At 40.7% G+C, this 243,793-nt stretch overlaps 5 protein-coding genes, 1 long non-coding RNA gene and 1 pseudogene across 10 annotated transcripts in view; 3 read left to right on the forward strand and 4 right to left on the reverse strand.

The window, feature by feature from the left end:
• Window positions 1-2,021, reverse strand: part of LOC128742264 (outer mitochondrial transmembrane helix translocase) — a 3,705-nt gene extending 1,684 nt beyond the window's left edge. Inside the window, exon 1 of the mRNA XM_053838565.1 lies at window positions 1,668-2,021. Within this exon, the coding sequence (XP_053694540.1) occupies window positions 1,668-1,834 (167 nt within the window). The 5' untranslated portion in view covers window positions 1,835-2,021. The remainder of the gene's footprint in view (window positions 1-1,667) is intronic.
• Window positions 2,022-17,151: 15,130 nt separating this feature from the next.
• On the reverse strand, window positions 17,152-23,254 carry LOC128740251 (uncharacterized; annotated as a pseudogene).
• An 8,983-nt stretch (window positions 23,255-32,237) lies between these two features.
• Window positions 32,238-39,703, forward strand: LOC128741773 (CTP synthase-like). 3 transcript variants are annotated; one of them, XM_053837804.1, is made up of 7 exons: window positions 32,238-32,278; window positions 33,250-33,620; window positions 33,829-33,999; window positions 34,059-34,815; window positions 34,880-35,036; window positions 35,330-35,471; window positions 35,538-39,703. In XM_053837804.1, exons 2-7 carry the CDS (start codon window positions 33,293-33,295, stop codon window positions 35,882-35,884), a joined length of 1,902 nt encoding a protein of 633 aa, XP_053693779.1. In that variant the 5' UTR covers window positions 32,238-32,278; window positions 33,250-33,292; the 3' UTR covers window positions 35,885-39,703. The 3 variants fall into 3 exon arrangements, with proteins under 3 accessions (XP_053693779.1, XP_053693777.1, XP_053693778.1); XM_053837802.1 differs by lacking the exon at window positions 32,238-32,278 and adding an exon at window positions 32,283-32,350; XM_053837803.1 differs by lacking the exon at window positions 32,238-32,278 and adding an exon at window positions 32,361-32,735.
• Window positions 39,704-47,380: 7,677 nt separating this feature from the next.
• On the reverse strand, window positions 47,381-50,031 carry LOC128744046 (glyceraldehyde-3-phosphate dehydrogenase 1). 2 transcript variants are annotated; one of them, XM_053840790.1, is made up of 2 exons: window positions 49,978-50,031; window positions 47,381-48,987 (listed from the first exon to the last, which is right to left on the reverse strand). In XM_053840790.1, exon 2 carries the CDS (start codon window positions 48,967-48,969, stop codon window positions 47,971-47,973), a length of 999 nt encoding a protein of 332 aa, XP_053696765.1. In that variant the 5' UTR covers window positions 48,970-48,987; window positions 49,978-50,031; the 3' UTR covers window positions 47,381-47,970. The 2 variants fall into 2 exon arrangements, with proteins under 2 accessions (XP_053696765.1, XP_053696767.1); XM_053840792.1 differs by lacking the exon at window positions 49,978-50,031 and adding an exon at window positions 49,809-49,826.
• A 16,367-nt stretch (window positions 50,032-66,398) lies between these two features.
• LOC128744281 (6-phosphofructo-2-kinase/fructose-2,6-bisphosphatase 1-like) lies at window positions 66,399-240,250 on the reverse strand. 2 transcript variants are annotated; one of them, XM_053841138.1, is made up of 9 exons: window positions 238,845-240,250; window positions 184,787-184,807; window positions 82,617-82,784; window positions 73,946-74,025; window positions 73,499-73,882; window positions 73,295-73,435; window positions 72,903-73,230; window positions 72,715-72,842; window positions 66,399-67,229 (listed from the first exon to the last, which is right to left on the reverse strand). In XM_053841138.1, exons 1-9 carry the CDS (start codon window positions 238,939-238,941, stop codon window positions 67,131-67,133), a joined length of 1,446 nt encoding a protein of 481 aa, XP_053697113.1. In that variant the 5' UTR covers window positions 238,942-240,250; the 3' UTR covers window positions 66,399-67,130. The 2 variants fall into 2 exon arrangements, with proteins under 2 accessions (XP_053697113.1, XP_053697114.1); XM_053841139.1 differs by lacking the exons at window positions 184,787-184,807; window positions 238,845-240,250 and adding an exon at window positions 83,199-83,327.
• LOC128744280 (alpha-N-acetylgalactosaminidase) lies at window positions 109,974-217,966 on the forward strand. Its single transcript, XM_053841137.1, has 7 exons — window positions 109,974-110,730; window positions 194,280-194,628; window positions 206,956-207,400; window positions 207,464-207,625; window positions 207,704-207,901; window positions 216,483-216,647; window positions 216,722-217,966. The coding sequence occupies exons 2-7, from the start codon at window positions 194,312-194,314 to the stop codon at window positions 216,878-216,880; spliced, it is 1,446 nt and encodes a 481-aa protein (XP_053697112.1). The 5' UTR covers window positions 109,974-110,730; window positions 194,280-194,311; the 3' UTR covers window positions 216,881-217,966.
• On the forward strand, window positions 228,553-229,056 carry LOC128744282 (uncharacterized). Its single transcript, XR_008412380.1, has 3 exons — window positions 228,553-228,654; window positions 228,715-228,896; window positions 228,980-229,056. It is a non-coding gene; the product is annotated as an uncharacterized LOC128744282 (long non-coding RNA).
• Window positions 240,251-243,793: the final 3,543 nt, after the last annotated feature.

Here is a 243,793-nt window from a genome sequence, read left to right on the forward strand (position 1 = left end):
TTTAGAACTTTAGAAATCACAAAATGAATGCATTCATATGGAAAATATGTGTACGGTTTTAGAATTTATTTATTGTTTTGTTATAGTCTTCGGCACAGTAGTGGCAGTACAGACTAATTTTAGCTAGCTTAAACTATTGTTGAATTAAATGGAAAATAATTCTTAAAAACACTATTACAGTCAGTACACAATCATGGGTCACACACAATTGTGGGTCAATTTAGCTTTAGCTTTATTTTAGCTTCTAATTTCCGTTTGAATATCACCTAACGATCAACTTGTTAATGCTACTTACGAGTAATAATTTCATCAATCAGTTAGTATAATATTCATTCATTCAACCGGCAGAAAAAGTTAAAATGACCCATAATTGTGTGAGACCCATGATTGTGGACTGACAGTACGATCTTCTTTTCCTCATATTTGCTCCTTCGAAATAATTGCTTGTTGGGCAAGCTAATAAAAAAATTTGCTTTGCTTTTCCCACGCAGATTTTATCGGAGAAGTATGCTTTTATTTATATGGCCTAATATCGGCCGATTATTGTGTTGCTACTTTGTTTACCGAAAACGACAACTAGCTAAGAAAATGTTATTCACGCTTAAAGCAAAGCGACGAAATAAGAAATAATCTTCTATGTTATCCACTAAAGAAATTCGAGCTTTTGAACATTCTTTGAATCAACGTTTAAATACAATCCGGACGAGCCGTTAGCACGATTGTTTTTTTTTTTTCTCAAACGCAACTTTGACGATATCACACGAAATAAATTGAGATTGATGACGTCAAGACCCACGCCATTGAACAGTTATTACCAAAGGACCCGTACTGCCTTGCGGGTTCCACAAATTGTTTAAATATTCTAAATAATTTGCGCGAAAATAAATGCACATAAAGCAAAATCAATTATCACAAATCTATATGGGCCCGAGAAGTTTACATGTACCAAATGTACCTAATGTACTTAAGCTCACTAAATTAGGAGGGGCAGAGTGCAAGTCTAACTCAGATTTCAGTTCTGACGCAATATCATCGTTGCAATTTGGTCACATGAACCCATATTTGCTGCAGATCCAATTCCATCGATATAAACATATGTAGATATCCGATATAAACTCATGTAATGGGTGTAATGTACTTTTCTTGAAATATAGTCACCTTTGAATATTCTATGGAGACATCAAATAATTTCAAATATGTATAAAGATAAGCTAACATTTTTGAGAAAAAACCTATGGTTAGTATAACTCTTAAAAAAAACTTTTAAAAACTATAACTTCAAAAGAGAATTAAAATGCTAAAAATTTACTATTTTGTTTTATAAAACACGAAAATTTACCTTTGAACCTTCAGGCAAACCCAAAACCAACAAAGCTTCTTGAATTACGACTTCCTACCTCATTATCGAAATAATATAAGCCAAAAACAAATGAAGCAAATCTAATAGATAAACACTGTAATCCGCATTTCATAAAATGTTCGATAAAACTAAATAATCACCTTAAAACTAAATTATTTACTAAATCTATCTATGTGAAACTATATGTATAGAAATATTATATAACACTTTACTGCAGAAAGCTGCGCTAAGGGCAAAGGTTCCTCGCTATGCAAAGGTCCAACCTGCCAGAGGCTGGCGCTCGTTCTCTCGAGGAACGCGGACTTACTTTCTAAGAATATCCTCCGCCTTTTCGATTGCCTTCTTTTTGCTTTTGTTAGTCGGATCCAGGTTCCTCATTAGCCATTTGGCCGAATAGTAGGTTACGATCGACACTAGCGAAATTCGCAGTACAAACTGCACGACCTCGTTGCGTGTAATGTTCGCCCCGGACATTTTCTTGTTACTCGTCGGACCGTATGACTAAATTCGGCTTCAGTCAAAATCCCAGTTTGCAGAGTAACCTTTTCAACTAAACCGGACACTTATTTTCGAGAGTAATCAAAATAGTTTCAAGAAAATCGAATGAAATTACGAAAGACGCACTACTAGCACTAGCACAGCAGTCCAGAAAAATCACTTTTTGTCTTTTTTTTTTGTTCTAGGCTGTGACTTTGACAGAACAAACGAAAAAGACGTAATTCAGTGGTGGTGTTGCAAAATGCATCAACGCAACCCACGCAACTAAATCACAAGGGGTTTCCAACAACAATGATTACTATACGCACCTTTGAAAAAAGTTACTTTTGATTACTTTATTGATTACCTGTAATCAATCTCTTGTGGTTACTATAAATTAATCATGATTACCAGTGATTATCAGTGACTTAAGATTATCATAGATTGCTCTACTGATTACCATTGATTATCTAATTGGGTATTTTAATTTCCCCAAAATAGTGGGGGCACAGAGAACAGATTAACAGGCTCGAAGGAAGTAATCGATATTTTGTGTGTAAAATCTGCCGGTAGCGCCCTCCAGAAATAGTTTGCCAAACGCATCAAAAAATATGCATGTACCTTTATCAATATTTCTTTGTGCTGGAGTTACATAGCAGCGATGGCAGCGACATCAAGATTTAGTTTGCCACTTACTGCTCGAGGGGTGCTCTATTGAAGGATTACTCGTAGATTACATAGAAACCTTTTACACACTTTTTGTCAATTACCTGGTAGTCTGTTCTCTGTGGTGGGGGTTTTCACCTCATTTGATAGCTCGTCATTTTCTGAATCTAACGGTTCCTTTTTTATTTCAATTAAGTCAATATTAAATGAAAAAATGAATAAAAATCAAAAATAGAATGATTTGCTGTTTGACAGAACAGACTACCAGGCAATTGACAAAAAGTGTGTAAAAGGTTTTATGTAATCTACGAATAATCCTTCAATAGAGCACCCCTCGAGCACTAAGTGGCAAACTAAATCTTGATGTCGCTACCATCGCTGCTATGTAACTCCTGCACAAAGAAATATTGATAAAGGTACATGGATATTGTTTTATGCGTTTAGCAAACTATTTCTGGAGGGCGCTACCGACAGATTTTACACATAAAAAATCGATTACTTCCTTCGAGCCTGTTAATCTGTTCTCTGTGGTATCCACCTTTTCGCGTGCTTAATGGGGGCTAGTGGGCCCAACTTTTGGAAAATATTTAAATGCTTTTGGCAACTTTGCTAACGTATGCTTAACAGTTTTAAGGAAAAATGTCTTGACATGAGCACCCAAGCAACCAAAAGTTCGAATATTACTTGACACGCGAACTCGAAAGTTCATAATTAGTACAGATTCAGTTCCGTAGAACTTTCTTGCTGATTAGTAGTGTATATCAAGTATACGTGGAACTAAATGCTTTAAGAAATACTGCGAGTACTTCATAGATACTTTAAAGCTACTAGGATGCTACATGAAGTTCTGAAGTAACTTTAGTTGCTAACAAGTTCTGCGTGCTGCTTTTTTGTTTATATTTCTGGTGATCAAACCAGCAGAACCTGCAACTATTGGAGATTAATTATTTTTATTTCACTTGAATAAATTTAATCCTCGCACATTTCTAATTACAAATATAAATTAGAATGTAATGCTCTTCATTATTGTGTTTGTGTTGTGTAGCATATGCTGTCGGTATCTCACTACTATAGTTAATTGCCTGGTTCCAAACTTTATGTTCTATAATTAACTCGCGCTGCATAAAGCTGCTCCAAGTTCTAAAACGAACTTTTACTTAACAACTCATTGGCAAAATTCACATCGCTTGTATGCGACAAAGGTGACGCAGTGGATCGGTATAGGTTTACAACGCGGAACACCCGGGTTCAAACCCAACAGCAGGCAAATGCAACGAATATAGAAGTTAGGTAGAAATATAAAAATAGAACATAGAAGTGCTGCTAAATTTGTTTTTTCTTAGTTTTTGACAGTTTATTTCGAAGCTGCTTAGCGTTCTATGCAGTGAACCCAAGACAGCTTGAAAGTTCGGTTAATTACTTAAAAGTGACGCTGCTTAGCAAGTTATAGATTGATATACATAAAGCTGTTTAACCCTTGTTAGACACCATTATTCGAACTCTTGGTTACTTGGGCATGAGTTGACTTGACATGAGCAGAGTTGCCAAAAGCATGTTATTTTAGCCGTGAAACCCTATAAATGTATATCCACTGACGAACTGACATGACACTTAGAAGAAAATCCTTTAAAAACCATCGTCCTGCACATTTTTCTTGCACACTAGCACCCTCTGTTATGCATATTGCGGAATAGCTTGCATTTGCAGGGTTTTATGCTGTACCCAAGGAACAAAACGGCAGCACCTAAACAAGCAGGTGTGGAATAAGAGTTGTTTGATAGCATTCGGTGCTGAATAAGCGAATTTACTGAATTGTCTGTTGTTTAAACGTCATAACCTATATTTTTTCTAGCTTCTAATCAACATCTATACGTTGTTATATAAATGCGGAATAAGAGTCGAATAAACGTTATGCAAACGTATCGGCAGTACGGCTAAGAGCAGATGTGGAATAATGGTCGCTTAAAAGCTACCATGAAAATGCATGTCGAACAGAAGTTGTGCAAACGTGTCAGTCAAGGGCAATTGTGGAGTAAAAGTGGAATAAGAGTGGAATGAGCATTGCGCAAACGTAACAGCAGCATTACGGAGATTAAATGTGGAATAATAGTGGAATAAGTGTGGAATGAGCGTTGCGCAAATGTATCAGCAGCATTGCTGAGAGCAAGTGCAGAATAAAAGTGGAATAACAGTGGAATAAATGTTGTACAAACGAATTTGCAGCATTGCTGAAAGTAAGTGTGGAATAACAGTGGAATAAACGTTGCGCAGCATTACTGCGAGAAGGTGTGGAATAAAAGTGGAATAAGTGTGGAATGAGCGTTGCGCAAACTTATCAGCAGCATTGCTGAGAGCGAGTGTGGAATAAGAGTGGAATGAAAGTTGCCCAAATGCATCAGCTGCATTGCTAAGAGGAATTGTGGAATATGTGTCGATTAATCGTCGTACAAACGTATCAGTAGCACCACCAAGAGCAGGTGTGGAATAAAAGGTGCTTGATGGCAGCCAATAACACCAATAACTTGAATTACACTTTATACTTTACACTTTATAATTTATGCTTTAAATTTATGTTAGGTACACTTTATTTTTATTTTTTTTTTTTGGTAAATTAAGAATAGAAAACATTTGCATAACCACTTTTAGCCGCCGCAAATCTTTGCTGGTCGTGGAAATCCTTTTAAGTGTTGCCTGTACGGTGTGTATCTTTTCCCTCGGTGTGTTGTTGTCCCTCGTCGTACCGAAATTTAACTTTAACAAACTTATATCCAAAAGCAGCCGGCTGCTTGACGCTTTGCGAGTTACTCACAATGGATTTACTCAGTGAGATGAATTCCGTCGGGCTAAAGCCGCCAGAATTGTTTTGATCGGGTGGCATAGTGGCGATACCACGGTGGTATTACCACCACTGCTCCCGCTGCCGGTGCGCGAAAACACCACTGCTTCTCGTGCCATCCGCTGCTCTTTTTTGTTTTCTGGAAGCTCAGGACTATCTGCGTAAACTAATGACGGGGTGACAAAAGTACTCCTCCTCTGCGGTACTAACACGAATCACTCCTGCTGCTAACTAATCACTGCTGCTGCTAGTCACATCACTGCTAACTAAATGAACAATCGCTAACCGAACATTCTGGATTTCTGGTTTCCAGTTAATTTTATTCAGTAGCACCGCTCACCGTCGTCAATATTCAAAAGAAAAAAGTCCTCTGCGTTGCGACTGTGTTATGTTGCTGGTGGTACAAGCGAAATGCTTTATGTTAGTACAAATAGTTTATTAAATGTGCGGAATAAATACTTCCAAAGTAATCTTGTACAGCAGCTGCCAAACATGATTTAAGAAACTACTCTTCAGCGCTTAAATGTATTTTAGCCAATTTTTGTTCCACACTTCACAAACTTAAGCTGGTAAATCTACATCGGCTGAAAACTCGGCGCCTGTCATATGTCAGATTATCTCAGATGTGTTCGTTGACGGCTTCCGACCGATAGGATGTAAGTTCGAACCCGGGTGAATAAAAAAAGTATATGGCAGGCTTGATCAATTTAGAGTCAACCAATGATTTTCTACTAAAGTCTCTTATTAAATTATAATATATGCATACAAAAATGGCCATGAAAATAGCGAAACCCACAAAATAAAAAAAAATACTTCCTGCATATTTTTTTCTTTTTGCTTGTCTAAAAGTTGAACTGCTGTGGAATAAACGTAGCTTCAGTGTCATCAGCAGAAGTTTAATAAACATATCTATACGTACTGAATAAACATTTTACTATACGTTGCTTAACAGTCATACAAACGCATCTTCCACGCCCATATTCAGCACTGTGCTGCTTAAATTCTCCAAAACCAACTGTATAAGCATTGAACAGAGGTGTTTAGACATACTTGAAAAGCAGCTATACAGCATGTGCTGAATAAAAGCTGTCGGTTAAACGTTTAATAAGCAAAAATTGTTCCTTGGGTAGGGTTTTGTATACATTTGAATGGTTTCATACTGAAAACTCAAAGCAACACCTGCACGCCGCGGTGTGACCATGTTGCGAAACATGCTTTTTTGACAAATGAGTGGTTTTTGATTGGACGATGGAATTATCGCGAGTGTCTCGTCTGTTTGTCTGTGGTATATCTTTATAGGGCTTTAACTAGCCGCCATTAGGCACGCGAAAAGGTTGATAAGTGTGCCAAAAATCTCGGCCGGGTCCTCTCGGGCATTTTGGTTATTTCAATTATGAATTACATACATATATGCTGGTTTTAGTAAGTTATCAGGGTTTTATCACAAACTATACAGACAACACGCGAACGATTTTTCCAGGTACCAGAAGGGACGTGAGAAAGTCACTCATGGTCCCTTCACTAGTACTCATTTATCTCACTATTTAGTTCATCAACAAGTCATTATAGCAACGCGAAACAAACATTTTTGGTAACCATGTGAAACAACAACATTCCCTTACCAACACAAAGCTATGGGCAATAGCAACAAAAGGCACTGTTATTTTTGTTACAGAACTTGGCGACACAATGGATTTGGTGCCAATCTTCGTTAGAGAAATTATTGGCGACGGATCCCAAACCACGGCCAATGCCAAGGCCGGCTTTAGTTAAGGCATGTCCAATGGTAGGTCCGGAGTAGCTTACATACAACGGAAGCTATTGAATCGGTAAAACCGGATTCCTAACAAAATCAACAATCCATCGGTAGGAATACTTCGCACCTTCGTTCGTATTGTTACCCATCGCAGTTTCTGTCGATAAGCCGGCGCCAATATTCGCGTTTTTTCGGTTTCATCAAGCTCTTCATCTGTTTCTCAAATACCTCGTACTTCCACAGCAGATCTATCGAACCATGATTTCGAAAGTCCTTTTACGCCAAGGTCGCTTACAGTTCCGAGCACTCTTCGTCCCACCAGATGGTATAACACCACCGAATAAACGTTTTCCGGGTATCGGTTTCATCTGAGCTTGAGTCCCGAGGTCGAGGATCAAGCCCGTTGATACGTTGCCCATTTTGGTTAAAAAGTTTCGAACTCTCATTATCAATGTTATGAAAAGTATATAAATACCTACAACCCACTCCTGCCGACGTTGCTCCGGATAATAATAACAGTTAGTTAAAATACGAGTAAATATGTTTCAAAAAGCTTTATTTTATCAAAAGTACAATAATTTTTAGAATATCTGAGGGCATTCAAAACTGAATCAATTGGACATTTTACGTAACTGAAGCACAGAGAACAGATTAACAGACTCGAAGGAAGTAATCGATTTTTTGTGTGTAAAATCTGTCGGTAGCGCCCTCCAGAAATAGTTTGCCAAACGCATCAAAAAACATCCTTGTACCTTTATCAATATTTCTTTGTGCAGGAGTTACATAGCAGCGATGGTAGCGACATCAAGATTTAGTTTGCCACTTAGTGCTCGAGGGGTGCTCTATTGAAGGATTACTCGTAGATTACATAAAAACCATTTACACACTTTTTGTCAATTACCTGGTAGTCTGTTCTCTGTGACTGAAGCAAAATACCGCTCACTCACGGAATCACAACTGGAAATTTTCTTCCGTCTTGTTTCATTGAGTGTTCCTAAAGGAATGAATGTTGTTTTCTGGGACTCTGATTTCTACAATTCCAATGTCCTCACACATCTCCTTAGTTGATTCGTTAGTTTGCGCAACGACACTATACGAGATTTCAGGTCCATAATCACCACTATTCCGAACTCCTCAAAAATTCTGAACAGGAGAAATCGAACCTTCAACAGGTCGTGCCTAGTCGTAATTCTTTTGCGACCTCCATAATATCACGGACGTCAACCTTATTCAAACTGACTGGCAAATTGTTCTTCAGCCATATCATTGGACAAATACTCAGTGTCGTGCTTATCAACCCGTTTCGTAGCCATTTTCGAAATATAATTTCACCCACGAGAAATACGTGCATTCAATGCAAACTTAGCCAACAGAATGAGAATCGTCTCCCTTTTTAATTGTTAGCAACCTTTAGCTGCTCTTCTAACTCAAAGCCGAATTGCTTCTCTTAATCACCCGTTCCCCGAATGCTCCGAAGAACCAACGATACCGACCGATTCTCTTCCGCTCATACAATTTCTCTCCCGCCAATAACATCGTTAGAGAATATTCAGTAATCGGACAAGCCATCTTTATTGATGGCAATACGTTACTGGCTTCCATCGATATTGTATGTGTGAAGTCGGGATCGGCTCCCGCCAAAGAGCGCTCGAGGCAAAACCAACTTGCGCAAGTCCTCAGTCACACTCACACACGCGCAGCTCTATAAGTGGACAAGAGTTCGCTCAATAGCACCAACGCGAAAGCTACGACTTTTTATTCTCGCATATCATATTTGATCGGTTTCCACTCTTTCCTATCTGGAAAGGCTGCCGTCTGCCTGTGTGCGTATGTACGCTTGAGACCTGTGACTCGAAGTATATAGCGGGCATACATATTTTGCGGATGCCAACTTTTATTAATACCTCGCTTATCTACTACAATACCCTTTACCTCTACTCTTCGGTATTTTAAAATTCATTATAAAAGCAAAAAATTTATTAAGAAATATTTTAAATATATTACCGTATACTCACCAAAATGTCCAACAAATACCTTTAGAATTCCTTGTTCTTGTTATGTGTTCTTTTCTGTTCTTTCTTTGTTTTTTTTTTTTTTTTTTTTTTTTGCATTAGGAGTCCAATTGCCCTAATCCACCATAAGAAGTCCAATTGCTCCTTTCACTCATAGGGAGTCCAATTGCTCCCCTCCATCGTAAGGAGTCCTACTGCTCCTTTCTATAAAGAGTCCAATTGCTCCTTTCGACCATAAAGAGTCCAATTGCTCCTTTCGACCATAAAGAGTCCAATTGCTCCTTTCGACCATAAAGAGTCCAATTGCTCCTTTCGACCATAAAGAGTCCAATTGCTCCTTTCGACCATAAAGAGTCCAATTGCTCCTTTCATCCATAAAGAGTCCAATTGCTCCTTTCAACCATAAGAGTCCAATTGCTCCTTCAACCATAAGAGTCCAATTGCTCCTTCAACCATAAGGAGTCCAATTGCTCCTCTCGGCAATAGGGAATCCAATTGCTCCCTTCCTTCATAATGAGTCCAATTACTCCTTTCAACCATAAAGAGTCCAATTGCTCCTTCTAACTATAAGGAGTCCAATTGCTCCTCTCGACCATAGAGTCCAATTGCTCTCTTCCTTCATAAGGAGTCCCACTGCACCTTTTCGATAAGGTGTCCATTTGCTCGCTATTATTCTACGGAGTATAACGCTCTCTTCAGCTATAAGGAGTCCAATTGTTCTTTTTCACGATAGGGAGTCTAATTGCTCCTTTCAACCATAAAGAGTCCAATTACTCCTTACCGTAACCGTAAGGAGTCTAAATTACTGGTTTTTGTTTTATAAGAAGTTGAAGTGAGTTATTGGTTATTTAGTGCAATCGAGTCATTAATTAATTAAATATATTTTATAGAATATGAATTTTCTTTCCTTATTATAATTATTAATGTATTGTCATTTGCGATGTCATCTATTTATGTAATAACCATTAACTGATGAAATATCTAGTCCTGACAGTTGGTATATATTGGTTATTGGTATATGTAATAAATATAATTATCATTGAATCGTGTCGGTCTTCTTATATTAGAACGGTGACGAAGTATAAATTTGTTCGAGATCTTGTCGGGATATGTTGAACTTGACTGTTGCTTGTTCAGATCCTCGTCTGCTTGCCTTTTTTCTTCATCCTCCTGCTCTCCCATAAATGTTTCCATTCCATTGTGATCAGTAGGTTGGCGACCAATGTCCTTCTCAGTATTCTCCGAAGCATAAAGTTCATTTGCAAGTGGGGCAAGTTTAACATCATTTACATTCCTTGCGTACTGAACCCCATTTCCGCTCATAATTACAACTTTTGCTCCTGTTCTAGCGATTACTGTGAATCGTTCCGAGGAAAACGTCGGATCACTCTTACATTTTTTTTGTTGACTCAATAGCACCATGTCACCCACCTTGATGTTACTTTCCTTCGCTCCTCGTACCTCGTCCGCGTAGTGCTTGCTATGCAATTTTGCTTCAGCATCTAATTCACGTATAGCTTGCCTGTCTAGTTCTTTAAAGCGAGATTCAGTCCAGAGACTGGGAAATGTTCCACGATACTTGTATCCCACCATTAACTCGAACGGCGTAACCCTAAGCCGTGCATGTGGAATTAGTGTGTTATGATTATGGACGAATTTCTCGAGGCTTATACGCCAATTGGTTTTGTCCAGTGTAGACGCTGATATTGCCTTTATTATGGACTGATTTTGACGTTCCACTAGCCCGTTAGTTTGAGGGCATAATGGTATTGATTTCCGAACATGCACTCCCTTGTTCTCCCAAAATGAACAAAATGTTGAGCTACTGAACGGTGGACCGTTGTCACTCTGCAGGATACGAGGGCATCCCCAGAGCTTAAATATATCACAAAGGGCAGCATTCGTAGCTTCTGCTGTTTTGCGCTTCATTTCGACAACTGTGAGGTAGCGAGAGTAAGTATCAACCACCATTAGGAAGTCTCCCGAACCATATCCCGGAATGGAGAGGAAATCGATTTGAATTATCTCCCAAGGACCTTCAGGAAGATCACGGGATGAAATTGGCAAGGGACGGTTTCTTCTGCTCAACATGCAGCATGTTTGACACTGTTTTACAAAGTGTTCTGTTTCGGAAGCCATGCGTGGCCACCAAAAAAACTCGCGCATGATTCTTTTCATCGCGACCTCTCCTACATGCCCACCGTGAGCAGATATCATAGCTTTCATTCGAAGTGGACTGGGTAAAACAATTTTTTCATCTTTGCAAATCAAGGAACCAATGTAATGCAAACTCTTTTTCTGCGCTTCGTATCTGCGCAATTCCCGAGGCCATTTGTCGTATCTTAATGCCTTGCGTAGTTGTATAAACTCTTCATCCAGTTCGCTAGCTGCTTCGATTTCTCCAAGAGAAATATCCATATTGCCTGTATCCAAGGCAAACAATACGTGGTCATCGGAACTATCTTCAAAGGGTATTGCATTTTGAGACGCTTTTATTAGCCTTGACAATGCATCAGCAACGTTATACTCGCCCGGAACTCGTTCCATAGTAAAATCAAACGGCTGCAGCCGTAAAGCCCACGCCTCTGCTCGTGAAACCGCTCGCTTTCCAATCCGATGTTGACCTCCAAAAATAAATTGATTAGCTTCGGCATCCGTACGGATTATAAAAGGTCTGCTGGACAAATAATAAGTGAACCGCTCCACTCCCCACACTACAGCCAGTGCTTCTCGATGAGTCTGGGGATATCTTTGTTCGGTAACGGTTAATGCTTTTGAAGCGCATGCAATTATTCTCGGTATGTTATCGATGTTGAACTGCACTAAAACTGCCCCTAGACCGATAGCTGATGCATCTACAAACAACTCTGTTCTGTCTGCAGCGTTAAAGTATCCAAGTGTTCTAATTGTTTTCAAAGCATCGTCTTTGAAAGCCTGAAACTCCTGTTCTTCTTCCTCTGACCAATAGAAAATATCAGAATTAGCTAGCATTCGTAATTTTTCAGTTTTAGTTGCGCGATGCGGCACGAACTTATCAACAAATGTCACCAAGCCTAAAAAACTCTTTACCTCCGCTATCGTGTTCGGCCTTCTGAAGTCCCTTATAGCGCTCAGCTTTTCTTCTTCAATTTGCCACCCTTTCTTTGTCAACCTGAATCCTAAGAACTTTACGGATTGACTCTTAAAAACACATTTCGAAGCGTTTATTTTGACGTTGTGTTCTCTCAAGCAAGACAGCACTGCCTCAAGGTTTTCGTCGTGCTCTTCTTGAGTTTTCCCAAAAACGATAATATCATCTAGATAGTTTTTCACACCTTTACAGTCGGCAAGGATTTTCCTTTGAAGTACTTCTTGGAAAATGTCCGGTGCGTTACATAACCCGAAAGGTAGTCTGACGCACCGGAACATTCCAAATTCTGTACAAAAGTTTGTAAGATGTCGACTATTTTCATGGAGCTCAATGTGGAAAAATGCGTTAGTCATATCAATCGTTGAGAACCACTGTGCTCCGTTTAGCTCTGCCAAAATATTTTCCAGGCATGGCATGCTGAATGGGGTCCTCTGAACATAACTATTTGGGCCTCTTAAATCGATCACAAGTCTAATGTCATCCTTTCCCTTAGGTATAACTATCATTGACGAACAAAATGAATCGTCCATTTCATCCGTTACTCGTTCGATTATATTCGCAGCAAGAAGCTGGTGCAGCCTCTTTTCGACAATAGGCTTGACCGCTATTGAATGAAAACACATGACATGAAAACGTTGCGGCATGGTGGTCTTGATCGGTCATAATTTAATTGTACTGGTGGGATATTAAACTTGGGAAAAACATCATCCACTATCACGGACGCAATATCCTGCCCGTCGTACCTCGAGTGTATCAAAGACTTTTCTAAATTTACAGGTACACGTAGTCCCAGTAGCAGCACACTGTATCTGGTAGCAGTTGCTCTTCCCAGCAGAGATCGACATTCCTTCACAACGTAAAATTTTTCCAAGAAAATTGGGCGATCATCTGATATATGCATAAAAGCTTCAAAAGTAAAGGATACTGGTATTTCCCCTTTTGTTGCGTATGCTTTCAATGGTTTGTCTGTACTACATTGGATATTAAACAGTTCCTTTCGATATCGGTCGTCTCCGTGTAATAGATTAAATTTATCCTCAGTTAGGGTATTGACTTGCGCACCCGAGTCAATGAGAAACTCACACTCTAATCCAGCGACTTTTGCCATTATGAGACCATCATCTGCCTTCGTTCCTAGTATAGAGAATGTTGCAACGCGCAACTACAAGCGGAAAAAACAAGGTATAAAGACAATATATGATTTAAACTTATTATTGATATTCTTCTTTTTTTGTATTTGTTTTATTTATCAAGAAGTCAAAATTACTGTTTATATAAGACACAACATCTCTAATTCAAATTTAAAAGTATATGCAATGCTTATCTACATGTTACATAGCAAAATTAGCACCTACATTGTTATCCTCTGCTTTCTCTACAGCTTCAGCTTCTGCGTCTGTCTCAATCGAAGCTATTTTACCAAACCTGGCGCCCGGGTTGTTTTCTTCTGTCCTAGGAGGATTTCCCTTCTTGATTGGTGGCTTACATGCTCTTTTTATGTGCCCTTTTCGTCCACAATCAAAACAAATCTTGTTAATAGCGAAACAATCATTTGCCTTATGAGAGGTGCTATTGCATCTGTAACAACGATTCGCCTGAGGTTCTCGATTCAGGAAGGCCATTTTTGAGGGTCCCGGTCTAGTATACGGAGATCTATCAAATCCGCCACGAGCACTCGAATATTGATAGGTTGCCAATCTCGATGAACCTGCCTTTGGGTAAGAGGCGCTGACAGCTGCCACGGTAGCATGTTCAGGCTTATTATGCTTCAATCGGTAACATTCTTCATTTATAGCTATTGCTTCAATTTGTCGCACTGCGTCTACCAAAGCCGTGAATGAACCTGTTTCATTTAACATTTTTAGAGCCGTAGTTCTTACATCCGTATTTGATGCACGGGCAGCTACCGCATTAGCTATTTCTTCAAACTCTTTTCCTTCTTGGTAATCGCAGAGTCTAGCTGTGGAACTAAGCCTCATGATGAAAGCAAGGTCTGATTCTTTTGGGAGTTGTTCAATTGAATTAAGCTTACGGCGTTGGAGCATAATATCAGAAGCAGATCCAAAATATGTCTTCAGTCTGAACAATGCATTTAAAAACGGAAAATTTTTTTCGTCCGGAGCTTCTGAAGTCGACTTTGTGTTTTTGAAAATTTCCAAGAGAACTGGTCCTGCCTTAACTTTGAAAACGATAAACTTGGTACGCTCATCCTCTATACCAGCTAGAACTAGCGAATCTGATAGAAGATCGATCCACAATTCATAGTCTGGACGGCTCAGCTGCTCTCCTGCCATGGCAGGTTTGCATTCTGGTACATTAATTGAAGAAATCGACATTTGGTTCATGGAAGACATGAATCGTGATAATTCCATTCCCGTTTCGTTACGTGTTTGCTTAGTGCTGGAAGGACCCGCATCTCCCGAAAATTCTAAACTATTCACGCTCTCGCTACGGGTCAATCTAGCCTGCAGAGCCAAGATTGTCTCGTTTGCTTTTTCCAGTTGTTTGCTTAACTGGATTCTGGCAGATCTCTCTTCAGCCAACTCCTGCATAACGTCCAACCTCTGTTTTTTTAAATTTCTGAAAAAAAAGTTGTTGTTTTTTTTTTTTTTTAATAAGTAAAAACAAAACTTCGCATATTCAACGCGAGCTGTATTCAATATTAAAGATATCTAAACAATCATTTCCACCTTTTCTTTGACTATCATAACCATAACCACAGCCATAACATCCAATATTTTTAAGATTCATACTTCATATTCTTTAATATTTCAACATTTATACTTCATCACATTCTTATTTTATGTAGGGGAAAAACTAAAGATAAATTGAAACCTATAGTGTCCAATTGCACCGATACTACGAATCCGATTGCTATTTTTTTTGCTTCATTTATCCAGTGGGAGTCCAATTGCTCCTTCATTTACTTTAGAATTACGCCTCTTTGATGTTTAACCAAATATATTGGACAGTATGCGTGAATCTCTTACTCATAAAACAGACTGCCTTTGATTCTCTTATCTGATTTACAAGTCATGAAATAATATAAATATTTCAGTGTTCAATTCCGCTTCCTAATTCAATTATCCGTAATTATGTTTTAGGAGTCCAACTGCTCCTTATTTCGAGCCTTTACGCTTTATTTAACTTTTTTTTTGCTAACGGTAAATACACCTCACTTGTAAGTGTATTAAATGTATCCCTTTTATTTCCTTTATTAATTTACTTGGAAATAAAAATTCTATCAACGCGAAAAGGGTCAATGAAATATGCGAAACCATTTTTTTTTATAGTTCCTCCTTGCGCAATATATAAACCGCATCAATTTTACCTGCAAGCAAACGTCCTGTTCCAAACCAATACATTCATCAATAAAACGTGTGTGTTTCACTAAATCGTCGTTGACTTCGTTTACCGCTTAAATCTGAAACTGCCTTTCACCTATAAACATAATTTTATATAAATTTCCCCCCGATACTAACACATCACTATCATCCACTTTATTTAAAACATCTAATGACCGCTCAACCATACGTTCCACCATAAATCATCGCTTGCTCTTCGCTTCGCTTCTGAAGCCATTTTTTTTTTTTTTTGCACTCTACCCCCCTGCATGTACATGATGATTCCGCTCATTCGGCAACAAATAAATTCAAGCGATTCGCTCATTCAATCGGTTTTTTTTGCACATCATTTTCTTGTACAGGCATAATGATATATAATTTCCCCCGCAACTAATAATTCACTATCCGCTACCATTCGCCATTTTTTGTGTTTCAATCCGTTTTTTTTTGTGCACCATTTTCTTTTATAAGTATAATTTTATATGAATTTCCCTCCCCGACACTAACACATCACTATCAACTACTTTATACATCTAATGGCCGCTCAACCATACGTTCCGCTATAAATCATCGCTTGCTCTTCGCTTCGCTTCCGTAGCCATTTTCTTTTTTTTTTTTTTGCACTCTACCCCCCGCTTGTATTTGACAATTCCGCTCGTTCGGTAACAAATAAATCCAGGCAATTCGCTCGTGCAATCGGCTTTTTTGGTTTTTTTTTTTTTTTTGCGCACCATTTTCTCGTACCGGCATAATTTTACATATTTTCCCCCACAACTAATTCACTATCCGCTATCATTCGCCATTTTGGTTTTTCAATCGGTTTTTTTGCGCACCATTTTCTCGTACAGGCATAATTTTACATATTTTCCCCCACAACTAATTCACTATCCGCTATCATTCGCCATTTTGGGTTTTCAATCGGTTTTTTTTTTGCGCACTATTTTCTCGTACAGGCATAATTTTACATATTTTCCCCCCGCAACTAATAATTCACTATCCACTATCATTCGCCATTTTGGCTTTTCAATCAGTTTTTTCCGCACCATTTTCTTCTAGAAGCATAATTTTATATATTTCCCCCCGCAACTAATAATTCACTAACCGCTATCATTCACTTCAACTAAAACACCTGTGACCGTAGACCAACTTACCGGTCGGGAGCTTGTCCTGCGCCAATGTCGTGCTTATCAACCCGTTTCGTAGCCATTTTCGAAATATAATTTCACCCACGAGAAATACGTGCATTCAATGCAAACTTAGCCAACAGAATGAGAATCGTCTCCCTTTTTAATTGTTAGCAACCTTTAGCTGCTCTTCTAACTCAAAGCCGAATTGCTTCTCTTAATCACCCGTTCCCCGAATGCTCCGAAGAACCAACGATACCGACCGATTCTCTTCCGCTCATACAATTTCTCTCCCGCCAATAACATCGTTAGAGAATATTCAGTAATCGGACAAGCCATCTTTATTGATGGCAATACGTTACTGGCTTCCATCGATATTGTATGTGTGAAGTCGGGATCGGCTCCCGCCAAAGAGCGCTCGAGGCAAAACCAACTTGCGCAAGTCCTCAGTCACACTCACACACGCGCAGCTCTATAAGTGGACAAGAGTTCGCTCAATAGCACCAACGCGAAAGCTACGACTTTTTATTCTCGCATATCATATTTGATCGGTTTCCACTCTTTCCTATCTGGAAAGGCTGCCGTCTGCCTGTGTGCGTATGTACGCTTGAGACCTGTGACTCGAAGTATATAGCGGGCATACATATTTTGCGGATGCCAACTTTTATTAATACCTCGCTTATCTACTACACTCAGCAGCGTGTATTAAAATCCAAGCCAAAGCAGCGACTATAGAAAATTATATGAGAAATAGGTACGGCCAATTTAATATCATTTACTTACTTCAAAATTTCATATTGGTTTTGCTGAAACAGTCTGCTTCGCACGTTGCGCTTTCAAAAAATTTAACGATGTTAGGAAAAGTCCCAAGTAACCAAAAGTTCCGATAAAAGAGGATTTTTTGGCTTAATCGTCAACGAAATGATCATGAATAGAACTCTATTCAACTTAATTTTTAAGTGATTAAGCGTAATTTCAAGTTCGTATTTGATCATTAAACTTCGAAGGGAATACAAAGTAACTTCTAACAGAACTATAAAGTTCGCAAAAAGTTCACTTAAGTCGCTATTTAGAACACTGTTCAGCCCAAAAAGAAACTCCCAATAATTTTAAAAATCAAAAAGATTGGGGGAATATTTTCCCACTTCTTCCTGTTTTGTAGATTCATGACATTTCTCATTAAATAAGGCATTTAGTTTCGGTTAATAATAATTTTTTATAAATATTAATTTATTGTAACTTACCACACACCACCAACCACAACCTCGGGGATTTGAACTCGAGTACTTCTTTTCGGTGACTTAGACGCATACCACTGCTCCGTTGCTGGAATATGCGATTTGCATCGTTTTTACTCGATGTGCTAATTTCTCATTTATTACAGCCCCGAAACGAACTTACACTTAAGAACAACTCATCGGCAAAATTCATGTCACTAGCGGCGTCAGAGATGGCGCAATGCATCAGGATAGGCTTGCAACGAGGAACGTTCGGGTTCAAATCCAGCAGCGATCGGTGTTAGTTAATCTTTTTTTATATGGTCTATCTTAATAGCATGTACCGACTTTACAAAAGTTAGGAGGAGGCGGAGGTAGAAAATAGAAAAGTTTAAAAATAGTACTAAAAGTACTGGTTTATAAACTTTTGCCAAAGTTTCTTTAGAAGCTGCTTAGCGCTCTATGCAGCGAACTCAAGGTAACTTTGAAGTTCGGTTAATTACAGGTAAAACTGCTTAGCAAGCTATGGATCCATAGACATAAAGCTTGTAAACTTTCCTTAGACACCATTATCCGAACTCTAAGTTACCTTCAAGTTGTATGTTGAACTTTCAAGCTGCATGTTAAACTTTCAAGTTGCTACAGATATTAACGGTACTTTAATGAGAATGAAGTTCGGTTTACAAATGTAGTGTCTGGTTGTTCAGCAAGAAAGTTCTGCGGACCTAATTTGAACCAAATATGAACTTTCAAGTTTATTCTTTAAGTGAAATTCGAACTTTTGGTTGCTTGGGTTTTCTTGAATCCCTTGTTTTCGCCTTGAACGTTCAAACCCGATCTCGAATTTCCTTTCCGCGAATAAGGTATGAGTACATTTTTACAGTAAATTCGAATTAGAATTCGGAAAAAAGATTTGCCGTCACGTTTTCCATTTAAAGCATATTGGAATGACACGAATCGCGAGAATTTTTCAAAATAAACTTGATCATTGAGGTTACTGACAATAGCTCCTCTATGCGAAGCATCGATTCTATCTCTTCAAAGTTTTCTTTTCTCCTCTTAGCCGCAGGAGCTGCTGCTCACAAATCTCCTTTTAATTCGATGTATCTCGAGATATCTGCCATAAAGCAGAGAACTTTTTGAAGCCCAACTACAATGCGATGCAACCGTTGATCGATTTCTGGTGGAATGATAGCTTGTTGCTCCCTTAAATCACCGCTAATGTCGGCTCGATTTATTGCAGGGTCGTGATTCAAGAATTCTGAGATCACCTCAACATATTGTCCATTCTGTAGCTTTCCGCTTTCCATCCGCTGACTGCAATGGATGCTGTTCCATGTGCAATCCCTCTTTTGCAACTCTTTCTGTTGCTTGGTATAGGTTTTTATTTGTAGCCTCTTCCAGGCTGTTTGGAGACTCGTTTTCGATCCCATTATTTTTCAATTTTGTTTGTTCCTATAAATTACAACAAAAAATTAAATGAAATTTTACCCTTCAATAACCAAAAATATTACCGTTGATATTCCATGTATATCCGTATCCAACTTGTTACGATACCGCATATACGGCAACACTGCCCAACATCGCAGATGACGTTTATGTTGGCTAGAGGGGAAATGAAGAGTGAAAATAAATAAAAACTCCATCGCAAAGTGTTCTGAAAAGCTAAATAGAAAGTGTTTCGAGGCAAATCATTTCAATCAGTTACCATTTTAACGTGCGAAATAGTACAGGGTTAGCGAAATAGCGCCTGATAAGTGGTAGAAGAAAGTGATTGAAGTGGTAAGAAAGCAGTTATTCAGTGAAATAATGTAATAGCAAAATGTAAACAACACCTGTTTGTACTTACCTCCAGATACAGCAACCGTTGAAATCCACCAGTAGCCCGGGATACTTACCTGTACAGAATAATTACCGTAACCAACCGCAAATCCGTTGTAAGTAGCCTAAAACAAAATGTGTAATATTGTATACTTACCAGATTCAATCCGTTCATAGTATTTACAACCGCGAAAGTAAAGTAGGGTAGCGCACCCCAAGTTGACCCTAAGCAGAAACGCACTTACCAAACCGTAAGTTGTAGTAAATATTAAGGCAAAATAAAATAAACGAAATTAGATATTAATAGGTATACTGCGATCGGCGTAGGATAGGAAGAAGGTGTAAACGATAAACAGTGAAACCACTTCTTGTAAGTCGAATGTATACATTTTCTGTATTTAATCTAACGCAAAAATACATTACAGTTTGAGCATTACCGAAAAATAATCGGTTGCTACAAAAACTGGTTCATATCCGAACATTCTCAAAAAGAAGTGACTAAAACCGGTCATAAGAGATGTCGGACGTACCCCGTGATGCACCTTCCGCTCCTAGAGCTATATCGGAGAGCGAGTTTCTGGACTTAACTATGACCCCGTGCGAGATTTGCGGCCCGTCGACGTGTGACGAGCAAATGATTGGTTGTGACAGTTGTGCGAAATGGTTCCATTCCCGTTGTGTTGGAGTCACGGAAGACTCGGTTCCGGAAAAGTGGTACTGCCAAAGTAAAGCTTGTCAGCAGGAGTACCACAAGCAGCAAAAAGATGCCCAAAGGCAGATTCGCGGTAAAAAGGCCGTCGAAGAGTCTGAGAAACCCAGTGCCGCCGTACGCAAGGGCATCTCCGACATCGAACAGAGGATGAAGGAGCTGGAGGAGAAGCGAAAGCGGCAGGACAAAGAGCTAGAGGCGGAAATGCTGCTGCAGCAGATGGAAAGCAGGATGCAGCGCGACTTCGAGAGAAAAAGGTTGGAAATGGAGATGAGATTGCGGGACGAAGAAGAAGAAGAAAGGAGTGCTCTGCATGAAGAGATACTGCAGAAGAAGAGGATGCAGATCGAGCGAATGAAAGCAAGTCAGCGGTCATTCGAGCAACAGGTGGCCGATCTCGACAGAGAATTGAAGGAGCTTTCTGTCATCAAAAACCCGAAGGTGGCCGCGAAACAGCCACAAAGGGTCTTTCCGAGCGAAAGCAAAAACGAAGCGCTGAAGCAGGATCAGGCGAACGCCAACAAGTTGGCTAGAGAAAGGGACGCAGTAGGGGAGTTCGATGACGATGAGTATGATGAGGATTCGGACTGCAGCCAGCACACCAATCCGTTCAGTGGCAACAATACACCGCAAAATTGCACGAAAGTGGGTGATGCCAGCCGAAACAGGCTTGGTAAACAAGTCGGACCTACACGAGCACAGCTGGTGGCAAGAAGCGGTTTGACGAGCAAGCTTCCGAAGTTTTCGGGCCATCCAAGGCAGTGGCCATTGTTTTATGCTTCCTACAAAGCATCGAACGATGCCTGTGGTTACATGAATCACGAAAATCTGGTTCGGCTGCAGGAGTGTTTGGAAGGTAGAGCATTGGAACTGGTCGCTGGTCAGCTGCTTCTCCCCGAGTCGGTTCCAAGAGTCATCGAAAAGCTACGGCGGCATTATGGGCGTCCGGAGCAACTGCTACAAGAGTTCTTGGACCAAGTCAACGAGCTAGAACCACCAAAACCTGACAACTTGAAAAGTTTCATACCGTTTGGGAACACGGTGGAGCAGCTCTGTGAGCATTTGGAAGCTGCGGGACTTCGGCACCACCTCGTTAATCCGTTGCTAATTAGGCAACTTGTGGCAAAGATACCGGACCGCGAGAAACGGGAGTGGGTACACTACCAAAGGAGAAATGCCGGCGGAGAACCAACACTACGAACACTTACGGATTTCCTAATGGAGATAGTCGACGATGCCTGCGATGCGAACGTCGACGTGCAAGATACACGCTCAGAAGGTGTTCCACAGCCCAGAAGGGAAACGTCGAAAGAGAGAGGTGTGTTGCTCAGCCACAATGAAGCGAGCAGTTCGGGTGATATTTTAACCGAGCAAAGGGAGCTGCAACCGTGCGTAGTATGCCAGAGTACAGGACACCGCCTGCGGCACTGTGATATTTTTAGGAGAATGACGTATGGTGAACGTTCGGGGATAGTTACCCGCAGGAAACTGTGTAATGTGTGCCTGAACGAGCATGGCGGTCAGTGTAAATTTCGGATACGCTGCAACATTGACAATTGTAGAGTGCGTCACAATCCGCTAATGCACCCCGTTGGAAGCGCAGGGGGGATGAACGTGCCGGACAGGCGGATGCCAGGACCTCTGATGACTGCGTACAGAGACGTGGCACAGTGAATTCGGCGGTATTAGAGAATCTGTAAATCTAGAAATTCCAGATGTTACGGGCGGGGGTGTTACGATACCGCATATACGGCAACACTGCCCAACATCGCAGATGACGTTTATGTTGGCTAGAGGGGAAATGAAGAGTGAAAATAAATAAAAACTCCATCGCAAAGTGTTCTGAAAAGCTAAATAGAAAGTGTTTCGAGGCAAATCATTTCAATCAGTTACCATTTTAACGTGCGAAATAGTACAGGGTTAGCGAAATAGCGCCTGATAAGTGGTAGAAGAAAGTGATTGAAGTGGTAAGAAAGCAGTTATTCAGTGAAATAATGTAATAGCAAAATGTAAACAACACCTGTTTGTACTTACCTCCAGATACAGCAACCGTTGAAATCCACCAGTAGCCCGGGATACTTACCTGTACAGAATAATTACCGTAACCAACCGCAAATCCGTTGTAAGTAGCCTAAAACAAAATGTGTAATATTGTATACTTACCAGATTCAATCCGTTCATAGTATTTACAACCGCGAAAGTAAAGTAGGGTAGCGCACCCCAAGTTGACCCTAAGCAGAAACGCACTTACCAAACCGTAAGTTGTAGTAAATATTAAGGCAAAATAAAATAAACGAAATTAGATATTAATAGGTATACTGCGATCGGCGTAGGATAGGAAGAAGGTGTAAACGATAAACAGTGAAACCACTTCTTGTAAGTCGAATGTATACATTTTCTGTATTTAATCTAACGCAAAAATACATTACAGTTTGAGCATTACCGAAAAATAATCGGTTGCTACAAAAACTGGTTCATATCCGAACACAACTGATTAGGTTTTTGATTGGAACTTTTTATTCTTCTTCGCTGGCTGAGCACGCGTTCGTCTGCACCGCATCTTCCGAGTTTGTAACATTCTCCAACTTCCGATTTCCTCTGCAGATTTATAGCTGTTCGCACGACCGACAATTTTACATTTTTGCTGATTCCATTTCTCTCTATCAGGCTCAGAAAAACTTTGAGTAGACAACGCAACAAAATTTGTAGGGGGCCAATAAACATTACCCATTTCGAAGGCACAATTGTTAAAACTGGCTTTGCTATCTTAGATTTTCGCGTTTGTACGATAGCGAAATTCATTTTTACACTTGTTCTGCGGAATTATTTCAATGCGTTATTTTAGTAGAATCAATATATATAGAATGCCAGTGTCGCTGCAGTGCTCGTGGTAAACATCACACATTTGAAAATTATGTATTTACATTGTATGCGCATATGTGTGAGTGATCGATTCGAAACGGGAATCTGATTGTCAAACTAAAAAGGCAACCCAATAAAAAATCTTTCTGCTTTTTCGTAAATCACGTAGGATAAGTCACCCGATTTGGTCGTTTTAAGGTATTTCGTCGGCAGAAAAATTTTCTATTGGGCAATTTAACAATGTAGTTCCCGTATCCAAGACACGAACCAGCAACATGTTTGCCACCAAAATATCCATGAAACACCAGCGACACTGGCATTCTATATATATTGATTATACTGTTATTTTCGCTTGCCTGCTTAAAACTCACTGACATGGTTGCCACGTTTAATTAAATTTATCATTCATTTATCATTTTACTCTTATTGTTTGCAAAAGCCGTATATTAGTTATTGTTATAAAAATAGTAATACCACGGATATTACCATATACAAATTCGTTATTTTATTTCCGCAGTGTGTAAAATTGAAATATTCGAATTGTATTGCTGATTGCAAGGAAAATTGTACCATCCAAAGTGTGATATCGCTTGTAAAAGTGCTATTTTACTTTAAATCGTTTCAGTATCTTCGGCGCACTTTTTCGTTATATTCCAAGCAATAAGTGCGCCGAAGAGACCGAAACGATTTAACCTAAAATAGCACTTTTATGAGCGATTGCGCACTTATTGATTGGACAATTTTTCTTGCAATTGACAATAATGCAAATAAACTAAAGCACAGTTAAAATTAGTTTTAAAAAACATTTGTCAAATGCAATATATTCGGTCCAAGCGGCGACCCTGTTCATATGTATCGTTCACGGTTCGGCTGGGCAGCCATGTTTTTGCAGTCAACATCTAACCATTTGCGTAAATGAAACAACATGACTCCGCTATATGTTCTGTTCGTTTCACTCTGCAAAGTCATGCAAGTATTTTCAAATTTTAGCCAGATTTTTTTTAATACCCACGCCGGCAGTAGATGTTGGCTACTGTCAAACCTGTCAAACCCATTGAGTAGGGATAGGATTGCCAGTCCCTTGGTATCGTTCTATATCTCTTTCTGCAAGCGGCTCTCTGGAGCATTTTACGTGACAAGCGACATGGTAACGTGCTGATATCGCTGATATTGATACAGGGATACCAGATTTGTCTGCAAATTGCAGATTTCTGGGGTTCGTGCGCAGACATAAAAAAGAATGCAGATATTTGCAGTTTTCCGAAATATTCTGCAGATTTAAGCAGATTTTTTACCCGTAATAGTAAATATCCCGATAAGAATTACAAGCAAAAATTTAGCTTACGTCTCTCCGACGACTTGCGACAAATTCTTATTGGCAAGTCCAGTAACCGTGCTGGTTGCACTTTATTGTGTTCGACATTCGAGTTCGTTGATAATAAGTTGGCATGCTGGCTGGCAACGTGGCAGAAAAGTTTTGGTTTTTGTTGTGTGAAAAAAAGAGAAGGAAATATTTTTGTTTTTGTTTTCCCCAAAGGTTCGATAATTCGGCATGGGTTTTCGCATAAGTGTGAACAGGTTTCAAAATATCTTTTACTTTCGTAGTCGCTTGATTCGATTTATCACAGTTTCCTCTTTCCGGTAACCGGTTTCAGGTTTCGTTTCACTTTCATTCGGTTTCGGTTCGTTCGGGAGAAGCCAGCAGTGCACGTGTAAGTACAGCTTTCGCTTGCGGCTTGCTAGTTTAAAATACGAAAAAATAGAATTTCTCCGATGAACCAGATAATGAAGAGTTTTTTGGCGCGTGGCCAAGGCCAAGCAAAAGTTTGGAATTTAGGTAAGTGCGAATAAATTGTTTTATAATTTTTCATCTTGCAATGCATCCTCGAGGCTGATCTAGTCCAAATGCTGCGTTTCATCGGTGGCACAACCAAACATCAGTCCCTGATCTTCGACTGCTATGTTTAGTGATAGTTGATTTTGATTTAGTGAGCAGTACATTACAGGTTTTGTAATCGAATCGTTTGGAGGAGTCGTCGTAGCCGATGTGTTTTACGGTCTTATGTACCACCTTCTGATAGTCAAAAATGGTCTTTGAAGTAATCTCTCAGTACAGGAAAATCATTTCAGTTTTCGAAATTGTTTCACAGGCTACTTTTGCGTTTGGATCCTGCGCCAAATGTGCATCGACAATTGCGTCACTGATCTGGTCGCACATCTTGTCCGGATGCCCTTGCACGGATTCTGAGGTGAATAGAAATGAATAGCTCAAATGTAGGACATCTCGTTGCTATTATGGCCATTGCTGCTGTCGGATCCGATGGTCGCTTTCGTCTGCGTCATTTCGTCGAGTTGCTTGTATTAATCACTTGGAAACTTTTTTCTTCTGTTAAAAACTGCACCAGATTTTTTCGCTATTGGCTCATGAGCACTTTATGGATGTTCTTTTGCACGGAATGAGTTATTCACTGCGATGCTTACGGATTTCTATTTGCAACTAGCTGACCCGACAAACTTCCTATTGCCACAAATTAAACTGTGTTGTACATAAACCGTGAAGCTCGGATGACCTTTGTCGCAATCTCGAGTTTTGCAATTTTCTGCGAGGAGTTCATGGGTGGTATAAACAAATTTTACCTCCAAAGTAGAATACAACTCCCCCTATTGCTGAATTGCCCAGCTGAAGGAAGGTAATAGAGGTCAGTAGACCTAGGAAAACTAATAAACCTAGATAGCGGTGATCTCTGCGAGGGGGCTGCCCTTCCGCTGTGGTCGGCCCTCCCGATGGCGGGTCGCCGGCAACACTCGCTGCCTGCGGCCGTCTCGCCCTGAATCATTTAGTGTTACTATTGATAGTTTTGATTGATTGTTGATTGGTCTTGTTATTGACTAATGTTTTATGGAAGTCTAAAATTTCTCGAGTTTGATTAGTTTTTGAGTTACGCTAATATTTATGTTTATGCTGTATGTATTATGCTGTTTTATTTGTATGAGAGTCCTTAGCCCCCTACCACAGGAGTGAGGGGTCTCACACCATCATAAAAAAAATCCTGCCTCCAAAACCCCCCACATGCCAAATTTCCCAGTAAACCATTTGGTTTGTATATCTCGATTGCAACTGAGATATACGAAATCATATCTGAACGAAAAAGTTATATTTCACGCCATATAAGAGCATATATGTACCAAAGTGGAGGCAATATACGTGCGAAAATTTCGACAATTATTTGTAATTCTATTTTGCGTAGTTTTTATAACACGCAACTAAATACTCCTGAATATATGATTAAGATATAATCAAATATTGCAATCGTTTATACTGCTTTATAATTCACAGTCTAGAATTGTATATGAAGACACGCACGACTGCAAAACAACTTATTGTTCACTTCGATTTGACATACTCTAACCATTATACAATTTCAATGTGAAATTGACATGAAAACGATTTAATGTGAACTTTCTATTACGATTTTGTGTTATCTGGGTTGGTTTTATTTACTTGATTAGTCCTCAGAATCAAATCCATTTTTATAGGTATAGATTGGATAGACAGAAAAAATACGATTCTAAGTAGAATAAAGTTTATCTTCAATCGGTAAGATCAATACACTTGCAATGATACAAACTCGAATTTGTACACCAATATGCACATTTCGTCTCTCTACATTTGAAAGTTTACAGAAGTTTTAGGGACATGTTATTTAGGTAAAATCATAGTGTCAAATATTAATATTAAGGTAGGACATCTGGTTTTAAATAAAAGCTTTTTATTTAGCTCAAAAAAGAAAAAGAATTAGCGCATGAAAAAGATGCACGCAATTTCATATTCGTACAGTATTCGAATTAACAGTTTTGATTCCACAGATTTGGCCTAATTTCAAGGATTAGTATTTAATATGGTATCCCTTGCTCATTGCAACTGCCTTTTTAGACGTTTTGAAATGCTGTCTACGAGTTTTTTCGTGTATTCGGTGGGAATTTTGTCCCATTCGTCTATCAAGTGCTTTCTAAGATCGTTTTTGTTAGAAATGTGATGGTTTCTAACTTTTTTGTCGAGGGTCTTTAATGGGACTGATATCTGGAAATTGTGGTGGAGTATCAATGCCTTTTGAGCAGTTATAAAGTAAACATGTCGTGCCTTAAGTCTTGGTGAAACTTGAATCTTGGACTACATCCCATTTTGTTGGCACTTGGTTTCAAATTTTGCTTTAAAATGTTGAGATACACATTTTGATCCATTATGCCATCGAGGAAGTTTAAGTTGTCAACACCTTTAGCAGAAATTCACCCCCATACCATAACTCCACCCCGCCGTGGTTAACCGTTGCTTTCAGATTTTTACATTTAGTTCATCGTTTGGCTTACCTCATACAAAACGACCATTTTTCCAAAACCAGATATCATACCTTAATATTAACATACCAGATATCATACCTAAAACTTAAACTGTTAAACTTTCAAATGTAGAAACACGAAATCTGATGTACGAATTCGAGTTTGTATTACTGTAATTTTAATTTTCAATTTCAAAGCACTCGCGGAGCCTCGCTTCGGCCCGTCTACAGTTCGCAAAACGTGGAAAAAGTAAGGTTGTTTTTTTATTATTAGGGACTGCCACAGAACAAGCACTTAAATCTGCTGCCGGATCTAGCAACTCTGTTTTGGAACCTGTTCTGCTGGATTCAGATGCTTTCCCAGAAGTAGTTTCTGTTCCCGCTGTTGATGTTCTGGACACTACTGCTGTTCGCGGTAATAACGCCGTCATTGCTGACTCTACTGCTGCCGGATCCGCTAAGTCTGTAGTGGAATCTGTACTTCTGGAATCTGGTGCTTTCCCAGAAGTAGTTTCTATTCCCGCTGTCGATATTCTGGACACTGTTGCTGTTCGCGGTAATAACACCGACATTGACGCCGATGCGTAACATTCGGTTGATATTGAATAGAATAAGATAAGTTAGATGCACTCGATTTCGTTGATCGTTTCGCAAGACCTGAATGCTGTATTATACACTGTGGTAAGAAAAACCATTTAAACTTTTATTTTCTTTAATGTCATTTATTTTTAATATAGTTTATACCGATGCATAACATGCTGTTGATCAAATAGCAATCAACGTAGTTTTGTATTTTTTGTAATTTTCTTAGTAATCTCCCACAAGACCTAAATTCTATATACATAATTCTTAATATTTAATCGTTAAAATAGTAACCCCGAGCTCAACTTACTGTCGGTTATATGGAAATGACGTATACTGCTATTTCAATCTGTTTTCCCTTACTAAAACCTTAACAATTTCTTCTATCGCATCCATTCCTGTACAAGAAATTTGTGGGTTCAAAGCTGAGCAACCTGCTTGTACTAAACATAAAATCCTGAGGAAATTCATCTCACGCAAATACGAAGGTTCCACCTTCAAAAGGTTCAAACGGTTCAAAACCACTTGCTTCAAGCAACGCAAGGATAAGAATCTGTCAAAGAATGAAGAAACAGAAATATTTTTGACCAATTTTTATTTACATTCAAATAAGGGTAGTTCAACGAGTGTGAGAGAAATCGTGGAGCTTCGCAGTCGCGACGGTCGCGACTCAATTGGCGATGACGGCTTTCGTGGGTTTCTCGCACTTACAGAAAATCTCATACCGAACTCTCAACGTGTGCTGACCAAAGCAAAAATACTTCCCTCTCTTTTGTTCTTACCCAAAACCCCGAACATTGTCAGCGACGCTGTCATAGCGAATGAGGTAATTCTTTTTTTTTTTTTTGACGTAGGACTACGTCTTACGGCAAGTTTTGGGATAGGGTGTCATTCCAAAAAATCGAAAAATGCAAGCGTCACGAAAAATGAAAGGTTTTGAGCGATAATAGCTCAGCGGTTTTCCGATCGATTTTCAATATTCTTACACCAATCGATCGGAAAATCTTCTAAGAATTGAACCAAATGAAGAAAAGTATGGATTCTTGATGTTGAACTATTGAAAAATTGAAAACAATGAACCTATGTTATACCAGAATTCTCGCTTCGTGATTGGTTGGAAGATTCTTTACGATGATACCCATACCAATTTGATATCTGTGCTTGGGAAGTAAGCCAAAATAAGTGACCAAGTTGCCTCATTTCAACAAGATTTCTTAACACCGCGGTTCAACCTAGACCATTTTGATGTCCTTGCTTGGGAAGTACACCAGAGAGAGTAACAAAGCCCCCTCGTACCAACAGATTTCTTACGAACGCGATTAAACCTAGTCCAATTTGATGTCTGTGTTAGGGAAGTGTGCCAGAAAAAAATGACACAAGTTTGTTGTCCCAACAGATCGCAAATTCTTTACTGCGGGACGATTAAACCTCGGCGAACTTGATATCTGTGTTGGAAAAATGTGCTATAGCTGTAGTGTTCGGTTATAATACGACTCTGTATGAATACGCATGTTTGCCGTTTCATTAGAAGTGTAGTGGAAAGATGTGCTGTTGATAAAATAGGATTGAATTGGTAAAATCCGTTCAACGTGGGAAACCATGGATAATAAAAACAATCTTTAATTTCAGTAAGGTAGCAGGAAAGCAATAGTTTGCGTTCTTGATTTTGTTAAATTGTTTTCAAATGCACAATCTTTTGAGAATTGAACGTATGCAATGTTACTACTTTGATAAAAGTTACATACAACGCATGTAGCATGTAATATGTTGCATGTAGTTGTATACATGAAGAATCGAATGATTACAAGCATGAATACATGCCACTATCACTACAAAGAGACTTACGTAGTCCTGCGTCACCTATATATGCGGTCGTGTCTTGTACACAACCCCTCTGATTTTTTTTTGACGAATACGGGTATGACGGGTATGATGCGAAGGTGCCATATATTTATGCCAATTGATTCAGGCATTCAGGTAACATTTGAAATCAAATTTCGCCTTGAATGTATTCAATAACCTAATACGATTTAATATAATCTTAGATGATTGATGCAAATACTTCATTTTCTCTAAGTATTACATGATTTAGGCAACTGCAGATTTTTATCAACATTCACAGACTTTTCAAATTCGGATACCAGATATCCGAAAATATTTTATGGCATCCCTGTATTGATATTACGCTTCCCCGTGCTGGTACTTTGACAATTCGCAGATGACCCCATCACGGGAAAGCAATATCAATATCTGCAATGTTGTCAATTCGTAAAATGGTATCTGTACCGCAGAGACAAAAAGTGTGTAAAAGGTTTTTAAGTATTCTACAAGTAATCCTTCAATAGAGCACTCCTCGAGCAGTAAGTGGCAAACTAATAGCGAATTTGTTTATTCAATCCGGGTTGGAACTAGATGAACTTTTTGTGTTCATTTGCTCCTATCTGACAGATAAAATTCATCCAGTTCCAACCCGGATTGAATAAACAAATTCGTTATAAATCTTGATGTCGCTACCATCGCTGCTATGTAACTCCAGCACGATGAAATATTGATAAAGGTACATGGATATTTTTTGATTCCTTTGGCAAACTATTTCTGGAGGGCGCTACCGACAGATTTTACACACAAAAATCGATTACTTCCTTCGAGCCTGTTAATCTGTTATCTGTGGTAACATAGCGAGAAAAGAAATAAGCAAAATCAAAGCAAAAAAATAAGCAAAACATCGAGTTTCATTGAGCTTGCTGACGTTTATCGTACGCACACATCGACGCGTGATTTGTTGTTGTTGTTGTTAGATTTTACATTGATTCTACACGTTTGTTTTTGTTTTCCCCCAGTTATACCCCGGTAAAAAACATACGTTTGAGTGATAAACGATAAGTTTTTGTAGCCTTTTGCACTGGGCTTAGCTAGCTCTATTGTTCGATGTTGTACTCGCTGCTCTCGTTAATGGAGCATTCCCTTGGTAAAATTGCTGCAAGGTTACACGGAGCGAAAAAACTCCAGTTTGTGTCAAACAAAATGATTGTTGCTTTAAGCCTCAATAAAATATTTTTATAACAACCTGAAAATATTGTTGTTTCAAAACGAGATTCTGTTTGAATCAAGAAAATAACAGTTTTGCATTAAAAGTAAAGTATTTTCAAATTTGAAGTTAACATTGATATAACAATAAATATTTCATTTCAATCATACATTTCAGTTTGAAACAAAACGAAATTTTTGTTTGTGCGTAAAACAACCATAAATATGGTTGAAACTACATTTTTATTCACCGTGTAGCTGCAAGGTACTGTTGTTGCAGTTGAAAACCGTAATAACCGACCTGCGACATTCGGTTTTATTCTTGTTCTGTGTGTCGCAACTAAGTCGCACGTGGTGTGCTGTATAGCGCATCAATGTGCGATCACAGCGCACCACGTGCGACGTAGTTGCGACACTCAGAACAAAAATAAAACCGAATGTCGTACGTCGGTTATTACGGTTTTCAACTGCAACAATAATACAATAATCAAAGCACAAAGAACAGATTAACAGGCTCGAAGGAAGTAATCGATTTTTTGTGTGTAAAATCTGGCGGTAGCGCTCTCCAGAAATAGTTTGCCAAACGCATCAAAAAATATCCATGTACCTTTATCAATATTTCTTCGTGCTGGAGTTACATAGCAGCGATGGTAGCGACATCAAGATTATATATAGTTTTCCCATGTTGGCCACTTACTGTTCGAGGGGTGTTCTATTAAAGGATTACTCGTAGATTACATAAAAACCTTTTACACACTTTTTGTCAATTACCTGGTAGTCTGTTCTCTGTGATCAAATGTAACTTTTTTCAAAGGTGCGCGTATAGTAATCATCGCTGTTCGTAACCCCTTGTGCTTACCTAATACGTAAATTATCATTTACCCATGCTGTCCGTAAATACTTTGGAGCAGCGTTCATTCACTCACCGAAGACGAAAGTCGAAACTCGAAAAGTGACAGCCAGAGTGACAGCGACATTTGCGACGTGAGATACGACCACACTTCTGATTCTAGGAAATGTAAGTTGAATGTTTAGTTTCGCGCATTTATTGGCGTTTAAAATAGTTTTAAAGTGTACAGTGTATATGTTTGTAAGTAAATTTTCAGTGGCGTTTGATGCTTTGAATCCAAATTTCCGGTACCAGCTCAAAGTAACATTAGACTGCGAAATAAGACCTACCCACATGTCGCAGCTGAAACGATTTCTCTTGGAATTCCACGCGGTCGTGTATTTAGTATTTTTTGCTTTACTAATTTAAACAGTAAAGTAAAGTGTAACTTGCTGAATTACCATCTTTAAAGTTATGTGTGTTTTATATTAAACCACGTGCTACAATCGTAAAGCAAATTCCAGAAGTTGAAGTGTACCGTTTCAAAAACACGTAATCTGAAGCCGCTAAAGCAAAACGGATATCATAGTGTCCCACAGTGCTCTTACCCATATTAATTTAGTTTAATAACTACTTCCTTTATAATGTAAGATATTAATCGTATTAACTTATTTACTTATTTCATTGCCAACATTATTTCACGGGCAGTATGTACCATGATTTTGTTGACATTGAATTTAATTCATACACAATCTAACGTGCCTAAAAATAGAGCCCAAATATTTTATATAGAACGAACTCCGAGAGTGTTGGTTTATTATACATTTCTTTGTTTAACGTATTCTGCTTCATTGCAATCGTACATTTTTCTCAATTTTATATAGAATATTTAGAATTTTATATAGAATATTATATTTAGAAACCTTCAAGCGGTAGAAAAAATATGTTGCAGACCATCCACTGATCTAGAGAAATTATCTTGGTCATGTAATTTCATGTTCAATTTGTGCATCGGTGATTTGTCGTTTATGTTGTAGATTCATTCGCGATCTGCTCTGGCTAGAGGTTGATTGATTTAAAATAGATCAAAGTTAAATGTTTAATTATTCATACCTATATATTCGACAACTGCTCTCACAATAATTTTTCTTTACTTTCAGTACACATCTGTTTAACCGACGTAAGCAGTACATCGCTGTATGTATGCATAGAGCTGCCAATTTCAGCAGGTTTTTCTCTAAATCTACCACGCTTAAGTCACTACTACAGCTAGTGACAAAAAATAATCGAACAGACGCTAGTAGAATTGCTTCAGTTGCATTGTCGTCACAGGTTTCTACAACAACACACTCCAAACCGGTAACGATGAAGTACATCATAGTTACTGGTGGCGTCATCAGTGGCCTCGGCAAGGGCGTCGTTGCCAGCTCCCTCGGAACATTGCTCCATTCGTGCGGAATCGGAGTCACCTCCATCAAGATCGATCCGTACATAAACGTGGATGCAGGAACATTCTCTCCTTATGAACACGGTAAGCGTATAGATTTGATTTTCTGGCAATGTTTGTATGTCATTATTGGATTGGGCAAATATTGGATTTTTAAAATTATATATATTTCAAAACACTCAAAACATATGCTTCTTGCCGAGAGTTATAGAAGGCTTTTATACGAGAACTTTAACCTCTTATAAGTGAAATTAAATTTAAAATTTTTGTATATAATTTGATTCCTTTGCAGGCGAGGTATACGTTCTGGACGATGGCGGAGAGGTGGATCTCGATCTAGGAAATTACGAGCGATTTCTAGATATCACGCTACATCGTGATAATAACATTACTACGGGTAAAATTTATAAAAAAGTGATTGATCGAGAACGAGTAGGAGATTACTTGGGGAAGACAGTTCAGGGTAAGATAAAAAATTGTCAGTATTTATTTGCATATATTAGCCTACTTTATAAATTTTAGTGGTACCTCACATTACGGACGAAATTCAGGAATGGCTGGGAAGGGTGGCCACAATACCAGTCAAAGATAACATTACCCCAGAAGTGTGTATCGTGGAACTTGGTGGAACGATCGGTGACATAGAGAGTATGCCATTTGTCGAAGCACTCCGCCAGTTCCAGTTTCGAGTGAAACGAGAGAATTTCTGTCTTGCACACGTTTCGTTGGTTCCATCACCTCGCGCTACGGGTGAACCGAAAACCAAACCTACGCAGGCCAGTGTGCGGGAACTTCGTGGGCTGGGACTTAGCCCAGATTTGATCGTCTGTCGATCGGAGCATCCGATTGGTAATGAGGTTAAGGAAAAAATCAGTAACTTTTGCCATGTAGCTCCAGAGCAAGTAATATGTATACACGACCTGTCGTCTATCTATCATGTCCCGTTACTAATGGAAGAGGCGGGTGTGATTGACATGGTGAATGACAGACTGAAACTGAATCTGACTTCAACACGACCAGTTCAATTCATGCAGAATTGGCGAGACCTAACGGAACGCATTGATAATGTGTACAAAAAGGTTACTATTGCTGTAGTAGGAAAATACACTAAACTGCAGGATTCCTACGCGTCGCTGTCCAAATCGCTTTTACATGCATCATTAGCCGTAGGATATAAAGTTATTATCAAATATATTGAAGCCTGTGATTTGGAACGAGAGACCAAACATAACCAGCCCCAGTCGTACTACGAAGCCTGGCAAGCTCTCACAAACAGCCAGTAAGTTTTGCTCAAATGTTTCTTTGTTTGTGAATTAATTTTTTATTGTTTTTTTTCTCAACAGTGGCGTCATTGTTCCAGGAGGATTTGGTACGCGTGGTGTGGAAGGAAAAATTCGTGCATGCCAGTGGAGCCGAGAAAACAAAAAACCTTTCCTTGGCATCTGTCTCGGTCTACAGGCTGCCGTTATCGAGTTCGCTAGAAATATTCTGGAGATCGAGGTAGGTGAAAACGTATCAACACTGCGTTCGAACACTGCTTTTTCTAAATGATTTTATATAACCGCGTCTGGTCTTGAAACATTCTTATAAAACCGGGTGCTTGGCATACTGTGTGTGATCTCTTATGGGAGTTCAGCATCGTTTGCTTTCGACTCTCTCGTTCCGACGGCGGTTGTATTTGAAACTCATTTTAATTTTTTTGGTCACACTTAGAAGTAACAACGCGTGACAAAGAAAGGATCATGTTCGAAATACGATAATTTCTAATTTCTGTTTTATATTTCTAATTTCAGAACGCAACTACTGCAGAAATTGACCCAAAATGCGAGCACCCGTTGGTCATAGAAATGCCCGAACATCACCCAGGACAATTGGGTGGCACAATGCGTTTGGGAAAGAGAACGACTATCTTCAAGAAAGATAAAAGCATTATGAGTAACTATAGAAAAACATTGACGATTATGTGAGTGAATTTTTTACCAACTTAATTTTGTTTCCCAGGGCAATTATACGGCAACGTAGATCAAATCGAGGAACGGCATCGTCATCGGTACGAAGTTAATCCAAAGTACGTCGCTCAGTTGGAAGAGAAGGGTATGAAATTCGTCGGCCATGATTCGGAGAAGACTAGAATGGAAATCATTGAGTTGAAAGACCATCCGTATTACGTCGCCACACAATTCCACCCGGAGTATCTTTCACGGCCACTCAAGCCGTCCCCTCCCTTCCTGGGCCTGATTTTGGCTTCAGTAGGTAAGCTAGATTCCTACCTACAGCAGGGAAATAAGCTAGTGTCGCCGTCGTACGTTGCAAGCGAAAATTCGTCTGATGAAGGCTTAGGGAACTAGGGATAAGACGACTATCAGGAGCAAAAGTGTAACTTTATAGTTTTCCATGAAAACAAAGCAGAATTCTACTGTGGTTGTTTTTTTAACGTTTCTTCAATGTTTTTTACAATGCACGATAGGACAATTTATTGATAGGATATATAAACTCAGACTTAATGTGATTTTAAAATTTTGCTTTTTGGAATGTGAAAAAAATATAAAAATAGCTATAATGAAATCTAATTCGTCTTCATATATAGTTTGTTAGGCATAAGGGACTAAATTGACTTGACTCCTATAGAAAAAAGCGCAAATTTAACATTTTGTATTATTAATTAGCAATAATTATTTGGCTTAATTGTGGCAGATATGGTTGAGACAAACAGGACACGGTTATTAAGGGTAAACCCACCGCTTATTTTGATTAATATTCCTATCCGTCAAGAGAGTAGTTGCGGTGTGAATAAAATATGGCGGTTAATTATAAGCGAAAAAACGGTGATAACAACCGTGGCATGGCAGATGTTAACAGATTCAACATATAAGTCCTATTGTAATAGTTTTTATGTAATTAATTATGTCCTTTAAGCCCGGAATCCCCACAATCAAAGAACAAATGCCATCGCCAACGCCAATCGTAGACGGAATTGCTAAGCTTAATGTTTCGAATTGAAGAAGAGCAACCAGGAAACTGCAAGACGGTATTAATTCAATTGAACCGAATGTTAGAGGGAAATGCATAACCACTTGACACTGAAAAGAAGGCCATGAAAAGTGACATAACTTATGAGTATGAGTGAATCGTAAATATTTTTAACTTTGATTCAATTTAACTTAATTTGGGATCGTGGTACATTGGAAAATGAAATCCCAACAAGAAATGTTGCAACTACCGACAAAACAGAAGTTGGTTGTCATAGATAACAAATCGATATCGATAAAAGCGAGTAAATTAGAACTTTTTTTTAAATATGGTTGTATTACAGGGTGTCGATTACCTGGAAAATCAGGGAAAACCTGGAAATGTCAGGAAAATTCGTTTCAACCTGGAAAAGTCAGGGAATGTCAGGGAATTTCATTTGAAGTCAGGGATTTTTGACATGGGAAGAAAATATACCGGAAAAGTTAAGACTTCGCAAGAATAACATTTAGGTACTAAATATCTGGCACCTTTTCACTCAAGGCCTTCGCGTATATCTTAATCAAATATAATACGAGACGTTATATCTACTCACGTGCTGTGTTCAAATTTGCGAGTTTCGAAATTTCGAATTTCATGAATGTGCGACCTGGTTTAAACCTCAACAACGGTTGAACCGATTTGATCGATTCTGGTTTCAAAGGGAAGTGCTCACAACCTAATCGATCATTATCAATATCTTTAGGATTCTTTGATATTAATTGGATATTTAGATCAACACTCAAAATAATTTTCACGTTGAAATTACGGGAAAAGTTATGTGAATTTTTTCCACCCTACTTTTCCCGTACTATTTACGTGAATTTAATTTAGTTTGCATTAGTATGCGTGCATTTACGTGGAAATCAGATAGATGTTATTGTATTTTCCTATAATGTTCAACTGAAAGTCACTTAACTCCCTGTAGAGAAATTTACGTGATTTTTCATATGGAAAGGACGTGTGGATTATTCTGCGTGAAAAATTCTGGATAGAAAATTTGCTTATTTTGTACGGAAAGTGGCATAAAAAGGCCATACCAGCAAATTTTGCGTCTAGATAATTCAAGACTTCCGCACCGAGATCGGACTGTTACTGGAACGAGGACTAATCAAACTGAACCAAGATCAGCCTTTGAAAATTTACTACGTTGTTCAACCTGAACGGGCCAGAACCCGGCCTTTAGTTTTTATTCTCATGTCGATCATTAGAGAAAACCTACGCTTAATGCGTATTCGAATGAAAGACCATATCAGCTTCAAAATTCTGATTTAGTCTAACAAATCAGTCATATCTTCGAAATTCCACTGCGAGCAGAGGATCGATAGAGTCGCAAACCCGAAGTTTTCCTGAATATCAGAAGCTGGCTGGAAGTAGGTCGAATAAAAGATCGAAGGTCAGGTTCTAAATAATACGATGATGCTGCGATGTTCGATGAGTCGTTTGGCCTCGAAAGTTTTTATATTTATGACGAAGTGTTTCCTGTTCCTCAAATTTTGATAACAAATCGAAATAGCTGCTCAGACAAATCGGACTTTGTGTCAGAAAATATCTTCAAATTACTTTCTAAACTAAAGACCAACCTTTATGTTTATTGTTTTGCATAGTTAAATGTTTGAAGCGGATATATACCCATTCATTACATGTAATCTAACAGGCAAGACGGCTCTCCCACATCCCTTTGGCAACCAGCCAAACCAGATAAACCAGCAGACTATTTCTTTTTTTTTTCGAAAAGATATCTTGCAAATGTTATTTAGCTTGATTCTTTAATTTCGATGTGCGTTAATTAAGTTCGAATCAATTTTAATTTTGCACATAGAAATTTTGCAAAAAAGGTGAATTTGAATTAAAAAGAAAAATTGAATTCATTAGGAAATGATAATTCAAGAGTAAACAACCAATTAAACCAAACAAACCCTTTGATACGTGAAATTAAGGAGATATTTTGCGTCTGGAATTTTTCGAAATACACCTGGAAAAACCTGGAAAAGTCAGGGAATTTTATTTTCGCTAGATAATCGACACCCTGTATTATTAAATGCTTCCAAACGGAAACTTTTTTAGCTGCACACGTATTTTATCACAAAATGGGCTCTAATTAAACCCTTTTTTTAATTTGGCGGGCCTAGCCTTTACAACTCAACAACTGAACAAAGAAAATCGAATGCCGTTAGCGAATCAGTAATACCTTGTTGCTAAAAGAGATCTGTAAAATTATATTTACCAAGATAAAAATAAAGTTGGTTGAAGACAAGTTTTAAATTCCGGTGTAGTTTGCCTCACATTTGGTAACACCAAAACTACAAAGCGCCCCCATCGTATGGTAACGATCATGGACGCGCATCGTGACTAATCGCCTCGATTCTGGATTCCGATCGACGTTGTTATAGTCAGGGCTGAAAACAGTTGACAGAAAACGATGAGTTTGAAAAAAGGAAAACATCTGTTCATTATATTCCCTCTATGGTAGCACAAATATCAAATCATAGCACCCAGAGATATTTGTTACCTACATATATGATATATATCCAAAGGTAACCAAAGGTAAAGGCATACGATGTATTCTGTTCGAAGCGCAATTTCTGATCGGATCCGACTTCGATCGGTATGTAGAATAGAGACGAATGTTTTTGTACCCGATCGGTACCCAACCTTAAAGTTGTTCCACGGAAAAGACCCCAATTCTAGCACTTTTTCTGAGTAATCCATTCCATACCCTGAGCCGCATCAATTTCTATCTTTAAAAATGGCTGGCCTTCAAACTGGCCAAAGATGAGCTAATGGATTTCATAATAACACTTTGGTACGACTCATGCTGCGGTCGTATTCATTAGAAAACGAAATGTAAATCAAAATAGAAACTAATTCTTGTACCACAAGAAAGGAATTATAATTTTTAAACTTCAGCTTGTGATTTCTGTAATAAAGATGGTAGGAGCAGAATGTAAAGATGCACCGAGCTTGAAAAGCCGAATTTTTTGAAAATATAGTGCTATAAATTCAATGTGTAATTCGAATAAAACGATGAACCGAAATGCATTAAAGGTTTAAACCACGAGAAAATATTTGTGAGCATCTGTTTATTAAATGTGAAGGAATAATAGGAAGCAGTAAAGAAAATTCGTAAGATATTTTTCGATAATAAAAAAAATAAAAATAACCAGACATTGATGATGCTGTTTTCAATTGGCAAGAATAACATTGTGAAAACATGGAAATAGAAAAAATCGCATCTTTTTAGACATCAGCTGCAGCAACACCTGACTAAAAACCTTGAATATTTTCAGTCGCCATCCTAAGTTTTCGTTAATTTTTACTGTGAAATCTAGATGAGTGAACGATTAATACGACTGGGAGAGGCTGTAAGATTCAGTAGGATTGTGGCATTAGCTCTGCAATTGTCCTGTACTCTTAAAGCTGGTTATGAAGTCTGTTGTATAAAAACCGAAATGACGTACCCAGGCTTTGCTTTGCTTTAAATGATTACCCATTATATGGTACTTCCGCATCAGCAACAAAGTACTAGAAGAGCATACGTAATAGTCTTGGAAGTACGTACCTCTAGGTGGTTGCTTAACTGGCTTGCCGTGCTAAGACAAAGCCTGATGAACAAAATTTCTCCAGTTCACTCGGGTGAGGGCTACTAATTTTCAATTCCATGGACACCGTGTACTCTCCGTCAGATCTCGCTCCCACCTGGACTAACCATCTTGCTCGCTGCGCACCTGGTTCTCTTGTTCCTACCAGGTTTGAAACGAACACCATTTTTCAAGGGTATTTGGCCGACATTCTAGCAATATGCCCTGCCCATTGTGCCCTTCCGGCTTTAGTCAGCTTGTTACAGTTGAGTTAAATTTAGACAAATAATACACAAACACGTTAGTTATGTTTTAGAGTACATAGTCAGCCACGTTAACACTGACGCATCGATAAGATAGACATTAAGTAAACTGCTTGGAAACACATCTCATATTCGATATTATTTTGCTATAGACACGCCAAAGCTGTCACTCCGTTCTACAAATACCAAGAAAAGAAGCAGTTTCCGGAAAGCGAGCCAGCAAAATTGCTGAAGTAGCGTATAGTGTCGCAAGACCTCAGCGAAAGCTGCTAATTTTCCCCGTGAAACCGCGTGTCGTAGTCACCAAGTGAACTTGGTTTTTCGTTCCTCAGCCATCCTCAAAGGAATTACATTTTTTTCCTATATGGACTCATCACTACGACCAGTATCGTTTAATCTATTGTGATGTCGCCCGGGTGTTTACTGTATAACCCGCACTGCATTTATTTTTGCTATAATCGCTATTGAGCGATATGCTTATTGAATTTTATGCGTGCTTGTGTGTAATAGGGTACCGTTCCTTCATTGCTTTTCTCTACCTTACCCGCCTCGTTCTACATGACAGCGCTGTCCCCAATTATAGCCCTGTCGCAAATAAGGGTCTCATTTTTGCACTGTCAATAGGCCCTATCGGGATAGCATAGAATTCAGCATGAAGGAAGGGTGGGTGAGGGGCCTGAGAATAAACCCACGCTAAAGTCACTTTGACATCGAATGGCCTGATTCGCTAAGATTCGAACCTAAGATTGTGCATCTATAATGGGAGCGGAAAATTGATATAGTCAGCGAGATACATACAAAGATCAACCGTGCGGGCGCTACGTCACACAACGTTGAAACACAAAGATAAAGCGTGCAAACGCGTGAACATCGCACGTAGCAAGCGTTGGATTTCATTCAAGTACGATACCGAGAAAACGACCAAAAGAAACCTTCCAACGAGAAGGTTTTTTTGCCATACTTGTTTACCTACGTATAGCGCATCGGATTCTCACACCTGTGTAGGTACGACAGTGACGACGGTTGGCTCGAGTGATCGCACTCGGCAGTGTCAGATAGTCACGACTCAGCCAATACACACCCACGCTAGCCTCGGACGTTCGAAACGGACATCGAGATACAGTAAGACGGACGTCGTTGGATTCGGGCGTCTGTAATCGCTGAGACGCTTTATAATCGACGAGCGAACTCGTACAGGGCAATACTGCGAAACGATCGGAGTGATCGACCGCTGCCGGTCAGTAATCCCGAGGAGAAACACCGGATTGAACGCTGTGTCGGTACGAATCGCATCGAATATTCGGCGTCGGATAAATAAAGCCGAATTCGACAGTTTGTGAAGCGAATGCAGAAGTCACAACAGCGAACGGGAAAACGGTGGGCCCATCGTCGTGAGTACTCTAGAAAATAAGACATGTAAGAGTGAAGCGAAGTAAGATAGTTAGGGAGAGATAGGTTACCAAGAATGCATCCTATGCAATAAAGTTCATAATGTTGGCGCTTATTTAAATTTAGTTCGTATGAATTGAAGGACAACTTGTAACAAGCTTTTAAATACTGAATTCGCAATAAAGCTGTGCTAGCTTATGGTTCATCCTCCACCTCCATACTCCCTTCTTCTGTACACCACCAATGATCGTTCTTAGCACTCATCTTTCGAAAACTCCGACCACTCACAGGTCCTCCTCGACCATTGTCCTCGTTTCATGCCCGTAGAGAACAACCGGTCTAATGAGTGTCTTGCCCATAGTAAGCACGACTTTCGCTGACAATACACTTCCGGATTTCACCCCCTGGAGTGATGCGTACCAGGTGATGATGAAAAAGATGACGGGGGACATCTATTCAACCGGAAACCTGCACACACAAGCCGAAGGTTATCGTGACATTGATACCGGGCTGGCAAGGGCGCAGTTTGGCTTCCGTAGGGCTCGATTCTCGGTTCTACGCTCTAGAATGCCATATACGATGGGGTGCTGAGGCTCGAACTGCCCACTGGGGTCGAGATCATAGACTTCGCCGATTATATCATCCTTACAGAGGAGGGCGAGTTCCTAGAAGAAATTGGAATGCTGGCATCAGACGCCATAAGCATAATAGAGGGCTGGATGGCTAGCGTCAATCTAAGATTGGCACACCACAAGACAGAAGCGATTATAATCAGCAACCGCAAGACGGACCAAAATTATCATTGGAAAACAAGTGATTGTCTCCAAACGTAGTGTGAAGTACCTGGGTGTTATGGCAGACTGAAGAGGCTGAACTTCACCAGCCACGTATATTTGTGATAACGCGTCAACAGCGGTTACTGCGTTGTCTAAGATTATGCCGAACGGCTATGAACCTAGCTGCAGTAAGAGACGTCTGATGGTCATCGTAACCATGTCGGTGTTGAGGTATAGCGTACCTGCACGGGCCCCGGCGTTGGGTAGACAGTACAATCCAGCATGTCTGAACAAAGTTTTAAGATCGAAGGCTCTGCGCGTATCCTGCGCATACCGCACCATATCTCTGGATACGATCGGGGTCATTGCAGCCATGATTTCCATATGCATACTTCTAGGTGAGGAGATCGAGTGCCATAGGCAGAGGAACGTCAGGGGCGCTCGGGACAGAGTTGGGCTGGACTCTATTAGGTGGTGGCAGGCGGCATGAGACCACGCTAAACACGGCAGGTGGACTCATAGGCTGATCCAGAACATCTCATGCTGGATCGGTAGAAGGCACGGTGAGGTAAACCTTTACCACACTCAATTTTTATCAGGTCATGGATGCTTTAAGAAGTATATCTACAAACGTGTGGCCGGATAGTGTTGCCCCGTTTGTGCTCGAACTTACTCTGCATATCGTTTCGGCGTTGTGCGAGCAAGACAATATCGTCGGCTAGATCGAGGACATTTAGCTGCTCCATCGTTAGAGGATTCCAAGGCAATCCTTGATTTGGTCTACACTCCCTTGCTCCAACTAATATCTCATCCTATAATCATAAATGGGATCATAAATTCGACTACATACTACGAGCGGAAATAGCGGCCTAGAATTATGGGACCCAACAGCATGAATAAGTAGGGGAACTGTGGTTAAGATGAACAGGTTAAGAAGAACAGCTCATATAATACAGAGAACTTATGATTTATAAAACCTAAATACAGTTTACTCCAGTTCAATATATTGTTTTCAAAGGCAGGTAGTGAAATATTTAACAAAAAATGTTTTTCAATGTGTATTTTGAGTATTAAAAATGGTCCGAAAAAGTGAACTTTTTTATTGCTGCGGGTGAAACGGACAATGTGTGGGGGTGAGATGGACAGGTATTGTAAATCGCCCCAACTGAGAGCATATTATTATTGTTGACCCTTAACAAATTGAATACGTAAAATATGGTGGTGTAGCGTGCAAAAAATGAAGGGGGCAGTCCACCCCCTGCCACTAGAGGCAGCCAATAGAAAGTTGTTTGGCAGCGACAATATGAACAAGCATTCCATAAACTGTTTCATGCCTGGCCGCTGCTAATTTGTTTGAAGTTCACGTTTGCCGGTTAAATATTCATTTATATGCTTGAGATATCACTAAGAAGCAAAATCAACAATTTTATTATAATATGTTCACTGACCATCTTGCCCACACTAGCAGTTGTCCATTTCACCCCATCATTATACATTTTTTTTAAGTTTTCATAATTTCTCATACGCAAATAAAATTACGTATTATTTCAATGCAGATGTTACTTGAAAAGCTATTAAATCGAAATACTTCATGCTATGGGCTACATTTTGGAATTGAACCACTCAAAAAGCTTAATTTCGATGGAAAAAAAGTTACATCCAGACGCAGAACCATTTCCAATTTTTAGTTTTTCTGTACTTTATCAAAATTGGGAAGTTCCGAATGATTATGGAAACGTTCAGACATCATGAGATAGCAAGATGGTTGGATGCCCATCGAAACATTTACGAATTTTAATGCTTAACTGGTAGAATCAACCACCTGTCCGTCTTACCCACCCTGTTCGTCTTACCCACAGTTCCCCTATCTTATTCTTAACGAGGGCGCTACTGGAAGCAAACATAATGACTTTGCCAAAAGTAGTAAGTTGGTCCGTTCTCCACCAAGGAAAAAAGGAAACCGTCTACCGTCATAGTTGCCGATGCGGAGTGGTAGAAGCTGTTGAAAGGGTGCGAAAGATTGTACCAAACCATCCAGATGCCTGCTCTGCACAACAAAAGCGGGCAATAAACATGTCACAGGCGGAACAAAGGTGTTCGGCCTTTCAGCGGGCTCTAAGGAAGTGAAGTGCTGGTTACACAGATTAACCTCAACCACTGCGACACGGCACAACGGTTGCTCTGGCAATCGGCAGCCGGGACGAAGCGCAATATTGCCATTATCGTAGACAACTACCGTCTCCTTCAGGGTAACGGTAACTGGGTCAAGGACAAGAGCCGAATGGCAGTGGTTGCTGTCATGGGCAGTTACCCCATCCAAGAGGTGGTATCGATTGACCAAGAAGGGTACATGATTGTGGTGGTCGATGGAGGCTACGCTCCGCCCAAGGGACACCGTAGCGGTTTGACAAAATGCTAGATATGCTCACCGACGAGCTCACAGGCCGCAAGCCGGTTGTTAGTGGTGGAAGCTTAGTGGAAGCTTTTTCCAAGCTGGATGTGAGTCTGTTAAACGTGGGTTCCGTCAGTACCTTGCGCAGGGGGGTACAACAATCTATCATCGTTATCACCTTCTGCAGCCCAGCGTTGTTAGCCAACATGAGCTGGATGGTGTCCAATGAGTACACGCATAGCGACCACCAAGCTATACGGTACAAGATTGAGCGACGGATAACACCGTCGCGAGAGTTGAGGCTGACCGGTCCGAGGTGTAAAGTGAAAGCCTTCGATAAAGACCTATTCGTTTGAAGCAATCTGGCCCGAGAGCAATCGCTCGAGCCTGAATACCAATGAGCTGGCTAACGTCCTAACACGAGCATGTGACACAAGCATGTCTAGGACCGTGCAGCTAACGAACGGTCGCCGATCGATGGACTGGTGGAGGTGGTGGCACTGGTGGAGCGAAACTATCGGTTTTACTAATTTACTAATGACTTTTTCAGATTATCAATAACAGTAAATCACCCAAATAAACTTGGTACAAAGTTTGTTGAACGAGGAAATCCATTAAACTGAATGTTCAACGCTGAATGTCGCCAATTCAATAGATACAGGATACACGCAGGCATAAAAAAAAGCATTAGCATAAAGAAAAAATGGTTTGCATCGGCAGATTTGCCAATGTTATAAACGCATGTGGTTTATTCGTAGGGCAGAATGGAATCGCCCGTTTGTCCTTTATGTTCATGACCGTATGACTCGCTAGTTTTCTATTTATTTATTTATTTGTTTGTTTTACACTTCATCTGACTTATAAGTCTAAATGAACTTACTCTAATATCTATAATAAATTTATTCTCACCAACCGCTTAAATTTACTCAGTGATTCGCCAAATTGGAAATGCTCCTCAACACAGCTAAAAACTCTGACACACGATGTAACTGGTTCGTTGCGGCCAAATTCGGTACGGTGATACAGGTTAGTCAGCAATGATGACGGTCTCAAAGTCCTTTCAGCTGCAAGGAAATTCATAAGCCACAGTAATTTCGGTGAGTCAATTTCTCCATTTGACAGTTTGACCACGAACAAAACCTGTTGAATCTTACGTCGACATTCTAATATATCTAATTCAAGCAAACGGCAGCGGTCAGGATACGGAGGCAAATTGTTTGGGTCACGCCAAGGCAGATTACGTAGAGCCAGTCGTATAAACTTTCTCTGAACTCGTTCAATTCGAAGGTTCCAATACAGCTGGTGTGGAGTCCACACTATACATTTAGCCAATTTTAGCTATAAATCCAAGCTGGCACGTTGCTTTTGAGATTATCTGTGCACGATGACGATCAAACGCCATTTTCGAGTCTAGTGTGACACCAAGATCGTTAACGCAATCGACCCTTCTCAATACCTGACCGTTAATTCTGTAGTCATATACGATCGGCGATTTAATACGATGGATTGTCATGGAATCTCGCATTTAGTAATGCTGATGGTCATGTGGTTCGATTTACACCAGTCTACAAATGTGTCTAATAGTAACTGAAGACGATGACAATCCTCGATAGAACGAATCGTCAAGTAAATTTTTAGATCGTCAGCATATACCAGTCTGCAACCAGTTCCAAGAGCAGAGGCAGCGTCATTGAAGAATAAAATAAACAAAAATTGACCCAAGTTACTGCCTTGAGGTACACCAGATATATTTGTAAACGACAACGATATCTTAGACCCAAGTTTCACTTGCAGAACCCTATCACACAAATACGAGCGTAGCCATGTGACAAATTGTTGCGAGGCACCCAGTCGCAAGATTTTGTCAAGCAGTATGCGGTGATTTATGCGGTCGAAGGCGGCTTTTAAATCGGTATATATCACATCCACTTGTAGCTTACGTTCCATTGATTACGGCAATGCAGTTAGAGGTGAAGTCTAGAAGATTTATTGTCACGGAGCGGCCAGCCATGAAACCGTGTTGGTCCGAAAAAAGTAGTGTCGAGTACGTTGAATTAAAGCGCCACTCACAATTATTTCGAACAATTTGGAGGCAGCGGGCAAATTGGTAATGCCACGGTAATTTCTGACACTTCGGCGGTCCCCATTCTTAAAGACCGGAAACATAAATGAATGCTTCCAAATGAATTGTTGAATATACAACAAAGCGGCATAGCTAAAGCTTCAGCGCAACGGCAAAATACAACGGCAGGAATTCCATCAGGCCCAGCACAGTACGATGTTTTTAATTTTGCGGCAGCAGTAATCATATCCGGGGTAATCTCAAAGACATCGAAGTCGAATATTGAAATATTCAAGTGGCAAATTTTCCAGTTTCTGCTATTGCTACTTCCAAGACAAGCTGTGATATAGTGAATTCAGTGAAAGCAAGTTTTGACTGTTATTTACTCGACTAGTAACAATCTAGGTTCTTTATTCCTTTCCATAATGCATCATTTTCAAAATGAAATACCTGACTATTGCTACGAAATTGTTTGCCGTGTTCCCTGCTGCTGCCCATGTCCGACGTTTCGGCGGGGCGAATGATGATGTTACGCCACTTCGAGGATGCAGCGCTGGGGTCGGCAACGCGCGCTAATATAATGGGTTACTTTGTCTGTCTCTCTCTAACTTTAAGCGATCGTATTTTAGGGTATGGTTTTCTTGACAATACACAACAAGTATTACTAATTTTCAGCATTTTTCGGCAATTAAAAGTTATAATAATTATTATCATTAATCTTATCAACTAAACAGATGTGTGTAATTGTTTATTTTGTTTTGTAGGGTGCGTTCAATCATCCGTTTATTCCTTGTTTTGTTCCGTTGGTACAGGAGGATTACACTTCGGCGTGTTTTGAGGTGTTGGGATTTCTGCTTTGCAAGTGTAAGTGTATGATACGCAATGTCTATGTGTAACAGATCAGCGGCATCAAGCCCTGAGAGAATTGGTATTGTTTATGTAATTTGGACTGGGGGTTAGGTTATTTAGTCCTTGGTCTGCATGAATTTGATCAGATCAACGACACGGTTGGAGTAGCCATATTCGTTGTCGTACCACGAAATAAGCTTAACAAAAGTGTCGCTCAGTTGAATTCCAGCCTTGGCGTCGAAGATCGAAGAATGAGTGTCACCCACAAAGTCAGTGGAGACGACCTCTTCCTCAGTGTAGTCCAAGATACCCTTCAAGGGTCCTTGCGAAGCTTCCTTAACCTTCTGCTTGATCTGATCATATGAAGCAGGCTTTTGCAGGCGGCATGTCAAATCGACGACCGACACGTTCGGGGTTGGGACACGGAAAGCCATACCAGTCAGTTTACCGTTCAGGGCTGGAATGACCTTACCAACAGCCTTGGCAGCACCAGTGGCTGCTGGAATAATGTTCTGGGCGGCACCACGACCGTCACGCCACAGCTTGCCGGATGGACCATCAACGGTCTTTTGAGTTGCAGTGGTAGCGTGAACAGTAGTCATCAGACCTTCCAGGATTCCGAAGTTATCGTTGATAACCTTGGCAAGTGGAGCCAAGCAGTTGGTGGTACAAGAAGCATTCGATACGATCTTCATCGATGGTTCATAAGCATCCAGGTTGACACCGACAACGAACATCGGTGCATCAGCCGAGGGAGCCGAGATGATAACCTTCTTGGCACCGCCTTCCAAATGAGCTGAGGCCTTGTCGATTGTAGTGAACACACCGGTCGATTCAACAATGTATTCGGCTCCAGCCTTACCCCATGGGATAGCTTTCGGGTCACGTTCCTGGAAGACCTGGATCTTCTGGCCGTTGACAACCAGCTGACCGTCCTGGGCGGAAACTTCTCCCTTGAAGCGTCCATGAGTCGAATCATACTTGAACAGGTAAACCATGTAGTCAACACCGATAAAGGGATCGTTGACGGCTACCACCTGGGCGCCCTTGGCAATGGCAGCACGCAGAACCAGACGACCGATGCGGCCAAATCCGTTGATTCCGATCTTCGACATGTTGATGTTTTTTTAGTACTGTAGAACGGAGAAAGGAAATGAGAGAAAACATTAACACCTAATGAAGTTGTTCGCTTCCACACTACTGCTATTTTCACTTTGCAAGGTATGCTTTTTATTATGCTGTAATAACATCCTAACTAAAATTCAATTGCACACAATTGATTTCATGCAATTTCAAAACTAGATTAAGTACCTAAATTTAAAGTAGAATATGAAAAATGCAAAATCGATCAAGTTTGGTCCTAGTCATTTGAAATTTTAAAAGAAGCACATTTTTCTCATGTTGCACCCAATTTCCTAAGGACAATTTTCCGGAAAAGTAACATTTTCGTACCGCAATGGATCCCTCTTGCTTATTTTATCCGTTTCATCAAGACACTTGGCAATCCCCTTTCGTTCGATGTGTGAATAAGAACAAGAGAGCGCGCACACAATCATGATGAAACCGAGTGATGAGACATCCACACTACGACCGAGGTCAATTAGAGGTCGAATGGAGAAAATTATTGAAGTAAACCCTTCTTGGTACTTGTTTTATAGAATTAGGAAATTCCACAGTAATCAAACCTTGTAAACTTACTTAGGTTTAGAATGGATTACAAAAAAAAATTCTTTAAGCCGTTCATTAATTTTTTGCAATACTACCTAGTATTATTTTTATCGATTGAAAAAAAAATCAGTGATAACTGGTAAATAACAATTGGAATGCTATTTGCAGCTTTTCACAGGCTTCATCTGTCTTTTTTATACGTGAAGGCATTGCAAAAAAAAAGATCACCGCCATTTTCAATTTGCCGGTGGATTCTCCAGAAAATTATAGGTATCACATCACTCACTATCGTTTAAAAAACTGTAATTGCCAGGGCGTCACCGGAACCAAATAAACTTATACTGACCCTCGATTACACAATACAGAATTTAGTTTTGTAACACAGCTTATCAAATCACTTTCCTATTACTCAACTAGAAATTTTGCTTGCACAGACAGACCAGCTCAACACTTACCGTTTTCAACTAACGTGTTTTCCCGTCGGCTTCCAAAAGCTGAGTGTCGAATCAAGGGCAAACGATTCTGTTAAATGCACTAATCGGCTCATGTTCGCCCCATATCACGGTGTGCGTTTCGTGGTGGCTGCTCCGGTGCCGGTCGTGTCGTGTCATCGATCGTGTCGTTGAAATTCGCGCAGGGGAAGCGTTTCATATAACCCATACTGCTGCAACCTCAATAGCAAGCGTACACTAAAAAGATGATACTACCGAAACCGTTATCATTTTGAATGGAAAAAAACCTTCTAAAAACAGGTGCTCGGTAGGAAAGAAAGCCGAAACAAATTCTTACTGCGTATGTCTTTTGTTTTCCGGCTTGTCATGAAAGGTCATAATATTATTTTTACTGGAGCATAATGTGCATCGACAGCCACGGACACAGACAACTTGCGTGTATGTGCGCGGACTAAAAATACGGTAGTTGAGTCGAGTTGGTAGATACGGCTTCCTGCGCGGATGCTGGGAGGTGGGTGGGTGGGTGGTAGATGGGCTAAAATCGTGGAAAATGGGAAACAAACACAGTCAAAGTCAAGGGGAAGCGCAAGCAATTGGCCTGAAAGCTTAAGAAGTGTACCTAAAAATAAAAATAAGAAAACTTATCCAATTTAATTCTACTATGTGTATTTTATTCAATGACAGATACGTATTTCGCCTACGACTTGCAGGCTTCCTCAGTGTCTGTTTTCGAACTTCGAAGTTCGAAAACAGACACTGAGGAAGCCTGCAAGTCGTAGGCGAAATACGTATCTGTCATTGAATAAAATACACATAGTAGAATTAAATTGGATAAGTTTTCTTATTTTTATTTTTAGGTTTCGTATTCTACTAAGACGCTCCAAAAACTTCAGTTAAGAAGTGTGTCGAATTACGACAAAATGCCCTAGTGAGAAAGCTTTTCCACACTTGTTTGCGTGCAGTAACACGAAAGCATGGGCAGTATTGCCACGATACCAAATAGCGTTAATTTACAGAATTAAATAAATAAAACTATTTGTTTATTCAAAAGGAAAAGATCATACTAATTAGGCCATTACAAATATTTAAAAAAATTTTTGTCCTTCCGGTGTTGGCCAACTGAATGGGGGAGGGGCGAAATAAAAACAAAGAGATTTTTTGAATCGAGCAAAAAAACTGCGTTTTTAGCAATTTTACTTAAAGTTTAAACGTGAAAACTAAATCTATTCTTGCTTTTTATATATCCGTTATTATTTTCCATGCAAAAAATACGAATAGAAAGACAAAATCGAATGAAAATTTTTTTTGCCGATTTTCGGAAATTCCATTGTTTGAAATTCCCATTTGTGTTCCGTGTTAGAAGCGTTAATACGGCTAATACTCATTTTTCGAGCCCACAGCGAAGCTGTAGATCCCACAGACAATTGATTTTATAAAAATATGTGGACTTATATCCGACAAATTATTTTTTTGTCCCCCGATTTTTCATGCCGATTTCAAAGGGGTGGTGACAACATGGATTTATGCCCAAGCACTCCACGACTACCAATCTCTTGACTCTCACATCCTACGTGATAAATAGTTTCGATGCTCGGTCGCAAACAGATGTCATTTTCACTGATCTTTCCGCAGCTTTCGACAAATTGAACCACCAAATCGCTATTGCTAAACTGGATAAACTTGGCATAGGTGGTCCGTTGCTGCGTTGGTTCCGTTCATACTTATCCGATCGCCACTTAAAGGTGAACATAGAGGGCAGTCTTTCTGGATCGTTCACTGCTCATTCTGGAATACCACAAGGCAGCCATCTTGGTCCTTTAATATTCCTAATCTACTTCAATGACGTCAATTACCTGCTTAAAGGTCCGCGACTCTTGTTTGCTGACGACCTCAAGTTATACTCAAAAGTCGAAAATCTATCCCACGCCGCTGTCCTTCAAGAGGAACTATCGACCTTTGACAAATGGTGTATCGACAACCGAATGCTGCTTAACTCCAACAAGTGTGAAGTCATCACATTTTCCAGAAGGCTGAGCCCGTTCGCTTTTGACTACAAGCTGTCAAATACGCCATTACGTCGTGAAAATTGCGTCAAGGATCTGGGGATACTGCTCGACTCTAAACTTACATTCAAACAGCACATCGCATGCATCGTGGACAAAGCCTGCAGAAACCTCGGATTCATTATGCGCATCGGCAAGAACTTCAACGATGTTTACTGCTTGAAAGCTCTTTATTGTGCATTAGTCCGCTCCAACCTTGAATACTGTGCTCCAGTTTGGAGCCCATACTATCAAAATGGAGTTAGCCGAATCGAGTCAGTGCAGCGGAGATTCATTCGTTTAGCTCTTCGGAATCTTCCGTGGAATAACCCTTTCCAGCTGCTACGAACAACGCTGTAGGCTCATCGACCTAGACCCCCTTCATGTTCGTCGCGATGTAAATAGAGCAACAATTGTCTCTGATTCATTGACCTCACGGGTGGATTGCCCATATATATTGCAAAACCTTGATATTCACGTCCGGAGTCGTACATTACGCAATAGCCACTTTTTACACGTGCCGAATCGACGGACTAACTACAGCAGCTTCAGCACGATTACCGGTCTCCAACGCCACTTTAACCGCTTTTACTCCAGCTTCGAATTTGACGTCAGCCGTAACGTGCTGAAAAATCGCTTTTTTTCAATAGCGCGTAGTTTTTAGGTTAAATTATCATTTGGGCCACAAGGCCTGTTGATGTACAAATAAATAAATAAATAAGTAACCGTTTTCGTGGCCTTGCCAGATTAGAAAAATAACCAACACTATGTAATGTGTTGACAAATGCTTTGAGCATTGAATAGACTAATTTGGTAAAATACTCCACACTTTCGCTTAACACCGTTCAAAAGAGTTTGTCCAGACGTATCCGGTACCTTTTTCTCATTTTTTCCATTTCCTTTGTGCTGTTGTGATTCAAATTTTGGACACTGTGTGCAAGTTTGTCCCAAGCAAAATGTTCAAAGGTACAGTTTTGGGCGTGTAGGGCGCTATATCTCTACATATTTGCGTTGGTAGGAGGAAATGCTTATCAACTTAGAGACTATTTGCTTTAAGAAATGCTTTATTGGTTTCACTGTTTCTGGTTTTTGCTGTCAGGTATTGCGAGCCAATTAGTAATAGGATGGTTATCTTACTTACTTTACTTTACTTTAGTGGCAACCGTCCGTTACCGATCCTGCGCCGAACGAATTATGGTCCTCCAGTACCGTCGGTCCTGGGCTGCCGTTCTCCAATCCCCACGAACACCAGCTGAACGTGCATCGTCTTCAACAGCACACATCCACCGGGTGCGAGGTCTGCCCCGGAGTCTACGACCTCTTCCTGGTTCTCTGCTGAAAATAGTTTTGACTACTCTTTCGTCGGGCATTCTGGCCACGTGTCGAGCCCACCGCAGCCTGCCACATTGCACTACCTTCACTATATCAGCATATTTGTATACAGCTCGTGATTCATGCGTCTGCGCCACACTCCATTTTCCATTTTGCCACCAAGTATAGATCGCAGACTTTTACGCTCAAAGACCCCAAGCACTCGCCGATCAGCTTTCTTTAGCGTCCATGATTCGTGTCCGTAAAGGGCCGCCGGGAGGATTATTGTTCTGTAGAGTGCCAGTTTTGTGCGAATTTGCAAACTACGAGACTTCAACTGGCTACGTAATCCGTAGAAAGCCCGATTCGCGGATGCAACTCGTCGTTTCACTTCGCGACTTACGTCGTTGTCACATGGCACGAATGTACCAAGGTATATAAATTCCCCCACTACTTCATATCATTCACCATCTAACTCCACCTCGGCGCCAACACCACTTGGGCTCAGACGTTCCCTACCAGCAACCATGTACTTCGTCTTGGCGGTATTAATGGTAAGTCCCAATCTTGCCGCTTTCCTTTTAAAGTGCCTGAAGGCCTTTTCCACTGCTCGACGGTTGATTCCGATGATATCGACGTCATCCGCAGAACCAAGAAGCATGTGAGATTTCGTGATGAGTTCCATTCCTTTCCACGTTTGCCCTTCGTAATGCACCTTCCAAGGCAATGTTGAATATCAGATTAGAGATTGCATCCCCTTGCTTCAGTCCATCCAACGTCACGAAAACAGTTGAGGTCTCACCCGCTATTCTAATGCATGATTTGTTCTAGCATTATCTGCCACAGCTCGTTTTGTTTAACTGAATCGTATGCCGCTTTAAAGTCCACAAACAGATGGTGTGTCTGCAAGTTGTACTCCCGGAACTTGTCTAGCAACTGACGCAGGGTGAACATCTGATCCGTCGTGGAGCGGTCCTCACGAAAACCAGTTTGGTACTCGCCGACGAAGGACTCTGCTAACGGTCTCAGTCTGCAGAACAGGATACGGGAAAGCACCTTGTAGGCAGAATTGAGCAATGTAGTAGTTTTTACACTCGAGAAATGTAGCACTACACTCGATAGTTTTTACACTCCAGTCGATGTCCCTTTTTGAAAATTGGGCAAATGAGGCCATCCAACCACTCCTCCGGCATTTGTTCTTCCTCCCAGATCATGACAATGATCCGGTGGATTACTTCGTACAGCCGCTCGCTCCCCGCTTTTCGAAGTTCAGCCGGGATACCGTCCTTCCCAGCAGCCTTACCGTTTTTCAGCTCACTGATTGCCTTTTTAACCTCCTCTTGTGTTGGTGGCTCCACAGCTTGACCATCGCTTACAATTCCTATCCTGTCCCTGCTGATCTCCGCATTTACCTCTCCATTCAACAGTGTCTGAAAGTGCTCCTTCCACCTGGCTGCTACCGCCGTTTTGTCGGTAAGCAGGTTGCCAGCACTATCATTGCACATCACAGGGATGGCAAAATTCCTGCATCTTACCGTTTTATAGAAACTCCGTGTGTCGTTGCTGGCGTATCGCTCCTCTGCGCCGGCGAGCACGTGCTTCTCGTACTCGCGTTTCTTTAGACGATGGATTCTTTTTCCGCAGCTCTAGTCTCTCTGTACTTCTCTCTGTTTTGACGCGTTGCCGCAGTGAGCTTGCGACTCCTGGCCTGGTTCTTTTCATCTGTCACTCTCTGGTATTCGGCATCAAACCGGCTGTTACGCCGTCTTCCACGCGTCGTGCCTACCACCTCTCTCGCAGCTGTTACGATGGCACCATGGATGTTCCTCCATAGCCCATTTATATCCTCTCCTTCTACCTGGTGTTCTGTGATTCGTTGGTCAAGCTTCCTGGCGTACTCCACTGCTACGCCGTCTGCCGTTAACCGCTGGATGTTGAAACGCAGCGTCCTCTCAGTGCGAGCTTTCGCCGTGTTCGACAGCCTTGCGCGAATCTTACTCACTACGAGATAGTGGTCAGAGTCGATATTTGGTCCCCGAAAAGTGTCGACCGTCCCTCAAGACATGATCTATCTGAGAGCTAGAGTCTCCATTTGGACGCCTCCAGGCGTGTTTCCGAATATTCAAACGTGGAAAGTAGGTGCTACAGATGGCCATTCCTCTGGCCGCGGCAAAATTTATAAGCCTCAGACCGTTATCATTGGTCGACAGATGAAGGCTATGTCTTCCAATAACTTGACGGAAGAATTCCTCCCTCCCGATCTGCGCGTTTGCATCTCCGATGATGATTTTCACGTCGTGTTTTGGGCACTCTCCATAGGTCCTCTCAAGTCTGTCGTAAAGCTCGTCCCTAGCATCATCGGATTTATCATTTGTCGGTGCGTATAAGTTGATTAGGCTATAGTTGAAGAATTTACCCTTAATCCTCAACACGCATATACGGGCCTCCACCGGATAACTCGTTGCTTTTGTTTCCCAACACTACGAAACCTACTCCATGTTCTGCTTTTTTACCGCCACTGTAGTAGATGTGGTACTTGAAAGAAGTGCCTGCAATAGGGTCTATGTTATGCTATGCACAGTAAAATCAAAAATAATGGAATATTTCAAGTTTCCACCACTACGGCTATTATCACAATTACTGGAGCATCCACCCTAGTTTTCACCGCGAGACAGTACTTCGCAATGAAGACTTCGGTGAAATGTAATATTACTCGAAAAACTCCTATGGCACCTAATAGACTCGTATTGGCGTCTATCAACATATGGTAGGTCTGCAAATTGTATCACGATACTGTGTTAGAAGTTAGCCACTACCGCTATTATTGAAGCCACACATTTGATCCGACATATTGAAAGCTGCCATCCTCATTCCAGATACTAAAGATTCGATTAGTGTTATTAGTATTTTGATTTACATATCATGACTTCAAAAGCTGACTGAAAAATTCCCATGATCGATAAATTTAGAACTTTTCATTCGTAATGTTTTGCAATACCTAGCTCTTGCAACAGAAGCAAAGGTAATTTCATCAACGCCAGTTCCTGCACGTTATGATTCATGGGGTTAAATAAATCATCGCTATAAACGTCGTATTTGGGAAGTCATGTACTGCTAAACGTCTCGGTTCAACTGATGGCAGACGTGCCGGCGAGCAACTTGGTAAATTGTCGAATGAGTGAGAAAATTATGATGTAACATCACACGTCTGTGGCACGACACCAACACCACAGCGGATTCCCGGTTGAAAGTGAACGTTGTGTTGTCCCGTTGGTCTGGGTCTAGGCGTACGCAACGACTGCATCTGGTGACGAAATCAATAATCAGCACGATGACAATATGACGAAGTAATTTCATAGTTATATGTATTTTGCGGAATAGTAATACAAAAATGTAAAAAAGAACAGCCGAAGGGGCGGGTCATTGCACCAGCAGTAAAATTTGCTAATCGATTCGAACAGCATATTTTTGAGATGGGTGCCACGACAAAGATTCTCCGGTGGGTTAAATTTTCGTTAGCCAGCAAAGGTCGCACAGAGGCCAATATGAGAAATTTTCTCGCGTTTGACATTGTTCAAGGATAGAGAATCTCACTTTCAGCCAGTCGGCACGTCATGTGATTCAGACATATGCGGGATGTTTTCTTAGGGCAAAAGGACGAATATTTATATAAATATCTGAGCAATAATGATGTATGAGCCAGTGTTGTTTATGAATACGGTTTGAGAGAAAAGTTTTCCTTTTGCGTAATCGCAAAACAACGAGCAATTCTCGGTGGTTGCTTTGGAATTCGCATTTGCCAAACGAATGCGCGCTTTGTTGATAAGAAGCCTAATTCCGATTTAACGAGGGCATAGTACAGCATCTGGTTTAAGGTGAAAATTGAAACTTTTCACTGTCGCTGCGGGACAGTACTGAAATAAAATAAAAAACAAAAACAAAAAAATCCGCTCGGTAATCTTTACACTATTGACGTCATCTGATTAGAGGTACAAACATTGTGATAGAATGAAACTTCATATTTTTTTATTGCATTGAGGAACCAAATTCGGGAAACATCCGTGTTGTGTTTTATCGCCAAATTCAAAACCTTTTTTAAATGGAATAAATTAACAGAACCTGCTTGCAGTAAAACTAGTTTTAACTGTATTCTTATATACCTATTGATTTCTAATTTGAAAGGCTTTTATATAATTAAAGTGAAAAAAGAACCGAAACAGGCAGGTTATTTGCACTTATGACATTTGAATAAATTCAGTTTTACCGATATTTGAATGTTTAACATTCTATTTGAGTCTATTTGAGTTAGTTTTTAAAAGTTTTTTTGAACTTTTAAAACTGAAACGGTAACAATACGTTTGCCATGTAAAATAGATTAGACTGCGCTAAATTGATTATGGAACCGAGGTGTTTTATCAGCATTTATTTCGGTTATTGCATCGACGGTTCGTTTTAAATTAGTCCTAACATGTTCGTTTTACCTTTGTTATACTATAACAAAGGTTTAGAAAAGGCTCGAAAAATACGAAAGTGATCCTAGGCCCACCTAGTTAGCATCGAAGTACGATGCTGGGCTAACAAGTCAGTGGTCATATGCTAGATAGAGTCCGTAGGATCTTTGCACTAGCCTCGCAATCGTCCTGTACTCTAACAGCCGGCAGCGACTTGCTTACTTACTTCGGTCCAGTCGGCTATTGAGAATTTTTTTAACCGGGCTGTCGGTCGACATCCTCACGACGTGCCCAGTCCATCGCAGGCGACCGATTTTTGCGGTGTGTGCGATGGGTGGTTCCCAAAGCTGCTGATGCAATTCATGGTTCGTTCGCCTCCTCCACGTTCCGTCTTCCATCTGCACTCCGCCGTAGATGGTGCGCAACACCTTCCGTTCGAAAACACTAAGCGCGCGTTGGTCCTCCACGAGCAAAGTCCATGTCTCATGGCCGTAAAGGACTACCTGTCTAATCAGCGACTTGTAGATTGTTAACTTCGTGCGGTGGCGAATTTTGTTCGATCGCAGTGGCCTACGGAGTCCAAAGTAGACACGATTTCCTACCAGGATGCGTCTTTGTATTTCTCTGCTGGTGTCGTTATCTGCGGTAACCAGTGAGCTCAGATACACGAACTCTTCTACCACCTCGATTTCATCACCATCTAAATGAATCCGGGGAGGGAGGTCAGCATTCACTTCTCTAGAACCTCTTCCTTTCATGTATTTTGTTTTTGATATATTAATGACAAATCCAATCCGTTTGGCTTCAGGTTTCAGCCCGATGTTCGTTTCCGCCATCCTCTCAAAGGTACGTGTAATGATGTCAACGTCGTCAGCGAAACCAAGAAGCTGGACGGACTTCGTGAATATCGTGCCACTCGTGTCTATCTCCGCTCTTCTTATCACACCCTCCAAAGCGATGTTGAACAGCAAACATGCAAGCCCATCACCTTGCCGTAACCCTCTTCGAGATTCAAAGGGACTCAAGACTGCTCCTGATACTCGAACAACACATATTACTCGATCCATCGTCGCCTTGACCAATCGCGTTTGTTTATCCGAAAATCCGTAGTAGTGCATAATCTGCCATAGCTGATCTCAATCGTTCGTGTCATACGCCGATTTGAAGTCGATGAATAAATGATGCGCGGGCACGTTGTATTCGCGACATTTCTGCAACACTTGCCGAAGCGCAAATATCTGATTCGTGGTGGCACAGGCACCCATGAATCCCCCCCTCCCCATGATATTACCCCCCCACGAACTCCTTTGCAAATGGTGACAATCGACGACATAAAAGTTGGGACAGTACCTCGAAAGCGGCGTTCAACAGTGTGATTGCGCGGTAATCACAACAATCCAACTTGTCGCTCTTTTTGTAGATCGGACACACGATGCCTTCCGTGCACTCCTCCGGTAGTAGCTCCTTCTCCCAAATCTTGAAAATGACCCAGTGCAGCGCTCTAGCCAGTGCATCACCACCATATTTCAGCAGCCCGCCGGGTAGCTGATCAGCCCCAGCCGCTTTATTGCTCTTCAGCCGACCGATCTCTTCTGCTATCTCCTGGAGGTCGGGGGCTGGTATTATGTCGTTTTCTGCACGTGCTCCAAGATCTATTGCCATATCGCCACCTTCCTGTTAAGCTACATCGCTGTTAAGGTACTCGTCATAATACTGTTTCCACTTCTCGATCACCTGACGTTCGTTCGTGAGAAGATTGCCGTCTGAGTCTCGACACATATCGGCCTGCGGCACATAGCCTTTGCGCGAACGGTTTAACTTCTCGTAGAACTTCCGTTTATCGTTAGCACGGTACAGTTCTTCCATTGCCTCGCGATCTCGTTCTTCCTGTTGGCGCTTTTTCCTCCGGAAAACCGAGTTTTACCTGTACGGTGCTTGTTTATATCGCTCCACATTCGCCCTCGTACGGTGTTGCAGCATTCTCGCACATGCTGCATTCTTCTCCTGCACTAATTGCTCGCATTCGCCGTCGAACCAATCGTTTTTTCGGTTCGGATTTATTGTACCTAGTGCCGCTAGAGCAGTGTTACCAATGGCGGTCTTAATGCCTTTCCAACCTGTGGGAGATAAAAATAATAATAATAATTAATGATGAATAAACATCTAGAATAAAAATAATAATAAGGTGATTCTCATCGGTCTGCTCTGACAACACTGTCAATGCAACGTATTATAGACCAATATGGCAACGGCGCGTCAGCTGCCGAGCGGTGCTATATAAACGGACGCCATCCATATGAATCCTCATTCTTGTGACGAACTTTGGAGAGGCAACAACTGGAGGATCATCCCACCTTGGACCATGGAGCAGCAGTGGCTGAAAGGAGAATCGGTGGCTAAACCGATAGCTGGGCAGTGGAGCGGAGATCCACTAGCAGCAGAAAGGACAACCGGTAGCAATACCGAAGGGTTCGAAAGCACCGCAGTAAAAGGTGATTGATACCCACCAGCGGTGCGGACCCTTCCGCTTACTGGTTAGCAGCAGCGAGAGCACGGGCGGATGAACGCAAGCCAGTCGCTTCGGTTCACGACACAACCATCTTCAACAGTTGCTGCGCCAAGTTGCTATTCCGTTGCTAGCGCTGCTTCCAGCTGCCGCGCGTATTCCTGGGCAACTCCGGTGACTCGTGGCTGCTCGATGTTGGGTCGCGGCGTACGACTTAACCGTGTGTTATACATCGTCGAGAGTTTTGAGCGCCTGCAAACTGCAACTAGGAAATGGTCCGAATCTATATTCGCACTACGGTAGGTGCGAACGTTTATAACATCCGAGAAGAATTTACCGTCGATTACAATATGGTCAATTTAGTTTTCTATTCGTTGGTCTGCTGATCTCCAGGTGGCCTTTATCACCTATATTTAGGTGGGGATATCTTTGCGAGGGAAGAAGGTACTTCGGACTACCATACCGCGGGAAGCTGCAAAATTTACGCATCGTTGGCCGTTGTCATTCGTTGCGGCATGCAGGCTGTTTGACCCGATTATCGGTCTATATATAGCTTCCGGTCCTACCTGCGCGTTCATGTCAACGATGACGATTTTCACGTCTCGTCGCAAACAGCCATCATACACCTGCTCCAGCTGCGCGTAGAACGCCTCCTACTCGTCATCGGGTCTCCTTTCGTGAGGGCAATGCACATTGATAATACTGCAATTGAAGAAACGGCCCTTAATCCTCAAGTTGCACATCCTTGCGTTGATCGGTTACCAACCAATCACACGCTGGCGCATTTTTGCCAGTACTATGAAGCCGGTTCCCAGCTCGTTGGTGGTACCACAGCTCTGGTAGAAAGTAGCCGCTCGATGCCCGCTTTTCCATACCTTCTGTCCTGTCCAGCAAAGTCTCTGCAGTACTACGACTTCAGCTGCGACAGCCGGCAGCGAAGTCTGTCGATAATGAAGCGTCAAGTCTTAGCAAAACGTTTAAGCCCACAGCTTTGCTTTGCTCCAAGGCCCGGAAGGCCGAGTTACATTTACCGTCAAGTATTACTTCGGTATTTACCGTCAAGTATTACAATGAAGCTTTCAAGCTGGAAATCGAGCCTACTTTTTCCTTCGCAAGACGCTTTAATCAAGGACCATACGCCGTCGCACAAAGCTGACGATGTACAAAACGCTAGTCAGACCGGTAGTCCTTTACGGACTTGAGACAGTAATTTAGCTTACGAAAGACATATGTGCACTTTCCGTGTTTTAACGAAAGGTGTTGCGGACTATTTTTTGCGGAGTACAAACGAAAAGCGGAAAGTGGCGGAGGCGTATGAATCACGAGCTACAGGCATTGCTCGGAGAGATTCCCATCGTACACCTGGCGAAAGTTGGGAGACTACGGCAGGCCGGCCACGTCGCAAGGATGCCGGACGACTGTGCAGTGAAATCCGTTCTCTTCAAGAACCCCATCGGCACCAGGAATGGAGGGACCCAACGTGCTAGATGGCTCGACCAGATTGAAGCCGACATGCGTGTGTCGGGACGCGCAACGAATTGGCGACGAGTAGCACAGTACAATGGAGAGGAATTCTTCATACGGCAAGAGCCTCCCCACCTCTCGGCTGCTAAATCATCATCATTACTTCGGGAGGAGGGTGTGCCTTTGCATTACTTGTATATATGTCGATGTGTGTACCGATGTGGGAATGGCGACCGACTTAACGTTCATTCCTTAACCCTCAAAGGATTTCTTCTGTATAGCAGACTTTCCAACTACGCTGTAGCTGTAACAGAATTTACTTAATCGCCATGCTTACAGCATTCTAGATGCATTAGTCTCAGTACATTTCGTTAATAGTGTTATCCAAGTTAAGCGCCGGCAACCCACTCCACGCCACTCAAAATCTAGGATTACGTGTGCCAGCGTTTCTTCAGCACACTCTCGGGGCAGAGTGGCGATGTTGCATGCCCAAATCGGTGCAAATATTGTCTGAAGCTTCCATGTCCAGACAAAAATTGAAACAGGTAGAAATCCACTTCTCCATACTTTCTATTCATCCACTATACCTTCAAGAGACTATTCTCTTCATCAATCTATTGAGAACTAGTCTTTTCAGGAATTTCCCGAGTTTCGGTATCAACAGAAGCTTTTGTATCCTCCATCTAACCGGTAAATACTTTTATTCAGATATCGCTGCTTCACTACTCTGAATATATCCGGGAATGCTGGATTGCCACTTTCATGGCTATGAGCCCTATTTTGTAAGCAACTCGACTCGACCCAGTCAGAGAGCGCCTCGGTGACGAATCTAATTTGGGTAGCCTGTTGACCCAATATCTTCCTGCTAGTACCGAAGGTACAACTGAAACCGTGGCGGTGGTCTTCTGGTCCGAGAAGAGCGCCGAGGTAGTTGTACTGCCGATGAGCTATCGGCGGCATACTCGAAGGCCGTCGAATGTGAAGACGCTGATGTTGGAAGCCCACTTGCGTGTGTAGCGGGTGATACTGGAACTATTGTGGAGCGCGATTGCTTGAGGACTTCTGTTTCAGACGGATGTATGATGGATCGAGGTGTCCACAAATCGTCCGGCTTGACCGTTCGATTGCGGATGAAAAGTAGCTGTTGTCTGTCACTAGAAGCTCCAGTATCCCCTTATTGGTGACACCAGTTGTGGGTAATTCTGCCTTCGGGGGGTACACGAAGCAACGTGCGATGGCCTTCATTCGCCGTCAGGCGGGTTTCATAGGGGCTCGCGCCTACGGGCCAAATTTTTACTATCCGACAGAACTTGTAAAAATGTCGGGAGAACAACGTGCCCACGCACCACATCTTTATTGATTTCAAAGCAGCATACGATACAGTCGATCGAGTCAAGCTATGGCAGATAATGCACGAACACGATTTTCACAACTAACAAACTAACAAACTAACGCGACTGATCAGAGCTACACTGGATCGAGTGATGTGTTTCGTACGCATCTCTGGGACACTCTCAAGTCCCTTCGAGACATGGCGAGGGTTGAGACCAGGTGACGGTTTATCCTACACCCAGATAACACAAAATCGTAATAGAAAGTTCACATTAAATCGTTTTCATGTCAATTTCACATTGGAATTGTATAATGATTAGAGTATGACAAATCGAAGTGAACAATAAGTTGTTTTGCATTCGTGCGTGTCATCATATACAATTCATGACTGTGAATTATAAAGCAGGATAGACAATTGCAATATTTGATTATATCTTAATCATATATTCAGGAGTATTTAGTTGCGTGTTATAAAAACTGCGCAAAATAGAATTACAAATAGTTGTCAAAATTTTCGCACGTATATCGCCTCCACTTTGGTACATATATGTTCTTATTTGGCGTGAAATATAACTTTTTAGTTCAGATATGATTTCGTATACCTCAGTTGCAATCGAGATATACAAACCAAATGGTTTACTGGGCATGCTGTTCAACATCGCTCTTGAGGGGGTGATCCGACGCGCGGGCATCGAAACGAGAGGCACGATTTTTACCAAGGGTAGTCAACTTCTAGGCTTTGCAGATGCCAGGAACTTTGCGACGGCGGAGGCAATCTACGCCAGACTGAAAGCGGAGTCTAGGAGAATTGGGTTAAAAATAAATGCGTCGAAGACCAAATACATGAAAGGAAGAGGCTCTAAGGAAACAAACGCGCGTCTCCCACGGACGGAAACCGTTGACGGCAAAGAACTAGAAGTGGTAGAGGATTTCGTGTATTTGGGATCGCTGGTAACCGCGGACAGCAACACAAGTAAGGAGATCCAAGCGGGAAATCGGGCCTACTTTGCCCTTCGTAAAACGCTACGATCAGAAAGCATACGCCGTCGCATGAAGCTAACAATGTACAAAACCCTTATTAGACCGGTAGTTCTTTATGAACTTGAAGCCGTGACGCTGCTCACGAAGGACATACGCGCCCTTGCTGTGTTCGAGCGGAAAGTGCTGCGGACGATAATTGGCGGAGTACAAACTGAAAGCGGAGAGTGGCGGAGGCGTATGAATAACGAGCTACAGGCACTGCTTGGGGAGACTCACATCGTACATCTAGCGAAAGTTAGCAGACTACGGTGGGCCGGATAAGTCGTAAGGATGCTGGACGACAGTGCGACGAAAATAGTCCTCTTCAACAACCCCACCGGCACCAGGAACAGGGGGGCCCAACATGCACGATGGCTCGACCAGGTCGAAAGCAATTTGCGACTTCTGTGACGACTAGGAAATTGGCGACGAGTGGCCCAAGATCGAGTTGAATGGAGACGAGTGCTTGAAACAGCACGAGCCACCCGGCTCTATGCTGAAGAAGAAGAAGACAAAAGAAACATAATCGTTGTCGCTACCTTGCTGACGGTGAGAGTGCTGTAGCGTTTCCAGACGGTGGACTCTTTCATGCCGAAAAGTCCCTTCAACTTCGACACCGTATCTTGGAAGGTGAAATCCTTCGGAGCACTGGGTAAAATGTGGCTGACATCTCTGCAGTGCTTCTTTTGTGCCCAACTGCTGAAGAAGTAACCTCACTTTTGCTTCGTCGTCGATTCTTTTAGCATCTGTCGCAAAAAGATCTTCGTGCATCTTGCAGCAAATGTGATTTGATTTTCCGGGTGGTACTGGAATACTTTGATATTCCTAGCCAATGAGTCCAAAATCACTTCCGGATTGGGTGGAACAGTAACTTGAATTGCTGACATGGTATTCCGGAACACGTTCTCTTGGTACTGCTGAGCAGATTCACGATGCTGTTGAAGGTGCTGACTGGTGACGACCAGTTGCTGTTGGAGCTGTTGCAAAATTTCTACTGTACGGTCAATTCGTCCACATTTAGCTCTGCAGAGTTAGCGGCTATTCGTAATGATTCCCCAAAGAGATCCTTATTGCAGACCTTCATGTTCCACTTTCGACCCCAAGTTCGTGTTCGTCTTGTTGCCGTTGACTTCGGTTGACCAATGCTATACCGAATTACCCGATGGTCGCTATAGCAATCGCTCGGAAACTTTCTATTAGCCACTAGTGACGGACTAGCAACATTTTTGCTAGAACCTCTAATAGGCTACGCTCTCTTGCATTGTCACGTCGACTTCCCCATTCGACTGACCAAGCGTTGAAGCCTCCTCCAACAACGACCGGACTACGATCCGCGGTAAGTTCATCCAGCATTTGATGAAATTGTCGAATCGTCTATTTGGGAGGTGCATAGCAACTGCATGTGAAGATCCCGTTAATTTTAGCGATCACGAAAACTTCACACGTGTTGGACACTAACTCCTGTATCAGGTACTTGCCCATAACATGTATTGCTGCCATACCTGCTCTATCTGTTACCTAATCAGCGCTATTGGGAGAAATCCGATTCGGCTCCGCAATTATTGCAACGTCGCACTTTGTGTTTATACGCCGTCGAAAATGATTTTCTGACACCTACGATCATTTGTTCAACTGCGTTGATAAAAGTATGATCGTAGGAGGTAAATAGTAAGATTTATATTTTGGCCTGCCAAGGTGCAGTTTTCATCCAACAGTTAATCTATACACACACTCTGTTCAACGTGTAACAACAATAACAATCTCAAGAAGTATCAACAAGCTATTTATAAGTATGTAGTAACAACATTTGGTGCGTTATGAATTGTTATTCGAATTGTTTTTAGGTAAAATCCAATTACAGTTAAATCAATCAACCATATTATGAGTGAGTGATTTTTGCCTTTTTGGCTGACCTCCAACTCTACCAAAGGTTATCGCAGTCATTGGTTTTATCCCGAAAAGTTAAGCGACTGTTTTCAATTAACCTAGCAATGTTTTGCGTAAACCTGCACCCGCTGCCATTGGGCGTTTATAAATAGTGCACCGATTTCGTTCACACGCATGCCATTCAAACGTTGGAGATGCATCGATAGTCCCAAATTAGCCAACCAACCCAGGGGAAATGCATGTTTGGGCGAAAATCGAACGATGGAATAGGAGACAACAAAAAAACCGACAGCATTTCGTTGAAGTCGTTGCAGTTTGTTGAACCAGGAAAACGCCAAATATAGTGATGGCGAAGAGAGAGGATTTCGGAACTGTTCGAATGGTTTAAGTCAACATCGCATGCTCGGCTGCAGTCTGTTGATTGGCTTATTCGCCCTCTATTTAATGAAATTTATGTTTTCCGAAATTGCATTTGCATTTTGTCAATGACTAATAAACCAACATTATAAAACTTATAAAATATGCAAACCTAACACATGCTACAAAGTAGATTCAGCTTTAGTGGGTCTGTGTACTATAGCTCAGAGGATATTTTACGTCAACTATATAATTAATCGGTTCTGCGGGTTAACTATCTCCTACACATTATAAACGTATGTATTTTATGTAGTTGTATATATATTAAAATGCATCTTTACGCTTAGTTTTTTTTCTTATGAATTTCTCCGAATGCTCTGACGTACCTATCACTATGCCATGTCGTTTACGCTGTATCGAGAAATCCTATCCTGCTTAGTTAGTTACTAGCTATCTTGCATTGTCTGTCAAAAGATATTTGAATTGAAAGGAAAGAAAAGTAAGTAGTAAGTAGTAATTAGTAAGCAGTTTTTCAGGCTCATTCCCAAGTTCGGACCGCATCTTATAAGAAGCTTCTACCAATAGTTTTTGCTTTTCTACACGCAACTCTCTATGTCTGGTTAACCGGAAATGCTCTCACAGCAAATCAGATGGCGAATTATTTGTACGAATATTTTGGAAGAACCGGAGATTATCTTAGCAACTACTGTGGTTTACTGCATGCAATAAATTGGATGGTCATTGTGTTCGCGTTCTATGTTGTCTTCTTTAATGACTGAAACCAAATTAGCTAATCGTGGTGGACATTTGCTGTGTAAGAGGTGCATCGAAATGCGCCGGAACTGTAGTCAAAGCATCCGCAGCGGTACGAGTGGTCGAGCAGTTCTGTGTGTGAGAAAAAACGACACGTATTAACATGCTGAAACTTCATTGATCAGTTTTCCTGGTATTAGTGAATGTTTGTTTTGGTATGAGTATTTGAAGCTTCTTTGAAGAGCTACGGAACAAAATAAATGAAGGTGATGTCTTTTCTGAAAAACTCTAATTGAACTTTTACGCTTTTTCACTCATTATGCGTGGAAACTCGGCAACTAATAGCTAAATAAACCGCCATTTGCCATTGTCATGGCAAGATAATAAATAAATAGTAAAATTAAACTCATCTCTAGGTATAACTTTTTACCATATTTCTGACTGAGCTGAAGTACTGGAATGGCAAAAATTTTCGTTTTTTGAAACTATCCACGAGTCATGCCATTTTTCGATAACCTCATATGACAGGAACTGCTGATAAACCAGACCATGTGGCATCAAATGGAACAAGTAATAATCTGGGAAATCTAGTGGGTGGGATAATACTACCAATTTGAGTGTTTCCGAGTAGCTTTTAACAAGTTTGGCAAGACGAGGTGAGGCCGAACGATATTATGCTGTAGAATTACTTTTCCGTGCCTTATTGTGGCCTTTTTCGCGCAGTACGCGGCTCAATCGCATTAATTGAATTCGAAGCCATTTCCCAGTGATGGGTTTATTCGAATGTAATGGTTCATAATAATAGATAACCCCGCCCTCCACCAAAGCTTCTTTCCTTCATTTAAAAATTTTTGATAAAATTTGCGTTTTGAAAAAAAAATAAAGTAATTAAAACCAATTTACAGTCAGTGTTCAAATCGATAGGTACTAACTTGATAGTTATTTTACGACATTGAGTTAGGATGTACCAATTACCAATACTGAAGATTGTGCTCGAAAAAATGCAACACCCTCTTTTATGTATAACTTTTCATTGAAAAATTGATAAAATTTTGGGTGAAACTAGTTTAGAGTGTAATGTTTACATATGCAAAATTTTGTCACAATCTCTCAAGTGATTATCGAGATAGCTTCTAAGCAAGGTCCTGCTAGGCAGCCATGTTTTTGCAGTCAATATCTAACCATTTGCGTAAATAAAACAGCATGACACCGCTATACGTTCTGCTCGTTTCACTCTGTAAAGCCGGTATGCTGGCAGATAGGTATTATTTTCAAATCTTCGCCAGATTATTGCAAATAATCCCCGTACTGGCAGTGGATGTTGGCTTCTGTCAAACCTGTCAAACACATACAGTAGGGATATGGTTGCCAGTCCCTTGCTTCTAAGCAATCTGTGTTTCGACAAAAAATTATGGATGCGGTCGTGGAAAATCCAGGCCAGTCCCACAGATGGATCACGAAACAGTTGGGAATCGATCACCTGACCTTGTCCAGTGTGGTAAGTGGTAAGGTGTGGTTCAAGGAGATCCAGACGATCCAACAGCGAGTTGGCAGCGGAAGAAAAGCGAAGATGACCGAGACCCCGTCAAGGCAAGGAAGGTAAGGTATTACCACAAAGAACAGATTAACAGGTTCGAAGAAAGTAATCGATTTTTTGTGTGTAAAATCTGGCGCCCTCCAGAAATAGTTTGCTAAACGCATAAAAAATATGCATGCACCTTTACCAATGTTACTTTGTGCTGGAGTTACATAGCAGCGATGGCAGCGACATCAAGTTTTGGTTTGCCACTTACAGCTCGAGGGGTGTTCCATCAAAGGATTACTCGTTGATTACAAAAAAAACCTTTTACACACTTCTCGTCAGTCTGTTCTCTGTGGTATTACTTCAAGCACAATCCAAACCTTTCAATTCGGGACGGGGCCAAGAAGCTCAATTCGTCCAGCAAACAATGAAGCGGGCCGGACTGCATGTCAAGGTAAGAAAAGCGCCAAATCGAAGCGATAAACATAATAAGGTGGCCAAATCCCGTGCCATGAAGCTGTACTGCGAGTGGTTAGTGCAGCAGAAATGCATCGGAATGGACAACGAGATGTACATTAAAGCGGACGCTAGCAGACCCTCGGCCCGAATGTTCCGGAAAAAGTCGACAAATTTGCCAAGAAGTAATTGGTGTGGTAGGCGATCTGTGGGTGCAGCAAATTTAGCAAGCCGTACATGACGACCGGCACCATCAACGACTAAATAGGTAAAGAAGAAGGCCACCAGAAGCGCCTGCTGCCCTTTCTCCGGTCCCACAAAGCTGGCATTTTGTTTGGGCCGGATCTGGCATCGTGCCATTACACGAAATCGTGGGTGATGGAATGGAACGAAGCCAGCGATGTTGTTTTTGTGCCGAAAGAAGCAAATGCACCAAACTTGCCAGAGCTTCGCCCATCAATAGAAAAACTCTGGTGATTATGAAGGGCAAGCTCCGGAAAATAGGGAAGGTTTTCAAAAACGACCAGGATTTAAAAAAAAAGTGCATGAAAGCCTGTAAGAAAGATGGCGCAAGTGTTGCATAGGATTTGATGGTTGGCATTAAGTTCAAGGTGCGGGAATTTAGCTTAGGAGAGGAGGTTTGAAAACCAACTTTGCAAAAACATAGCTAATATGTGTTTATTCCCTGAGTTTCAAAAATATCCGACTTAAAATTAATTTTGGTGACCATTTTTGTCTGTTACATTCTTCTCAAATTATTTAAAGTAGAGAATAGAATCTTTTCTACAACATAATATGATATATTCCATCTGTTCTAGGAGATTCGCATAGAGAGCAGAAGCTGTTCAAGGACCACTCAATCGTTCCAAATGTGATAAGTCTTCAAGCGAAACTCAAGGGGTTTATGCCACCTAAGCGATCCAAGGATCGTTTCGAGCTTCAGGTTCAACACAGCCCGAAAAATGACTATTATTTAGATACTCCAGGATTTCATTGTCATTTGGACAGTATTTGCCGTTAGAATTCTTATTGTTATCGTATTAGGTCGATCGTCAATTTTGACTATATTATGTAGAGCCGGCTTGTCTCGCCGAAAGTGCCAACGTTCCTATAAAACCTACGCTAGCAGATATGTGCAGAACCAAAAAGAGTCTTTGCATAAGCTTTGCGAGTTTTCTTTTTCTCACGCCATCACTACGACATCTATTCTATTTAAGCTCTTATGCATCGTTTTCTCAGTTCCGCTAGATAGGAGCTCTACAACGATGCAATTCTATAAGCTTCTGCAATTAAAAATGTTCTGACATCTACTGCCACATTTAAGTCGATTGAATTGTCAAGTCGTGGCAAGTTCTCAGCCCGTGCCATTAGCTAAGTTCTCTCGCCGACGTCCCGCGGATACTTTCAGTCGACCCAGGTAATCTACTCCGGCGTAGCTGAACGGATTCACGTGCGGCGTTAGTCGTTGCTTTGTACTATGTGGTACTATGCGCGATGTCTGTTTGTATCTCTGGCAGTTTCTTGTAACTCTGTCGTGTACCGTTGCACGCAAACAGGGCATATAGGAACGTTGGTGCAACTCATTTACAGAGAAGCAGTGGACTGGAATCCGTCAGGACAACGAAGAAAAGGTAGACCTCGAGGCTCATTGTAACCATCGGCAGTGAAAATCTCGGATTTCATATCTTTGTTCTGCTGGACCGGCGAACACGGATTAATAAGTAAGTAAATAACTCATTTACTACCGTTACTAGGCGTTGTACTATCAGATGATCTTTTAACAGAATAATCGGAAATCGAGTATCAAAGGATGTCTACTCTGCATTCGCTGTCCTACCTTCCATTCTAATGACGCAATGCTTGTCCACGCAAGGTGTTAACTAGTACAGTGGACGCGACCTTTCATCACTCAGAAGCTCTCCTGCTGATTTATCTCGCTTGTTCAATAACAAACGCGTGTAGTCGGGATGGTACTCGCTTTGCACAACGCGCCAAAAACACATCACTGAAATTTCTGGTTGATCTTCAGCGTATGACTTTCACACACACACTCTGCATTAACCTTAGAATTCCAACCGTGAAATGGATTGGTATTTCAGAGGCGCAGCTTTGCTTTTTGTCATAACAAGAGCGCAACACGTGACTGTGACACAACGCAACGCTGATGAATTCGCAGGAAAGTTTCCCAAAGATGCAGCAGCAATTAGGCATCTCAAGACGCAGCCCAACATGCGCAACTGGATCAGTAATAGTGTTGAAGTTCTGCGTAGTTTAAGAGAAACTCCCAGCCAATCACTGTGTCTCTTCGCTAGTGCCCAATGAGAGGATCGAGAGCGGGTACGTGGAATGCTGTGGGATCCGTGCGAGAATTGTTTCATGTGTTCTAAAAATTGGCAAAAGGGCCTGGTTCCGTACATCACCGACAATTGCCTGGACGTTCGGCGGACAAACGACTTTGCGTTGCATCATGAGACTTTTCGACCCGCTAAGGCTACTAAAACCATTTCTCGTAAATGGACGAATGCTGATCCTGGATATATGGCGTACTGAGATAACGTGGGATGAAGAGATATCTGACGGCGTGTTTGAAGGTTGGGAGCGGTGGACAAGTTCACTCCCTCCTCATGGTGTAAGTACCCAGATGCTACTTCGGAAATGCAGCTCTGAGACCATGCCGAATGTTAGAACTACACGTTTTCACAGATGCTAACGGAAATATGCTCGGAATCATAGCTTTTTTGTTTGCATACATACAAATTTGCTGCCCGTTTATCCTGAAGATTTATCCGTGCAACTCTAACTATTTGAATAGCGGAGATTATGAACAGCAGTTGATAGTTCCGGTAGGAAACTGTAAGCGAAACCAATAATACTGGTTAGAACACACCGGGCGTATTCCACAAAATAGGAGTAAGACAAGTTGAGTTAGGGATAACAATTATTATCTGCGCCTGTGCTTCACATGGTACAGTGCAGGTACGAAGCTCGGAAACGCTCCGTTCGCAACAGGGATGTTTTTACACTTCCAGCAGAGTTACAGCTGGACTTAGTAGCTTCTGAATTCTTGACTCTCAGAGTCAGGTTTCGTGGCACAAATTTTACCTAGAATGCAACTTGGCATGCGTTTGTGGTTTTCCAACAGGATAATGCCTGGTCAAAGCAAAGCCTAGGTACTACATTCCGTTATCGAAACTTGATCTTCTGTTTTATATACGACAGACCTCGCAGCTAACTGTTAATTTACAGGACAATTGCGGGACTAGTGCTACGATCCTCTTGACTCTAACAGCCTCTCTTAGCCGAGATTCGAACATACGACAACTGGTTAGTTAGTGTCGTCTTTTTTGTGCAAGTAATTAAATTATGACCTTGGAAGACAAAGTCTATTTTTAAAGCAAAATTGGTTTGCTGCTAGAAAAATGGCAAAAGCAAACACTAGTGATGGCTAAAACTTCAGTTAATACGTCATTTTTTTATTCAAAGAAAGCATCAAATTTAATCCAACGAGATGAAATTTTTTTGCAAACGAATGTTTCATTTTACATGAATGAACCGGTGTGACAATCATAAGCTCTTCAAATGTGTGATTGTGTGACAAATGTAATCTTGTGATGAACTGATAAATCTTAAGGAACATACCTTCGGCTGAATGCGATACGTGTCAACACACTCCACCTTGAGTGGAACTGTCTCTACTTCAAACTCGTACCCATAAGAACGTACGATCAACAACGTATGCAATGGAACATTTATGTACGGAACGTCATCTAAAACAAACGAATCGGTAAGTAATATTTCGCAATAAACAAAAAGCCCAGAAGACTTACCAGGTTTCGTTCCTTTGAAGTATGCCATAATGCAGCGCAGCACTGCCTGGTGGGATACGACTAGGACATCCGTATTGATCAGCAGCGCCTGCACCACACTGTCAACACGTTGCAAGAGATCCAAGTAGGATTCGCCGTGCGGGTAGCGGTACTTGAACTTATCCTGATCACGCCACGCGAATTCCTGCGGGAAGCGTTCCTGAATTTCCTCGTACGTGAGACCCTCGCAAATTCCCGCGTTGATTTCGTTCAAATCTTTGAGCGCAGCCCTCGGACCAGGTATGTTTTGTACCGTTTGAATTGTACGACGCAGTTCAGAAGTCCAAATCTTAATGAAAGAAACGGTAAACAAAATTGTCTTACCACAAGTCAAAAAGAGTAAGAATACATACCAACTTTGGTTTGGGGCAATCTTGAGCTGAACCAGGCCCTCCCAAACACTTGGCTAGTCTTTCAGAATATTTGATACCACGGGGTGACAATTCAGCATCTCCTCCAATTCGTCCCAAAACATTATATTCGGATTCACCGTGCTGTAATAAATAATATTATAGTTACCAAATACAGGGAAAGAAAACAAACGCATTCTGACTCACTCGGCTGAAGTAGAAAGTACGATGCCGTATTACTGGACTGGCCAATGAGCCAAGGATTGACGTAGGTATAGCTCCATGGACACCGCGGGCTGTAACTGAATGATGCTGCGGATCCTCGGAGTTGTTTATAGTGATAAGAGACCCCTCAACTGCCGAGCACGGTTCGAATTGACTTGTGTATAGAGCAATGCTGTCCTTCAACCGCCGTTCCCAGTCAATGTTCTGGTCCAACTTATGGTAGAAGCATACTGTATCCTCTATATTCTCCTTTAAACTTTGCTCGTTGCAACTAAACTCTATCAGTAGATGATGAAAAACCTTTTCCGAGCAAAAAGAAATCACCTGTTGGCGAGATCGGCGAGTAAGGTGCATGCCATCGACGATCTGTTAGAGAAATGAAACCAATTAGTAAACCACCCGCTGCTTAGTGAAATCAATTATATTTACCGCCACATTGTTGCCCTCTTTGAAAAACAAAGAAATTTCCACGAGATTTTCAGGTGTTGCTTCCCCTTCTACATTGAACACTGTAAGAAAAAGGGAAAAATTACCATTAAGAACAATAAACTGAGATTTTTTAATATTGTTGTAGTACAACAAGAATTTTCTGACCTAAAAAATGAGTTGAGGCAAACCTTTGGCCAATTTGAATAACATGGAGTTATAATTTATTATATCTTATCTAACTCAAATGGATAATTACTGTCATGAGTATAATCAATACGGTCTCGTGCGAAAGTTGATAAGGTGGAACTACAAACGAGATAATACCTAGCCGTAATGATTTCACAATGACCATTACAATTTCATCAGCATAACTGTCTTGTATCTTATATATTATAAGATGAAAAGTTGAATAAACAACAATTGATGAATCAACAACAAATTCAAATCATGACATTGTTTACATACTTAGATGTTTGTTGCTTGTTTTTTCGGTTCTATAAAACGCAGAGTCAGACGATTCAGGCGATTAGGCTCGGTGCTTGTAGATTGACGATTTTTTGCTTACCCAGCAGTCTAGCTATTCGGTTCGCAAAAAATTTGAACTTGAACTTGATATCGGACTGCTAATAACGAATATAAATTGCTTCCCACATGAGGCGAGCATGATAATATTAAATTGTACAAAGTATTAATTAATCTATTTTGTTTCTCTTTCGGATAATTGGTTATTGTTTCACCCGTTCCATGATGAGTTTTGATTTCGACATCAGCGGTAAAAAATTTAAGAAAAAATTCTTAGCCGCAGCAGTAATGTTTAAATTACGGAAGCGGAGAACGGAATCTCCATAGCTGCATTCATTTGACTGATCAGCTTCCGTTCCGTTTCTGTATACCGCCTATGATCAATGATGCCGATTCTCAACCTCTAGGCCTCACTGTCCGAATCAACTTTATTCATCTTCAGAACGCGAGATAGGCTGTCGTGCTATTGTACATACTAAACGCTTACTTAATGGTCTCGGACCGATGACCAAATGACCAGACAATGACATACAATTTATCAGTTGTCCATTGCCTGATCCCGTTCGAATTTCCAGCGTTGTAAACTGTGGTGGTCTCGCTGTAGATGCTTTGTAATTCTGGGCACCTGAAACACGAGGAAGCTCTGAATTGCTCTGCCCCAGCTCAGACGTACCCTGGAAATATGGCTTGTATTTATCAGAGATTAACGATATTTAACTATGGAACCAACGTAGACTGCCATTATCATATTGATAATATCATATTTGATATTTGATAATAATTCATATTTGATAATATTGCCATATTATCAAAACGTATGTGGTTTGAAAGAAAAAATTTGTTGTTCAGTAACAGGACAAAATATCTGGCCAAACTATATAATGAGCTCACAATACTTATTGGGACGCACTTTTAGTTCTTAGGAATCAGCAGAACAGCCGCTGATCTCAAGGTGATGGACTCTTGCTTACTATTTTCAACAACTCTGGGAAAGATAAACTGTGGCAATGTATACTTTCAGCATTTGCGTGATTAATCAACCACGACAACTATGTGAGGAATATCAAGAAGTACATCTATCTATCCGAAGTAATGTTTTGTCATCTCCTTCTAAAGATTTAGTGTTACTGTCTGAAGAGGATCTTCCCATGAAACAGTAAAACTACCACAACAACGCACCAAAAGTGTAGTCTCAGTGGTCCTAAAACAATGATTTTCACTTTCATTCAATACCACTATTTAGCGGTGCAAGTTTTTTTTTCTGATTATCACATTTCCTTATGCTGATGATACCAAGCAATTCATTCTTCCCATCTGCATTCCTTGTTTTGGTAATAGTCCACGACAGCGTTTGGCCATAGCGAACCGACAACGATACGATTACTTCGCAGCTTCATGAGAGTAGAGTAAGTGTTGGTAGTCAGAAGCATCTTTCTTTCTATGGAGATATATTAACAAAAAACTCTCTAGAGATCGCCAGACCAATGAACAATAAATCAAATTGGTCGCATTCTGATGATGTTCGTTTCTTCTCCAACTCCAATCACTAATATTCAGCCGAGTAGAAGTTTCATCCCTGGAAGTGGAACGGGAAAGAAAAAGTTCGATCATTGAAGAGATGCGCTACCGCAGCACTGCACTGCCACTGGGTGGAAGTGGTTTCCCAAGTAGCGCAATTTAGGCACTTCTGGTTGCAACAACTTATTTAAAACTAAAATTAGACGTTTATCGGTTGCCACAACTGGTTAGTAACGACTGTCCTAGTAGGGTTGATGGTACGTACGTTCAGAGATGGACATACCATCTACCAGAGCTGCGGCAACACACACGAGCTGGGCACAGCTTTCATAGTAATGGGCGAGATGCGGAAACGGACGATTGGGTGGTGGCCAATCAATCTTCGAATGTGCAGGTTGAGAATCAAGGGCCGATTCTTCAATATAAACATCATCAACGTGCACAGCCCTCACCTCAGAAGTACCGAGTGAATACGACCGCTGCCCAAAACATGATATCAAGATCGTCATCGGGGATTTCAATGCTCAGGTCGGCCAGGAGGAGGAATACAAGCCGGCGATTGGAAGGTTCAGTGCACACCAGCGGGCCAATGAAATGGGCCCAAGACTTATCGACTTTGCCACCTCCAAGAACCTGGCCGTACGTAGTACCTTTTTCCAGCACAGAATCTGTTGCGTTCCCCGCAAGCTTAAAAAATTTATTTGCTTCGCACAAAACGACATCGCATTAGCCAAAACGCGAACGCTATGGAAAATTTCCAAATCCAACAGAACAACGCAAACGGACGTGTTTCGACAAGTTATGGAAAATTTCGACATCCAAAAGGACCAACGAAGGACGATGAATGGAATATTCCATCACGCACAATACGGCTACAGCGCACGACGTATTTCATTGTGTACTTATGTATTACACACATTCTCACGCACGTACATCCAATTGCGCATGCGCGCCCTACTCCAGACAAAGACGAACAGGAAAAGGATGAACGAAAATCGACATGTATAAAAGGACGACCACCATTCCATTCAGTTCAGTTTCAGCTTTCATTCAAAGTGTTACGAATTAAGACAATAAAGTTTTTGTTAAACCTACGAACAAGTTTTTACACGTTCAGCCGCTAAGTTTCCGACACTCAGTATGCCCCAAATACAGTCCACCAATTTTGATTTCCGACCGAACAGAATCCATCACAAGTACACCTGGAGGTCACCAAATCAGACAGAATCACATATCGACCACGTTTTGATCGACACTCGGCACTTCTCAGACATTATCGACGTCAGATCCTATCGAAGCACTAACGTTGACTAACTAACATTGATGGTTAAGATGCGTCCAAGACTCTCCGCTGTGAACAACATTCGGTACCGACGCCAGTCTCGGTTAGATCTTGCGCAGCTGAAGTATCCAGACGTTGCCGCAAACTGCTCGCATTCACTCGAAGCTGCGCTGCCGGAAGAGGACGAGGATGTCAGAACGTGGAAAGGCACAAACAAAAGAAGATGCAGCGAAACCAAATCTTTCGGGAGAAAAAGGGCTACCTGGAAGAGCAGGAATATGCAGAGTTGGAGCGGCTGCATCGTTCTCAGGAAACGCGAAAGTTCTACCAGAAACTGAACGGATCCCGCAAAGGCTTTGTGTCGCGAGTCGAAATGTGTCGGGATATTCTGACGGACGATCGTGAGGTGACCGATAGATGGAAGCAGCACTTCGACGAACACCTGAATGGCGCCCAGCCGGAGACCCATAACGGCGGGGAAAGCGATTTCGACGGTGCAAAAAACGGGGAAGAGGTGCCAGCCCCAACGATAGACGAAGTTAAGGAGGCCATCATGCAGCTAAAGAACAACAAGTCTGCTGGAAAAGATGGCATCGGGCGGCAAAATGGGACCAGAAAAGCTGGCCGTTTGTATACACCGACTAATTGTTAGAATTTGGGATACGGAACAGCTACCAGAGGAGTGGAAAGATGGAGTTATATGCCCGATCTATAAAAAGGGCGACAAGTTGGACTGTGAGAACTATCGAGCGATCACCGTTCTCAATACCGCCTATAAAGTGCTGTCCCAAATCATTTACCAATTGCGAACAGATTTGTGGGAACTTATCAAGCCGGCTTCGTCGAAGGTCTGTCTACAACGGATCAAATATTTACACTGCGGCAAATCGTCCAAAAGGGCCGTGAGTACAAAGTTCCCGCGCATCATTTGTTCGTTGACTTCAAAGCCGCATATGATACCATCGACCGGAAAGAGCTATGAAAACCTTTGTTATATAGTATAACAAAGGTAAAAACATGGACGAGAACAGATTGTCTGCTGCTGTCTGTCTGTCTGCTTTGCCGATGACATGGATATTATCGGCAGAACATCTGTGGCGGTGGCTGAACAGTACACCAGACTAAATCGCGAAGCGAAAAAGATTGGGTTAAAGGTAAATACGTCTAAAACAAAGTACATGGTGGCCAGCGGAACCGAGGCCGAACGACACCGCTTGGGCAGTAGAATATTGATCGACGGCGATGAGTTTGGGGTAGTCGATGAATATGTCTACCTTGGTTCACTGGTAACGGCGGATACCAGCCGTGAGATTCGGAGGCGTATTATCAGCGGAAGTCGTGCTTACTATGGGCTTCACAAGCAATTGCGGTCCAGCAGACTAAGTCCCCGTACAAAGTGTACCCTGTACAAGACGCTTATTAGACCGGTTGTTCTCTACGGGCATAAAACATGGACAATGCTCGAGATTCAACCGAGTTACATGGAGAAACTTTGTTCAGGCTTTGTCTTAGAACGGCAAGCCACCTAAGTAAATAAGTAGGGTTGATGGTGAGTAGCACCGGCAAAACGACGAGCATGGTAATAACGAGGGACTAGAACTGTGCAAACGGTACGCATGAATTTTATGATAAGGTGAATTGATTTCATGAGTGTTACACACCAAAATCACTGGGACACCGGAATAACTCCGGGATCATGAGACATATGGTCACGATCTGTAGGAATTATGAATATAGGAAATTTTTAGGGGAAAATTCTCAAAAAATGGAGAAAAAAATTGAAAAAAACAAGGCAATTGCTAAAAATGATGAAGAACTTAGAGAGGTTAAATATGGAACAAACAATTTAAACTGTTTAAACCCCAAGAAATTAGAACTAAAGCGTTTGAATCTACCCTGATGCATAAAAAACTCAGTACGATTACACAATTAACATCACTTCTCAAAAATCAAAACAAACTGTTTCACAAGGCAGCCATCTCGGTCCGTTTCTTTTTCTTTATACGTGAATGATGTGTATAGAATCTTGAACTGTTACAAAGTCTTTTGCTGCCGATGTACAGATTGTACTAGTGTAAGTATGGCAACCAGAGATACCACTATTTGGGACCCACCAATTATTTCCTTCGCTAAGTCTATATTTTTGGCCTAATATAAAGAATTTTTAGTTTGCCTGAATCTACATTTTTCGCATAAAGCATTTATTCTTCTCCAACTAAAATTTAAAGTACTATTACATACATTAGTACATCAACTATTTTTGTTATGCAAAAGATTAGACTGAGAAAACAAAATACTCCGGAGAAAATGATAAGTTCCCAAATTTTTGAAATATCTGGCATTGTGGCATCGCTGATGGCAACGGCATTTCCATAGCGAAATTGGATGAAATTCACGATGCTTCAGTAATGCCGATGTGGGTGACTTCGTATCCGCATAGTAACAAATCGCCAAGCGGAGCCAAGCCGGTGTGGGCGAATCACAGTCGCTTAGCAAGATACATTCAGCTCCTAAATCCTCACCTCTTAAATTCAGCGTAGTAGTAAGAGGGTTGTACAGCATGGAAGCTTGCAATATCCGACAATACATTCATTCCAGCATGTGCTCAGTTTGCGGTTAGAAAATTCGTCTGGAAACGCAAACTTCGAACTACGCAGTCAGGTTTGGCTGTGTCGTTGTAACCCGCAGGCAATCGCCGTTCGCGTCGTTCGCCAGAAGAAGTAGAATCCAGCTAACCTGCTGACAATTCATACTAGATTCAATCCGTGTGTGATAATCCGGCCACTAAGCACCAACTTGTGAAGACGCCAAGTCCAGTTATAATATTCGGCCACTCAGCGCCAAATTGTGACCACACCAGGTCTAGTTATGCTCATACGGCCTCTCAGCGCCAGTTCGTTTTTGACAATTCAGCTATTCAGCACCAAGTTGTTAGGACACCAGGTTCAGTTACGATATTTCTCTCAGCGCCATTTTGAAAGGACACACGGGTCAGTTACGATTTTCCGGCAACTCCGTGCCAATTTAAAATTTTTGTCTTCCTGCTAAAACCTAGTAGAGTACGGGAGGGTATTTCCAGCCCATTAAGCGGTAGCCTGAACAATATTCAGGAATTACGCTTAAACTATATTTATTCGAGACAAGATTTTTATACCAGTTGATAGAATAATATTTACTGAATATCGGCGTGTATTTTGGTCTTAATGAAACGCTACTGAATTTGAGTTATAGTCGCGAGAAATGATGAAGTCACTGCGGCTAAATTGAGCCCATTTTCTATAGTGGTGTCTGTGTTTTTTAAATCCGACCAGCCGAAATAGCCAGCACAGGGATTAAATGCTTTTTAAAAACAGATCAAAAGAGAGATCGATTGATAACGTGTTGGTATAGCTTATAACCGGCTCTTTGAAGATAACTAGTTTTGCAGTGACAACAGCTTGCTGCTTGCGCTAGTGTATCATTGAATCGTACATATACACTAGCACCAGAAGCAAGTGATTGTCACTCAAATACTAGCTATGTCAACACGATAGAATACTTTCAGGAGTAACTGCCTCACACATTGGTACTAGTGTAAATAGAGCACCATATGCTGAAATTAAAAATAAAATGCTGCAAGTGCTAGTGAATGAAAATTGATTTATATTTTCATATCAGAAGGGAATTTTTGTGTTCTTCCGTGATGAAAAGAAGTAGAATTGTTCTGTGATACCATATTCACAGCTGTTTAGTTACTAGAATAAGTAAACGTGATCATAATTGTGTGTTTTCCAAACCATCATCAAGAGCGGATACGCGTAAACAATTGCTGCTGGTTTTTTCAGCCTGATTACGTGCCAGTGGACAAACAGTGTTTTTGATGTTTATTGAATAAAATTTAGCAAATTACTTACATTTTTATGAAAATAGTTATAACACATTAGAGCTAATGAGTGCTACATTCGTTTCAGTATTGTTATATAGCGGCAAAGTTTTTATTTGGGAAACGCAGCAAAAAAAGGTAATGTATGCCGAATTTAGTAGCGTGATGGGAATACTTTCCCGTGCCCTATGATACTCGTTTTGTACATCACAGTGGAAAACCTTTGGTTTTGGAGGGGGGTATGTTGCGGCATAAAGCCGCATTAAGACTGCGTTGACCTTCACATCCAGCAAACAATGACCAGTATAGTCGTGCGAAGATGTAGACACAGGGCTATTGTTGTTCTTGTCAAATAGATTAACAATCAGTAGCCCTTATCGAACGTATGTGTAAATACAACCAAAAACGTAGTCTAGTGGTTCAATCAAGCTGCAGCCACCTGCTCATTGCAGCAGTCATGTTATTTATTTCACCAGAATATCACCGGTCCCGTTGGTAAGTGAACGGACAATGACCAACGAAACAGAATTAATAAAATTGAGGCTGCCCAACGTAGGATTGTACATTATGCCTTCGTCACTTGCCATGGAACAACCGAAATAACCAAAACCTTATCGGTAAGCAAATATTATCGAATATCATTTTTATCATAAAATTGCACTTCTAGTTAATATTGTTGCAAAAAGGTGGCGAATTTCTGTATTGCGGAAATTTACATTTAGATAGTGTTTTTAAAAAATATGTTATTTCGATAAGTATAAATGGTAAATAATTACTAATTACGTTCAATACTTAGTACTGTGAATTATCTATTCGCTTTCACAACATGTTATGTTCTTACCCACCACATTGCACAGATTACTCTTTTAAAAGGAGTCGCTCTGGTAATGGAAAAATAACCCAACAAACATTTTTGTTTAACCAACTATTGTATAGCTAAAACCAATGGATCAAGCGCTTGATAAGCTGCTATACAAACAAAAAAGGTTTCTTGGGAAAGTGATTTATTAGAAAAAAGTTTATTTTTTTGTTAATTGTTCGTTTACATTTCAAAATCAAAATGAAGCAAATGCTAAGGGCAGACTGCACTTCGGAATGAACGCGTCTGATAATTGCTTGATCGGCACCGAAACAATACCCCTAAAGCAGACGCTTGAAGTCGCTTACTTGACCTTGAACAGTGTCATTGATCAATTAGTTGAGAGTCTGGTTTTCACTTTTTACAACCGGCTCTGTTGGAAGTGTATCGGTCACAGTCAACGGTACCGAATCCCTGAACCGCAAGTAGGTGGCAAAATTTTCACTCCAAATTGCGTGCTGCACGTTCATTTTCGAGTCGCTCGCTCGCATATAGATATAGAATTGATTTTACCTTCATGTTTATGTAGAGGTAGTGACCCAAAAATAGGCCTTTTATATCCAAAGCGTCAGAAAAAGAATTCCTTATCCTTCACCAATAAATAGAATTAATCTAAATGACATCTTACCTTTCGCGTTTTCACCCTGCCAGTTGAGATGCCTGGCTATTTTGTGTGCTGCTAGTGACTTCCCCCGACAGGGCAGACCGACAATAGTCACCACCAGGGGAGCCCGTAAAGGGCATGGCTTCGAGCCGGGCTCCGTTTTTACGGCCGCATTAGGTACATTGCGTGATCCTACAGAAAACATAGAGAAAAAAAACTTCTATCAAATTTATAACAATCACAAAGGTTACACTAGTTCTTAAAACCAACTACTTTTTCTTTCTCTACTCCCAAAAAATATAAACAACCCGCACCAGAGTACTCCGCTTCATTCACTCAACACACATTTCTGAGGAGAATCGAAAAATGATATTCCTTGTGAATGACCTCGCCACGCGAGGCAATCTTACACCGCGCGGCCCAAAAAAAAAACTACCACTCTACCGGCGGTAGTCACACACACTCATTGTATTGAACTTGCAATCAATTTTATTCTGTTCCTCGTCGAACAAAATGATCGGGTAATTTCAGAAAACAGCAATTGCTTCACCACGAGCTCGAAGACCGAAAGAAAACACAACAGTTACTATTGCTTTTAACCATTACCATCAGCACAGTGCTCGGAAGACGAGAGGACGACATCCGTTCCCGAACAGTTCATGTGTTCATCGAAAGCGATGCACAAACTGAAAACAAAAGTGAAATTTTCACTTCACTTTTCGCGCAGTTTGCTCCTTTTTCCGGTACCTGTGTCTGAGTCTGGCCTGGCGTACTGCTGCGAACGCGCGTTTGTTTTCGAGTATGTGTGTATAACTGCTGTATAGCTGCTGCCAAAGATACGGCCAGGCCCGGCGTCGATGTCGACGTCGTGGTCGTCGTCGTCATCGTCGTCGTGATTGGCGTTACTATCGGCGTCGTCTCGTTCCGTAAAGTCTTCGTACCGTAAAATCGAAACAGGTTTTACACACCGCTATCACGAAACGACTTGTTTGTTTGTGGTATGCTGCAAACTGTTCACTGTAAAAATTGGTAATGTTATGAAAAGTAATGTTTTAAAAGAATACCTAATTGAAGCATTTTTAACCTTCTGCCTGTAAAAAAACTTACACCAATTTAACCTCAAAATTCAAATTGCTATATCTCAGCGAAATTTGAACACATTTTTTAATTTTTAGATGATTTTGAAAGATAAAAATGCCTTTAACTGCCACACATAATTTTGAAGATCTCGTATTCACGAATATTTTTATAGGAAAAGCAAAGTTCTTCGTGGGTTCCGTTATTAGAGAAATTTCATTAATATGGAAGAATCCCATTTTTCCGATCTATTTTTACAACAGCCCCTCCCTGCAGAAGATCTACACCTCCAGGTAGCCATTCATAATTTTATCGTTTAGCTCATTAAATTACCTTTATGAAATATCTGAAAATTAAGAAATCCGTCAAGTTTTCGCTGAGATACAACCATTTGAATTTTAGGGTCAAAAACCCCAAGTTACAATCAATGTAAGTTTCTCAATAAAATTGTGGTAAAACGTGAGCTTTAAATTTTTTTAATAAAATAACTTCTGTAATAACAGATCTCAGATAGACACATCTAATCGCGAAAGAAGTAGAATAATTCATTAAAAGTTAAAAAAGCTCTGGCTCTAGGAAGGCAGGAAAATTAATTTAACAGACAAAGCGTTAATTCAATTTTCCTGACTTCCTGATATTACGTTCTGATAACTTTTATATTGAAGTTATACAATATCTTCCATTACTTTTTCCTGTCATATTTAGGCGAAGCATAAAAGCATCTATTTTTAGTCCGCTTTGCAGGCCTCAAAGCAAGGCTTTGGTCTTAAACGTCCTTCAATGACTTGACCTTTCGTCGATCAATCCAATTGGCTCTATATAGCAATACCGCCTGCCTATCGACGTCACATACGACGACTGGTTTCTTAGACCAAAATCGTACCTCGAAGCGAACTCTGCAGAGCACTGGCAGCCCAGGCATTTGAAAGTATGTAAAAAAGGAAGGAAAAAGAAAGCTAGGAGGATTCATCAATCAGCATAAAACTTTGGGAAATTGGTTGTGGGCAGCGCTGTCCAGCACTCAGTGCACCAATTTTGCTTATTTAACTGCAACCCTTCAACGAAGCGAAATTCAAAAATATTATGTATGGGGCATTTATAGAGTCAATTATTATCCATAAGATTGCTGAACTAAGTATTGCTCTATCTTAAGTATTTACTGCGCACTCCCAGTTCACACTGGGCGGTGCATCCAGTGTGAAGTGAGAGTGCGCCGTAAATACCGAAGGTGGAGCAATACTTCGTTCAGCAATCTTATGGACAATAAGAGCAAAGCAAAGCTTAGGTGCTACCTTCCGTTGTCGAAACTTGACCTTCTGTTTTTATACGACAGACTTCGCAGCCAGCTGTTAGAGTGCAGGACAATTGCAGGGCGAGTTGCTACGATCCTATTGACTCTAACAGCCTCTCCCAGTGGAGATTCGAACATACGATGACTGGTTTATTAGACCAGCGTCATATCTCGAAGCCTACCGTACCGTACCAACCGTTAGCCTAACCGTAAGGAGTTTATTCAAGAAATGGGGAATTATTTTCTGTTAAAAGTTATTTTGGATGAAATTGAGTGTTCTTCATCAGACAGAAAAAAACAAATTGAAATGATGAATGACAAATGCCAAAACAAATGGTCTCCCAGTTCGCATTGATGTATGTTCTATGTGCGACTCTCGGCTCTAAGAGACTGTTAAAATCCATAGAGTCGAGATTCTTCGAGACACGGCGAGGGTGCTGCTGGCAACTTATCCTGCATGATTTTCAATCGCTCTGAAGGTGATCCGACGAGCAGATATCAAAACGAGAAGTTTGATTTTCAGTAAAAGTAGCAAATTTCTTGACTATACACGAGCCTACTTGGTCCTCGCAAAACGCTGCGATTAAATGGCAGAAATCACCGTACGAACCTGATAATGTACATACCCTCAATTAGACCGATAGACTATGCTTACGGAGGACTTACGCGCCTTTGCTGACATTTGGCGGAGATCAAGCTGAAAGTGAAGAGCAGCGAAGATGCATAAATCATGCGCAACATACAGAAATTACCAACGTACATTTGGCGAAAGTCGGTAAACTACGGTGAACCAGACACGTCGTGAAGAAAACGGTTCAATACAACAATCCCACCGGCACCAGCACAGAGGCACTCAACGTGCAAAATGAATCGTCCGAGTCGGAAGCGACATTTTTTATTTTTTTTAGTCAAAAAACTGCGACTAGGGATTTTTAAAGAGCAAACTGCATGCATAATTGGCAACGTGACAGAAGTCAGTTTCCTGACTAGGAGGGAGCCAACAGAGGGATGAGGAACGAGAGTATGCATGTATGTTCTGCCACAACTCCGGAACGCCTGCACGGTTCTTCGTCAAACTGGCATACATGTTCCGTAGAATGACAGCAGCTGTACAATTGGCCTCGAGGGGATTTCTGAAAGGCAGAAATAGGATGGCCATTGACAAAGGAGAGATTCAAAAACGTAAAAAATGCTTTGTTTCGCTTTATAGAGAGTACCGAAAAGAAGACAGATTTTCATGCGGCTGGGGGACAACAGCAGGAGAGCAGGGAGCAGACCCATTCAATTGAAGAAAGGGTTTCTTTGTGTTATGAGAATTTTCGTTACAATAACAGGTGTACAAGTGACTGTCTAAAAAATATTCCTATTAAGTAATACCTTGTATTCTATTTGTTTTGCTCGTATAGCGCATTATTCTCCGAGTTGTTGCTTTGTCTCGTTAGTATGACATGGTTAAACAAAATAACATTCTGAGCCATTACAGACGTAGTACTTGACCAGGTTTCTATTTGCTCATCTTTATAGTAAAGATGACAGAGATATCTGTTTCTCCCAAGTTAGTGTTATCAGTTTTCTTTTCAAATGCTAAATGCTGTTTTTCTCTTGCAACAACTGAGCTTGCACAAATTGAAAATCAGAGCAAGTAAATCTTCACTCCATAACCTCCTAAAAACTTAACTTAAAGAATACTGGACAGTGGCATTGTATAGATAGAAATTATTTACTCAGTGACCTTGAGAACGTTCTATAGTATGTAGCGTTCTGGTATACAAGCAGGAAAAAAGAGAGGAAAAATATCATTACACCATCGCCGGTAGAGTAAAATTAGCAGAAAACCGCAAACGAAAAATGATTCTCCCTTTTCGGAGAAAGTAATCTCCGATAGAATAAGTGTAAAACTGGATTTAATTATTTCTTTTCTGCACTTTGCTGTAAAACACTGAAATCTGATATTGTGTTCCAAGTATTTAAAATGCCTGAAGACACAAGACATACGCCATATTTGATTTATTTTTACCTTGTTTGTTTATGTGACACATATATATTCGAACAAAAATCATTTTATGCTTGCAACGGCATATAAAATTAATACAAGCAAACTAATATCTTGTGCATGTGTCATCATGACTTAAGTCTAACTTGACGTAGTTTCATTTTCGTACTGTGTCTCGTTCGGTGTACACATACCAATGTTCAGGTTACGGTCGTTGATAATAAGTAAATTCCGAAACGGTGCTACATGCAGTACTATTTTTCGTGACCTCAAACATCTCGGCATAAAAAAAGGATTTGCATACTATATCCCTTTAAGCCCGAGCCCTCACAATTGTGTAGGTGAGACATGACTACTTTTAAACAATTTTCCTTTCCTTTCTAAACGTCATACTTTTACATATATGGCACCAATCTCTTGTGTAAACATTTTAACTCGTAGAAAAAATAGAAAATAGCTGAAAACAAGTTTTCTTTTGTGTTTTTGTAAAATTATTGTCTAGTCTTCAAAATCTTGTGAAAACAGCAAAAAGTTTTATCTGTCGTATTTTCTTATTCGATCCGTATTTCTAAATTGCTTAGATAAAAATTATTGGTAATAAGTATTTCTAATTGATGTAATTAAAAATTTACGGGAAATAACTTTTACAACTTACTTATGCACATTGTTTTTCATACCTACACAATTGAGTAGGTTCGACCTTATCGTACACCTACTTTAACCTTTACGCTCCCCCCGGGACTTCAAAAATTAGTGTACTTGCCGTTACACTTTTGGCTCTATCTTTACTATTTTTTGATCGATTTTTATACAACTTGTCTTCAAAGAACTACCTTAGATTTATCTTTAATGAAAAAATATATTTGCAAATTTTGGATCCATTTTCCCAGAGATTTTTCAGATCGCAGTGGGATTATTTTTTCACGTCATAAGTAACAGATGAAATAAAACGAAATCTGCTGCTGCCATCTCATTTTGAGTCAGTAAGAATGAATACCTTATACTGTAGAGCATTCGTTCATGCTCCACACTACGGAACTTCCGTTTACAGTACTACCGAAACCTAAAACTGGTCATTTTTAAATCGTAAAACAATAAAGAAGTGTGGCAAATGATGTATTCAACTACGGGATTTTCTAAGACAAATTCTTGTATCAACATTTAAATGTTTTTAAGCCAATCTGGACGTTCCGGTATATCTGTTGTATTAAGGTTAGTAAAAACTTAACTTGCAAAAAGTTGCGCGTATTTCCATAGCTACGTAGCGATCGTTCCGCTGCTTCAGAAACTGAAATCTATGAGCCTCGAAGCGATGATCTCGCTCTAAACTAAACGGGGTCAACCCTATTCAATTCTGTAGACTTCTTTACACAAAATAATTAGGTTTTTATGTTTTGTTTTTTCAAAGCCTGGCTTGATATAGTCCAAAAAGGGAAAAAATGTTGAAAATAGGGGAAAATGAGCAAAATATGGCACTTCCCGATGACAAACAGAAAGGCGGTGGGCACCATGCGATTCTCCGGAAAATTTTACATAAGATCACCTACATTTTATCAGCCTGCAGGCCATATCTTAATTGCATCCGTTTTTTCGGCTCGTTTTTGCCCATAGTGCAATGGTATAAGATAAGGCCGAACCCACACAATTGTGTAGGTTGCTAAATTTAGCAAACATAGCACCGTGCTTAAAGGGATATAGTAAAAAGATTTGTCGAGACGCGATCTGTTGAAAACCGCAAAAAAAAACCAGAAGAAAACGAAGCGTTAGAACTGCAGAGGTCATAAAGGTTGCTCGAGAGCGAATTTATCGCATTTGCGACCGGTCCGCACGGAAAATGACAGTTGAGCTGAATATCAACAGGAAATCTCTTCGTCGAATTTTGAAAATGTTGAAGTTGTTTGTTCCTCAAACCCCGCATCATGCTTAAAATGATCGGTTGTGGTCGGTTTCGATCATCGACGTTCTAAAGCACAAACGGAATGTACCACGATACCCAAATTCATCAGCAGTCATGGAATGAGGAGGCGTTTCAAAGAAAGGGAAACTTCCTCTTGTATTTATTGACAAGGATGTGAAAGTTAATGCAAAATATTATCTAGAAATGGTCTTAGAACAAAATTTGATGCCTTGTTCGGGAAGTGTATGGTGAAGAATATTATTGCTTTCAACAGGATGGAGCTCCAGCCCATACTGCAAATTTTGTGGAGACGTGGTGCAAAACCAATCTAACGGATTTCATACCGAATGGCCTCCAAGTTCTCCTGATTTGAACCCACTGGATTTTTGTATATGGTGATACATGCAGCAGAAGCTCAAGGATAATAAATATCATAATTTGGACGAATTTAAGTTAGTTATCAACAAGATATGGGATAATATTCCGATGGAAGTAGTGCGTGCCGCATGTAACGACTTTGAAAAGCGTTTAAAGTGTGTTATCCGGGCAAAAGGTGCTTCAATATAATAATGAATGTTTGTTGCGTTCTGTATCTATGGGTAAACAACTTCTAAAACTAAAATCCGAAATAAAGCCTTTATGTACAAAAATATATGATTTTGGTTTTGTTCGAATACATATATATCACACGTACAGTATAGTACATATGAGACTATGAGATGGCATGAAAAAAGTAATAAAATATTACCAAAAAGTACCGAGAATCAACTCTAAGTTACTAAATTTTGAGGTTCTTTAATGATTCGGTTATTTTGTTAGGCTCCAAAGTTGGGAGTCTCTACATCTTTCTTAAAATTTGTTATCGCGATATGAAACCAAATTCCTATGACACTTACCTATCATATAAATTCCTGTTTCTTTTCCAGTGACCGTCCTAGAGATCCCGGATCTTTGCAAAGTTGAACATTTTAAGTTGTGATTTTGGCCTGGATGTTTCAACGATCTGATGCACCAGTTACTTTGGGTTACTTTGGCCCATTCAGTATGGAGTAAAGAGATTCAGTGTCGATTATTTTAATAATTATTCTACCAATAGGTCTTAAAAACCTAATAAGGCTTTGGTTAAATTGATAAACATGCCTAATTCGGATTCGCAGTTAGCATCGAGGTACGATGATGGTCTAACAAGCCAGTCATCGAATGCTCGAATTATTTTAATGTATAATTGATATACATATTTTCCTACATCATTTTGTTTTTTTTGTTTTGTCGTACATTTTAGCGTGAACAGTCGGCTGAATTCTCTTATTTTTCGTGGTAAACGTGTGCGCCTTCTGCACTCCGAACGAACGCACATACCTACTGGTCTGGTTGTAGCAGCGGGCGGCCCGAACCGGCTGACAGGCGGTCGCAAAACAGACGAAAACGCGGTCGTGAGCTCATATTGGTGCGTCTGCGGATCCGTCTGCTGCAACTTTCGCTTTATCAGTATAACAACGGATATCTACAATCATCACATTCGTATACGGTGCTGGTATGCGTGGAAAAGCACCCACCAAGAACATCAACATTACAACAGTAAACTTATTCCCGAGCACTGAGCAGAAGAAGAATTTCCACTTTTGAGAGTAGCCGTCGTTTTGACCGATTAATGTTTATTTATCTTTTTTAAGGGGAAATGAATCGTCATTGATTTTGTGAATTTCAAAAGCAGTTTTTTTGTTTGAAATAAAAATTTTGTTCATGGAAATATATTCTCTGTGTTCAGATTGGCAAGAATAATGAAGTGAATGCATTTATAAAAAGAGAGCTTTTGTTTTGGGCCCAAAAACTGTTTCCGAAATCGAAAAGTTAATGACTGCTTATTTCCCCTGAAATGCAATATAAAGCATGAAACTGGTGACTGATGTTTATACAATCCGAGATGTTTGTGTTTTGTATGAAATTTGGATACGCGATTTGCCAAAATAAATTCTAATCAAGATAATTCACGCATAGTTGCTAAATAGGTATTTTGCGGAAGATCTATTTTGTTAAGTTCGGTTTTCTAACAGACTGTTATGTATCTACATAGATGACGTCGACGACCGAGCTTAGACGATTGTGCAAATATGAATAAAATGATATTTTTTTCGAAGTTGATCACATGTTTTAGGACAAAAAACTTGTGCGTAGGTATTAGATTACATAATCCCAACTAAAGTAGAGTAATAAATTTTAGTTCCGTCATCAGTTATTAAATCAGAACATAGCAAATATAAAACCAAGACTTCCAAAAATGAGAGAACTTAGAACTTAATTTTATAAAAAAAATTAGAGCTTTAGGCATTTCTATAAAACAACTAACGAACCAATTATGAGTAAGAAATACCTTCATTTCTTTTTCTCACCCGACTCGGGATAGAAGGAGTGTCCGAACGGTTATCGCTTAGTTATGGTTGAGCTGTGCCTCACAGTATACCCGTTTACTAACACACGGTGACTAGGGAGATTGTAAGTTGTGCTTATCGATTTGATATCAAGCAAGCCACGAATTTTGAGCACACTTACATGCGTTCGCCTGGTGTATGAAGCTTTTGCAAGAAAACGTGTGATGAAACTAACCTACAGCTCTGTACATGGGTATTGTTTATAGAAGTTTGTGTCGCCGCCGTGGCATACCAACTACAGTCAATGTGTAATGCGTGGCTAAAATTACTAAAGCCCCAATCACCACAATGCTAGACAGACATGCGTTACAAGTTTGCATGTCAAACAGCGGCAAAAAGCTATTGTACTGCTAATTCCGCTGTAAATGACTCTTATAATAAGGCAATTAACGGATTTCCACCGACATGTTCGTAAAATATTGCACACTTGGAGGTGTGTCAACATGGCACGTCACACAACTTATATTTTGTAATGTAGTGAGGCAATTGATATACCTAAATTTGGATAATAGCAAAACTTAATATGTATTTGAATTTTGAAAATAAAATTGTGAAAAGTGTTCTTTACTATAACAAAATTCTTTTACCATGAAACCTCTTTTCAACCTAATAAGCGGCAGCCTGAACTAGATTCTCGTATTATGATGAAACTCTTTTTATTCGATGTAAGCTTTTCATACCAATTCGTTTGCTATAGCATTAAATTATCTATTTAGCAGAACTTGACGAAAGAAAAGGCTAGACTGAATTTAGAAGTAAGCAAATAACACCCTTGTGTACCCTACAAAACAAAATTCTCGTTCAATGGAACAGTATGCGCACATAGCGATAAAAATGGAGCCAAATAAACCAACACATTTTGTCGTGTGCTAGAACTGATTTAAGGGTGTTGGATATATGTATAATAATTGAAGCTGATATTGAAATAACTTGTTAGAAAAATCAGTTCTTGCCCACACCTCCCATCTCATTCTTAAATAATAGATTTTTAGAATCTCGATTGGGATCGTTAGAGTCAATTGAATCATAGTATTGGCAGCACTTGTCCCGCAAGTGTCCTGCATAATTGTTTCAATACTAATATGTAATTGCTAAAATCCATATAACAGCAGGACAGCTATAGGTAAGTGTTTGAAATCGTTCGTCTTAATTTCACATCTACGCCCCTCCTAGACCTAGCCCTAGTGCATAGTCTATGGAAAACAATATTACCGTTTTACGCACTAAAAATAGAGCAACACAGAAAATAGTCACAGAAAATAGAAAAACACAATATCAGTAAATAAAGTAATAAATCTATTGAACAAAGCATAATGACATAAAATGATACATGTGATGAAAAAAGATATTATTTTTGAACGAAACGAGCGTTACTAAATTGTGTCTGCCGGTAATCGGTTAACTAGAGGTTGTCATACAGCATTGGCAACATTTATTCCAGCACAGAAAAATATAATCACACATCCGGTAAGCATAAAGACGACGACTCGGGACGTTCCGGGTTGGCGCCATTATTGGCACAGTGGGCCAATCAGTAGCGGTGGTTGAAAAATGTAAATTGAATTTCATTCTTTGACTGTTCAATTTGTGTTTACAACCATCGAGTCGTGTCACAGTGTTAGGGTTATATCAGCACATTGATACGTACTGCACTATTGTTGGCTAGCCGGTACGGAATGCGGAGACCGTACAGACAGCATAAGCCACAGCTCACAGCCGTTACAGACGACGATGCAGCTCCACGATCTGGGTGGGCGCGTAAGACGCATTTGCAATTGCTATGCGTAATTATAGAAGGCGCACTTTTTTAATTATGTTTTCCGCCAATGAACAAATTGAATTATTACTTGCAACTACCGTACCGTTATACTGCACTGTAAGCAATCATGATGCTATATTCCATTACTTTGATAGCCATCATGATCCAAATGAGTCTCAGTAAACTTTTTGCATTTACTAGTGAAAGTTACACCACTTGTTAGGATTAGCTTTGAAAATATTATAATACTAGTTCTACCATTTACGTCACATGCAGACATGTAATGACCAAGCTACTCAAAATTTCAGGGATCAGTCCTTTCTCATACAAATATTATATTTTTAACAGTAATTTTTATAGCAATCTAGAAGAAAAATCAAAAATAACTGCCATTAAAATGTAGTAGGTTTACACACCAAACAACGCGGATCGTGCTGTTCACTGCTTGCTTTTTTTAACGGAAACATATCATTGACCACCTGCCTGGTGAAAAGGTGTTTGATTTACTGCACTTGTACCGGAGTTGGAAAACTTAATGTTAACAAGCAGCCGCTGCGCACTGTAAACCTGCCCTCCTCTTTGGCAGGGATTCGATTTATGTAAAGCTGCTGTAGGAAAAACTTTGGATCGTTACCAATTCGAACTGGCATAATTGTAGCCTTAGGTTATAGGTGGACCGGGTGAGAAATTCCGCTGCCTGACTCACAGACATAAGCAGCGAGCAAGGTTAAATAATGTAAATATTGCCCACTGCCAAATGATTACTGGACGTGTGGCCAATGTTAGGCTTTTATGCTTTCAATAGACAACGGTTTTGTGCTGATAGATCTGTTGTTCCTATTGTTACACTGTAACCAGACTGGTTACCGTGCTAGGGCAGTAGGCAAACAGCCATTACTATTTTGAATAAATAGCAATTGCGAAGAGAATAGGTAATAAAGGTTTCCATTTCTAAGTTAGTGCTAGTACTACTACTGCTTTACTTAAGGAAATGGCTCTACGAGTACAGAACACAGAACATGTAACTAAAGGTAGGCTATGTTGTGCGCTTATAGTTCGCTTATAGTTTTATAATATATCGAGTAATTCTCGCTGAAACGGGGCCACTACTGACACAAGGCCTTCAAATATTCGTACTTTTGCGCTTAATTGGTTGAAAATGGTTAAAAAATAAGAATTACACTTTTGATACCTCGAAATAGTGGACCCTTCGTTCGCCAAGGGGCCTAACAGTTTCAAGAAAAGTTGAATTTGGAGCAATCCTTAAGATCTATGTGATATTTCATAAATTTGCCATGATACAACTAACAAATGGCCCGGTTCTGTAAAGAAGAAGAAGAGGGCTTTCAAATTGAGTAAAAAAATTTTTTGCGGCCATCTTGGATTTGGTTGCCATATTAGATTAAAAAAATCGACGTTTTCACCATGAGCCCCCCAACCGATTTTCATTTTAAGACTACCATTGGAAAACTGAGAAAAAATGCTACAAGAAACATTCATAAAATTAGGTGTGCAATGGCATTAACTGAATAAAACAACCAGTTATTTGTAGCAAGGTTCACAATTTTCATATAATTATTGTGATATTTCAAAAATTTGCTATGAAACAAACTACAAATGACACGAGTTTGTAAAGAGGAGAGATAGGTTTTATAAACAAAGTGAAAAAACATTGGCGGCCATCTTGGATTTGGCTGCCATGTTGGATTTTATCAAAAAATCGCCGTTCTTGCCATGATTCCCCCGACCGATTTTAATTTCAAAGTCACCATCGGAAAGCTGAGAAAAAATACTATAAGAAACATTCATCAAGTTAGGTGTTAAATGACATTAACTAAATAAAACAATTAATTTTCTGTAGCAAGATATTCCATTATATGAGAGTTGTTTACCTTGATACAGATAATTAATTGTTTCGTTTATTTAATGCCACTACACATGTAATTTGATGAATGTTTCTTATAGCATTTTTTCTCAGCTTTCCGCTGGTGGTTTTAAAATTGAAATCGGTTGGGGGGATCATGGCGAGAACGGCGATTTTTTAATAAAATCCAATATGGCGACCAAATCCAAGATGGCCGCCAAAAAAAATTTACTCCATTTGAAAGCCCTGTTGTTCTTCTTTACAGAACTGGACCATTTGTTAGTTGTTTCATTGCAAATTTTTGAAATATCACATGATATAGATCTCAAGAATTACTCCAAATTCAACTTTTCTTGAAACTGCTAGGTCCCTTGGCGAACGAGGGGTTCACTATTTCGAGGTATCAAAAGTGTAATTCTTATTTTTTAACCATTTTCAACCAATTAAGCGCAAAAGTACGAATATTTGAAGACCTCGTGTCAGTAGTGGTCCCGTTTCTGCGAGAATTACTCATTGACTTTGGTAAGGTTAGGCATTTTTCTACGAATTTTTAATATAGAGAACATACTATGACGCTCAAAGAAACCTTGGTTAAATTGAAATTCGCATGCAAAGCCCGTGACGCCATTTTTATACACCTATTGATTATGATTTTGTCTACTTCCATCTAAGAAAACAAAAGTAACAGAAACACCTCGTCCCAACAGATCAAGCATTGTCTGCTTCGTTTCAATCTATAGCAAAGTTAATATTTATTAAGAAGTCAAGGGCAAAGTTTCTATCTCAGAAAGGGGTCTGGGTATTTTATTTGTTTTATCATAGCAGTTAGCTTATTACAACTGTGTGCGTATTTCCGATCGCAGTTGCAGAAATAGTTTAAAATCACTTACAGTGTAAAGAAAACTTACAATCAACGTTTACCAGCTGCTGGTATGTGACTTAAAAATCACCGTCGCGACTGTTGGGTTGGTATAAATATTGCGAATTTGCTTTATCGATATAGTTATCGTTGCTTCGCTCTACCGTTAACTTTCGCTCAGAAACATCCTCCAGAAATGTCTGGAGTAAAACGTGCCCACGCACAATATTTTTGTGGATTCAGGGCAGCGCACGATACTGTCGAGCGCGAACAGCTATGAAAGATAATGCACGAGAACGGGTTTTCGGACAAACTGACGCGGCTGATCAAAGCTACCCTGAAGCAAGTGATGTGTTACGTGCGTGTTTCGGGGATACTCTCGAGTCCTTTCGAATCGCGCAGAGGGTTGCAGCAAGGGTATGGACTGTCCTGTATATTATTCATCATCGCTCTTGAAGCTGTGATCCGGCGAGCGGGCATCGAAACGAGAGAAACGATCCTCATCAAGAGTAACCGACTCCTAGCCTTCGCAGACGATCTTCACATCATTACTAGAAACATTCGAACGACGGAGCCAATCTAGACCTGAATAAAATTGGAGGCTAGGAGGATGCGTCGAAAATCAAATATATGGTAGGAAGAGGCCCCAGAGAAAACAACGTTTGCCTCATTGACTGCGATGAACTGGACCTGGTTGATGAGTTCGTATGTATGGGATCTCTGGTCATTCAACGACGCATTCAAGTTAGATGTCGAGCCGACATTTACCTCCGCAAGACGCTTTGATCAAGGAGCATTCGCCGCCGCACAAAGCTGATGAAGTATAAAACGCTAATGAGACCGGTAGTCCTTTACGGATTTGAAACAGTAACTTTGGGTACGGAATGCATACGTGCACTTGCGGTATTTAAACGAAAGGTGTCGCGGGCTATTTTTGACGAAGTACAAGCGGAAACCGAAGTATGGCGTAGGCGTGTGAATCATGAGTTGCAGGCGTTACTTGAAGAGATTTACATCGTACACCTGGCGAAAGCTTCGGCCTGACAAGCCAATCGTCGCATGTTCGAATCTCGGTTAGGCGGTGCTGCTTTACAGATTCAGTAGGATCCAATTGTTTGAGTTAGTCACTTTTATAATTTGAGTTTCTTGATTTAAGATAGATAAAGAGTTAGAGAATATACGTGTTAATGCGTAGTCAATGACCGAAAACACAATATTTGTCTATATTTCACCGAAAAAATCAAGAAAATCAATTTATAATCAATTTATAATCAGGATCGTTGGCTAGTGCAACTGTAACTGTCCTGTACTCTAATAACCGGCTACGAAGTCTATCGATAAAGAAGGGTCAAGTTCTTAGGATTTAGGAACGTGGCTTTGTTTTGCTTTGCTGCCTAGCGAAAGTTGGAAGACTACGGTGGGCCGGCTACGTCGCAAGGATGCCGGACGACTATGCAGTGAAATCCGTTCCGCACCTGGAATAGAGGGGACCAACGAGCTGAATGGCTCAAACAGGTTGAAGCATACTTGTGTGTGTCGAGTCGCTTGATGAATTGGCGACGAGTAGTTTAGGATCGAGTACTGTGGAGAGGAATTCTTGATACGCCTCTCTGCTGATAGAAGTAAGAAGTAATAGTAAGAGTTAGCTGGGAGTTAGCTGGATCCCCTTCAAGGCAAATTTTATTCGGAACTGTCAAAGTTTTATGCGCCTGGGTAAATGGAAGTTGCCCATTAATCGCACAGCCAAAGCTAAGTTCACGACTGAGACAAAATCTTAAAATAAATTCATGTTCAAGTCCTGCTCCTAGCCCTAGCCCTAGCCGTAGCCGTTGGCCTAGCCCTAGCCTTAGCCCTAGCCCTAGCCCTAGCCCTAGCCCTAGCCCTTGCCCTAGCCCTAGCCCTAGCCCTAGTCCTAGCCCTAGCCCTAGCCCTAGCCCTAGCCCTAGCCCTAGCCCTAGCCCTAGCCCTAGCCCTAGCCCTAGCCCTAGCCCTAGCCCTAGCCCTAGCCCTAGCCCTAGCCCTAGCCCTAGCCCTAGCCCTAGCCCTAGCCCTAGCCCTAGCCCTAGCCCTAGCCCTAGCCCTAGCCCTAGCCCTAGCCCTAGCCCTAGCCCTAGCCCTAGCCCTAAAGGTTCAAGTGACAAAATAGGAAGAAGAAGAGATTTTTCGACTACCACAAAGTCAAATGCTGGTTTAAATCAAATGATACATTTATTCTATCCAACAAATTATCTTAATAAACAAAACAATAAACAAAAATCTCTTGCTCTCTGAAAACACATCGTAGCAGTCTGTTTTTAATTCATTGTTCGTTAAATTAAAGTCAAAAAGATGCGATACTTAGTTAAAAACGCCCATCATCGATCGAACTGGCTAGTTTACGGTGTAATCTTATGTTCCCAATAGCCATCTCATATTGGAAACTCTGCACGACGAATGTGGCACCCACCAACATTCAAATTAATTTGCTCAAGATGGTTTGGCGCATCAGTATCGCCAGTTAACAGTTTTACGATAAAAATGATCTTAGCCCGTTTCCTTCGCTGCTTTAAAGTTTCCATTTTAATCAACTCGCATCGATTTTCGTATAGTGGCAAAATTACCATATTATTTCTAGGTAAGCTTCGCCGAGCGAATCTCACGAACCTTTTGTGAACGGCGAAAATCGAGCGCCTAAGAGCCTCTTCCAGCAAAATTGAGTGGCTAAAATCAATCAATTATTGAAGGCACTTTATCTGGAAAAATAGGTAGTCATGAATCATAATGCTTCACGAATTTGTCGGGCGTACCACAAGGGAGTAATCTAGGACCATTTCTTCTTTTTTTTGCAACGACATCTGACGTCTGAATGTATTCTGACGATCTAAAGCTTCACATTGTTGTACACTCGACAGCTGATTGCATCAAACTTCAGTGACATCTGAACGACTTTAGCGATTGGTGTGCTTGAAATTTGCTCATTCTGAGTGTATCCAGGTTCTCTGTGATCTCTTTCTCACGCAAAAAGAACCCAATTCAGTGAAATTATTTAATATCTAGAGAAAAACTCAGCAGATTAAAGGTAGTCAAGCATCAAGGTGTACTTCTGGATGATCAAATGTCCTTCAGCAATCACTATTACCATGTTGTTGCAAAGGCGAATCGGAATTTGGGGTTTGTTATAAGACTCGCCGAAAAATTCACTGATCCGTACCTACTGTTTACTGAGAATTACATTATTCCCTTGTTCGTTTCGTACTAGAAGCTTCAGCTGCCATGTGAAGCACCTACACAGTTTTTTGGTCAAACAGGATCAAAGCTATTCAAGGAAGGTTCCAGCGCTACGCGGTAAGAAATCTGCCTAACAAAAACTCAATGGGATTATTACCATATGTTGAGCGCTACCGCTTCCTTGATATTAATACCTTGGTTAAAAGCAGGCTTCGTTTTCGATTTTTTGCTCAGTAGATGCTCATTTGACCATAGCGCCTCAACGAAATAGAATTCGAAAAAGTAGTCTAAAGCGCAATTGTAGAATTAATTATTATCTATAACATTGTTGAAGAAAGTATAGTTTTATCTTTTGTATTTATGGCGCTATGAGGCTGCTACCCCATTGGTAACCAAATGAGCGCTCTTTTTGCTACCAACGGGGTAGCAACCACATAACGCCGTTAATACAAAATTGTACTTTATTCAACAATATTGTACATAACAATTAACTCTACCATTGCCTTTTACACTACTTTTTCGAATTCTGTTTCGTTGAGGCACTGTAGTCAAATGAGCATCGTCTGAGCAAAAATCCGAAAATGCAGCCTGATTAAAAGAAGAGACATATGTGGAGCAGTTTTATGCAATGGAGCATATGTGGAGCAGTTCTCCACATATGTGGAGAAGAGACATATTGTGGAGCAGTTCGTGTAACACTTGATGTTACTTACATTCCATTGACTCTACACCAATCTGAAAATTTGTCAAGCAAAGTTTGGAGCAAATGACAATCATCAGTGTTGTTAATGACAATATATAACTTTAGGTCGTCTACCTAAACTAACCAGGAACTATCTCGGAGACAAATGTTTGTTAATAAATAGGGAAAACAGGAATGGGCCTAAATTGCTACCCTGCAGCACACCTGAATATTTAGTAAACCGGCGTGATATGGATCTAGCAATTTTTACCACCAACTGTCTTGCACGCAAATACTAACGTAGTCATCCAGTGGACGCAGTCGAGCATCCGATTTTGTACAATTTTGAAGGGGTCATTAAAAATTCCTTGCTGTTTTGGCTCATTTCTACAGCGTTATTCCGCTTAAGGGCCAAATTTATTTTTGGCATTTTCGGGAGGTTCATACTTTAACAAATGTTGTGTCAAAAGGATTTTTCGATATCTGATGTCGTGGAAAAGTTACAGCAAAAACAATGGGGTCACTTCAAGGGAAGTGCATTGCTAATGCTATACAAAACTTTAAACGCGTTTTTTTTCGAAACCATGTTTTCTCAGCTGACGGTAAGTGTATGGCAGAGCCTAGTGAACCGATTTAGTCGAAATTTATTTTCAGCATGTAAAAATAAATTATCTAAATTGTTACGTAGCAGTTTTTCGATATCTCAATTTCGGACAGTATGACCAGTAATAGACCAGTCATGTTTTTGGAGACCTTCTGTTCTAAATTATCACGCAATCGGATTATCACTGCCCACATATATGTAATTACAATAATGCAGAATGAATCCATCAAATTCAATCACCACCAAGTCCTACAGCGAGCGACATCCTTTAGGAAATGTTGATCACGACGCAATAATCGCCACTTGCTCAATGACTTGTAAATACTAATAATAACAATCATGCGAATGTCAGCTTCAGCTTCAGCACAAGGTAGGAACAGTCCTACGTATGTTTGGTCAGCTGTGGAACGTCGTAAACACACAACGACTGCCTTTCAGTTCGTTTCACATAATTCTAAATGATCCGCCTCAAAGAGGCACAATAAAATGTGATTGCTCATCGCTTTTGGTTCAAAACAAAATGCTCCAAATGCTATTGATATTTGAAACAAATTTGAAACCGGGGACGGTAAGTTAAAAAGTGGACTAAATATAATAATTGACGAAGATGTAGTCACGATTTTCTCGACGAGTCCACTTCTAAAACGGAATAACTAGCTGTAACAGCTAAGGTACCAAATACACAAATATTTCGATACAAAAAAAAACACTAATAACTCACAGGATTTGGAATATACAATAAATTTACAGTTTAAGTTTTAAAAATAATGCAAGATCTGGTTTCACTTACATCAATACCGGTTTAACTGTTGGAAGTGTTACTTTGTAAGTCTTTCACGTTGGGTGCCTGTTCCATGAATATAATTAAGCCACCTCAAAGACACATTTTTGCGTACCTCTGTCAGCCTGTCAGCTCTATCTGAAATAGTTAGCCAGGGTAAATTGCCTTGAATAAAATATTAGAAAGTATACTAAAAGCTGTTACTTCCTGATAAATACTTTCACGATTCATTGCGTTAAATTTTGTGTAAAAGAAAGAAAGAAAACAGAGCAATAAAGCAAGGGAGTGTAAATTTTTCTGTACTAGTTCGGAAAAGAATAATGTTTATATTTTGGAGACAGCACATTTTCATGACTCACTCCTAGGCAAACTTATTTACAAATCATTCTGTTACACAAAAACCAGAAAGTCATCCGCTGGAATTAAGTTCATTTTAAAAAATGGTAGCGAATTGAATGATAACTGATTGACTGATTGACGTGTCTCAAAAGACAAAAAAATTATTTCGGTCAACATATCACCAAAGATAAAGGCGGCCCAAAGTGATAATAGTTTCACTGCTTTTAATAAGTTGAATAATTACAGCATCTGCATAGCAATCTCCAAAGGAAAGTGCCCTCATTGATGAAAGAGGTTTGAAACTAGTTGTCACCGGGCGTCGCTTGGCTGCAGCGCATTCATAAATCTCCGAGGCTTAGGCTCAGCCAGCATAGAGAAGCGATGCGATGCGGCGATCGACGGTGAGAATCGAAGCAAAAAAGCCACACAGTGCCGCACCGGCATAAAACAAGTTCTGGAAAGGGATTTTCCATCAAGTTCCTTCGGAAAATGAACCACGGTACCCTAAACTGCCTTCGGCGCCAATACACATCACCGAGCTTGCCGACTAGTCGTCGTAGTTACGATCCAAGCCGCTCAGCTCGAAGCAGGAGGAAAAAGTTACTGCTACAGTTTTGAATAGCTAATGTTTGCTTGCTCACCACACGGGGGTTGCACTAAGTGCACGCGGACATCGTTCAATTGACAGATCGCACATGGCTGAGCTTGCCGGTGTGGTGTTGAACCGAGAAATAAAAAAGTGGATTGCATTTCCTTTCGAGCTTGTTCGGTTAAAACGTTCGTTTGGCTTGTTCGTTACGCACCAAGTCTAATCAGACATGTAATAAACTGGCGAACGGCGGCGGCGTCGTTGTCTTGGGATCTGTCCCGGTTATGCGTTACGCAACGCTTAGCGTATGTACGAATTGACTCACACTGGCGCTGTCGTTTGGTTTTCCTGGAAACCTACTTTGCAACATGCATCGATTGATGTTTCCGTGCAGGGCGACCTATTGCTCTATATATATCAACTAGTACGAATTGAGCTCAATTAGGCGCTACCGCACTTGTTTTGTGGTAATTTTTTGACCTCGATACTCGTTTAAAAGTCCAGGAAATAACGTTTATAAAATTTCTTAGTATCGATTCCGATCTCGATCATCAAGGGACATTTGCGTCAATGATGGTGAAAGGTCCTACTTATTGCACACCGTATAGCGTGTTATACCACGAGAAAACTATTTAAACGTCAGATCCAAAACATCCGAAAAATAGAGACAATTAGAATATTTATTTCCGGATTGAATTACTGAAATACTAAATATTTTAGACCATCTTGTTGTAATGAACTACTCGCTCAACATAGACCTGTTCCAACAGTTGTGAGTATGTTTCATAAAAAAAACAAATTTCTTTTTTACATTGAACAAACCTAAGGAACAATACTGACTACACTCAGGACTCCTCAGGAAAGAAACTGACCACCTCTAAAGATATCTTTACGAACCTTACTATTTCTTCTATTTCGGTTCTCCTCATATTTCATATTTCCAACCGTTTACTATTACTATTGTTCGTTTTCACTCTCATTTACTCTTTTTCTCCCTTCTCCCTCATTTTTCTCTCCTTTTCTGTTTTCTTTTATTTTCCCCTCCTTTCCGTCTCTCCTTTTCTTCACCTCTCTTCATCTCTTTCTCTCTCTTCTTCTGCTTATCTCTTCCTCTCTTTATCTCTCTTCCTCATTTTATTTCTCTTCCTTACTTTGTCTCTCTTCCTCACTTTATCTCGCTTCCTCGGTTTATCTCGCTTCCTCTGTTTATTTTTCTTCGTCTTGTCTTTTTCTCTCGTGCATTTGAGTGTTTGCGCATGCGTTTGAGTGCGCAGACACATTTGTGGGTGTATAGGTGCGTGCGCAGGTTTATCCCAAGCAGCATTTGCAACATCTTCCATGTTGCTATTAAATATTATTCAAATTGCAAAGAACTTCGCCGGTCACAGTATTGAAATACATAACAAACGAGCAACTTTTTGTTACTAATATGTTGGATTCAGGTTATCCAATACTTATAGTGGCTGTCACAAATATATTAGTGTATTAGTGTATATGAAACTTCATCGCAACATCGTGTTATTATAATGTCATTGGTAAACAATAATGTCACTTTATGTTGCATCATGTTGATTCAGGCATATTTTTAAATTAAATGTAACTAAATAGAAACATATAAACATGTTCATATAAAAATAAGTGAGTCGTGTGAGTGCGAATAGGCTTAAAGTCTCTTTTAGTATCGCAGTCGCGAATAGCTGCTTGTGTTTCGATAATGCGCATTGATGTTCCATGAAACATCTGTGTAACAATTGATTGCACATAGGCTCCACCTCTTGCGCTTTTTCAGTCACATAACAGTTTAATAAAGCTAACGGAAGCGAATTTCTACCATATTTTAATGTTTCAATTGTAGTTGCGTAAACCTTCATGCAACAAATGGCGCTGCTTGGGATGTGCATGAGCATTAATATGTGTGCGCGAGCGTTAGTCTGACTACGCTGTAAATGTTATCTTAAAACGTTTTTATGAGCAACCAGCGATGCCAACCTTCCAGACATTTGTGCATGCATAAATTTGAGACACTGTCACACTGCGGATAGTGTTTTATTTTGTATAACAATAATAGTTTGTGAAGTTAGTAAAACCAGAACACAAATGAACTAAAATAATTGGTGGGCCCTAAATTTATCCATGCGTAAATGTCAAGAAGGTTGATATCGCTTTGAGCAACTAAGATTGAAAACGTTATATTGAAAAATCAGAATGGCTATGTTTTAGGCACGACCACATGGTTAACGTCAGTGTTGCGTAGCTCACACTCGTGTGGTCTAATTTTCTTGCACACGCATACTCGTTCTAACGAACACGCCGGCATAAGCATACCTTACGGCCTCACGCTCTTATTTATTTATGCACTACGACGAGTTTTTGTGTTGGTTTTTCAGCTAATAGCTACGGTCATCGCTCTCGCTCGTCACTGAATCCGAGCTGCTGATACCGGATACTCGCGAGGGCTCGCACTGTACGGTAGAATCGAGGGGGAAGATGAAGAGGAAAAGAAAAAGTAATGCAAAATATGTATTCCCCTGCACCACTAGCTCTCATAGGCAGCTAATTGCTAGTTGTTTGACTCGCGAGTGGGCTATGCAGAAAGATGTTATAAAACTGTGCACTCGCGAGTGTGTAGGTAGTAGAATGTCTGCACACAGCAACGACGACTGTATGTCCTACGCTTGCGTCGGTGGCGTAAGCGATGAATGCTATGCTTCTCATACTCACTCGCGTGAAAGTAGGCATCGTTGGCTTCTCGCTTAAAACCTTGAATAAGAATACTTTTTTCACGACTTCGACGCATATACAGCCAATAAAGAAAAAAACAAATATCATAAGTTATTGGCGTAAGTGCTTTGGAATAAGGAGAATGATAAATATTCTATTGAAAAGTAACCTGACTAACTGCACTTGATTGGGCCGCACGGCAGTTTTTTACGTCCTGTACTTATTGTATTATTCATCAAGGATTTATGCAATTTGAAGTTGCACTAAAACATTCAAATATTCGCGGATAGGGTCAGTCCCAGTGTAGTGATTAGCAGTCACGCCTCTCACGCGGAGGTCCCGGGTTCAAATCCGAAACCCGCCGAAGTCAAGAATGACCCAAGCTGTTGAAGTGATTATAATCAAACGAAAAAAAAAAATTCGCTGACGATACGTTTGAATTCTTTCCACCAAGCGATCGACTGTAGGATTGTACCACAAACCCAAGAGGATGGCACACTGCTTCTGGAATTCTTCAACGAAAATAAATTGTTTCTCAATCTCAGTACTACTTGCGGAGGCAGCTGCCAGACCTTGTTCCTGTGTCAGTTCATAGTGTAACTCTTGAAAATGTTAATGAATATTGTAATATTTGGGGTTGACATTCGATGCTACAATGAGGTTCATTGAACTCAAATAAGCTTTCATCAGTAGAAAAAGTCTGGATGTTTTTGGCTTACAGGATCCAAAGGTGGTCCAATGGAATCTCGGTTGCAGTAGTTCGGTCGAGCGCAGGGTACGTGACAATGCACGAAAGTTCATAAAAGACAGGATGGTCAGTGAATCGATTTCACCATTCAATATCTTTGCCACAAACACTGCTTGCTGACTATTTCTACGCTGCTCAAGCGTCTGAAGATCCAATAAACGGCAACGATCGGCAAGCGGTGTTAGATTCATTGGATCGCGCCGTTATAAGTCTCTCAACGCAAGCCTCAAGAAACATTTTTGCACTCGTTTGATATGCAGATTCCACGACAAGTGATATGGACACCATACCAAGCAAGTATTTTCAATCAGCGGGCGTACTATCGAACAAGAGCCTTTGAAACCAGATACAATCGTCCATGGAACGAACCACAGTTTGCAACTGCAAACAGCGAAGCAATATCGTTTACAAACAGCAAAAACAGAAGAGCCATGTTGCTGCCTGGAGGAACATCCGAGAGGTTGGTAAACCAGGAAGAGAAGTACTAGTCAAGGTACACACGTAACTCTGCCACATAGGTAGGAACTGAGCCATTTAGTAAAATTCCATGGTGCGCCAAGTAGCGAAATTTTAAGCAGCAGTATTTTATGGCTTATACTATCGAACGCAGCCTTTAAATCCGTGTAGATCACATTGATTTGTGCTTTTTGTTCCATGTAGATGTGTTCTCAAGTAGATATGAAATCTAGAAGGTTCGTGCTTACGGATTCATTAGACATAAATCAATGTTGGTCGGTGGAGTTATAGCATTTTATTCTAGCGAGAATAAAATTGCTCACTATTATTTCAAATAGTTTGACCGCGGAAAACTAGTGATGCCACGATAGTTTCTAACGTTCCGACGGTCGTCACTTTTTAATTTTATATTGCTAAAAACCAGTGTTGGGTACCGCTAATTCGCTAACCGACCAATCGAGAAACGCTAGTTATACTTTATAATTTATACTCAGACTAGCCGAATTGTTGCTGGTCCATAATTCCAAATGAAGTGCCGCTGTTTATTTTAAAATTAATCAACTGTAGAGCATTTTATCCATTAACCCTAGATGTACCAGACCAGTCATTTTGACTGGTCGTGCAATTTCAATTTGAAGTTTTTACAACATCTAACATTTGATTTTAGAAATGATGTTATGACTTTTGTAGCTATAAGTAGAGAATACATTTTATGAACTTAATGTTATTTTATATATATTAGTAACAAATATAATTTTTGTTTTTGCTATTTATACCAGCACCAGTCAAAATGACTGGTGCAAGATTCTATGAAGAAATGTAGCGTTTCGGGAGAACAGTGAGTCCGAAGCATGAAATTATTCAGTGAAATGCCGTTCCTAATGGTTCTTGGCCATTTTTATAGAGTTTTGTCGAGAGTCAGCCATTTTCGGCGGTCCTATTCTTCAGCTGACCGATTTCTCGCCGGATCTCTTTGAGATCGGAAGTCGAAACGCCCTTAGGCTCACATACGTTGACTTTTGCTCCATTTCCTTCTGCTACATCAGCAATTAAGATCAATATCAAAGAACTGCTTCCTCTCACCAACCACCATGCGCTGGTTTGTGGTCAGGTTTCCCTGCTCGTTCGTACACATATCAGGCCTCGGCGCGTATCCTTTACGAGATGGGTTCATCCTTATCATAGAACTTGCGCATCTCACTAGCCTGAAATAGTGGTTCTAGCTCTTATGCGTTTGCGGCCTCACTAACGGCGGAACGTATCCTGCTACATTTATCGTCGAGGGACGAAGCACCTGGCCATGGAGGAAGGCGCATCGTATGCGCGTAGTTCTCATCACATTCCGGGTTGTCTAATTATCGATTGTTTAACCGAGGGTGGCTTTGTCGTGAGGTATATGCCGTCGATAATTTTGGGCGCACGTGTACTGCTACTAGGTAATGATCTGAGTCGATATCCGTACCCCGTAGGGAGCGTACGTTGGTGATGTTCGATAAAACCCGACCTTCGATAAGAATATGGTCGATTAGGTTCAATGTTAGTTGGTCAGGTGATCTCCTGGTGGTTTTGTAGATCTATGTGGGGAAAGAATGTGTTTCTGATCCCCAGGTCTCAGGAAACTGCAAAGTTGATGCATTGCTGGCCGTTATCACTATACATTGCTTCCCTGTTGATCTGATCGTTGATGTCCCCAATGACGATGATATCCCGTGGCGAGCACTCGAGCAGCTATCGTATATTCCTTCCAGCTGGACATAGAACACTTTTTTCGTCGTCGGGTCTACATTCGTGTGGCCAGTGCACGTTTATGATGGTGTAGTTGAAGAAGCGGCCTGTTATCCTCAACACACATATCATCTCCCGATGCTGCATTCTGCCCATCACTACGAAGCCCGTTCCCAGCTCGTTGGTTACTCCACCGTTCTGGCAAAATTGGGCCTTGCCGCCATGGATCCCCCAAACCCGCCTTTGCGATAGATCTCCTGTAGTGCCACAATGTTGAACTTTTGCGGTTCTAACTGAACATACATCCTGTCGCCATCCACGAAATTTAGTGATTTACAGTGCCAGGTAGGAAGCATCCATTCCAAATCCTTGTTTCATCACCTGTCCATGCTAAATGTTTCGAGTCGAATTTTCTTGATTTTTCGTAATATTTTAGATATAAAAAGCTTGCCTTCATAGGGCTATGCTGCCGAGTCTTATGATGGGGCTGCCATCGTATAGTGCCGAGACAAGACAGTGCTTCCTTGCCTGTCGGTATACGACCTTAGTTACCACCAGGGTTGGTTATCACACTTCCCCTAAGATTGCTCGTATTCCGGCTGGTAGGGTAATCAACCTATTTTGGACCCCATCTGTAGCTGTACATAATTTGAACACTTACAGCAAAATCAAATGAAAGTGTTCAAATTATGTACAGCTGCAAATGAGGTCCAAAACAGGTTGGTTACCCTACCACGAGGAGGTGGAGATAGAAGTTACTGGATAAGAGGCTAAGGACCACTATAGGGTCTGTGTTGCACATTATTCATTCGTTCACCAACCGTTTCTTATCCACCAGTCATTTTGACTGGTTTTGGTATAAATAGGTATATTTAAAATGCTGGTATAGCTGGGTGTTAAAATAGGTTTTTATCTTAGTTAAATTAAGAAAAATCGTGTAATATATACAAATTAGTAATAATTTGTACAGTAGTAGATTACAATGCAAGTTGTTGCGATATGTTCAAAAATAAACAGTGACTGTTAATTTGTAGTTTGCGATTAGTGATTAGGGAAATTTCTACGATTATCGAGCAAATTGTATCGGTTAGCGAATTAGTGGTGCCCAACACTGCTAAAAACCAAGGATAATTAATTTACACTTTGTCAATCGCACATTCATCTGTAGCTGCATTGACTGCGATGGAAACGCAATCTTCTTTTCAGCTACTCCATGTTGTTCCGTTCCGTGGGAACATGTTTAGTCCTGCTTCCTGATCTGCAACTGTCAAGGCATGACAGTAGTCAGTATGTCTACCGTGCTAAGGAAGTTGAGAATTAGTGAAGAAAATGATTACAAAGCAGATTTTAACGCAATTTTCAAAACTAATTTATTCTTTATCAAACACCCTTTTGTTTACAGCTGCACCAAAACTGATGATTTTTGATCGATTTGTGAAAAAATAATGAAAAACCATTTGGAAATCGCTGAGTGTTTTGCGCTCAAAGCGTAACCATTTTTCGTGATAAATGCATTTTTAGATTATTTGGAATGACCTTCCCATAAGACAGTTTCTCAGACACTCTGCAAATTAGATTAAGCATAATATAGATGCCAGTATTTCATTGTATTACTACTAATAATTAACATAAATCGAAGCAATTACTGCTCAACGAGCTCAAATAATGATCACTTCCATCCTCTATTTTTTGCCATTCTTTTTATGTAGGTAGTACCTACTTACATGTACTTACTTTACAAACACTTTGCAAGTTTACTCTACAACAACTTTACAAGTTTAGTGTTTTGCTAGTGTCAGTTTTGGATAATCACAAACTATAAATACATTTTGTCTTGAAGGTTTTGTATTCAAATTTTTGGACAGCAGTAATATTTTTTAAATATTTTTTTCTACGACAAAAAATACATTAGAATCAGCTGGTGAAATGCTGCTGTCTAGGTAAAATCAAATGAGCATTATGTCCGGTAATCTTCATCGCAACAGCTAAAGCAGCATCAGTTGATGCAACCAGTTAGTAGAAGAAACATACTGTTTGGACGGTTTTACTTCTCACGCAACATATTTGGGCACCACCATGCTACATTTACGCCTGTGACGTGACATCGCGTCGCTCTTGATCGATTTCCAGGTAGGTAGCATAATCAAATCCATTCGAGCAAGAGCACTAGGTTTAAGCCGTGTGTAAAGCCGCGTGTTATCCAGCTGAACTCTCTGGCCGTCGAAGAGTATATCGGAGAACCACTCGACGATTGCTCTCACTTGGTTCTTCTGTCTGTCTATGCGACTGTTTACATTGAAGTTTATTTGTTGATTGTGGATTACGGGCTCGACGACGGACCAACTTCGAACCCCTCGGTAAGTATTGCGCTGACTCTCGAGCCAGACGCACGCGTTTTTCGAGGTGCTCTTTCAAACCTTCAATATCCGCTTTTAAGTTACTTTATCGTTGGGATAGAATCTTGCAGTTTGATTCGCTGTGACATAATTGGGAAGTAAGCAAACAGTCCAGCTGTCGGAAAAAATCGCGGACGTCGTTAAGCCCGCTGGCCACTCGGTATTGGCATCCGGTGGTTATATCTGCAGTCCGAACGAACGAACTGGTATCAAGAGAAGCGCGTGTCTGGCTGGCTAGTTCAAATCAAGTGCAGAATAAATCATAAAGCAACTGGTGGGCGTCGATTTGCTTGGTTGCTCCGGGGCAAAACCGCTTTTTTTTATTGTTATCGTGCTACAACTCAACCGCATTCGCAAAAATAGTTTTCTTTCTGATAGCTGTTATCTCACCGCAAGCCAACAACCACAGCTACAGTTTGAAGTTATAAACAAGTTGAAACGAAAAGAAAAGGCGCAGTTTGTGGGGTTGGGGCTGTTGTAGTTTTTCTAAGTGGTATAAGAAAATCGAGCCAATAATCCCGATCTACGCCGGGTGAAATTGCAGTGGTTGCAGTGTGTAGCACTTGCGGACGATACGCTCAGCTCCGAGTAGCCGCAAGTTTTGTGCAAAGATTCGTTCAAGTGCTTCCAGGCTGTGCTCATCGTAGGTAGTATACGGCATCGATCGCCGACGCAGTCCACCGCGAGAGGTTATTGACTCGGATCTATAAATTCGACGCAGGTCAGTACAGCATATATGTATGAACAATGTACAACGGAACAAAGAATCACACTACTAGGGGCTTATTATCGCACTAGGAAAGTTTTGAGCAGCCGTGATAACGCAAAAGTAATGTACGGAAAAAGTAAACAAGCCATCGGCCGATGGGTGAAGTGGACCGACACGATGAGGTCACGGTGATGGCGTTGAAATTCGGCGAGGAACTTGCTAAAATTGTTACGCGGTGTCAATGACATGGGGCGTTATTTTTGTCATAAATTAGCCATTTCTGACGCATTGATTAGTTTTATTGTGGAGCCATGTCATAATAGATTCAAAATTTCAAATTGGTACTCAAATAACTTCTTCTTTATTGACATAAAATTAGTTCTGATTTACAAAAAAACGGACATGTTATTTAAGGATTAGAAATTAGATTCAAAGTAGCTAAATCGGTGAATCAACTGATTGTTTATTACCAATTACCTTTACACGAAAGTTCCTTATTTTGTTTTAATTTTTAATAGACACCTACCTACCTACATTTATACTTAAGTATAAATTTGGTATACTTAAGAAACTTACTTTCACAGCTGCAAAATCATATCTGCCTACTTGTCACCCTGCTTCTTTGCAAAGAAACGGTACATGATTATCAAACTAATAAAAATGTAATAAAACTGAGATAAAAATTGACCAAGCACAGGCAAGAAGACAAAACATGTTGAATAATGAAAAAAAAACGGAGCTGTGTACTAATAAACTTCATTAAAAAGCGCAGATAACTCGTCCCAAGCAACAATGTGAGTTTTATTGTAGTCTTATGGTGGTCTTCAAGACCAATTTTGGTCTTAAATGTCAACATAAGAGTGTAATAAAACCCAAATTGCTACTTGGGGTGAATACATTCACAATAGATTAGAGCATTACAAATCAACACGAACAGTAAAGACAAATCAAACAATCTCTGTAACAATTATTAATGTGGGATACCAAGTAGTTTGATGTTATACAAAGCAAATCATACATAGAAATAAACATATCAAATCCCACTATTAAACACAATCTTTGGATATAACGATGAAGATTTTTATAATTCTTCATATTTGAGTAGTTGCGCCATTTTTCCTTAAGGGGGAGGTGCGACATCTCTTGGGGTAGGATAATCATTTAAATCTTATCTTGTAGATAACATCTATAAAATTTCTAATTACACAAAAGATCCAATTCCATCGTAAATCCTTATTCTTGTTTTCTATTTATGGATGCATTCAAATGCCAAATGCCTAGGATTCGTAAACGTACAGTACAGTATTTTTTGGAATGATTCTGTGCAAAACTAGAATCAATTGGCAATTCTTTAAATTCATATTTCGGAAACCTCTGGTCGGGTCGAAATTGCATTTCTTTAAGGTCGTCGAAAGCACGTCTCCCAGCTATTTCTTTAAATTTGGATACCATACATATATAATACCAAATTATAAAAATATATCAAGTTATCGATTCTCGGATGTGTATCAACAGAATAATGTTTTTGTTGTTCATATTTTCAGTTATTTCAAACTTTGTTAGACTGGCTTGACTAATATTCTATTATTTTGACTTCGATTCGGTTTTTCTAAATTCGTTTTGATTCAGTTTTTTGTTTCGTAAACTATTCCGACATAGGTTAGGTATGTTTTGTCGACTGTGAAATTCACTATTTTATTTTTATCGGCTGTCAGTCTTATTAAATCAGAACAGATTTTGTACTTTCTCCAATGTTTTGACTATATTTTGTAGTCTTTATCAAGGATTTTTACGATACATTGGGTGTTAGATTTGTTACAAATTTTGTTAATTTTTAATTTTATACGTACAATACTGTCTGTCCTTAGTCAATTGTCTTTGTTTAGTTAAAGTAACATGTCTTAAGTTATTTTTGTTGCACATCTGTTTTCCTTAACAGACAGATTATTTTTGTCGCGATTTGGTTTTTCTTTGCACTGTCGGTCTAACGTCCACATATTGTAACTACATACGACATATTTTTGAATGTATCCGTAAACAGAAAACAAGAATAAGGATTTACGACGGAAATGGATCTTTTATGTAGTTGGGTGTTTTATAGAGTTAATCCACAAGACAAGATTTAAATGAGTATCCTCCGCGATGAGATGTCGCACCTCCCCCTTAAAGAAAAATGGCGCAACTACTCAAAGATTAAAAATTTTAAAAATCTCTCTATCTACTTCATCACTTTTTTGTACTGCGATTACTGATTAGGTTGAGATTCTAGAGGGATTCTTTTATTGCTAAATGATATTAAATTACATTTTTTGCATTAAGTTCTAATCGACCTTTTTTCGCACCGAATGTAGAAACACATTGAGTTCTTCGTCATTTCTTATTTTTAGGAAGAATTTCATGTCGTCGTCATATATTAGCGCTTTAAGTTCCTGCAGAAAGGAGCAAATGTCGTTTACGTACAAAATAAAACGAAATGGCCCCAAAGCCTTGAAAGACACCAGAAGTAGCTTTGATTGAATTCGAGTTCTTTCCGTTAAATATAATTATTTGTCAGAGATTAATTGAATGCGATTCAAGCCATTTCAAGAGCCCTGGCTCAATTCCAATGTTTTGCCATTTAAAAAATAGCAGTCAGTGCGATCAAATGCCTTGCTTAAGTTCGTATAAAGTGCTTCTATCATGGTTTCCATTATGCAATGCATTAAATTACTAGTCTATGATTTCCAGTAAATATGTCGTAGTCGAGCGTCCTTTGAAGAAGTCGTGCTGCATTTCTGTAATTCTGTTTCTAATTTGAAGGAATAATTTTTCAGTGATAATTGCCTCGAAAATTTTTGGAATGCAAGAGATTACGGCAGTACCACGATAATTACATACGTCAGATTTCGGCCCGATTTAAAGATAGGCACAAAGCCATAGTTTTGGGGAGATTCCGGATTCCAGTGAAACGTTAAAAAGCCAAAACAAAGTTCAGAACCTTTCGAAGCACCTATGTTTGTATTGTTTGCATTCCAAATTTTATCTCGACAATGCTTGGTCGAAATCTTTTCGAACATTTTCGTATGTATTAAACGAATACTAATATTATTTGACCAGCAAGCGGACTGAGTTCTTTTCACACCTAGTTCTATAAATACAAAGTATTATGTAATAGAATCAATCCATTCCCAATAGCAGTTTTTTGGATTCAACCTGGCACTACGGCATATAGAGAATTGAATTATTGCTGATTGCAAGGAAGATTGTCCAATCAATAAGTGCGCAATCGCTCATACAAGTGCTAATTTAGCTCAAATCCTTTCGGTCTCTTCGGCGCATTTATTGCTTGGAATGTAATGAAAAAGTGCGCCGAAGATACCGAAACGATTTAATGCAGGTTCGCACTTTTATGAGCGATTTCGCACTTTGGTTGGCACAATTTTCCTTGAAATCAGCAATAATTTTTAATTTAAATTCTCTTCGCGATTCGTTACAAACTGGATCAAACTTAATTAATAAAATATCAGAAATTATAACAAATTTTTTTCTTGATATTTTTCAAATACATTGAATGGCATTCAGTACAACAAAATATCCAACATATAAGCACAGACAAACAGACATAACTCTTGGAAGAAAAATCAACAAAAAATATCGTACCTCCCATTTAGCCTGAACACCAGCACCATCTATGGATAGACATTCCCAAATATTAAGTAGTAACAGGAGTATCCCTCGAAGTAGCAAGTATTTTTTGTGGGGAATTCCCCTTCTTTCGTCAAAAAGCGCCACTTTGACCAAAACGGACACATTCCCAACTAAGCCCAAATTTGAAATAACGGTTTAATCGGTACGAAGAATGGAAAACGAGTGTTACGTCTGTTTGTCTGTGATATAAGTGAAGTGATGAATGTGAATGTCTTTTTAAGACTTTAACCTTCTTAATCGACAGACTTCCCAGCCGATTATTACAGCACAGGACAATTACGGGACAACCTTTAGCACAATAGCCTTGATCAATGCGATAGATCGATTTAAATCTAACTACAAGGAGTCTTTACGAAACCTCATAAAAGTGTTTGAAGAATTTGGAACATCCGGCAAGGAAAACCAATCTAGTAAAATCTATAAAATAAACTACGCGATCGAGAAATAATATTTTTATAATGTGAGTTCCCTGGATACATATTGACATGCAATGAATTTAACACAACATCACCACTCTACCGGTAGCTGTCCCTCACGGAATTGTACAATAACTCTCATGGATTCGATCATAATTTAAACGGCAATGCTCACCATAAATCATCGTCCGATGATTCGAAATCGATTTAACAATAAATACAAACTAATAAAACGATTGAAGTTTAAAGCGTCTGGACAAGCGCAATATCCTGCAGATTATGATTAATCATTCGCGAATTGTGGCGAATTGACGTCGTTTGAAACCACGTCGTTGGGCTCATTCGGTTTCGGGCCAAAAGGTAAAACCAGGAAATAGATGACCACATAAAGCAGACCAGACCACTATCGAAGAAAAAGTATACCGGCCACACGGCCATTGCAGCGTGCCGCCGCGCCGAGACCTCTGCCATCACCGCCCGATATTCACCCGTGTTCATTGGCAGGGTGTGTTGTGTACTTTTCTTTACACATAGCATACTTCATACTTTCTTCCACCGCATTTCCTTTGGTGTGTTGAATAAATTAATAGACTCAAAGAGCATTCAATGCTATGGCCCTCGACCGTGTCTATAAGCCTGGGTTAGTGGTGCCATCGAGGCTATAATAACAGAGATGCATGTAAATAAGTCCGTGGACTATCAGAGCCCATTAAAGAGAATGAAGGTAACGAGTACGAATAGCATTAGCATAATGGAGCTGACAGGAGAGTGTATATAAGACATGATACGATTGGATCGAGTGGAAAAGGAATGGAAGGATTGAATTTGTTAATATAGCTAAACAAATCACAGCTTCTCTTCTTTAGGTCGAACAAACAGGTTTTTTTATTCAAAGTTCGGCCAACAATAACGCACTTCCTTCTATCTCGCTGTCTAACACTTGAGATTTAATAAACGTACAGCCACGGGCAAATGTTGCTGCCGTAAGCAGATCTTCTAAAATATAGGTCAATTCCTCTGCTCTTTACGTTGCCTCCATGTGACGGAGAAACGGTACTAATCACTTGTTTTTTTTCTGTAAATTTAATTTAAGTTTAGTTTTTGTCGACTGTACTGGTCAAGTTATTTTTTGCTTTCTCACGGAAGAAGTAAATGTATTTTTGTGAAGAACGAAACTTGGATGAATTGTATGCAAATCTGTATGCAAGCTGCGGAAAATAATTCCCTGGACAGGTGGGGCTTAAATCTACATTTCTCAATTTCTTGTCGTGTGTGTTATTTAATTACACCACCGGCCAGAAAAGTTTGATATCCAGTTTCTTTAAAGTTTAGTTTGATCTTATTCTATTCGAAAAAGCGGTTCTCGTCTCAAAATCAAGGTTATCTCCAACTTCGTTGAATATGCGAAACCAAGTGGTCATAGCAAGTTCGTTCGTGTGGAATGACCAACATTGACATTTTACAGAGACGTCGTCGTTATCAATGTCTGAATGATATTTTCCATAAAGTTTTGCACATCTATCGTGTACTTAGTATCTTCAAGAGGCCAAAAGCAAATGATGTTATAAGTTCTGTGGTGTTGGAACTCAAGTCGTTCAAAAACTTCAATCAAAATAAATATTTGAGCTCCAATTTGAGCTGGATCATGGAATAGAAATATTTCCAATTATTTTCAGTATAGCCACAATAGTTTCAGGCCAGACCAACTGTGAAGTATTGGCGTAAAGACGATTCTGAGAAATGAATCTTGAACGAACAAGCTATTCATACATAAATAAATTTCTGAATCATCAAGATAAGTAGAAACTGGGACGTCCCGTACCCGCCGCTTCTGATCAATTATTAAATTGATTAAATTTTATATTCGTAGACTCTATTTAGCTAATAAACGATTTAGTACTCCGGACTCTCGGGAACAGGCCGAAACAGGCCAAGATTACAGCGCCTTATTTCGCTCTCTAAAAATAGATAAATTACATCAACTACCAATTATTTTTTAGTGTAGATTAATGCTAAAAATGGCAAAATAATTGCTTATAATAATCGTGATGAATAATAAAATTACAAAATGAACTCACTGATATTTCCTGCACGTGTAGTTCGTTTTATCAGCTCAAATGTTCTGTGAATTTGCTTCCACCCAAGGTAGTGAAAATGTTCTATGCAAATACTACTAGGGAAAGCAATTATCTCGCTGAAAATCACCGCCCGTAGCAGCAGTTTCAGCAGGTAATCTGCCCTGACTTGCGGGAAGTTCACAAAAACGAAAATTTTCCATACTGCTATAACCAATGAAGTCCAAAATATGAAAGTTATTCCGATATTAATTATGTCAACAATCACCGGCCAAATTTTGGTGGCATGATTATCAGAGCCGTAGCGAGTCGTTGTGGCACCCTTAGCGAAGACCCAATTTAGCACTCCCTCATTTCTTCAAATCAGTGTTCCTTCCAAGGTTATTATTTTTGATTTTAGACCACCGACCAGATTCTGAACTTGCCACTAAATTCTGGACCACATTTTTTATCAGATTTTGTAACAAATTTTGGAATAAACCACATTTTTGATCAGATTTTGGATCACATTCTGCACTAAGACCAGATTTTGGGCTTGGACCAAATTCTATACCTGGACCACATTTTGGTACATATTTTTATCAGATTTCGGAACAGATTTTGGACCACATTTTTGATCAAATTTGTTGCGCCTCAGTTTTTTGACAATATTTTAAATCAACTTTTATTCCAGATATTGGAACAGAATTAGGTTAGGTTCTGGACCAAATTTTGAACCACATTTTTGATCAGATTATTAAACAGATTTTGGATCAAATTTTATATTAGATTTTGGATCCAGATTCTAGAGCGGGTCTGAACCACATTCTGCACCTGCAACAGACTCTAGACCAGACTTTGGACCACATTTTTATCAGTTTTAGAGAAGATTTTGGGTAAGATTCTGGATTTTCGGACCAGATTCTGGACCTGAACCAGGTTGTTAACCTTGTCCCGATTCTGGACCATATTTTGAAAGACCTGAAGCAATCTTGAAACTGCATCAGATTCTAGATCAGGCTTTTGGTCGCATTTTTAGCGGATTTGACAATATTTTAGATAATATTTTGGACCACATTTTACAAATTTTGGACCAGATTCTGGACTTGAACCAGATTATGGACCTTACTACGATTCTGGTCTACATTTTTTATCAGATTTTAGACCAGATTTTGAATCAAATTTTGGATCCAGATTTTGAGACTGGAATATAAATCAGATATTGGGCCGCATTTTTGATCGAATTTTAATCCACCAACCATATTACGGATCAGGGTTTGAACCAGATTTTGGACCTGGATTAGATCGCCAGCTACATTTTCAATCAAATTTTGTTCCAGAATTTGTAACAAATTTAGGAATAGTTTTGAACTAGATTCTGGACCAGATTTTGGACGACATTTTTATTAGATTTTGGCCATATTTTGGACCTGAATCAGATTTTGAATCTCCACCAGATTCTGGGCCAGATTTTAGACCAGGATTTGGATATTTCGAACCATATTTTCAATCAGATTTTGGATCAGAAGTGGGACCAAATTTTAGACCTGGACTAGATTCTGGACCACACCACCAGATTTTAGACCTGAACAAAATTCTAGACCCCATCTTCGATCACATTTTTTTCAGATTTCGGACTAGATCTTGGATCAAATTTTGGATCAGATTCTGGAGCTGAACCAGCATATAAACCAGATTTGGTCAGGTTTTTGGGCCCCAGTTTTTTTTGACAAGTTTTCAAGATTTATGTTAGATTTTTGATCAAATTTAGGACCGGATTTTGGAACTGGATTAGATGGATCTTGTCCGATTCCGAACCACAATTTTTGTTCCAGATTTTGTAGCAAATTTAGGAATAGTTTTGAATTAGTTCCTGAACCAGATTTAGAACTACATTTTTATTAGATTTCGGCCATATTTTGGACCTGAATCAGATGTTGAACTCAGAAATCAGATTTTGGGCTAAATATAGACAAGGTTTTGGAAATTTTGGTCTACATTTTGGACCATTTTGAATCATATTTTTGGCCACAGTTAGAGTTAGATTTTTAACCCAGATTCTTGACCTACTCTGGACAACATTCTGGACCTGTATCAGATTTTTGACCACTTTTTCATCAGATTTGGTTCAGATTTTGGATATTTTGGGTCACATTTTTGATTAAATGAACTATATTCTGGACCTGAACCAGATTGTGGACTTTTTTTGTGTGGGCACTATCACAACGACCAGTATTTTGATCTAATATTGTGATATCGTCCAATTGTTGTGTTCCGCACTTCGTTCTTTTTGCAGTATCGTGACTATTTTTTCCATCTGTTTTTCCACTTCGACCAGTATAGTTGATCTATTGCAATATCACCCGGGTGTTTGCTGTATGACCTGCACTGCACTTCTTTTTGCTATAATCGCTATTGAGCGAGCGATATGCTTATTAAATTTTATGCGTGCTTGTGTGTATTGGGGTTTACCCTTTCTTCAAAGCATGATCTATCCCACTATCAAAGCACTATCTTATATTATAGCCGTCCCTGGCGAGGACTCCTTCGTTCCTCTGACCAGTACACTTAACTATACGAGGGACTTTTGCACTGTCAAGAGGCTTCAGTAGGTAAATATATAGAATTCAGCATGAAGGAAGGGTAAATGAGGGGCCTGAGAATAAACCCATACTGAAGTCAATGGCTTGATTCTACTAAGATTCGAACCCACGACCACTCGCTTGTCAAAGCAGACTCGGTAACCTTGCGGCTACGGAGCCCCCCGTGACTATAGAGTGTGCGAACTGCTTATTATCCTTGCTAAAATGTCGGTTTTTTCGTTTCACCCCTTTTTCCCTTTATACTTTTTACTACTTTTCAACCAATCGATGCTTTCAAGTCAGCAAATGGGGAGTGCTAAAGTGTCGGTTTTTTTGTTTCGCCCCTTTTTCCCTTTATACTTTTTGCTACTTTTCAACCAATCGATGCTCTCAAGTCAGCAAATGGGGAGACTAGTCAGAATTTGTCTTTGGACAAGAGGCTTTATTCACACCTCAAGCAAGTTCTATTTTTATTACTTGCCCTGGTAAGAGGCTTAATTGTTGGTAAATGCAGGAAGGAAAAATTTGGAGGGGTCTGAGAATAATCCCATTCTAGTCACTTAGCATCGAATGGCCTGAATCTATTAAAATTCGAACTCACGATCACTCGCTTGTCAAGGCAGACTCGGTAACCTTGTGGCTACAGAGCGCCCCTATTCTGGACCTTTCCCTGATTCTGGACCACATCTTACTGGACCTGAACCAGATCTTGGAACGGCATCAGATTATAGTTTTTAGACCAGATCAGATCAGATTATCAGTTTTTAGACCACACTTTTTACCCGATTTTGAACCAGGTTTTGGACATTTTGGGTCACATTTTTGATCGATTTGGGCCAGATTCTTTTGATTTGGGCCAGATTCTGGACCTGATTGTGGACCTTGCCCGATTCTGAACAGTTTTTGTCAAATTTTTGGGCCCCAGTTTTCAAACAGCTTTTAGAACAGATTTCGAACCACATTTTTTATCAGATTTTGTATTCGACCTGGTATGGACTTGCATCATATTTTGAACCACATTTTTATCAGATTGTAGATAAGATTTTAGACCACATTTTTGAACAAATTTTGTACCAGATTATGGACCTGGACAAGATTGTGGACCTTGCTCCGATCCTGGACCAGATTTTGAACCAAATTTGGGTCCAGATTCTGGAACTAGACCAGAATATAAACCAGATTTTGACCCATATTCTGGGCCTGGACTAGATTTAGGACCACATTTTTTGTCAGATATTAGTCCAGATTATAAACCATATTTTAAACCTAAACTAAATCGTGGACCACATTTTTTATCAAATTTTGTTCCATATTTTGGAATACATTTCGACTACTCTGTGGACCATGTTTTGGATCACATTTTTTATCAGATTTTGGACCCAAATTCTAAACCAGGTCCTGGTAGCGTGAAATTGTGGCGGCCCAGGCGAAGACCCGATTGGACACCTCCTCGTTCCTTAAGTCAGTGTTCCTTCGAAGTTTATTTTTTAGAATTAGACTGTCATACATGATTCGTACAACTCCATATATTCAGTACTTCGCTACACTTGAGGGTGCCTTGCTGAGGTTCACGCCGTTTTTGGCGTTCCATAGAATTGGCGCCCTTGGCGGGGTCTGGCCAACTGCACGCTAAGGCACTAGTTAATATCAGAGCCCGGCATCGTCGAAACAAATAAATGAAGCTGGTTTTCTCTTCCCTTCGCTTCATACACGAACCGACTTGTCACATTTGTTGAACAGAATGTTTCAAGCAAGCTTCAGCTGAAGTTGGTGGCTGTTTAAATTGACGCCGACTAAAAGTCAGGCACGATTTGTCGATATTGCTTAGGTTAATTATAATATGCGTTGCATTGTAGCAATTGTTACTGAAATGTAATTAATTTGCATTCAAAGTTACTAGCCTTCTGCTGAATATTTAATAGAAAAGTACAAATGAAAAGTTAAAACTGATAGTCATGATGAAGTGAAATCCGTTTCACCGACGCTGACTTAAGCCAGTTTGGAAGCGAAGCAGTGCATTATTGAGTGACGATATGCAATTGAAGGTGACGTTGTCGGGCCCTGGTTGTGATATATCGATTGGTGTCTAGCGGCGTCTAAATAATTGGGATTACGAGCTCATTTTTGTCCAATCTAGCGGCGTCTAAATAATTGGGATTACGACCTCATTTTTGCCCACTGTGTAATAGCTAGGAATCCTAAAAGATGGCTAGTCTCATCTTGACTCCGGAAAGAGATCCATTTCACCATTTTATACTCAAAAACCATGATAAAAGCTAATTAAACAGTATATAAACAACTTAATTGCCGTTCGTGAAATGAATTAAAATTGCTTTCAAATATTGTCAAAACATTAGAAGAATCGAATCCCAACCACTTCATACTGTGCGAAACACAAGAATAGTCCATTTTGCCCTTCTAAACCGCTTAAATCCTACTGAAAAGCCTAAGAATAAAATCGAATAGCATCACTTCATTTGAAAAACATCACGAGAGTTTAATGTTATCCATTTCATACCGCGAAGAACTCATAAAAGGGCTATTTTGCACGATTCTCTCTAAGATCAAATTTTCACCATCCGACAAATCTTGCAGAATGATGTCTGGAGTACAATGTGTCCACGTATCACATGCTTATTGATTTCTAAGCAGCATACGATACAGTCGATCGACACCAGCTATGGCAGATAATGCGCGGACACGAGTTTCCGGATAAACGCGACTGATCAGAGCTGCGTTGGATCCAGTGATGTGTTTCGTACGCTTCTCAGAGACACTTTCAAGTCCCTTGTCTACTAGCACAGTTGTTAGAAAACAACTTTGGCAACCGATATATGACTAATTTTAGTTATAAATAAGTTGCAGCAACTAGAAGTGCCATAAATATGCTGCTTGGGTTTGAGATGCGGATATGGTGGATATGGATATGGTGGACATGGATATGGTTAACTCCTAGGCTTTGCGGATGACTTTGATATCATAGCCAGGAGCTTTACGACGGCGGAGGTAATCTACGCCAGACTGAAAGTGGAGTCTAGGAGGATTGAGCTAAAAACTAATGCGTCGAAAAACAAATACATGAAAGAAAGAGGCTCTAAGGAAACAAAAGCGTGCCTTCCACGGACGGTAACCGTTGACGACGACGACGACGACGACGACCTAGAAGTGATAAATGAGTTCGTGTATTTGGGATCGCTGGTGACCGTGGACAACAAGACTAGTAAAGAGATCCAGCGGCGCATTCAAGCACCATACGCCGCATATGCCGCCGTACGAACTTGACAATGTACAAAACCCTTCTTTATGCCTGTTGACGGAGGACATACGCACCCTTGCTATGATCGAGCGGAAGGAGCTGCGAACAATATTTGACGGAGTACAAACTGAAAGCAGAGAGTGGCGATGAATCACGAGCTATACGCACTACTTGGAGAGATTCCCATCGTACATCTTGCCGAATCCGGTAGGCTACGGTGGGACGGACACGTCGTAGGAATGTCGGACGACGGTACGATGAAAACAGTTCTCATGACTACATAAGTGGCTTGACCCTAATAACAAACGCTTTTTAAAAATTTCAACTTACCATATTCAAACGAGTTGAGGATTGAGTTTTTCTCCGGTGTTTATTATGGAGCACAACAAAGGGTTTTCCAGATCAATCATTGAACACAAGTTTATTACACATGGAAAACTTTTGTGTATGGTTTAAGCTACTGAATTCAGAACACTTGTTTTGCACATAATCAAGACTCATAATGTGATGAAAACTTAGCTGTCACAGAAGCCACAAAGTCTATGTTTGTACATAGACGACAGGAATTACAAAAACCGAAAAATCGCGATGGTCCTACCTTGACAACGGCCCGACTCTAACGACCTTACCCTACTATTCAATCTCCACTTGTACCCAGGTTCTTAGATAAAGTTTATAGTAATGTTTAAGCTGCACGTAAATCAGTATGGAGCAAAAAAGCAGCTAATTGATCATTTGTAGCTTAAATTTCCTTTTACATTTTTTTTGTTATGTATTATTAATTCATATTTAAGGTTCTATTCAGACGATCGAAATTGATTTGTATTCATTTCGTAATGACCACATAAATCAATTATAACATAAAGCAATCATTATATTCATTACCTTAATTACAAAAAATATTAGAAACGCAACACCAGTAGAAAGCCCATTAGCGATGTTTTCATAAAAAATAGTTTTAATGTGGCAATCATACTATCCCACTAGCAATCGCAACGACAAGATCGCAATTCATTGGAACACCAATTTTAACCACATTAAGAATAAATATTGCTTCAGATAAAGCTCAATTTAAACCATCTTTCATGAAGTATTCAACGTAAAGTCATGCTTGAGGAATCGGAGGCTGTTACGGTCGTTGCATAATCGACGTGCCACAAAGAGGGCTACTTCCAATGGCTCTGCGCGCTTCTGATGCTCGCAATTCGATCAGGTACACATGGAAAAAGAAGGCTTTTATTTGCGAGTAAAGTTACAACTTTCTTGTGGTACTGTTAATATCGACCTATACAGCATAGTAATTGCATGGTACCATGGTGATGGCCGTTTTTCAATGTTTCCTAATGGTTTATGCTTCAACTTTATGACCACTTGCCAGGCACATTCTGTGATCCAGGTGCCATCGAAGGCTTGGCTTTTCATTCACAAATGAATGAGTCTAACACTTAGATTTTAATTGAGCTTTAAACTTTTTCACCTTTACTGTATCACCCCTTTGTGGCCTAACAGTTTCATGTTCTGTGCAGTTTCCTTAAACAAATGGAGCAATTGTGCTGAAAATTAGAGAAAAAGTTTGCAATACAGTCCCTGACAATCACCGAAGGTGCAAAAAAATATTTGCAGATTCACTTATATAACTTTTTTAAAACGTCGACTATCATGCTGCACGAAGATGTCGATAAATTGACTCTCAATAAAACTCAAGTTTATAAGTTTAAGTTGTTTCATTTTCCCATTAAAAATTTTTATGATCTGTTTTTTTCTTCAAACTAAGGTACGGAACGCTATTATGGTCGCACACTAAGGCATGCAAAATGAATTGAAAATTAATTATATGAACACGCAATATTTCAATTGTGTTGATATGAACGCACATAGTATTATAATTAATTTAGACCTACATTCAAAAAGATAGTCCCATCAGAACTATCGCATATTCCATCATCCGGCAGTCCGTTACAGCAGCTTTGAAATGTAAACCCCTTTATAATCGATAATCTTTTACAGCTTCTACAGCTGGAAATTGAAAATTCCCAAAATTAACTGTCGTCGATCAGTTCACGTAGATTTGGCCATAGACAGAATTTTCCCACAACATCGTTCACCGGCGCGTTTTCGTCGGCCACCCACTGCCACTGACCCACAATGTATCGAGCTAACTTCAATTGTCCCCCGCGTCGTTTTCACAAGCCCCAGAGAGAACCACAGCCAACGCAATTATGTAATAGATGATCACGAACAAAAAAAAATTAATGACTGCTTTGAACTTTTTGGCGTTCTCATTTCCTAGCGCCCCAACCAAAGTGGCTCTCGAAGCCCATTGAGAGCTTATTGTGCCACTTTTTTTGTCAACACTAGTCAACACATTTTGTTCTGACTGGATTGCGGCTGCAGTTCTGACAGATAAATATCACACGATACCAGGCCGGCTGATTGTGCTACAAACTTATGTTGGTTATGCCTTTCGGTGACATAACATACAAAACAAGGCAATAACCACAACCGAAATGACTGCTGTGCTGCTCTTTTTTGGCCGTCGATGTTACTGTTAATTATCTTTGTTTTTTTTTTATTCAGCACAGTTCGGGAGGATTACATAGGGGTCTCATATTCAGATCAGACAGTGCGTCGAAAATCATGTGTCGATTTGTGTGAATTGCCCAGACGGGCGTTCGTAATGCAATACGTATGTACGTATGCAAATTCACACGAACGACGTGTGAGGTTGCCATTGCCAGGTGATTTGAGAAGCTTTTTTTCGGGTAAATTGTGCTAACAAGAGCGGCTGTTTCTGGGTAGTTATGTCAGTTGCGTAAAAAAACATGGTTTGACACTGTTTCTTCATATCTTTTTCTCAATCACAGTGAAAGGTTGATAGTTTGGATGGTTTAACAAGTTTGGTTAAATATCATGCATCGTTTTGTGAAGTTTATGTAAATGACAAATTTTTTAGAAAGGAATTGTTTGTATTTTTAGGTTACATATGTATTTAAAAGTATTCATCTATTATGAATACTTACTGTGAATTTATTTCTTTATTTATAAGGAAAATCACCTGACACTCTATCTTTATACATAATATAATGCGAGTTTCTATCAAAAATATTAAGCAGTCGCTCACGAAAAAATGGATTGGTGCATTGAAATCAAGCGGCTCACTTTGTTAAAACGATGGCTCAGAATTCTGGCCAACGCTTCCAAGCGCAACCCCAACTTCTCCGTCCGAGACGTCGGAGACAAGCACCGACCTAAAACCAAATCACGAAGATACACGAAACAATACGGCTAAAACACTATCTCGAAAGCTATACTTGACGTAATTCGTTTGTGTGGTGGCCGACGAAACCTGTATCAAGACAGATTTCAAACAGCTTCCTGAATAGGATAAATACTCCTGATAAATACTTATCAAACTGACGAAATTCTCTCATAAATATCTGGTTTGGCAAGCTACTGTACTGCCGCTACTCGCATAACAGTCCCATTTATATAGGAAACTCCGTAGAAAATGGGACTGTTATGCGTGTAGCGGCAGTGTATCCCTGGCTTGATAAGCGACATTTTCATCGCAACCGATCGACCGTCAATCAAGAAATTTCCGTTATCGGAAAAACATCTGTGCCTTTCCTGAAGCACGGAACAAAGATTGTTCCGTTCTGTTTTGGCCGGATTTAGTATTGTGACATTGCGGAACAAAGACTATGAAGCAGAATGTCGGACGTCAGAGCTTCGTTCAGTCGAAAAAAACCCAAAAAAAAACTCTTACAGGCGACTAACAGTTTAGGGCATGCTGGCGTTCTGTGGTGAACAAAGTGGACGAGACGGCTGTACAGAATCTGATGGCAGGACTTGAATGATAGATTTGGCAATTCGGATTCGCTTAATCCGTATCAAAATTTGAAAACTTTTATACGGAACATTTGTAGAACTAGTTATTATCTACAATATTGCTGTATTGTTTGTATTTATTATCCCATATTGCATTATAAATACAAAAGCTACAGCTCAGCTTCATTCAGCAAAATTGTAAATAATAACCAGTTCTACAAATGTCCCATGCATAATTTTTTCAAATTTTGCTTGGCTAAGACAATACTGTCAAACGAATCAAACCTGAGGAGGAGCTCCACGGGGTTTCACAACTCGATGTTAATTTGTCATTTTCGATTTTATTGAAAATTTGCACCGATGTTATCTTTAAAATAGGATATCATTTCATAATATCAGTTACTAGCTGATTGCCCGTCTTACTCGGGGCCCCTTTGTCTCTTAGTCACTTGCACATCAGTTATTGTAACGAAAATTCTCATAATGCATGAGACAAAACAGTGAACTCATCGTACACCAAGGGACCTGACAGTTTTCAAAAAAGTTGACCTCACAGCTCTCCATCCCCAGTGGACCGTCTTAGAAGAGAGAACAGATTAAGAGGCAATGAACGAGAAGTGTGTAAAAAGGTTTTTATGTAGGGAAATGTCGCCGTGGTTGGGTCCATTTGCCCACAATTTCTGTTTCAAAAAGAAACGGGACAGAAAATGGCAAAAACGAGAAGGAACAGAGGAAAAATGGAAGTGATAACGAATAAAAACGGAAAAAACCGGACAAAAAACGGAACATAGGAAATTCAGGACTCAGCAAAGCAAAGCTATGGGTATAAACATCCTTAAGAACTTGACCTTTCTTTATCGACAGACTTCGCAGCCGATTATTAGACTACAGGAGAAATACGGGGCTAGTGCAAAGATCCTATTGACTCTGAAAGCAGCACCGCCCAGTACAAAAAAAATGAGAGAGAAAAGGAGGGGAAACAAGGACGCAACGAGGACACTTCACAGCAAAAGATGAAGAACAGAAGAGATAAGAAGAAAAATGAGAGAAAAGAAAATGCATAAATAAAACGAAAAACGAGGAAAGGAGGAAAGGATAAACTGAACATAAAAGTCGATAACGTGGAACAAAAAGGGAGAAAAAAGGAAAAAAGGAGACAATCCGGAAACATGAAAATGAAGAAACGAGGACAGAAAAAAAACAATACGGTAAAAGTTACGGAGTAAAAAATGAAAACAGAAAAAAAACGTGACAGAAAAGGATGAAAAGCAGGACATAGTAAGAGGAAGAAAGGAACAGACGAAAACGAAAAACGGAAAAGGAACTAAAAAGCCATAAAAACAAAATCGAAACCAAAAAAAGCGAAACGGGATAGAAGAAATAATACATACAACGAAACGGACTCAGAAATAGGACGAAAAACGGGACAGGCAACGAAGAGAAAAGAATATAAAACAGTGGTCAAAAAAAAAAGAAAACCGACAGAGACACGGCAAATGGGAAAATAGACCAAACGGGATAGAAAAGGAGAACTTGGGAAACAGAAAGATAAACACGGACTAAAGAAAAACGCCAAACAAAAGAGAAAATAAAAAAAATGTAAAATGGATTAGAAAAAAACAGAAAATAAAAGGAGAAAATACGGTAGCGGCATAATGAAGAAACGTGAACAGAAAAAAAGACAAAAAAAAAATCGAAAAGGAAGACAACAGAAAAGAAAAGTAGAAAAAAAAGAGTTAAAGTTAGCCATAGGAGTTATAAAGCCGGAAAATTGGGACCAAAGAAACGGCACTGAAAATCACAATAAAACGAGACAGATAAAAAGAATATAGAGAAAACGAGGTAAAACGAAAAAAAAAGACTCAAAACTGAATAGGGCTAAATCAGGACAAAGGAAAGGGGGAAACGGGAATGAAAATAAAACTAGAGAAAGTTAAAACAGCGGAATGGAGAAACGAGAGAGAGAGAGAGAGAGAGAGAGAGAGAGAGAGAGCAAAAGAGGGAAAACGAGACAAGTAAAGAAATACGGAACAGTAAACAGAATGAAGAAGTGAGAGAAAAGAAAACAAACCGATACAAGAAACGAGGAAAAAGGGAAAAAGTCAAACGAAATATAAAAGGATACAGATTGGACAAAAACCGGGGAAAACGAGACAGAAAAAGAAAATAAGTAAGACAGAAAACAACGGATTAAAGAAAAGATAAAACGAAAAAAAAAAAGACAAAAAATGGGAAATCATAAGCGAAAAACAGGAACTGAAGAGGTGAGGAAATACAACGGAGCTAGGAAAAAGGAAAAACGAGGCATCAAAAAGAGGAAAAACAGAACAGACAAAAACGAAAAACGAAAGTGAAAAAGAATGTGTGAGAAAACGTGACGAAAAATGTCAATTCTAATTTGAAGTAAAACTTCGTGTCTAATTTAGTTTCCATGTTTGGTTTAAAGTAAACTAATTCAAATTCAAGTCTAATTTAATGTTCAATGTCAAGTTCATTTGACGATTGCACAATTTGAAGTCTAATTTAAATCCAAATTCAGGTTTAATTTTAGGTCAAATTTTCGATTTTTGCAAATCTGCAAATAGCGAAGAAAAGAAAAACTAGAGAAAAATAAGAAAGAAAACGAGACAGAAATGGGAACAGGAAACAGAAAACAAGAAAAACTAAAAGGGAAAATAAGGATGGCAGGAAAAAAAGCAAGCTGAAGATGATACGAGGAAAACGACAAAAAAGAGGACAAACCAGATATAAAAATTGAGAATGATGGAACAAAGTAAAGCTTCAAGTCCAAATTAGCCCAAATTCAAGTCCGATTTCATGTCTGATTTCAGCTTTCCCCACCTTTTATTTATAGCTGGGCACGCTAGTGCGGCTCGATTTTCTCGCCGCGAAGTTTTACGATCTGTTGAAACCGAACGAAATCGTTACTGGGGAACAGCATCGATTTCAACTGATGCGATTGCACTGAGTGCGACACGACAATACGGCCACAATACGAGCAGTTGCACGAGAAAGTTATTCTACAGCATGACAATACTCGGTCTCATGTTGCCAAATTCGTTAAGACCTACTTCGAAACAATCTAGTGAGGAAATCCAGTCCCGTCTGCTATATTCTTCAGATATTACAGTTCCGATTATTACTTATTTCGTACGATGGCACATGGTCTGACTGATAAGCAGTTTCGCTCAAACAGCTGAAAACATCAAAAAATGGCTTGATTTGTAGATAGTCTAAAAAGACGAAGATTTTTACCGCAAAGGGTGTTTAGGCTCTGCCAGAAAAATGGAAAGAAGTTGTAGCTAGAGTTGGACAGTATTTCGAATAATTCATTTGAAACCATTTTTTAAAGATAACGTTACATTTTCATAAAAACAAATAAGGCCATTACAAATATTTTATAAAGTTTTTGTCCTTCCGGTGTTGGGTCACTGAAGGGGGGGGGGCGAAAAAAACAATGAGATTTTTTTAATCGAGTAAAAAAAATATTAATTTTAGGCATTTTTACTTGAAGTTTTAACGTGAAAACCAAATCTATTCTTGCTTTTAATATATACGTTATTATTTACCATGCAAAAAACTACGAAAAAAGAGAAAAACGAAAGAAAAATTTTTCAGACGATTTTCGGAAATTCCGTTGTTCGAATTTCCATTTCTGTTTCGTGCTAGAAGCATTAAATAAACTCGTACACTCATTTTTCGAGTTTTTCAGGCTGAAGAACTCACAGACAATTAATTTTATGAATAAAAATTAACTCGTATCCTACAAATTATTTTTTTGCCCCCCGATTTTTCAAGCTGATTTCCAAGGGGGGCGTTGACAAAAACTATTGAAATTATTTGCAATGGCCTAAATAACATATTAATAAATTAGAAAAACAACAGAAGTATAATTTTATTTGACTAACTGTTATTTTTTTTATTTTTTATTTCAGGTAAATTAGCATTACATTGCATCCTAGGTAGGATAAACCTATTTATATGTTTCATTGAAACATTGCCACATTGTATTCAACGGTTACATTTTATGTAACAGCAAGTAGGTTTTTCAAGTTCAATTACAATTTAAAAAAAAATTAGCACGGATATCAGTTTGTCGCTCGAAAAAAGTGAAGGTAAATCTTGATTGTTCGCTCATATTTTGGTAATTTTAATTTCACACGATTTTGTGCCACTGATACCTGCATTATCCGTTTACCACTTACACAAAAAAGTGAAGTAAACATACCCAAATTACACGTACTCAAAATAAACTCCAATAATTATTATGTAACACAAAATCACCTCAAGGCATTGAGACACATCTAACAAACGACTGTTAGCTAGCATCTCGCTTTGCAACAGTTCGGTTTCGGGTTATAAAGGTGACTGAATGTTACAGTGACAGGTTTCCCTCCGCCGTCGCCGCGTCGTGAACTTCGACGAGGGGTAAAGATCCGCTCGAAAACGCCAAGCCCATGAGTGATTAAACGAGAGAGAGATGTTTCACTTTCATTTCATCTGCACAAGACCGCCGCGCCGCTGCACACATCCATCAAACCTGTCTTTCAACCTGTCCGTCAGTTTGAGTTCGAACTGATGACGAACCGATAAAGAAAATGTATCAAATAAAGCAGTTTGTGTGGTGGAACACCGGATAACAATTACGATCACCAAATTCATTACGAAATGTTTTACTCACGGTTTGTTGGTGGAGATTTTTGAATACTGATGTAGAACAGACAAAGCACTATGTAACTTTGCCAATCAACAAGGGTTATTGTAACTTCAATTCAGGATATTTGTCAATTGCTCCAACACTGCCCCCAATCATTTTAATATAAACCACGACGGTTGATCAGATCGTTAGCTAAATTACCGTTTGATTTCGTGCATTTACGTGACTAGGGTCAATATAACCTTCCCTTCAATCTACCTCGTCCATCAAAGGCTGAACCACCCTAACTCTAACATTCACAACATTGTACTACGTTTTGTTTGTGGTCGGGTTAGCTGTAATCAATCAGTATGCTTTGGGATAAATTTCGCGTCGGTCGTCCGTTTTACATTTCGAAAGGAAAGATCACGATTCAACCTTGATGCTTATATTGTGATGTCCTAAATTTTACGCACTAGCCTCTTTCATAGCAAAAGCGAAGTGCGTGAACACTCCATTCAGCAGTTATGGTCTTCGGGTTGGAAAAATGTCATTCACGCTGGGCCTATTTACATTTGCTGACATCTTCTGAAAGGTTCAAGTTCGGGTCATGAGCTGTTGTACTCATCGTAGTCCTAAGCTGAAACACACCATGAAGTCGGGCCTATCTGGTTTGAGGCAAGGTGAGTTAAAATAGGTGATCTAGTTTTCACAGTTTGTAGAACAGAAGTGCGCGGAAGGATTGGTTAGCAACCATCGACGTTGTTTATCCATTCAACAGTTTCCGCTTTGAAAATTTCGGTGATCGTCAAGGGTAACCAGCGGGGGTGAAAAACAAATTTGAACATCAGAAAACCTCTCTTGACTAACCTTGGTTTGAGGGTGATTTAGATCAATCGTCAGCTGCCGTCAACGGAACGTTACCGGATAGTCAACTGAAAGAAACGTCAATTATAATTGACGTTCTGTGATGTTACCCACTCCTGTGAATACGTGCATTGTAAATGGCATTCCAACTTCGAACAGACCCTGTTCTCGGTTGTCATAAGACATTCTAAGCCTATTGTGTATGACCATTTTCAGGAGTAGCCAATTGTCAGTCTAGACAACATTTTTATTTACGTCTTCATAGTGCAGCCGAAATATGAATCAGCAACATGTCAGCTTTGATGTTTACACGATTTATTATGCTCTAATGGACGTTTATAATTTATTTCATCATTATCTGTCCAACCGAGGCAGTACTAAACCATCTCTGACGAACGACGGCGTTATCTTGTGCATAATATTTTGATTTGCACGCGCCCGTGATTCGCTGCAGGTCTTGTCTGTCAGGTGAGCAAGTACTAGTCGACAAACTCCGTCATGACAGCCGCGCGGCGCGGTGCTACCTTCACGTCATCTATTATTTACGTGATGCCAAACCAGAAAGAAATGGTTTTCTTCTAGCCACCACACCACCGTCACGGTTGAATTGATAAAATGTTTTCAGCTATGTTTAGTTGCAAACTTCCACATTCACCCGCGATCGAAAATGATGAAAAAAAAAACTTCAAGGAACGGACAGTACACGAAAACAAAATTTTAACTGGTCTCCTTCCCCGATGCATGCATTTGTAAATTGTAAATATTCCATTCAAAGCTGCTGCCTTTAAATGTAGGTATGCAATTGAAGGCTGCTCGGAGGCAGAAGCAGTCACTTCGTGGGAAGTTTTTGCGCCAAGATATGTGAGGCCCGTCGCACCGGGGGGCCCGCGGAAGCGTGACTTCAAGCTTCCAAAAGGCCAGTTTACGTTCCCCGCACCAAGCTCACGTTTGGGAGCTTTGTAAAAGTGAAATTGCGATAATCGTGCGTAATTGTTTCTTTCGTTTGTATTTGAGTACGAAACCGAAAGTGTTACGCGGCGGCCCCGGCCGGTGATATTTTTTTTTCGCTGTGTACTGTTTATGCGCTGAACGTGTGCTGATAGCATCTAAAACCTTTTGAATGCGATATGGCATAGATCTGTGACTGCACACTTATCTAGCCAGATATTGTTATTCACACCATGCACTTATCGATGCTAATCATATGCGTTTGACGCGTGCTGTGGCCTATGCTATGTTGTTACGGCGGAAATACATTATAAATGTAATGTTTGGGATTTTATAACTACTCCGCTGGGTCACTGCATTGTTTCATTTGCTGTTGTAATCGGTGAGCTGTTGAGTAATCTTTTATAGACAACGTACGGTCAAGATTGAAATCATGGTTCAAATGTCAGATTATTTTATGGAAAACAAAGACTGTCCATTCGAATTAATGTGTTTTGCTTAAGCAACTTGCTATTTACACCTGCAATATTTCTATAGCGCATAAATTTTAGGCACCTATTATCCATATAGGCACGATAAAAATTGATGCACGTTTGCTGTATAACTACGCAAACTGCAGAAAATTTTCTGTTTATTGCTGGGCGATACTTCGCAAGAACTTAATTGCACAACTCCCAGGCACGACTTTTGACCATTAGATCCACGATCCGATAGCCAAACTGCTGATGCGCAAATCCGTTCGCGTTGTGTTATCTGCCATAGCTGTTCCCATCGTACGGCTGTATCGTGTGCTGCCTTGAAATCGACGAAAAATAATGTGTTGGCCAGCTACACTCTTCACACTTCGTAAGGATTAGTCGAAGTGTGAGTATCTGGTCAGAAGTCGAAAGTTTATACTAAATCCACTAGAAGCACATATATTATTTCAATGTTCATTTTTTTGTTTTTTTGTTAATATTAAATTTAATCATAATATTTTGATCTGCTCTCAACCAATTAAATTTTGTTTTTCTTGTTTAGTCTATGGTTGAGTGTTGAGTGTCCATTACCAGGGGGCTCACGAGAGCTTTTTGGTGTGGTTAATCCGAATAAAAAAAAAAGTAGCACGGATTCCTATTAAGCTCGCCTGATATTGTTCAACGAATCTTGCAGTTGTTGGGGATGAATAACACGACATAATTTGAGAGGACACCATGTAGTTGCGTTGATCAGCGTAATGTCGCGGAATTACACTCGCAGCAGTCAATCCGATCGCCCTTTCAAAAATGGGACAAACCAGAGTTTTCATCCACTCTTCTTATAGTTTCTACATCTCCCCTAAAATCCTAGAAATGTTGCCATTACTAGTGGTTTCGTGCCACGTTTGCAGAGTTCGTCCGGGAGTCGGTCCTCAGTTGTTCGATTTTTGTTCTCCTCGACATCGGGAGTCGTGAGCTGTCGTTTATGGGTACTTCCAGGTTAACTTTCATTCAATTTACGTTCGTTATATCGCCTTTGAAGTGCTCTTCAAAAAACTGCTTCCATCTGTCGTCCACCCCGCTCTAGTTGGTGACCAGATTTTCCCCATTACGCGATTGAATTTTCTCATCGAACTTGCGCGTGTCATTACCTCGGAATAGTTGTTTTACGATCTATGTTTTTCTTCGGACCCTTTTTCCTCGTCATAATAGTGATCAAGCCATTCTGCGCTGCAGGTTAGTAAATGGTTGGATAATGTGTACCATCAGTACCTTCCCTACAAGCACAGTTGTTACAAATGCGTAAATTGTGCAGCTTGGGTTGCGCACTGACCATAAAATAGACCCTACAGTGGTCCACAGCCTCTTATCCAGCAACTCCTACCCCTACCCTCTTGTGGTACCAGTCGGGATATGAGCAGCCTCGGTAAAGATCGGGTAATCAACCCCGGTGTAATCCAAAGTCGTGTGCCGATAAAGCAGGAGGACTCTTTCAAGGTACGATGGTCCTCAGGCGATACATTTGATTGGAATTGGAAACTAGGAACAAGGAACAGTCGGTCTCTGGTGAAGTGAAGAGTCGCGAGTTCGACATCGTACCGCTGCAGGAGGTGTGTTGAAACGTACGATGGTACGTCCGTATAGGGATGGTGACACCATCTACCAGAGCTGCGGTGATCACACAAGACGAGTACAGCTCTCATAACCTCCACCATCGGTACACCTGGAGACCACGCAACCAGATGGAGTCACAAATCGACCACGTTCTGATAGATGATTGGCACTTTGCAGACATTATCGACGTCAGAACCAAGCGGGCGCTAACATTGATTTGGCCCACTACCTAGTGATGGCTACGATACGTCAAAAACTATCGGTTGTGAACAACATCATGCACATTATACCGCCGCGGTATAATTTAACGCGACTAAAGCAGCCGGATGTCACCGAAAGCTACTCGTAATCTCTCGGAGCCGCTCAGCCAGAAGAGGGTGAGCTGGATCAAGGCCCTATTGTATTGAGGATTATTGGTGTGCCGTAAAAAAGCCATTAATAGCGTAGCGGAAAACGTCTCAGGCGGTGTGGCACCGAATCGTCGTAACGAATGCTTTGACGAGGAGTGCCAGCAAATACTGAATAAGAAGAGCGGAGCGCGGGTATTAATGATGCGTAGAGCCACCCATTCATTGATTTCAAAGCTGCATATGATAGTGTAAACCGACAAGTGCTATGAAAAATTCTGGCTGAAAACAGCTTTCCGGGTAAGCTTACTAGATTTATGATGAATGGGATTCAGTGCTGTGTGAGATTCTCGGATGGATTGTCGTACTCATTCGAATTTCGCAGAGGACTGCGAGGACTATTCAACATTCCGCTTGAAGGTGTAAGCCGAGCGATGATCGAAACGCGGGCACGATTCGTAATACATCCGGCCTATTTATCTGCTTTCTTTGAGATGACGTGGATACGGTCGGCAAGGCATTTGAGGCGATGGAAGATCACTACACTAAACTAAAACACGAAGTAGTGAAAATTGGATTGAAACAAAACAAACAAAAAACAAAATAAGCAACAAAACTATCTATACCTATAAAAATGGATTTCAGTCTGTCAGTCCGTATGTTCCTTATAGAATCGAAAACTACTGAACCGATCGGCGTGAAAATTTGCATGTAGGGGTTTTTGGGGCTACGGAAGCTTCTCTCGATGGCAAAAGACCCCTCCCCCCACTAAGAGGGGGGGGGGCTCCCACACAAATCTATGCCTATAAAAATGGATTTCTGTCTGCTCTATGTTCCGTATAGAATCGAAAACTACTGAACCGATCGGCGTGAAAATTTGCATGTAGGGGTTTTTGGTGACAGGGAAGGTTCTTATGATGGTTAGAGACCCCTTCCCCCACTAAGAGGGAGGGCTCCCATGCAAATGAAACACAAATTTCTGCATAACTCGAGAACTAATCAAGCATATGGAACAAAATTTTACATGTGGGTGTTTTTGGAGACAAGAATTTTGTCTTTGGTGAATTGAGACCCCTCCTCACTTAAAGAGGGGGGGCTCCTAAACTAATGAAATACAAATTTCCTCATAACTCGAAAACTAATTAATCAAATGGAACCATATTTGGCAGGTGGGTGTTTTTGGAGGCATGAATTTTTTCTATGATGCATTGAGACCCCTTACCTTTTTAGGAGCGGGGGGGGGGGGCTTCCATACATATAAAATACATATTTCCTCATAACTCAAGAACTAATCAAGCAAATGGAACCAAATTTAACATGTGGGTGTTTTTGTAGGCAATTTTTTTCTATGGTGAATTGAGACCCGTCCTCTCTTTAGGAGGGGAACAATGACCCCTCTCTCTTTTAAGAGGGTGGGCTTCCATACAAATGAAATACAAATTTCCTCATAACTCGAGAAGCAATCAAGCAAATGGAAATGGAATTTTAATGATGGTTTGAGACCCCTCATCCCTGTGGTAGAGGGATAAGAACTCTCATACAAATTAAACAGAAATTTTTGCGTAACTCAAAAACTAATCGAACTCGAGATATTTTAGACTCTTTCATAAAACATTATACAATAACAAGACCACCAAAAACTATCAACAGTAACATTAGATAATTCAGCGTGAGACGGCCACAGGCCGCGAGTGTTCCCGGCGACCTGCCGTCGGAAGCGCGAGTCACTGCGGGGGGCAGCCCCCCGTAGAGATCACCTCTATCTAGGTTTATTTATTTTCCTAGATCTACTGACCTCTATTACCTTCCTTCAGTTGGGTCACCCCTGCGAAATGGTACTTTCTACGAAAAGAATTTCCGTGAAGTGGTACATCCCGCGTAAGGTTTTTCGCGAAATGGTATTCTGCGAAACTCTATATTCCGCGTTATGGTGGTCAACCGAGAATTGGTGTTCCGCAAAATGGTATTCGGCGAAATGGTTTGTAATGATGGCGAATATTTAAATGCTATCCGCTTTATTTTATCAGGCTAAGCAATGGGGGGAGCTGTTTTCTACTCTACTGTGAGGAAAATTTGTATATTAAAACACCCATGAACTCCCCAGAAACTTGCAAAACTCAAGATTGTGACAAAGGTCATCCGAGATTCACGATTTATGTACAACACAGTTTAATTTGTGGCAATACGAAGTTTGTCGGGTCAGCTAATTTACTATAAAACAAAAAAAAACATGATTGATAGTTGTTGCTTCCCTTAAGCACAAATGGTTAAAGGTGCGAGACCTAATTACCGTGTAGGTAACACATATTTCCTAGGTGATTCAGGGCGAGACGGACGCAGGCCGCAAGTGTGCGCCGGTGACCCACCGTCGGAAGCGCCAGCCACTGCGGAAGGCAGCTCCCCTGCAAAAAACCACTTCTATTTAAGTGCATGCCTTTCCCTAGGTTTACTGACTAATAGGGATTATACCTTAGTTAACCCGAAACCCGAAACGAAAGTGAACCCGATTGTGCAGGTTGAAGGCCGTGAAAGTTTTCGGCCGAATATGACGTTCGGCCATTCGCGTTTCGGCCTTTTGTGATTCGGTCTTTCGTGATTCGGCCATTTGTGATTCGGCCATTCGTGATTCGGCCATTCGTAGGTAATCCGATTAGGCAATACTGTAGTCATCAACGACGATCACGTTGAGGTAGTCGACGAGTTCGTATAACTTGACTCACTGGCAACAGATCAACAATCCCTGCATCCAGTATTTATAAAGCGGGCGGATACGTTGGGCAGGATTAGAATACCGGACAACTATCCTACAAAAATGGCTTTCGCTTCGAATCGGGAAGGAACAAGGCGATGAGGGGAACAGCGAGCGAGGTGGCAAGACCAGGTGGAGCTACTCGACTGATCAGAACTACATTGGAACGACTAATGTGTTTCGTGCGCATCTCGCAGATGACTTTGATATCATAGGCAGCAACTTTGCCACGACGGAGGCAATCTACGCCAGACTGAATGTGGAGCCTACAAGCGAGCAAAGCCGTGGGCTTAAAAGTCTTTCTAAGACTTGACCCTTCTTTATCAAGGCTGCTTCTCAGTTAGCTGTTAGAGTACAGGACAATTACAGGGCTAGTGCAACGATCCTACTGACTCTAGTTAGCAAGCACCGCCCAGCCCAGAAACGAACATACGACCATCGGGCTTTGCCCTTCACAAAACGCTACATTCAAGAAGCATACGCCGCTGTACGAAGCTGACAAAGTACAAAATCCTTATTAGCCCGGTAGTTATACATGGTCTGGAAGCCGTGACGTCGCTCACGGAGGCCATAAGCGCCCTTGCTATGTTCGAGTGGAAGTAGCCGTGGGAGATATTAGGCGGAGTACATACTAAAACCGGAGATAGGGGAAGCTTGGTGAGATTCCCGTCGTATATCTGGTGAAAGTCGGTTACGGTGGAACGAACACATCGTAAGGATGCCGGACGATAGTGAGACGAAAACAGTCCTCTTCAACAACCCCTCCGGTACCAAGAATAGGGTTCGACGTACTGGATGACTCGACAAGGTCAAATGCGATTTGCAACGCCTAAGATGCCTGGGAAATTTGCGGCGAGTAGCCTCAGGATCGAGTTGAATGAACACGACTGCCTGAAACAGCACGAGCCAACCGTTGGCTCTATACTGCTGACGACGTTGACGACGAAATATTTAAAATTGATTCTGACTCGCTTTAACACTTTAACACTCATTTACCACTGCAGTACGGTACAGCGCAGTGCATTTTCCACAATATGCAGAATGTGCCAACAAACGATAAAAAACTATAAAAGGCACCCCGGCCTTAAACGCGAAGTTTTACTTTGTTATCAGATAAAACTACTGAATGTAACTTATTCAAAGCTCATTGTAAAAAGGCTATAAACATAGTTATTTGGTGGCATAAGTCGGTCGAAGAGAGATACGCTGGCATCAAATCAATGGTGTATGTTTTAGTACTCAGTACAGACTACGAAGCATTTTTATTATTAGCGAACTACAGCTTACTAACCGTAATTGTCCTAAACGCTAAGAATGGACCTTTTGTAAGAACAAAGTAAATCTAAACAGAAAAGGCAAGTCAACCACTTGCAATTCAAAGCAGTCTACTATTACATTTTTTATCTGTGTTTACAGTTGAGAATTCGCTACGTTTTGCAATTTGATTTTACAAAACAAGACTGAAAACAATTTACGAACTGTGAATGATTCGTGAAACCTAAAATGCAAAACAAACAAACGTATAAAAGGCCCACAGTTAGTTATGTATAAGAGTAGGCCTTTTATCAGCGCTAATCCAGTCGGCACGGTGTAACTTTCCGTGAGCTCAGACATCTATTATTGGTAAAAATGTGTTACCGAATATTGAATGTATATAAAAAATATGCAGATGAGCAAGTTTAACTCCTGTAGAAAGGCTAAAAAAAGATATAACGAGTATTTTTGTTTTTTGATTATCATAATGATCAAATATAGACAAAGGAATAATGGTTATTTTATTTAAACGAAGACTAAAATAAATGTATGTCTGAAATCTAAAGATTTAGCGAATACTTTCAACGAAACATTTTGTCTGCTTGCGGCTTCTTCCGCTTATGATGATTGTTGACGATTTAACCTCAAATGACCTAACGAAATTTCAAACCATAAGTCAGTCAATCGACCTACTGTCGACATTTAACGCTTATTACGGTAAGAAACATACTCTATCCCCGTAGTGTAACACGGTGCCTGAGTTTGGATGAAAGTGGTCTGAAATATGCCATTACAAATACTAGATGAAAACAGTCCACCTCCAGTGGGGCCTTTCTGTTGAACTATGTTGAAATCGTACCGATGCAATGGAAACAACTTACACTAAAAGGGCACACATGCGCTCGGGCATAGGTGAACCCGTGAACTAATTTCAAGACATGCTGGAAAGGACGACCTCATCTGCTCCATTGAATGCTTTGTGTTCCCGCAAGGCTCACCATCGACCGGCAGCTGCTAATAGAACCATAAAGAAATCGTGACTGATACACATCTGCCGGTTGTTTCTCGAGCGAAACTGCATCAGTCAACTACGGTAAAAAGGGTAATGGCTCTTACTTGCAATTATCAAAAAAAAATCACCAGCTTTTTTGAATTATGCCTGTAAAATTTAGATATACGTGTAACTTCACTATCTACTTCACATCTTAAATCGATTGGCGAATGTTTGAAACTAAATACTTGACAAGAACCAGTTGCATTACCCTGGATCGTTCATTGAGTTCACACTGCCAGAGAGCATCTTCGACATTTTCCAAACCCGGTTCTGGGTTGCGGAGTGTTGGACTCGTTTATATTGTTTTTTCTTTTTTTTTCTAAAGCCATAGATCGTACATTTGCATTATTCATTGGCTACAACCTTCTCTAAGTCGGGGCAAGAACGGGAAACCTTTCTACCGTGTGCCGGCCGATCTGCCGCCGCCGTGCCATCACGATGTCCTATGACGATTCGCATTCGCAAACGCCTCTGGCCCCACGGTTTGGAAATACTGGATTTGCAACACTTTGACATTTGCTAGAGATGCAGAACATATCGTCAGTTATATTCAAAGAAAAATACTCAACGGTGGAGATGCATTTATGGGTACATTTAAATCGTCGACAAGGTGAGCACCGAGCGGCGAACAAGGAAAACCCCCTGCATTTCGAGTGGGTAAATTATTGGCTACCTTCATACCCCGCAAAAGGTTTGTTATGGTAGAACCAAGCGAAACTAATCGCTCTGTAAAACGGCTACGATTTGTTCAGTAATATTTTCTAGTCGGTTACGATAGGGTAATGATTGGCTGTCACAAAAACTCGTTTTACCGAGGACATGGTCCAATGAAACTGTACAAAAAGAATACAAAAAATGGATGGTTTATAATGAACGAAAGGATTGCATTTTAGCTATAGAATAAAAATCATATCAAATAATCCAATAATCTATCTATAAACCATATCGTGAGTAAACTGTTAATCAACCATGCCAGGGCGCTGTGGGTGGACTAACGCGGTGCGGCACCGGAACTCACGCTCGGAGGTCATTAAAATCCGCGGAGCGCGCGCGCCACAGAGTTATTCAACAGTCGCAATTTACAGTCCAGCAGCGGAATGTCTCTATTTTGGCTTATCCGGCATTCCGCAAGCTTCGTAACACGTAATCACGTGCCATTCTCCGTCACACAACAGCTGATTCGCATCAGACCGCGTACTATTTTCGCTTTCATTCCCTACTGCCATTTATAATGCACACAAAACAACCTAGCTAGACCAATTTGTGCGGCTAGTTCGAGCTGGCTCGAGGAGGGACGCGATCATCCCAATTTTAAAGCTACGAGCAAAAGTAGGATTAGTTCCAGTTAGATCGATCGGAAAAAATCGACGCTGCACGCCCATGAACAAAGAACAAAGAGCCTAAATTACCGCTCTGCGCCCTCAGTAAAACAAGGCTAAGCCGCGGCATGTTCGATTGCTTTACCGACAATCTTCTTTCCACAATTAAGTAAGCCACCCGGACGGAGATTCCGTATATCGATGTAAAAACAGCAAAACCCTGGTCTTCAATTGAAAACCAATCAAATAATTTACATTGCTCGGAAAAAGTGAACCAGGTTGGCGCGTTTTCTCACGGACTAGTAGATTGTGATCGCTCGGTCTGCGACCTAATAGGCATCCCCCATTGCATTGCAATAACAAAGACCCATTACAAATATAACCGCCACTACCGCACGCAGACCGATCAATTCGCAGTGATTTAATCCGCCATTACATTTGTGGGCCACCATTGATCTGCGATTTAAACGATCACAGCTGAATCCTTGCAGCCGGTTGCCCCTGCTGTGGCAATGATTTGGTTTATTTCGAGTTTGATTACTGGCAAGACTTAACAAAAAAGTAGGATCTCTTTTACTGACTTCCGCCTTTCATTTTTATATGTTAAAACTTGCAGGAATTCTCGTTGAAACAGGGGCACAATACCTTCCTTGAAACCTTGAAACTTTGGTTACAAAAGAGCTTCTCGTTCGCCAAGGGGCCGGACACTTTTCAAACTAGTTGATAACAAATTTCACCATCTTTATGATGTGATATTTCCGAAATGTTCTACCATCAAATAAATAACAGATGACATGGTTCTGAAAAAAGAAAGAACTCAAGCTTTCAAATAAAGTGAAAAAAATGGCGGCCAGCTTGGATTTGGCCACCATATTGGATTTTAACAGAAAATCGCCATTTTCACCATGAGGCCACCAATCGGTTTTTATTCTAAGCTAGCCATTAGAAAGTCGAGAAAAAATACTATAAGAAACATTCATGAAATTAGTGGTGGATTCACATGTAACAATTTTTATGATAAGAAACCGTATACATTTTCCTTGAGACTTTTAATGCAGTTGTACTGAAGCTTATTTGCTTTTAATCAGCAACGTCATACCGCATTGAATAAATTTATCGTCAAGATATCCTGAAAAGGTTTTATTCGACCACTTTAGATTCTTTAAAGTCAAATGAAAACCATCAACAAAGGATGTAACTATCTTCTAATAAAGTATAGAAAACCTTTTAGACTTTGGATTATCTTTTTGAATCAATGTTAGAACAGTTGTTGTTTATTCCCGGGTAACAATATTAATTTTTTCTATAAACTAAATACTATTGGTACGACCATACTCTTAAGTCTTCTTCTAAGTCTCATAGACATGAATGGCTATGACAAATCAATCGAAAAACTTACTTAAGACTAAAGAGGACCACACTATAGGAGAGAGTTAGAATTAAGCGTAAAAATCATGTGAATGCATTTAAGTTTTCCTATACGAAATTCTATCGCAATTTTACAGAGTTTACTACAACTTGAATGAGCGCTTTTATTAATACTTTTATAAATCAATTGGGATTTTACTGTACTCTTTTAGGGATTCTTATAACTAAATTTATAAAACTGATAATAACCTCCTCCTGATGACAACTGCCAAACTGTTTTAATGCATAGTGGTCACTCTTCAGAAGGTTTATGAAGCATGTTTTAAAATTTGTTATTACTGCTATAAACCCATTTGGTAGCTTCTCCATTTTTCTGATCGTTTTTATAATCTTTATAAGTGTAATGTTAGACATGAGTGCGCTCTATTTAAAGAAGCAATAAAGTAATAAACTAAATTTTACACCACAAATTGATAGGGCATTTTTGGTTTCAAAGCTATTTTAAAATGCAGTAATAAAATCAAACAAAAGATTTATTGCTGTTGTTTAAATAACCAATATTAAACCAATCGACCCTGCAACATTTCTCATGAAACAGCTCTAGATATTCTCACAAGAAGGCGTAGTAATACAAACTGATTCTTTTCAAACCGCCATAAGTCTGTTAGTCTTATAATACTTTTGAAACTAATACACTGACCAAGCCGATTATTTGCTGCTATTATGAAGAGTGAATAAAATTTATCACCCTATTTGAGTGTTTCTATTTGAGTGTCTAAGTTAGGCCATATTGACATTCTAGCATTTTTTTGACTTTTCAATTTAGGAAGCATTCAGTTTGGGCACGTTCATTTAAAGCACCTATCATCCCAATATGTACGATAAATTTCAATGCGCATATGCTGTGCAACTTCGGCAACCGCTGAAAATTTTCTATTTATCCATTCCGAAAATTTAACGGTAAATCTAAACATTTCTTCACATACCTTTTTTGTTAAAAAAAAAGCAGGCTGGCTAGCTTATTTAGATTATACAGCATACCGGGTTTTGTGCTTGATAGCTTGATAGCTTTGAAGAAAAGAACGAAAAACTGCTTCTATTTAATGTACCGACTATCAAGCAAGGAAAAATTCAGTTAACTTTGAAGTTGCTTTTAATGGAGCGTAATGAAATTACTAACGCTTAACATTACTCTTTAAGAGTTTTTAAAAATCTCCTGAAAATGCAGAATTCACACCCAAATAGCTTTAAAGCAGCACAATAGCAATAACTTTTCAGCTTGTTTTGAAAACCCTCTGAAGAGTGGCCAGTAGGTATTGGTGAAATCTTCCGACAAAAAAAAGGCATTAAAACGGCTTTGTAGCTGTGAAAAACCCCAAAAGAATACAGTAAAATTCAATTTATTAAGCAAAGCAAACGTCCTGTGGAGAACTAGACCCTTCTTTATCGACAGACTTCGCAACTTCGCTATTAGAGTACAGGACAGTTACGGGGGCTAGTGCAACGATCCTACTGACTCTATCTAGCAGCACCGCCTAGCCGAGATTCGAACATACGACGACTGGCTTGCTAGACCAGCATCGTACCTCGAAGCCAACTAAGCGGCGTTTGTTACTTGTGTACTTTGTTACTTGTATACTATTTGATCTTGTGAACACACGCAACGCGTCGCTAGCGGTGTCCAAACTTTCTGCTCCACTCACAACCAGCACGCACCCAGTTTAGGTGCATTTTTCCAACTCGCGTCGGAAATAAACATGAAACCCCACACGTCGATGGCGACTTCTCCTACAGTCACTCCACAGTTATGAATCTACAAACGCGTATTGCACGATGGATTTTTGAACAAAAAAATTACTACTATGTCATCATAGCTTTGATAGCAAAAATAGAAAGCTAATTGTATAAGCTTTCAAGATAACTACCTGTTTTGGTTGAATAATAATCGTAAACAAGTTAAATTGTGGTTATTCTACCTTTTCTAACCCACAATTATGGATCAGCACGATAAATGGATACAGTTATGGATTAAAGCATTACATATTATGAATCAACGGAAGCAATTTACTCAAATTCGAAACATTTTTTGCTGTTAATAGCAATAAACGATACTAATCATCATAAAACAATAAGTAAAGTGCATTGAAAGACATCACAATATTTTATAATCATTCGTTTTAGAGCCTCGTCGCACAGTGGGACCATCTGAGAAAAGACGGTCAAAAGTGTTTTCTCGCCTATCCTGACGTTTTCAAGCTTAGGTGTCTTCGGAGAACTTTCTTGAAATTTTGCAGTGTAAGAACAAAAAGTAGTGTCCAAAGGTATTTAAGAGTCATTCTAGTTCTTACGTTAGCACGACTATGTAATTGAAATTTACAATTTTGTTTACATACGGGAACCTCTTCCCCCTCCTATTAAATTATCTTGTCTTTGATCCATCCTTTTTTTAAATTCGAACGCATAACAAAATGGCAGACATTCAACCAAACAAGTCAGTTTTTTAGTCGAAAAATTAACTTTAAACGTTTCTAAAAAATACATAAATCGCAATATCGAAAAAAGGATGTGTCACAGACTAGATAGTTTTATAGGCTTACTAACTGACCCGACAAATTTATGTTGTACATAAATCATGAATATCAGATGATCCTTGTCCCGATCTCGAGTTTTGCAAGTTTCTGAGGAGTTCAACCTTAGATGATTTATTTTGGCAGTTACGTAACTATGAAAGCATCCCAGGTAACCAATAAGCATCAACAATGCTATTCAAATGCAAGCCAATAAGCATTTAAGGCGCCTTAAATGCTACTTAGATGCTATTTTGGCAAATATACAGCTACTTTACTGCTAACCTTCTTATAGTGCTTTTCACATACTCTTATAGTGTTGACAATACAAATTTGCAGCTAATTACCGACACGAAGAATTTAAATAGAATTTTGGATGCCAATTTACAACCCCTATGCAGTCAAAAAGCTAATATACAAAAACGTGCAGTATAAAATGCCAGATATGCTGATTTGCCGCTTATGTTAATGCTTATTGGTTACCTGGGGTGGGTAGTTTAATATACAAATTTGCAATTTTTCCTCACAGTAAAGTAGAAAACAACTCCCCTCATTTCTTAGCCAGAAAGCGTGATTGTCCCACATTTCGCCGAAGAACGCGCGAAAAACCTTAAGCGGAATGTACCATTTCACGGAAAACTTTTTCGTGGAAAGTACCATTTCGTGGGGGTCTCGCTGTCGCTCGTTCGGACCCAACTAAAGGACAGTAATAGAGGTCAGTAGACCTTGGAAAACAATTAAACCTAGACAGTGGTAATTTCTGCGAGGGGGGGTTAGCAAGGAAACCACGGTATAAATAATTAAACTACACTAAAAAATAAACGTGATCAAGTTGAATGATTAATTTTGCTAAAACAGAGAATTTAAATCAACGTTGATCCATAGCTGTGGCTCATAGTGGAGTGACTGTATTTGGCACAGTGTTAAATGTGTTCGGAACGCACCGTGCAGCACCCAGCCAAAGAACGACAGCCGGATACTCGAGTATCTTATTCATTCTCGTTTTCTTTTCGTTTCACGCTATCTACCTGATCGAAAATAACGAAAATATATAAATTCGCCGGCACGGTGACCACGAGGTGCGACTCGAAACCAAAACTCGGTGTTTGGGTGTTTGGTTTCTCTAGAGGCGTGCCAGTATAAGTACATAGCGGCGACACTGCGACAATTTTCATAAGAACCCGTTGCAGTGCATACATGTGTAGGTACGCAAAAATGAAGGCCTGACTAAAAACCAGTAATCATACCAATTTATCAAATCAAGCCAGTCATATCATACCAGTTGATGAAATATTTATACTTACGAAAATGATTCAATAAATAAGTACGTACCTGAAATAACAAATAAAAATCAAATTAGTAAGTGCAAAATGTATTTTCAAATAAAATTTGATAATGTACAAAAGTTCACGAAAACACCATAAAGTTTATAATTCAAATTTTAATCAATTAAAGATTCTAAAATATTATATTCGTTCCTAATTACATATGCTTTCACAGGTAGCACCAAATCGTACATCATTGAACGAAAATTATCGTAAATAACTCCTAACAAATTCGGAATCTTAACTAAAGTTTAATTAAGTGCGCCCAAGTTGATTTTCTGTTGTATATAATGGTAATAACTGACACACAATTTTCAGCACAAAATTGAATAGCAGTACACATCGAGTCGCGCTTAATCGGATATTATCGTATATAAGCACTTATATAAACGAAATGCGTATAATTATTCCTCATCACGTATATAGCCTCCAAAATTGCGCATCAAATACGATTTATTAACATGCATATCTGTACGTAATGCTGATTTTTAACTTTTATATACGAATAAAAATGCTAGCTGGGATCCTGCTCCATTTCCATCTCCGTCAATAGTCACTGCCCGTAGGAGACAAACGTTGTTTTCTTTGGAACCTCTTTGGTTTTTGATGCGTTGATTCGTAGCCTTCGTAGCGTCCTTTGTTAGTCTAAAGTAGATAGCCTCCGCCGCTCCAAGGTGTGTAGTAATGATGTCAAGATTGTCTGCGAAAGCTAGGAGTTGGCTACTTTTGCCGAAGATCTTTCCTCTCGTTTCGATGCCCGCTTGCCGGATCACACCTTCAATAACGATGTTAAATAAAATACAGAACAGTCCGTCGCAATCCTCTGCGCTATTCGAAAGGATAGCTACAATAGCTGTCCGCGTTCGACTGTATCGCATGCTGCCTTGAAACCTACGAAAATATGATTTAGCTCATCACGATCTCTGTCCTTCTTCTGGCGCGTTTTCTCCCCAGGATCGTGGTCAACTTAGTCCGCACTTGTCGATACCTCGACAAACTCTGTCTCGGGTCAGTAGTTAAATAATTTTTCCTAGTCCATTTTTCCTCTTCATCGCTTCATCGTTTTATATTCGCCTTGATGCAGGGCTGTCAATTTTTTCGAGCACCTAAGGTGTAGTTCTTTGTTTCTTTTTTTGAATATGTAAATTTTCAACCGATTCGAGAAATCGTCGAAATTATTATTCTTTAACATTTTTGTCGTTTGTTAAAAATTTTGGTTTTGCTCAGGTTACCCAAGACAATTTCTTCTGTTTTTGTCTATTTTTGTGCTTTGTAAAGTTAAATAGACTAAGAAAATGGTATTAATTTAGTTCTTTTGGCCATGCGCTCCTGCATCAGGTCCTGGCAATTGAAACCTCCCGAAATAACGACGGTCGAGCATCTGTGGGTAGCGATATCGACTCAACCTGGAACCGCATGGTCCAACTCGGAACTTAAACGCCTGAAACGACTGAAAAGAGCTGTCCTTAGGAAATATTGCAAATATCGCTCGGACCGTACCAAAGTTAAACCATGAGATAACCATCTCTAAATACCACGAATTGGGCATTCACGATTCGCTCCGATCTAATCGGCAGAACTATGTCAGTCAAAATCGGCGATTACGTATCGTCACACTTCATAGCAACTTCCGGCGTTCCCCAAGTCAGTCATTTGGGACCGTTCTTGTTTCTGCTGTACATGAATGACGAATGAACAAGTCATCTCCTTCGGTCGCAAACGTAACATGTATCTGCACGATTACGCCCTTCGTGAGACGCCCTAAAGCGCGAAACAACTGTTAAAGACTTGGGAGTCCTGCTTGACTCGAAACTAACGTTCAAGAACCACATTTCTTTCATTGTATCCAGGGCTTTCTCGCAACTAGGATTTCTGTTCCGCTTTGCGAAAAGCTTCAAGAATGTATATATCTTAAAATCTCTATATTGCTCGCTGGTTCGTCTTATGCTGGAATACTCCGCCATTGTTTGGTCACCTTTTTACCAAAATGCAATTCATCGGATTGAAGCAGTTCAGCGCAAATTTATTAGGTTTGCTCTGCGACACCTACGCTCTACGCTGGCGTGACCCACGTAACCTGCCGAGTTACGAAAGCCGTTGCAAGCTGATTAATTTAGAACCGCTGGAAGGAAGGCGCAATGTGGCTAAGGCGTGTTTCGTCGGCGATCTCCTTCAAGGAAATATCGATTATCCTGAATTGCTTAGTCGCCTAGATATCAACACTAGAAGACGTAATCTTCGTTCGCACGCCTTTCTCGTCAATCGACATACAAGAACTAACTATGGGTTACACGAACCAGTGCTTAGTAAGTGCCTTAGTTAAAGACTCTCAATAATATGAAAATATGCTTCTTATGAACCTTTGTAACCTTTCGTACTTATTTTACCAGTCCGCAAAAGGTACAGTTTTACTTTTTTCTTAGAATACAATCGAATGTCAATGCCCTATTGTTTGTCTGTTGAAGAATGCTTTTTTGTATGCTGGTAGGGCACTAGGTTAAAAGGCGACTGTAAGAGTCATAATTATCGTCTTTTGTGGCGGGCCCCAAATGATGCACACAGTTTACGAACTGCTTGTGCCCACTGATAGAGTTGAGCAAGGTAGTTGTAATCCAGTACCAATTGTGAAAAGTGCTAGCATCAGCTAAACACAAAAGTAATATTTTTAGTCAATAGGTATCCTTTACCTGAAAACACCACCCTTTCATGCAAAGTTTCATGTGAAATCTAATGTTTATTGCCTTACAACAACTTCGAGCAATAATAATTGTATCGCTTAATTGTAATGTCAATGCAAAGAGCGTTAAATGTGCTTCATTTATTTCCATGAAATTGCTGCTTTGAGCGCGGCCGGCGATTAAACTAACTTTGCTGTTCATCTTCGCACGTTCATTTGCAAACACCTGATCAATGCTGCTGCCGCCGCCCGCCACCGCGTGTTGTACTGTCGTCGAGTGTGTGATGCACAGGAAATTTGAAAGGTGTCAGTCCTTGACATTAAGACTGCATCGGATGCGGTAGCACTTCATTAATCCAAATGGCCGTAATCCATAAGGTCTTGGTTGAACCTGATTGGCTTGTGATTTTAACAGTTCCAATACCTATTTGATACGCTTCATTTGGTGGAAATTTAATAGCAATTAGACCGTACTTCTCCTTCAATTTATAGATGTATTGCTGAGTCTAATGCAAATTAATTTTTATGAAGTGTCTTTGTATTGAAATTTTAATGTACCAGTGTACACATAGTTAGTGTTATTTCTTTCTTAATTGTTCAATGGGTATGCATTAATAGGATAGTGTCAGAACACGCATGATGACGCGGCATTAAAATTCAATAAATTCAATTTCGACAATTGCCTCATCGAACTGCTTATGGAATGAATAATCCACTGGAAGTTTGCCGCAGTCGATTTAATATTTTTTATTTGTTCGATTTTGGTTTGTCAAAAATCTATTTAGGCTAAGAATCTGTAGTTTTTAAGTAGTTACATAATTTTTATATCTGTGCGATGTTCTTTATGTCGAAGATTAATCTATACCTATAAAGAAGGATTTCTGTCTGTCTGTCTGTCTGTCTGTCTGTCTGTCTGTCCGTATGTTCCTTATAGAATCGAAAACTACTGAACCAATCGGCATGAAAATATGCATGTAGAGGTTTTTGGGGGCCAGGAAAGGTTTTAGTGATGGTTAGAAACCCCTCCCCCCACTAAGAGGGGGGGCTCCCATACAAATGAAACACAAATTTCTGCATAACTCGACAACTAATCAAGCAAATAGAACAAAATTTGGCATGTGGGTGTTTTCGGTGACAAGAATTTATTCTATGGTAAATTGAGACCCCTCCCCTCTTTATAAGGGGAATTATAACTCCTCTCCTCTTTAAAAGGGGGGGCTTCCATACAAATTTCCTCACAACTCGAGAACTAATCAAGCAAATGGAACCAAATTTGGCATGTGAAGGTTTTCGAGGGCAAGAATATTTTCTATAGTAAATTAGGACTCCTCCCCACTTTAAGAGGGGGGGCTCCTGTACCAAAGAAACACAATTATCCTCATAACTCGAGAAGTGATTAAGCAAATGGAACCAAATTTGGCATGTGGGTGTTTTTGGAGACAAAATTTTTTTCTATGATGAATTGGGACCCCTACCCGTTTTAGGAGGGGGGATCCTATACACATGAAATACAAATTTCCTCATAACTGCAGAACTAATCAAGCAAATGGAACAAAATTTGGCATGTGAAAGTTTTCGAGGGCAAGAATATTTTCTATGGTAAATAAAGACCCCTTCCCACTTTGAGAGGGGGGGCTCCTATACAAACGAAATACAAATTTCCTCTTAACTCGAAAACTAATCAAGCAAATGGAACAAAATTTGGCACGTGGGTGTTTTTGGAGACAAAATTTTTTTCTATGATGAATTGGGACCCTTCTCCACTTTAGGAAGGGGGGCTCCTATACAAATGAAATGCAAATTTCCTCATAACTCGAGAATTAATCAAGCAAATGGAACCAAATTTGGCATGTGAAAGTTTCCTAGGGCATGAATATTTTCTATGGTGAATAAGAACCCCTACCCACTTTAAGAGGGGGGGCTCCTATACAAACGAAATACAAATTTCCTCATAACTCGAGAACTAATCAAGCAAATGGAACCAAATTTGACACGTGGGCGTTTTTGGAGACAAAAATTTTTTTCTATGATGAACTGGGACCCCTCCTCGCTTTAGGAGGGGGGGCTCCTATACAAATGAAATACAAATTTCCTCATAACTCGAGAGCTAATCAAGCAAATGAAACCAAATTTGGCACGTGAAAGTTTTCGAGGGCAAGAATATTTTCTATGGTGAATTAGGACCCCTCCCAACTTTAAGAGGGGGGGCTCCTATACAAATGAAATACAAATTTCCTCATAACTCGAGAACTAATCAAGCAAATGGAACCAAATTTGGCACGTGGGTGTTTTTGGAGACAAAATTTTTTTCTATGATGAATTGGGACCCCTACCCACTTTAGCAGGGGGGGCTCCTATACAAATGAAAAACAAATTTCCTCATAACTCGAGAACTAATCAAGCAAATGGAACCAAATTTGACATGTAAGTGGTTTTGGACGCAAGATTTTTTTCTATGGTGAATTGAGACCCCTCTCTTCTTTAGAAAGCGAGTTATGGCCCATCTCCCCTTTAAGAGGGTGGGCTTCCATACAAATGAAATGCAAATTTCTTCTTATCTCGAGAACTAATCAATCAAATGGAACCAAATTTGGCATGTGGGAGTTTTAGATGGCAGAAATTTTTTCTATGGTGAATTACGACCCCTTCCCTTTTTAAGAGGGGAGCTCCCATACAAATGAAATTCAAATTTCCTTATAACTTGAGAACTAATCAAGCAAATGGAACCAAATTTGGCATGTGGGAGATTTTGGAGTCTTGAATTTATTTTACGATAGTTAGAGACCTCCCACCCCTGTGGTAGGGGGATATGGACTCTCATACAAATAAAACAGAAATTTTTGCGAAACTCAAAAACTAATCGAACTCGAGAAATTCGAGACTCTTCCATAAAACATTAGTCAATACAAGACCACAAAAACTATCTATAGTAACACTAGATCATTCAGGACGAGACGGTCGCGAGTGTTGCCGGTGACCCGCCGTCGGAAGCGCCGCCCACTGGGGGGCTTGCAAAACTCGAGATTGTGACAAAGATCATCCGAGATTCATGATTTATGTACAACACAGGTTAATTTGTGGCAATACGAAGTTTGTCGGGTCAGCTAGTTAAATAAATAAATAAATAAATAAACAAATAAGAATCTGGCTGTTATTTTTTCTAACATAGTACGACATTTTCTTCTATTTACAGGTAATCCCCAGAAAGACGACAGTGGCGCTTCCGACAACCGGTAGGCAGACGTAATTTACTAATCGAACAGCAGCTGGCGCTGGCGCTGGCTTGCTGATTAGCAATTCAAAACATGCCGATAAACCGTCCAAGGCCAATGTCTGGTAGTTCAATAAAACACAAAAGAGAATCTTCCCGCAACTGCTACAAATAAAAAAACGCCAATGACTTTTTCGTGTCACTAAAGCTATTTTCAACAGTTAAAGTTATAATTTGAATGAGTTTTGTGTTTTTGTTGCATTCAAAAACCAATCTCGCATCAAATCATTAATAGTTAGTTTTAATAATTCATTAAAAGAACATTTCTGATATGAATAGTGAGTGGTAACACGGAAATTGTGGTTTGAACGAGTTTCATCTTTGCTGAAAAATCTCAAGTCCATCAAGTTAAACAAAAGCATGGCCGCGCATGGCCTCATATATTATGAAACAAGGCTGTGCACTAATAACAATATATAAATGCTTAATCACAGTTTAAACATTTTTAGATAGAAACAAACGAGGATTAATACTGGTGCATACTGGTTAATATTACGTCGAAGGTACATCAGACCGACCGCATTTAAATTAAATTAGCTTAGAATCAGTCCAGGCTATGCCTGGTGCAATAAACAACGTAAGAAATAATTGTTCATAACGTAGTTCTGGAGCAGAACTTTAATCTTGGAAATCATTTAAAAAACAATAACAAACAACGATAATTAGATGATTTTTTAGATGATTAGAGTTTTTTATTGCAACCTTCACAAATGTGAGTTTTGCAATGACAAATTAAGCCACCAACTGTTCTACTTCAAGCTCTGAAGTATTTCGAAAATGCTTCGAGTTAAACAATAAAGCCCAATTAAGTAATATCGTTCCATTTAATTTAGTTTAGTTTCATCATTTGAGTTTCCTATTAAAAAGGCACATTCTGTCCAAGTTGGTACGAAAATCGATTGACTTAACCTTGAGCAAAGCGACCGACCGAAAGCACCAACGAAGTGAGTGGATTCTTGAGTGCATGTCCTAAAATGGATACACTAATCGATGCTCATCTGGCCGAGAGTCCTGCAATTTTCAGTGCACCACAGCTTTGACATTCCTGTAAATTCAGGTGAATGTTCGTCGTTCGACGTTGACTTGCCATCAACACAAGCAAGCAAGCAAGCAAATCGTGAAGATCATGTCACACACTGGCTATGCCGTTCGAAGAGCACAATTCATAATGCAATCATGTTGTGACGACACTTAATCTGGAGCACTTTGCGAGAGCATTTATGTCGAATGAGACCTCCAGCAAAGGACAAAACTTTGGCCTTTTCGTGTAACCAGTTTCTCACCGCACTCGCGAGTTAATACATGACTGGATGTCAAGTTTCGCATACTCAGTTGTCGCATGCAATGTCACTCTGGAGGCACCAACAGATTCAAGTACACCTCCGTTGGTCCACGATAATCACAAACGGCAGACAGCATAATATAGAATGATTGCATAAAAAACGTGTGAACTGGAAGTGGTTTCGAACAGAAAACAAGAACAAAATTACCAAGCAGTAAAGAAAACAAAAGTTCAATTCATCGGCTTAAATTCGCGTCAGTTTGCAAGCGGGAAAATATAAACAAAACATAAAACTAGGTTTCCATTGTATTTTCTTACACTGGTCCAATGGGTGGAAAACGGCACACCTGTCCACCGGGGCGGTCTAGACGGGTGTTTTTTTTTCATTTTTTTTCACTCACTGCGAAAACATAAACAGATAGGCGATGAAAACATTCACTTAACAATGGAACTCGTTTACAACCGCAACAACTATTTTGCCGGAAAGGGGGTCGACCTTCAAATTTGCCTCCAAAGAGTGCGACTGCGACGGTTGTGACTTTTGGCAGTCGGCTCGTACCAATCGGCCACTTTGTCCCCAACGGATCTCGCAATGAGAGTTTGCAGATAAAGAACTTTAAATCATCGGTGATTTGTAAACTTTACGACTGAATGACAGACCGTTAGCAGAACAACTCACTGTACAGATTTTATGGCACGATTACACTTTACTACTCTGTCCTCACTCAGGTTTATAAGTTTTACCGTGGGAATTCTAAAAATATGTCCATAAATGCTGCTAAAATTTTATCAAGGTTTTAACCCGTCCAAAAGAAGCATCCATTTCTATTCATAGGCCCTTAACTGTTTAATGATGTGAATGTTGTACTGTTTAATTGTACAACACGTTACACTATTTGAGCATATAAATACGACGAGAAAATGAACAGGGTTTCTTTTTCTGTTTATTGCAATAATCTATCATGTTTGGGTTGCATAACATAGATAGCAGCTACTTAATTTTACATATTGCTCGTACACATTGACATGCCCATGATAGGGTTAGGAATATGGATTCCGTAGAGTGCGGCTTAGATGACTCTTTCGTGTTCCGAAGTCGGGAAACTGGATATTGCTACTAATATGACGCGTTTAAGATCGACAAAATATTACAACAAAATCAGAAGAAAACAGGAGAAACTGTAAAGCAAGCAACTTTTACTTTTGCACATTTGTATATTTATTTATTTATTCAGCTGGCCAAGCAGACCGCCATGAATTTAATTGCATGGAGAGAAGCCCATTTGAGATGATCATGCATCAATTGATCTCAAACGGGCACAAAAACCCCATCATCTCTTGATTATTTGACAATATCAAGATACACCATTTGTTATGAATAGAGATGTAATTAAAACAAAAGAGATACAAAATGTACACGAAATTTCTATATAATTTAAATTGAAAAATATAATTAAGAGATAAGAACTAATTGACGATAAAATATGTGTAGTTGAGAAAAACCGCAAAACTAATAGCGATTTCAAATAAACGACGACATCGCTCAGACGGTCGAAATAATTTTGTAATTATTCTTAAACAAAATTTGCGACAAGACCATCGTGATTGAAAATCGCGGTGAAAACCCTCCAATCCAAGTGCTTTCTGGCGAACTTCAATCTCGCTTGAAAGTGCCTCGGAGGGAGGTTCAGTTTTTGGTCTTCTTTGTGTAAAACAGATGTTCGTATTCTCACAGAGCTTGAGAAACACGCCTTTTCGTTATGCGCAGGTCAAGTTTCTGCTTTATAGGCGTTGAGCATTCTTGTCTCGTCAAGCTACACCGGTGATTAATTAAATTTTTTGGCCAACAATATTAAGTTAGGGCAGATGGGACTCGAACCCACAACTCTCGATTGCCGGTTAAGTGTGATTGCATTACACCACCGTCGCTTTTCTAGTAGTCCCATATCCTTTAACCTGCCCAGCCATAAACAAACGCTGGAGCACCCAACTTTTCAGAAAAATGTTTTGTGTTTCTATTATATCTTACTAGCTGACCCGACAAACTTCGTATTGCCACAAATTAAACTGTGTTGTACATAAATCGTGAATCTCGGATGACTTTTGTCATAATCTTGAGTTTTGCAAGTTTCTGCGGAGTTCATGGGTGTTTTAATATACAAATTTTCCTCACAGTAAAGTAGAACTCCCCCCATTGCTTAGCCTGATAAAATAAAGCGGATAGCATTTGAATATTCGCCATAGTTACAAACCATTTCGCCGAATACCATTTTGCGGAACACCAATTCTCGGTTGACCATAACGCGGAATATAGAGTTTCACAGAATACCATTTCGCGAAAAACCTTACGCGGAATGTACCATTTCACGGAAAATCTTTTCGTAGAAAGTACCATTTCGCAGGGGTGACCCAACTGAAGGAAAGTAATAGAGGTCAGTAGATCTAGGAAAATAAATAAACCTAGATAGAGGTGATCTCTACGGGGGCTGCCCTCCGCTGTGGCCGGCGCTTCCGACGGCAGCTCGCCGGCAACACTCACGGCCTGTGGCCATCTCGCGCTGAATTGTTACTATTGACAGTTTTTGGTGGTCCTGTTATTGATTAATGTTTTATGAAATAGTCTAAAATTTCTCGAATTCGATTAGTTTTTGAGTTACGCAAAAATTTCTGTTTTATTTGTATGAGAGTCCTTATCCCCCTACCACAGGGGTGAGGGCTCTCAAACCATCATTAAAAAAATTCCTGTCTCCAAAACCCCTCACATGCCCAATTTGGTTCCATTTGTTTGATTACTTCTCGAGTTATGAGGAAATTTGTATTTCATTTGTATGAAATCCCCCCCTCTTAAAAGGAAGAGGGGTCATTATTCCCCTCCTAAAGAGGGGAGGGGTCTCAATTCACCATAGAAAAAAAATTGCCTGCAAAAACACCCACATGCTAAATTTGGTTCCATTTGTTTGATTAGTTCTCGAGTTATGAGGAAATTTGTATTTCATTTGTATGGGAGCCCCCCTCCTAAAAAGGTAAGGGGTGTCAATTCATCATGGAAAAAATCTTGCCTCCAAAAACACCCACATGCCAAATATGGTTCCATTTGATTAATTAGTTTTCGAGTTATGAAGAAATTTGTATTTCATTTGTATAGGAGCCCCCCTCCTAAAGTGGGGAGGGGTCTGAATTCACCATAGAAAAAATTCTTGTCTCCAAAAACACCCACATGTAAAATTTTGTTCCTTTTGCTTGATTAGTTCTCGAGTTATGCAGAAATTTGTGTTTCATTTGTATGGGAGCCCACCTCTTAGTGGGAGGAGGGATCTCTAACCATCATAAAAACCTTGCCTGGCACCAAAAACCCCTACATGCAAATTTTCACGCCGATCGGTTCAGTAGTTTTCGATTCTAAAAGGAACATAGGGACAGACAGACAGAAATCCATTTTTATAGGTATAGATTACAAAAATACCGGCCGATTAGGTTAAAACTTCTGGACTTTCGAGCAGGATTGATTTGCTCATTTTTGCTTCGTTTTGGCTTTTTTAAACACAGCATCCCAGCCAAACAGAATTAGAAAAAATGATTTGAAATTAACATCGAAATTGATTAAAGTGGGAATTCGGAATTGATATAAATAAGCTTTAAATAGGAATTGAGTTTGGACATTTAAAATTATTTTTGAAATTGGAATTCAAATTGCAAATGGTCTTGAAATCCGAGTTTAAATTCGACTTTAAATTGGACCTATAATTGAAATTAAATTAGACTTGAAACTGGGTTTAAAATCGGACATGCAATTAGACTTGACTTGGACGTCTAATTTAAGAGTTAAATTTAGACTAATTCGAACTTAAAGTTTTACTTCAAAGCGGACATAAACACGAAATTAGATACGAAATTTTACCTAATATTACAATTTACCTTTTTTGTCCTATTCTGTCACATGTTTTACCTCTTTTCTGTATCGTTTACTTGGTTTATGTCCTCACTTTCTATCCGTTTTCATTCTGTTCCATTGTTCTTTGTTTCCTGTCCCACTTTTTCTCATTTTCAGATTTGTTTTTTCCTTATATTTTCACTGTTTTTTGCTAGTTTTTTCCCGCTTTCCGATTTTTCGCTTTCCTTTTATTCTTTTCTTTTGTTTCTAGTCTTTGTCTTTTGTAACTCTTCTGATTTCATCGTTTTTCATCTTCGTCTGTTTCGTTTTTTCTTTTTCTGATGCTCCGTTTTCCCCGTCTTCTGTTTCGTTCATTCTGTTTTAAGGAAACCAAAACCGTTTTTCCTTTTTCACTAAGGTTTTCCTTCCTCTTTTTCTCTCGTTTTCCTTTCTATTTGTCGTTGTGTTTCATTGTTCCGTACCATTTTTCTTCGTTTCCTGCCTCACTTTTTCTTATCTGCTGTCCTTTTTTGTTTTTTCCCCTGTTTTTTTCTGTACCGTTCTTTACCGTTTTCCGACTTTTCTGGTTCTATTTGCTTGATTAGTTCTCGAGTTATGAGGAAATTGGTATTTCATTTGTATGGGAGCCCCCCTCCTAAAAAGGTAAGGGGTCTCAATTCATCATGGAAAAAAATCTTGCCTCCAAAAACACCCACATGCCAAATATGGTTCCATTTGATTAATTAGTTTTCGAGTTATGAGGAAATTTGTATTTCATTTATATAGGAGCCCCCCTCCTGAAGTGGGGAGGGGTCTCAATTAACCATAGAAAAAATTCTTGTCTCCAAAAACACCCACATGTAAAATTTTGTTCCATTTGCTTGATTAGTTCTCGAGTTATGCAGAAATTTGTGTTTCATTTGTATGGGAACCCACCTCTTAGTGGGGGGAAGGATCTCTAACCAACATAAGAACCTTCCCTGGCACCAAAAACCCCTACATGCAAATTTTCACGCCGATAGGTTCTAGTTTCTAGTCTTTTTCTAACTCTTTCTTTTTTTTCTCGGTTTTCGTCTACGTCTGTTCCGTTTTTCCTTTATCTGATACCCCGTTTTCCATTCTTACTGTCACGTTTATTTTGTTTTTGGCCCACCTTTTTCCCTTTCGTTTCCGGTTTCTTTGTATATCTCCCGTTTTTCGTCTTTTTCTTTCGTTTTACCTTTTTTTGATCCGATTTTTGTGTTTTTCTTTTCATTTTTTTCTGTCCCTTTTTCCGTTTTTTGTCCCATTTTCTCCTTTTACATCCGTTTTCCCGCTTTCCTCGTTTGCTCTAGCGGTTGTGTCTCACTATTCCTCTATTCACTGTTGGTTTTTCTTGTTTTCTGTTCCGTATTCCTTTTCTTGTCTCGTTTTCCTTCTTTTTCTCTGGCCGCTGTTTCTTCTTTGTCTTCTTTTTCTATTCCGTATCTTTAATTTTTTTCATTTACAAACCCGTTTTCTTTCTCGTTTTTTGTATTTTTTGTACCGTTTTGACTTTTTTCTTTTTTCCTCATTTTCATGTTTTTTCGTTTTTTAATTCATTTTTTATCCCTTTTTCCGTTTTCGTCTGTTCCATTCTTCCTCTTAAAAAAAGCAAAACCGTGGAGATTAAACGTCCTTTCTAAGACTTGATCCTTCTTTATCGACAGACTTCGCAGCCGGCTAGTAGAGTACAAGACAGTTACGGGGCTAGTGCAAAAATCCTACTGACTATATCTAGCAGTACCGTCTAGTCGAGATTCGAACATACGATGACTGGCTTTTTAGACCAGTATCGTACCTCGAAACCAACTAAGCGGCTAATTCTTTCTCTTATTATATCCTGCTTTTCCTCCTCTTCTGTCATGGGCTGTTTTTCTATTACGTTAAGTCTCTTTTGTCTTTCGTTTTCAATTTTTCTCCATCTTTTTCTTTTTCTGTCCCGTATTGTCACCTTTTTCTGTTCGTTTTTCTATTTTCATGCTCCCATAATTCCTGCTTTTCTTTTCATCCTTTTCTATCTTGTTTTTCTACTTTTCTGTTTAGTTTAACCATATTATCTTTCTTGTTTTCCTCGTTTGCTTTATGGTTTTTCTTTTTTGCTCTTCCGTTCTTCATCTTTTTCGGTCCAGTTTTCTTGTTTTGCCTCTTTTTCCCTCCCCTTCCCTTCTTTTCTACTTTTTTCTTTTTATGTCCCGTCTTTCCTCGCATTATGTCATGTTTTGCTTTGGTTTTCTCGCTTGATAAACAACGAAAACATTAAAGGCCCCAAGATACTTCTTTGGGGAACTCTAGAATTGTTATCAAACCCGCTCGACTGGGAAGTTCCCTGCTTCACAGCAATTTTACGATTCCGCAGGTGCAACCATCGTGTCTGATACTGCTAGTTTAACACCCTTAGCACATCCCGTGATCGACACGATCGAATGCAGCCTTCAAGTTAGTATATACGGCTCCACTCGTGGGTTCTCCGCTTAATGCCGCACAAGCAAAAAGAAGTGAACTAATAAGTTGGTAGTTACGGACCTGCCAGAAAAGAATCCATGCTGTGCAGTTGAATTAAATGTATGAACGGGAAAATTTCGATATATAGACCAAAAATATATTGGGTTATATTGCTACTGAACAGCAGATGAGAATTATTCTTGACCAATTTAAAAACTGAACGTTGCTTATTCGGCAATTTGCAAGTAATTTTATAGTTATTCATGTATTTTATTCATCAAACCGAAATGTGTGTTAGTTAGCAGCTAAAAATAATGCCTGTAATACTGTAATATTACAAATCAATGTTCCGCTCAGCAGATCATTAGACGTTGCGCCTTTGACCATAAAAATAAGCAAACTGCGTTGTGGTGCAACGAAAAAGTCATTCCACCGATAATTACCACCTTGCGAAAATCGCATCTTCGAGTGATTGAACTACTTTCCATCTCTTTTTGCGCAGGGAGGGAGCTGAACGTAAACAGTGTACCACTCATACAAAGTGTACGAATTGGAACACTTTTTCGTCAATGGCGGTCAGCGTGTATCATTGTAGCCCTTACCTTTCAAGCATCGGTACTTACTGTTAATACTACCGTTGTATTATTTTGATTGGTTACTCAATAAAATATCCCAATAGGTTTCTGTTGAGTCAATAATTGAACCATTTTACTTCGAGCGAACCAGTTAAAAACCACCATCAAATGTAGGCGCCATAACTTAGAGTAGATACTTCCTAATTTTATATTTTAAAGGCAAACAATCACTGAATTAGATTCAAATAGAATTATTTTTTTTATTAAATTACTTCCTATCATATATCCTATGAGTAAGAGGTAAGAGTTACTGATAGCTCATTATCGATTTTTATGAGACCATTTTTATAAGTGTGATTTTATCCGCAAAACCCGTGACATATAGGGTATGTGACTTGTGCAATTCAAGTCGGAAGCAAAATTCAATATCCTTAACTTGGACGCCTATAAGTTCAGATTCAGGTTCTACCAGGTCAGGTCAGGTAGGTCAGGATTAAAAAATTGACACTCTCCATTGCAACGCAAATAACATCGAGCTGGTATATGCATGTTGGACCCATTTATCTCAATCTGGGATTAAAACTTATCTACCGTATGAGGGCTTAAGTGTTGCTTTCAATTTCTCGTTCAAAACTGCAACGGCAAACTCACCTAGCTGCATTGAAATTAATCCATGAGGCTCTACAACACGTGTACAACTCGTTAAATTATTAGAAATCACAAATATACAAACCAGCACCTAGCGGGGCTTTCCGGACACTTCCCTGTTTTTTTTCGCACACGGTTTGAACTGCTAACCTACTGAAAACAAAAACAGTCCTACTTATTTCAGGGTGATTTAGTTTCTCATCCTATAGAAGGTGCTACTGGCCTAATCCGAGGAGAAAAGACCAACCATCCGAGAGCGGTGCGTTGTAGACTCGTACCGTAGCATGCTTGAACTGCAGCAAGTAGGTACCCTTACATGCCAGAGAAAAACAAAACAAACGGATAAGAGCCAGTCGCAGTACCAAACATTCAAGACCTCGTTGAAGTCTACGTGAATGATGTTTAGGTTCGTCTGAGTGGACTTGTGTTCCGCTGATCATTCACATTCGTCATTATTTATATTTAGCTTCAAGAGATCAATGTGAAGGTAGCAGAACGTAGCCGATTTTGTTGTATAAGGGCAACCCATATGACCTTTTAACTAATGAGGTTGGTTCTGAAGAATTGTATTTTTTACATTCATTGCTTATTTATACATATTTTGCTCAAAAGCACCAAACGGTACAGTTTAAAACAGTTGACCTCACGTCGATGGACCTTTCGGCCTTATGCTCGAAAAGGTTTATTCATGGTTGCTTTCCCTGGGCAAATGTCAACATTTATTCATCAAAAAGCGAAGTACACCGATTAGTGGTCCCCGAGCCGGTCGCAAGCTTGTTGCAGTTACTTTTAAGTACTTATGCACGAATTATTGTGTAACTTGTCAAAGAGGTAGAAATATTCTCTCTGATCGTAACCGACCAGTAGAGTCGGCCGGCACGGTTGCGGTTCGATGATGATACTGAACTTTTCGAGGTATTTTTATTGAAAAAAATACGTGCCAAAGTGTGCACGTAAATAGTTTCATACACTTGCAATTGCAAGTATGCTTAGTATGTTACTGTGATGTATTAAAATCTGATATGATGTTTTCTGTTAAGTGAATTGAACAACAGATTTTAATTCAAAAAGCTAAACTGATTTCGCAGTTAACAAACAAATGATTTTATAAACTTTTTCTCCAGTTATAGGCTAAAGCAAAGGATCAATTTTTTTTTAAGTTTATTATGCTAATATATTGTTACAATTCTGTTTATCATAAAGTATAGCAAAATTTAGTATTCAATGATACTGAGTGTTACAATCAAAATTTGGGTAAACAAAAATGCGGTTGAAATTGATTAAATTTTTGTAATAAAAATCTTACTTTTGAGGTATAATTAGTACAAAATATAAGAAAAATAATCCAAATTATCGGGTCGTTCGTTTAACTCCCGTCATCAGATCTTATAAAGGCACATTGTCTATTTTGTTCGTTGCAGAACGTAAGTTTGCATTAGAGTAAGGAGGGGTAAAAGTGCGATGCGGGTAAAAGTGCGATTCAATAATTTATCGGTGCAGATTTCGAGTAAATTTTCTACATTGGCATGGATGGATGACTACTTTGACAGCTTGAATCTAACGAACACTTTGGTTGCTTACGAAACATAGTTGCTGAGTTATGCGCAAATGTTATTTTAGGGCGGTTTTGATGTAATTTTTCGTTATATGGCAAATACGATATCAACAGGAGGATATTACTTGTTGAAAATTTGTAGCAGCGTTTTACATCACTCACATATCTGTTTTGAAAATACGGCGAAAATAATTTACAAAATATATTTCGCTTTTCCGGAATTTAATCTAACCCCGTCAAGCGCCTAGCGGGGTAAAAGTTCGATACACGGACGGGACTATATTACAGATACTAGAAATGAAAGATCTGCAGAAAACTGTGTGCTCTACAGATGTTGACCGAAGAAAAACATTGTGTTTTCGCTGATGAAACAAAAAACAAACGTTTGGAAAAGTTTCGATCTAAGGGAGGCTGCAATACACCAGCGCAAAACAGACAAAGTGCAAATTGAGAATCTTTTTTTACCGAAACATAACGCAGATTGAAGATAATATGGTTTTGTTAGCTACTGCTGGGCTAATTTCATGGATTCTAGCTTCGAAATTTTGCCCCGCGGTATTCGCACTTTTGCCCAGCTGGTGGGGTAAAAGTGCGAATCTGCACTTGATCAGAAGAAAGAAGAATTTATTTTGCAAAACACTATTACCGCAGATGATTTATAATTGAATGTGAAGACATTGAGTTACTGCATCACTATAAAATATATTATGTTGTTGTCCTTCTTTATATCTCACGAAAATTGATGACAACTTCAAACATCGCACTTATGCCCCGCCCTACTCTATACTGCTTCTCGCCTCCAACCGTTTTTCGGGTCTTCTTCAGGATCCGCTTGACGATGGCTTAATATTTTTTGATTAAGCGACGAGCTGTCCGGTGTAGACCCATATAACTACGGGTAATTTCTGCAACTACATTTTAATCAACGTATATGCACTAGGGCTGTCTAACCGGTAGTACCGGTAGTACCGAAACCGGTAATACCGACCAATTTTTGGATACCGAAATACCGGTTTTGGCAAAGCAAAAAACCGGTATTTCCGGTATTTTCTAATAACCTAGTTTTTTCAAACTCCTTATTCGAAGAAGAACTAAGTTTGATGGAAGATTGTAAAACTCATAGAAAAATAACTTGGTGTTAATGCTGACGAGATTCTGTGACTACTAACAATGAAGAAGGTGAAATTGTGGGTCAAATAATTATAGCTTTTGAACCCGTTTAAGGCACAGTAGAGCATCTTTGCCGTAAAAAAGTTTCATTGTAAGAACTAGACGTCGCGTTTCAATTTTTTTGAACAACTTGATATTTAAAAGCCACCAAATTATTCTCAAATCTCAAATAACGAATTTAGAAAACAAGATCAGGGCCCAGCAACGTTACTTATACGTAAATCACTACTCAACAATGAAGTAATGAAGCTTTAGTTTCAACTGAAGCAACGCCGCTTCGTTTTAGAACTGGCTTCAATCAGCATCAATAAAACGGTTTTCACTTCATCATGTCGACCGATTTTAAAGTTTCATTTGTCAAATCAAATGTCTATCAAATATTCAGTAGAAGGCCAGCAACTTTGAATGCAATTGAATTGAATTTAAGTAACATTTCCAACAATTTAGCCCATATTATAATTAACCTACTCAACATCGACAAATCGTGCCTGACTATCAATCGTCGTCATTTGAAATAGTCACTAACTTCAGCTGAACCTTGCTTAAAACGTTCTGTTCATCAAATGAAACAAATCCTAGTAATCATGTATAAAGCGAAGGTAAGAGAAAGTCAGCTTCATTTATTTGTTTCGAAGATACCGAGCCCTAGTCAGAATACGGGAATATTTCCGCTTTTTGGGCATTCTTGCAATTAAAGGATCTGCCTGGAAATACTTTGGAATATTTTTCAAGTATTTCGAGTGATACATTGATCAAACAAGCAGATAAAATTTCCAAGCTCTGCGAATACTGGGATTGATAACAGAGAAGAGAAGATATCTGTGAACGATGATGAAGAGGATGACGCTATGCAAGGGTTCTGCCCTTGGGATGCAGGAAAATTCGTGAAGAGACAATAGGAGACCGGGGCATTTAATATGCTGGAAGCTACAATAACGGGACATTTAAAAATAGTTAAAAGCGGCTTCCCTACTATAAATCTGAAGAAATGAAAAAAGAATCCTAATGCGCTCAGAGCCGTTTGTCAGACTTTGATGAAAGCAGAAGTTTTTTCAATCGTAGGAAACGCTGGCAGTAAAATCTAGCAAGGGTAAATCACTAATTGTGTTATATCTGCCTTAATTCTACTTTACTAAGGAACAATACTGAAACTAAAGTTTGAAACTAGAGACATTTACTGAGAAACATCGACATTTCTTGATCTTGATTCCGAATAATTTGCCAATACCGGTATTTTACCGGTACTACCGGTATTTTATACGCCAATACCGAAATACCGGTTTTCACCAAAAGCACCCAATACCGACAGCCCTAATATGCACCGACAAATAATAAATCCGATGATGCTAAGGACGAGCTCTACGATAGGCTCAAGAGGAGTTATGGAGAATGCCTAAAACATGATGTAAAAATCTTCATCGGCGATGCAAATGCACAGATCGAGAAGGGGGAAACTCTTCCGTCCTGTCATTGGAAGACGTAGCCTTCGTCTGTCGATCAACGGTTACGGTCTGAGGCTTATAAATTTTGCCGAGGCCAGAGGAATAACCTACTTTCCAATTCTGAATATTCGGAAACACATCTGGAGGAATCCTAATGGAGACTCTAGTTCTCAAATCGATCATGTTCTGAGAAACGATCGACAATACTCGGATAACACCAATGCAAGGTCTTTTTGAGGACCAAATATCGACTCTGGCCACTATCTCGTTGTGTGTAAGATTCTCACAAAGTAGCCGGAAGTGGCGAAAGTTCGCACAGAGAGGACGCTTCGTTTCGACATTCAGCGGTTGACGACAGATGGCGTGTTAGCGAAATACCTCAGAAATCTTGATCAACGAACTACAGAACAGCAGGAAGAAATGGAAGAAAATATAAATTGGCTGTGGAGGAACCTCTATGGCAGGATGCGTAGAAGACAGCGTGACAGCTAGCTCAATACCGAGTGCCAGAGAATGACATATGAAAAGAATCATTATCATGCTCACTGTGGTTTTAGCGTCTCAGAACAGAGAAAGGTATAGAGAGATTAAAGCTGCGGAAAAAAGAACCCACCGTCTAAAAAAACGTGAGTACGAGGAGCATGTGCTCGTCGCCACAGAGGAGATATTTGCCAGCAGCGATTCACGGAGTTTCTCAAATCGGCGAGGTGCAAAAATTTAGCCAATGATAGAGCTGGCAATGCTTACTGACATAACGGCGGTAGTAGTCACGTAGAAGAAGCACTTCCACGCACAGTTAAAAAGAGAGGTAAACACGGAGATCGGCAGGAACAGGATAAGAATTGTGAGCGACGGCAAAGCTGTGGACCCACCAACACAGAAGGAGGTTAACAAGGCAGTCAGTGCGCTAAAAACCGATCAGGCTACTGAGAAGGACGGTATTCCAGCTGTCCTTATAAAAGCGGGGAATGAGCGGCTTATACGAAGTAATCCATCGGATCATTGTCAGAATCTGCCCTATTTTCAAAAAAGAACATCGACTCAAGTGTAAAAACTATCGAGGCATTAGATTGCACAATTTTGCCAATAAGATGCTTTCTCGTACGTTCTGTAGACTAAGACTGTTGGCGGAATCCTTCATCGGCGAGTACCAAGCTGGTTTTACTATAAGTACTTATATACGATAATATTCGATTAGGCGCTACTCGCTTCGTAAAGCTATACGATTTTGTGCTGAAAATCGTATGAATGTCAGATATTATCATTATATACGATAGAAAATCAACTTGAGCCCACTTTATCAAGCTTTAGTTACGATTTCGAATTTGTTAAGAGATATTTACGATAATTTTCGTGCATTGATATACGAGCTAGCTGGGTGGTACACAAGCACCAAAAAGAAATGCAAGAACAACGAAAACATCTTTTGTTCTACATGTCGTACACTTTTCGGCATGGTGGAGAAAATGTTACCAGTCTTGGAGACACTTTTTTGTATTCTATTTTGCTGTTACGCACGTAAGCCAAACATACAGCTTTTCCCCAAACAACACTGTTTTAAATAAGAAGGTTTCCCATACACTTTATTCTCTATCACTTCTCCATACTATTCCAACTATAACTGTAAGCAAAAAGCGGCAAATGCATATCATTTCTACATGACATTTTGATGAATGGTCAGCTCACGTACAAAAATGTTTGCTTATTATCATGTTACGTACATGACTCGGGCCAGACGCTTACAAGAGATAGGCACTGTCGCTACAGAAACAGTTTTGAGCGATGGTAGTCTGGTTAAGAGTGTGACATGGCATTGCAAGCTGGTAAATGTATAGAAAAAGTGTAACCGTTTCGATCCCTGCTGGCAACACTTTGGCCTTCCAAACGCTTTATGTTGTTGTCTGAAGGGCCACATTTGTGCATGATGAATGTTTTATTTCCATAGACCAAAGAAAATCTTGGCGGGACAAATTTATAATTTGGAGGCCAAGTTTGGGCGCTGGAGATCGAATAAAAGTTTTAATTTTGAGGCTACTTTAGACGATTATCGACGTACTGAAATCCACAGATCACAACTTAACAAGTATCTTGAACAACTTGATGTGTACACGTTTGGGATTTAGTGTATATTACAGAAGAAAACAACCGTTAAAAGTTGGCGTGTACTGGATATGCCAAGTATAGTATAGAATACCCTATCCATTATTATTATTATGTTTGTCAATAAATTCAAAAAAGATACAGCTGGTTACTTTCGATATAACCAACACGCCATGAAGCAAATTTCAATTTTATGGTAAACAAACTGCCTTAGCAAATTAGTGATTCCACAGCATGACACCACTCGGTCTCACATTGCCAAACCCGACGAACTTCGACAGACTTTACAGCCGGCTATCAAGAGGAAATAAACGACTAAAATTTTTGAAAAAATCATAAGTTTTTATATTTCAAACTTTGATTCTACAGTCTTTTTCGCTTATTTTGATACTAATTTCGTAATAATCCGACCATGGCACAGTGGTCCAAACAGCGAAATACGTGATCGTTTGATATAGCGCCGAAACGTGAAGTTTTTCGCATATAATGTCTTTAGGAACATTTCTTAGTATAATAAGCCCCTTCTTGTGAGAGAAACCTTTGGGTGATTAATTCCCTTAAAAGTGAGATACGAAATTTATTTTCTCGTACATTCGAGATACAGGTTTAGTACTTTCAGCAAAGTTGTAGTAAATATCAATACAAACAACTTTGTCAAAGACACCATACTTGTATCTTTTCATGGAAATTGTCTATGAAGCGTTATTCGTGGACAAACCCTTCAAAACAGTTTTTAAACCCTGGCTTATTCTGGTCAACTTTTATGTGTTCATAGTGTTCTAGAAAGTTGTTTATCTTGCTAAAATCAACGTTTTTGTAGAACATTATTATACGCGATTTTCTGCAGTTTCGGAGATTTTGAGCATTATTGATGCAAAATAGTACTAATTTGAGCCTCAATATTTCCCAAGGTGGCAAATGGTGGCAGACCAAACAACTCCTACTTAAAAGTACAACAAAAAACCTTTAAAAGCAAGTGTCAATTGTCTGTATCCGTTTGTATCCTCAAAAGTTATAGTTGTTTTAAAAATCCATCTCAGTCATGTTTATAGAACAATTAAAATGTACTTCGGATGCAATAAATGCCATTTTGTTTACGTTGACAATCTCTTTCTAACAAGTTGAGTTATCAGCAAATTTTGCGCCTAGTTTCGAGTTGAAAATTAATGTAGACTCAAAATTATTTGACGAAATTAATAAGAGAGAAGCTTTCAAATGAGTAACTTAAGTCTATTTTGTTCTATACTTTGGATTGGTGTCTTTTCAAAAGATTACACTCTTAATGGGCTGGTACTGAATGGCCGAAACACAAATGGTCGAATTACGAATGACCGAAATCCAAAGGGCCGAATTTCAGCAACAGTCTCAGAAGGCCGAATTTTCTCGGAATGACTAAATAACTATTTAATTAGAAAACACGAATTGACAAGCAATTAACAATTAACTTTATTCAAACCAAAAATAAAATAAGCAACACATCGTTATGTTGTACTTTTAAGTACGGGTTGTTTGATTTGCCACCATTTGCCACCTTGGGAAATATTTAACCTTAAAAAAATACTATTTTTCATCAAAAAAGCTCGAAATCTCCGAAACTGCAGAAAATCGCGTATAATAATGTTCTACAAAAACGTTGATTTTAGCAAGATAAGCAACTTTATAGAACACTATGAACACGTAAAAGTTGACCAGAATAAGTCAGGGTTTAAAAACTGTTTTGAAGGGTTTGTTTTCGAATAACGCTTCATAGACAATTTCTATGAAGAGATACAAGTATGGTGTCTTTAACAAAGTTGTTTGTATTGATATTTACTACAAATTTGCCGAAAGTACCAAACCTGTATCTCGAATATACGACAAAATAAATTTCGTATCTCACCTTTAATGGAATTAATCACTCAAAGATGTTTCTCACAAGAAGGGGCTTGTTATACCAAGAAATGTTCCTAAAGGTACTATATGCGAAAAACTTCACGTTTCGGCGCTATATCAAACGATCACGTATTTCGCTTTTTAGACCACTGTGCATGGGAAGGAACCATAAAACGATCATACACATAAGCATTCCAGTGTGGCGTGGAACAACCTCGAAACAATAAAACGCCGCTCATGTAAAACCACTATTTTCAAATTTTATGTACCTTTTTCTCAGAAACTTCACAACATATTGGAATAAATTTTTTTTTGTTTTGTTGGTAGATGTTTGGCAAAGACATTTATAGCATTTGAGCGTTGTAAACAAAACACAGCCAGAGAAATAAGAAAAAGAAGACAAAATTTTATTTTTACAGCCATCTTTTTTTCCTATTTTTCTTTTTCCTCTGGCTGTGTTCTGTTTATAAAGCTTAAACAGTACAAATACGGGGCCAGTGCTTACTGACTCTACCCTGCTAGCATTTTCACACAGTATATTAAGGTTACAAATGAGAATCACGTACCGGTATGTACCCAACAGAACGATAGAATATCAACCTGTGCGCGCTTTATTACGCTTTAATTACGATTCTGAATTTGTTAAGAGATAATTACAATAATTTTCGTACAATGATATACGAGCTGGTGGTGGCTGGGTAGCGGCACCGCCAAGCCGGGATTCGAACATTTTTTGAATGACCTTTTTCTCACAATAAAGTAACCATTTTTTTACAATTAAATTGTATTTTGTATAAAAAAACAGCTTGTTGCATGCCTAATAAAATTAACTGCTGATTACCAATTAATCTCATTCGTGCTTTCTAGTATAATAAACCTAGTAAATTACCTTACCGCAGGCGCAACTAATTCTGCGCACCACATATTTTCGTTGACAATTGCAACATTCTGAAATTATTAACTACATGTACATATGTTCTCCTAGATGAGTTAATTAAGATAAAAATTTGCAGGAATTTGGAAGGTTTGACTGAAATTAGGAAGCATCATGCGCAGAATTAGGTGCGCTTACGGTAATTTTTAATTGAACTCAACAACCAGGCGACATAAAACGTAACAAAGTAACCTTTTCTAATGATATCTTTATTGTGGCAATAATATTTGTCAATTCTAAAATTGATTCACGGTCACAAGACCGACAAATTGTACCAGCTGCATTGCGAGTAGTTGCACCGACTTTTTCTCTGTGCATCTAATCGGTTTAGTTTAGTGGCAAAAATGCACTGAACTTATCATCCACTGATAGTGATACGCGAAAGACGAAAGGGAAAGCTCGCAATTCACTTTTCCACTTGCACTTAGCAGCCGTAGAAAGTGAATCAGTCCGGTTTTTACTTTTTGTGTGTGTATACGACCTAGCCATTCAGCAAGCAAGCAAGCACAATCGCACTATCCGATCCTTTTTATTTAGGTTTCAAATAAAAGACACGAATTTGTTTGTGATCACGTTACAAACAAAATTGATTGTTGTTACCCCACAGTTACCACTTGTCTTGAGAACCTGTTGTTGCTATTGCATTATGCTTTTGACCCAATCGAATGATACAATGCTGCCTGTTGTAAAAGAAACGGGGTAATCATACTGTCTGGTTATAATTATCTAACTACAATTGAATAAGATTACAGTGGAATTATTGTTCAATTTACTATAATAATTACTTACTCGGTTCATGGCATCAATCAATCGGGAAAAATATCGCTGATAGCGGTAATACGCACGGTGGCACGTGCGTTGGCGAAAGGTAACGAAAAATAAATAAGTGGAAACAGAATTGAAAGTTAAGTACGGGTTTACTTTTTTGATTAGAAGCAACACTTTGCGCATTGCCTGCAAGCTTATTCGCGAACGCCTCGATGTAGCAGTTGATTACACACCTTGAGGCAAATTTACATTTCTGGTTGATCCACACTGCAGGAAAATACATAATATTTTTACAACTCTTCTTTTTAAAGTTTAAAGCGAAACTTGAACGTGGTGTTACTGTTATTATTAGTATTATGATTTTACCGATAATCGATTTAAAGCAGCATTCATCCTCACGAGTGTGTTAAGAAACAACTGATAGATAATAAAAGCTTCTTTCAAAAAATACCTGCATCAAACAAAAATAATTAAGCTCGAACAATATTTTTAGACATCCGTAGTGGTCAACACTGACCTACTTTTTTGTTCACTTTTTCTTTCAGGTAAGACCTTTCAGCATCATCCAGCAGAAGTATGTCAAGAATAAACTGAGTGGAAACTCGTTTCATGATTAAAATCACATTCTCCGATTTTCGATTGTGCAACAGTTCTGATATGACCCTGAATCAAGCAATCTTCGTGACAATTGTATCGCAGACAACAAACAGGTACTTTTACGCTAGGTCTTATCTAACGAATTTACCGCCGAAAAAATTACCGTGTGAAGGTTTTCGCCACTTTATTTCTGCTAAAATAGGAGAGTGTCTATAATGTTTAAAATGATAATGATTGCACCCATCCACCATCCTTCCCCGCATGGGTCGCGTAGCATCCAACAATGTAAAATTGGTCAGTGCGTCAGTACCAAACCCACATCCTGTCAGTCACAATCGCAATTTCAGACATAAACCAACATATCGGGGCTGGAGTCATTGATCCCATCACCGGTTTAAATTGGCTTCGTCGTGCACGACGAGCGATGTGCGACTGTTAGCGCCTGACGGTCGAGTTTCAGAATGCAGGATCAACTGAGACGGTCAGTGCACGTAAATGTAACATATTGCGCTCACGTCTGGTCACTTGTGTGTACACATTTGAACCAACTATTTCATGATTTGAATTGAAAATAAGAGCGAGTTCGACACCACAATGCTGTCAATGTTTTGCACAAAAAAACTAATAACGGAGGTCGCGCCTAGTTCTGTACCCTCATCGCCTGCGGTAATTGCGGACCTCAAATGGCTAATACCTAATTGTTCTACTCGGAACATTGCGGAATGAAGCAGTTTGCCGCGGCACCTAGTCGGTTGAGAGTGTACCGCGCAGAACGCCACTCAATGGAAGTCCGTTTCGCGTCGGTCGTCGCTCAAAAGCCAGACCTTCCTTTCGAAATTGGTCTATGGTCTACCGCCAAATCATGTGTGTGTACCTACCACCGACCGCCACTGCCCCTCTGCTGCCGTGTTGACATTGTGTGGCAAAAATTCCCACACTTGAGAGCGGAACAACGAAACGGTCTGATTGCATCGTTTCGTTGTAGTTCGGACGGAATTACGAAAGCACTTCCTTTTCTCTTGCGAAGCGGTTGCTTACGAAAAAAAATGAGCATAGGGACTCATTGACATTTTTAGTCAGTCGATTGAAAAATTAGCTCAAGTTTGACGAGTTTCGATTGAATGAATCAGGGATGGGCTTATTTATTATTTGCAATTTGCATTAACATTTCAATTAACATGTCCCAACCCCAAGCAATAAGCAATCACAGTTGATCGTAAAAATATCTATGAATTTCATTGACAGGATAATTGCAAACGTGAGTATGCAATTACAATGAAAGATTTCATACGATTTCTCTAGTTCAATAGGTTTTTGCCACTCGTCTTACCCAAACTTTCGTGTTGAAACTGGCATATCGATAAGGGGTATAAAAAGACACTTTTATTATATGCTATCCACTGGTAAATAGGTAGATGCTTGTGGAATATTTGTCAACATACTGGCAAATTTGAATCAGCTTGGGTTTATACACCAAAATTGGCTAGTGAATATAATAATCATATGCTTACAACTTGGAATGCATGCATTGTTTGCTTCTACCGCAGATTAGGAGTTGTGCCAAAAACAGGCAAAAACCTTTCTCCTGCCATAATGTTCATTAAGATCTATTAGTTAAATAATGTGGCTATAATTATAATTCGGCGCTAAATCGCCTTCGCTTCTTTTGACTACAACTTTACTAGCTATACCATGATATGAAATATTTTGTGAAAATAAATATGAAATTGTAACACTGGAATGAAATTTGTTCACGTTTCTTTTTGGTATAAGTGTCAAATTTTCTCATAAAATTTATTCTTTTTCATTTTACTTTTTTAGCTGGTATTTCAGAAGTCTTAAGTCGCTTTCAACCGGGTCAAGTCGTCTTGCTCGTTGGGCCCCCCTGTTCCTGGGGGGGGGGGTTTATTGAAGAGAACCGTTCTCGTCGCACTGTCGCCTGGCACCTCACGATGTGCCCCCAGGTCACCGTAACTGATCGATTTTCGCATGATGTACGCGTGGAATCTTTCCAAACAGTGCATGTAGCTCGTTATTTATACGCTTCCGCCACTCTCCGCTTTCAATTTGTACTCCGCCAAATATCGTCCGCAGTACCTTCCGCTCAAACACGGCAAGGGCGCGTTTGTCCACCGTGAGCAGCGTCACAGCTTCACGTCCATAAAGAGCTACCGGTCTAATAAGGGTTTTGATTATTGTCAGCTTCGTACGACGGCGTATGCTCCTTGATCGTAGCGTTTTGCCACGGGCAAAGTAGACCCGACTTCACGCTTGTATTCGGCGCATGTTTTCCTTACTAGTGTTGTTGTCCGCGGTCACCAGCGATTCTAAATACACGAACTCATCTACCACTTCTGGTTCGCCGCCGTCACCGGTTACCATCCGTAGAAGACACGCGTTTGTTGACTTTGAGCCTCTTGCTTTCAAGTATTTTGTCTTCGACGCATATATTTTTAGCCCAATTCTTCTAGACTCCGCCGTCGCAAAGTTCCTGGCTATGACATCAAAGTCATCGTTAAAACCCAAAAGTGTGCTGCCTTTGGTGGAAATCGTGCCTGTCGTTTCGATACCCGCTCATCGGATCAGCCCCTCAAGAGCGATGCTGAATAACATGCAGGATGGAGAGTGCCCCCGAGATGCGCACGAAACAAATCACTCGATCCAATGTAGCTCTGATCAGTTGCGTCAGTCTATCCGGAAAACCATGTTCGTGACTTATCTGCTATAACTGGCCTCGATCGACTGTATCGTATGCTGCTTTCAAATCAATAGAGAGATCTGACCTCGGACGTTAAAAATCTGGTCCGAGTTGCGCGAGCCCTATGACGCCCGCCTGGTAATTCCCTACGAAACCCTGTGCTATCGGTAACAGCCGGCGTAACAGGATCTAGCAGAGTACCTTGGAGGGGGCGTTTACCAGCGTTATTCCGCGATAGCTGCAGCAGTCGAGCCGATCACCCTTTTTGTAGATATGACAGACCACTCCTTCCATCCATTCCTCCGGTAACTTCTCCTCCTCCCAAATCTTGAAAAATAACCCAATGTAGAGCCGTGGCTAGCGTTCCTCGGCCGTATTAAAAAGCTTTGCCGATAGGCGGTCCTTACCAGCAGCTTTGGTAGTCTTCAACAACCCGATTTGTCGTTTGACTTCTTGGAGATCAGGTGCTGGAACATTACTAACTTCCATGGGCACTCCTAGGTCCCGTTCAGCCTCCTTCTGCAAATTCGCCATTGAGGCGTTCATCGAAGAACTGCTTCTACCTGTCGACCACCTCGCGCTCGTTCGTGATTAGGTTCCCTCCCTCATTCCTAGAAGGAGTCACGACTAAACTATGCATTGGTGCCCATTACGTTATTGAAAAATTCTTCTCAAATCAATCCACGGGCCGTGCTGGTTACCTCGAAGGGCCGCATGTGGCACGCGTGCCGCAATTTGGCCGTCACTGAGCTAGACTACTCAAAAGATATTATCCCGCAGTGTTTCGCTTCTACATGGAACTACATTTGTATTTAGTATTTTTTGTATTTTGTATTGTATTTTTCCGGCCTAGCATCAACAATAATCATTTCCATCATTTTAACGCGTATTCTAACTCCATGTAAACAAACCACCGATAGACGTCAAAGAAGTAAGTTTTTGTTTGCCCACTGCGCAATATTCTACAGGGTGTTCAATAAGTTCGAATACAACTTTTCATCGTTGTGTAAGTGCGCATCATGTGCATTCTGTGTATTGATATTGGTGTTAGCTTTAGCCTTATATATAGGCTAACCGACGCGCGAGGTGTCGACTTGATGTCATTTGTTATTTGTTTACCGCGCGCGATGAAGGAGTACCGCAACGTCGTAGTAAAGTTGTTTGCGAGAGGTGAGCGACCTGGCGACATATTTCGGCGATTGAAATCCCACGGGGTGAAGCGGAATCTCATCTATAACACCATCCGTTGGTACCGGGAGACGGGCTCGGCCAAGGACCGTGCTAGATCCGGGCGGCCGCGTTCGACGAGGACGCCAGCAGCCACAGCAGCCATCGAGGTGGTGAGGGAGCGGGTTCGTCGAAAAATGAACCGGTCGATCCGGAAGACCGCTGTTGACCTCGATGTGTCGATCGGGACTGCCCGTACAAGAAACGCAAGGTTCACGGGGTAACGAAGGCTACAACGAAGAAGAGGCTGCACAGAGCAAAACTGATACTTTCGCGGCTCGCTGGTCAGGAGTTCGTGTTTTCTGATGAGAAACTCTTCATCTGGCAACAGCCGCACAATATCCAAAATGATCGGCTGTGGGCGCCGACGTTGGCCAGCATCCCCCCGTCCCACATAAACATCCCGCGGTTCCAGAGCGCCGCGTCGGTGATGGTTTGGGGGGCCGTAACCAAACGTGGGAAGCATCCACCCGTGTTTAACGAGAAAAACGTGAAAATCAACGCCGCGTACTATAAAACCGAGGTTCTGGAGAAGGTTGTGGCCCCGGCACTTCGTGACCTCTACGGGAAAGATCATTACGTCTTTCAACAGGACGGCGCACCGGCCCACACGGCGACTTTGTGGTCTCCAGCTCCCCGGATCTTAATCCCCTGGACTTTTATGTATGGTCGTACATGCTGGCCAAGCAGAGCGAACATAAAGTGAGCACTATGGACCTATTTAAGAAGCTCATTTCCAAGATCTGGGACGAGATGCCCATGGACCAGGTGCGTGCCGCGTGTAATTCTTTTGAGAAACGTCTCAAGCTCGTCATATAGCACAAAGGGAGGGAGGGGAGGTGCTTCCACCAAATATGTCGTAAAAGTTCGCAATAACACTGCCTTAATAAAAATTGACTCATTTTTGAAACACATTTTTAAAGTGTATTCGAACTTATTGAACACCCTGTATACCTAGTAAGAAATGTCTCAATTTCGAAATGACTTGTTGTGGTTTTAAATTCCAAAAACTCAAAATCTATCATATGGTTACGATGCCGTATTCGTTTCCGCACTATAATACTTATAGCAACAAAGCTATCATGTATATTGTATAAAAAAACCGTCGATTATCGTGACATTTCGTAGCGACACCTATGAAGTAACCTACGATCGATAACTTCGTGCAACTGTCCATATTAATATTGGAAAGGTATTCATTATGTGACGAACATTTTATAATATTGTACACGCTTCCCCCGATAACAAACAAGCGAAAAAGATACCGACTTAGGGACAACCTATCAACACCAATGCCCGGTAAAGCTGACAACAAGACAACGACGAGTTAATGGACGATTGTTTTGTTGCTACTGTTATTGTTAATGAAGCATTTCAACGTTTTACTTCCTTCGAAGACAACAAACTGCCACGGTGAGTTCAATATAACCACCTACCTCTATTCACTGTCCAGCAAAACGAAACTCCATGACGTATAAAATTAGTGAAGCGGCGTGTGACTTTTATAGCGCCGTTTTGTCGAGTTCGTCGTGAAGAAATGGAAATGTGTAACGAATACACCTGTTGTGGGACGGTCGGTGGTTTATGCGGTAACCGGCGGCGCGACTGCCCATGGTAAACGACATGCGGTTGGTTACTTAGCTCTGTGTGCACGTAGCATTTGTCGCACTTTCGCGGTTATGCAACGTTAATACCAAATCGACCAGACACGCGTATCACATCGAACAGGGTGTGGATGTCATGGCTCGTGATTGGGAATGATTGAAAATACTGGTTTCTAATTACCGATTGTTCTGCGGCCTATGAATAACACTACCAATCGCCAGCAGGAAACACAAGTACCGTGAGAATCACCGAGATTAGTGAGCATGTAATGAATTGAACGAATGGAATTATCCTGGCAATAAAATAGTAAGCGAATAGCTTGGTAGTGTGGCGTACCGGTATCCGGTAGATTAACTTAATGAAAATTATGATGCACCAGATGCAATAGAACAGTATAGTTTTATAGCGGAAAAGTAAAATTATATCAGGCCGGATATTGTGCTGCTGCTGCTGTCAACTTGTCTTGCATGTTTTTAACAACTAAAATCAAGAGATCCTGATTATACTTATCGTTAGACTTTTTGTACCTAAATATAGTTTGAATTTTGTTCCTCCGTGTGAGCATAGTTAAATCATATAAAGCACGTTCGACACTAGTTTTTCCTAAAATAATACGGTTATGTACGTTTGCTTGTTTGTTGTTGATTTTTTGCCGCAGTTTTTCATAAAATCAGTTTTCAAAAATTATTTTCTAAACATTTAAAGCAAAATGGTTATTTTAAAAATGCATTTAAATTTATCTCTAAATGACTGGCATTTAAACTTACAAATTTGCAAATTCAGTGAGCGAATGAATTCATTTTTTTTATTTCTCATTATGTTGAACAGAAAGTTTCTCATGGTAATGAGCCGTTTGACATTTATTGCTTTTTCTACAGAGTGACTGCAAACAGCAATGTATCACCGACTTCGGTGCCAGTTAATCACCTCAGGCATTTCAGCTATTTCGAGGTGTGATAAATGAAAATATTGAGCTTTTGTATAACAAGAGCATAGCATTAATTCCAAGACTGGATCAGGCGAACGGCGCTTTTTTTCAGAGCGGTCAAATATTTAAGCAAATTACCCGTAGTTGGTTAAATTGCAAATTACTGAATTAGTATAATGCAATGGCATTAGGTCGTCAATTTATGTGATTTTCTACTATAATAAATTTATTTACCGTTTGCAACAACACCTTGCTTGATTGCTCTTTTTTAAAGCACTAGTCATTAACTGGAAACCCGTTTATGACACACTAGCCATCTTTCAGACATGTGTTAGGTAATGCACAATATATTATTTGCCCCCTCTCGGACAGGAACATACAATAATCGTCATTATTCAAGCTAATAGTTTACAGTACTTAATAGCTTCAGGGAAGAGAGTTCGCTAATTGTGATAAAGATTTGCATAGCAGGTAATATCTAAAGGTATTGTTTTCCGTCGAGTGTTGTTTATTTTAAATTATTTCCTCTTCTTGGAACAAAACGATGACAGATCGACATCTACAGTACTTTTTATGGGCAAGTTGTTAGTATTTTAATTACTTTTTGCCTTTTGTTTGCTTAAATGCTATAATTTTGTTTGTTATAATATATTAATTCGCATTTTCACATTTGTCGGTAATCATACGCTAATCGCCCGCATCCACATCGACAACTGCTACAAATTCTTCTTGGTTACGACATTCCGATATGACATCCTGGCTACATGACTTGTCTGTTATAGTCTACCGTGTTTTACTAACGCATCTGTATATTGTGTAGATCTCGTGATCCGCCACGCTCCACACTCTAATTTGCCACCACGAATTGTTCGCGGAACCATCCGTATAAAACACCCAGAACTCGTCGATCGCGCTCCTTCAACGTATACGCTTCATAGAGGGGACTTTTGCTGGCTACGCAATTTATAAAAGACTCTATTTGCTGCCGCCGTTGTCAGTTCACAGCTCACATCGTTGTCAGATGTTACTAATGTAACATACGTAACCGAATTCATTGACCATTTCAACGCTATCTGCCAGCCATCATATCTTCGTTTTTAGAGTTTACGAAAAGCCCACTGCAACTCACTGCGCCTAACTCAATCGTACGCTGCCTTGAAGTCTATAAACAGATGATTATTACGCAGGTTGCACTCTCGGAATTGGTTGAGGATCTCTCACAGTGTGAACATCTGGTCCGTTGTATAGTGTCCTTCTCGAAAACCGCACTGTTATTCGCCAACAAAGCGGTAACGACTTCAATCAATGAAATGGAATGCGGCAGACGATTTTGTATGCAGGGTGTTATGCCGTTAGTAATTTATGCCACGGTTATTTTGCATTCCAAGCCACGGCACTTGTTGTGGAATAGAACAAAGAATACGGGGACTGCTTTGCCATTTTCAACTCTACAACTTGTAACAAGCTGTTAGTTTGATCGTCTTATACACTCTTACATACGCTGTGCACCGCTATTGGGGAGGACTCAATACCGAAAACATGAACGTGCAAGACAGACAAAGCTCAGGGAAGGCAAAAAGTATACAATGCAAAATAAACCAAGGGGGCAGAGGCGACCGCTCTGTCCAGCATATTCGCAGATGAAGAGGGAACTCATTGGATTAAGCAAAGAAGAGTAGAGGCCAGGCTCAGACAGTCCTTCCCGCGCTCTCTCTTCCAAAACGATCGAACCCTTCAACGAAAACCTGTGAGGTTGACTCGTCGGCCGCCAGTACTTCCGTCTGGTTTTCGATGGCGTCCTTTTACGGGGATCATTGCAACGATGACCAAACTGATTAACACACACATACAGATGTGCTGATTACAATTAACGATGATTGCAGCTTACCGTAGGAGAAACTCCTACTCGATGACAATTCCGACACCGTAGAAACACCGTTGATCGTTGACACGGATGAACTGGCTGTCCGGTTAACGGATGCACATGTGACGATCGGTCCTATTTTCTGAGTCAATTACACCGTGAACAGGGCTTCGCACTCAACATGACTAATTCTTGACATTTTCAGCTGTTTTCCAACTTCTTCCCGGGGCAGGCAACAACGATGTTGCTTCGGTGAAAGTCTTTGTTCCTTTCCCGGATTACGGGGAATATCTGGTTAACACTCCAAGGGCTTATTCTTGCCACGATTCGTGAAACTACGATGACAATTTAACACCTTGAAAACTTCAACCGTACGCAAAATAGCGTATTTTCGATTTTTCTTCAGATCTTTTTCTTCGCAGCAGGCGACAATGATCCTCCCTCCATGAAGGTCTCCCATCCAGGCCACGTTCGGTTTATTTTGTCCCTCTTTTACACCCTATTACCCTTCGCTGAAGTCTTCCTCCGCCCGAAAAAACTGCGCGAAACAATTGACAGTCGTGCATTAAAACGAATATAAAACGCATACAGTTTTACCCCTGGTAGTATTCTCTATGACAGTCCATGAACATGACTACTGAACTGCTGACAGCGAACCATAGAAAAGGGAAAAAGAAGACAAATTTTAATTTTTTCAGCCATCCTTTTTTTTCTTTTTCTTTTTTCTAAATCGATCTTCTAGTCATTGGTTCATTGCATATAACAGGAGTTGGCACAAATCTCACTTGATAGTTTTGGAGAAGCTTCTCGTATAGCGCCTATCTAAACAATTCGCCTCCGCAAGAACGCGTTCCTCGTGCTGACGTTTCATAAGACGATGGAGTCTCTCTTCGAAATAAGCCTTTGTGTCTTATGCAGTCGAATAGTAGAATCAATATATATAGAATGCCAGTGTCGCTGTTTTTCTACAGGACTCATTGTGGTAAACATGATGCTAACAATCTGTATCAAGTCTGTGCATCGGGAACTTCATTGTCAAAGTTTCTCATTGTTATTTATCTGTTCTTTATCTGTGCGCTGGTTGGTGCTGTCATCAGTGCGCTCTCCGCTGTGTTTTTATGCCAGTGAAATGGTGTTAAACGTTCTTTTTCTTTTCGTCCGGATGAATAGAATCCCAAAACTGCGCCCTTTAGCACCGATTTTTTTTTCAGAAATTTGAAGCAAGCGAAGTTTCCAATCACATTATTTGGCAGCCATAGTTGAAATTTTAAACTGGTTGTCAAAGTTTGACAATGAGATTCCCCTTTTGATGAATCTCAGTCACACACACATTTGCATATATAATGTAAATACATTATCTGAACATGTGTGATGTTTACCACGCGCACTGCAGCGACACTGGCATTCTATATATATTGATTATACTAGTCAAATGCAGAGAACGTTTAACATTTCTATAATCTGAATTCATTAATTTTCTTCATTAGTCAGGATCTTCTTCCTTCAAATTAAATAATAATCAGATTATCGAAATGAATGGTTAACCGGACATTTATTTGAATGATTAGCTTTATTTATGACTGCTAAAAAATTTTTATTGATTTATTATCAAAAATGTAGAGTAAGGAGCGGCAAAAGTGCGATTGGGGTAAAATTGCGATTCAATGATTGATCAGTACAGATTCCCAGTAAATTAACTAAATTGACATGGATGGGTGACTACTTTGACAGCTTGAATCTACTGTAAACATTTGTTGTTTACGAAGCATAGTTGCTGAGTAATGGGTAAATGTCATTTTAGAACGATTTTGATGTAATATTTCGTTATACAGCAAAAATACGATATCAACAGGAGAATATTACAGTCAATCCACAATCATGAGTCACACACAATTATGGGTCATTTTAGGTTTAGCTGTTAATTTCCGTTTAAATAACGCCTAATGATTGATCAAATTGATCTCCCAGTTGGTCTCGAGGTATGATGCTGGCCTAATAAGCCAGCCGTCGTAGGTTCGAATCTCGACTGAGAGAGGCTATTAGAGTCAATAGGATCGTACCAACTGGCCCTGCAATTGTCCTGTACGCTAACAGCTGGTTGCGAAGTCTGTCGTATAAAAACAGAAGGTAAAGTTTCGATAACGGAAAGTAGCACCTAGGCTTTGCTTTTGATTGATCAAATCTAAGATTTGAGATTTCTAACATTTGGGGGAGATCTAAATAATTAAAAGGGGTTGCGTTTCTCTTACATTTAAACCGATTGCAGTTATGCAACAGACTTTGAAAAAAGAGGGAGGTTCCACCGAGAAGGAATATATGGTAAATAAACCTTTGTTTCGTTACCATTATAACGATTTTCATTGAGCAACTGATGCTTAATTAGCTACGTGACAGAAGGGGGAGTTGACTAAAAAGGAACCGACATGTAGGAGGAAGAGAAACGTGAGTATGAATGTATGTTCCGCTAAACTTTGGAACACATGTTTTTGGTATACAAGAATCAGCACCGGGGGGTTGACAAACAAAGGGAAACGGTCTCTTACAAAGGAAGAGAAAGGTTAAAATGGGTGAAGAGGTGCGTTTTTCTTGCATTTGGAAAGATAGCAGTTGCACAAGTTTGTTTTGTTTCTGAAAGGGGGAATAGGGTGGCCATTAAAAAGATGGAAGTTCAAAAACGTAAAAAATGCTTTGTGTCGCTTTATAGGGATTACCGAGAAGAAGACAAGTGGTTAGGCGACAACGTGAGAGGAAGTGACAAAGAGAGTAGACCTATTCAAATAAAAAAAGGGTTTTGTTTCTTGCATTATGAGAGTTTTCGTTACAAAAAACAAATGTACAAGTGACTGAGTGACAAAGGGCCCCAAGCGAGATCAAGCCATCAGCTAGTTGGCAGATAAGGCAGAATTGTGTGTGACTTATGATTATGGACTGACTGTACTTGTCGAAAAATTATAGCAGCGATCACTCACATATCTCTTTTGAAAATGCGGTGAGAAAAATTTGCAAAATATATTTTGATTTTCGATAATTCAGTCAAACCACGTCAAGCGCCTTGCGGTGCAAAAGTGCGATTCACGGACGGGGCCAAAGTGCGATTCATGGGCGAGGCAAAAATGCATAGACAATTATATAGAGTTTTAGGCACTGTATTACAGATACTAGAAATGGAAGATCTGCAGGATATTGTGTGCTCTACAGTGTGCAAAACAGTGTCCATCCGCTCTATAACATATAACCCCAAGTAACAATTTGAGTTTTATTACACGTTTATGATGGCTTTTAAGACCAAAATTGGTCACGAATAAGACTGCAATAAAACTCACATTGTTACGTGGGAATAATACTAAAATGCCACAACTTGTGATTAAACATACATTATAGAATACTATAACTACAATAATGTAGAACGAAAAACATAAACAATTATACCCCTAACAAGACTATTACAAGCTACAAACAAATACAAACCTAATGTTATATGACTTGTAGTGAATTTTTGGGGTAATGAAACCTGTCACTCGCTACTAGGATCCTTACAATCGGGGAAATCATGTTAAACAGATTTGAAAGGCAGTAATAACCCCAATCAAAGAGCGATTACAGATTACACTTCGAATCCAATTCGTCCAACAGTCTAGCAACGGTAGCAGTATTGAATTACCCAATACCGAAATAAATAATTCGATAAAAGCTCACTAAATAGTTATTGTCTTAAAGCTTATGCACACCGCCTAGTAGTAATTTTTAATGCCGCTACGTAAGATGCGTTCCTGCTACCTCTAAATATCATTCACAAATGGCTACGAAACCGGTTAAACTAGTGATGCAAATGCCTATTGGATAATTACAACGAGGGGCGATTCATTGTCTGACTCCAAATAGCAGCAACAACAACCCTCAATCACTACTATACTATTTTGCTTTGCCAAAGGGCATACGCGCGCGAGGCGTTTTAAAATGCCACTAAATATCGCACTAAATTCCCGCCAGGTCAGGGAATCAATGGGAGGAGATGCTCTCGGTTTCAATGATTTACTGAATGCGAATGGCGTTTGCAATTTAGACCTATAGCGAGCGATTGTAGATTTAGAGGAAAGCAAGAGCATTTTTGGCATGTTATGTGGAATCGTTCAAAAATTTCCACAAAACAAATTTGTATCATCTTCATCCTAGGCTTGAAATGAAAGCTTACCTTCGGTTAGTCCGCTTTTGTCTGAAATTAAAAAGAGAACGGTATTAATTGATACCTATTCATGGGTATAATACAGTTAAGCGTGTACGGCGGTACATTTCTACATAATTGAATTGCTAAGAAAAAATGTTCATAAAGTTAGGGATTATTTTATGTTATGTTAGCTAGATTTAATGTTCTTGTTTTTTTACGTCGTGCGGAAGGGTGTTATTCCGAAGCAGAACCACCTATAATCCGGAACAGGAGTGTCGCAAAAAAACCATAATTAAATGGACTGCAATATTTTTATTCAGCTTTAAGTTTCACATTGTATTTTCCCGGTTTTGATAAAAGCTCGAACTTGTTGCTTACTAAAACTCATCATAGCCCGCACAAGTGAAGATGCGACTGAATCAGTATGTTTCTTCCACTTCGAACACATTTCTTTAGCACTATTGACTGTCCCCCCGCGTCGTCGAAGTCGTTGTTTGACAATTGCTCAAAAAATTTTCAATAGGTCAAAACTTTGGATAATTTGGAGGATCGCTACGTTAGCATCGCTACGTGCTTCAAGTACCGATTCGGATCTTTACTGGCACTGTAAGGCCTATAGCCTTCTCAAGCGAGGATATTCCGCGAGGTTTGATAGTTGGCATCATATCCTCTAGCCGTATTCCGGATAGAGATGTCTGGATTGGACATCTGGTTTCCTGAAAGTTTTTGCTACCTTTCCACACCTAGGTTCTTCTTATAACCCTTCGGAACCTTGCACACTGCACACAATGCACAGTTGATTTAGGCATTTTTAGCACTTTAGCTAACTTCGATCGAGACCACTTTGGCTTTTCCAGGTGTTTGTGTAAGTTTTTTTACATCGTTCGAGTTCTATTATGTAATCTGTACTGCTCCGTAACGTGATCGAGCTTTTGACGAAATTTACACCAGTTGTTTTTCATAAACATGTCAACAAGGTTATATCAAATGGTTCCTGTTTCTACCACAAGAGGTAGGGCACGAAGGGCGTCCAGATTTACTTTTAGTCAGACTTTAGCTTAGACTCAGGACTTTAGACTCAAAAGCTTCTTGGAAATAATCAACTCATCTGGTAGGTACATACATGTATGAGCAGGCAATTGATTGGTCTTTATAACCAGCACTAAATAATACACCTTCGTTGTAAATCAGCTCGAGAATGTGTTCGTGACGATAAAAACCTCGATCGCGAATTTTTTGCTGTTGTTGCTCTTCGAGCAGCCAGGGCCCTTAAGTGATCTCGATCTCGCTTGTAAACAATGGTTATATTCCGTGGTCAATGTCACCCACTGCCATTGAATCGGTTTGCAATCAGTCAGTCCGCCAGTCGGTCAGCCAGAGCATAAATCGTTACGGCCAGATGAAAGAAGAAACAATCATCGCTAAATGCGACCGACCGGTGATCGGTTTCAATGGTTTCTCTATGCATTTCGGGCGTGAAACTTGTTGTTTTACTGCGAAATTGGCTCGAATGCAGAGCGTTCCTCGCGATGGCTAACCTCAAACGAAAACCGACGTTCCAACCGGATTTGCGATTCAATTTTTGCATGAAGAAATATATAATTAGTATGCTTATTATATGTTGCGTTCAATGTGTGCACACAGCTTGATACTTAAGGTGGTTAAATAAAAGAGCTGACATTGCCCATATTGACCTTCCATTTCATTATTTTTATTACAGCTTATGGCAATGTCCAACTTATTGGGAAAAACGTCTTGATGCTCCGGTTTAAAAACGCTATAATTGCAGAAGGAATTGTGTGGTAAACTTAGAAACAAAAGCTCATTAAGTCTACCTCATGGACGTGAAGAGATGGTTTTCGAAAGATACTTACAAACTTTTGCATATTACACATGATTGTTTTGTGTTAGTAAAATGATTAATCCCATTGAACATACTGAATTATTAATAGTTTTTTGAAACGGTGATTCTACAATTGATGGAGGGGCGATAGGGGGAAAGTAATAAAATGTTTTTTGGAGTGAAGAGGCAAGAGCGGGAAGGTGGGGGGTTAAAAATTAATGCCTAACCGCATTTCAAGGTCAAAGACTAAAAACACAAGTTTGATCTATTTCATAGGAACGGAGCCTTTCTCCGAAAACCCGCGCTGAGGATCGCGGCTAACACGCTAACAGACGAACAGCGTCACGCGCAGTATCTTGCAAGTCGTAAGGGCCTGCATAGTGTCGTCGTCCTGACAGTGAAAACAAGTTAGATTAAAACTTCTCGGTCGGTGGTTTCTACAGTAGACGGAGGAAGAGGCACAATGTGTGTCTAAAAATTACCCAACCACATACGTCGCTACCTTAACAAGGGGTTTTTGCAGTCTCCTTTTGTCCAGCGCGTCTACGGTTCAAAGGTACAAGGGTACCAGCGAGCCACATGCCCTAGCACTCCACTCCAAAAGAAATTTCATTATTTTCCCCCTACCGTCTCTCCATCAATTGTAGAACCACCATTTCAAAAAAATATTATTATTAATGCCTGACCTCATTTCAAGGTCAAAGACTAAAAACACGAGTTTGGTCTATACTGAATCATACCTGCTAGGTACCAGCCATTTTTCTAGAAATCGAATTTACCAAAACTACTTTGTGTCAGCTCATCGCGCGTAAACTTCACATGAATGTATCATCTCCTGATCATCACAACAACAAAAAACCGCAGATAAGCGATCGCGAACCGTCACTTAGCAGACCAGCTTAAATTTATTATTTCGAGGAAAAGCCCAATGATGCCACACAGCAAACAAAACAATGAAAAAACACAAAACGGACGGCGCGGCGTGGAGATACAACATCGGCAACATTGTCTGGAGGCGCCCTTTTAATTGACATGACGTATGAGCAATAGATTTACGGTTCGGTTACATGCTAGTAGGTATAGATACCGAGGAGCCCCGCCCGTTCCGCGGTCTATCGACTGCATCGTCGTTGGTGGGAAGCGTGTGCGGTGAAACCACATCAACCACTTTATTTACTATTGTATTTAAATTATCACTGCCACCGGATCAGTTTCCTTATACTTTGAGCTGAGCAGTGGACATCAGAGGTGGTACCATACCTTAGAGTCGCACTTGTACCCTAAATTGGTGAAAATTCTTAAAACAGGGATCAATTTGTAATGTGACTAATTTAGAACTTTTTTTGGTTATTATCAAGAATTTTTCTTCAGTTCCAAATACCATTTGAAATTAGTGAGGGAAGTTGTCTCTTAAAGGCAAGATAACATAATTACTTCCCTTCACGGTACCCGGCAACGGGTCGTAAATTTGATGCATGTGGTTGTAGAGATAACTGTGAGTTATTATTACACTATTATCCGCACATAGTTTTGCATATCATTTTCAACTGCCTAGCTCAACATAGTTTACACCTTAACCCTTTACATTGCATGTTTAATATTTAATTTATCAAAAAAAAATTAATACCATTTTCCCCTAAAAAGAAATCACGAGAAGAGGATGAAAAACACATAACAAAACTCGTTGAAAAGAAAAGAGCCTAAATAAAATTGGCCAGTTGAGGGTAGGAGCAAGATTGTATCAAACATCTATTGCGCTGAAAAGTGGAGCAAACTGATTTATCATCAATAATTCAGTTAGCGTTTGGGAAAACTGACCTGACGCCGTTCGTTGGGTCAGCTTAAGCAGAGGGTGTTGAATTAGGAGACTTACGAAAAATAAAAAAAAAGATTGTGTAAGATGCATCTCGCGCTAGTCGATCATTATTCAAATGAAGCTTTGTGACTGGGAAGTCGGATTACATCACTTTGCATACCTTGTTGTTCACAATTTTGTGTTGACTGCCATTTGAAAGGGATAGTTTGTTCGTGTGCTTTTTATTTTTTCAGTAGAACTCAATACCTGAATACCTAGTTATTCATTCCTTTTGAACTCGTACAAAACCTGAGCGTTAAACATTGAGTTTGGACAATTTTGTGCGTGAGGATGCCCACAAGTGTCAAAGAAAGTATCATCATAAAGAAAGAATAACTGCAAGCAGCCTTTCGCCAATATTCAGCAATGATATGAAATGCGAGTTTATATGGCTCATTCGTGAAGCAAAATAAAACCGTTCGTAAGTCTGAATGTTCATGAATGTATGGCATTCATAATGACAATGGCATAATGATGGTCGGCTTAATTATTCAAATGGAGAATTTTGCAACCAACGCTTTAAGAAAGTCACTTTAATTGTTATTTGAAATGTCTCGTGTCACTACCAGTCATATCCTAGTCGTTCAAACTGTTCATATAAGCCTGCTTTAATAGAGGTTGCTGCTCCTGTCGCAGCCCCACCGACTAAGGCACCAAAGAAATCCATAGCCTCCAAGGGAGACGACAAGAAACCGAAGAAACCTTCGACTCACCCCCAGTGTACGACATGGTTTTGACCGCTATCAAGGCCCTGAAAGAACGTCCCCACGGATCCTCACTGTAGGCCATCAAGAAGTACATCGCCGCCAACTATGTTTGCGACCCTTCAAAGTTGGCTCCGTTCGTCAAAAAGTTCAGAGCCTTCCAGTGTCGAGAAAGGAAAGCGGGTCCAGACCAAGGAATTATAGTAGACGTTATATTTGCCTTAAAGATCCAAATCCGGATCGAAACGTTAGCGTAAAAAGGCAAATATAACGTCTACTATAATTTAATGACTGAACGGTCAAAATCATACGAAACAATTTTGTTGTATAATAGCTTATTAAACTTTTGTACAGCCAATTCCCGAGGAACAAGTGCTCGATGAGCTATCATGCAACAAAAGTGTTATTTGGGTGGGCACGTTGATACTCTCGACATTTCTGGAGGATTTGTCGGAGTAAAAATTTGATCCGTAGTAGTACTACTTACTTAGGTGGCTTGCCGTCCTAAGACAAAGCTTGTTGAACAAAGTTTCTGCATGTAACTCGATTGAGGGCTACCGCTATCCAATTCCTCGGACACCGAGTACTCTCCGCCAGATCTCGCTCCACCTGGTCTAACCATCTTGCTCGCTGCGCTCCTGGTCGTCTTGTTCCTACCGGATTTGAAGCGAACATCATCTTTGCAGGGTAGTTGTCCAGCATTCTTGCAACATGTCCTGCCCAGCGTATCCGTCTAGCTTTGGCCACCTTCTGGATACTGGGTTCGCCATAGAGCTGTGCGAGTCCTCCGAGGATGGTTCATCCTCCGCCGCCATACTCCGTTCTCCTGTACGCCGCCGAAGGTCGTTCTTAGCACTCGTCGATCGAAAACTTCGAGCACTCGTAGGTCCTGTTTCATGCCCGTAGAGAACAACCGGTCTAATAAGCGTCTTGTACAGGGTGCACTTTGTACGGGGACTTAGTCTGCTCGACCGCAATTGCTTGTGGAGCCCATAGTAAGCACGACTTCCGCTGATAATACGCCTCCGAATCTCACGGCTGGTACCATTGTCCGCCGTTACCAGTAAGCCAAGGTAGACAAATTCATCGACTACCTCAAACTCATCGCCGTCAATCAATATACTACTGCCCAAGCGGTGTCGTTCGGCCTCGGTTCCGCTGGCCAGTATGTACTTTGTTTTAGACGTATCTTAGACGTATTAGACATATAACCCAATCTTTTCTGCTTCGCGTTTTAGTCTGGTGTACTGGTCAGCCACCGCCACAGATGTCCTGCCGATAATATCCATGTCATCGGCAAAGCAGACGAATTGACTAGATTTGTTGAATATCGTACCCCGCGTGTTGATATCCGTTCGGTTCATAACACCTTGTAGCGATATGTTGAACAGCAGACATGAAATACCATCACCTTGACGAAACCCTCTGTGTGATTCGAATGAACTTGACAATCCACCCGAAATCCGAACACAGCACTGTGTACCATCCATCGTAGATTTAATCAGTTTGATGAGCTTCCTGGCGAAGCTGTTCTAGTCCATGATTTTCCATAGCTCTTTCCGGTCGATGGTATCATATGCGGCTTCGAAGTCAACAAACAAATGATGCGTGGGAACTCTGTATTCACGGCCCTTGAGGATTTGCCGCAGTGTAAATATTTGATACTTCGAAATACCTTCGACGAAGCCGGCTTGATAAGCTCCCACAAATCTGTTCGCAATTGGTGATAGACGGCGGAAAATGATTTGGGACAGCACTTTATAGGCGGCATTGAGAACGGTGATCACTCGATAGTTCTCACAGTCCAACTTGTCGCCCTTTTTATAGATCGGGCAGATAACCCCATCTTTCCACTCTTCCAGTAGCTGCTCCGCGTCCCAAATTCTAACAATTAGTCGGTGTAGACAAACGGCCATCTTTTCTGGTCCCATTTTAATAAGCTCCGCTCCGATGCAATCTTTTCCAGCTGACTTGTTGTTTTTAGCTGCATGATGGCCTCCTTATCTTCGCCTATCGTTAGGGCTGGCACCTCTTCCCCGTTTGCTGCACCGTCGAAATCGCTTTCCCCGCTGTCATGGTTCTCCGCCTGGGCGCCATTCAAGTGTTCGTCGAAGTGCTGCTTCCACTTATCGGTCACCTCACGATCGTCCGTCAGAATACTGCCAGTCTCATCCCGACACCTTTCGGCTCGCGGCACAAAGCCTTTGCGGGATCCGTTCAGTTTCTGGTAGAGCTTTCGCGTTTCCTGAGAACGATGCAGCCGCTCCAACTCTGCATATTCCTGCTCTTCCGGGTAGCTTTTTCTCCCGAAAGATTTGGTTTCGCTGCATCTTTTTCTGTTTGTGTCTTTCCACGTTCTGACGTGTGGCGCTGTGCATCTTGGCCGCCCGCGTAGCGTTCTCCTCTCATCCATCACCCTCCTACATTCATCGTCAAACCGATCGTTCCGCTGATTCCGGGCCACATGCCCGATGGAACTCTCCGCTACACTGCTGATGGCTGTTTTGATAGTGTTCCAACAGTCCTCGAGAGGGGCTTCGTCCAGCTCGTCCTCTTCCGGCAGCGCAGCTTCGAGTGAATGCGCGTAGTTTGCGGCGACGTCTGGCTGCTTCAGCCGCGCGAGATCTAACCGAGGCGTCTGACCTAACGTCTAATCTAACGTAGTAGTACGGGCTCCCATAAACCCCCAGAGACTGCCCTACGAATTCTCTTGCTATTGGGGATAGACGACGCAACGAAATTTTAAAAGAGAGAGTACCTTGTAGGCCGCCTTAACCAGCGTAATGATGCGGTAATTACAGCAATCTAGCCGATCGCCTTTTTTGTAAATGGGACAGACTACACTTTCCATCCACTTCTCCGGTAGTTTCTTCTCCTAAATCCCTGAAATTATCCAGTGAAGTGCCGTTGCTAGCGGTTCTTGGTCATTTTTGTAGAGTTATTCCGGGAGTTGGTCGTTTTCAGCGGCTCTAATATTCTTCAGTTGACCGATTTCTCGCCGAATCCCTTCGAGATCGGGAACCGGCACGCTGTTGACGTTTGTAGGAACGGCTAGGTTAACTTCCGTTGCGTCTCTCCTTCTGCTATATCCCTGTTGAGGTGCTCATTGAAGAACTGCTTTCACCTGTCGACCACCTCGCGCTCGTTTGTGATTAGATCCCCTCCCTCGTCCCTACACATGTCAGGTTTAGGTGTGTACTGTGTAGCCCTTAGGGGCTTGGTTCACCTTCTCGTAAAACCTGCGCGTATCCTTAGCCCGGAGCAATTGTTTTGGCTAGTCACCATCTCTGTCCTCCTTCTGGCGCTCTTTTCTCTTCAGGATCGTGGGAAACTCATGGCAACTCAACTCGTGGCAATGCTTAGACAGTTTTTCTGAGCTTATTTTTTCCTCTCTATCGCTTGTTTGCATTCCCCGTCAAACCAATCATTTCGTGCGCTCGAGGTTTCCTCGCCTAGTACCACCGTAGCGGCCTCGTTGACGTCCGAGCGTATCACACTCTATCCGTTTTCGAGGGTCGAAGCATCTAGCTCTACAGAGGCAGGCAGAGAGCTTCATCTAGTATGCGCTCATAGTTTTCGGCAACACGCGGGTTGTCTAATTGCCGAATGTTTAACCGAGGAAGGTGGCTTTGTCGCGAGATTTAAACCGTCGATAGTTTTGAGCGCACATGTATTGCTACAATCGATATCCGCACCCCGTAGTAGGTGATGTTCGAGAAAAACCGGCCCTCGTTGAGAATATGGTCGATTTAGTTCGAGGTACGTTGGTTAGGTGGTCTCCAGATGGCTTTGTGGATATCTTTGTGGGGAAAGATCACCAAGCCTCGAGAAGCTGCAAAGTTGATGCATCACTGGCCGTTATCGTTCGAGTCAGTGTGCAGGCTATGGGGCCTAATCGCCGGTCTATACATTGCTTTACTGCCGACCTGGGCGTTCATATCCTCGATGACGATCTTGATGTCCCGTGGTGAGCAGCTGTCGTACGTTGCCTCCAGCTGCGCATAAAACCCTTCCTTCCCGTCGCGGGTCTACCTTCGTGTGGACAATGCACGTTTGTGATAGTGTAGTTCAAGAAACAGCCTTTTATCCTCAACTTGCACATCCTGTTTGCGAAATATCTCCTGCAGTACCACGATGTCAAATTTTCGGGGTTCTAACTGATCGAGTAGCACCCTATCGTCACCAACGAAATTCAGCGATCTGTAGTTCCAGTTACCAAGTTTCCATTCATATCCTTATTTCGTCGCCTTTGTCCATGCCGAATGTTCCGAGCCGAATTTCCTTGATGGTTCGGAACAAGGTAGGTTGCCTTATTAGGACCACGCTACCTAGTTTTGTGATGGTGCCGCCAACTTAGCTTTAGCTTCGAGACAACTTACTTCACTGTTACATTTTCGGCGACAATCCGCTTATCGAATCTAGGCCAAATTTAGGAGTCGTCTCCACGCTTCTCGATCGAGGACTGGCACTATCCAGTCGCCCCTAAAACCCGCTGGTTTCGCATCCTAGTGAACAGCGCTCATCTAACGGGTACGGGGTCTGCCTCGAAGTCGACGGACTCTGTCGGGTTCTTTGCTGAATATTGTTTTCGTTGGTCTCTGATCCGGCATCCTAACTACGTGGTCAATCCACTGTAGTCTTCCGTAGTTTAGTGCACATTGTTTAGGTCAGCCGCCCGCTACGGATCATACACTGTTGTTAGACGCTTCTTACCTGGAGTACAACCGCTCGGTTGATCAAGCAATCGTCAAGCCATTAAAAACGTTCGAGGCTGATAAGACTATTCCTCGTTACAATATGACTCTAGGTTAGCAAACTAGTCGTCCTGTGTTCAAGTAGGCTGATGGAATATGATGATGAGTTAACTCCGACCGTCTAGCACTTTATTAGCAATAACCAAGGTTTCAAAATATACGAACCAGCGCTTTTAACGCTTTACTTTTTGTATAATTAGTGTTCGTCGTACCAATTTTTACTTCCGCATTCTGGTAAAACTTGTAACCTTTGTTTAGAGAAAATACAACGTTGCAAGAAATTACAAAAAATATACCCTATCTTGAAGACAAACTCAAATTCATAAAAATCTATTACTGATCCCCGTTTGTCATCTCTTTCCAGATATTAATATCTACACAGTAAATCTGCTCAAGATGACACCTAGAGAGGCCAAAGGCGGGACGCCAGTACCCCGTACGCTGCGTAGCATGAGCACCCGAACAAATCGTACTACCAGAAATAGCAACTGCAGCAGGACCAGCAGCAGCAGCAGTAGTAGTCACTCAGCCCTGCCTGCCATGTGCATTTTCCAGACTGTGATAGTATCGTTAGTGGTTGCCATTTTCCTGCTGCCCACCAAGAGCACCGGCCTAGAGAACGGCCTAGCACGAACACCGCCAATGGGTTGGCTCTCCTGGGAACGGTTCCGCTGCAACACGGACTGCGAAGGCGATCCGGAAAATTGCATCAGGTAAGCTTGGCTCCGCATTTCGCGCTCAAACCAAGTGGAAAATTTATTCCAAGTAGGTATGCAAATGGAAATTAATTCCTCGGTGTACCACTTTGCGGCACGTTCGTTATTGGTTCCAACAGTCGTATTAAAGAACTTGTCTAAATTGGCGAACTATTCCGTGCACAGTTTATTGAGATGCAACATAATTTTAAAATAAGGCTGGTAAAGAGGTCACATAAACATCTTTTTAAACCGTAAACTTTACAATTAGTCGAGTAGAATGACATTCAATTATGGTCTCCTTAGAACTGTCATTATCGATTGCCACTGGTATATATAGGGGCAAATTAGGTACAATTCAATTTTGCTAACCTGAATGCGGTGATCTAACAATTAGCACAAGGTTACGACCAATTACTCGACCAATTATTAATGTATGTCTGGCTTAAATTAAATTAGCAAACATAACAGCATCTTTCTTAATATCGTTTCGAGTCTAACCTTCTTTTTATATTTTGCATTAACAACTCTGTTAAACGGATCCATTCGGCACACTGAACGCGAAGTTTTACAGAAAAAAAACTCTTCAAACAAAAATACTGAAAATTAAAAATTTATGACTTATCTGAAATGTGAATCAAGAAAATTTTATTAGCACGAACTTCTATTTACGTAAGAAGCTGTTCAAGAATTTGTCCTAATTATTTAAAAAAAAATATCTAAATGTCTATTATCCGACGTTCGAATATGATTGACAAAAGACCATTCATTAGGGCAGAATTAGGTAAATGATCAATTGATCATTAGCTAATCACAAGCATATTTCTAATTTCAATTTTTCAAATTGGATTTCAAAGGACAAAAAAAAGCAAGAAACACATTCCTCACCTTTCCAGATTATTATTTTCCATCATAGAATTTCAATTTCATGTGCTACAATTATGACCATCACGTAACGATCATTACCGCCGGGCATTTGCGTCCCTGGCGAATGTGGCCGGCTTCGAATCGAAATGAACATGGTTCAGCGCCTTCAACCGGTCGTGCGCCGGATTGGAAGCACAACACCTTCACAGAACGATTCCGAAATGCTGCATGTTCACATAGGTAAATCAGGCATTGCTTTCATGCACAAATTGAGCACATCTCAGCCAGATTGGCTAGGTCCCACTGTACATCTGGTGCTGCTGCAACGTGCGAATTGCAGCTGAGAAGGAATCATCATAATGTTCGAACGATGTTGAAATTTGAATTGAATCGAAACATCAAGAAGATGAAGGTGGGTGAAGTGCGAAAGAGAGAGAGAGCCAATTGTCGACAGCGATGGTTCTAACCAAACTTGAAGTTGCATCCCACGACATTGTAAAGACCGTTGGTCGCGCTAAGTGCTAATTTAGTATTTCTTAGTGTCTGCCTCAACCAGACAGCCAGGTTTTCTCAGCCCATAGGACGCGCCTTCGCTTCCATATGCAATTAGCATAATTATCATTCGAAGAAACCGAAATGAGGAAATCTACCGGCTCGTATAGAGGTAGTTCAATGGACTTTTTGAACAAAGTCGGCGTTTCCTATTTGAAGATTTGAAATCCCTGGTGTAATAATATACCTTTACTTTTCAATATTTGCAAGCATATGTGGTAAAACCTGCGTTGAAGGTCAAACCTGCCTGCGGCACCAGATGTCAAACCAATGAAGTTGCGCAATATTTCAAAATTGCCGACATCGCACGTGACAAAAACAAAAGATCGCGGCATATGATTACAGAATGCACGCACGTCGTAAAGCGTTTTTATCCCCAAAGCAGTACGTGTTTGAATTAGGCAAACAATGAACCTTCGTTAAGTCAAGCTGACGAATCGGCAGAAGTAGATTGCTTCTTCGAAGGTCACGTCGGTGCTTTAAAGTCACATTGGGAATGATGGCTTTGTGCCGATGCAGTACAACCTAACCCAACCAAAGATTCTCTTTTTCGTCAAAGGTTAGCTAGAGCGCCTGCGCTACTTCAAACAGGTAGGCTAAGGCAGGCAGCTCTCCTTTTAGGCAATGCTTGAAATGCCGCCTAATCAAACCGATCTGCTTTGCCCAATACCATCGAAAGTAAAAAGTCATCAATCACTTAGTTGGTTCTCGCAATCCATAAAAAGGTTCGTCTAGACTGCTTAGCTTTGTAGGTTTTTTGAGACAGATAGGACTTACCCCACGCACCGTTCGAATCATGAAGGCAGAAGCGCATCCTCATAATTGGATACAACTATCTAATTAAATTATATCATATCATTTGGACCGAGATCATAAAAGATGATGTTTAGGTGGAAAATCCACCATGGTCTACCACGAATTGGTTCCATGTCCCACCATTCATCTTTAAGTGCATCAGACAGCCGATGTACCATGCGTGGGAGTTGTACGTCATAAAGACATTCATTATTAAAACCCTTCACGAGTAGCAGCAAGTCATTTTTATTAGCATTTCTATACACGTATCGGCGCTCCAGTGCTGAGTCGGTGCGATTATTGGAAACGCCGCGGGGTAGTTAAGCGGCACAAAATAAATAAGATACTATGTCGTGAACCGTAACAGGAAACGTTGCAACCGTTAAGTATCCTTCGAAACAAGTAGTTTCTCGACTTCATGATTAAAATGATGTTTTACCAAATGACATCGTGATTGAAAACTAAGTGTACAAAGGTATGATGATATAAACAAACGTAAAAGTATAAAAGGTGAAACAGACACCTCGTCAGCAGGTATTATGCTATTAAGGTTGATGTCGTTATTGACTTTCTGGATTTTAAAAGCAATTTTTATGCTAAAAAATGGTTCTGTCCATGAAAATGTTTTTATTAGGTTCTGATAGACTCTGATGGACACAGGTTCTGAAGTTACACTGGAGTTACCATGAATATCGCTATTTTCACAGTAAATTTTAATGGAAACCGCCAATTTTCAGCGGATAAGGGGGTGATTAAGGGCTGTCACACTAAATTTTTCGGTTTTTCCCACAAACAAAAACCAAAAACAGTGAACTTTGTGGTACATTCACTGTAAGTTTACGCTATTTTACAATGAAGTTACAATGAAATTTAAGGTAAATTCTGCAAATACAATTGTAGGCTTTCGGATTATTAGAACAAAATAAAACCGGCTGATTAATTACGGTATTTCATGTTTTTGAAGAGATACGATGACAATGAATTTGACCGACTTCGAGCTTTTATGATTTTCGAGCCGCATTCATCGCTCATATTAGGAAAGTACAAGAGGTCAGTACTCCTACATAAACAAATTCCGCGCTTTTCCCTTCACGCCTAGGCTGGTCTCAATCTGTTAGATCCTATCGACTCTTTGTTTCATTACTGTCTTCTATCGTGCCCTCCGTCAATTGTAAAATCTACCGTTATAAAAACTTAATTGTATGCCAGCCCTCATTCAAAGTCGAGACATAAAAACAACGAGGTTGGTCTATTCCATAGGAACTGAGCCTTTCCCCGAACACCCGCGTTGAGAATCGCGACTGACACGCTGACAGGCGAACAGCGTAAGTCGCAAGCGCCTGCACAGTGTCGTCGTCCCGTCAGTAAAACGAATTAAATTAAACTTCTCGATTGGTGGTTTCTACGTTAGATGGAGGAAGAGGCACAATTTGTGACTAAAAATAACTCAACCTGCCAAGGATTGGACCTTAGATAGATACGATTTCCGGCGGCTATTTGCTTCGAAAAAATTTGCATTGTTGCCGAATTATATGAAAAAATTTCCAAGAACGATACAGTGAAGTTACAGCATAAAGTGTTGTAAACAGTAAAATTCATTATAATCGTAATGTTTTTACATTAATACTCGTTATGCATTTATACCCGGGTGTAGATCAGTTTTGAAATTTAAAAAAATTAGATCAACTTTAAATTTGTAATCGCCCATATTTGGTTACCATTTCACAAGTAGTCAAAACAATCTTGTCCACCTTTTTTCAATGGTTTCATTTGAATCCACCATAAAGCACTTAAAAACTAATATATCTTGCTTGGTTAGTAAACGACTGGATAATGTCCTATCATCCTCCTATCACGAGACTCGGTAGTGTGGCCCTAGTAACATGGCAACCTACCTTATACTAAAACACTACGAACAATCAAGAAAATTCGACTCGGAACATTCGGCATTGGCAAAGGCGACGAAAGAAGGACATGGCATGGATGCGTGGGGACCTGGTACTGCAGGAACTCGCTAAATTTCGTGGATGGCGACAGGGTGCTGCCCGATCAGTTAGAACCATGAAAGTTCGGCATCGTGGCACTGCAGGCGATCTGTCGAAAAGACAAGAAGGTGTGGAAGATTCGTAGCGGCAAGGACCAATTTTACCAGTGCAGTGGAGCGGCCAACAAGGTGAGGATGGGTTTTATAATGAATGTCAGAATGCAGGATCACGTGATGGATTGGAACGCGATCAACGAGAGGATATGTATATTGAGGATTAAAGGTCGTTTCTCCAACTACCATCATAAACATGCACTGTCCATGTCCACATGAAGGTAGACCCGACGATGAGGAGGAAGCGTTTTACGATAGCTGTTTGTCACGGGAATCCAGATCGGCGTCAGGGATATGAACGTCCAGATCGGCAGGGAAGCGATGTATAGAGCAGTGATCGAGCCCAATAGCCTGCACACCGACACGAACGATAACGGCCAGCGATGCATCAATTGTTCACCTTTCCGAGGCCTGGTTCTCAGAAGCACCTTTTTCCGCAAAGATATCCACAAAGTCGCCTGGAGATCACCTGATCAACAAACATTGCACAAAGTTGACCATATTCTCATCGATGGTCGATTTTTCTCGAACATCGCCAACGTACGCTTCCTACGGGGTGCAGATATCGACTCGAATCATTATCTAGTAGCAGAACAAGTGTGCTCAAAGCTGTCGGTAAAATACAGCAATCAAGAAACTCGCGAGTTGCTGAGGACTACGCTGGCGTACTGGATGAAGCTCAACTTTCCTCTGTGGAGCTAGATGCTTCCACCCTCGATAACGGATGGAGCAGCATACGCTCCACCATCAATGAGGCCACAATGGCGGTATTAGATGAAGAAACCTCAAGTGCACGAAATGATTGGTTTGAAGGGGAATGCCACTATCTATTTTTTTTTAATCCCAGAAGGGCATTGGGTTAAAAGGCCACTGCGACAGTCTTAATGATCGTCTTTTGTGGCAGAATCTATCTATCTAAGGTCACGAGGAAGAATTTGGTCAACTATTGACGAGCGCGGAATGAGTTGACCACGACCCTGAGTAGGATAAAGCGTCAGAAGGAGGACAGATATCGTGAAGAGCTTGAACAACTATTACTATAACACGCGAAAGTTCTATGCGAAGGTAAACCAATCTCGTAAAGAACACACACCGACGTCTAATATGTGTAGAGCCGAGCGTGAGGTGGTCGACAGGTGGAAGTAGCTCTTCGATACTCATCTGAATGGTGATATAACATAATGTAACGGAATGGAAGTTCACCTAGGAATGCATACAAATGATAACAGGGTGCCGGCTCCCGATTTCGAATCGATCCGTCGAGAAATCGGTCAGCTAAAGAATAGTAGAGCAGCCGGCAATGACCGACTCCCGGCAGAACTCAAATGAAAAAAATGACAAAGACCCATTGCAACGGCACTCCACTGGATAACTTCAAAGATCTGGGAGGAGTAGAAGCTACCGGAGAAGTGGATGGAAGCTGTGGTTTGTCCCATCTATATAGAAGACGATCGGTTCGATGGCTGTAATTACCTCGGCATTACGCAACAGATTTTGTTACATCGTAAATCCACAACAGCAAAAAAATCCGTAGGACAGTATCGAACAGGCTTTTGGGGCCCCGTGCTACTATGGATCAAATTTTTACTTTCCAACAAATCCTCCAGAAATTTTGGGAGTACAACATGCCTACGCATCATATTTTCGTGGATTTCAGGGCAGCATACGATACAGTCGAGATCGAACAGCTATGACAGATAATGCACGAGAACGGTTTTTCTGATAAACTGACATAAACTGATAAACTGATAAAGCTATCCTGGAGCAAGTGATGTGCTACGTGCATGTTTCGGAGGCACTATCGAGGCTCTTCGAATCGCGCAGAAAGTTGCGGTATGGGAATGGACTGTCCTGTATGTTATCCAATATCGCTATTGAAGGTGTGAGCGGTCATCGGAACGAGAGGAACGAACTCCAGCAAAAGTATCCAACTCCTAGCCTTTGCAGACGACCTCGACATCATTACTAGATATCTTTGGATAGCGGAGGCAATCTACGCCACACTTAAAACGGATGCTAAGAGAATTGAATTACAAATAATTGCATCGAAAAGCAAATATATGGTAGGAAGAGGCTCCAAAGAAAACAACCCCACCCCATTAGCACCGGGTATGCAGCGGCCCAACATGCTATATGGCTCGAGCAGGTTGAAGCCGACTTCCGTGTGTCGAAACTTTCATCGAATTAACGACCAGTAGCCCAGGACCGAGTACAGTGGAGAGGATTTTTTGATACAACAAGAGCCACGCCGGCTCTATGCTGCTAGAATAAGAAGAATATATATTCATAAAACCCAAAAAGATCTATCCAAGAGCGCGATAAGTACACTTATACTTATTGAAGTCTTGAAAAAGACAAGATGAGCTTGAATAAAACTTGTTTGAATTATTTGAGGCAACGAAGTTTTGTGCAAAATAGCCATAGACTCTATCCTTATGAACAAAGCAAACATCAATGAAGTGTCCATTGCTTAGGAATAATCGGTGCCGATTTATTACAACTGCCATGCCTCATCTGCCGGATGTGACCACTCGTCATGACATGTCGTCATCTCGTTCCGCCGTTAAATCGTTCGAAACCTCCGAGTAAAAGTGGATTTGTAGGAATTCACATTTGTGACACTGTGCATCACTATCCTGTACATCTTCGTTATTTTGTAACTTCGCCAGATGTTAATATAAAAGTGTTCAAAATATTACACAGATTTTTACCTAATTTTCGTTTAAAGGATTTCCTTATTCCCTTATGGAACCAAATCTCTACCATTTGAGATTCAATCCGGTCTGCCCCAAGGGAGTCACCTGGGCCCACTGCTGTTCATTCTCTTTGTAAACGACTTGTATTCCACGATAAAATCGTCCAAGTATATGTTTGCCGACGATCTGAAGTTCAATCGGGTAGTTGCTTCCAGTGTTGACTGCTCTGCCATACAATCCGACATTGATTCGTTGTTAAATTGGTGTAAACTCAACGGAATGGACGTGAATGTGCAGAAATGTAATGTCATCTCATTCTGCAGAAATAGGCATCTCACCTTGTTCGATTACAAAATGGATTCAGCCAGTCTCATCCGAGTCGATTCTGTTAAAGATTTGGGCATCCTTCTAGACAACAAATTGTGTTTCACTCAGCACATTACGGCTACCACTGCTAAAGCGTACGCTATTCTGGGTTTCATAAAAAGGAATACGCAGCAGTTTACCGACTCTTATTGCTTGAAGTCTCTCTACTGTGCGGTTGTACGCAGTATCCTTGAGTACGGGGCGCTTGTATGGGCGCCCTACCATGCCGTCCATATCAACCGGATCGAACGAATCCAGCGTCACTTCGTTCGGTACGCTCTGCGGTTGCTGCCCTGGGATGATCCAATTCGACTGCCTCCTTACGAACATCGATGCGCTTTAATACGCCTGCCAACGTTAGCGAATAGGAGGGCTTTGCTGCAACGACTATTCATTTTTGATCTGCTAGGAGGTAATATCGACAGCCCGGAGTTCCTAAGTCGAGTCCGATTTAACGTTCCACCAAGGCATACTCGCCGAGCTGATTTCTTTAGGCTTCCATTGCACCGTACTCAGTTCGCTCAAAACAATCCATTTGACGCATGTTGTCGTGTATTTAATACTGTTTCTGACGATTATGATTTTAATGTTACTCGGACTACTTTCAAACTTAGAATAAGTAATTACTAAGAACTGTCTGTACGAAATTTCGAAGACTAGTAAATAAATAAATAAATTTTATTTTCTCCAGGTCTTGGCATCTATTTCGACAGATGAGTTGTTTATGTTATGTTTTTCTATCCCTTCAAGCACTAGCGCACACAATTGTGTAGATGAAAGTTTTTGAAAAATACATCACATATCATACATATGTCTAAAATCGGCCGCATGGTCTTTTTTTCCATGTGTGGACTCATCACTGCGACCAGTATAGCTGATCTATTGTGATATCGCCCGGGTGTTTGCTGTATGATCTGCACTGCATTTCTGTTTGGAATAATCGCTATTGAGTGAGCGATATGGTTATTAAATTTTATGTGTGCTTGTGTGTATTGGGGTTTACCCTTCCTTCAAAGCTTGATCTACTTTACCCTTTTATTCCTCGCTGCCAGTACTATCCCATATTATAGCCGTCCCTGGCGAGGACTCATTCGTACCTCTGACCAGTACACTTAACTATAGGAGGGACATTTGCACTGTCAAGAGGCCTCAGAGGGTAAATATAGAATTCAGCACGAAGGAAGGGTAAATCGCATGGCCTAAAAATTAAATACGTTCTAGGAAAAGTGATTGTTTAATAGTAATGAATTTCCTCAAAATTTCCAAAGAGCAGTCCTTAAACCGTCGAAGAGCAATAGACCGGCATCAAGAACGCCTTCATCACGACCAGTGATGAAACCCTCGGCAAAGCGCGCAGCGGGCGGAAAGAGTGGATTTCGGATGAAACATGAAGGAAGACATTGAGCGAGCGCGAACCAGATCGACTAAGACAGCTGCCCGTCAACGATATGTCGAACTGGAGAGGCCTGTTAAACGTGCTTGTAGGCGGGACAAGAGAGCTGACCCATCTTTGTCAGCCCAGATGATGCATCAGCTTTTCAGCAATATTTGGGAAACCGCAACTTTTCCGGTGGACTGGATGCAGGGCATATTGGTCAAAGTCCCTAAGAAAGGAGACCTAACTGAATGCGGTAACTGGCGTAGCATCATGTTGCTCTGTATTACTCTCAAAGTAATCTGTAAGGTAATCCTCAACCGGATCCAGGAGAAGATCGACGCTACTCTCCGGCGGCAGCAAGCTGGATTCCGTGCTGGCCGATCATATGTAGGCCATATCACAACGCTCCGCATTATATTGGAGCAGATCAACGAATTCCAGGACTCTCTTCTGCTGGTGTTCGTTGACTTCGAAAAGGCGTTCGACCGACTCAACCACGAAAACATCTGGGGCGCACTTAGGCGTAGAGGAGTTCCAGATAAGCTAATCCATCTCATCGAGGCTCAGTACGAGGCGTTCTCGTGCAAGGCTTTGCACGACGGCGTCTTGTTCGACCCCATAAGGGTTACTGCTTGCGTGAGACAGGACTGCATTTTATCGCCGCTTCTGTTTCTTATCGTTATGGATGAGATATTAATTGGAGCAATTGACAGTAGACCAAATCGAGGATTGCCTTGGAATCCTCTAACGATGGAGCAGCTAAATGACCTCGACCTAGCCGACGACATTGTCTTGCTCGCACAACGCCGAAACGATATGCAGAGCAAATTAGATGACCTCTCCGAGAGCTCCCAGGCAGCAGGTCTTAAAGTCAATGTAGCGAAAACTAAGTCTATGGTAGTGAACACTGACAATTCCACCAACTCCACAGTAGCGGGACAACAAGTTGAGCAGGTAGACGCCTTTCAATATCTTGGTTGCCAAACAACGCCCGATGGTGGTACCAAGACTGATATAGCCACACGGATCAGGAAGGCCAGGGGTGCCTTTGCAGGTCTGCGAAACATTTGGCGCTCAAACCAGATCACTCTACGTACGAAAACCCGAATCTTTAATTCAAACGTGAAATCTGTACTGCTTTATGCCTGCGAAACGTGGTGCGTCTCAGCGGAGACAACGCAAAAACTGCAGGTATTCATTAACCTGCGATACATCATTCGTGCCTGGTGGCCTGATAACTGAATATCCAATGACGAACTCCATCGTCGGTGTCATCAACGGCCGATAGCCACAGAAATTCGTGAACGTAGGTGGAAGTGGATCGGACACACCTTGAGGAAAGGAGCGAATAAGGTTTGCAGAGAAGCACTCGACTGGAATCCACAAGGACAGCGTAGAAGAGGCAGACCCAGAGGCTCATGGCGACGGAGCTTAGCCAACGACATCCGGGATGTAGACGAGAACCTATCCTGGCGACAGGTAAAAGTCATGGCGGGTAACCGTCAGCAGTGGAGAATGGTTTTACAATGGTTTTAAGAGAGTTTTATGGCGACATTGTTAAGACAGATCCATCTTGCAGAACAACGTTTAAATTTTGTCAAAAGTATTGTCAAATTTAAAAGAAGCTGTAAAACGTCGTTTTTAGACAGAAACCAAGTATCTTTTAAAACTGTATCTTTTTAAACTAATAAGGTGAATTACTTTTGGAAAGAGAGCAAGTGTCTTACGCGAAGAATGATTAATTGGATGAACTATAAACTTTGATATAGATTATAGATTATTATTATAGATGTAGATATTAAGAAGCAATGGCAGGTGGCAGGTGTTCTTCTAACTAAACTACCGCTACCCGCTATATTAGGTAGCCTAATATCTAATTTTGTTTTATTCTTCCAATTCTATCAGTCCCATATACGCATCACATGCTTCCTTGTGTTCGCCGATTTTTCACCGGTCACCGTAACATTCTTGCCAACATATATGGTTGGTAAATTTGAACTCAAGTTGAAAATTGGTCAAAACAATTAGTAAATTGCTATTGTGCTATTTTTTAGACTGAAAAGCATTTAAATTTAGTTCACTGCTAATAGTCATTTTAGACATGTGTGCATAAAGGTAGGTTGCAGGTTTTTAATGATTGTATTCTCCATCAATATTTGGAAAAATGCAAGTCGGCGATGAGTTTGTTTGAACAAAATTGAAATTTAATTTCGGTAACCTTAGTTTTTTATATTTAAGACAAATCATAATAGTAAAAAAAATTAAAGCTGGTTAAAAACTATCACAGAATTGAACTAGCATTAGTCGATTAGACTGTGATATTATTCCAAACATTTCGTTCTGTACTCGATACTCGAGTGATCGAATCGACAAGACCACGCAAAGGCAAAAACAAACAAATGTTCACGAGCCCACGGAGGGCCCAAAGCTGCAGCCATAAGTCACTACTCGCTAGCCCAAGTCACACCTTTAAACTCTGGCGGAATAATGCTAACGGCTTCATCGATGAGACTTCCTTCGCCGTTCGCATCACGAATCTGGCTGGTAACGGGCAGATCAAGAGATTGTAAATAATCTAACGCAAATCTGAAAGGGCATTTACAGCGCCGCGCCGCCGGTGAGTCACTTTTAAATTTCAAGCACATCCTTTCATAGACGGCGCGTGATTGGGGAATCAACAAGAAGCGCTAGATGTGCCACATTATCACAATGATGACTGGGCGATCGATCTGTTCCTCAGATACGATTGTTTCTACCGTCAGCGTCAGCGGCACGGACTGCGATCTGAATGCTTCTAAGCACGAACAGCTGTAAACATCCCACATCAATCACCCAATCTGCCCCATGCCCGTGCGTATGGGCTGCCGTCTTGTTGCGATGGTACACAAAAGCAAGGCTCGTGTGGTGTGCATTAGGATTTCAATTAGGCTGCTGTCATATTTTCGCGCCTCATCACGCTCGAAATCATCGGTCGTGTCGTGGTCGTTTGTTACCCAACCTAATATGCAATCAACGGGACGTCGCCGATCGGGTCGACTGTGCAGACCCATCCAATGTCGTGACATTGAGCTGTAGCACAACGCTGACCTCTTGGGTTTTACCAAGAGCGATGTTCACATTTCGACATCCTAAAAGTTTCCGGTGAAAAAGATTAATGTGTATAAAGATCCGTTGTTTTCGTTGAACTCCTTTGGACACGGCATTATTCAAATCATATATTGAACAGTATTATTTTATTCATGAATTTCTCAGCGTCACTAGGACTTGAGACGAATCCCGGAAATCACGTTTGAACACTTCTCAAACCAGTCACTTGAAACTTGGGTGTTTATAAACAATGATCAGACGTATTGCGCAATCAAATCTCCTTTTAATTCTACTATATTTTATCCGGTATAAGTTCAATCAAACCACAATTACTTAAGTTGTTTTGCATACAGATAGTTAGCATTTATTGCCTTTGTCCAAAGAATGTGAGCTAGCAAGGAAAGAGTCGGAATTAAGCATGAATCAAATTCTTTATTATATACTGAATTCTGAGGATTAATCGAAACAAAAGATCGCTCATGATATCATTCACTTTACTTCAACAGCGAAAACCTCTTCCGTACTATGGCCGACCTGGTGGTGACGGAAGGATATGCCGCCCTCGGTTATGAGTACATCAACGTAGATGACTGCTGGTTGGAAAAATCACGAGGGCCTCGCGGCGAACTGGTTGCGGATCGACGGCGATTTCCAAGCGGCATGAAATCTCTGGCGGACTACGTGCATGCCAAAGGGCTGAAATTTGGTATCTATGAAGATTACGGTAACTACACCTGTGCCGGATATCCGGGTATTCTGGGTTTTTCGCAAAATGATGCAGCACAATTTGCGTCGTGGGATGTGGACTACGTGAAACTGGACGGATGTTACTCGCTCCCGATCGATATGGATCACGGTTATCCGGAGTTCGGAAGAAACCTAAATGCCACCGGTCGTCCAATGGTGTATTCGTGCAGTTGGCCGGTGTATCAAATCTACGCAGGAATGAACGTGAGTATTCCGAATCCCCCTTTATTGGCGCTATTTAATCTAAAGTGAGTACTTTATTTGCAGCCAAATTATTCAGCCATTATTCAGCACTGCAATCTGTGGAGAAATTACGATGACATTCAGGATTCCTGGGCATCGCTGGAGAGCATTATTGACTACTACGGCAACAATCAGGATGCAATCATTCCGAATGCCGGCCCGGGTCACTGGAACGATCCGGACATGGTGAACTTTCGTTTGCAATACGACATTTTGGTCGACCTTTTTTGGTTAATATTTTGTTTTAAATTTGATTACTTTTAGCTGATTATCGGAAATTTTGGGCTAAGCTATGAGCAGTCCAAGACCCAAATGGCCTTGTGGGCGATCATGGCCGCCCCACTGATGATGTCAGTCGATCTGCGAACTATCCGACCGGAATTCAAAGCGATTCTGCAGAACAAGAAAATCATTGCAGTCGACCAGGATCCGCTCGGCATACAGGGCAGGCGGATATATAAGGTGAGTTATGGGGTTTCTTGTCATTTTTAATGCACTCAAACTAAATTTATGGTACTTCGTTAGAAATGTTAATGGAAAAATGTATTATAACTATTGTGATAAATTATTTGCAAAATGTTTGCAATCATCACAGTTCAATCAGAGTCTTAGAGGTTCTAATAACATGCCATTGCATCGATCAGAAAGGGAGAATGATATATATTTTTGTTTCCGAACGTTAATTTGCTCTTGATTCAAATGAAAACAGTGTCAGCTTTTTATGAACTGGAAATTATACAAAACTGCAGTAAACAGTTCGTGTATACGGGGATATGAAAAATAGAACAATCACGAAGTGGTTTCATTGCATAACAATCATTGCACTACATAATTATGAGCTGCGTAAAATGATATTAATGTTTAGGATCTTTCATTCCCGCTCAAAATAATCATATTAATTTTGACAATTTGCTGCCCAGTGGCGGTACAGACGTAATCCTATGTCATAAAATACCGTGAACAAAAGGTCAACTCGTTTTAGTATAAACTTTTTTTATAGATCGAAAATGACAGTAATAACGGTTATTGGAAAATTGCATCATCATCATCTAGTCTAATCGAACAATGCTCCATCAAGCGGGACTCCGCATGTGAAATCTTCGAACAGTGCTTGGATAATGTTTACGATTCTATCTGGGACTTGCCGGAGGTTTTCGTGATTGAGTTGATTAAAAGTTTTTTCGTAATCAATTGGTATTCAATAGAAGGACTCTAGCAATTCGCGGCTCTTCTCTAGGATGGTACAAAGCGATGCTATATTATCCATACAAGATTTTTCGAAACGGAATCCTCCTTGCCAGCCTTATAGATCGCGTCGTTTTATGCCTGTATTTAGTCTAGGAAATTTAAGAGCAACGCAAAATAACATAATACCCTGTCAAGTTTCGCATATAACGCTTTCAATTAGACGCCCTACATACAGTGGACCGTAAGCCCAAATAACAAAGTTAGTTTTATTGCACTCATATTACGGTTTCCATAACCAGTTTTGGCCATAAGAGCCATTATGGGAATGTATTAAAACCCAAATTGTCGCTTGGGCCTATCCCATGCAGTAGAGAATAGCTGATGCCCATTTATGCACCAGAATTAGGTCGTGTTTGAACATCTCTGTTAAGTTATTATATGGTCGACTCCGGGTGCTTCTTTGGATTTCATAAATTGGATAGCCGTTCGAATGTATAGAACGCCTACAAAGAAGGGGTCTCAGAGTCGAACGTGACTAATGCAAACCAGCGTTTTGTAGGGTCGGCAAATAACCGTCTATCCGTGTCATTCATCAGTATACTTGCAATCATCCTAACACCATTTAGTTGCCGTGAGATATCCTAGATAAGGTAGGCATCTCCCACCAGAATCGGAAGGAGAGTCCATGCCACACTCGCTTGTCGCATCTTTAGGTACCATCGGCTGGGTGTTTAGCGTTACCAGTTCAAAATAATTCATGAGGGAAGAAAACTCAAGCTCAAAATGGTCCATTAACGGTTAATTTACCCTATAGGCCGAGCATCGGCAAACGTTTTTATCATGATAAACAGAGACGCGAATGGGTCAATTCGCCTATAACTAATGACCCACATGCATTCACGCTTCATAGCATCGCTGAATATACGAATATCGTGTGCAAAGCAAAAGTGCGAAATAACACCTTCTGCTGCTTCTAAAGCAACTAATACTACTTTAAACTATTCTCTTTTCATGGTGATATTATTTTAAACACTTTTCTGCCTCTCAATATACTCAATATTCAATTTTTGAACGAGTTCCGGTATTCGCAATAAGGTTATGTTCGTGATAAAATTCAAAGACGATGGATGCATGATCGGGAGGCAGGGCAATAACGTATGTTCATGACGGATGTCCATCGATTCAAATAATCATTTTTTTGCGAATTCGCCAACCACTGTGCAAGAATGTTCAACTCCCTTCTCCAGAGTCACCGACGGGCTTCGCTCTTGGTTTTTGTGGTTTTCAATCGCTTCAACGCGGCTTTTGCTCTTCTCTACGCTCATCAATCTTCCGTCCGCCATACACTCTTTCCTCTGAGTGAGCAACCTATTACGGTTATTTTCACTAATTTTGATGAAGGCATTCCGCCCGGATGGCCGTCTTCTGTTGTTCTACATTACCACCTTCAGGCAATCTTTGTGCAATACGCAGGCGAATATCTATCTTGAATATCTAGAAAACACCATTTTCATTTTTGTGTGATGCAAATGTGGTCGATTCGACTTTCCGCAAAAAGCTCGCCGTTCTCGCTAATCTCTTCGAAACAATACCTGTTCCGAAGACAACTTATGTTCTCCAAAGTTAAGCCAAGAGACTTCATTCCGTCTCAGGACTTCAGGCTTAATACGTCGCGCCTGTCTCCGGCAATGTTTTGAAAGTCATGAGCGAACGGATGTATTGCGCAATCCATTAGGTTATACTGAGTAATAGGCTGCAGAACTACCTACGAATATGTTGGAAGGTCTTGTATGCTCTATTTACGACAGCTGCTCGTCACGGGACATCAAGATCGTAATCGGGGATATGAACGCCCAGGTCGGTAGGGAAGAAATGTATAGACCGGTGGTAGGACCCCATAGCCTGCACACCGACACGAACAATAACGGCTAACGATGTATAAACTTCGCAGCTCCCCGAGGCCTGGTGAACCGAAGGACGTTTTTCCCGCGCAAGGATATCCACAAAGCCACCTGGAGATCACCTGACCAACGTACAATGAACCAAATTGACCACGTTCTCAACGAGGGTCGGTTTTTCTCTAACATCACGAACGTACGCTCCCGACGGGGTGCCGATAATGATTCTGACCATTACCTAGTAGCAGTACATGTGCGCTCAAAGCTGTCTACCGTATACCGGACATGTCAAAGCCGCCCTCCTCGGCTGAAGGAGTTAGGTGCTTCAAACCTCGAAGACGGTTGGGGCAGAATACAAGCGTTGGAGGGGAAAAAACTGCCTGGAAAAATTCTCTAAGTATTGCCACTAGAGAGAACCTGGCCAAATACCGACGAGCTAGGAACCAGTTGACCTCGATCCTGAGGAGGAAAAAGCGCCAAAAGGAGGACAGAGTTCGTGAAGAATTAGAGTAACTATTCCGAGCTAATGACACGCGCAAGTTTTATAAGAAGGTGAACCAAACTCGGAAGGGCTACACACTGAAACCTGTGTAGGGACGTGTGTAGGGACGAGGGAGGGAATCTAATCACAAACGAGTGCGAGGTGGTCGACAGATGGAAGCAGTTCTTCGATGAACACCTCAATGGCGAAGTCGCAGAAGGAGGCGGAACGGAAATTAACCTAGGCGCGCCCATGGAAGATAGTAATGTCCTAGCACCTGGTCTCCAAGAAGTCAAACGATAAATCGGGCTGCTGAAGACCGATCAAGTCGCTGGGTAGAACCGCTTACCGGCAGAGCTTTATAAACATGGCGGAGAAACGCTAGCGAAGACTCTACATTGGGTTATTTCGAGGATTTGGGAGGAGGAAAAGCCGGAGGAATGGATGGAAGGAGTGGTTTGTCCCATCTACAAAGAGGGTGATTGACTAGACTGCTGCAACTATCGCGGTATTACGCTGGTAAACGCCGCCTACAAGGTACTCTCACAGATCCTGTTACGCCGCTTGTCACCGATAGCACAAGGTTTCGTAGGGAATTATCAGGCGAGTTTCATGGGGGCTCGCGCAACTGTAGACCAAATTTTTACTATCCGACAGATCTTGCAGAAATGTCGGGAGTACAACGTGCCCACGCATCACTTCTTTATTGATTTCAAAGCAGAATACGATACAGTCGATCGAGACAAGCTATGGCAGATAATTCACGAACACGGTTTTCCGGACAAACTGACGCAACTGATCAGAGCTACATTGGATCCAGTGATGTGATTCGTACGCATCTCTGGGACACTCTCGAGTCCCTTCGAACCGCGGCGAAGGTTCAGACAATGTGACGGTCTATCCTGCATGCTGTTCAACATCGCTTTTGAGGGGATGATCCGACGAGCGGGCATCGAATAGGGTTGCCAAGTCCGAAAATTTCAAAACCCGGCCGATCGTTCCTGCCTTCAAAATCTGCTGGGGGGGGGATGGTGGCAGCATATTACTAGAGGATTTACCTGGAATATGTAAAGTGCGTAATGTAATGTGTAGAGGATCATCGGAATCGAAATCACAACGAACATTGCATGGATTATTGAAGATACTAGAAGACAACTAGTTGCTGCTGGTGCTGGTGGACAATTTAAAGTATATGTTGCGGCACAAAGCCGCAATATGACCGCGTTGACCTTCACATCTAGCAGAACAACTATCAGTGTACTCGGTCGAATATGAGACAAAGCGCTATTGTTGTTCTGGCTAGATATAGTAACAATAAGCAATTATAGAACGATGTATAAATAGGGGAATAAACTTGAGTCTAAAGTTCAGTCCGTTCGCAGCCACCGCCGCTGGCGGTGGTGTGCAAAGCGCAACACTTTCGTCACATATTGCATGGTGAATATCACAGTCCCGTTGGTAACCTGCCCCCCTTACGACGATCACGGAACATTGGTGCCGTGACCAGGATTTGTCCTGGCACTGACAACGTTTTACCAACGGGACTTCAGTTTTATCGATCGTGCTATCGGTTCGAACCAACACGTGATATTTTCGGTAGTGGGATAGTGACTAGAACAGTAACAGTTTACTAACGGGACATCAAATCCATCGACCGTGTTGCTGCATTGCTACTAGAGTGTGTTACATTTGGCATCCACGTAGTGGGACGATACCGCTGAACCTTGCTGTGCTCGTCGTACCAGAGGAATTACGGCATATCGATAGTCGAAATAGGATTTCATTCACTACACTTCAGCTAGGCCGGTGTGGGTGACTTCGCAGCCGCTTAGCAACAAATCCCAGCCGCTTAGTAAAATACATTCAGCTTCTGAATCCCCGGTTTTGGATTCAGCCAGTAGTAGGAGGGCTGTACAGCACCGAAGCTTGCAGCATCCGAGGGTGTATTCTTATCAGCAAGTGCTCATTTGCGGATAGAAATTTCATCTGGGTCGTTCGCCAGAAGGAAGCTAACTCGCTGGCATTCTGTCGTTCATCCATTTCGTTTCATCGGTACATCGTAATGAGAATTTATGTGTGATAATCCGGCCACCAAGTGCCGATTTGTGTGGACACCAGATCCAGTTGTAACCTTCGGCCACTCTGCGTCAACTTGTGAGGACGCCAGGTCCAATCGTTATAATCTGGCCAATCAGCGCCAATTTGTGAGGACGCCAGGTCCAGTTGTAATAATCCGGCCACGCAGCGCCATTTTGTGAGGACGCCAGGTCCAGCTGTGATAACCCGGCCACCCAGCGCCAATTCGTTTTTGATGATCCAGCCACTCGACTCCAGGACACCAGGTCCAGATTCGTTATTCAGGCCACTCCGCGCCATTGTGTAGGGACACACGGTCCAGTTACGTTATACCGGCCACTCTGCGCCAGTTCAAGTGATAGACTGAGAGACTTCAACAACACCTCACGAGTTAAATTTTTGCCTTCCTGCTAAGCCCTAGAATCATTCTCGTTTTGTACATCGCAGTGTAAAACCGTCGGTTTTGGTGCGGGAGTATGTTGCGGCACAAAGCCGCAATATGACCGCGTTGACCTTCACATCTAGCAGAACAACAATCAGTGTACTCGGTCGAATATGAGGCAAAGCGCTATTGTTGTTCTGGCTAGATATAGTAACAATAAGCAATTATAGAACGATGTATAAATAGGGGAATAAACTTGAGTCTAAAGTTCAGTCCGTTCGCAGCCACCGCCGCTGGCGGTGGTGTGCAAAGCGCAACACTTTCGTCACATATTGCATGGTGAATATCACAGTCCCGTTGGTAACCTGCCCCCCTTACGACGATCACGGAACAGTATATTACCGCCAGAAGCAAAGTATTGTCACTGCAAAACTGGCTAACTTCAATGACCCACTGTTCAGGATTGCTAATAAATTTATCAGAAAATTTAACAAATCAGGAAAAAAGTACTAATCCGGCTTCCTATGTCGGAAAACCGGCCTTTTTGCAGGATTGACCGGCCACCGGCTTTGCAGGTGAAAAACCGGTCAGGCCGGCCAAAAACCGGCCACTTGGCAACCCTAGCATCGAAACGAGGCACGATTTTTACCAATAGTAGCCAACTTCTAGGCTTTGCAGATGACTTCGATATCATAGCCAGGAACTTTGCGACGGCGGAGGCAATCTACGCCAGACTGAAAGCAGAGTCTAGGAGAATTGGGCTAAAAATAAATGCGTCGACGACCAAATACATGAAAGGAAGAGGCTCAAAGGAAACAAACGCACGTCTCCCTCGGACGGTAACCTTTGACGGCGACGAACTAGAAGTGGTAGAGGAGTTCGTGTATTTGGGATTGCTGGTAACCGCGGACAACAACGCTAGTAAGGAAAACCAGCGGCGCATCCAAGCGGGAAATCGGGCCTACTTTGCTCTTCGGAAAACGCTACGATCAGGAAGCGTACGCCGCCGCACGAAGCTAACAATGTAAAAAACTCTTATTAGACCGGTAGTTCTTTATGGACTTGAAGCCGCGACGCTGCTTACGGAGGACGTACGTGCCCTTGCCGTGTTCGAGCGGAAAGTGCTGCTGACGATATTTGGCGGAGTACAAACTGAAAGCGGAGAGTGGCTGAGGCGTATGAATCACGAGCTACAGGCACTGCTTGGGGAGACTCCCATCGTACATCTAGCGAAAGTTAGCAGGCTACGGTGGGCCGGACACGTCGTAAGGATGCCGGACGACAGTGCGACGAAAATAGCCCTCATCAACAACCCCACCGGCACCAGGAACAAGGGGGCCCAGCGTGCACGATGGCCAGGTCGAAAGCGATTTGCGACTTCTGAGACGACTAGGAAATTCATTGGCGACGAGTGGCCCAAGACCGAGTTGAATGGAGACGAGTGCTTGAAACAGCACGAGCCACCCCGGCTCTATACTGAAGAAGAAGAAGAAGAAGAAGAAGTATACTCTATTTACAAAAAGAGCCATCGACTTGAATGTAGCAATTATCGAGGCATTATTCTCCTCAATTTTGCATACAAAATTCTCTCCCGCATCCTGTTTCTCAAGCTGAGGCCTTTGCAGGAAACCTTTGTTGACGAATATCAACAAAGGGACATGGATCAAATGTTTACCTTGCGATAAATTCCATGAATTTAGAAACTTATAAACTTTATAAACTTCAAGCGGCGTATGATTCAGTTAAACGAAATGCACTGAACGGATTGTGCTTGAATATGGTTTTCCAACAAAACAAATTTTAAACGTGCTAAATATTTAAAATCAAGCGTTAGGATAGCGGGTGAAACATCAAACTCGTTTATGACGTTAAATGGTTAGATGGTAGAATTGGTGTAATGATAGACGGAGATACTTTTGAAGTGGTCGACGAATTTGACTACCTTGGTACATTGTGACATCTGACAACGATGTGAGCTGTAAAGTAAAAACGCGGATAGCGGTTGCCAACAAGACCTGCTACGGATTACGTAGCCAGTTAAGGTCCCGTAGTCTGCAACTCCGTACGAAACTCGAACGAAACGCTCTATAAGACACTAATTCTCCCGGTACTCTACTGCCACGAAGTTGAAAGAGAGACGAGCTCTTGGCATTTCTGAGCGTAAGATCTAGCGATCAATTCATATTAGAAGAAGAAATGTGGCGCAGGCGCATGAATCATGAAATATATCAAGTTTACAAAGATACGAATATTATGTGGCGACTTAAACACGGCAGGCTACAATCGACTGGCCAAGTAGCAAGGATGCCGGATGAAAGACCAGCGAAAGCAATAATTCAGTAGAGAACCCTTCAAAGGTCGAAGGCTTCGAGGAAGGAAGGTTTCGTTGCATCAGTTTATACAATTACAATACAGAAGCTAAAAAGAGTGCTCTAAGGATCAATAGATCTATGAACCTCTTTGAAGGTAATCTTACACGTCACCTTAGCATTCTAAAAACTATTAGTATTTATCCTTTTTTAATTAATAATAAGGATTGGATGGAGGAAAACAACAACTATTTGTTCCATATAACTATGGGTTGTTACGAATTTCTTAAGCAATTCCACTTGATTGGTCTGCTGATAAGGAATTTGTAATTTTTGCACCAACATCTTGAATTTTAACTGTGTATCTTAGATAAAACTGTTAACAAATATATATTTAACAATAGAAAACTGAAATTATCTCGAAATCCGCCAAAATTATGATATATTTCGAGTTTCCACCACTACTGGTACTACCACAACTACTGGAGCATCTACCCTATACAAAATAAATCAAATAACTGACCTCATTGCAAAGATCAAGACAAAGCACGAGGTCTATAAGAGAAAGGATTAATGAAAAATCTAGAGAAAATGGCAGTAAAATTATTCATATTAATAACACACCAATTATTACTGTACATTATTATTATCACAAAACACTAACACCAATAATTTTACCAAACTTATTTTTTGCCATTCTGCGTTACAGCACAAGGGTATCGAGATCTGGTCCCGACCAATCACTCCCATTTACCAGACATTCTACTCGTACGCCGTTGCATTCGTGAACCGGCGAACCGACGGAACTCCATCGGATGTGGCGGTCACGTTACGTGAACTGGGATTGATTTCACCCACCGGTTACAGGGTTGAGGTACGTAGAAAAAAAAGTTCCAACATTTTTTAAAACTAGTTTCCAACATTCTCAATCAACTCATCTCTTGACAGGATTTGTACGAAGAAGTCGACTACGGAATACTCAGCCCGCAAACCAAAATCAAGGTCAAAGTGAACCCGTCCGGGGTGGTCATCCTGCGTGCCGATGTCCAACCGGAGCGTTTCTCCAAGAGACCGTACAATCCTATCTTTTACCGTTATCCGAACTAATCAGCCACTTGCCACAACCACCACTGAAATGACCGATTGTTTTCAAACAACTAGCATCTAAGTCTGATCAAAAAGTGTGTGTGATGCACATTTCCAGTCTGCTTAGAACCACGCGTTTTGAGTTTACCAACCGTAACCTAAATACATAGCCTAGAGGAACGTGTAGATAGACAGCGATAATAGACTAGGAACAAATCACGATACAAATTGTGTCTAATGTAGAGCAATTGTACAAATAAATACGGCTCATTTAGGGGCCCAACCGTGTAATCTTCCGTTCCGTGTAAAGGAAAGTAAAAAAAATCATAGTTGAAACAGGAATAGGCCTATGCAACCGAATACATTGAGATGTGCCAGCGCCGCCAGAATGCAATGAATTCCCTATGAACCTATGTCACTCGGTGAAACTAAAAACCACTAAATAGTTTGAAAAGCGGCTGATCAAAAAGCAACACAAATTAACTAGAAGTTTCAAAAATTAAAGGTTTTTAATCAAATTTAATAGTTAGAGTGGAATAGAACTGTAGCATACCTAAGGCAAGTGATTCGTAAGGAATTCATTAAAACGGTGATATTTATTATATACAAAGCACTTAGCTTCGTTATGATCAGCAAGTAAATTTCTGCATGCTTCGCAACACGGCAGAAAATGGTAACAATTAATGTTAAAATTTTACATATAAATCATTAAACCCTTGGCCAACTTTCATTAGCCGTGAATAGTAAGCGAATATCTTTAGCAATTTAGTCAACCTATACTGAGCACAGGCATATCAGCAAAACCCCAATGTTATCCAATAGATTGAAAAGTATTGACCAATAATTCCACTGCAACCAAATCCATACTCCACTGCCAGCCAGTGTGCTGCATTGGATAGTTAAATAAAAAAAAAATACCCAGGAAATGCTAACGAGGTTTGATGTCAAATCTTAGATTAGCTACAAAAAATAGTGAGCGATCAAACAAACAAACCAACAAGCTGATGAACGACCTGCGGCGCGTCGTTCACTGCATGAGGATATGCCTGAATATGTAATTTATTTTTACTTAGCTCGTAAGCGATATGCAAATAAATAAAGAAAAAGTGAAACTAAGCTTCAATTTTATCATTCGATGTGCGACCGATTATTCTTGAGCCTGGGCCGCCCTCTAAGTAAGTCGCGGGATCATAACATTAGAACTGCAAATGTTTACCTGTCATCAGCAAAAGAAAACTTGATTAGCAGTAATGAGTTGGAAGATATTGTGACGGAATGTTCCTTACCTAGGAAATAGAATAATCCGTTTTTCAAATTATGACAAAATTCGGAAAATTCTTGGCTATGATACCCAAGTCATTTGCGAAGCCTAGGAATTGGCTTATTTACCCTGGTTTCCAACCGGATTTGAAGCAAACACGATTTTTGCGGAGCTGTTTTCTGGCAAGCTCCCAATATGCCCCGCTCATTATATCCTTCCAGCCTCAGCGACTTTCTGGATACTGAGTTCGCCGAAAAGCTGCACCAGCTCGCGGTTCATCCTTCTTTTCCATACGTTCTCCTATACTCCGCCAAAGATGGTCCTAAAGACACCACGTTCGAAAATGACAAGTGCTTTCAGGTCTTTGTCGAGCATTATCCACGTTTCGTTCCCGTAGACTACCGTTCTTATTAGCCTTTTGTACATGATACATTTAGTACGAGGGTGAAGCTCATCAGGCCTTAGGGTCTTATAGAAGTCGTAGTATACGTAGAATACGTCTGCGTATTTCTCTGTTGCAGTTGTAATCCGACGTCATCAACAACCCGATGAATACAAATTCGTCCACCAACTCGAACTCGTCGCCGTCTATTATCCCGTTCTATTACTAAGTCCATCCATTACTAAGCGAGCTGGATCGCGCTCGGTTCCTCCTGCTAACAAATACTTGGTTTTAGACGTATACACCACTAATTCAACCTTCTCTGCTTCACGTTTCAGCTTAGTATACTACTCAGTTAGCACCTGCAACCGTCCTTTCGACAATGTCCACGTCATCAGCGAAACAGATAAAGTGTCTGGATTTGTTGAAGACCGTGTCCCATTTCACAACATCGTCTAGCGCGATGTAGAACCTGAGGCATAGTGACCTTAATCAGCCTTGTCAGGCTCCTGGAAAACCCGTTTTCGTCCATTTTCATAGTTGTTCACTGTTGATAGTATCATAGGCAGCCTTGAAATCTATGAATACGTGGTGCGTAAGTACTTGGCATTCGCGAAACTTGTAGAGGATCTGCCGCAACACAAAGATTTGGTCCATTGTCTATCGCCGGTCCAAAAAACCGGCTTAGTAACAAATCTATTTGCTAGCGGCGATAACTGACGAAAGATGATCGAAGAAAGTACTTTATAGACGGTGTTGAGAATAGTGATCGCTCGGTAGTTCCAACATCCCAACTTCCCAACTTTTGCCAGCTGCTATGTTGCTCCTGCGCTGTTTGATGGCTTTGATCGCTTCGCCTACTGTGGAAGTTGGTACATCACCATCATCCGCCGTACTGATGTAGTCATTCCCTCTGCTACGTTGCGATTCCATCCCTGCGCCATTCAGGTGCTCATTGTAATGCTGTTTTCACCGTTTGATCACCTCACATTCATCCGGCAAATTTCCTTCCGTCTTTATCCCGACATAATTCGGTGCGCGGCACAAAGCCTTTGCGAAATACGTCCAACTTCTTGTAGAATTTACGCATTTCCAGAGAGCAACAGCTGTTCCATGTCCTCGAACTTAATATCTTCCGGGTGGCGCTTTTTATCCCGGAAAACTGGTTTTGCTGGCTTTGCGCGTACTCAGTAGCGACTTCAGGTAGCTTGAGTTGTTCCAGGTTCGTGGCGGGAGACGGTACCCTATGTTGGGAGCAACGGAAAATCCTTGAGGCACTATCAATAAATAGCGGTCTCCGGTCAGCATTGATGTTTGCGCCATGATTGGTTCTTACGTCGATGATATCCGAGAAGTACTTTACTAACTTTAGCAGCCGAGAGCCGGGATGGCTCTTGCCGTATCAAGAATTCCTCTCCATTGTACTCGATCCTGGGCTACTCGTCGCCAATTCGTTGCGCGTCTCGACACACGCAAGTCGGCCTAAACCTGGTCGAGCCATCTAGCTTGTTGCGCCACTCTATTCCTGGTGCCGGTGGGATTCTTGAAGAGAACGGATTTCACTGCACAGTCGTCCGGCATCCTCGCGACTTGGCCGGCCCACCGTAGTCTCTCAACTTTCACCCGGTGTATGATGTGAATTGGGAATCTCTCCTAGTAGCGCCTATAGCTCGTGACTCATACGCCCCCGCCACTCTCCGCTTTTCGTTTGTACTCCGCCAAAAATAGTCCGCAACACCTTTCGTTCAAATACGGCTAGTGCACGTATATCTTCCGTAAACAAAGTTAATGTCTCAAGTCCGTAGAGGACTACCGGTTTAATTAGCGTTTTTTACTTCGTCAGCTTTGTGCGACGGCGTGTGTTCCCAGATCGAAGCATCTTGCGGAGGGAAAAGTAAGCAAGTTTTCCACCAAGAGTGCGTCGTTGGATCTCCTTATTCGTATTCTTGTCAGCGATGACCAGAGACCCCAAATCGCCGTCAATAGTCACTCTCCGTGGGAGGAAAACGTTGCGTTCTCTGGAGCCTCTTCCTACCGTATATTTGATTTTCGACACATTGATTTGTAACTCTACCCTCCTAGCCTCCGTTTTTAGTCTGGCGAAGATTGCATCCGTCGTCCCAAGATTTCTAGTAATGAGGTCGAGGTCGGCGAAGGCTAGGAGTTGGCTACTCTTCCTGAAGATCGTTCCTCTCGTTTCGATGCGCACTCGCCGGATCACACCTTCAATAGCGATATTGAATAACATACAGGACAGTATATCCTCTTGCCGCAACCCTCTACGCGATTTGTAAATCGGTCTGTTTTGCTGATCTCCAGGTGTACCGATACGAGAGGCCATGCCGGAAGTAGGTACTTCGTAGGTTGTTTGCTGTTCTTTTCTATAGCCAGTGTGAGTTCCTCCTCTTGGCCAACCTGAGCGTTGAGATCTCCGATGGTCCCACGGTCTGTGTGGCCGGAAGATCATCGTTACAGTATCGTTTAGCGTCCCACACTGGCACGAAGACGATGGGCGAAGATGATGAATCCCCCTTCCCTGTGAGCATGCGACCTTAGTTTTCACCAGGGTTGGAAACCCGATCTCCACTTAGGTTGCTCGTATGGTACCACGAGGCTGTTGTATGGTCCCTGGCTGATACCACGAGGAGGTAGGGGTAGGAAATGCTGGATAAGAGGCTGAGGAACTCGAGCATATTCAAGAGATGCGCACGAAACACAACACTTGATTCAATGTAGCTCTAATCAGTCCGGAAAATTGTGTTCGTGTATTATCTGCCAACAGAAGGCCAACTTTCGAAATCGAAATTATAACTCAAGCCAATTTTTAATCGGACGCTCACCCAAGGAGCTCTCCTTAAGTACCCATGATTCGCCGGTCTTGTGCAACCCTTGAACCACATGAAGATTGGCTGTTGCGATACTTTTAACGTTCTCTTGTGTAGTATGCTTCGAATATTCCAAAAGAGATAACTGTTATTATTGACAGATGTTTGAAATTGCAAATCAGTTGCAGTGCAAAGGACCAATAACTGTGGAAAATGGCTGTGAAGTCTGTCGATAAAGAAGGGTCAAGTCTTAGAACGACGTTTAAGTCCAAAACTTTTTTAACTGTGGAAAATGCAGTTGTGGTTTGCGGTATGATTACTCGTAGATTCGTTGGAAGGTCTTATCTTCCTAATCTACAACGAAAGCATCGATTGAAATGCAACAACTATCGTGGTATAGTGCTTCGTTGGCGAATACTAATTGGTTCTTGGAAACTACACTCCACGGATTATCCACTCCAGGACGATTATTCATCTTGCAATAGATCCTCGACAAATTTCGGAAATTCAACCTGCAGATTCAACATCCGTTTATAGACTTCAAGGCAGCGCACGATTCAGTAAAGCGAAATGAGCTATGGCAGATTAGGATTGAACATGATTTTATAACAAAACTGATTACGCCAATTCGTACCATTCCTGATAGTTCCACGTTAGGCGTCAAGATAACGGGTGGGATATCGGACTCGTTTGTGATGTTATATAGTTGGAAGCATTGGAAGATATTATTCGAAGGGCAGGCGTGCGGAGAAGCGATTTTGTAGTGAAAGAGGTTTTCGGGCCCTTAAAAACGGATTTTACGGATTGTGTCGGGACAACGAAGAGGATCCGAGTACCCTTCAGAATCATGACAGCTCGCGGATGCAGTAATCGTGTTCTCCACTCTATCAGCTTCGGCATCTCTATTGCACCAGCTTCTACCAACCGTACAGCGTAACATGCTCACAGCACAAAACGTCACGACAAGTTAAAACGTATTGAACGTGTGGCAGCAACAGTTAAAATCTGGTTAAAATTAGTTAAAATTAAAATATATACGGCTACGAAGTACGGAAACACTTTGAACACTAAAATGTGAGTTTAGAATTTATTATATTAATGTATTCTTAAAAATGATTAAACTGATTATTACAGCTTTAAGCAATTTACATTGTCGCGCTAAAAGATTGTGTTTTTTTAACCTCGTCGTGAAAGAAAGTTCCACGACATTCTTAAAGATTTTACGGCAGAAATTTAAGTGAATCCGACTAACTGAAGCCGTAACCCGAAGTACGGAAAGATGCCGAAAAAAACAACTTACAGTTGCGGAATCTGTTCCGATCCGGATAATGAATTGATGGTAGCTTGTGATGCTTGCCACGTGTGGTATCATTTTCGATGTGTCAACGTGGAAGATTCCGTGGCGGACCGAGATTGGAGCTGTTCGAAATGCCTGAACGGCCAAACGGAACATGGCGATCAAGACGAGATACGATCGAGATCCAGTACGTCCACTACGCGAGCAGCTAAGGCTGCATTGGAATTGCAGCAGCTAGAGGAAAAAAAGCAGCTTGAGTTACAGCGTATTCAAAGGCAAGCCGAGCAGCGAGAGAAGCAAGCGGAGTTTGAACGGAAATGTCTTGAAGAAGAACGTCGTCAACGGGAGAAAGAGGCTGCGTTGGCCAGAAATCATTTGGAAGAGAACCAGTTGCGTGAAAAAGCCCTAAAAAAACTGGAGGAAGAGTACATTAAAAAAAAGTATCAGATTATGAACGCGCATTTGGATGAGGAAAGAAGTAGAAAGGGATCGAGCCGCGATTCAGGCGTAAGAAAGGCTAGTGACTGGCTAGCAGGCCTTCCTGTGTTACTCGCGCAGTGCAGTGAAAAACAAAATGCACCGGCTCCGAATCCGCCGAAGATTCAACCCGGCGAAGGTAAACAAATTGATATAGTACGAAAATGTAGAGGTTTTTTCCGTCACTCGACTGCACTTGAGCCCGCTGCTCTTCCAACGGGTGATAAAGACGATGATCAACCGCCATCAGCCGCATCGCGAATGACACGACAAAACCCGGTGACGCCCAATCCAGCGCCGCAAGAGGAAAGGAAGCATTCGAGCGAGAACGCTAATGCCGCTCACCGTGCTTTGACGGAAGCACAACTGGCAGCACGCCAGGTTTTGCCAAAAGATTTACCCACCTTTTCTGGTAACCCAGCTGATTGGCCGCTATTCTATAGCAACTGGGAGAATTCTACAAGCGAATGTGGATACTCCAACGCGGAAAGTTTGATCCGCCTCCAAAGAAGTTTGAAGGGCGATGCGCTGGCAGCCGTGCGAAGTAGGCTGTTGCTACCGGCGGCGGTACCCCACGTGATAGATACATTGCGGATGTTATTCGGTAGATCAGAAACGCTGATTAATTTGCTTTTAAATGATATTCGCAATACTCCTTCGCCGAGAGAAGGAAAATTAGACACACTAATTGCATATGGGTTAGCGGTTCAAAATTACTGTGATCACCTTATTGCAGCCAACATGGAAGATCATCTAGCAAATCCAACGTTGCTACAGGAAATGGTGGAGAAATTGCCATCCACTATAAAGTTGCAGTGGGTTGACTATAAAGAAGCGGCAGGATATGCCAACGTAGGCTGCTTCGGGAAGTTTATGTCGGAAATAATGAGGAAAGCTAGCGAAGTTACTCCGTACTGTCCGTCGTCTTCCAAGGTCTCACAAGGCGAGGAACACAAACCCAATGGTGGAAATTATAGGACCAAATCCTCTTACAATCATCAGACCGGTGAATACAGAAACAGGGATGGCCCGAAATCCTTACGATTTGAGAAGATTTGTCCGGTGTGTGAAAAGTCCGGTCACGGTTTAGAGCTGTGCGGTAAGTTTATACATTCTAGTCCAGATGAAAGGTGGAGAGTTCTTCGTCAGCATAATTTGTGCAGATCCTGTTTAAAAAGCCATTCGCCTTGGCCGTGCAGAAGACCCAAAGATTGTACCGTCGATGAGTGCCGTTTACGACACCATCCCCTACTCCATTACTCTCCCCAAGACACCGAAGTGTCTGTTAACCGACAAAATCATCACAGCGTTGGGCAGCCGACTGTGTATCGAATAATTCCTGTAACGGTGTATAATCAAACAAAGGTTTTAAATACATTTGCGCTTTTAGATGAAGGATCTGAAGTAACAATGATCGAAAAAGGTTTAGCGGATGAACTGGAATTAAAGGGTTTGCCTGATCCGCTTCATCTTAAATGGACTGGAAATGTGTCTCGCATTGAAGCGGACTCTCGTGTTACAGATGTGAATATTTCCGGGAGGGGAAAAGCTCACCGTTTCAACCTGATCAACGCTCGTACAGTTGACCAGCTCGACCTTCCAATACAGTCCGTATGCCCTTCAGTTCTCGAGCGACAGTATCCGTACCTACGTGGTCTACCACTCGAAGAATATCATATGGCGAGACCACAGCTGCTAATTGGACTTGAAAATATTTATCTGACCACGCCGCTAAAAATTCGTGAAGGACCTCGAGGACATCCTGTGGCCACGAAAACGCGATTGGGTTGGTGTATTTATGGGGGGCTCCCTGAGCGATCAAATAAAGATTTTTTCCGAGCATACCACGTTAGCCGTCCGGTAGTTACCGATTCTGATCTACAACTGCACGAAATGGTCAAGCAGTATTTTCTTGCAGAAAATTTAGGAGTTGCATCAAGCGTTACTCCCGTGTCCCGAGAGGTAGAGAGAGCACAATCCCTGTTGCAGTCCACTACGAAAAGGGTACCAGGTGGGTTTGAAACCGGGCTGTTATGGAGAAGTGATAGCATCACGTTTCCGGACAGTTGGAGCATGGCCGTAAGTCGTATGAAATGCCTGGAGAAAAAACTGTCCAGGGATCCTCGACTTGAAGAACGAGTTCGGGAACAAATCACTAGCTACTTGCATAAGGGTTACGCTCACGTCGCTACGAATGAAGAGATCGTTCAAACGAGTCCACGAAAGGTTTGGTATTTGCCTTTAGGTGTAGTAACCAATCCGAAAAAACCCAGTAAAATAAGACTGATTTGGGACGCGGCAGCCCAGGTCAACGGGGTGTCTTTCAATTCGAAGATGTTAAAGGGTCCAGATCTCGTGACTCCTCTTCCCGCAGTGCTTTATCGGTTTAGGCAACGAGCAGTAGCAGTGTGCGCCGACATCAAGGAAATGTTCCACCAAATAAGAATAAGGAACGAGGACCGACAGTCACAACGCTTTCTGTGGAGGAGTAACTGCAATGAAAGACCAACCATCTTTGTCATGGATGTAGCCACTTTTGGGTCTGCTTGCTCCCCGTGCTCCGCCCAATATATTAAAAATCTCAATGCGAAGGAATTTGCTGATAAGTACCCGGATGCTTCAGAGGCCATAGAGAATGGCCACTATGTTGATGACTTTCTAGACAGCCGGGACACTAACGAAGAGGTCTTTCGCGTGGCAGAGGATGTACGAAAAGTGCACAGTCTAGGAGGGTTTGATTTGCGGAACTTTGTCTCAAACTCAGTGGAAGTTTTGGATAAACTAGGAGAAGTAGATCCTTCGCTTGTAAAAGTGCTGAACCTGACGGAGAGTGGTAGTTCGGAGTCTGTCCTAGGCATACGCTGGTTACCGCAAACAGACGAGTTGACCTTTTCTGCTGACATAACGAATATTCGTCAATTCGTATGCGACAAAGTCCGTCCGACTAAACGTCAAGTGTTACGGATTGTAATGAGCCTTTATGATCCCCTCGGCTTGCTAGCCGCATACCTCATACACGGTAGAATTATCATCCAAGACACCTGGAGAACAAAGTGCGAGTGGGATGAAGAAGTGAATGATACTATCTATGCAGATTGGAAGCGTTGGATTAACCTTCTGCCTAAGATAACCGAAGTAACAGTTCCTCGAGCCTATTTCGGCTCGTGTATTCCAGAGCTATGCCAGCCACTTCAGTTGCACATGTTTGTGGATGCGAGTACGGAAGCGTATGCGAGTATCGTGTACATCCGGTTTATGGTAGCAGGCAAACCTCGATGCGCCCTAGTTGGTGCGAAAGCAAAAGTGGCCCCAATAAAACCTCTCTCTGTACCTAGACTTGAATTGCAAGCGGCGACTGTAGGTACTAGATTTTTGCAGTACATTATCGATCACCACAAGTTACCATTTAATCAAAAATATCTGTGGACAGATTCGTCCACGGTAATGCATTGGATACACTCAACACAACGAAAATACCCACAATACGTAGGTTGTCGCGTCGGCGAGATATTGACCCATACTAATCCTGGTGAATGGCGATGGGTTCCAACAAAACAAAATGTAGCCGACGAAGCTACAAAGTGGGGGCAAAGCCCAAGTTTTGATCCAAGCAGTAGATGGTTTCGGGGACCAGAGTTCCTCTGGGAACCTGAAGAGTCATGGCCACAGCAAAATTGGACGATCTCCAAACCAGAAAGTGAAACATATGTAGTGAATGTTCATAGTATAATCGCAGAACCGTTAATCGAAGTCACCCGATTCTCAAAGTGGGAAAGAATGCTACGAGCGTCAGCGTACGTGTTCCTGTTAATCAGTATCTCCCAACGTCGTTCGGGTAGATCTCCTAAACTACTAGAACGCACGTTCCAGCAGCAAGCAGAAACTGCATTGTGGAAAATTATCCAGCGAGAATCCTACCCGGGCATGGTTGCCGAGCTGCTGAAGAATACAACTATAAAGCCTTCGGGGGCGGTACCGATATACTATCCGCAGTTTAAAACAACAGTAATTATCGATGAAGAGGGAGTGGTTCGTTTGGATGGTCGTATCGGCGCCGCCCCCAACTTGCCGATCGAAGCTAAGTATCCCGTTATACTAGCTGCGAACCATCCGATAACCTTTCTCTTCGTAGATTTCTACCATCGTCGCTTCAATCATCGAAACCGTGAGACGGTATGCAACGAAGTTCGACAACTGGCGTACATCCCAGGCTTACGAAATCTTATCCGAAAGGTAGCTGGACGATGCCAGTGGTGTAAAGTCTACGCAACGAAGCCAACTCATCCCAAAATGGCACCGCTACCGAAGACCAGACTTATCGCTTTTGAACGGCCATTTACCATTGTTGGACTGGACTACTTTGGACCTCTGCTGGTAAAGGTTGGGCGCAGCCAGGTAAAGCGTTGGGTGGCCCTATTTACCTGCTTCTCCACGCGTGCGGTGCACATGGAGGTTGCACACAGTCTGTCTACTGCATCATGCAAGATGTGTATTCGCAGATTCATTGCGCGAAGGGGCGCACCGTCCGAAATCTGCTCGGACAACGGTACAAATTTCCGAGGAGCAGCAAACGAATTGCAGGACCAACTGCAACTCATCAACGAGCAATGTGCTGAGTCTTTCACGAATACCACTACCAAATGGTACTTCAACCCGCCAGCGGCCCCCCACATGGGCGGAGTCTGGGAGCGGCTAGTCCGCTCAGTAAAGGTAGCCCTAGAGTCCTTTGTAAATGCTCCACGAGTCCCAGACGAAGAGACATTCGAAACTATCATACTAGAAGCTGAAAGTATGATAAACTCCAGGCCACTTACTTACATACCGCTCGAATCGGAAGTTCAAGAAGCGTTAACGCCAAATCACTTCTTGTTAGGAAGCTCAAATGGTATACGACAACCACCGCAAGAGCCTACGAAGGCGCTCCAGTGTCTGCGCAGCAATTGGAATTTAGCAAAATACATTTTAGACGGGTTTTGGCAAAGATGGATACGCGAATATCTTCCGACGATAGCCAGGCGCACGAAATGGTTTTTAGGTGGTAAACCGCTGAAAGTCGGCGATTTGGTCTTTATAGTAGATGAAGGGAAGCGGAATAGTTGGGTACGTGGACAGGTCGTCGAATTGTTACTAGGAAAAGACGGTACTGCAAGGCAGGCGTTGGTGAAGACGCAAAACGGAATCATTCGGCGTCCAGCCATAAAGCTCGCTGTGATTGACATCTGTCAGGAGAATTTTGGTAAAACCGAGATTGGCGAGGTGCACAACTCTGTCTTACGGGCCGGAGAATGTCGGGACAACGAAGAGGATCCGAGTACCCTTCAGAATCATGACAGCTCGCGGATGCAGTAATCGTGTTCTCCACTCTATCAGCTTCGGCATCTCTATTGCACCAGCTTCTACCAACCGTACAGCGTAACATGCTCACAGCACAAAACGTCACGACAAGTTAAAACGTATTGAACGTGTGGCAGCAACAGTTAAAATCTGGTTAAAATTAGTTAAAATTAAAATATATACGGCTACGAAGTACGGAAACACTTTGAACACTAAAATGTGAGTTTAGAATTTATTATATTAATGTATTCTTAAAAATGATTAAACTGATTATTACAGCTTTAAGCAATTTACATTGTCGCGCTAAAAGATTGTGTTTTTTTAACCTCGTCGTGAAAGAAAGTTCCACGACAGATTGCCTAGCCAGTTAAAGTCCGATAGTCTAGAAGTTTGCTTAAAAATCGCAATCTACATGACGCTGATTCTCCTGGTGGCGCCCTGCTGTCACGAAGCCTGAAATTGTAAAGGATCGTAATCAGCAGAGCCAAATCTGTTCATCGGCCGTTATGAAAAATATTTAAATAATCTTTTCAAATTTTTTCAGTCTCGTGCCTGGTGAAGCTTCCATGCATGTATACGGGAATCACGGTGAACGAACCACTTAAAAATAAATCAATTGAGCCCATTCTGAATGCTGAATAAAGATATACGAATGAATAAACGACAAATTGTTATTCCAATATAATATGAATACACAATTGCTGTGCTAGAATTTGTGACCATCAACAAGCTGCTCATGAGAAGTTCTCTCAAATACACATCTATTTTCAGTCCAAGCGTCCTCAAACCGACTCGTTTCAATCAAAAGCATGGAACCACTCGAAAATGTGCATACCACTGTAGTTAGCAAATTGACACTCGATTGTTATTATCTAATAAAAAAGCGCTTAAAATTGGCACATACATTCAGGCCAGTGTATTTGGGGACATCTCAAAACAGTTTCAGTGAAGCCCTTATAACGTGCTCGTTTACTCAATCACCAAGATTGATTCAATTGAATTCGTTTACGATTGTCTCTCGGCTGCGCGACCAAATGATTTCGTTCAAGCTAAGGAAGCGCGTGGGCGTCGGACGCTACATTAAATTGGTTTTGATTAAACCTATCAAAAAGAAACAAGCATTTTACTAGGAAGCCTCAAAAAGACGCGACTGCTCAACAACAGTGTAATTAGTGCAACAAAAACATGAACAACGCTTATCATTAAAACTAAACAGGATTCATGGAAAAAATAGCTAAGTTCAAGATCGATCAACAGCTGTAATCTCGCTCATATACAAAGAACACCGTTGTATATAAGAAAGCCCCGGTCACGCGAACAACTACAGTAGTAGAAGCTATTAAACTATAAAAACATCACGTGTACCTTTCGAACGGAGAGGTATTTAAAATTTGCAATTGCATATGAGTTAAAATCAGGAACGCTCGAACGACAATGAATATGGCACATGTATCAGTGGTGCATTTGTATGTGATGTATTTAAAAATTTTGATCAAAGCCTAATTTGAAGTGGAATTTGTTATTTAATCCAACAACTCACTCCACCGACTTTTTCATAAAAGTTCAAAACAAAAATTAAAATATACTTGTTTCAAAGCTGTTATGTTGAACGCACGCGATAAAAACTACGCGAACCATTCCTGTTCTACTTAATTAACCTGTATTCTAATTGCGTCGATTACTTCGAATCAATTTGATAAATTACAATCATGGGTAATTTTCAGTTCAGCCTTGGACTTTCCTGCAACCAGTGCACCAGTGAGTAGTGTGACAACGCAGTTCGATGCACGGCAATCAAGAAGTAATTTACCGCCGAGCAAAGTCTAGCATTTGTCGGCAGCAATTGTTGTGGTGATTCCTTGTAGGTCATAGAAAACCCACCGTTAGTACACGTGGTAGTACATGATCGCAAATGATTTCTTGTAAACACACATCCATAGAGCATTTGTACCTTTGTTTATTCCTTACCCTAGATGGGTAATCCACCTGAGTTTACTATGAAGAAACTTTCCAAGGTATTTTACGGTGCAGGAAAATTTAAAAAGAGTTCTTTTGAAACTTATAGCTATTGTAGAATGTAATTTTTTTCTTCAGTGTAAATCGACCCATGATAGCTTTATTAAGATCAATGTTCAAACTTGCCCTGCTGTGAAATTTTGAAGAAGATCGTCAGTTGTTAACGATTGCGATGAGTTAATGATAGAACGTGTACTCATTATTAGCTCTAATGTTTCCTAAACCATTCGAATGATCTTTAGCGAGAATTTTCTGGCAATTGCTGGAATTCTTTCAATGTTCGGATATGTATGCCTCCAGTAATTCATGTGGTGTGAGGGTTTATTAGGTTTGTTGGATATAACCTGAAATTGCGGAATGAATGCGAAATGAGCAAGCAATATGCATATTTTTTTTTTTATTTATCATTATTTTTGCGCGTGTTTGTGGGATATAGGGTCTACCCTTCCTTTAGAACTTGCTCTACTACACCAATCTCGTTCCGCGAACCAGTATTATCTTGTTATAATTGACCCTGGCGAAACCACCTTACGGTTGCTCTGACCGGTACACTAATTATAAAAATGACTGCAAATCGCCGAGACACTTAATCGGAGCAACGTAGAATTCTGCATGAAGGATGAATTATGAGGGGTCTGAGAATAAACTCACACTAAAGTTATACGACATTGAAAATGTCATAAATCATAGGAAAGTGATCCCGGATTACCGTTCTACCAATGAACTTGCGTCAATACGTACCAAATATTCACATTTGGCAGATTTTGCAAAAATATCGGGCATACCACGTATCCCCAAACATTCAGGCAAATACGGATCGGAATATTCGGGATCGACCTGGCCGACGAAACGAGGACGAATGAAAACTCGGCACTTGGAACTGCAGGAAATCTGCCGCAAAGAAGAGAAGGTTTAGAAGATCCACGGCGGACCGGCCCAGTTTCACCAGAGCGCACATTTTATCAAAAAATAACACATTTTTTAATTAATTTTTTCTGAGATTCCCTTGAAGATCTCCTGGTAGAAATATTTTTTTTATAGACAAACTATAGTACTTTCACCAATGTTTGTCTGGTTTGCACAAAGTTGCCCGAAATTAAAAAAAAAATTGAATAGTGCGAATTATTTTTGAATATATTTTATTACTTCTATCTATCTATCTATTTATATAATAGGCTTATGTATGTACCGAAAACCAGGTCTCTGACAGGACGTCATAAGAGGCTTATCCGTTACTAAAAACAGGTTCCTGGCAGGACGTCATGCTTTCGTAGCAATGGGTTGTATTCTCAGTCACCTCACTGGTCGACTGCTCGATTGCTCAACTGGTTGATTAGGCTGCTCGACTGGACTGGTCGATTAGACTGCTCGATTTGATTGCTCGACTGGACTGCTTAACTGAACTGCTCGACTGAACTGTTCGATTCGACTGCCCGACTAAACTGCTTGATTGGACAGATCGACTTGACTGAACAGCTCGATTTAACTGCTCGAGTGGACTACTCGACTTAATTGCTCAATTCGACTGCTTGACATATTTGCTTGACTTACTACTCGACCCGACTGCTCGACTTAACTGCACGATTGAACTGCTTATCATGCTTAACTGCGTTCGATTCGATTGCTCGACTGGACAGCATGATTTATCTGCTCGAATAGATTGCTCGACTCAACTGTTCGATTCGCCGCTCGACTTAACTGCTCGATTCAACTGCTTGATTCCACTGCTCGACTGGATTACTCGATTCAACTGTTTGATTCCACTGCTCGACTGGATTACTCGACTCAACTGCTCGAATGAACTGCTTGAATCAACTACTCGATTGGACTATTCGAATCGGCTGCTCGACTCAACTGCTCAACCCGATTGCTCGATTCAACTGCTCGACTAGACTACTCGATTTGATTGCGTGATTCAACTGACAGCTTGGTTCAACAGCTCAACTAGACTGCTCGACTTAGTCACTCAACCCGACTGCACGACTCAACTGCTTGACTTAACTGTTTGATTCGACAGCTCGACTTAACTGCTCGACTAGACTTAACTACTCGATTCAAATGCTCGACTGGACTACTCGACTTAACTGCTCGACTCAACTGGTCGACCAGTCCGACTTGACTGAACAGTTTGATTTAACTGCTCGACTAGACTGCTCGATTGGACTGCTCGACTTGACTATTCGACTCGACTGCTCGACCCAACTCGATTGCTTGTCGCGATATTATATGGTCGGTGTTAAATAAGACCGGACCAAGTCGCAAAATTTTAAAAAATTAGTTAATAGCAAACGACCAAGAATTTTCTAAGCAAGATTTCACACTAATCATACTACATAAAAGTTGCAAACAGCCAGAAATTTTTATTCATTTAAATAAAATTATAAATAAAATCCAATACGACCATAAAAACTTTGTTCCAGTTTCCGGCTATGACCCTTTTATGTACAACATCTTAGAGCTATATTATGCAATATAAGAACTCGAAGAACTAATACAAAGATTAAACATCTTCGCAAATACTGGCCAATGGAATGTATCCGCAGTTTTCGGAATTCTGAATAGACATTTATATTTTCCGGCCCGTAAGATTCGGGCTCAACTAGTTTATTAAATATGCATTCTAGCGACAAACAGTATTCAGGGAAAATGTGTATTTTAGCATACTGAAAAACTTTGCAGAACACTCGAAAGCAATAAAAAATCGTAATAATTGATTTTTAAGTGCTCTTTTTTTATATATCACAATAGATCAAAATAATGGTCGCAGTGGTCAAATCTTCCGACAAAAAAAGTGTTCTTTTTTAACACATGAACACATCATTATATTTTGCAACCGGTAAGAACCGGTAAGATTCAGCAAAGTTGCTTATTTTAGTATATTCTGCAACTTTTTGGAGAAATTTTTTTTTAATTAGGCCATTACAAATATTTAAAAAAGTTTTCGTCCCTCCGGTGTTGGGCCACTGAAGGGCGGGCGAAAAAAAACAAAGAGAATTTTTTAATCGAGCAAAAAATATGGATTTTAGGCATTTTTACTTAAAGTTTAAACGTGAAAACCAAATCTATTCTTGCTTTTAATAAATACGTTGTTATTTTTCATGCAAAAATCTACGAACAAAAAGACAAAATCGAAAGAAAATTTTTTTGGCCGAGTATCGGAAATTCCATTTCTATTTCGTGCTAGAAGCGTTAACTCAACTCGTACACTCATTTTTCGAGTTTTTCAGGATGTAGAGCCCACAGACAAATGATTTTATAAAGAAAAAATTAACTCATATCCTACAAATTATTTTTTGGCCCCCGATTTTTCAAGCCAATTTCCAAGGGGGGGGTGACAAAAACTTTGAAAATGATTTGCAATAATGGCCTTATTTAAAAAACAAAAGTTCGTATCACCCTAATAGGTGAATTCACGGTCACCCTAATAGTGCAGAAAGACGCGCTATATTTTATTATTAAACTTCTTCGAAGACACCATCTTTGAAAAATTACACATTATTTACCCAATTGCTAATGTCCGCACTTTTTCGAAACCGGGCCACTGTGGAGCGGTGGCATTACCAACGAGCTGAGAGCGGGTTCTGTAGTATTGAACAGAATGCAAAATCGCGTGATAGATTAAAAGGTGATCAACGAGAGAATGTGTCTATTAAGGATAAAGGGTCAATTTTGTAATTGCAGCATTATCCCGTGTACTGCCCGCATGAAGGTAAACCCGACGATGAGAAGTAAGCGTTTTATGTGAGGTTGGAGGTAACGTACGCCAGATTCTCGCCACGGGACATCAAGATCGTCATCCCCATCCCCGATGTACTCAGGTCGGTAGGGAAGAAATGTATATACTAGTGATAGGATCCCATAACCTGCACACCGACTCGAACGATAACGGCCAACGATGCATAAATTTCGAGCCTTCTCGAGGCCTGGTAATCCGAAGTACCTTTTCCCGCTCAAAGATATCCACAAAACCACCGTGAGATCACCTGAGCAACGTACAATGAACCAGATTGACCACTTTCACATAGATGGCCGGTTTTTCTCTAACATCACCAACAAACGTTCCCTACGGGTAGCAGTATCTGTGCACTCAAATCTGTCAACCGTATACCAGACACGTCCAAGCCGTTCTCCTCGACTGAGCATTGGGCAGTTAGATAACCCGCAATGCGCCGAGATCTACGCGCGAATACTGGATGAGGCACTGCCTTCTTCCGAGGAGTTAGGTGCTTCAAACCTCGAAGACTGTTAGGACAGAATAATACGCTCGGCCATCGGAGAATAAATACCATTAACATTAGATAAAGAGCCCCGGAGTATACAGAATTATCAGTTAGATGAGTAATACCAACAAGCGGTGGAGAGAAAAATTATCTGTTCTGAGCACTACCACTAGGGAGAATTTGGTCAAATACGATCCACACGATCCTGAAAAGTAAAAAGCGTTAAAAAAAGAACAGAGATTGTGAAGAATTAGAACAACTATTTCGAGCTAACGATACGCGCAAGTTTGGTCTAGCGTCAGGTGGAAGCAGTTCTTCGATGAACACCTCACTGCGAAGTTGCAGAAGGAGGCGGAACGAAAGTTCACCTATGAGTGCCCATGGAAGATAGTAATGCACCAGATCTCTAAGAAGTCAAAGGAGAAATGCCCGAGATTTGGGAGGGGATGAAGCTACCGGAGCAATTGATCGAGTGGTTTGTCCCATCTATAGAAAGGTTGATCGGTTTGACTACTGTAACTATCGCAGCATTACGCTGGTAAACGCCACCTCAAGGTACTCTTCCAGACTCTGTTACGCTGGTTGTCACCAATGGCAATCCTAGGGAATTACCAGTACTTTGCTTCATGGGGGCTTGCGCAATTACGGACCAAATTTTTACCATCCGACAGATCTTGCAAAACTGGCGAGAATACAATGTTCCCATGCATCACAATTTTATTGATTTCAAAGCAGCATACGATACAGTCGAACGAGACCAGCTATAGCAGGTAACGCACGATCACGGTGTTCCGGACAAACTTACGCGACTGATCGAAGCTACATTGGACCGAGTGATGTGTTTCGTGCGCATTTCAGGGACATTCTCAATTCCCCTCGAGACGCGGCGAGGGTTGCGACAAGGTGACGGCTTATCCTGCCTGCAATTCAACGTCGCTCTTGAGTGATTCGGAACGATAGGCAAACTCCTGGCCCTCGCAGATTACTTTGATATCATAACCAAGAACTTTAGGAGGTGTGGGTGTAAAAATGCCTCGAAGACCATTATTTGAAAAGAAGAGGCTCGAAGGAAACAAATGCGTGCCTCCCACGGACGGTTACCGTTGACGGTGACGAACTGGAAGTGGAAGTTGAACTCGTGTATTTGGGATCGTTCGTGACCGCGGACAACAACACTAGTAAGGAGCTCAAGCAGTTCGACCGGAAGGTACTGCGAACGATATTTGGCGGATCACAAACTGTGATGGAGACGTATGAATCACGAGCTACATTCACTGCTTAAAGAGATCCCCATCGTTACATCTGGTGAAGTCGACCGGACACGTCGTAAGGATGCCGGACGACAGTGCGACGAAAACAGTTATTTTTAACAACTCCACCGGCACCAGGAACAGGTGGAGATGACTCGACCAAGTCGAAAGTGATTTACAACTTCTGAGACGACTTGGAAGTTGGCGACGCGTGGCACAAGATCGAGTTGAATGGAGACGACTGTTTGAAACTGCGCGGGCCACCCTGGGCAACCTAGTGAAAGGCTGGACGATAGGGCGATATGCCCAATAAAAACCTAGCTTTTAGCAGAGTTTTAGCCGCGAACCAGGAAGAGTTCGGTTGGGGTCGAAGGGGATTGGAGCCCAGGACCGATGGTACTGCTAGACCGAAATTCGTCCATTCGTCGATAACGGATCATCGCCATTTAAGTAAAGTAAGTAACTAGAGACCCAGCAATGGATACGCTCGTTTGAAGTAGTTCATAATAGCCCACTGGGGACCTCACCCTATGGTTCTTTTCTCATGAGAATTTGAACTCAGAATTGACGGATCGCACCCACTTTTTGAGCTTTTTGACTGTCTTACTGCATGAAATTGGCATCCAAAATTCTATTCAAATTCTTATTGTCGGTAATCAGCTGCAAATAAGCATTGTCAGCACTATAACAGGACTAGCAGTAAAGTAGCCGTATATTTTGCCAAAGTAGTTTTTAAGTAGCATTTGAGATTACCTAAACTTTTATTGGCTTGCATTTGAATGGCATTGGTAACGCTTATTGGTTACCTGGGTTGGCACGCTCTTTTGACTTCGATTTTGCTTTTTAACTTCAGCCAAGCACAATTTTTAAAAAATTGATATATGGGACACTTGTAGAGTTAGTTATTATCCACAATGTTGCTGAAGTAAATATTGCTCTATCTTTTACATTAACCTAGTTTTGAGGCTGCTGCCCCGTTGGCAGCCTAAAGAGCGCTGTTTTGTTACTTACAGCATTGCAACGCTAAAGCGCTAAAGATAAAACGATGCTTACTTCAGCAATATTATGGAGCAATACTATTGTAGAGCTATCTAACTCTACAAGTGCCCCATATATCAATTTTTTAAATTCTGTGAAGCGGAATAGTCAAAGAAGCAAAATCAAAGCCAATACCGTGTGCCCATCCCTGGATCGGTAAAATTCGAATGAACTGGCGATCCACCAGAAATCCGTACACAACACTGCTTACTATCTATCGTAACCTTGATCAATCTGATCAGCTTGTCAAGTAAGCATTTGCGGTCGATAATATCACACGCAGCTTTAAAGTCGATGAATGGATGGTGCGCGTGGGTTCTGTCCTTAAGGATTTACAATCCATCCTACAAATAAGGTCAGAATTGGTGAGAGCTGACGGAGAATGATTTGGGAAATTACTTTCTAGGCGGCATTGAGTACGGCGAATTCAAAAACCAATTTTCAGTGAATAGTTGACTAACGTCATTTGTTTCGTAAAACGCTACGAATTAGTTCCAACTCTTAATAAGTCAAAACAATTAGCGTTACAGAGATATATCGACGGAACAGATAGCCAAGCTTCCTTGGCCATTACAGAGTGAAGGTACCGATCCTCCACATGATCGTGAGAAGCACAGAGTGATGGCACAAATCTTGCACGCGATTGTGCGGAACGTGCTGCTCGGGCTACAAATGCTGATACGTGATACAGAGTGTATAATTACAAGGATAAAATGTAGATACTCGTTCAAAAACTTTCCAGCATGATATCGGATGCTCAACGGGAAAGTTTACAACAAAATATTTTTAGAAGGGATAAATAAATTGTGTGAATCAAGCTTCATCAACATTTCATATCATGCTAGTCCGCCAGATGTGTGCTGGTTTGGTACTTAGCACTCAGGTACGTCACCTAGTAAGTAACCGCTTTTTCTGTAAAATTATTTTAAATAAATGAATCGAGCTTATTATCATTAAAACTGCCTAAGCAACTTTGAATGAATGTTATTTAGAATTTAGAAAGAAATCAAGCACAAGCTTCAGGTGTTTGAGCAAAGAAATAGACTACAATAGGCTAGCTAAAACATAACCATCAGTATTTTTTCAAGCCTAGCGGTATTGAGGCCAGTTTTTTATGATAAAAGATATGCTTTCTTCTTACAAATATAGTTTTAATTCGTTTATTAGTTTATTGAGCGCTGAAGATCTATATATTATCATTTTCATATGAGTAAATCATTATCAATTTAAAAAGCATAATATTTCTTATTATGCATTCATTTGTTTCGAGAGGTATAGTTTTTCCCGTATCATATGATAGTCTATTCTCAAAGGTCGAACGATTTCACGAGAATATAGCCCCAATACTCGAGTTCGAGCTAATTTCTTAGACCTTTACAATGATTGCCAAAATTCCTTTTGAAACGGAAGTTATGGTCAAATGCCGAAAAATGGACTAACCACAATGACACTCCGCTACTCTTTTTGGTACGCAGACAATTGTCCCGTAAAATTATTACAATCAAACTACGTACATTTTCTACTAATGGGAAGATTTTACTGATTTCAACTACCTAATTAACTTACAGCAATTTACTTTTCATCACATGATTCTAAATCATCTTGTCAGCTTTGTTCTATTGACATTTTCCCAGGAGAAATGCGAAAGCAACCCACGATGTGGTGTAAAGTATCTGAACCTGACTGATCCAACTGGCGTGAGAGAAACTAGTTCAAGTACGTTTCAATCACATCAGCAACACTTTTCACCCAGGAGTAAATTGACTATAACAATCCACCAACTGATTTCACTCCTAGTAAATATAGTATTACCTACTATTGTGAATACACAGAGAGCACAAAAATTCAAGCTAAAAGGTTAACCTTGTGATTAAAGACAACTTACGATTGCTATAGTATCTAGCGTCCGGAAACCGATTATTCTCGCTAGGACTAGCTTGGTGGGCTTGCTTCGGATCGTTTGTAGTTGCAATCGGAGCCATGGTACTATATCCGTGTTACTTTATGCACTCTGTCTCTGTCTGTTGCAGCAGATTGCAAATTATTGATTTTCTCGCGTGCACTAGATTCCAAGGATAACAGCCGTGCTGATTTCAGTAAATGTAGAACTTTGACGCTTTTCAGGATTATTTCAGGAAATTGACAATTACGACTGTTTAATTAATCACACGCTTTAATGGTCTTTTCGTCAATACATACATTCAACGTGATTGTTCACTTCCTTCAGCAATCTAAATATACTGCACTGAAAACTACTGCAAATATCTATACCAAGCAGGTAAATATATATTCGTCGTCTTTATCTTCGGCAATAAAACGCCAGGAACTTGCACCACTTTACACCGTTCTGAAGAGTCCAATCTTTCCGAAAATACAGGTAACTAGCAGATAACCGCAAACGAAGTGCACTTCACTGACTGCACTTTGCAATATGTTCGCGATCGGGCGCCAAACAAAACAATAACACTTCACTCGGTGACACTGCGCGTATCGACCAGGAACTAGCTGACCGTGAAATGGGTTATCGCACTCGATTCTGCAAGCGCTTAGTGGATTCTGACTACTAGATTACGGCTTGAAAGGCAAGTGCCTCCGGGTAGACTTCAGCTTTGAAACACGTGTGTCAATGAATATCACTATGATTAACGCGGAAAAATTTTCCACTCTATTTTATACAGGGATGCAGATTCTGTGTTTACAAATAAATAAATCAAAACAAAATTCAAATCGACACGACTAACCATGAATCCACACAAGTGCCGTTATCTACTGGTGTAGAAGTAGTTGTAATTGTGATACTGTGTTAATATTTGATGTTCTGTATAGTTTTTCGTTTTCAAACACTATAGGTTACATAAAGCTCAGCTTGAAGCGACGACCTTCCAGCACCAAATTAAAGAGCTAATGTATTTTTCACTAAAGTGGTTTGACGAGGTATGCTCTATGAACTTTTTCACATCTGTCCTGCCATGGGCTACGATCCGGTGGTTGCTGATCGGGACTCCGGATTTGCCAGATTGTTCAGGATACGGCTGAGCCAGTTTAGTAACTTTCGGTAGCACCCTGTCTGTATTAGCGGAAGGCGATTTTCTGAACTACTGCTCGATCGGGCGTCTCGAATTACTCTTCGTCTCTTCTCACCTAGGCAGAATCACACAACCACAAATTGTGAAAGCGTATTTGAAACGAGATTTGCTAAATTTCACTGCTCGCCAAATGTAGAACACCGATGTTCGATCAGGACTCGCAATACTACTCCCTATCCTCACAGAGACAACTGTGGGCTCTAAAAATAGGTCTATGCGATACGACAGACGAACAGAAGTAGAATGCCAGCAATGGTGGCGAGCGAGTAGATCACAAGTCTGAGCCGGTCATCAATCGCGCGCCACAACATGTGTATATGCGGTATTCACATTGCTGCTCACTTCAGCAACGAGACACAGCAGGGCTGTAGCTTGCAGCGTGGATATCCTAGCGAAAACATAACATCATTTTAGAAAACACGGTCATAAACCTAATAGATTATTTTGGAACATCCAATGGAATAGAATGAGTTACTTGTTGCAACTTCTGCCATATTCATATAAAAATTGATAGCCCAATACTTGTTGAACAACCAATACGAAAGCAATAATCGATTCAGCAATCATTGAGAGACTTTGGCTTTACATACAGGCGCACGATTACAGGCTTCATGCAAATAAAGAAAGTATTGACAGTTGCGCAAAAAAAGCTCTCGTCCGCTCAGTATTAAACAAAGGTAGCATGCGAAAATAATCTATACCTATAAAAATGGATTTCTGTCTGTCTGCCCGTATGTTCCTTATAGAATCGAAAACTACTGAACCGATCGGCGTGAAAATTTGCAGGGGGGGGGGGGCTCCCATACAAATGAAATACAAATTTCCTCATAACTCCAGAACTAATCAAGCAAATGAAACTAAATTTAGCATGTGGGTGTTTTTATAGGCAATTTTTATTCTATGGTGAATCGAGACTCCTCCTCTCTTTAGGAGAAGAAATATATCCCCTCTCCTTTCAATAGGGGGGGGGGGGGGCTTCCATACAAATAAAATACAAATATCGTCATAACTAGAGAACTAATCAAGCCAATGGAACCAAATTTGGCATGTGAGGGGTTTTGGAGGCAGGATTTTTTTTATGATGGTTTGAGACCCCTCACCCCTGTGGTAGGGGGATAAGGACTCTCATACAAATAAAACAGACATTTTTGCGTAACTCAAAAACTAATCGAACTCGAGAAATTTTATACTCCTCCATAAAACATTAGTCAATAAAACAAGACCACCATAAACTATCTACAGTAACATTAGATCATTCAGCGCGAGTGTTGCTGGCGACCTGCCGTCGGAAGCGCGCCGGCCACTGCGGGGGGACAGCCCCCCGTAGAGATCATCTCTATCTAGGTTTATTTATTTTCCTAGATCTAGTGACCGCTATTACTTTCCTTCAGTTGGGTCACCCCTGCGAAATGGTACTTTCTACGAAAATATTTTCCGTGAAATGGCACATCCCGCGTAAGGTTTTTCGCGAAATGGTATTCTGCAAAACTATATATTCCGCGTTATGGTCAACCGAGAATTGGAGTTCCGCAAAATGGTATTTGGCGAAATGGTTTGTAATGATGGCGAATATTTAAATGCTATCCGCTTTATTTTATCAGACTAAGCAATGGAGGGAGTTGATTTCTACTTTACTGTGAGGAAAATTTGTATATTAAAGCACCCATGAACTCCCCAGAAACTTGCAAAACTTGAAATTGTAACAAAGGTCATCTGAGATTCACGACTTATGTACAACACAGTTTAATTTGTGGCAATACGAAGTTTGTCGGGTCAGCTAGTACATAATATTTTCGAGAAAGGATATATCCGAATCATATAAAAATTAATAAAAAAAAACTTGGTTTACTTATCCCATAGGGTTTCCATGGGAAAACCAAACCAAACTGTTTGTTTTTATACGGCCATGAATGTTGCATAAATAAAACAATTTGCTTTGCTTTTCCCCTGTAAACCTTATGGGGAGAGGAAAGCAAACTCTTTTGCTAATACGGGCTATTGGCAGCGGGAGGATGTTTTTAATAGCATAATTTAGCGTTTGATCCGGAGCGGGCGGCTAAATATGAAATGTGTTATCTCGGCACTAAAGCTAAATTGACAGCCCCATCACGAAACTCGGTAGCATGGCCCTAGTAAGGTAACCTATAGTTAAAGAGGCATAGTACCTTTAACACTTTTTGACTCATTCCAAATATTTTTTTTCTCGATAACGCAAAAGACGAATTGATTCGGGTATTTTGCATTCTAAACTTTGCACTTTAGACAAACATGAACAATTTTGGCAAACACTAGGTAATTTTATGGATTACCTACGAATGGCCGAAACACAAATGGCCGAAATAACAAATGGCATAATATATCTAATGACCGAATCACGAAAGGCCGAATCACAAATGGCTGAATCACGAATGGCCGAATCACAAAAGGCTGAAACACGAATGGCCGGACGTCATATTCGGCCGAAAATAATCACGGTACCTGCACAAATGTCGGGTATATGCTGTCCTTACTCGCTGCCGCTCGTTCGGACTTAACTAAGGAATAATCCCTACTAGTCAGTAAACCTAGGAAAATGCATGCACCTAAATAGTAGTGGTTTCTGCGAGGGGGGGGGGGGGGCTGCCCCCCACAGTGGCCGGCGCTTCCGACGGCGGGTCACCGGCACACACTCGCGGCCTGCGGCCGTCTTGCCCTGAATCATTTAGGAAATATTTGCTACTGACACGATCAATAGACTTCGCACCATATAATAAACATAAATCATTCGCGCTTAGGGAAAGAAACAACTATCAATCCTCTATACTATATCTACCAAAATAAAACATAAGACGCAGAGTATGTCTTGTTCTTCTGAAACTAAGGTACAGAATTTTACGAAAGGCTTTTTTCCTTCACCTATCAATGACGCGGATCATCACAGAGTTGCGAGTGGAAAAAAGGCAATAGAGGGGAAAATTTTAAAGGTTTTTCAGGGGGATGTTTCAAATTCGCGGAGAGAAATAGGTGAAAATATATATATAAGGTCTCACAAAATGAGCAATAAAAATTTTGTTTATTTAGGCATTCCCGAAAAATTCGGCCTTTGATGATTCGGCCACTCGTGACTTGGTCTTTCGTGATTCGGCCATTTGTGATTCGGCCTTTCGCGATTCGGCCTTTCGTGATTCGGCCTTCCGTGACTGTTGTTGGAATTCGGCCATTTGGATTTCGGCCATTCGTGATTCGGCCATTTGTGTTTCGGCCATTCGGTACCAGCCCAATTTTATAACCTTTGAACCAAAAAAAAGTAAGTGAATTGCTTGAGTCGTTCTTGAGATTATTAAAACCTATTGACTTTTAAAACCTGGTTTCGAGAAAAAGGAGCGTTGAAATTTTTATTTTAGAACAATCGAGGCCTGCCACAAAAGACGATCATTAACCGTCTGTCCGTACAAAAAAATACTTACGTTGTCTGTACATTGGGGTCAATTTGACCCCAAAATTCAAACTGCTATATCTGAGCGAAAACTTGACGGATTTCCAAATTTTCAGATGTTTTAGAATGATAATTTAATGGACTAAATGATAAAACTATGCATGGCGACTTGGCGAGCGATGGTTCATTCTACAAAAATATTCGCGAATACGAGATGCTCAAAGTTACTTAGTGCATTTTACAGGATTTACTCGCTAGGTGGCGTTTAACTGGAAAATCGATCTCTTTTGGTGGCAACTTTTTGGGTTCTACTAGTGTAAATCGTTCTTGTTC

This window comes from Sabethes cyaneus, chromosome 3, assembly GCF_943734655.1.
Source record: "Sabethes cyaneus chromosome 3, idSabCyanKW18_F2, whole genome shotgun sequence".
NCBI lineage: Eukaryota > Metazoa > Arthropoda > Insecta > Diptera > Culicidae > Sabethes > Sabethes cyaneus.

What these genes read in the sequence shown, in the direction of transcription:
- LOC128741773 (XM_053837804.1), top strand. Translation starts at nt 33,293, where the DNA reads ATGCATAGAGCTGCCAATTTCAGCAGGTTTTTCTCTAAATCTACCACG. An exon ending in ATTCTCTCCTTATGAACACG is followed by an intron (nt 33,621 to 33,828) that starts GTAAGCGTATAG and finishes ATTCCTTTGCAG; the next exon opens with GCGAGGTATACGTTCTGGAC. An exon ending in GAAATATTCTGGAGATCGAG is followed by an intron (nt 35,037 to 35,329) that starts GTAGGTGAAAAC and finishes TTCTAATTTCAG; the next exon opens with AACGCAACTACTGCAGAAAT.
- LOC128744046 (XM_053840790.1), bottom strand. Translation starts at nt 48,969, where the DNA reads ATGTCGAAGATCGGAATCAACGGATTTGGCCGCATCGGTCGTCTGGTT.
- LOC128744280 (XM_053841137.1), top strand. Translation starts at nt 194,312, where the DNA reads ATGACACCTAGAGAGGCCAAAGGCGGGACGCCAGTACCCCGTACGCTG. An exon ending in AAATCTACGCAGGAATGAAC is followed by an intron (nt 207,401 to 207,463) that starts GTGAGTATTCCG and finishes CTTTATTTGCAG; the next exon opens with CCAAATTATTCAGCCATTAT. An exon ending in CCACCGGTTACAGGGTTGAG is followed by an intron (nt 216,648 to 216,721) that starts GTACGTAGAAAA and finishes ATCTCTTGACAG; the next exon opens with GATTTGTACGAAGAAGTCGA.
- LOC128744281 (XM_053841138.1), bottom strand. Translation starts at nt 238,941, where the DNA reads ATGGCTCCGATTGCAACTACAAACGATCCGAAGCAAGCCCACCAAGCT. An exon ending in GCAGGGTGAAAACGCGAAAG is followed by an intron (nt 74,026 to 82,616) that starts GTAAGATGTCAT and finishes TTTTTCTTACAG; the next exon opens with TGTTCAATGTAGAAGGGGAA. An exon ending in GTACTTTCTACTTCAGCCGA is followed by an intron (nt 73,436 to 73,498) that starts GTGAGTCAGAAT and finishes TATTTATTACAG; the next exon opens with CACGGTGAATCCGAATATAA.